This window comes from Podarcis bocagei, assembly GCF_964188305.1.
Source record: "Podarcis bocagei genome assembly, chromosome: 7".
Classification (NCBI taxonomy): domain Eukaryota; kingdom Metazoa; phylum Chordata; class Lepidosauria; order Squamata; family Lacertidae; genus Podarcis; species Podarcis bocagei.
In genome coordinates, this window is record NC_138132.1 from 38119579 (window position 1) to 38406935 (window position 287357).

At 44.9% G+C, this 287357-nt stretch overlaps 5 protein-coding genes and 1 long non-coding RNA gene across 14 annotated transcripts; 4 read left to right on the forward strand and 2 right to left on the reverse strand.

Annotated features, from left to right (window-relative positions):
• Window positions 1-2437: 2437 nt before the first annotated feature.
• MLKL (mixed lineage kinase domain like pseudokinase) lies at window positions 2438-16261 on the forward strand. The gene is made up of 10 exons (XM_081203389.1): window positions 2438-2712; window positions 5890-6354; window positions 8053-8221; window positions 8383-8480; window positions 8994-9129; window positions 9291-9375; window positions 9834-9985; window positions 12160-12209; window positions 14372-14509; window positions 15423-16261. The coding sequence occupies exons 2-10, from the start codon at window positions 5892-5894 to the stop codon at window positions 15464-15466; spliced, it is 1335 nt and encodes a 444-aa protein (XP_081059515.1). The 5' UTR covers window positions 2438-2712; window positions 5890-5891; the 3' UTR covers window positions 15467-16261.
• Window positions 16262-23169: 6908 nt separating this feature from the next.
• Window positions 23170-32879, forward strand: RFWD3 (ring finger and WD repeat domain 3). Its single transcript, XM_081203381.1, has 11 exons — window positions 23170-24121; window positions 25285-25376; window positions 25474-25677; window positions 26700-26791; window positions 27286-27400; window positions 28389-28617; window positions 28762-28912; window positions 29142-29318; window positions 30048-30262; window positions 30872-31089; window positions 31641-32879. The coding sequence occupies exons 1-11, from the start codon at window positions 23896-23898 to the stop codon at window positions 31782-31784; spliced, it is 1863 nt and encodes a 620-aa protein (XP_081059507.1). The 5' UTR covers window positions 23170-23895; the 3' UTR covers window positions 31785-32879.
• A 1964-nt stretch (window positions 32880-34843) lies between these two features.
• Window positions 34844-104639, forward strand: GLG1 (golgi glycoprotein 1). 2 transcript variants are annotated; one of them, XM_081203364.1, is made up of 27 exons: window positions 34844-35294; window positions 59174-59206; window positions 61168-61254; window positions 67830-68045; window positions 68557-68760; window positions 69413-69484; window positions 70306-70489; window positions 74855-75069; window positions 78966-79087; window positions 79488-79589; window positions 81115-81268; window positions 82857-82994; window positions 83433-83519; window positions 84299-84361; window positions 85241-85354; window positions 85822-85910; window positions 86051-86168; window positions 87344-87436; window positions 88151-88288; window positions 89365-89488; window positions 92659-92801; window positions 94838-94939; window positions 95801-95908; window positions 96427-96547; window positions 97123-97229; window positions 100409-100572; window positions 104091-104639. In XM_081203364.1, the coding sequence occupies exons 1-27, from the start codon at window positions 34896-34898 to the stop codon at window positions 104095-104097; spliced, it is 3504 nt and encodes a 1167-aa protein (XP_081059490.1). In that variant the 5' UTR covers window positions 34844-34895; the 3' UTR covers window positions 104098-104639. The 2 variants fall into 2 exon arrangements, with proteins under 2 accessions (XP_081059490.1, XP_081059491.1); XM_081203365.1 differs by having other exon boundaries at window positions 34845-35294; window positions 100409-104639.
• Window positions 104493-107220, reverse strand: LOC308592144. The gene is made up of 2 exons (XR_014010397.1): window positions 106684-107220; window positions 104493-104877 (listed from the first exon to the last, which is right to left on the reverse strand). It is a non-coding gene; the product is annotated as an uncharacterized lncRNA (long non-coding RNA).
• Window positions 107221-107323: 103 nt separating this feature from the next.
• On the forward strand, window positions 107324-132259 carry PDPR (pyruvate dehydrogenase phosphatase regulatory subunit). Of its 3 annotated transcripts, none has more exons than XM_081203371.1 (20): window positions 107324-107459; window positions 107800-107987; window positions 108491-108547; window positions 109551-109833; window positions 112914-113047; window positions 113236-113317; window positions 113772-113935; window positions 116132-116253; window positions 116945-117062; window positions 118225-118374; window positions 118792-118984; window positions 120324-120448; window positions 120585-120740; window positions 120833-120966; window positions 121884-122032; window positions 123063-123175; window positions 124303-124397; window positions 126983-127072; window positions 128255-128437; window positions 128828-132259. In XM_081203371.1, the coding sequence occupies exons 4-20, from the start codon at window positions 109607-109609 to the stop codon at window positions 129230-129232; spliced, it is 2640 nt and encodes an 879-aa protein (XP_081059497.1). In that variant the 5' UTR covers window positions 107324-107459; window positions 107800-107987; window positions 108491-108547; window positions 109551-109606; the 3' UTR covers window positions 129233-132259. The 3 variants fall into 3 exon arrangements, with proteins under 3 accessions (XP_081059497.1, XP_081059498.1, XP_081059499.1); XM_081203372.1 differs by having other exon boundaries at window positions 107800-107981; XM_081203373.1 differs by lacking the exons at window positions 107324-107459; window positions 107800-107987; window positions 108491-108547 and having other exon boundaries at window positions 109341-109833.
• A 2554-nt stretch (window positions 132260-134813) lies between these two features.
• LOC308590261 (fibulin-7-like) lies at window positions 134814-145419 on the reverse strand. 6 transcript variants are annotated; one of them, XM_081200088.1, is made up of 9 exons: window positions 145286-145419; window positions 142913-143054; window positions 141769-141925; window positions 140225-140395; window positions 139517-139642; window positions 139163-139285; window positions 137590-137727; window positions 137314-137452; window positions 134814-135814 (listed from the first exon to the last, which is right to left on the reverse strand). In XM_081200088.1, the coding sequence occupies exons 2-9, from the start codon at window positions 142976-142978 to the stop codon at window positions 135454-135456; spliced, it is 1281 nt and encodes a 426-aa protein (XP_081056214.1). In that variant the 5' UTR covers window positions 142979-143054; window positions 145286-145419; the 3' UTR covers window positions 134814-135453. The 6 variants fall into 6 exon arrangements, with proteins under 6 accessions (XP_081056214.1, XP_081056219.1, XP_081056218.1 ...); XM_081200093.1 differs by having other exon boundaries at window positions 142913-143049; window positions 145348-145386; XM_081200092.1 differs by having other exon boundaries at window positions 145264-145382.
• Between the last annotated feature and the right edge of the window lie 141938 nt (window positions 145420-287357).

Here is a 287357-nt window from a genome sequence, read left to right on the forward strand (position 1 = left end):
TTGGTGGACAAGTATACCCCCAGGTATTTCACTTTTTTAACCACACTTAGCTCTGTCTCTTTCTGATACCCCTCTATCTCTGTAGGTGTCAAATTTTTGACCAAAACCTTAGTTTTTTGTTTGTTTAACTTGAATCCCGCCACCCGACCAAACTCCAGGATAAGTTCCAAAACTCTTTTTGTGCTAGATACTGGCTCCTGTACTGTCAAGACTAGGTCACCCCTGGACTGATTTTAAGGAGGTAGGGAGGCAGGTATGGGTTAATGGGTATGCTGATGACACCCAACTCTATCTGTTGATGGATGGCCATCCTGACTCGGCCCCAGACACACTGACCAGATGTCTGGAAGCTGTGGCTGGATGGTTACGTGGGAGCTGGTTGAAGTTAAATCCTTCGAAGACAGAGGTCCTCTGGCTGGGGCGGGACGATATGGGATCGAGGGGGCAACTCCCATCTCTTGCGGGGGTGCAATTAGTGCCAGCACCGGCCGTTAAGAGTTTGGGTGTAATCTTCGATACCTCCCTCTCTATGGAGGCGCAGATTACAGCTATAACAAAGGCGGCATTTTTTCATCTCCGCCAAGCTAAGCAGTTGGCCCCTTATCTCTCTCGTCCTGACCTAGCCACTGTGATCCATGCGACGGTCACCTCCAGACTGGATTATTGTAACTCGCTCTACGTGGGGCTGCCCTTGAGACTGACCCAGAAACTCCAGCGGGTGCAGAATGCCGCGGCGAGACTCCTTATGGGGTCTTCGCTGCGAGAGCACATTCATCCGGTATTATACCAGCTGCACTGGCTCCCGGTGGAGTACAGGATCAGGTTTAAGGTGCTGGTTTTAACCTTTAAAGCCCTATACGGCCTAGGACCCTCGTACCTACGGGACCGCCTCTCCTGGTATGCCCCACAGAGAAACCTACGGTCTGCAAATAATAACATCCTCAAGGTCCCAGGCCTCAGAGAGGTTAGGCTGGCCTCAACTAGAGCCAGGGCCTTCTCGGCTGCGGCTCCAAACTGGTGGAATGCTCTGTCACAAGAGACTAGGGCCCTGCGGGACCTGACATCTTTCCGCAGGGCCTGCAAGACAGAGTTGTTCCGCCAGGCTTTTGGTCAGGGCGCAGCCTGACTCCCTCCTCTGGCAACCTGCTCAGAATTTTGCTTAATTGGTTGCCATCAATTTGATTTAATTAATTTTTATAATGAAATATTTTTAGATTGTGTGATTATTTGACTGATTATTTGATTGTTGTTAGCCGCCCTGAGCCCGGCTTCGGCTGGGGAGGGCGGGATATAAATAAAATTTATTATTATTATTATTATTATTATTATTATTATTATTATTATTATTATTAACTGACTGAGGACCAGCCTCCACTGCCTATTTCTCACATTTTAAAAGGAGGCTGTAAAAACCCACCTTTTCTCAAAAAGTTTTGATGAGCAGGGTATGGGGGTATTGAGAGATGGCCTTTTCCCTTGTACACCCAGTAGATCTCCGTGGTCTGTGGGAGAGTTTCTCCAGCAAGTTCCAAACTTCTCAGAAGCCCCCTCCGCAGTAACTCAGAGCAAGGCTTTCAGTGTGGCTGCTCCCGTTCAGTGCAAGAGCATTTCTGCCCAGTTATGACAGGAGCTCATTCTTTGCACTTTCTAGAAATGGCTGAAGGCATTTTTGTTCTGACAAGTGTTCCCAGCTTGATAGATGGATCTTTACGACAAGTGTCTGTTTGTCAGAGTTTTAGTCTTGTTTTAAATGTATTAGTTGTTGTTTTTAAGTGCTTTTTATCACCTTGTGTGTAAATCACCTTGAGATGGTGGTTTAGAAAGCTGGTAACACGTCAATGGTAATAATAATGATGATGTTGATGATGATGATGATAAGAATGTATGGCTAAGGCAGCATTGCTTTCTGCTAGTAGTTGTAACGTTATTGTTTCTACTTGTAGGCTTCCAGGCTTTTGCTAATTTGGGATGGGAATTAACCACAGCCTGGAAAATCCCGGTTGCACAATTAAAGTTGCTTTGGAGCGCTTGCATAACAAACCACCTTCTGCAAATATCACACCTGAATATCACTCCAGGGCAGAAGCTTAATAAACGAGCTGTCTGGGAAGGACACATTTTTGCTTCAAAAGATTTTAGGAAACAAGTTTGCATTTGAAAACATTGTAGCCACTTTGTGACAGATTTCCTGAAAAAGCACGAGTACTGTACAGTGGTACCTCAGGTTACATACGCTTCAGGTTACATACATTCAGGTTACAGAATCCGCTAACCCAGAAATAGTGCTTCATGTTAAGAACTTTGCTTCAGGATGAGAACAGAAATCGGGCTCCGGCGGCGCGGCGGCAGCAGGAGCACCATTAGCTAAAGTGGTGCTTCAGGTTAAGAACAGTTTCAGGTTAAGAACAGACCTCCAAAATGAATTAAGTACTTAACGCGAGGTATCACTGTATACACATCTCTCCAATAAAATAAAGTCATTTGAATTTCTGTGTCCAAAGCACGTGGCCTTCCCCTTTTGAGAACTGAAAGTAAAACAGCAGCTCAACCACGGGAAGGTGTCCCACCCGCCTTCCTAAAGTGCTCGATTCTCCTTCGACAGGAAGTGAGGCCAACTTCTGGGAAACGGGAAGCTGAGAGTTCAGCAGTTGGAGCAAACTCTTGATCGCACGGCAAGAAGGAAGGGGGGATCCGGAGACCACCGATAAACAGGTAAGCAGGAGCCGGGCCGAGGAGGGCAAGGAATCCTGCTCCCCTGCAAGGGCTGAAATGGGCACTCGGGGCTATATTTAGAGGATTGGGAGACCTCACACAATACACCAAGTAAAAGAAAGAAAGTTTTAGCACCAGCCCTCTCCCCCCGCCCCTCTTCTTCCCCAACTTTATGCTGTATATAACATTAATGTCTCACACTGTGTGTAACTGATCAGTAGAAAAGACTCTACGAACTGAAAATAGAGACAATGCACGTACCTTTGTAAGCCAAGAAAATCTTTAATAAAAATTACTTAAAATAAAATAAAATGGGGGATGGGAAGGAGCGATTAGTGGACCAGGTGCTGGTCTTTCTGAATTCATACGAAGTGCATTTGTTTTATTTTATTTGTTCCTTGCATTTATATACCACCTTTTCTTCCAGTGTGGTGCACATGGTTCTCCTCCTCCCCATTTTATCTTTACAACAACCCTGTGAGGTAGCTTAGGCTGGGGGGCAGTGATAGGCCCAAAGTCAACTAGTGAGCTTCGTGGCTGAGTGTGTGTCTGTGTGCAATTAAAGTGGAGAACAGCTGAGTGTGTGCAAATCTTTAACTGCTTTCTGCTTTTCGCTTCTCCCCAATGCTCTGGCCGCAGCTGAATTTCACTCTGACCATGGATGGCATCTGGCCTCAGGCTGCAAAAGGGAATTTAAAGTAAAGCCAGTCCACGGATGAGGCCAGCTGAAGCATCTGCCTCCGTAAGAGGCAGCGTCCTGCCCACCACATTGCTTCACTTCTCTCTCTCACAGAGTTTGGCAAGAGAGGGAGGGAATGTTCCAGCTTGTGGTATAAATGGGGAGGGGCGGGGGGTGACACATTCCCATTGTCAGGTGGTGAAAGGGGATGGGCCTCCCCATCCCCTCTGGGCATGCTGGATCTCTGCTTTGTACAAATGCAGGGGCACATGTTGGGGACTGCAGTTAATCTCCATGAGATTCCATCAGGTGGAAATCAAAGAGGGATACAGTGGTACCTCGGGTTAAGAACTTAATTCATTCTGGAGGTCCGTTCTTAACCTGAAACTGTTCCTAACCTGAGGTACCACTTTAGCTAATGGGGCCTCCTCCTCCTGCTGCTGCCACCGCGCGATTTCCGTTCTCATCCTGAAGCAAAGTTCTTAACCCGAGGTACTATTTCTGGGTTAGTGGAGTCTGTAACCTGAAGCGCATGTAAGCTGAAGTGTCTGTAACCCAAGGTGCCACTGTAGTCTGTTGTGAGCTTCCAGGCATGTGAGGGCCAACTTAGGAGGGGAATGGCGATGCTCATTGCAGCTCTGTGCCACTTTTCCATGCCGCTGACTGAAAGATTTTGCAAACGAGGCCTTGGCACCAAGCTTACCTTTAACTTTTAAAAAAACAAAACAAAAAAACACCTTACTGAATTTCTTCCTGGAAAGGGTAGGTCTGGATCAAATTGCGGGGAAGATGCCATTGTGGTTGCATCTATTCCCATAAACCACCACGTGTACATTTTTTGTCTCTTTTTATTAATTGTTATGGTAATGTACATAGGTACCCTAGAACAGTGCTCAGCTTCAAAATGTATGCAGAAGAGAATTCCCCAGAGCATGTCCCCCACCCTTTGAAAAATATTATTTGGATGACGATGGTGATAATAATAACAATATATTTATTTATACCCTGCCTTTCCCCCTGATGGGAGTCAAGGTGGCTTACAGGTAAAAACATAGTAATATCAATCATTTAAAAACAATTAAATATTGATAGAGTTAAAACTATATACACATATAAAATCTGTTTAAAATATCACCAAAGAAACAGCAAGGCACCAGCCCTCTATCTAAAATCAGTCAATTCCTAAAGGAATTGGAACAAGAAAATCTTCCCCTGCCAGTGGATGGACAGCAAGGAGGGAGCCAGTCCAGCTTTTCTGGAGTCTGGGAGTAGCCACTGATAAGGCCCTATCCCATGTCCCCACTAAGCATCCCTGTGAGGGTGGCAGGACTGAGAGAATAGCCCTCCCTGAAGATCTCAGGGCCCGGGCAGGTTTGTATGAGGAAATGCCCATGCAGATAGCATGTACAGAGCATGTGTTGAGTACAATTGTCTAACAACGAAGTAAACTGGAAATAGGGCAGGAGCAGAGAAAGCTCCACAAGGCACATCTACATTTAAATTTGGAACCAGTTCAACTTCTTGCTAAAGAATTCAGGTAACTTGCTGTTTTGTGAAGATGCAAGGGATTTTCTGACAAGGCTTGGACAGCAACTGTTTTCACAGTTTGCTGTTTGGAAGCCATCATGTGGCTGGCCCTAACCATCAGGCAGGGTAAGATGCCTGCTTCAGGCAGCAGAACTTGGCTGTCATGAATGGGCAGCAAGTTGTCGAGCCATGTAATTTAATTTATCAGAGTTGTATTTTTAGGTCCAGGAAAAGAGAGAGGCGTGGTTGCCACTTCAGCCAGCAAAATACCTTGGGCTGGCCCCAGGTCTCAAGCTGGTTTAAGGCCACATTCACTCTGTACATTTAAAGTGCTATTTTGTTGGCATCCATCCATCTCAGGAGACAATGGAGTTCACTTCCGGGAGTGAAGTCAAACCACTGTGTTAGCAGCTCTGAAGTGACCTCCTCAGCTTTCAAGCCTGGGCAGTGTGTATGGGAGTCCTGGGCTGCCCAGACAACAAGACCCCCCCCCCAGCCTCACTGATGAGGTCTAAAGGAAAGGAAAGCAACACATCTGGCACCTGCTTGGCTACAGGAATTGCCAGAAGGTGTACAAGGCAACATCCAACTGTCTTAGGCACTCCACTCCGAATTTGTGTAGGGTTTACACTTAAACTAATCTGGGAAGTACATGATTGATTGAACAGTCATTCCCTCTTCCCAGGGAACTCTGGGAACTGTAGCTCTGGGGCAGAGAATAGAGGCCTCCTAACAACACTCAGGAGCACCCTTAACAAACTACAGTACCCAGAATTCTTTGGGGGAAGCCAAGTCTGTTTAAAGTGGTATCATTGCACTTTATATAATACAGACACTTTCAACAGGCAAGTCTCCACTGGATGGTGGTGATCACGAGCTGTCTTGTGTTGCCCAGCAAATCCCGAGGGAAGCATGCACGGCATTTTCTACCTGTGTTCTGCTTTGCTCACCATGTCCTTCCTTTCCCACAGTTATGGATACCATCCAGGCCATTCTGAAAGTTTCAGTCACCATTTTTAACCAATGTGAGAAAATGACGGAGTGCAATAAACACAGAGAGCGCCTTGTTGAGCGCATTAAGACCCTCCTGCGGCAGATCAAGCGCTTGCACCAGGTCTGCACCAGCTTCTCCGATGACCTGGTATCGATGCTGAAACAGACGCTGGACGTCCTGGAAAAGGCCCAGACAAAGCTTTGCGAGTATGGTGACATGTCCCAGTTGCAGCGGCTCTTGAAGGCTGGCAGAATGCTGAAGGACTTTGAAAGAATGAACATGGACATCAGCGATGTCGGTCTTGCCCTGATGATGGAACTAGAGATCGAGAAGCTATTAGATGACCGTCAAGACCTCTTGAAATTTGAGAAGCGTCTTGTGGGTCAGGAAGGCAGCCAGGATCTTGCCGAGGACTGTGTATCTTTGAAGGAGATGAACAAAGGTGCTCCCGATCCTCTGCCTTTGAGAACAGTGGAGTGGGGAAGGGAACAAACAGACCAGCATTGGCGGGGGGGGGGGGGCAGTGATGGTGGCAGCCACCAGCCAGGGGCTTGTCCTTAGGGAGGGATATTTGAGAGGTGGCATGATTTAAGTCACTAGTCTTCAACCTTTTTAGACTCAGGACCTGCTTCTCCCCTAAGAATTATGGGAAGTGTTGTTTGTTAAAGATGCAGAGAGTTCTTGGGAGCCCCCTCCCCTCAGTTCCCTCACAGTTACAGTTCAGAGTGGTATAACAATCAATCCTTCTTCCCACTGAACTTGGGAAATTGTAGTTTGTAGTTTTGTGAGGGGAACAAAGGCCTCCTAACATCTCTTAGCACCCTTAACAAACCACAGCTCCTGGGATTCTTTGGGGGAAGCCGCAACTAAAATGCATGGTGTTAATGTGGACTAATTCAGGCATCAAAAGTCGCCTAGGTGCCCCACTGGCTTCTGGGTGTTTCAGTGTATACAGTAGCTTCCCCCCGCCCTTGGGATAACCACAACCTTACGCTGTGCTCTGTGGCCACCCTGTACCCCAAGAACAAGGAAATTTGGCTCATTATCACTTCATTGCTGTGCTCTGAAGGAGTGTTGCCTTGTTGGGGCCTTGCTAGGAACTCAAAAGACTCAGAGCACAAATTAAGATGGCAGGTAGCAGGATTCTCACCAACACTGGACCTTGTTAACACACTCAGCCACCTTGTAACCGTTTTTTTTTTTTAAATGATTAAAATGGCCGGAAAGCAGCAGAAGATCTAAGGCTCACTGCAAAAGATTCTGGGTTTGAGCCCCTTCTAGTGCTGCAGTTTCTGAGCTTTTCCATTGAAACCTTTTGGACCCAGAAGTACCTGGCAAGATATAGAGATAACTCACATACCTTGTTTTCCCCGACACCTTCCAAGCTCCCAAGAAGCAGCTTTTGAAGTGAGGGTCTTAAAATCATTCCCAGGCTAATCTCTCAGTTATGGGGGCCAAATGTACTTGCCTTCATTAGAGAGCAGGAGGCCCAGACACATGTCCAAGCCAATTTCAGAGCAAAGCGTGCAACCAGGTCAGGCAAGCTTCTCAAAGCCACAACTGTCCTTTATTGCTACACCACTTCAGCTTCAAAGCTTATTATTCTGGCTCGTTAACCAACATTAGAAACCAGCATGATCCTTTATAGATGGGAGGGCATGCCACAGGGTGGGTGCGACTGCTGAGAAGGCCCTCTGCCTGTTTCCCTGTGCCCTCACTTCTTGCAATGAGGGAACCACCAGAAGGCCCCTCAGAACTGGATCTCAGTGTCCGGGTTGAACGATGGGGGTGGAGGTACACAATGAAGGTTCTGGTACTGGTCTTGCTGCACTCCAAGGAGCCTGGCTTAAATACAGTTCAAAGGGTAGATGACACACAGCTGGCTCAAACATCTCTCCTCCAGAGGAGGCTGACAGCAGCAAAAGGCGAATGCTGGGGAAAACAATGACGGCAAGTCTTTCCTCCCCAGCCCTCCTGGAAGTACCAGCTGTCGGTGCAGTTTCTTTTCTTCTGAAATACTGTACTGAAAATTGAATATTGCCAGCTCACCATTTGGGGATCTCCAAGTGACTGTGGGCCTCCCTCCCAATTCTGATCTGTTTCCATGGGCTTCTTTCTAACCCCCTTCCTTTCCTTCCAGGCCAGGTTGCTGCTGCTTTCATGGAAATCACTGAAATACCCAAAAGCCAGATCACCAATGTGACCACCCTGGTGGATTGTGATAGCTACACCCTGTGCAGTGGAAAGTACAATTATTGCTCTGTGGCCATCAAAGTCTTCAAGAACCCTTTGAATGAGAACAAACCACAGTGAGTGCCTCTCTTTGGTCCTCTTCTTGAGTGATGGGTATAAGTGGCCATTACAAAGCTAACCTACATTGCAAAGCTAACCTAACCACCCTCACAGAGGGAACTGACGGAGAGACTTTCGGCTCCATCACAGAGACTGATCTCTCTGTTGCTTCCCCCAGGGATGTGAGGAGCATCTTTCAGACTGAAATCAAGACTATGAAGAAGTTTGAGTCTCCCCACATTGTCCGTCTGTATGGGATTTGCATAGATGAGAGTGGTAAGACCTTTGCTCTTGTGTGTGTATATGTGTGTTTGAGGGGGGGGGGGAGAGATAAGAATTCATCCTTCCACTGTGGTTAATGCATGTCTGTCTTTAACTTTCTTTATGTGGTTTTTACTGTATGGTTTTATGTATTTTTGTTGTTGTAAACTGCTTTGATATTTTTCACGAAATAGCAGTCTCTAAAATATATTTTATAAATAAATGAAACAGAAGAAAGAATACACAGCCAGATATTGAACCAAGAAACGTTATAGTTCTGTCCATTGTATTCATACATGCTTTTGGTGCAGTGCTGTGCCTCACCCTCAACTTCACAGGAGCAAAGTTTTATTTCAGATAGCACCAGGTCTTCCACTTAGCCTCTCCTGACCAGGAATATGTGCTCTCCACTCTGTTTTCATGAATGTGTCAAGGAGCTGAAAACTGTTTGGTAGCAGAGCACAAAAGACAAGGACAGCCACCGACTGAAATGGAGCAGCAATTCATCAGTTGTCTTCTTTGCCATAGGCTTCCCTCCTGAATACTCCATCATCACGGAATATTGTGAAAAGGGTACCCTGAGGCAAGTGCTGAAAAAGGAGCCTCACTTAGACTGGAAGATCCGTTTGGAAATGGCAAAGGATGCTGCCATCGGCCTGTACAGGTACACTGAGCCTGGCTAGAAGGGAGAAAGGGCTCTGCCGTTGTGTTTGCACAGCACCCTCCCACTCTCCCTCCAATAAGTGGCAGTGACTCTGCTGCCTGGAGGTCAGGTACACAGAGTGTTGGCTTTCTCCTCCCCTTCTTGGCTCTTTTTGACTGCAGGTTGCATCAGACGGGGGACAAGCCTCAGGTGCATTACTGCATCAACAGCACCAGGTTCCTGGTTGACAAAAGCTACTGTGTAAAGGTGAGAGCTGTGTAAAGGTGTCGTGGCTTCAAAGAAGGCTTAGAAAGGCATATCTGCCTTGCACACTTTCAGTGGCTTAAGGATCATTTTCACCCTCTAAGGAAGTCTGGAAACTGGAGACCTGCAGGGAGGGGCTGATTATTGGACAGGTCTGCCCAATATATTCCATACCCACCTTCAAATTTCTGTATCTCTAGGTGTGTGTGTGTGTGTGTTGCATTCCTGACCCTTGGCTACAGAGCTAGAGTCATAGAATTTGGAGGGTCCCCCAAAGGTCATCTATTCCAACCCACTACTTCTGTGGGTACCAGCCTCCCTGGTAAGCAGCTATCCAGCCACCCCCTTCTGAGGCACACTCTTCCACCCACAAAACAGCTCGTCCTGTCAGGATGCTCTCTTCAACGTTTAGCCTTAACCCCATTTTCCTGATCACACAACATTCTCTCTGCTCTTCTCAGCTCTCTGGGTTTGAACTGAGTCAGACGGTCTCTTCCATCAGACGGAAGCCCAAGGAGAAACCCAAAAAAGAGGTCAGTGCTTCAGCCTACATCTGCCCCGAGGGCCTGCGGTCAGTGGAGCATCAATACAACCTGGCCAGCGAAATATACAGGTATTTTATCGCAAAGTACTGCCACACCCCATTTTTATTGGGGCATCTTCATTCCATTATTTAGCCAAAGAAGCTGCTTTACAAAATCCCATAGTAAGGCAACCCCTGCCTGCAGGCTTATACTCTAAAATACATAACACAAAAGGAAAAAGGGGTGGGGTGGGATGAGGAAAGAAAGCAAGCTCAGGCACCTGTTAGGGTGGAAACAGTTTGAAGGATGGAGTGACTGCTGCTAAGTGAGGGAAGGTCAAAGGCAGCTGGCCAGTCTGTGGAGGTACTTAGCATCCTCAGAGGACCACAACTTATGGACAACTCATGGGCTGGGTGGGCAGAACCAGCCCATGTCTCCTGCATGTGTTAATTAAATGAGATGCATGTCATGGCATCATAAAGTTTTTAATTACTTCTGCACAGGGCTGGCATCAAGGGCTGGTGGTGTTGGGCACCTGCCAAGGTCTGAGTTCCTGCAGGGGCACCACTGCCACCTCCTGGAGCTTCCTGGCCCTGCTTCTCTTCCCCTTGCTGTCGCTGCCAGTTCACCTGCCCTCTCTGAGCAGCTGGAAAGAGGGTGGAGGTGGGACAGAATCCTAGAGAGCCCAAAATATTATTTCATTTAGGTGGGGACAAGTAATTAAAAGAGGGAAGAAGAATGGGGGAAGTGTATGGAGTGGAGTGTAAGAAAGGATATCGAAGTTCTGATTTTCCCTATGATGCTTCTTCTCAAATGTGAAATTCCTTTAAAAAAACCCAACTCATATTTTTGGCACCCCCTAAGCATGTGCTTAGTTTGCCTGTTGGGTAATCCAGCACTGGAAGTGGGGCTACCTCTAATGGCTTCTTGCCTGCTCTCCGCCCCCAGCAAAACAGCAACCACCACCCTGCAGCTGGCCTGCCTCCTACTCTTACTTGCTGGCTGCCTCTTGCGGAGGGGAGGGGACGTGCCATGCACAGCGATGCCATGTGATGCATGTGCTGTTTCACAGAACCATCACTGGGGAGCTGGGAAAGTCAAGCTGGGGAGCTACCAACCAGTCTGGCAGATGCTGCTTTCTACCAAATTCCAGAACAGCCAGCGGGGTTGACATTTTGTCCACTGTTTCCTCTGGAAAGAGGCCTTCACCATGTCCCTTGCTTGTGCCTATCATCATCATTTTTAATTTGTATACAGTCTTTCTATTTTACAATACTCAAGGCGGTTTACAAGCTGAAGAAACAAAAAATGTACATCTTATAACAATCTAATGCAGGCTTCCTCAGCCTCAGCCCTCCAGATGTTTTCGGACTACAACTCCCATGATCCCTAGCTAGCAGGACCAGTGGTCAGGGATGATGGGAACTGTAGTCTCAAAACATCTGGAGGGCCGAGGTTGAGGAAGCCTGATCTAATGCAATACAAAAATATGATAATAAAACAAAACTTTAAAATAAGCAACCTTCATCACATAAGTAATATTCAACAATCATTAGAATAGTATAAAACAAGAATATCAACATATAAAAGTTAAACAGAAATCTACTCAACAGTTACAATAAATAACTATAATCAATAAAACAACAGCAAGCCACAGTACATAAAATAATACAACACAAATTGAGAAGCAGAGACTAGAGGGTGGAGCAAGGCAGGTGGAAGGAGGCCTTGCCTGACGAAGTCTCTCCCCTCACAGCTCTTCCTCCAGGACTGGCTCCCTTATGAGGACTCCTAGGACCGGGGGGGGGGGGCGCAAGGCAGGTGGAAGGATTTTCCTGTCCACCTGGAAATGGATAAGCCTCCATGCAGGACTGGCTTCCTCATGAGGCGAGGTGAGGCAGTGGCCTCAAGGCAGCCGGCTCTGGACAGCTGGGAGGGGCAGCAGAATCTTCTCCACCGCCCACCCATAGGGGTGAGCAGTGCTGGGTGTGCATTGGAGGAGGAGCAGATGGCGTGGTGCACGTTGCATTTTCTGTTTCCCCTTTCGCAGCAAAGCGTCCTGGGCCAGCCCTGCCTCCATGAAGAGCGGCTGACCTGGTGAACTTTGCTACCTTCCAGCTGTGGAGGTTCTGTGACATAGCATTCCCTAGGCATGGCTGAAAGCAGGCAGAGAGCCCAGCTGCCATCTGCCGGCCATAGCCTTGGGGGTACAGGTCAAGCATATCATTCCATTCACACCACAGACGTGTTTGCTTCGTTTCAGCTTTGGGATTGTCTTGTGGGAGATCGCAACTTGCAAGATCCCATTTGAAGGTGAGGCATGGGTGGGGGCAGGGTTGGGCTCGGTTCTTTTGGGAAAGGATAAGCAGGCAGGCTCTGCAGATTTAGGAGTGCAACTGAGACTACAATCCGCTGCTGCGAGGGGAGGGGGGGCTGTTTTTCAGAAGCCGTCCTGAGATTCCTTGCACTTCCCTTTATATGCAAATATTACAGACTGGCAAAGTGTAATTCCTGGTGAAATAGATGTAACTAACTGCTCAGCTTCAATCTGGTAAAGCCCCAGGCTCCTCCTCTATCCTACCAGGTCAGTTAAAATCTATCCTAAAATGCTGAGCACCTATTACCGTACTTTCAGTTCTTGGATTATATTTGGATTAAAGCTATAATAACCCTTGTTTAAAAAGCTCAAAGAAAAAGTAGATAGACTTAGCAGGATTAATTTTAGCAGCCTCCTTTCAGTTATAGGGAAGTAATGTGCCGGGTTTTTAATCCAAGCTTCTGACTTGGGTTGAAGACAACCATCTCTCAGGGGAGAAACAGATTCATCTCAGAGCAGGTCAGTGTATTATTTGTTGCAGTGTATTAGCCCACATTGCAGAGAGAGATACATACCTCATATCCTGGCAGTAGGTTTTTCTCTTACTTCCATTGATTTTAAGTCAGCTTTGGACTTGGTTCCAAAGGAACTGTTACGATCCAAATTCAGTGAAACCCTCTGTGGTGAGCTGAGCCTAGAGATAGATGAATATGTGAGTTCCTGCTTCTCTCACTATCTGTTTCTACCCCCACCCCACCCCCAGAGTTGAGTTCACATTTCTGCATCACTGTGCTTTTTTCTTTCTTTTAAAAGTCCTCATGAAAACCCATCAGCATTTCAGTTCGCAGTATACACATTTTGTATGCATTTTTGCCCAGTATACACATTTTTGCAAGCATTCCCCCCAATACATTTTCACTAATAAATGAATTTTATACACTTTCCTCACACATTTCCTTCACTTTCCTCTCCTTCCTTGGAGGTTTTAAAGCAGAGGTTAGATGGTTATTTGTACCATGGATGCTTTAGCTGAGATTCCTGCATTGCTAGGGTTTGGACTAGATGACCCTTGAGGTACCGTCCAACTCTACAATTCCGTGATTTTTTTGTACACAGCATTTGGTTGTAGAACTGCATCAAAAAATTCAGAAAGGTGTTAATTTCAAAGGATGGTTATGTCAGTTTTAGATTGAGTTTTAGATTGAGATTAATGGACGTGACTAACAGGTTTATTAATGTCAATAGGTCTACTTTGAGTAGAACTCAGTTGGCTCCAGCCCTAAAATCCTAAGCAAACTGAATTTCTCCCACATCCCTTACTGAGCCATGTGTCCATCCTGCTACTATCTTGAGGAAGCAGGACTCCAAACCTTTGCATGTACATTAGTCAGAATGCCCCTTTTATGTTGGTGGAGGAGACAGGAGGCAGGCGGTGGCGCTGTGCTTGTTGGGATGGGTGGGACGATGTGGCACAAAGAGAGCTGGGAAGTCACTGGCGCCAACCTGGAGTCACCTTGCTTTGCCCCATCCTCATGAAGATTAACACAGTGCTGTTGCTGCTGGGAGACACGGCTGCTTCCAGCCATGCATTCAAAGAGTCACCACTAGAGCACAGGTCTCTGTGTGGTTCTGTATCATTTCCTGACCTGCTTTTCCACTGCAACTCTCTTGCTCAGCTGCTTGTCTTCTTATGAAATCCCAGACAAGGGAAGATACACATCTAGATCCCAGTGGATGTGTGGAAAGGATTGGAGCAGAACGGGGGCTGGCAGGGGACTGCTTATGTACATACCCCATCACTTCTTTGAAACTTGAATGCCCCCCCCCCACAGCAGCCTTTCTTAACAGTTTTGTTCCCTGCCTTTGCAGTCAGTGTTCATTGGGGCCTAGGAGCAAGGAGTAGGGTTGTATATATCTCTGTGTGTCCACATGGAGCCACCCAGGCCCAGATTCCTATCCCTGGCTGGATCTACACAGATATAAAAAATGCTATGGGAGAAAAACACACTCTCTCTATATAGAGAGAGCTCCCAATGCAATTTGCCATTGACTTCGGCTTGCAGCTCTACAGCCCCATCTGGTGTCACATTTTTATAGCGCACTTATAACATTATAATTGTAGCTGTGTAGCTTGAGTCTCCTGTGATTATTAACTCAGGTTGCACTGCAAAGGAGATCCGTGATAAGGTTTGCAATCAGGAGCAAGAACCTCTGGGAGATGACTGCCCCCCACATCTGCGGGACGTCATCAACAAATGCCGGGATTTCGACCCTTCCAAGCGGCCAACTGCTGAAGGTACCAGTGACCTGGCCTGTAGCAGGCCTTGGGGACCAGAGCTGTGGGCATGGTGGCTAAAGGGATCCAAATCATCATACCCTCTCCTTCCACAAGCAAAATTGGCATAGGTAGCCTCTTCCTGCCCTCCCCCTGCTTGGCCTCACTATTTGGAATGTTCCATTTTTTTCTTTTCTTAAAAAAAAAAGGTAACTCACAACTTATGCACATTTAACGTGCCTGTATTCAGCTTTAAGCACATGGCAAACAAACAAACAGGGAGGGGGGGAGTTCCGGGAAAAAGACTTTGGCGATCCCACTTGTCATTGAATGCAGTGTGTTTTGACCATACACAATTTTTGCTTTATGTGCTATCCCCGAAATGTAACCCCCATGCAAGATGAGAGTTGTCTATACTATCAAATAAGCACCAGACAACAATAGCATACAGAAAGGGGAAACAAAAAGCAAGCAACATGTCCCCACTCAGTAAAAAAGCAAACAAGCAGGCAAAACAACAGGACATACCTGTGTGCCCTGCAATGGTCTAAGACAAATGCAATATACATCTGAAAACTAACTGTGTTAACAAAAAAATACTAGAGGCAATACACCTAGAATTAAGACACCAGTCCCCTCCAAAACAACACAACAATAAGCAACAATGGTCATGGTAGTGTTCCTCTGGGTAAGAATTAGTAAAGGAAATAAAAGGGTAACCAATCCTCATGGAACTTGTCTCTATCAAGTTTCACCCCTCACGACTTTACAGTGCTGCTTTAACTTGCAGTTCTGCAAAAGTAATTGCTAAGTAACTCATCCACAAAAATGCAATCTCCATTTGAGCAGCCACCCAAAGGTGAAGTGTTAACGATTAAAATATTACACTTTTATTAACTCCATTCTGAAAACCAGCTTGCCTTTTTTTTTGCAGCGATTGTGAACCAACTCATTGTTCGTGACCTTTTGAAGGAGTGAGAGCCTGACCACATGATGGGGGACCTGGAATACAAGAACTTGTTCTCAGCACAATCTTGCAGGGCCACCCTGAGCATCAGCACAAAGCCAAGCACCTTTTTTTCCAACCTGGAGTGCCTGTGCACATGGCCAATGGGCATGTGCCTACAGCCCTTGGTCAAATTGACGCACTGTTATAACTTGTTAACTTGGGCCTGGTTCACACGCAATGCTGTTTAACTGTGGTTTGTTTACTGCTAACAAACCACAGTCTCGATCCATGGTCTGCTATTATCTTATAAACCTTGGTTTGTCTTCACTATGGCTTAGTGTTACAGATGAACCCAGAATTCTTCCTTAGCCATGATTTTTTTAACCATCCCATCCCAGATGCTCATCAGCAGCAGTAAGTTTTATTATATGGTCACAGACCTGGAAAATTAATCCTTACAAAGGCACGAGGCAAGAGCTGCTGGAAAACAAAACAAACTATGGGAAAAGGACAGCTGGTGGTTCACTCAGGGCTTCTTGTGTACATGACTTTGTATTATACTATTTGTGCATTATACAAATTGTGGCTTAGTGTTATATGTGAGCATAGCCTTAGTAAGCTTCAATGCACTGTTGCTTCTTACAAGCCAGTTCAAATATTTCTTCTGGCGGAAATGGTTGCCCCACCCCAATGGAAATCAATGCATGTTTTTAGATCTATTAATTAGCACAATAAGAATTCCAGACCCAATGCTTCATTCTTCAAACTTAACTAGGAGTATTGTGAGGTGTTCTGTAATTCAATAAAATTATACTAAACCCATAGTAGGAATTATTGTGTGTTCTTCTGACCACAATTTAAAGAAGGATGATATGGAGTGTTGTAAATAAAAATATGCCCCTTTCCCTTATGGGATATCCAAGAGCCCATATAGAGTCCTTACATAGGTTCCCTATTGGTAGGAGAGAATAACAGAGGCCAACCAGAGAATATTGAGAAGCAAAGCTAGTAAGCTTGATCTTTATTGATCTGTTGCAACAGGGTGCTCCCCTCACACGCAGGAAAAGAGGAGGACCCACAAAAATGCTGTGCAAGGGCTTATAAAGAGTTTTGAAATTCCCATCCTCTAGATCAAGACCACCCCCAGAAACATTATGCATTCATCACAGAAGGGGTGTAACCTAAGACCACCCCTCAGATACATCCCAGAAAAGGCGGTCTGAAACAGAACATTTGTATGTTGTTTTTCTCCTGTCCCAGTTTATCTCCTGTCTGGCAAGTTACTTGACTGGATTGCCTGGGGAGCCTGGCCATTCTTTTGTAGTGGTAAAATACTTATTTCCTGGGCCAGGTCACAGGCTCACACCTTAATCATATCTTAAATGTGTCCTTAAGACAGGATTTGTGAGGAAAGAGACAATGGGGAGACTTTTCCAGTTTGACCTTGCAGAGAAAACATTTGGTCAGTTTAGGAATCAAAATGGTTCCAGGTTGGCCTTCCTGTGTTGATCTATGTACTGTATGTGCGGTTATGAACATTGCCATATATCTAAGACCATAAAATTCCTATCTCAGGAGCCAGAAAGAGCATGTAAGAGGGCAATCAAAATACTGTCCTATGAGAAAAGACTAAAATGAGTTGGGGGCGGTTGACCTTGAGCTGGCCTACCGTGCAAATTTTTCTGCCACTCCCCCCCCCCAACCTATTTTTGGCATCAGCGACAACAATAAACATAAAATAGATGCAGTAGCACTGGAGTGGATAGAGTCCAGTGATCTGATGGAGATGCTGCAATGATGGGTGCCAATCTGAACTTTTTCTTTGGTTTATTTATGGCATCAGTACAGTGGGCATAACTTGATATAAAACCCCCCATTATGAACTGTAGTGATTCTGTTACTAATACCCCTTCCTCTTGGTTCATGTGGGAACCAATGACACTGCAAGCAATAGCCTCCAGAAGATCAAAAGAGACTACGAGGCTCTCGGCAGGAAATTGAAGCAACTAAATGCACAAATTGTCATCTCGTCTGTCCTCCCAGTTGAACGACGTGGCCCAGGGAGAGAGGGGAAAATAGTGGAAGTGAACAGCTGGCTTCGCAAATGGTGTAAACAGGAACGGTTTGGATTCTTAGATCACGGACTGCAGTTTCTTGAAGATGGACTTCTGGCAAGTGATGGGCTGCACCTCACAACGGTTGGGAGGAATGTTTTTGCCAAAAATCTCAGAAACCTCATCAGGAGGGCTTTAAACTGACTAATGTGGGGGAGGGAGACAGTGCTCCTGAAGGTAGGAGTCTATCAATTAATGAAGATGATCATCCAAATGTCATAGACCAAATGGAGCAAACAGCACGCGGACCTAGTGGTGGGAGGAAAAAATCCTTAAATAAGAGACACGGGGGAATGATTAATGGACTTCAATGTCTGTACACTAATGCGCAAAGCATGGGAAATAAACAAGATGAGCTTGAGCTCTTGGTACAGCAAACTAAATATGACATAATAGGCATCACTGAAACCTGGTGGGATAAGTCCCACGATTGGAATGTAATAATGGGGGGATACAATCTATTTCAGAGAAACAGACCAGACAAGAAAGGAGGAGGAGTGGCGTTATATGTCAGGGATGTGTATACCTGTGAAGAGATCCAAGATTTAGAACCTCAAAGCCAAAGTGAGAGCATTTGGGTCAAAATTAAGGGAGAGAAGAATAACAGAGACCTCATTGTGGGAGTTTACTATAGATCCCCAAGCCAAACGGAGGACATAGATGATGCCTTCCTGGAACAGATGGCCAAGCATGCAAAAGGAAGGGAGATAGTAGTAATGGGGGACTTCAATTACCCGGATATTTGTTGGACGTCAAACTCAGCCAAGAGCATAAGGTCAAACAGATTCCTCACTGGCCTTGCAGACACCTTCATTGTCCAGAAAGTGGGAGAAGCAACAAGAGGAACAGCCATTTTAGATCTGGTCCTAACCAATGTTGATGACCTGGTTAGTGGGGTAGAAGTGGAAGGATCATTAGGCGCGAGTGATCATGCTCTTCTGAAGTTTACTATACAGCGGAAAGGAGCAGCCAAGCATACTAGGACTCAATTTCTTGCTTTTAAGAAAGCCGACTTCATAAAACTTAGGGAAGTGCTGGGTGAGATCCCATGGACAGTAATACTAAAAGGAAAGGGAGTTCATGATGGCTGGGAGTTTGTTAAGAGGGAGATAGTAAAAGCACAACTTCAGGCAATACCAATGAGACGGAAACATGGAAGGTGCCTAAAGAAGCCAGGGTGGCTATCTAAAGAACCTTTAACTGAGTTAAGATTAAAAAAGGATGTGTACAAAAAATGGAAAAGGGGGGAAACCACCAAAGAGGAATTCAAACAAATAGCCAGCACGTGTAGACACAAAGTCAGAAAAGCTAAAGCACAGAATGAACTCAGGCTTGCTAGAGAGGTTAAAAGCAACAAAAAAGGCTTTTATGGGTATGTTCGTAGCAAAAGGAAGAACAAAGAAACAGTGGGGTCACTCAGAGGAGAAGATGGTGAAATGCAAACAGGGGACACAGAAAGGGCTGAACTCCTCAATGCCTTCTTTGCCTCAGTCTTCTCCGATAAAGAAAACAATGCCCGACCTGAAGAATTTGGAGCAAATGATTCAGCAAAGGAAACACAGCCTAGAATAACTAAGGAGATAGTACAAGAATATTTGGCTAGTTTAGATGTATTCAAGTCTCCAGGGCCAGATGAACTGCATCCAAGAATATTAAAAGAACTGGCAGATGTGATCTCAGAACCACTGGCAGTCATCTTTGAGAATTCCTGGAGAACAGGCGAAGTCCCGGCAGACTGGAGGAGGGCAAATGTTGTCCCTATTTTCAAAAAGGGGAAAAGAGAGGACCCAAATAATTACCGCCCAGTCAGTCTGACATCAATAGCAGGGAAGATTCTGGAGCAGATCATTAAGCAAACAGTCTGTGAGCACCTAGAAAGGAATGCTGTGATCACCAATAGTCAGCATGGATTTCTGAAAAATAAATCATGTCAGACTAACCTGATCTCGTTTTTTGACAGAATTACAAGCCTGGTAGATGAAGGGAACGCAGTGGATGTAGCCTACCTTGATTTCAGCAAGGCATTTGACAAGGTGCCCCATGATATTCTTGTAAAGAAGCTGGTAAAATGCGGTCTTGACTATGTTACCACTCAGTGGATTTGTAACTGGCTGACTGACCGAACCCAAAGGGTGCTCATCAATGGTTCCTCTTCATCCTGGAGAAGAGTGACTAGTGGGGTGCCACAGGGTTCTGTCTTGGGCCCGGTCTTATTCAACATCTTTATCAACGACTTGGATGATGGACTCAAGGGCATCCTGATCAAATTTGCAGATGACACCAAACTGGGAGGGGTGGCTAACACCCCAGAGGACAGGATCACACTTCAAAACGACCTTGACAGATTAGAGAACTGGGCAAAAACAAACAAGATGAATTTTAACAGGGAGAAATGTAAAGTATTGCACTTGGGCAAAAAAAATGAGAGGCACAAATACAAGATGGGTGACACCTGGCTTGAGAGCAGTACATGTGAAAAGGATCTAGGAGTCTTGGTTGACCACAAACTTGACATGAGCCAACAGTGTGACGCGGCAGCTAAAAAAGCCAATGCAATTCTGGGCTGCATCAATAGGAGTATAGCATCTAGATCAAGGGAAGTAATAGTGCCACTGTATTCTGCTCTGGTCAGACCACACCTGGAGTACTGTGTCCAGTTCTGGGCACCACAATTCAAGAAGGACACTGACAAACTGGAACGTGTCCAGAGGAGGGCAACCAAAATGGTCAAAGGCCTGGAAACGATGCCTTATGAGGAACGGCTAAGGGAGCTGGGCATGTTTAGCCTGGAGAAGAGGAGGTTAAGGGGTGATATGATAGCCATGTTCAAATATATAAAAGGATGTCACATAGAGGAGGGAGAAAGGTTGTTTTCTGCTGCTCCAGAGAAGCGGACACGGAGCAATGGATCCAAACTACAAGAAAGAAGATTCCACCTAAACATTAGGAAGAACTTCGTGACAGTAAGAGCTTTTCGACAGTGGAATTTGCTGCCAAGGAGTGTGGTGGAGTCTCCTACTTTGGAGGTCTTTAAGCAGAGGCTTGACAACCATATGTCAGGAGTGCTCTGATGGTGTTTCCTGCTTGGCAGGGGGTTGGACTCGATGGCCCTTGTGGTCTCTTCCAACTCTATGATTCTATGATTCTATGATTCTATCCTTACCTTAAACATGTCCTGGAATGTATGAGTAAGTACCCTGAAATCTTAACACTTAATCTAAAGATCAGCACACTAATCTATGCTACCAGCAAAGTTTGATTATCATCTTCTGTAGGAAAAAATGGAGTTCTGCAGACATTGGAATCTTCTTCCAGAGGGAAAGTCATGATTCAAGAAGCATGCAAGATAATTGGTTAGCTATTTATCACTAAAGTCATGTCCTGTCAGTTTCAAGCTTAGCAAGGTAAACAGAATAGCAAACAGAAATAAACAAAGGTACAAAATGGAATAAAGATGTTATAGCACACGCTCATCTGGGAAGACCCCTCCCTTCTCCATATGGTAATATTGACCCAATATTTTGCAGGTTTTCAATCGTTGGGTTGCTCACATGCTTCAGCTGGACCCTGTTTTTGCTTTAAAATCTCAAGGACCGGTTTCAAGTCTCGCTGGACCATGGACCAAGTAATTGGGGCGGCGGGGGGGAGACCGTAGCCTTGCTGGTACAGGCTATAATTGATCGGGAACTTGACAGGTTCAGCTTGGTTCTGAACAGATAATAATACCCTTCCGCTCCCTTTTCTCATGTTACTTCTAGTGTGGGTTTGTGGCATTAATATCTGAGCCAGAAGAAGGGCCGACATTTATCTTTGCTTGTACAGTACAATGCACTGCGGTGAACTATGGTAAAATTCTGCATTTTTCCCATTGTATGCTGTGAAGAGCTGTCACTTGACGCTTCGGGTCAAAAACCGGAAGTCCCGCCCCGCCTATGGCTATTGCAGTTGTCAGTCTTTGAACCCTTTCTGCGCATGCACCTTGCCAATTACGACCTCAACTTTTCCCTTCCGCTCGCAGAGGGCGGTGCCCTTCAGAAGCGTTTCCCTCCCTCTCCAAAATTGACAGACGTGTAGCCCAATGGAAATGCGACGTACGCTCCGCTCTGTCCCAATAGGAGCCGAAGCCTGCTTTCGCGCTCGGCCTTTCGCGGCTGAACGAGCGACCAATAGGGGCCGCGGGAGCTGGAGGCGGAGCAACAGCAGCGGCGGGGCGCTCGAGCAACTGCAGTTGAGGGAGAGTCAGGCCCGGACGCTTGGTCCCTTCCCTCCCTTCTGAGGGGAGGACATGTCCCACCAGGAAGCGATGGACGTGGACTTCGCGTCGGCGGAGCCCGAGTCGCCAGCCGCCGCCGCCAGCCGCCTTCAGGAACCGGCCGCCGCCAGCCGCCTTCAGGAACCGGCCGCGGCAGACGGGGACGCCTCGACGTCCGGGGCGCCTCGGCCGGCGGCTTCTCGCTCTTCATGGGGCGCCTTCGTTGGGGAGCGCGAGTCGCGGAGGCCGCCGCCGCCTCGAGCCAGGAGGAACCCGCCTCGGCAGCAGCAGCAGGGACCGCGCGCCGCCTCAGCCGCCTCCTCCTCCTCCCAACGGGCCTCCAGAGCCAGGTGAGGAAGGGCGGGGGAAGGGCTCGGATCCTGTGGGGAGCTTCTCAGAGTGACCGTGGGGCCTGAGAGAGTACGAAGGGCTGGGGGAGGGGAGCCCCTCGGAAACGGGGCCGGCGGAGGTCGGAGCGAGGCAGCGAGGGAAAGTGCTGGAGGCAGCTGCGGTTTGTAAACAAGAGGCCTTTCACGTTCCCTACCCTGGGGAAGGAAGGCTGTTAGGCTTCTCGGGCGCAGGTGGCTGTCAGAACGGAGGAGGAGGCGGGTCCTCGGGAGCCAGGGAGTGGATTCTGGGTTTGGGAAAGGGGGGCCTTTCGCAGGGGTTGTGGATTTTGTGAATCTTGCGGGGTGGGGTGGTGGAGGTACCTGTGGGTCATGGGTGTGGGTATGTGAGTGAGTGGAGGGGGTACCTGTCAGAGCAAGGAGGGATGCTAAGCGAGGGAAGGAAGTGTGTGAGTGTGTGATGGTCATAGAAGGAGCTTCTCGGAGCCAGGGGATGGATCATAGGGTGTGTACGTGAAGGAGTGTCTGTCACAGTGCGGGAGGAGAGATCCTGGGGGAACACATGTCAGAATGGGGGTGGTGACATGGAGCCTGCAGGGTTGGTTCTTGGAGCAGCAGACAGGTTCTGCGAGGATATGTGAAGGTGGTGTCTGTTGGAGCACATGCTGAAGGCAGCTGGTATTTATAAAAAAGAGGCTCCTCACATTTTTCTCCCTGTGTTCCTGAAAGGGAATGGGCTACACCACTGTCATAGTGTAGTGGCAAAGCACATAGGCATAGGCAGGATTTTTTTTGAGGGGGTGTGTCTTTTTGTTGGGGGGGGGCAGAACAGAGTTATCTGCAATGCAAATGGTCAGTTAAGTATTTCTATTTATTTACTTGATGTAGTGGGGGACAGCTGCCCCCTGCACTCTCCCTGGCTATGCCCATGGTAGAGCATGTGCTTTGTTGGGATAGAAATTGTGATAGCCAGGTGCATTTTTCTACTGGCGTGGGTCCAATTGCAACCACGTAGCTGCTGTCTGTGAGGAATGGATACTGCAGATGGGGGCCTATTGGAGTGGGGGTCAGATCCTGCAAAGTTGGTCCCTGACAGAGTGTATGCGAGGGGTGGATCCTGGGTGTGTAAGGTGAGCATCTGTCAGTGTGAGGGTTGATCTTCCAGGGAGGTTCCTGTTGGGGGGATCATGTGGGAAGCAGATCCTGGAGGCAGCTGATATTTGTAAGCTGGCTTCTAGATAAACTCATGTGATAGGCGTGGGGCTTTAGCTTGGTGGTGGAGCTTGTGCTTTGCCTGCAGAGTAGTTTTCTTGTTTCATGTGTTCTCTACCCAGCTCTCAGAGTAGCTTTCAGTTAAAAAAACAAAACTCTCAGAATTTACCATCTAAACACTTAGCACCAAAAAGAAAGGGATGGGGAAGCAAACCCAAATACCCATTTTGTACAAGGACCTGCTGGGATGGGAGATAGTTGAGGGAGAGAAGATGCACTTCACAGGATTGGGTGGAAGGATGAGCAGTGTTTGTTGAGCCACACTTGGCTACAGAGTTGCTAGCTCAACTTACAGAGCAATGTTCATGTTGATGGAAGGTAGCGCATTATGAAAAGTTGGTTTAGAATCTAATGAAAAGTTGTGGCTTCTGAGGCGGAGGGGGAGAGACAGATGTGTAAATTATTGAAGTTTGTGGCTTGGAAATGGGTGGGTCATGTTCTTCTTTCCATCTTACATTTTCTAATGAAAATTTATGCTTTGGATGTTCAGGTCCACAGCACCATTAGACAGTTATTTCCAGATCAACAGGACACAAGCGACGGCAGCATCACACATCCTAGCAGGTCACAGTGGGAACAGCTCAGATGAAACTGTGGTTCTAAGTGATTCTGAGAGTAACAGCAGCAGCAGCTCCACTGAGGAGGAAGAGGAGACAGTGGGTGCCCTTGAGGAGGCACCTGGGCCAGCCAACATGGGAGGTTTGTATTGGTTCTTTAAAGGGGCCTAAAACTTCAGAAATGGCTCATGATGCATTGCCTACCTTTGACCACAACCATCTATTTGTTTACAGTCATACCTCGGATTGTGAACGCTACGGGTTGTGCGTTTTCGGGTTGCAGACCGCACCAAACCCGGAAGTACCAGAACGGGTTACTTCCGGGTTTCGGCACTTGCGCATGCACAGAAGCACAAAATGACGTCATGCGCAGAAGTGCCGAATCACGTCATGCGTGTGTGCACATACGGCGCTGCAGGTTGCGAATGTGCCTCCCGCACGGATCACGTTTGCAACCCGAGCTATGACTGTATTCATTACCTTCTGCTTAGGGCAGCTTACTTAAAGTGTATGACATTTGCATTTTCATAACAACTCTGAGAGGTAGGCTAGGTTGGGAGAGGATGACTTGGGCCTGACCATACCGTTTATTTCATGACTGCAGAGACTTGAACCAAGGCCAGACTTCGCCAGTGTATCCTGCTGTCTTTGAATAATTGAAAGCTGTTTTCTGATCTTTGTACAAACCTTGTTAAATGTCAAACTGAGGTTGTGTTATGCAAATAGGCATGCTTATTATTATTTAATTTATTTTACACATACACAAAAAGGGTTTCACAGAGGAATTTTGAGAAGGGGTTTATAGGGGAGATTCAGGTACCATATACATTTTATTTGTGCATGGTACTCCCTTTTCTGAACAGCAAGAGAAGGTTGGACGTTTTTTAAAAAGAGCAGATGAGGATAGTAAAATTGCAGGAACAAAGGTGGGGCATCTTGGGAAATGAGGGAAGAAAGGAAGGTTGGAGCAAGCCAGTTGTGAACATAGGTGGAAGGGGTTTGTGCTGGGAAGCCACCATTGGAATTTGCAGAGGGTGTCTTGCTGGATGAGTTATTTTACTATTTTCTGCCAAGTTGTTTTTTTTTTAAAATGCCTCCTGTTAACATAGTTTGAAGGATTATCTTGGTGAAAAAGCTGCTCTATTTTATCTTTTTTTCTTAGGCAGCAGTGGTTTGTGTTCAGTCACTTTGAACTTCCCTTTTAAATGCTAACAATTTGTTACTGAGTTTTTGTTTATGTGGCACTAATTACAACCTGTCCCCATCTCTTCCTATATTAATTATTCCTTTGTTTCTCCCCTGCAGTTTCTGATGCAACCCAAATGGAGCCTCCTGGAGGGGATTCTGTTGGGCCAGAGCATCCTGATGCTAGAGGTGCCACTGCCCTCCAGAAGAAGGTACGAATAATTGGGTGTGTGCTGTGGAGGATGTGCAGCCAATTAAGATAAACCAAGATTGCATTTGCTTGACTTTTTCCATGTTCTCTTGTTTCAGACAACTCCATTAAAGAGAACTCACCTAGCTGCTCCTCTGGCTCCTCTGGGTGAGGAAGAGGAGAGTGGTGATACCTGTGCCATCTGCTTTGAAGAGTGGACAAATGCTGGGGAGCACCGTCTTTCTGCACTGCGGTGTGGGCATCTCTTTGGCTATAGCTGCATTGAGAGGTGGCTGAAGGGACAAGTGGGCAAATGCCCACAGGTAAAAGCTTGGAAGGGTATTTTGTTTCTTCTGTCTGATGCATAACCTAAATCTTCCTCTCTGAAACCCATTTATTCTTTTCCTGTCTTTGGTAAAATTTGTGGGCAACAGTTCTCTCCACATTATTTTCCTTTTTTCAATTCTCCCTTTCTGCATTACTTTCCATGTCATCTTCCTGTAAGCTCTTCCTCTTTTGGCTTGCCTTCTGTAGACCTTCTTGTGTTTTTCTTTGCACTCCCTGAGTTGTGTTCCATTTTTTGGATGCCCTCTTCCTTGTTTTGGCACTCAAACTGATTGCAGGATTTCAAACAGCACTTTAGCCAGCATTGAGCACAGCAGGACTCCTCAAATCTGGGCTCTAGGAGTTGCAGCAAGTTGTCCTTCCCTTTGGTCAAACTCTTCCTGTGAGGAGAGTATTTTTATCAGCATTTGCCAACTTGGTGCCCTCCATATGTTTTGGACTACAATTCCCCTGTCAGTGCTAGCTAGCACAAATGTGCTGGTTAAGTCCGAATGAAGTCATGTAATCCAAAATTTCTGGAAGACATCAAGTTGGCAGCAGCTGCTGTACATCATATTTGGTGACAGAGCAGTGGTAGAACTTCCACCTGAGACAATGGGATTTTTGAGGGGTGGTAGTAAGGTGCTGTTTACCTTTTTAAGTTGTTGTCTTTGCTTTGTTGGCTAAGTTCAGGGATTTTGCCTGGGATCAGTCAGGTCAACAAGACTACCTGTTGGCACAAGGAAACTTTGAGAGGAGATGCTTGGGCATGATGTTGAGCAGGTCACTTTTGCATGTTTGGGGGAGTCCCACTGATTGTTCTGGAGAACTACTTGAGATAAGACGAGTCTCTCAGCAAGCCAACACTGTGTACATTCACCCCTGCTTTTGCAAAGAGATCTATTTGAAAAGCAGTATCACCACTTGGTTTGTGTAGTAGTCATGAGAAATTAATAGCAGCACAGTATATTTCCTTTGTAACCAATAAATTGGCTTATGTTCACATTTTTTCATTTTTTAGTGTAATAAGAAAGCCAAGCGCTCGGATATAGTAGTCCTTTATGCTCGTACCCTGAAAGCGCTGGACACCAGTGAACAGGAACACATGAAAAGGTATATACTCACAACTTTCCTCCTATAAGTTTGAGGGTAGCAGTACCTGGCATAAACACCTGTCTTGGCAAACTATCACTATGCATCAGCTGAGTCAGATGAGCGTCTGTGTGATTGCAGAAGATACTTGTGTCCCAACACCAGGCTTTAGTTCAAGGGCTTGCTTTGTTAGACTTTTATTAGGTAGGTATGATAGGTAGTGTTTGGATGTCCCTGTGAAGATATATGCCTGCTTCTGTAACTTTTTTTTACTAGTATATATATTTAAGATAAAATGAGATGCATTTTCTATTGAATCTCTCATGGTTATTCTGAAATTGAAGTATTACTATTTAAATGTCTCTGTCTAAATTCAAGAGACTGTTATTATGTCTCTAAAAGTTTTTGGGCAGGCAGGAAAATGGAATAGAAAATTAATTCTACTCATCAGTGAGAGAGAGATGGGTTGGCTCATGAGCTTCCTTAATTGCATTTGTTGTACTTTTCTCCTGCAGCTCTTTAGAGAAGGAGCAAATGCTACGAAGGAAGGCAGAGCTGGAATCCGCACAGAGCCGCCTCCAGCTGCAGGTCTTGACAGATGAATGCAGTAAACTTCGGCAGCAAGTTCAGGTAGGTTTAGCTGTATCCTGTTCATGCAGAACCTTCTAAATCCCCTTCCCATGTACAAGAAAATGAAATGCGCTATCTTCATGGCCTTTTCTCTCACTCTCTGCTAATGATGGACAGGATAATAGGACACCCCAATTCACTGACGCCAACTCTAGGGGGCCCTGGGTGGCATGGCACCCACACTGTGGGGCTCCACTGCAACCTCTGAGGCGACGTCTGAGATCCTGCCAGGCTTCCAAACGTGATTTCTGGTAGAAACGTTCCGCTGATGTAACATGACGTCATGGTGTAACGTTACGTCGTGGGTGCCATTGGGCACCCAAAATCTGGGGCCCAGGTCATCACACTGGCCCAGTTTCATTCCTTGATTTGAGTTTGTATGTCAAAGCTTGTGATTTGGGGAAAGGAGTCACAAAAACATTCCAAATCAAAACTCTAATTTGGTAAATTTTATATACCCTCAGTGAATTTGTATAACTCAGAAAACTTCCAGAGCAGTATTCCAGAGCACAAAAAAATCTGAATGGGGACCCACACAAGACATCCCCTGACATACCCCCAGAGACAACCTCTCAAAACAGTTCTGAGACAGCGCTCTTCTTTGTCCCAGCCTGCATCCTCCAGACACTCATCAGACACCAATACATGGAGAAGAAATAGACACAGGAAGGAATAGAAATTGGATCTTGCAGAAAATAGTGAAAAAACTAAGGCAAGCTCAGCTAAGGAACCACCTTGCAGAATGAAAAGTGGCAAGTTGAAGGGTAGGATATCCCAGCTATATTTTAGCTGGAGGATGAGATGGTTGGGCATTAGAAGGGCTCTACAAGCAAAAAATAGCCAAGTTGTATAGAAAAGCAGTAAAGAAACAACCACCCAGAACAAGTTGTTCCTGACTTTTACTACTGTTCTGCCTGTGGAAACATCCAGTGCTCTCAGCTCCACACATGCTTTCTTTGCCTCATTTTTCCTGCTTTCCATTCCACAGGAATTAAAGGCCCTGATGGCTCGCCACAACACCCTTTCCTCTCAGCAGCCCAGCAACTCTCGCTCGTGCTTTCCAGGCTGCCTCTCCTCCAGCCAGGGCCAGCACAAGTACCACTTTGAGAGGGCCACCCTAGTGTCTCAGGTGGGCAACTGCCGGGTTATGGCATACTGCGACCCATTGAGCTGCCTTGTAGTGTCACAGCCATCTCCACAAAGCACCCTCATTCCTGGTGAGTTGCCTGCTGAAGCAAGTCCCTAAGTTTTATGATGGAAATGGTTTTTTCACTGCCTTGGTCAATCAAGAGGACAGACATTGCAGCATTTGGACTCTAGCAGGGTGGGCTTTCTGCTGATCAGTTTGCTTTGTGTCTCAGGCTGTGGAATTAAGATGATGAGTGCTGTCAACTCAAAGAGCAGCCAATATGTCCCCATCCACAGCAAGCAGATCCGGGGCTTGGCTTTCAGCAACCGTGCAGATGGCTTGCTCTTATCTGCTGCTTTAGACCATACCCTCAAGCTTACCAGGTGAGTAGTGATGATTATGATGCCTGCTTCCTTTCTCTGTGGTCCAGGAGATTGTGTAAGGATCTTATTCTGGAAGTATTTCCAGGCACCTGCAGAGCAGCTTTGTCTGAACTGTGCTGTTCTGCCCACAATTGGGTATCTGCTGGATAGTGTGGGCCATGTGCAGAAGTGCTAAGGTCCTCAATGGGAGACCGCTTTGATATGTAAAGCTACGCTAACTTTCCCTCAGCTTGACTACAAACACCGTTGTGCAGACATACAATACTGGTCGACCTGTCTGGAGCTGCAGCTGGTGCCTGGATGACACCAACTATGTCTATGCTGGCTTGGTCAACGGCTCTGTCTTGGTGTATGACCTGCGGGACACAAGCTCTCATGTCCAGGAGCTTGCTCCACAGAAGTCCAGGTATCGCTTTCCTGCTTTATACAGCTAGCATGTCCTTTGAGCATATGAATTAAGACTGTAGAGGACTTTGAAGCAGATGAAGGATGATCAGCGCCTGTAGAACTTTAAAATTTGCACTCCATGTGTTATTGGTATATCTTTCCTGGCACAGAATTTGCAGAACACTAACTTTTACTCTGGTTGCTGGTTACCTCCCCACTGTAAGCCAGAATGAAGACCTTTGAGCTTGGGAGAGTGGCCTAATGGCAGAGGTTTAGCCTGATAAAACTTGTCTGGGACCAATTTCCAGTCCTTAATGCATTGCACTAAGACTTCTCAGAATGTGTATTTTTCAATCAGTTCTGTGGATGAGGAATAGGAATGAACATTGGGTGAGGTAAGCCCTGGAGAGATTGTCATACTTGCAATGTTGCCTGCAGTGATTGACTTCTACCTTGTTCTTTTCTGGGGTTGTGAACAGTCATGGTGATATGGAGCTCAATTTGTTTCTTACTCAGAAGTCAATTATGCAGTGTTCAGTGGTGCTTGCTCAGAGGTAAATATTAATAGGATTTCTCAGTCATAGCACCAGTTCTTTTGGCCAGTGGTATGTAGAAGTGAGAGTGATTCTCCAGTTCTCTTTGAAATCCTTCCTTACTCATGCTTGTTCAGACTCACAACAGCAAATGAGTAGGGAAAGTGGAATGGTTTGACATTGTTGGTTATTGCTTTTTCCTCTGTCCCTCACAGGTGCCCTGTGGTTTCCTTATCGTATCTTCCCCGAATGGCCTCTGCCTCACTGCCCTATGGTGGACTGGTATCTGGGACACTGGAGGGAGCCTGCTTTTGGGAACAGAAGGCCAGTGGCTCTTACCGGCCTCACCACCTCCTCCTGGAGCCTGGAGGTTGCATTGACCTTCAGACAGAGGCCAGCACACGGCACTGCCTTGCAACATTCAGACCCAGTAAGTTGTGATGTGTAGACATCAGGGCAGGGCTATTTTTATGCAGTGTTGGGATTCCTTTCACCCTAAATGTGGACACAGTTACAACTGTGTGGACAGAAACCACTTACCATGTTTGTTGTTGGCGTCTCTCTTGCACACACATTAAAAGAGAAGAGGATACCTCTGGCCTGCATCTAAAATGCTGCACCAGTTATTCTGTACCCCAGTCTTCCCAAATCTTTTCAAGATGATGGGGCAGAGAGGGTGCAGTCTCCCATCCCCAAATACAATATGGATCTTTTACCGGGGGCATTATTTCCACCCCAATGAAGGGTAAGTGCCAACTACTTCAGGAGTCTATCCCTCCCTAGAACTTTGCAGCTTCCAAGAGGGACCTGCTGTGCAGTATGAGCACTCCTGCTTCCGTAGGATGACATGCAAGGAAGGGATTGCAAGTGAGTAGTATCCTAAGGAAATGGGGTAGTTGCCATGAGTGGTGAGTGAAGCGCTCAGGCAATGGCCTCTGGGCTGCACTTAAACCAGAGTACAGTGTTTTGTCTTGATACCTTCCTATGATACCTTGATACCTACCTGTCCCCTGGAAAGCTCTTCACTTTCATCCCACAGATAGAAACAACAACTGTTTACGGTGTGTGGTCATGGAGCTGACCTCTACTCAGCTGACTGATGGGACAGAGGATGTGATCTGTTCATGTCGTCCAGTTCAAACTCTTACTGCGGGTCCATCGTGCAAACTATTGACCAAAAATGCCATCTTCCAGAGTCCTGAAGATGATGGCAGTATTCTTGTGTGTGCTGGGGATGAAGCATCAAACTCTGCCATGGTACCATTTTTTGTTCTTTGTTGTAGGAGTAGGATGTTGTGTCCGGCTCTGTGTTAATAGTCTAAAATGCTGGAAGCTTAATGCCGGGTCAGTCATTGAGAAAAGACTCAGGCCCTTGTTCTAGTGAAAATTCTGTTTTGAGACACTGGTATAGCCTGTATCTGCCTCTTTGGAGCATTTCCTCATGGCAATCACAGTGCCACTTTCCATCATATGTACATGGGGGCTCTCTTGTCCTCCCTCTTCTCACTTTCCTTGAGGCTTGACTCTGGGTATGGACATGCATGTTTTCTGTGCCAGGGCTGCAACCACTCCTCCTTGTACATAGGGAGCGCCAAAGAGGGATGTCCTCAGCATTACACCATTTGCTCACTCTGACTCCACCCAAAATGTGTGGTGATGTTAGGCTGCTTGCCAATGTACAAGAAAGTAACAGTTCAATACTTTTGTAACTTGTCTCCTTGCTACATCCCAACTAGTAACAGCTAGAGCTGTATTTTTATGCAACAGGATTCCTGATAAGCTGTGACTCTTATTTGTTTATCCTGCAGCTCTGGGATGCAGGGAGTGGCTCCCTGCTGCAGAAACTCCCTGCTGACCTTCCTGTGTTAGATGTCTGCCCTTATGAGGTGAACCGCAACAGCTTCTTGGCTACCTTGACAGAAAAGATGGTGAAGATCTACAAGTGGCAATGACTGTCTGCTGCATGCTGCCCCAATGAGCTACTCTCTGAACTGAGCTAATTTCCCACAAGCCAGCTCTGCTGCTAACTGGATTCTAGCTGCCTTGAGTGCACCCTGCCAACATTGCTGCACAAGCAAAATCTTGCTCCTTAAAACAGCTCTCCCCCATGCCCAGCCCACACATTTGTTCTTTTTTAAATTTATGGATTTTTGTTTCCACCTCATCTTAAAGGAAACCACTTTTACCTTATTGTGGACCCTGTGCTTTTCTGCCTTTACTGCCTAGGCAGATTATAGGGCCCTTCTGAGAAAAAAAAATTGGCTGCCAGTTTATATTTCCTGGAAATTTACCATTGACCTTGGATGAAGATCATGATCTCTGCTCTTCTTGTGGTTTTGGAGGCTTGTGGCATGGGCAATACTCCTTTGGCAGAAGACTGCTTAAATTTCTGTTTCAGTCCATCTAATAAAGAAGATGGGACCTTGTCTGAAGTGAGCTGTTCAAGTTATATCTCTGGACCATGATTGGGCTTGGTAAAAGGTGATGGTGAAGCCTGGTGGGAATTGGCTGCTAAAAGACATTGTGAATAAGAAAATATAATTGTGGCCTGATGATGAATGGGCAACTTCAGGTATAAATATGTTCCTGTAAGACTTCCTATAGACCTCCATTGAGAACTGGGCAGAGTGCTGTGCCTGACAGATCATTGGGAGTTGAAACATGAAGCAATTTCAGAACTCTACCAACTCTATTGACAGAAAAAAAACCATTTGCTGGGACTGTTGGTGATTCATCTTCTGCTATAAATTAAAATAGGATCAAATATTTCATGTATGTGTTCTTGCCCAAGGCTAGCAATCAAGAGAGATGCAAATTGCAAGACCAATATTAGGGTTGTTTTTTTTTTTTACCAGTAGAAATCACACCATTGTGTGCTGCCTGAACTGATGGGTTACTATACAGAATTACAGAACAACATTTCTAAAGTTTAACTGTATGACTCATCTGTCTAAAAATGTACATGTTTCCATTGAACTGTGCTTTGTGTGTGTGAGACACTACTTTTATATGCAACAGGAAGAATAAAGAATGTTTAAGATATACAAGAGGAAGAATATAGACTGTTGAATATCTCTGGCTTTCTCCAAATGGCAAAACCCTCTATTGCAATGCTAAGTTGCTGCTTGCACTGCCTGACAAGCAACCTGCAATGTTTGAGATATAAATATAGGATCCTCTAAATGCCAAATAAGTCCTGAAGTTTGGGTTAGTGGATCCAATATCTTGTGGTAATTATCATATATGATTGGGATATTTCCATGTAGCAAGGTAATCGTGTAGCAAGCTAATCTACCAGAGTTTGGAACAACTGTGAAACTTACCTAGTTTGCTGAAAGGTGACTGCATAGTCTCCACTCTAAATGACAGAGTGAATTCAATGTTTATCTTGGGTGAAAGGCAGGCGTGGTGGTGTTTCAGGGTCTCCCTCCCAACAGTGCTGTTATTGTATATCTGGGTGAGGAAGGGCAGCAGCGAAGTTGGAACTGTGCTGGTGCAATGGTAAAGCCAATCGAGTGTCTGAAACCACTCACCATTTGGAATTTGAGGTACACTGAACATATCTTTTAATTACAGTGGTACCTCGGGTTACAAATGCTTCGGATTACAAACTCCGCTAACCCGGAAGTAGTACCTCAGGTTGAGAATTTGCCCCAGGTTGAGATCGCAAATCGTACGGTGACAGCGGGAGGCCCCATTAGCGAAAGCGCGCCTCAGGTTAAGAATGGTTTTGGGTTAAGAATGGACCTCTGGAACGAATTAAGTTCATAACCCAAGGTACCACTGTACTATGTAGCAGTCATACTCTTGACCATTAAAGTGTTGATACAGGAATTCAGCTCAGTATTTGTGTTGCTGAGTTTCTAAAGCATAACTGCTGGCCTAAGCCTCAAAGAGGCTTACTTACAAATAAAGATAGTTTAATCTCTAATAATATAAATTACCAACAACAAGGGTAGGACCTGCAGTAACACCATGTTCTTTCCTTTCTCTGTAACGTGTGGGTGGCTTTAGTATCGTTACCTATGTAGAGAAGTCAGGTAGACGGGATAACATTTATTATTACTATGACTACTATTGTGTTCCTGTTATTTATATTATTATGTGTGTTTATATCCCACATTTTTCTACAAGCTCATGGTGGTCTACATAGTTCTTCCCCTCTACATTTTATCCTCACAACATCTCCCTGAAGTAGGTTAGGCTGAGAGTGAGTGTCCAAGATTGCCATCTGAGCTTCCTTGGTGACTGGGGATTTCAACCCTGGTCCCTGAGACTAAATACACTAGCTCTATATAGCAAGGTGGCATACAAAATAGAGTAAAAACAACTAAAAGCCGTTAAAACCAACACAAAAACTAATAGAATATGATTTTTTAGAGGTAGTACAGAATGGCCAACCTTTGCAGAATCATATTCATCCTGGCTGGGAAGGTGTTTGCTGCATTAGCCACAGGTTATGGCATTTGCATGACTTGTGAGCAAAGAATGTGTGCAAAAACTACTCCCACGGCACTTACAGTACAGATAAGAAGGAAGTTCCATTGAGCCTTAGGCAATTTGCTGGGCACATAGTTCTGCTTGCACAGAAAATAAGATTACTGTGTACACACACACACACACACACACACACACACACACACACACACACACAGTATATACAGTAATCTTAACTTGATAAAAATAAGTGGTCTTGCTGTTATGGGCAAGAAAGAATTTCCGAAAAAATAGAATAACTTTAGGGGAAAGTTAGAGGGTCGGGGTATATGACGAGAGAGAGGCGACAGAGGAAAGCGCCATTCCGGTTCCTTTCCCTGAAAGACCTGCCAGTAGGTGTCGCGCCGCTCTCCGACAAACAACCCTTTTCCCTGGCTAGGTGGTGACGTCACCTGCCTCGCTCTGCTCGGCGCGGCGACGTCGCCGCCGTCCTTACGCACTCCGAGAGGCGGTGGGCGTGACCGCCAGTGCCGTTGGCGTTGCGCGCGCAGGCTGCGGCGGGCGGGGCCTAAGGCAGCGAGGCCGGGCCGGGCCGAGCGGAGCTGAGGAGAGGAGTCGCATCCAAGATGGCGCCGTGCGGACGTGTCCCGGCCCGGAGACGCGGGCCGGGCCCTCTCCTCGCCGCCCCTTTCCTCTGGCTGCTCGTGGCTCTCGGGTCAGCCCGGGCACAGCAGCAAGGCGGGGCAGCGGCGGTCGGGGCCGCCCAGGGGTTCCCGGGCCAGCAGCCGGCGGCCGTAGGGGGATTGGGGGGCCAGCCGCTGCCTCAGTTGGGGCTGGGAGCACTCCCGGGAGGCGGCGGAGGCGGAGCTGGGGGCGGCCGTCTGCCCCGCGGGGGCTCCTCGGCGGGAGGCGGCTGGAAGCTGGCGGACGAGCCGGTGTGCCGCGAAGACGTGACCCGCGTCTGCCCCAAGCACAGCTGGGCCAACAACCTGGCCGTCCTCGAGTGCCTGCAGGACGTGCGGGAGGTGAGCGGGGCGGGGAGCCCTTCCTAGCTGGTGGGGAAACTGAGGCCAGGGAGGTCGGGGGAGGGGGAGGGCTTCGGGGCAGTGGACCCCCATGGGTCAACTTTTTTGCGGCGGGCGGCTGCAGGGAGAGGCCAGCCCAGGTGCGGAGCAATGCACATAGCCTCTCCTGGCAATTTTAGGAAACCTGCATCTGACCCAGGTTTACCTCTGTCCTCCGTCACTCTCCGGTGTAACCAAGAAGTGGCGTCCAGGATGGAGGTCTGCGGCCAGGACCATGCGCGCATGCATAGCTCCTCCTGGCCTCGGTTGCCAAGAGTTAGGGAGCAAGTGCAGCCCCTTCGCCGGTAGCTCCCTTTCCCTTCTGGCGCAGGAGCAAATCCTTGTTTTCAAGGGAAAAGGCCGAAGGGCTGTACGGGAAAGCGAGGACACTTCTGTGGGCAGAACCCGTTTTCTGGCTCAGGCAGGCCTGCCGACAGCGGTGTTGCCAATTCCTGGCATTCATAGTTTAAAAGAAAACGGGGAAAGGAGCAGAGAGAGAGAAAACGTTGCTGTTTCAGGGAATTGGCCCAGGTGAATATACTTATCATGATAGTCCCCCCCCCCCATTGTGATGTTCTTGAAGATAAAGCTTATGCTGGGTACTTTTTGAGTAGGGATTGTCTTTCGGTCACACCCTTGTGGCTGGTTGAGTTGTGTTAAACTGAATCAATCCTGCTATTTCTATTCCAACAGAAGTAGACAGCTTGATCCTATAATTCAGGATTGGCAAAACTCCTTACCTGGCTGCTTGCGACAAGAATCTCCTCCGTTTGTCCATGGAGGGAGGCTTTTGTAAATACAAGAGCTTTCTTTTTCTTTCATGCACTATGCCACAAATGACTAATATAGGTAGGTGTGTGTGCGGTCAGGCTAGTAACACTTGTGGCTTTTAATCATAAGTCAACTACAGGTTCACTTTAGCAGCTGTAGAGCAAATAATAGTTTGCAATTTGAGACGCGTATGGGAAAAGTAATTGATCTCTGGCCATAGTTAGTATGGCATTTTGTGTTGGGTCATTTGTGGGTCTGTTTTCAATATCAACATGTAATATGCCTATTCTTGAAGCAACCTTAGGTTGACAATCTGTTTCCAGCTTCAGACTAGCTAGCTTGGCAGGAATGTATGAATTCAGAGTTACTGCTGATAGAAATTGTTGTAAGTGGGTGCAGAATGCCGCGGCGAGACTCCTTATGGGGTCTTCGCTGCGAGAGCACATTCATCCGGTATTATACCAGCTGCACTGGCTCCCGGTGGAGTACAGGATCAGGTTTAAGGTGCTGGTTTTAACCTTTAAAGCCCTATACGGCCTAGGACCCTCGTACCTACGGGACCGCCTCTCCTGGTATGCCCCACAGAGAAACCTACAGTCTGCAAATAATAACATCCTCAAGGTCCCAGGCCTCAGAGAGGTTAGGCTGGCCTCAACTAGAGCCAGGGCCTTCTCGGCTGCAGCTCCAAACTGGTGGAATGCTCTGTCAAAAGAGACTAGGGCCCTGCGGGACCTGACATCTTTCCGCAGGGCCTGCAAGACAGAGTTGTTCCGCCAGGCCTTTGGTCAGGGCGCAGCCTGACTCCCTCCTCTGGCAACCTGCACATAACTCTGCTTAATTGGTTGCCATCAATTTGATTTAATTAATTTTTATAATGAAATATTTTCAGATTGTGTGATTATTTGACTGATTATTTGATTGTTGTTAGCCGCCCTGAGCCCGGCTTTGGCTGGGGAGGGCGGGATATAAATAAAATTTATTATTATTATTATTATTATTATTATTAAGTTTAGCTGGAGTTACTAGATTGTTACACAAGTTATTGCTTGTAAACAGAAAAATTGGAACTGAGGAAGCTGTCTTATACTGAGTCAGATCATTGCTCTGTCTAGCTCAGTAGTGTCTACATTGACTGGCAGTGGGGTCTTGCAGGTTTTCATATAGAGGACATTTCCAGACCTACCTGGAGTTGCTGAGGACTGACCTTGTAAACTGTAGCACACAAAACAGATGCTTTACCATTGCCTTATGGCCTGTCCTGTAGGCTGTTCCAACTTGAAATTCTTATCTGTGTTTCTATGGTTCAATATAGGATGTACAAGTCTCAGAAATGACTTAACAACTGCTCATTGTCATTCTTTGAGATACCTTCTCTGAATAGAAATTAACCAAATTTATTTTAGGTCTCTGTCTGGCTATTTCTGTGTGTTTTCATAAGAAGTGGGGAAATTTTTAGGAAGCTCTAAGTTGGACATCCTGAGAACCCTAGATCCCAGTGCAACCTAAGTTAGTACAGGAGTGTTTCCCACAATCTTGTAAAGACTGTACAGTGGTACCTCAGGTTACAAACACTTCGGGTTACAGACTCCGCTAACCCGGAAGTAGTACCTCTGGTTAAGAACTTTACCTCAGGATGAGAACAGAAATCACGTGGCGGCGGCGCAGCTACAGCGAGAGGCCCCGTTAGATAAGTGGTACCTCAGGTTAAGAACGGACCTCCAGAACGAATTAAGTTCTTAACCAGAGGTACCACTGGACTCAGATACACTGTCCCAGCACATTAGAGCTACATTGGGCACTTCTGGCAATGCAACTGATTCTGGGAGAAGTCCAAGAAAGAGCATATCAGTTGAACCTTCCAACCCTCGTGAGAAAATGTGCATAGAAATTTGCTGCAAGCAGAAAAGGTTGCTGGTTGTGAGATTTTGGGGGGATATATTTTAAAAGTGAACCCTCCGCCAATATTTTAATGAAAGTATGTAAAACACTTATTTTGTGATTAAACTGTTTATAAACTTTTCTAAATATATGACTGAAACATAGTTTGTTCTTTAAAGTGAGATTGTTTACTTATTTAAATTAAAAGATAAAGAGCCCTAGCAGTCATCTGATGCTGTGACATTAACATTGGATTTGAATTTTTGAATTCATTGTTTAGTATTGCATTTATAGATGGGTAAGTTCCTGGATTCAGAAAGTGTTTCACTTTCTGGCTGAGCCAAACTAAGTGAAGGCCATGTGAACGGATCACCATTTCCACTCATTCCCTCTTTGCTTGGTTTGTGATATGCAGTATTGCAGGGGTCAGGAGTTCTGTGTCACATTTGTGTATCCCTCCAACATCGTTCCTGGCTTGAACTTAAGCAACTAGACTGCATTGCAGGGTTGGATTGAGACACAGGAAGCATGCACAACCACTGATCTAATGGCCCAGCATACTGTTTTGATGCTGAGGAGTGGAAACAGGGTCCCATATACGTCCCTCTGTGTGCAGGTGCTGTGCCTGAACAAGTATGAATTATGTCTGGATGGTTTCCTATCTCTTGGTGTCATTGCTTGGAGTGCAGTTCAGAAACTGAACTTTGTGAGTTGACATTCATTGTCAATATATCTTCAGCATGAACAAGCATAATGCAGAATGTGGTGTGTATGCCTCTCTGGATTGTGGCCTGTTTCTTACATTGTTTGTAGAGCTTTCAGGTATTTAAAGCACTTCACATTTATTAACTTGTAATCCTTACAACAACCTTGTAATATTACAGTATTATTATCCTCTTTAAAGCAGATAGAGTGTGGTGGTGGGGGTGAAGTAGGTGACTAAGGCTGAGAGACTGGCTTGTTTAAGGCCACCTAGTGAGGTTATTCCAGAAGAGAGAATTGAACTAGGGATATTTAATTACTGATAGCTCAGTCTCTTAGTCATTATGCCTAACTAATTGTAGCTGACACTTGCCGAGTATTTATTGTACAGGTGTGCCCTTTAGTTCTCTGTATGAATGTGCATTAAGATGTAGCAGTATCAGAGAAGTAAAGTTTCGTAAGCCACAGACATAACACTAGTTCTCCACAGTCAAAACTCCTAGAGGGTGCTGCAGCCTTCATTGGAGGGGTGTGCAGAGTCAAAGTGCTTGCTCGTGTATGTCACAATATGTTATGTACTGATAATGGGTACATAATTTAGCTAAATAGACAATTTTGTTGCTAAATTAATACTGTGATTTGTTGATTATATTATAGGGATGTCCACACACTCACCAGCAGCCACCTGCAATATAGAGATATACTCACCTTCCTTAAAGAATGGTTGCATGGGTTACTAAAATGTACTTGAAAAGTTTTGTTAGACACATGGAGTTACTACATCCACATGATCACACTGGGGATTTCAGATTCCTACATCTGAGTAATTGCCTTCCTTTTAAATTTACAATTTTCTGATTTACCTGTATATTCTACTGAATTCAGTAATGCTTACTCCAGATTGGTGTGCATAGTTTGTAAAACATTGTAGCTTCAATTCAGTAACATATTTTTGCAATTTATATTGTTCCCACTCTGTGCTACATTGTACAAAATTGTTTTATCATTTGTACACTAATCCTATACTGTATACACATGACTATGTCTAAGGCCCATTGAAATAACTGGGACTTCCAACTGGGTTGTGCTGTAATCATTTTAATTTCATACCCTTAATTTAAGGGGTGGGAACTAGGAACCCTTTTTCTATGGCATAAAAACATTTAAAATGTTACATTCCTTTCTCACTTTCTTGTCTTGTATCATCAGTTAAAAATCCAATAGGTAGTGTAGCAGTGAGAAATTAATGTAAGCAAACTTGAGTTGGCGATGTAGTGGTATGGCAGAACAGAATGTCTAGGCATACTTTTTTAATAACAGTACAAAGCTGAAAATGAATGAACTGCAGCTAAAATCTTATATTCATTTTTCACATGGTCTCGTCCTCATTTGAAGACTGCAAAAAACAAAGCCATGCTTCCCCTGCCTGCCCCCCTAATATTCTTAAGAGGGTCTCTTCTCCAGTCTTTAGAGAGCGGCTGGAAGTGGGGAGGCAGAAAAAAGGTCCTCCTTTCCTTCCACTCTGCAGTTTTAATCTGAAATTTTAGGAGCAGTACTGCACCCAGAGCTCAAAAACTGCTCATGCTAATGAAATTCCATTTTGCAAAACATGCCTAGAACAATGGGAGGTTCGAACGCTGTTCACATCATCAAATTCTGTTGAATTGGAATGTCACCCAGAGGGTTCAGTTTTTTAGCCTAAGTGTTTCTTGTGCTGCTATCTGATTTGTGTGTGTTAAGAGCTGTCAAGTTGCTTTAAATTCAGTAGATAACCTAATATGTGTAATATTTGTGATGGGTGTAGACTGTTTTTGACATCTGTTATCTTCATAGAGCCGCCGCCGTTCTGTGGTGTACAGGATCCTGCTTTGTCTGGAATTTGAAGTATTTGTCACATACTGACCTAGTTTATTTAGAAAATGGATAAGCCACTTAATCAAAGAGTGTTCTCTGGGTTTGGGTGTAATGTTCCTGGTCCAACAAAGTATAGCTTGCTGGAGTGGAAAAGAGCAACAAACTTAAATAAGTGCTTCCTTATCACAACCTCCAGTGGAGACTGTTTTGTTAAATCACAGTTTCTCCATTACATTGCAACAGGAAGACTGGTTTTAACAAACCAAAAAAACTCTGTTTTGCAGCTGGGAATGAGAGAGAGGAGGATATGGGGGAAGGAATGCTCTTGCTCATTGCTTGTTCCAAGAACATGGACCAAAAAGTGTTAAGTGTGAGCTGGGTCAGTGTGCCTTTTGCTTGGATGCTGTCTTGTACCTTCTTGTGGAACAGAGTGCTTTTTTGCCCACTTCTGCCAATAAGTAACAGAACCTTTCAGAAAGGTGCCCAGAAAATTTATTCGTCCATTAGAAACATTACCCATGCTATTGGCATGTACCTCTGGACTTCAAAGCATGTTGAACAGTGAGTCTGATATGTTTTGTCTTAAAGGAGTTGTACATATTTATTTATACTGATAAACAATTGTCCAAAGAGAAAGATAAAACAACAAGCTCAAATCATTTTTTTATTTTTTATTGATTACACTTTATAGCCCACCTTTCCCCCCAAGAAGTTCGTGGTGCACATAGTTTTCCCTCCCCAACTTATCCACACAATAAATTTGTGAGGTAGGTTAGACTGAGATACAGTGACTGGCCCAAGGTCACCCAATGAAATTCATGGCCGAGTAGTGATTTGAACTCTGGTCTCCCACGTAGTTCAACACTCTAACCATTATAATACACTTGCCCTTCTTTTAGGTCCCACTGCATTCAGGTAAGTGTCAGGACTGCTGCCTCAGAGTAAGTCCTCAATGAGACTTTCTTCTGAATAGACATATTATATATGTGTAAGTCTTGTTACCAGATGGACAATGAACTGATGAAAGGTGAATGTGAAAATAGAACGTTAGTAAAATTTGCAAGTGTCACGTAACTTCAAGAAAAAAGGTGAATATTTTGCAGTGATTCTCAGTTAGTTTAGCTTAAAGTAATTTGCAGTAACAAAGTTGTTGATGACAACAATTTGTAGGTCACTATTTGATCTTAGTTTAATAAACCTGCTGAGCCTGAAACCCTTGACTTCATTTGTGTCCATGAAGTTATGGGTAGAGTGGATGACATGTAAATACCACCTTTATCCCAGAAGGGGATGCAGTAACAAAACATCAGTGCTCAACAGGATTGCTGTCCTTGGGTAGATTAGGAGCAGAGCATTGCATTAATGATAAATTAGCAGAGTTTTGTCTTCTGTCCCCTGCAACTCTTCTCTGTGCTAAAATGTGCTATTATGTCTCTTGCATATTGCAGTAACTTTTCTGGGTTTAAAAGTAAACCTACATATGTTATTACAAATTGGAATGTGACTGCTTTAGTGAACTAACCAATTAAGTGTTGATCAAGACTTTTAAAGCATTAACATTGTAAGAATAACAAAGAAAATCACCAATGAGTTGGATACTTATGCTAATTACAAAAAAACAAAGACTGTTGTTACTGCCTTCCTACATAACACTAAGCAACAGTTAGTTTAAGAGTTGTCTCATAGATGAGCAAACAAGTCATGACTTGCTTTTCCAGAGCTTGGTTTATTTTCCTGCCACTGTTGCTTTTGTAGCTTGGTGAGTGTTTGGGGTTGGATGGCTAAACCAACCACTCAAAGTAGTTGACAGTTTTAAAAAATGGCTTATGATCCAATATGATACAAAAAGAAAAATAATGAGGAAGAAAGAAGAAAATAAGCAAATTCAAGCAACAGAGCTTTCACAATGGTACATAATGAAGTTTCATGCAGAGAGGTGGTATGTAGGAGACAGTTCAGGAGTGTGGGAGGTAGAGCCAAATGGCTGCTGATCCCAGCCTGGCTGTTGTGCCAAGATGGTATGTCTAAAAAAAGCTACATGGAAAACTTTATGTATGTATATGTTTAATAGGGAATTCCAGCAAGTGTTTGCACGTGTGCCTGGTGTTCTTGAATTGATATCGTGTTTAACTGTTGTGTCATTGTAAAATGTTTTGAATGCCTATATTCTTTTGCCTGTGCCTTTTGCAATAAGACAGGCATGATAACTTCCTGTCAGTATGAAAATTTAAGTGAGCAGATGGTGCCTGGAGATTTGCAGCAGTGTCACCAGAAGAGTTTCAGTCATTAAGCAGTTAGTATAGCTGTTTAACTCATTAGTTAAGGCTCATTAATGGGTAGTTGCCAATAAAAATGTAGTAAGCAGGTAGTTTACCTATTTCCAGCAGAGTCTGGACAAGATTCTCATGTTCACACTTGTATAGCTTGAGTAAGAAGCATGAACTGAAGCAAATAGGGATTGATGTACTCTGAGGATGTGTCTTAAGCCTTTGGAGGAAGGGAAGCTGATTAGAGTGGTCTTCTTCCCTAGGTCCCTGCACTGCAGTTTGATTAGTTAAGGTAGATAATCCCCACCCCTGCATCTCTCTAACCACAGGGTAATAGATTGCTGTGGTGATGAGTCTGAGGAGATTTCACCCCTCCCATACCCAAGAATCTCCTGACCATCTCCTGATGGTCTCTGCTGACTCCACAGAGAGAAGGAGGCGTGTCCTGCCTATCTACTTATTCTGCCCAGCAACATATCTGTGTGTGTGAGAGAGAGTCAGTCAGTCAGTGTATCGGAGAGAGTGAGAGTGTTGGAGATCCTAGAGATAAGATTGCTGCTAAGAGCAGCTGCAGACTCTCAGTGTAGCATTGATTTATGCTTAGAATATTCAGCTCTGTATATAGCTTTGTATCATAGTTGTAGTTACAGAATAAAAGGAAGATATTCTACAGAGCTGCTCTCCGAGTGGTTTATACTCTGCAAGACTCTGCAAAACTCTGCTGCGCAACGACTGTATTATTGAGACAGTGAATCCGGTGCTCTCAGCTCTAAGCTGTGAGTCCACAGCACTGTGACCTGTTCCTGTGAGAAAGGAGGTCTCTGGCGGTGCTACCCAGCTCACCTAGCCCAGTCGGGGTTGAGGTGCATGAGTCCAGTTGGTACACTGGCTCTAGGGCGATGCTGACAGAGTCATGCTTGTGTTTTAACTGCTGTTACTTGAATGCTCTGGCAGTTCTATTCCTTTTCACTTGTCTAGTTTGAACTGTGTTAAAACTGTGTTTGCTTTCATGCTCTGAACAAATCTTCTAGAAAACTCATTGTACTTGTTTTTCCCTTCAGTATGTTGCAGGTTCCACGGAATCTGAGCTGAACAGATACTTCAGGGAAACGCAGTAAAAGTAACGGATTTGGATCCGTTGTGTAGGAATTGTACAGAGAAATAGTGTTCTTCCTTAACCAAACTTTTACTAGGTCACATGATTTCTTAGAACAGTTGTGCCTGTTAGAAATTATTCATATGCAGGCTGAGAACAAGTGAGATAAGAAAGGTTGTTTCTCAACATTCTGTGTCCTTGGTCTTCATGGCCTTCAGTGTGTTGGTGAAGCTGATTCACTTTCTTGGGATAGGTGGTTGTGGTTGGAAGTGATCTCTATGTTCTTCCCAATCGTAACTCTGGCAAAGTGGGATTTGTCATGGCAGGGGTCCCCAGAGTGTCTTTATTAATTTCTTTAGAAATTTTTATAGATTTCCTTAGAAGAATTTACATGGCTTAATAAGAAAACTCTTAAGCTGTCAACATTGCCACTATTTTTGTATGTGCAAATGCTACGGGATATCTGTTTAAAAAATGGTAGCTGTCACCTGCCTGACATTGTGGCTTGGAGTTGGTGAGTAGGATATTTGCGGTTTTAGCAACAGCACAGGAGAACTAAAATGAGAATGTTGAAGGTATAAGCAGCGTTCAAAATTAGCTAGGTGCTAGTTGCATTTTAAGACAGGCTGCTGGCCTTTTGCGAGGCAATGAAGATGTCCGGGTGCCAGGTTTGGTGCCTAACATCTCCATCTGGCTGGCTGGCATGAGCAATCAGTTGGTCTGCAGAGCAGCAAGCCTGCTGCACAAATCAGCTAATCTGTGGGGTAGCAGTGTCCCATAGATCACCTGGCTTACACAGCACAAAAGAGGCATACCTTTTGGTACTGTGAGCCAGGTGAATCTTCTCACCTGGCCAGCTGCTCCAGCTCCTCAGCCTCCAGTGGCTCCACTTCATCCAGGAGGCTTGTATTCTCCTTGACTCCCTCTACTGCTGAATTGTCTGCTGGCACTAGGCTGCTTCCTGTTGTGCTGTTTTTGCTCAACAGAGGCTGCTTGGGCCTGGCCTTGTTTGGGCAAGCCCTGCAGCAGACAGTTGCTCCTGGTGGTGGCAGGGGATGGCAGCAAAGTCAGCCAAGAAACCTTTTAGGGCTGCCGCCTGGAGCTCCACTGGCACTGTGGATGTGGAGCTGCTTGTTCTGCTTCTCCAGCTGCCTCTCCAGCTCCTGCACTTGGGCATCGGGTTCACATTGGAGTTAATGTCCTCCATGGTGCCCCGTGACTCTACCCAACCCCGTGACCCTCTCTGCTGCTTCCTTCTCGTCCCCCTATTCTTCCTCCCTCCCTTTCTCACCATTGCCTTCTGTACTCTTCTACTCCAACAGTTTCAGAGTTAAGGCTGGGGGGGGGGGGACTTAGTTTCAAATTGTTTGTTTTGCCTATTAGTTCTGTTTTGTGACCTTGCAGGTGGAGCAGAGGCCTAGGCCTTCCTTGAGGGATTTCTTGTAGTTCTCTGTTTTCTCTTTGACCCAATGCTTTATTCTCTTTCTTAGGTTAGATCTGGTACGAAAACATTTACAGTGGTACCTCGGGTTAAGAACTTAATTTGTTCTGGAGGTCCGTTCTTAACCTGAAACTGTTCTTAACCTGAGGTACCACTTTAGCTAATGGGGCCTCCTGCTGCCGCTACGCCGCTGCCGCACGATTTCTGTTCTTATCCTGAAGCAAAGTTCTTAACCTGAGGTGCTATTTCTGGGTTCTGTAACCTGAAGTGTCTGTAACCCAAGGTGCCACTGTATTTGAACCAGAACAAAGAAGCAAGCAATTTTGGGCACATGGTGATCTTAAGTGCGTAGGCTTTTGCTGGCAGATGCTTAGCCTGTCTTGTGTCAAGTAAATATATATCTCCTATTTCAGATCTGGTGTTGAGCATACTTTGCAAGTTTCCATTTTAGTTTAAAGAAAAATCTCCCTGCTATTTGATGTCCCTAAAGTCTATGGATCAATTTTTGTGAAACCCAAAGTTTCTGATCTTTTCAGAATTAAATACATATTGTTTTATAGAAAACATTTTAATGGAAACAAGCAATGCTGAAAAGTGCCCAGATGATATGGAAATAACTCATTTTGTAGTGATTATGTAAAGAGGGAGGAAAAGGCTATCTGAGATGAATGGGGAGGAGATTCTCACCTAATTTACATGTAGGATAACTGCTGGGTGTTCTGATTCTGCCCTGTGCTGTGTTAATGTCCTTTGTGGAGAAATCCTCATATGTGTAAGAGCAAAGGTCCTGCTGCCTTTGTTCTGTGAGTCAGTTCATAGTTCTATGTTAGCACTGAGGCAGGAGGCAGAAAATTGTATCAGCTATTTCTGGAAGGTAGGATGAGGGGAGCAAGGAGTCCAGCTTAAAGATGGCATGAAATGTTGCATTTGTGTACTGTATGTGTGTTAAGCTTTAGTTCCACCAAAGAGAGTAAGAGAGATTCTCTCATAAAGTTAAGAGACATAATACATTTATTTGGGTATGTGTCTGACTCTGCAGGGTGGCATTGCATATTGGCGCCCTTACGCCTTAAGGAGAATAAATGGAACCAGGCTGTAAACTGTTCTACCCTTTTGCATTAGCTTCTCATCATCAGAGCTATAATTTATTGTTCACTGATCTGTGTCTTCAATTAACCAATATTGACTCAGCTGAACCTTCCATTAAGGAATGAATATTCACTGAGAAGCTTGAATGTGGCAACTACTGGGCTAGTTTGGATTATCTCCATATCTGTAAGCCTGCACTGGCCCTGTTTAGCAGCTGTGTAACCAAACCAGTGATCTGAACCATACTGTGATGCTCAGTCAAATGACAGATTTCTAATAGTACAAGTATAAGCCCATGCATTTACAGACAAATGTGTGTTTTGGGGGCTCATCTGCTGTAAACATTGGTTGGAAGAAAAATATCAAAATATAGGCCTTATTATAAGGAAGGCGTCTGAGAGTGAGCAGTCATATTGGATGGTGCTGCTCATGTTCTTGTGGAAGGACACAATCTTCTTCTGAAGCTTAGGTAGGCATCCTATCTTGTTGAGCAGTGTGAAGAGTCCTTTTTGGCTGACGAGGTCAAATACTTTTGTCAGGTCTATGAAAACTATATACAAGGGCATCTCTATTTTCAGCATTTTTTCTGCAGCTGGCACAGTAAGAAAATCATGTCAAAGCCCCATTGTGACTTTGGATAGACCCTAGTATGATGATGTGTGGAATAAAGCTGTTTGCCCATATACGTGAAGAACGAATTCAAAGTGTAGGTGCAAAGAGCAGCTAGAATTAGAGTGTGGAATGCAGGACCTGGAAAACGGGTACAAACTAGGTGGGCTTTTTTTTTTTTTTTTTGGCGATTCCTTGTGTGCCTGTGCACAGTCAAAAACTTTTGAGTGTTGGCTTGCAATTCTTGAACTGTTTGATCTATTAATATGTCTAACCCAATATGCTGCCGTGTGTTGTGCTGCTGCCTCCAGATGTAAAATGGACATTGTAGCCTTTTCACTATTATTTTGCTCTTAAAGACTTTCAAAAGACATCTTTTTTAAAAAAGGCAAATGAGAATAAATTAAATGCCAGCATCTGTATTGTATTTGTAGAAGCACTTTGGTGTCCATCTAAGTACCGTATTTTTTGCCCTATAGGACGCACTTTCCCTTCTCCAAAAATGAAGGGGAAATGTGTGTGCGTCCTATGGGGCGAATGCAGGCTTTCGCTGAAGCCTGGAGAGCAAGTGGGGCTGGCGGCGGGGAGAAGCACGCTTCTCCCCGCCACCAGCCCCAGAAGCTCGGGGAACAGCAGGGAGGCGGAGCGCCGCCATCCCGCTATTCCCCGACCTGGTTTGGGCTTCAGGCAGATATCCTCAAGCGTGGGAGCCCGGCAGGAAGTCGTGCCGGTCTCCCAAGGCTTGCAGAGAGCTGCCTGTTCTGGGGGCTGGGGTCGGGGAAGCTCGGGCGTCCCCCGCCCCAGCCCCGCGCCTGGGGGAAAAATAATTTCCCCCCCTTTATTCCCCCCCCAAAAAAACTAGGTGCGTCCTATGGGCCGGTGCGTCCTATGGGGGGAAATTTATGGTAAGTTTCCAAATGAGAGTACCTTTGGGAAATGTGCAGGTTAAGTCACATAGGAAGCTCCTTGATCTCGGTCTTGTCCATACTGACTGGCAGCAGCAATATTTCAGACCAGGAGTTTTCCCAGGCCTACCATATAATAATGGGGGAAAAATGTTTTCACCTTTGATGCACAGTGGAGAGCATACTTGACTGTAGATAGATTGCTCTCATGTATAAACATGCAGCCACCAACAGTAAGGAGGAGAGCACAATTGTTTGATGGCTAAGATGTGAGGTATACAAGATGATCTTCAAACTTTGATTATATAAATGACAACCGGGGGGGGGGGGAGTGCATCATGGATTACTGCAAACTGATCCAAAAGTAATACATGTTGCAAACTGAACAAGTGCATAGATGCTTTCAACATTACTGCCATAACTTTCAACATTACTGCCATTGTGGTCAGAACAACAAACCTGTCAAATGTTAATGTTACCGTTGCCTTTGGCTTACTAATGACACTGATATTCTGACCACAATAATTTCACATGCTCTTGAAGAAGGAATGCAAAATGCAGTCAGTTAGGAAACCTGCAAAGGTTGAGCAGGCAGAACAGTGCAATACTGAGTTGGTCTATGTACAGGGATTTTATAACTCACAGCAAATCTTAATGATATATGTGGTTGTTTGGATTTGAGAGTTTTTGTTTGAGGAATATAAGTGATATGATCATGTATCCTCACAATTCCAGCTAATGAATGAGTTGAGAATCCAAGTGTCTTCCAAAGTGAAAGTATTGACTACTAATGTCTCTCCTTTTTTGCTGAAGGATGCACTTGCACGGACCTTTTGTTGAGTGTGCGGTGCAGGTTGTCATGACTATTTGGGCACTTTTCAGTGATTGATGGATCCACTGACTTCTGTACAAAGTGTGCTGTGCAGAGGTGTTGAACAGGACAAGATCGGTCATTTCTGAGTTAGTTAGATATATTGACAGTTTCTCCAGTAAGATGGCAGCTGACAGGCATGATATGCAAGCACTTGTTAAGACATAGCTGCTACTTACTTGACAAATTTGTGGTTACTGTGCTCAGCAGAACTCAGCAAGAGGCTTCCCCCTTGTGTTGGCTTAAATTTATTAGACATTTATACACAGTTAAATAATATTTGTATTTTGAAAAGCAGTTCACAAACTAGGATAACAGTGAAACTCATAACATGCAATCTATGAGCAAGATGAAGGCAGCACAGGAGCAAAGTCATATAATGATCAAAGGCCAGTAGAAGCAAAAGTGTTAGTCAGCAGGGAAGATATTGTGTGGTGTTTTCTTGGCAGAGGATCCACAAAATTGGGTCTGCAACAGGGGAGGTCCTACTTCTAGTGGATGTTAGCCTCGTGCAGTGAAATTCATTAGAATATCTTATGTACTGGTGGATTTGTATGGGAGAAGATGTTCTCTGACAAAATCAGATTAAATCCAATTGACAGCTAGTGCTAATATTTCAAAACAGGATATATATGTGCACCTGGATCTACATGTGAATATCTGTCTATACCTGCTAACATGCAGGCTGCCACTAGCTAATATTTCTAAATCATTTTGAAAAAGCAGCTCTGGTACTGGCCAGCTCTTCTATCTTTTTAGCAGAATTACGGTAGATGCTAATGGCTTTGGGTTTTCTCTCTTTCCCTGTAACACTGTGGCTGGTTTAGCTTGATGGGCCATCTAGAGTAGTTTGCTTTGTATGTCTCTTTCTGCACAATTCATGCTCTCCAATTATGCTGTGGGTTGCCAATAGAGTTTAATAGACTTCAGCTGCCTGTTGGTTCCTGCATGATTATTCTTTGTAGTTCAGCGTGCTGGGGTTGTCTTGGATCTGCACTATGATGTTGATCAGGACAGCTGCTCATTGGCCAAAGACTCTGGGTTGATTGAAGGAAGGAGTCCAGATAGTATACTTGCATGCTTTCAGTTCCACTGACTGACAACTGCTGTGTGCTGAACCCATGGGGTTCATATTTAAACCACAGTAAGAGTAAATGTATGTAACTAATGTCAAGCCAAGAAGTATATCTTACTGGTGAGGGGGTAGTATTAGGGGGCAGGAGGGAGGGAGCTGCTTGGCATCCATGTTGTATCTCCTGATATTCTAACCAGAATAGAATATAGAATTGTAGATTTGGAAGGGCTCATGGGGCTCAAGTAATCCAGCTGCTTGCAATGCAGGAATCTTTTGCCCAACATGGTGCTTTAACCCTGTCTCATGCTCTACCAACTGAACTGTCATAGCATAGTCCTTTGGGATTCCTGCTAACTGAGCTCTTTTTAAAAGTTCTGTTCACTTTTTAAAAAATGAAGCAAATGGCTTATCTCAAAGCAGTTACAGATGTTGCAGTTCTTAGTAGGAGGGAGCCAATCCAGGTGGACTTGTACAATGAAAATGCTGACCGAAGAAAAAAATTCCTCCCTCTAGCTCAAATGTATGAAAAATCTTGTTTCATAGCAAGACTTTGCAAAGGAAAGCCAGAGCAAGACATTACTAAAAGCGAAAGCATAATTAGTTATGCTCAGTGTAACAGCCGTGAAAACTGTGCTGGGGACACTTTTCAACTTCAGTCTTCTTGCTTGCATGAGTCTACTCTGTTCCTCCTACTAAAGGAGTGTCAGTGCTAATGCTGGGGCTGATGGGAGTTGTAGTCCAAACATCTGAGGGTACCAAGCAGGCAAAGACCAGTCTATGCTTAAATGAAATGATCTGGAACAGGAACTTCAGTTGGAATTTCCAATATTTGCGGATATTTGAAGAGTAGCTAGTTCTAAGGTCTCTAAAACAGTAGTTATTGCTGTAAATAGATGGTAGGGAGCAATCAGTGGGATATAAGTATATGTTATAGTCTGTCTTTCCTGGTGTAGTCTAAGGCAGTTAACACAATAATAAAATGCCACAAACAAAAAACACCATTAACAATGAACCACTTAGAATAGCTCAATTGGGAGTGTGGCGCTAATTATGCTGCGGTTGCAGGTTTGATCCCTGAAAGGGCAGCTGCATATTCCTGCATTGCAGGGGGTTGGGCTAGATGATCTTCGGGGTCTCCTCCAACTCTATGATTCTAAAAAATGGCAGCAATAACAATGGAATAGATTTGTACGAGTATAATAAGGCTGAGCTGTACGACTCATCCTTGGGAAAAGGTATTGACGCAGCAGCGGAAGGCTGATGAGAGCTCCCTAGGCAGGGAGTTCTAAGTCTAGGCACAACAACAAAGAAATGTGGACTTGGAGCAGACAAGAGGGTCCCTCTGTCAATGATCTTAATGAGCCAGGCAGGCTCACATATGGAGAGGAGGTCCTTCAGATATCTTGCTCATAAATCAGAAGACTTTAAAGGTCACACATAACCAGCCTTTTCAGTTAGCCTGGAAACAAATAAGAGAGCTGGTGCAGCAGTTTCAACAGTGAGGTTAATCAGCTACCTGGCTGCCACGTTTTGAGCAAGCTACAGCTGCTGGACACTTTCAAAAGCAGTCCCACATACAATGCATTTTCTTTGCATGCAGACCACCAATACAACGGTCCATTAATTTCAATGTGTTTACCTTGAATATTATTTTCTAAGGTTTAAAAACCAAATTCTAGTTATTTTTTAAACAGCCCATTCAAGTCTGAAATTGGCCTTAATTGTAGTTAATGGGTGTTGAGAAGGTACTGAGATGAGAGTAAGCATCAAAATTTTAAAAGTATGGGCAATCTACTCCCACCATCTGCTTTTACAAGGGATGATTATTGTTGTGCCATCTTAAGGGACTACCATGCCTGTACCCGCTACTTCATTAGTGTCCCAGTAGTGTAAGGTGCTCACAAACAAATTAGTTGGGTTGTTCTTGGCACTTAAATGAAATGTGAACCCTTTTAGACATAGGCAAGGCAAGTGTTGCTTCATCATTGTGAGATTTTCTAGAATCCTGTGGCTTCTGGCCACATGAAGTCTCAGCTGAGGGTCCCTCTGGGACTTCCACCAGAAGGTTGCCAAGCTGTTATTGCATTACCTTGTGCTCTGCTCTCTTTGTGGCCTTGGCTGAATTTTTTTGGGCAATTTGGACAATGACTTTTTGTTGGAAGTGCCTTGCCAGTCACTTGGACGTGGGTAGCTTGCGTCAAAGTCTCTTTTGTAATTAAACTTTCCTTTTTAAAATATTTGATTTAGGCTGGCTTTTAAACTAATTAATTTTAAAAATAAAGTCTGGAAGCATCTTAAAGGCTAATGGAATAATAAAAGCTTTCATGAACAATCTACCAACTGAGGATAACATTTCACACATCTGCTGGAGTGGGCCATGGCCTGCAAAAGCTTCTGCCACATAGATTCTGTTGGTCTTTGCAATGCTACAATAGACAAACACACCTGCCTTTTGATAATTTGTCACTATGATTAATTTAACGTAGGCTTAATGAACTGCAACAGCTCAATGACTGCATCTTTTGGGTGATCTTGAAGGAAGCGGACCACAGCCTTCCGCTGTGGAGAACTTAGTAGCAAGAAAGCATGCTGCTACTTGTTGCTGGAAGGGATAAGTATTCTTCCTTTTCAACAAATTTACCAAAATGTTATCTATTTGTAATAGGGCATAAAGGTTGCCAGCCTGTCCCCAGAAGTGCCCTAACCCATAAAAGTATGCCAAAATACAGTCATACCTCCGTTTATGTAACCCCCTGGTTATGTAAACTTCGGGATGCATGCGCGGCAAACCCGGAAGTATTTTACCGGGTTTCGCCACATGCGCAGAAGCAGTCCTCAGGTTGCGGAAACATCAGGATTTGACTGGACCTTCGGAATGGATTCTGTCCGCAATTGGAGGTACCACTGTATCTTGTGTAAATTAATATGCCTGTTTATTCTAGTTGGGGGTTTATTTGCACAGGGACGCGGGTGGTGCTGTGGGTTAAACCACAGAGCCTAGGACTTGCCAATCAGAAGGTCGGCAGTTCGAATCCCCACGACGGGGTGAGCTCCCATTGCTCGGTCTGCTCCTGCCAACCTAGCAGTTCGAAAGCACGTCCAACTGCAAGTAGATAAATAAGTACTGCTCCGGCAGGAAGGTAAATGGCGTTTCCGTGCGCTGCTCTGGTTCGCCAGAAGCGGCTTAGTTATGCTGGCCACATGACCCGGAAGCTGTATGCCGGCTCCCTTGGCCAATAAAGCGAGATGAGCGCCACAACCCCAGAGTCGGTCACGACTGGACCTAATGGTCAGGGGTCCCTTTACCTTTACCTAATGCATGAGACATTCTAAATTTCAAAGAAAATGATTCAGCCATCTGTATTGCTGAAGATGAACTATGATTTGAGTTGAACGCTGCCAACTTCTGTTATTTTTATTTATCAGAAGGAAAGAAGACAGTTTCTAATTTTGAATGTGTAGGTCATAGAATCATAGGGTTGGAAGGGACCACAAGGGTTTTCTAATCCAACCACCTGCAATGCAGGAATCTTTTGCCCAATGTGGAGCTTGAACCCATTATCCTGAGATATCCATGCTCTACCAACTGAGCTATCCTGGGTTATGTGAAACATTTTTATCCTGCTGTTCACCCAAAAAGGTTTCTAGAGCTGCTTATAGATCTGTAAAAAAGACACCCCCTGCCTTCACATTTACAGTCTAAAAGGTCTGGTGCTAGAAAAAAAAAATCCGTGGAGGAATGTTAGGAAGAGTGAAGCTTAAGTTCAGGGGTGAGGAACCTTTTTCACCCAGAGAGACACATTCCCTAGGGGATGTATGCCAGTGGTGGGTAGAATTAGAGGCAAAAGTGGGCATATCAATGGGTTTTTGTATCATAGGGAACAGCACAAAAGCCACCCACTCTCGCATTTCTCTGCAGAACTCATTGGTGAGCCACAGTGCTTTAGAACAGGCATGTCCCAACTAGTAGATCCTCAGGAGGTTTTGGTCAATCCTGAATCCCGGCCCCTCGCCCTGCCCTCCATTGTTGCACAGTCTGCAGAACGGAAGACGTCCTCCCTAAAAAAAGTTCAGCTTTGATCTGAACCCCCCAAAAATGGGTTTGATCACTGCCAGTTTTTAATTCTGTGAGTAGATCGCAGTCTCTGGGGACTTGGCCACCCTGCTTTAGAGGAACAATGTGAGTTCATGATACCTTCTTGAGACCATTGCTATGTGACTTCAGTAAAGCTACTAGGATCAGTAAGCATGCATTGGTTAGGGGCTTGAAGAGTCGCAAAATCAGTAGAGGACATTTGGCTTCATTCTTCCTTGCTCTTGATTTTCTTGAGGGAAATCCCACCATTTTTTAACAAAATTGGGGAGGGGGCACTAAAATTTGTTTATGGCCTCTCTGCTTTGTCTTCTTGTCCCCCTTTTCCTTGAGTGTTACAGTTCGAATAACCTAAATCCCCAGCTGTGCATACCATGATAGTGATGGACATTTTAGGAAGCAAATTTGACGGCATCTTTTATTGGGATCCAGGAAAAATCCATTGTGGCTTGCTCTCATTATGAATATAGGGCAATCTTTATTGCAGTTCGAGGCTACAGGAGCAGGTCCCACTCACTAGATCAGCATTGCTCAAACTTTGCATACCTGGAGCATAAATCTTTTATTAGAATTAAAACTGGAAGCACATTTACATTCCCAAAAATTATGAGAACTGACTAAATCAGTTAGAATAAAGGCAGTTCATAATCTTAAAGTATGCTAATGTTTAATGCTTTGCTAGAAGAAGTTTTTATTTGACCAAGAAAATGATATTGTCACAGGAAGTCAAAGTTGAAGAAAAGATATTGGAAGATAAAAGGGGAAAAAATATTTACTTTCATTATTATCATTGTAGGTGTGGGTGTGTGGGTGTCTGCACATATGTGTGTTTTTGTATGGAATGTTTGGGAGGAAATAAGACGGTCAATAACAAATAACAAACTAAATATTGATGTATGTGGTTTTTATATCTTGATTGTATTTGGTGGTAGTGTGGTTGTATTGTTTTTTGTGGCATGGAATCATTCAATAAAAATTATTTTAAAAAGGGGGGGGGGAGAAAATGGCATTGTCTTCAACACAATCCAGATTTCAATGCCAGAAATGTTTGCCAGCTTAATTGTAATGTTCAATCAGAAACAGAAATTAAGCGGGCATTTTAGCAGCTTCATTTACATGTCCCTTGTGAAGAAAACATGAGCTGGTGTTTAGACTAACTCACCTTAACTTGGCAGGGCTAGAAACATTCTGGGTGCTTGGTTGCTCATGCCCTTCCACTGCTGATGCGGATGACTATAAATTTTAAATTTGCACCTAGACCACTGAACAAGATCTTAGGGCTATATATAGGTATCTGTTCCATTGTTAAAATTTATTGCTGGTTTGGGGTATATGGCCAGTCAAGATGTATGAACAAAATTATGCTGATATTTTAAAAAAGAAAAAGTTTAGCTTGGCCGTGTATCCTAGTAGACAGTGTTAGATACTGAGATAGGAATGCTAGGAATCATGTGGCTACTGGGACTAGGCTGTGGGCGCCAAAACAAAATGTCTAGGTGCCATTTTTTGTTGTTGTTGCCCTCCTACCAAACCAGGCAACCCTGCAAAAAAACCCCAAAAACTGCAGGGAGAATCTGGGTTGCAGGGTAGCATGGTAGCAAAAGATGCATTTTTTGCTACTGCTCTACCCTACCAAACATTTGATTCACCTGGCTGCGCGACAGCAAAATGAAGACACAGCAAAGACACTTTGCTGTTGCACTGCTGGGCAAATCTGGTGTTTGGTGGGGGTAGCAGAAAAAGACATGCATCTTTTGCTGCCGCTGTGCCCAGCAGACCAGCTGACTGCAGCTAGGCAGGTGGCGATGTTAGGCACCAAGGGTGGCTCCTGGACATCTTCATTCAGTTGCAAAAGGCCAGCTAATTTTGAACACTGCTAGTAGATGAGAAAGCACATGGCTAAAATGCTTTGTTGCTGCCTTGCTTGGAAGAAGCAAAAAACAATTCAGTAGGACCACTGTGGAATAGAACAACCCTCTTTTTGTACACTCTCTGTGCTAAATAGGCTTATGGCAAACTGTTTTCAGAGAAGTGGACTCCTTTGTCGTTTAAAAATACCACATCCTGTTTGCTGGGATATGGATCTCATTGAAAGGCTATATAAAGCTTGTCTCTTTCCACCCACTGTGTAGACTGTAGAAAATGAAATGGTCTTCTCCGTTTTTCTTCCCCCCCAGAGCCTTAGCCGGTGTAATAAAATAGTGTATTGCTTTTAGCTATAGTGATATTGCTCAATAGTGATACTGAGTGATACTGATATTTATACTTAAGCTTTTACTGTTTGTAAGTTGTTATGGATGACCTCTGCCTGAAAATGTGTCATATATATCTTCATTTGTTTTTTGTTGATGCAGAAAGGGATTGGAGCGTGTTTCCTGGTGAGGGTACTGGGAGGATAAGCAATGAGACAAAAATATTGTGCATTGAGGCACTAAACATAAAACATCACTCTACTTGTGTGATTGTTTGCTTACTTTATTTAAAAATCATGTTATTACTGTATTTTGGTCTCACTTTTCAGACCCACAATTACTGTCAGCCAAAGATAACATTTTTTTAAAAAAATCTGGCTTAGAAACTAAAAAGACAAAAGACACACAAGGCTTAGAAACCTGGCTTAGAAACTAAAAAGACAAAAGACGCACAAGGAAGGTAGTGGAGAGAAAAGGTAGAGAAAGGAGATCAAATTACCGTATTTTTTGTCCCATAGGGCACATCGGCCCATAGGGCGCACATAGGTTTTTTTGGGGGGGGAATAAAGAAATTCCCCTCCCCCAGGCATGGGGCTGGGGCGGGGGATGCCCAAGCTTCCTCCTCCCCCAGCCCCCAGAACAGGCTGCTATCCGCAAGCCTTTGGAGCCCGGCGGGAGCTCCCCAGGCTTGCGGATATCTACCTGAAGCCTGGGGCGCGCTGCTCAGCATGCCCCAGGTTTCGGGATGCAGGCTGCTATCCACAAGCCTGGGGAGCTCCCGCCGGGCTGCTATCCACAAACAGACCGGTGGGAACTCCCGCAGGCTCCCCAGGCTTGCGGATATCTGCCTGAAGCCCGGGGCGCGCTGCTTCAATGTGCCCCGGGCTTCGAGCAGCAGGCTGCTATCTGCAAGCCTAGGGAGCCCTGCGGGAACTCCTGCGGGCTCCCCAGGATTGCGGATAGCTTCCTGAAGCCTGCATTCGCCCCATAGGACGCACACAGATTTCCCCTTCATTTTTGGAGGGGGAAAAGTGCGTCCTATAGGGCGAAAAATACGGTAATAACAAAGCAGGCACTTTTATCCAGCTTGAGTGGGGCAGGTCTTCCCTGGCTCGAAAGCAGCCGGTGGCTCCTGACCCTTTGGGTGTTGGATGGGGCCATGAGAGTGTCCTTTGCCTTTGCAGTCCCAGTCCCAGGGCAAGAAGCTGTTGAAGCTGCTCTTTCTCTGGCTGACATCTAGGGCCAGGTTCCTCTTCCCCTTGTCAAGATCCTTTCTGGGAACTGGGGGTACAGCCTCTGAGTGGCCCTTGGTCCTCTGGCTGATAGCAGAGGCATGAGTGTGCTTCCATTCACCTCTGCAGCCACAGTGCATAAATATCCTGGAGGGCTATATAAGAATTCTTACAATGCAGGATGTGACCTGAGTCTCTTGCTGAAAATTACACAAGGGTCAGGGTGTTCCAAGATATTGCTGCTGGGTCTCGCCCACTGAGGCAAATACTGATATCACATGGCTGCTTTGCAAGAAGTAACAAGCAGTTGTGAAGGCACAGTGGTTGAACTCAACCTGAAGGACCTTTGCCAAGGAAGCTCAGAGAACAAGCAATCCAGTTCAGGTTGAGGGGAAATGCAGAGAGAGGCTCACTGAAGCCTGTGCTGCTCCCATTGTGAAGCTGACGCCTGTGCATCTACAGTTTTGCAGAATCAAGGCTGTTGTGGAATAGCAGTCAGCTTTCCAACTAGGAGCCAGAATGAGTTCCACTGGAGCTAGCAGCAAGGTGGCTTGGGGCGGGGGGAGCTATGAGGCCGGAGGGACTGAGTGGTTTTTCTGGCCTTTTGATTAGGGATGGGTACAACTATCAGTATTTCATAAATATATGGAGTCATTTGTGCACATGATGCTTTATAGTGTTATAAACAAAGAAGTCCCTACCCACCAAAAGCTAGTGAATGTGAGCAGATGAGCTTACATGTACTTGAGCATAGTTAATCTAAACACATTACAGTGGTACCTCTGGTTGTGAATGGGATCCGTTCCGGAGCCCCATTCGCAACCTGAAAGGAACGCAACCCTCTTCTGTGCATACGCGTGACATCATTTTGCGCGTCTGCGCATGTGCGAGTGGCGAAACCCGGAAGTAATCCTTTCCCGGTACTTCTGGGTTGCTGCGGGACGCAACCTGAAAAAACATATCATGAAGCAAATGTAACAAGAGGTATGACTGTACAAAAAAGATTCGTTTTGCAGAAGGATTTGAAGGGGTAATGGTGTAAATATGGCACTTTGTGATGTGCAAGCAGGGAGTTAAGTGGAAAAGTAGCAGCCGGAGGAGTTCTGATGGAGGTTCTGGCTGAGCAGAGACTTTTATGGCTGTGAGTGGTAGTTTTCAGACAGGCCTGGGTGGAGGGCAATTAATACAGCCTCTTTTTATTCCGTTCCACTCTGCCTGGGCGGAGACTTCATAACTTCTGGACTTTTGCTCCAAAGGGAGCAAAATAAAATTCATGAGGGTTTTGTTAGCACTTTTCTTCAAAATTGTAATTCCTAATTGTGAACTGTGACCCATGGACAGGATAAAAAAATTCTGGATGGCCTATGATCTGAAGAGGTCATGAGAAATAGTTCATGAATTAAATTCTACTTGCTTTAGTTTGATGGAACCTCTAGTGTGCCTTATAAATTTCTGGCTTGTCTACACTTCATTGCTTTATGAAATAACACTATTGCAAAAGCAATACAAGACCACTGTTCCAAAAAAGCAAAACATCCCATGACTGCTGCCTTTCAGTCGAGGCCATTTCCCTGGGCAGCAGAGATTGATTAGATTAGATAAATTTGCCTTTAATCTGTGAGTTGACAATCTCTTTTGGTCTGATTTCATCATTTATTTAATAATGTACATTATTCTGAAACAATAGTTTGTGCCTGTTCGTGTGGAAGGAATACAGTGCAACATGACCTGCTCAGAATTAATGTCCCTTTCTTTCTTTTTCCAGCCGGACAATGAAATCTCATCAGACTGCAACCACGTAAGTGTGCTTTTTTCTGTAGGGCTGGCACTTGCTTCTTTATTGATTCAGTGATTTATATTCTGACTTTTTCAAGGTGGCCTAGAATAAATATAACATTTAAAACCAATATCTTAAAAAAAAAACCTTAAAAGAGCAGCACCTCACAACTTATAATTAGACCAGTAGAAAGCCATATGCCAAAGAGAAAATACAGTTTAAAATCCTAATAAAACCAGATATTTAAAGACCTTTTAAAGAAAACAGGGAGAGAGCTGTAAGTGGCATTTATTATTACTTTGCAACATTTGCTTCTGGCAAATTGGCTTCTTTCAGGGATACTAGGCCAACTCCTTTTAAATAGTAAAGGTTCCTGTTTGTTTATTTCTCTGTGATCTATATAGACAATTTAGATTTTTTGTGTGACCATCTTGGTAGGAGCATAAGTACTAAATTCAGTCAAGTAGGATAGTATGATGTTTGGGCCTTATGTATGCACAGAAGAATGCCTTGATTAAAATTATACTATTCAGTGGCACCCCAGCTTGTTAAACTGGTGCTGATATTACAATCTTTTTGGGCCAAAGTTAAGATTTCCTTTTTTGCCCAGGCATTTTAAAGTGACTTCATCTTTCTTAGGTCTCATTTTTGCATTTAATCTGCTGCCCTTTTAGTTTTTACTTTAGAGTGGATTATATTTCCCTGTTGTTGTATTTTAATATTGTTACACATCACCCTTTAGATGAAGGATGGTTAACTTAAAAAATAAATAAAGTAAAGTAAAAAGTGGACTGGAGGACATTCTGTTAATAGGATGACTCTTTCAATGAATTGGGTAGACAGGGCATTTTAAGTCTCTTCCTTCCTGTTCCACTCATCTACCTGAAACAGCTATTCACCGACATATATCTCTACCTATATCTATATCCCTGGGGTACCAGGCATGCTTACCAGGGTCTGTTTTTCATTTTGGACAATGAGGCACATCAGAGATGGTGGCAGCTTTATGATACATGGTTTATTTACACATATATACAATCTTAGCCTAGATGGAGGGAGTTCAGAGCATTCACATCGCAAGACAGTCCTGTTCCTTCCATTACTGCAGCCTTGAATTCAAAGAGCTCCCAAACATTGTGTCTGACACTTTCCTCATCATAAAACAGACTGTCATCCATTTTTATTTTTTTGTGTGCTCCCCCTCCCCCAAGCTTGTAAAACAGACACCTTTTTCCTGTTCACTTCTAACAGGCAAACTGTAATCCTAAACCAAAACTATTGGTCTTTTTTCTTGCTAATGATCCCCTCCTGTTTGTGGCTGGCACAGCTTTTGCTTTGCCAATCTTGATGAGTCACGACTGTCTTTCTTTCTTAAAGATGATTCCTTGATCAGGATAAAATCAAGTTTAGAATGTATTTTTACACTGCTAAATCCAGTGTCAGGCACCTTCTGTTAATTCTTCAAATATTGGTTGAATTCTAACATTCTAGCCTATAACAATCAAAATACACACACACACACACAAACTGAGGGGTACAGATAGGTTATTTAACTTTCTCTGCAGTGGAATGCTCTCATGGCATGGAGAAGACTGATTGGCCATGGGTGCCGTCATAAGCACAGAAGCCCAAGCTCCACTAATTATGGCTCTGTTTGTTTTGAGATTCTTCATGATTATGAGCCATAGAAGTAAGCTCTTGTTTGGTTTTTTAAAAAAATGAGATTTACACACCACATGCTTCCCTAAGTTCTGTATTCTCCATATGTCAGAGCATCAGTATATTAATGTGTTTCTGAAAATCACATGAAAACTGCTGTGCAGGAAATGAGTTGGTTGGCTTGTGTTCACATAGATTTTAATTTTAACCTGCACAAAGCAGCCTCAAAACCACAATAAAGATATCATTAGTTTGTTTTAAGTCTGGCTCATGAAAGATTCCTGCAGTTGAAAAATAACAGTATTGTGTTTCTTCCCTCCCAGCTGTTGTGGAACTACAAGTTGAACCTGACTACAGATCCAAAATTTGAATCAGTGGCTAGAGAGGTTTGCAAGTCTACCATATCAGAGGTAAGGCTGAGGAAGATTAGGTGGTGGGCAGTAATCTTAATTTTATTTCTAAATAAGAAAGAATTGAAGTCTTGTTGAAATGAATATATCAAAAGGGTTTTTAATAGAGAATTATTAATATGTTTTAAATAGCGCATAACAGAACAGCAGCAAGCCGTAAGATCTTTCGTTCTGTACTTTTCTAAAGCTATTTTAATTGATGGAATAGGTGGACCACCAACTTTTACTGAAGACCTAGACCATCCTGTACTTGCTAGCAAGAAAGGTACACTAGAGAAATATATTCTGGAAGAGTAACAGGTGATGTCTGTGGATCAAAGTACCAACTGGTATGCCAACTGCATCCTCTCCTGGGAGTTTCAGGATTCAGGAAAATGTCTAGAATTGTTCATTCACCCTCTGAAAGCTCTTTCTATAAAATGTAGTCTCTAAGGTGGCGTTGTAACACTGTTCTGTGCACATAAATGCTAAAGTTAAAAAAAGTAATTCTATGTTTACTTGAAGAGCTTCAGTCATTCACAGTTTCATAATTGTATAATTGCTGGAAGTGTTTGCCTTCAGGTCATTAGCGCACTGATGCATTTTCCAGTAAAACACTTTTCTGAATATTGCTCCATTGAGGCAGTTTTCCGAGCACTATTTTTCTGAGGGCTACTCATAGCTTTCCTTCTCTCCTGATTCAAGGGAGTGATGGCAAGACTTGGAAATCTTCATACATAGCCATATTTGAAGGAAAAAGTAAATCTGGAGGGATATTGCTTACCAGTGAGGCTTTGTCACTTGTACCTAGTGTGGGACCTTTTGGCTAGGTTGAGAGGAGTGGAATTTGGAATGTAGCATAAATCTGTGAAGGGTTCATTTCCAAAGTCAAGGGTTGAAACAAATTGAGTAGATATAATTAGGATATTCCAGTTGGGTAGTGGTTGGGACCCTGCATCAATGACAAATAAAAGAAGTGTTTCTGCAGGTATTTGTGATTTGCTCTAGATAGTTATTTCAAGGTTAAGTTGAGAAGGTTGTTCTATTTGACAAGCAGTTCATCCTAGTACTGCCTCCCCTTATACTCTTTCCTTTTGTGTGCCATACCATAAATTCAGCTTTAGGTCGACAGTACTTTAAAAACAAAAAAACAACAACAGGCAGCATTGTGTTGACGGCAAATGCAATTAGATTTCTTCAATATTAGGCAAGCACTAAAAAGTGGCTATGCTCCGTATTGGCTTTGCTGCCCCCTTTTTAGCTATCTTGAGAGAGATGTCTCCATGGTTGTAAAGTACAGAAGCAGCCCTTTCTCTTTCCCAAAATCATACCCCTTGAACTTACGCACCTTGGATAGGACCAAATACACATGAGTTCTGTTGCTATTAAATAATGAAGTGGTAAATAAAATTAAATGGCTCAAACAAAAAACTTCAGAATCAGCAAATAAACCAGGCAAAATGCTATCATGGTTACTTAAAAAGAAACAAAAAGACAAAACAATAAGCAGTATAATAGATAAAGGAGAAATTACAAATGACCCTGAAAAAAAATCAAAAAAAGTTTTGTAAATTACTATAAAAATTTATACAAAGCAGAAAACACTGAGGAAACTAAAATAGAAAAATTTCTCATAAACAACAGATTGCCAAAAATAACTGAGGAAGAGTGGAAATACTTAAATGCCCCTACTGATATTAGCGAAATAAAAGAAGGAATTGCGACCTCCAAAATCAGAAAAGCTCCCGGTCCTGATGGAATTTCCATAATGTATTATAAGAAACTGGAAGAAATAACATTACCAATCTTCGAAAAAATAATGACCAAAATTCTAGAAGGAGGGCAAGTACCAGAATCGTACCATTAATACTGGAAAATGGATCCAATTTAGATGAAATAAAGAATTACAGACCAATTTCACTTTTAAATTCAGATTATAAATTGTTTACCAAAATTCTTGCTAGATTCAAAAGGATCTTGGTAATAATAATTAATAAAGATCAATCAGATTTTTTACTGGGAAGACAAATATACAGCAATATAAGATTGATAGAAGATACAATAGGATACTGAGAAATGAGACCAGATAAAATGGCAGCCCTGATCTTAGTTGATGCCAAGAAGGCCTTCAACAATGTGCCGTGGGATTTTATGGGAAAAAAACCTCTGGAAATGATGAGGAGCCTAGGTGAGAAAATAAGTAGCGGTATAAAAGCAATTTACAATTTCCAAAAAGCAAGATTGATTATAAATGGCGAAACATCAGAAGCCTTTAGTATCTCTAAGGGAACAGGACAGGGCTGCCCTTTATCACCCCTCCTATATATCACAGTCCTAGAAGTATATTTAAAAGCAATAAGAGAAGATTCTAGGATAGAAGGAATTAAACTTAGGCAAAGAACTTATAAGGTTAGGGTCTTTGCAGACAACCTAATAATCACAATGGAAAACCCACTAGCGATTATTCGAGCTACATTGGAAAAAATGAACAACTATTAGGATTCAAAATTAATGCAGTGGTACCTTGGTTTGCATATGTCTTGGTTTGCATACGTTTTGGATTACAAACACATCCAACCTGGAAGTGTATGTCCCAGTTTGCAAGCTTTTTTTGGATTACAACCCATATTTTTTGGATTATGAACAAATTTTTTTTGGAGGCCCCATTGGCAAAAGCGCGCCTTGGATTACAACCTGTTTGGGTTTACAAACGGACCTCCAGAATGGATTATGGTTGTAAACCAAAGTACACTGTAATAAGAAAACAAAACTCATGGTGAAAAATCTAGATATACGAGAAAGAGCAGATTTAGAAGCAGAGACAGGACTTAAAGTAACAAATAGAGCAAAATATTTAGGAATTTGGATTACTATGAAAAATACTAATTTATATAAAGATAATTATGTAAAGGTATGGAAAGAAATTAAAAAAAAGATTTAGAGATCTGGAGTAAAATGAAACTTTTACTGTGGGGAAGAATATCTTCAATCAAAATGGTCATCTTACCAAGAATGCTGTTCCTTTTTCAATCCATTCCGATCCTCAATGGCCTCAACTGCTTTAAAGAATGGCACAGATTCTTGGCTAAATACATATGGCAGGGCAAAAAACCCAGAATTAAATTAAAATTACTAACAGAAGTCAAAGATAGAGGAGGGTTTAGAATGCCACATTTTAGGATTTATTATGAAGCTGCTTGCCTGGTTTGGCTCAAGGATTGGATGATATTAAAGAATACCAAATTATTGGACATTGAGGACTGGGATAACATAGTAAGTTAGCATGGTTATTTGGGCTACAATAAAATTAAAATTCATAAGGGATTTTTAAATCACATTATTAGGAAAGCTTTATATGAGGTATGGGAAAGGAATAAAAAAATATTCAAACCAAAAACCCCATTGTGGCTATCACAAATGGAGGCTGAGGCGGTAAAAAGAAAAAATATGGATTCTAACTGGTTGACATACAAAGATCTATTAGTAGAAGTTAATAATCAATTACAAATGAAAATATATGAAACAATTAAAGGCACAGGAATATGTTGGTTGCACTAATAATAATAATAACAACAACAACAATAATTGATTATTTGTACCCTGCCCATCTGGCTGGACTTCCCCAGCCGCTCTGGGCGGCTTCCAACAAAGATTAAAAATACATTAAAATGTCACACATTAAAAACTTCCCTAACCATGGCTGCCTTCAGGTGTCTTCTAAATTATCTTTTTGACATCTGATTGGAGGGCGTTCCACAGGGTGGGCGCCACTACCGAGAAGGCCCTCTGCCTGGTTCCCTGTAGCTTTGCTTCTTGCAGTGAGGGAACCGCCAGAAGGCCCTCGGTGCTGGACCTCAGCGGCCGGGCAGAACGATGGGGGTGGGGACACTCCTTCAGGTATACTGGGCCGAGGCCATTTAGGGCTTTAAAGGTCAACACCAACACTTTGATTTGTGCTCGGAAACGTGCTGGGGGCCAATGTAGGTATTTCAAGACCGGTGTTATATGGTCTTGGTGGCCACCCCCAGTCACCAGTCTAGCTACCGCATTCTGGATTAGTTGTAGTTTCTGGGTCACCTTCAAAGGTAGCCCCACGTAGAGCGCATTGCGGTAGTCCAAGCGGGAGATAACTAGAGCATGCACTACTCTGGTGAGACAGTACCACCAACTGAATTCAATTTTCGAAAAAGATTTTAAAAAAATCCAATGGATATCATAATAAAATATCAGATTAGATAAAGAATTGATCACAAATGATGAAAAACATCTGTCCAGAATATATAAATTATTATTATTAAATTGGCACTTAAAGGATGAAGAAGTTAAAGAGGTTATGGTTAAGTGGGCCCAAGATTTCGGTTATTCAGTTGAATTAGAAAAATGGGAAAATTTATGGAAAAGAACATAAAGTTTACAGCATGTTACACAATAAAATATTTTTTTTAAAAAATGATGTACAGATGGTATCTCACACCCTTGAAATTGACTAAAATATATAAAAATACTAGTGGAAAGTGTTGGATGTGCAATCACAAAGAAGGGAACTTTCTCCATATGTGGTGGATGTGCCCTAAAATAAAATAAAAATTGGCACAGTATTTACGATGAACTAAAGAAAATGCTAAGATTTACTTTCCCAAAGAAACCAGGAATGTTTTTATTGAGCCTAATAACAACAGACATCCCAAAATATAATAAAGGAATATATTTGTATGCAGTTACTGAGCCAGAATAGTAATTGCTAAACATTGGAAAAGTACTATAATACCAACGAAAGAAGAATGGATTTTGAAATTATCAGAATACCTCGAACTGGCTAAACTTACAGGTCTAATAAGAAACTATTCAAATAAGAGAATAAGGAGAGAGTGGGAAGTCTTTATAAATTATATGAAGAGAACTGATTCCCAGAATTATACTTGGCTTAGCTTAGAATAAAAATCTCATAGGTAATTAAAATGTTTCTCCAAAATTTAATCATTACACATAACCAGTGATATGAAAAGAATGAACCACATGGAGTTAGCTGGAAGTCATCTTTTTTCCTAACCCTATTTCTTTTTAGCTTCTTTCTTGAAGTGAATATTTTCTTTTTCTTGGGATAATATAGTATCTATATTCTTGTCTGTAGTTTTTGTTATCATCACTGTATTTATGTGGGTTTTTTTGCTTTGTATGTTTCTGGTTTGGTATTACATGTTTGTTTTATTTAATGTTTATTTGTATGACGCATAAGTGTACATAAAATATTTTAAAAAGAGAGAGAGAGAGGGAGCAATGTCTCAGTGCTCAGATTCCAAGCATAGTGACCTAGCTTTTTTCAGACCTAGTTGCATTCTGTAAACAGGTGACCAGTGGGGATGGTCTTGAAATTTATTTGCTTTAAAAAAAAAATCCTATGTTGCCTATTTCTCCAAAGAAACTCAAACATAATCTCATCCGCTCAAATTAATGTTAACAATATTCAACCTGTTTAACTAGTTCCAGCAGCATAAGAGTAACATTGAGCTGAGCCAGCAACAAATGAATATTACCCAAAGTTCTTCTTGTCGTGTGTGGCTTTTTCCACTCACATGTGCAATGAAAGGAAGTCAGTGCTTTTAAGGATTTTCTCCAAAATTTTGGGATGGGTGGGAACTGTCAGTAGATTGTCACAGTAGGATGGGGAAATCCCAACCCAGATTGTCATTCAGCCAGAAGCTTACTGAATTACCTTGGCCAGTCACATGGTCTAGTTCTGAGCTACCTCATAAAGTTGCTGTGAAGATCAAAAGAGGGAACTGTCTTAAGCTTCCTGGAGGAAAGAAAGGACATAAATGTAATAAATTTGATGGATTGTGTAAACTTGACTTAAAGGTTGATCCTCTGAAAAAGCACACAGTACCTCAGTCCCTGCTCTATTTAAGACCATGCTCAGAATATTGGTTTCCAATACCAGCCCCGAGCAGCTTTTCTTCATTTCATACCTAGTTGTCTTTATCATGCTGATATTTCAAAGGAGACTACTGCAGACTGCACTTCATTCTCTGATTTAAAAAGCCTTGCGTAATTACCCCTCATACATGTGAGATTGCAGGAATGCTGCTATGTCACTTGCAGCTATTTCTGAATGTGGAAGATCGACTTTTATTATTGGATTAAGCTACTACAGCCATGTGGTTACAGTGGCTACCAGAAGATTAAATTCAAAACAGCTTTCAAATAACTGAATGATACAGACCCTGGCTACATTTGAGACTGACTCCTGACTGCCCTTGAGACCATATTTTTTATGTAGAGTCTAACAATAACATCTTAAGTTATTGAGTGATTACAGCTTGCTTTCATGGTCTCTTTAGTGTGGAGCTTGCAAAATTTATGTACATTTTTGCTTTTAGGATGAGGTGTGAGGGCTGACACCCCACATTTTCCCTTCTGGAACCTTTAGGGAATAAACAGTTGGTTCTCCTTTTCCATCCCCTTTCCTGAAAATTGGTGTCATTGTTTTTATATAATCTCTCTATATTGAGAAATATCCTGAGTAGGCAGTAAATAAAATGATCTGCAAATGCCAGATAAAATACAGGCTTCTTTTTATCATGGGTCTTTCTGGACAGATCAAAGAGTGTGCTGATGAGCCTGTTGGGAAAGGTTACTTGGTGTCCTGCTTGGTAGATCACAGAGGAAACATCACTGAATACCAGTGTCACCAGTACATCACCAAAATGACAGCCATAATTTTCAGTGATTACCGCCTGATCTGTGGCTTCATGGATGACTGCAGAAGTGATATTAACATCCTGAAGTGTGGCAGCATTCGTCTTGGAGAAAAGGTAATTCTGTTACAAAGTGATTCCGTCCATTAAATTGGAGGTGGGAGGGAAGAGGATATTGTCTCATTAGAATCAATGTTACTCCGAAGAAGCCAGTTGAAGTGTGACCACGTTCTATGGTCAGCATTTTAAATTACTATCCTATCTCCCTGTGATTTTATACCAGTGCTAGGCAGAAGGAATGTTTCTTGTGTGAGTGAATCTGGGCTGTCCTCTGGAAGGGGCACACCCTGGGAAAGTGCTTTTAGCCTTTGGTAGATTGAGGGTGCCTTCAAATTCAGGTCAACTGCATGGTCTTTCAGGCTCAGGTATTTCCTTGAGATACAGTGGTGTTTTCAGCTGCAGACTTTTTTGGGGTGGGTGGAGGACAGAGATTCAGGACCACAGGTGTACTGAACTGAACCATGTTCTTTCAATGTACAACATGCTTCTGTAGGCTCCTAATGCAACATGCAGAAGAGCTAGATGGAAGTATGTCTTGCTGCTGCTTAGCTTCTTTCTCTTCTTTCAGGATGTCCATTCTCAAGGAGAGGTGGTGGCCTGCCTGGAGAAAGGACTGGTAAAGGAGGCAGAAGAGATTGAGCCAAGAATAAAGGTCTCAGACTTGTGCAAAAAGGCTATTCTCCGTGTAGCTGAGCTCTCCTCTGATGATTTCCACTTGGATCGGCACTTATATTTTGCCTGCCGGGATGACCGGGAACGCTTCTGTGAGAACGTAAGTTGTTGCTTGACATCGTCCTTCCCGTTGGACTAGCATCCATCTCCCCACCCTTTCCCCTCTCGCCTTGTCATTCAGTAAGTGCTCCTACATGTAACAAATTAAAGAATCCAAGAACAGATCTCTCAAAGGTGCACTACAGATAATATAGGCAATATATTGAACTCATTTCAGAAATATGCATGGAAGTGTTAGTCATGAGCATGCACAACATAGATAAATGACAGAGGACTTGTAAATCACAAAATGTTGGCCTATGATAAAATGTAGCCAGTGTGATGTAGAGAATGGAATGCTGGAGTTGGGCTGAAGAGACGTGCATATGTGGAGAAGACCCATGGAAATTAATGGGTCCATTACTTTCAGCTGGTCTGCTCTGAATAAAACTTGGTGGCATACAAAACCTGGGTTTTAATAGCCACTTAGCTATCATTCTCATTGAGTGGCCTTAAACAGATAATTTTGCCTAACCTATTTCATGGTTTTGTTAGGGTAACATGGGGATAATTGCATGTACCTTTGCTTTGAGGTCCTTGAAGAAAAAGGAGGCTATGAATGTGTTACTTTTTTTTTTAATTATGGATACCAGGATACTCCTAATACATTTCCATATGACATTCATGACCAATATTGTTGCTCTGTTTCACAGACTCAGGCTGGGGAAGGCAGGGTGTACAAGTGTCTCTTTAACCACAAGTTTGAAGACTCTATGAGTGAAAAGGTATGTGCCTCTTTCACCTGGCCATTCCACTATCTTTCTTGACCCCAAAGCTCTTGCTTCTTGGTCGCCTCATTTATTTTCAGCATGCAATGGATAAGAAACAAATTAATATACAATATGGTGTGTTATCTGAGGGTTGGTCTGCTCCTGCCCCATCAGGGTGTGGTGGGTGGAAGAGTGCATGGAATCCTGTGCATCGGCTCAGAGCTGTGTTTTTAAAGGCAGCCGTAACTCTGTCTGTGACCTGTTGATGAACTTCCCATCTCTCAGTTACAGAGTTGCCTTGTGTGGTAGCAGTTAAATTGCATCAATAAGAATTAACATCTCTGAGGAAGGAGAGCTGCTTTGTTACCTTCTCTAAAGGCATGCGTGTTTTTTTTTGAGATATGTTGTTACATTCCTGAGAGACAGCGTTTTGAGTAAAGTGCAGACAAAGCATTTTATTGATCATTATTCCAGGTGTAATGCCCCATTGCTTCCTCAATGCTTTGAGCAGTATATGAGCAATAAATAGCAAATTGAAATGACAAGCTATGCTTGTGGTTGAAATGCTTTAAGAACTCTGCACTTTTGCTCCCCACGATTATTTCCCTTCCTCCTGCTGTAGTTTGCCTTGGATTTTCTAGAAATAGTGATGCATTTGAAACTAGCAGCAATGTATTCTATTTCTAGCGGTGGCTTGTTCTGAAAATTCAAGGCCAGCGGATTTTCTGTTCTACTCCTTTTGTCCAGTGTGAGCCAAATTATCTCTGGTTGACAAAAGAATGCTGCCTTGATGTTCCCTTGATCAGTAGCACAAGATATCTGATTGTTTTCCTCAGTGTCGTGATGCATTGACAACCAGGCAAAAGCTGATTGCACAAGATTACAAAGTCAGTTACTCATTGGCAAAGTCCTGCAAAAGTGATTTAAAGAAGTACCACTGTAATGTAGAGAACCTTCCTCGTTCCCGAGAGGCCCGACTATCCTACCTGCTAATGTGTTTAGAATCTGCTGTGCATAGAGGTAAGATATATTTTTCCCTTATTCCTCCAATTGCTTATATCTGATAAATAATTTGTGAAATGAAAAGTTGTGTAATGTGAGATTTTCAGGGCTTTGTTGAAAGAAAATGGACATGGCAAAAGAATGTTTTTGGAAAATGTCTTTGGGCATTAGGATTCTGCTAGTTATCCATTACTCTATAGTTCTGCATCCCTGTCTCCCTTGTGCAACACCTTCTCTGTCTGTCCTTGCTTCCTCTCCATACTGCAACCCTCCTCCCCCTGAGCCTTGACACTTGATGTTTCAGCTTGCTACCTTTGCTTCTTTGCATGAGGCTGGTTCTAGGTCAGACAGTTAATAATAATAATAATAATAATAATAATAATAATAATAATAATAATAATAATTATTATTATTATTATTATTATTATTATTATTATTATTATTATTATTATTAATTATTTATACCCCGCCCATCTGGCTGGGTTTCCCCAGCCACTCTGGGTGGCTTCCAACTGAATATTAAAAACAGTACAGCATCAGACATTAAAAACTTCCCTAAAGAGAGCTGCCTTCAGTTGTCTTTTAAAAGTAAAATAAAATAGTTGTTTATTGCTTTGACATCTGCTGGGAGGGCATTCCACAGGGCAGGCGCCACTACCGAGAAGGCCCTCTGTCTGGTTCCCTGTAACCTTACTTCTCGCAATGAAACATGTTAAGGGGCTAGCCTGTCTTATGTCAGCAGACCATTCACAGTTGCCCAGGAGAAAGAAGTTCTAGCTGTTCTGTTGTATTCTCTATCTTGCCGTTCCATAATACAACATGGGCTTAGTTCTCATGGAGAGCGATGACAGCTGTGACTGCTGTTGTAAGTGGGGGCTCACTTGATGGCATGCTCCCCTGTGAAAATAAATTCCCATACCTAGAAAATGAGCATGCCACGATTAGAATTCTTCTTTCAGAAGTGTCAGTTTTCCTTTCTGCAGAGAACGTTTCATATGGAGGATCATTCATCATGTGAGCCCCATCTGCAGTCTGAAGTGGTACAGCCCAAGCACAGATTTACCACAGCCATCAGAACTACTAGGCCTTGCCCAGATTCTAATCAGAATGCCACACTTGCATGATTAATCCCATCTCTCCGGAGAGCAACAGAGCAAGTCAGCTTTCTTTGACGTGTTCCTAGCATTCATTTCTTCTAGGTTAGAAGAAAACAACAGTAGCCACTGAGGGCATGTTTAGCCCTTTTCATGCAGCCTAGTGGGGGATGTATTGGTTCACTTAGAGGAGTATTGGGAGTCAGTTGTTAAGCATTTACCTTACAGGGTCCCTCCAGGCATCCTTTTTATTGCTAATTCATGATGATTTGTGCTTACACTATCAGGCCAGTCTTAAATGGTTCTGCTTCAATACTTTTGGCACCTGCAAAAGTTTGGGGTATTCAAATGCTTACTTTCCAGTCAGTGCATGTCCTGGAACTTCTGCTGAATCCCAGAACTTTTCATACCAAAAATGTTGTTGGTGGGGTTTGTTTTTGTACTGGGTTTGTTGTGCTATAGCTCCTCCAGACAGCAATAATGTGGCATTGCAGAACAACTGATAAAGCAGAATAAATCCACCACTAAAGCATCTTATGGTGCCAAGAACATGCTGCAGAATTTACTGACAATAAAACACGTGTCCATAATACCAGACCATTGATCCAGCTAGTTCACTATTATCTGCACAACAGCTGGTTCCCCAGGGTTCTCCGTGACATCAGTCTATTAAATGTAACTTGTTAGTATTTGCAGAAGGACAGACCTCTAAACTATAAAAGCTATAGCTATTATATAACACCAACTTCATATTTTCAAAGTTACATTTGAATCTAATTGATTTACACCTGAGCCAACATATACATTATTTAGGCTGTAACAGACTGACTCCCTTTGGTGCGGAGGTGGATATCTTTTTTATTGTTCAGGTTCAAGTGTAGTGGCAGGTGCTCCATTCCAGTAGGTGTGGCTGGAGCCAATGATGGTTGGACCCATTCACACAAACATAGACACACTCCATGGGAAAGACAAACACAGGCAGAGTTTACCCCCCTTCCATGTGCCATCATCTTCATCACAGCCATGCTCTTCCCAGCTTGCCAAGCAATTGTGTTGCTAATAAGGGGCAGAGGGAATGTGATTTACATGGAGAAGACATTGTATGGGCTTGTGGGAGCATGAATTTGGGGAGGCAGCAGTTTAAGGAAGGGAGTGAAATGGAATGTGGCTGTATGGAAAACTCTGAGGGCTCTGGGTTTGCTGACGTGCTTTGAAGACTGTTTCTGTCTGTAGTGTCAAGTGTAGCTTAGTGCATTCCACTGTTGTCCTCTAGAAGGTCAGGCAGATCTGAGTGTGAGAATGGCAGACTAGGCTTCTTTTCCAAAGCACAAGGCCATGTCTGCAAGCTGTTCTGAGCTGAATAGCCCTTAGCCAAGGGAGAAGCCATCTCATGACTTCGGGAATTCTCTGAATGGGTAATATTGTGGACAACCTATTTGCTTAGTTACTTCTCTGCTGTGACAGGCCACACTCAAGTCTTTACACCAGGGAGCTTTTGAGCAGTTCACTAAAGATGTTAAAGTTAGTGTTCGTAGTCTTTATTCTTTCCAAGGAAAAGTAAATGTTAGTATCTTTCTGCTTGACATAGCTGAGGAGAAGTGTGGGACTCCCCTTGAGTTCCCCCCTGGCTTGATGGTTTGGCATTGAGATTCCATTCAAACCGGTCAGGTGGCCTTGGGGGAATATCCAGTAAAGCTGGGTGTTTTTCTCTAGCTGTGGTTCACTTTCTGCAAATTCAGCATGTTGCATTTGGCAGTGTGTGATCTTGATAGTCTCTGTTTTCAGGTTATGGTGTTCTTTCCCCCCACCTGCAGAGCTCTAAAAGCATTATTAAACACAGGGGTAGGCAACCTTTTTTAAAAAAATCATCAAGTCCTGCATTTCCTCATAAATAATACGTTGGAAGCCGCATGCAGGTGGTTGGTGGAGTTGATGATCAGCAGAAGCAAAGACAACATGTTCTGGACTGCTAATCCAGAGTAAAGACTCTCCTTGCTTCAATTTTATCATAGCTACTGCAGATTAGAATCCTAATCAGGTCTTTTCAGAAATAAACCCCACTAAGTTTGGTGGAGATACTCATTTATACATCTTTCCTCCTTAAACCATGCAACCAGGAAAAAAGCTGTGTGTGTGTGTGTGTGCGCGCACACACACACACACACACACACACAATATCAGTTTATCAAATAGAATCCTGCACCTTTCATTTGTATTGAAACTACATAAAAAGAAAAGGAAACACCTTTTTAAGGGCCAGGGAAAGGAAGGAGGAAATGAACCAGAAGGAATAAAATGAAAGGGTAGGACAGCTTCAGGAGACATTGGGGGCTGCATAAAATGGCCCTCAGACAGATGGTTGCTCACCAATGAATAGATGGATAGGCAACTAGTGGTCCAGAAGGACCTGTTTTTTCTACCTGCTGTGGTTTGTTAAACCTACTGCTAAGGCATCTTTCTCTGAATCAGAACAGTTATTATCCCTTTATAAAGTAGTCTAGAAATGTGTGGCAGCATTCTTTTATATATGCAGGGCAGGCTTAAAAGGCAGTTGGTGCCACCACCAGCACCCTGCTAGTCCTGAGATAGAAAATATTTGTGCTGAGTGTCAATTTTTTCTGACTCCTCTGCTGAAGAAAGTCAAAATCAATATAATCAAGTTACGGTACTCAGAAATGAGAATATTTTCTCTTTGTATCTTTTGCTACTGACTAAAGGAAGGATGACAAGCTGCACACATCGCTGAAGACCTATCATTGATCCCTGGAAGCCTTGTTCAGCTCCTTTTCTCTCCCTGGCCTTCCCCTTCACTGCTTTGGCAATTTATTCCATTGCTGCTCACATGCTTCAAGCACAGTGTATCCAATAGATTAAAACTGGTGTTCTTGTAAACGATATTGTGCACATGTGCACAGAGGAGGCACAGTCCTGATTGCTATGCACACTCCAGTGCAACCTGGTGTTTTCTCTGATTGCCTGTGAAGAAATAGAATACAACCCTGTGATAAGGAGAGGCTGCAAAATAGCTCTGAAATGGTAGAGCTAATGGCAGTAGTGCTTGTGGCTCTTTAGGGATTCCAGCTGCCTGGCACTATCTTCCTTCCCAGTTAGCTCTGGGTTTCTGCATAGAATTTGTTTTCTTGGTGTGTCATTTGATGTAATCTTTAAAAGCAGAATGGCACTGGTCACACTGATGGGGCTGCATTGCACATGTGGCATGTACCTTGGCTATGTTCAGTGTCCCTTGGGCTGATGTCGTATAACCTGTATCTACTATGGTGTGCCTTAGGTCGGCAAGTGAGCAGTGAATGCCAGGGAGAAATGTTGGACTACCGGCGCATGTTGATGGAAGATTTTTCACTGAGCCCAGAGATCATCCTCGGTTGCCGCAGTGAGATTGAGCACCACTGCTCAGGACTGCATCGGAAGGGCCGCACCCTGCATTGCCTGATGAAAGTTGTGCGAGGAGAGAAGGGGAATTTGGGAGTCAGCTGCCAGCAATCGGTAAGGTTGTCATGGGGAGCCTTTTCATGACAGTCTCAATCCCCACATCTGAAATCTTGTTCATTTTTGCCCCAGCTGGTTTTAATGTTTTGAACCAGAGCCAATAAGTCAGGCTCTGGTTCAAAACATTAAATCTCAGGCATCACTCAGAGAATCCAAAGTTTCAGCTTGGGTCTCCTAATTAAATGCTTCTCAGAGCACTTGGCTGCCATATATGTGTTCCCCATCCAAAGCGATGCTTCTCAAGGTTTCATGGAGGAGTTTTTCAGTGGCCAGTGGCCATAACAGCCACAGGGAACTTTGGTGTTAAAAGTAGCCCTACCTCTTGAGTACCAGATGCTAGGAATAAACATGTGCAGGCCATAGTCAACAGCTTTTAGAAGCCTATGGGTTGTGACTGTTGGAAACAGAGTGCATGACTACATCAGCAGCCATCTTGTGGCTTCTGGGTGTTCTGGGCTAAAATTCACACCAGCCTCAGCCATTATGGCCATGTAGATGGCACCTGTAGTCCAAAATATCTAGAATGCACCAGGTTGGAGAGGTCTCTTATAGATGGTCCTTGGTCTGACCCAGCAAAGTAATACTTCTGTTTTGAATACTTGAATCATTTCCCTGGGAGAACAGAATTTGTGGCAATGGACTCTACGTTACTGGGAGCAGAATAATTTGCTTGTGTGTCCTGCGCACTATTTTAGCTTTTGTGGGCTGATGCTGAAGTAAGACCTGAGTTGGGATGCAGGTGGGAGCTGCAGGGAGGCTTTGCCCTCAAAGCTCCAACACCCATTTAGGGGAATCCCAATGAAACAGTTGGCTAGAGCTGATTAAAAAGCTCTATCAACTACTTGTAAAAAGGCTTTTCGGGTAGCTTCAGGCTATTAAACTCAGAAGCTGTTATGTTATTCCAGGCTAACCCACCTTCTTTGTAAAGTAGCCAAGAGGAATGTAATGGGCATAACATATTAATTCAAGCAAAGCTTTTGACCTAATCCCATGTGACTTCTTAAGTTCTTCAGGGGGAAACGTGAACTGGAACAACTTAGTGTAAGGAGTTGGATACGCATGGTGATAGAAGAAAATTGGATTGAACTAGGAGACCAGTGACTATTTCTCTCCAGCTCTTAGGCTTCTCATAATATATGCACAATTCATTTTGCATGCATTGGAAGTGTTGTATGCATTTGGGAGGAATTTGGAGTAGCTTCATATTAATTACTTTCCCTAAAACAAATCTAAGTGTAAAAAAAGAAAAGCCTTTATCTTGTAACATGTGATGGTCAGAACATATTTGCATTCTTCTGAAAATATACTGCTGAGGCAGACAAGAATGTACGGTGGCTGCTCAATCCCTATCCCATTGCATAAAAACAGATTCACTCCTTCCCTTCCACGGGCACCAGTCACTGCATAGAGGCAAAACTTGTGTGTTGAATAGTAAGATTCTAGCCCTTATTGTTGTAGATGAAAAACTGAAGATGCAGAGTCAGTGTGTACTTAAAACTAAGAAACCAGAAGGAGATTGGGACAAAGTGGCCGATTCCACTAGTTTAGCCTGGGCTCCCCAATGCAGCACCTGTGGATACCAACTTTTAATTTTTTTAATGATGTTTCTGGCTGGTGTGTGTTGGGGGCCTACTTTTTGTCTTATTCGGTGGGGTATAGGTGATTTGCTTGTTGGGTTTTTTGGGTGGGGATGTTTCTGAGTATTGCTAGCTTTTCTTTGATGGAATGGGTACTTTTGTTGCCTATGACAATACTTTAAAAGGTGCCTCTGGGCCCATAAACATTGGGACCTTTGTATAGACATAGGACTTTTTTACTTGACCCTGTTCTCTGCTTCACTTCATGGCTCCTGATAATCCACCCCATGCCTTACTTGCCAATGCTGCTGATCTTTCTCCTCAAAATCTCATTCTTCCTCTGAATGATTTATTCAGGTTTCACTGTTGGGTAGCATTTTTGGAGTAGTATTGTGCAGGAGCTATGTTCACCCTCCTACCACATCCTTGTTTTTATGTAATAGGTGTCCTAATCTTGACTGCTGCCAATAGCAAATGCTTGACAGCCTTATAGTTTGAAGGTTGGGGGCGCCCAAGCACATGATTAATGACATTGACACTCTCACCCCCCAAAAAAAACCCTTCCCTTTTTTTCAATGCCGGTCCCAACATAGCTCACTGATGATTGCCTGAGACAAAATCAGAAAGCCCATCAGGCCATGTGCTCGCTTGTTCTTTTATATTGGAGATGGCTTGGTGTGATTGTCAGGCTAGATTCCAGGGATCTTCCACCTCAAATGATGAGAGCAGGATAATTGTTTCCCAGGCAGGAACAGATTGTTAGAACATGGCTATTTTCCCCAGGCAGCTTAGCCTCAATTCAGCATTATGACTCCTTTGATGTGTATACTTACACAGTGTAGTTGGGGCTTTGATGCTACTAAACACTCCTCTAGACTTGACACCACTTTACTTGATAGGCTTTGAGGGGGGCATTGCAACACGTGCTGGTGGGGAAAGGCTAAAGTACGGTTGTACTGTTGTGTGATGCAACCTGACAGTTTGGCCTCTTGGAAAGAGCTTTGCTTGCAAAGAAATGGGAAGTGCCCCGATATTTGCAAATGCTGCCCTGTGGTTCTGTCAAGGGGAGCAAAAAGAAGCAAAAAGGCTCTGTGGTCTGTGATGGCTCCATGGCCACATGAATAAATGGCTTTGCCCCATGCCCCCCACCCCCAGCATTTCACTAGATTCATCTCAGTTGAGGTTAAGATCTGTGATGTAAACGGATTCCTAAATTTGAAATTGGCTTAATTCCCAGGCTACCGGCTCCACTAGGAAACGATCAGTGCAGAAATCTGCCCATTCTCTGCTCCTCCAACTTTGTAGAGCTTAATTTCCAAGAGTGAGTGTTACATGTTGAAGGAATTCTTAAGCTCCATTGGCTTTTTCTCAGGCCTTTGTGGTGAGATGCCATTTAGTTCTGCTGCTTTATGCTGCTGCTGCTTTAGCAAAAAAACAAAACAACCTGTGTTGCATAAGTCTACCTGCGCTGCTCAAGTCATGCTTCAGTGGAGTCTGAATCCTTGAAAGACCACTTCTCTGCTAGTATACCTTTATGAGCATGCTGCTCAACTCAGTCTCAACAGTTGCCTCTTCACCGCCCACCCACCACAAATAAAAGCACTAGGCACATGTTCCTAGCCCCAGGCTGTCTTTTGTTACATCAGGCCCCTGTGCCATTTTCTCAGGAAGGCCCCTGTTGCTCATGTACATGACAGAGGTTCTGGGTTTGGGAGATTAGATTCTCCTGCTCCTGCTGCTCTCTTGGCTCTCCTCCCCTTCAGTTTCAGTGGCAAGAAGGCCTGGTGATGTGGCTGGCTGCACAATTCAGCTCTGTGTACTGTCATTTGGATACTGAAAATAGAACAGGGAAGTCCCCAGAGTTGCAAAATGTGTGGATTGCCCCATGCTGCAGGGATGACCTGACACCTTGGCTTTCTCAGTCATGCCTGCAGTTTCTGGATGCAGATGAGGTGACAGCAACATAAAAACTCTGGTTCTGGCTGAGTCATACACAAGGGAGAATGCTCTTCCATTTGGCACATCTTAGCTGTTTGCCATTAACTGGTCTTGGTCTTGGAAGATAAATCATTTGTCCAAAGGCTGCTTTTCCTTGGCAAACGGTTAGCCCTTTTTGTGTGGGAGGGAGCAGTTCATGGGAATGTTTGAAAGATGTTCTCCACTTCAGGAGCTGGTACTGAAATGAGATGGGAAGGGGCAGAATCCCTTGAGGTTAGCTTTGCAGTTCTGCCTGCAACAGAAGCCAGGAAACCATCTTCCTGAACTACTTTGCCATTGTTGTTAAACTCTTCCCCCCTCTTCTCTTTCCTCCTCCAGCTTCAAACTCTAATCCAGGAGGCAGACCCTGGTGCTGATTACCGCATTGACAGAGCATTGAACGAAGCCTGCGAATCAGTGATACAAACAGCCTGCAAGCACATCCGTGCTGGAGACCCCATGTAAGTGATGGAGATCCCCTGCTTTTGCTACAGTTTACTGCTGTTTTAGCTTGGGCTGAAAGAAGCCTGTTAAACCTGGGGGAAGAGATGGACTCAGATTGTCTCTTACATAAAAAGAGATGTTGACTTGGGGTGAAAGGGTTTCTTGTGGGCATACAGGCAGACTTTATTATACAACAGCTTCTCATCACCCTTACAAATGCAAGCTGTGGGAAAGTACAGGCCAAAGGTAGACCACTATGGAGAAGCACATGTGCTTTAAAGCATGCAGTTACTCAGCTCCCCCTTTCTACAAATACCTCCTTCCCCTCCTACCAGTGAGATGCTCCTTGTTGCAATGTCTGGTATGAAGGCTCCTGAAGATTGCATATATCAATATAACATGACTTTCTTTCCATAGGATTCTTTCTTGCCTTATGGAGCATTTGTATACAGAGAAGATGGTGGAAGATTGTGAGCACAGGCTCCTGGAGCTCCAGTACTTCATTTCACGGGACTGGAAGTGAGTGCTGGGCATGGGGACCCTCAGGGGCCCTGCAGTTCTGTTGCAGGACTTTCTAGCAGCGGCAGTTGGGTCAAAAAGGTCTTGTACTGTGGGGTCATGGGTGGCTTTAATTCTCTAGTCACTAGCTAGAGGTTCAGAAAGAGTTCTTTTCATTCACAACTTGGAGTACTTGATGTTTATACATAACCGTTATTCCCCAAAATTCTGTCAATGCCTGCTACAAATTAAAGTAGAGGTTCTGGCCTGGGCATTACCTTCAAGAGCTGCCTCATAATGAATGTGCACCACAGGATAGTTCCCTCTCACCCCAAATTTCAGCCTCTGTCTAACTATGGAGGGTGTCTCAGTGTAAGCATTGTGTCAAAAGTAAAGTTTCCTGTACTTATGTATTATTAATAGTGTTTTATGAACTGTCAGCTCATTAAGAAAAAAATTGTGGTGATGTACAACACCATCAAGTTATAATTATGTTTTAACATCATACGATTATAAAAACATGAAATACAGAACAAATGGCTTAATGCTAACTGGCATTCTCTAAACACACTTAAGGCCTTTCTGATTGCAGTAGGAACAGTGTTCTAAAGTACTGCTTTTTAAAAACTTTAGTTTGCATAGAAACCAAATGAAAGTATGATAACTGTTGGATAGTTAGGAGGGCTTCTCCAGCTGATCACAGTTAGCTGGCTGGTATAAGAGCATAGGGCCTGTTTCTCATGAGGACATATTTCTTTCTAGTGTAGGGTTTAAATTGTTTTTGCTCCTTAAGAGCAAAATTCTTATGTATGTTCACATTCTTATGTGTACCAATGCACTTTTAACATCTGCATCAAATTTTATAGCCCCAAGTGGCTTACAGAAAATCTTCATAATCATATTAAAATCTCAGACTGCAAAACTGTTACACAGTTGGAATTGGTTGCAGTAAAAAAACACAGATATTTTATTGGCGAGACTTTAAATATGTCTCAGTTTTATTAGGTGACTCGCAACTTGTGTGCATTTAACTTGTGCAGTTGATGGCTGACCAGTTGAAATTGCACAAATTAAATGCATGGGCGTCTGAGAACTTAAACACTCTTTTTGCGCATTGTTTTCCCAGCACAAAAATAGCTTTTAAGCTCTCAGACTTGCTTACTGGGCTCTGGGAGGATCTTGAATGATCTCAGACAGTCCCATGAGATCTTGTGGAAAACTCTTTGCGTTGCCTGGGGGCGGAGGTGCTATAAGACCCATTCAGCACAACAGCTCCAGAAGGTAAGGATAGTCATGTGGGAGAGATTTGACTATATGTGTTTTTGAGTATATGCACTGTCCCTGGAACATAACCCCTGTGCAAGTTGCGAGTGACCTGTATGGCTAAATGGAAATTGTACCTATTAACGTTTTCATTTCTGATTTGCTACGTTCTAGAGGTGAAATGTTGTGTTGAAGTGAAATGAAATGCTGTTAATCTTAGGTGTGTGAAGAAAGGGCATTTTAGAACCTCATGGTGGCTTCACTGATTCTTCTACTTTGACAGACTGGATCTTGTGCTCTACCGCAAGTGCCAGGGAGATGCATCCCGACTTTGCCATACACGCGGCTGGAATGAGACGAGTGAGATGATTCCTCCTGGGGCCATCTTCTCCTGCCTGTACAGACATGCCTATCGTACAGAGGAACAGGGGAGGAGGGTAGGCACCAGTCAGTTGCTTTAGCAGTCCTCCTTTATTGGAAAATGAATGTGATTTGGGGGCATGAGCTAGTTTATCTGTGGCTTCAAATGTAAGCTTTGAATATCTCTAAGGCAGCAGAGAAACTGAGCAGGTGATACTGGGGAAAAGCACGGAGGCAAGCCAACTATAGTCCACTCTACAGGTCACCTGGATGCTTTGCAACAACTAAGTAGGTAAACAAATGGAGACCCCTGTGCTTCTGTTTTAACCCTCTGAGATTGGGGTTTAATGTTTGAGCCTCTGGAGACTCAAACAGGAGTGCAAGAATTCCCCTAAAAGCCTTTTGGAAGAAGCCTGAGGAAACATTTTTGTAGCTAAGGTATGCAGTCTTGCCTCTGCTTTTTGTAGCTGAGGTCAGTGCTGAATAGAGTAGGAAATCTCTTCATATGAAGGGTGAGGAAACAAAATAGGTGGCTTGTTGCATGAATGGCTGGTGAAGTTGTGATCACCAAACAGGTAATCAGTATCCTGTAGGTTGCAATCAGAGTGTGGTTGGTGATGAGCTGAGTTGCATAATCAGGAATTCATGTGAGTGCAGTTTTTGCTGGGTTGAGTCATTTCAGACTCGGGGGCTATGGGAAGAAAAAGGGAGTCCATGTGTGAATGCTTCCCCCATGTAAACTTTCCCCACAGGCAGAACTAGCATGTTTGGGAGAAGTGGGGAGTTCTCAAACATCACCTCCCACCCACCTGAAATAGTGAAGCCTTGCAAAAGGTGCACTGCACTGCATGACTTCCTGGGCTTGTATTCCAGCCTATAAACTTAAGTTGGGGAGGAGAAGACAGTCTGCTGCCTCTTCTTCTGCAGCCTAAGTGATACCCATATACCTTTTGGTTGCTGCTATGTGCCTGCTCAGGAAAGAACTGTTGAACAGACTTGGCAACTGCTCAGTTGCTCCGCAAGTCATTCTCCCTGTGGGGGAGAAAAATGGAGTAGTGCCTTGTTCCTTTTTTTCTGCCTTCTTTTTCTGCCAACATGAATTGTGGTGGGTCTCCACTTGCTATGTCTAATTAGTTTTTAGGTTTCAGTTGTAAAATCTGTGCAGGATGCCATGCACAGCTGCCTGTCCCTGGCACCGTTTTCAGAGTACCAAGAATTTTAAATCCCCAAAGAGTCCTTGCCATGCTCTAGCAGATCCTTCTGACTTCTGCTAGCCTGGAGATTTGAGGTTCTCCCTACCAATCTAGCACTAGGCTTGTTTGTCTGTATTTTATTGGCTTCTTCTCTTAAACAGCAAGCCAGCCCCTCCACACACGTGATGCCACGGTATCTCGTTCACTTTTTGACAACTTGTTTAGACTTGTCCTTCAATTAAACACCTTCTGTCTGGATGTGGGGACTTGTCCATCTAAACTGCAGGGAAGGTTAAAAAAATGAGGGGAGGGGCCTGCATGGGAGGCCTGCTCTGGGCCTGTGTGGGAGGTGACCAAGCATAGCATAAAGAGAACTTTACTTTTACTAATGCTGGAAAGAGCACCTTCCTTCCCAGATCTGAGCAGTTGGGGTTGTTCATCTGGAACAAATTTGTACACTTGTTCTTGGCAGCTATCCCGGGAATGCAGGGCAGAAGTACAACGAATTCTACACCAGCGTGCCTTGGATGTAAAACTGGATCCAGCTCTCCAGGACAAGTGCATGATAGATCTGGGGAAGTGGTGCAGTGAGAAAACAGAGACTGGACAGGTATCTCAAAAATTTAAACCAATAATCTCATGTTGAAATTGTTGTATAAGTTAGAAAGCAAAACACATTCACTTTAAATGCCCTGGTTCTGCTATTTCTTCATAAACATTTCTGAATTTTACTAAATTTTAATGTTCAAAAGTTTCTGTATTGCGTTTTGTGCTTCGATTTAGCTTAATTAGTGAAGGGAAGGCACTAAACCCATGTGTGCATCAGGAGAAAGCAAAGCATTGTTTGTCCCAATTTATCCAACCTAGAGCAACCTGGAGTGGTGACTTGCTGATCCCAGGGGTTATGTTGCATTGCAGAAGTGTGGTGTTGGTTGGGGTGAAACGAAAGATGTCCCAGAGACATCGCAAGGTGCATTTGGGTGGCTTTCAAGGGATTAATGAGATGAACCCATTTGTTCTGTGTTAAGATTCTTTGTGTCCCCTTTAGGAACTTGAATGTCTCCAGGACCATCTGGATGACTTGGCGGCTGAATGCAGAGACATTGTTGGAAACCTTACAGAGCTGGAGTCTGAAGTAAGTAAGCTTTGTCTGGAAGGGAAAGCTCCAGTATTGTAGTTGTTAGACTTGCACCATGTGAATGGCTTGCTGATTTTTGGGTTGCCCTCCCAAGTATCTTCAAAAGGGTGCCATTTTCATGTATTTGAGTCATCTAAGAAAGAAGGTAAAGTATCAGATCTTAATTGGTTGTCCAGATAAAGTAACTCAAGCCTGATATCATTAGAAAGGAGGAGTATTCATGTAAATGAGTCTTTCTTTCTTTCTTTCTTTCTTTCTTTCTTTCTTTCTTTCTTTCTTTCTTTCTTTCTTTCTTTCTGTCTCTCTGTCTCTCTGTCTCTCTGTCTCTCTGTCTCTCTGTCTCTCTGTCTCTCTGTCTCTCTGTCAGCTGTATGTGTAAAAGTTGTGCCTTTCTATGGCAGGTATCATTTCCTTAAAACGGCTGTGTTTTGGTCAACTCTAGTTAGCTTTTATTTGGGGCAGCAAACTTTAAGGCAGCCTTCCCCACCCTGGCCCCTTCTAGATGCTTTGGGCTTCACCTCTCATCATCCTCAGCCAGCACAGCTGGAAAAGCTGCTTTAAGCGATATTTTTTGCAACCTGTTCCTGCTCCCAATGACTTCTTACAGTAGCTGTTCTTGTCAACAGAAGTCTTTCTAGCTTGTCTCTAGGGATGCTCACATCCCAGGAGACTTTCCCACTCTGATGTACAAACATAACATGAGCAATAGTGTGAACTGTCAGAAAAACTGGGTGTGGCCTTGGGTGGACGTATTGCTTTCTCTCTCCCTCTTGTAGGATATTCAGATAGAAGCCTTGATGATGCGAGCATGTGAGCCAATTATTCAGACCTTCTGCCATGTAAGTAACTCTTCCTCATACTTGTTCTAATTTGGATAAGGATTGAGTGTGGAGTTCCTCCATCAGTATCAGTTGAGGGGATGAAGACCATAGCCATGTGTGTGCCTTGTAGTTCCCCCTTCATGTTAAGCATACCTTGCTGGAATGTCCATAATTCTCAAGGGCACAACCAGCCTTCTTGCATCCCCAGTTCCCTGCTCAGAACTTAGCCTTAATTACAGTGCTGGTTTGGATACCCAAAAGTCATAGCAAGCAGGTGCAAGACTGCATGTGTGCTGTGATTCCATGGGTGCACAGAATGGGACAGTGGTAATTCAGTTTTCTGGCCTTTTTCTTCTTCCATTTTCTAAAAGCAAATATCTGGTTTCACTTGAAACTCTTTAGCTGGTGCCTGCTGAAATATCTGAATATAAAGGGTGGGTGAAACAATTTCCAGTAGTCATGCGCAGGACTTTTCATTGTTAGTTTATTGATGCTCATCGTGGACAAAACCAGAATAAATTATACAGAGTAGGAACGAGTATGTAGAATTCAGCTATTGTTGCATAGTCTTTGTATATCTCTGGCATACCAGACCTAGTTAAATTGCAAAATGTGTTTATGGCATTTAATAGATTGTGTTGCATTTTTGGGTCCAGTGGGGGCATGTGCAGCTGTAAAGCAACTTGAGAGCTCTGGGGCTAACCAGCCCTGACAAGTCATTTTAACAATCAGGTTTCAAATGTAAGCCAGAGAGGTGCAATTACCTTCTCCAGCTCTAAATCATGGGTCTCGTTGCTTCCTCAACTGAGGTACAGAGACTTCCAGGAAGGGAGTTAGTTCCTGACAGGTTGTCATTAGTCTGTCTGTCTGTCCCATCCCCCCCAATATCCCATTCAGGAAGTGGCAGACAACCAGATTGACTCAGGAGACCTCATGGAGTGCCTCATTCAGAACAAACACCAGAAGGAGATGAATGAAAAGTGTGCAATTGGAGTCACACACTTCCAGCTGGTGAGTGTGGCTGGTTCTCCAGCATCCCCTAGTTTGACTGAGTCTGGGAGCCAGACAGCCATTATCCGTTTTCGCCCTGGAAGGCCAAAGGCATTTTCCTGTCTGCTGGAATTTGAACTGTTATGGCATAGTCCCCTTTTCAGTGCTGCCTTGGCTTATTTGCCACAAATACGCTTCTGGATGTTGACTGCTTTGTGCCTTTAACCACATTCCTTCCAAATCTGCCATTCTCATTCTGCAGTTGGAGGCAGGCAGTGCATGTGGTGGGCCCATAGTGATTTGGATGGGCATTGCATTCACCCTTAACCTCACAAGAAGGGATAACTTGAACTGAAGCTCAAAGATGGCAAGGCAAGAAGCAGGGCAGAGAGATGCCATTGACTGGGGCTGCAGTAGCAGATATTCTGTGAAAGGCTTCCTGACTGTGCCTGACCTTGAGAGGAGTCTGTTTGCTTTTCTTTCTTTAGGTTCAGATGAAAGATTTCAGATTCTCCTACAAATTTAAAATGGCCTGCAAAGAGGATGTCCTGAAGCTGTGCCCCAACATCAAGAAAAAGTATGTGTGTGTGTGTCAGAAATTTGGCCTCATGGCTTTTGAATGCTAGAGAAACTTTTGTCTCTTAATCAGAAAGTGGGTGATACCCAAGAGTTTTACACCAAGATAGCCTGGTGTTATAACACTTCTGTCCTCTTCAGGGTGGATGTGGTGATCTGCCTGAGCACCATTGTACGCAACGACACGCTGAGAGATGCAAAGGAGCACCAGGTCTCCATGAAATGCCGCAAGCAGCTACGTGTTGAGGAGCTGGAAATGGTAAAAGTTGCCCTCTTGTTACTCTGAGGCTTAGCAATGGCTTCTGTGGAGGGTTGCATCAGCTTGCGCTACCCTGAAAATATTTGGCTGCCCCTCAGTGCTAGTTTCCTTCTCTCTAATTACCATTTCTTATATTCTAAATCGGGCTTATAGCAGGCTTCTTTGCAAACATTGGCTTTTCCTGGCACCTTGCCACAAGAAGGCAGTTTTTGCTGAGCCAAAGCCAGCCCCAGCTGTTGGGGTTTTAGAGTCTTGTTCAACCAGCTCCCTTGGACCAATAGAACTGCAAGCACCTTCCTTCTCTCTCTCTCTCTCTCTCTCTCTCTCTCTCTCTCTCTCTCTCTCTCTCTCTCTGTGTGTGTGTGTGTGTGTGTCTTTTAAGGGATTTTTTCCAGAGCTCTCCTGGGCAGCCAAACTGAAGACTGCATTGCACAAGTGTGTTATATTTTGATTCATAGCTTTGGCCTCAAATAGCTGAAAGACTGCCTCTTCCCAACTGACCTTCTAGGGCAGCTTTTCTCAACTCTGGATATTCAGATGTTCTTGAACTACAATTCTCATCATCCCTGACCACTGGCCATGCTGGCTGGGAGTGATGGGAGTTGTAGTCCAACAAAATCTAGGGACCCAAGGTTGAGAAAAGCTGTTCAAGGGTGTTCAGACCTGTAGAGGGTAGTTCCGCCACCCTCAGAAGTTGAAGGAATGGCAGCCTGGGAGAGGGTTTTCTCTGTGACAGCCCCTACATTGCAGAAGTCCCTCCCTACAGAAGTATCTCTAGCATCTTCATCGCATAGCTGAAGACATCTCTTTCATCCTGGCCTTTGACTGTTAAAGTATTGTTTTGTGGGGCCTCTTTTGCTGAATTTAAAGCGTTCTGTTCCACTTGGAAAGGTTTTGCTTGCTTTATAATTATAACAGCTTTATAAATTTATATTATTGTTGCAATCCACTGTGCAGCATGAGGGTGAAGAATGAGTAAAGAGATCCTATTAAATAAATATATAACCTCAAGCGTGCTGATGGTTGCCTGCAGAAAGCTTCCTAGTTAGAAGATAAACACTTGGTTCTCTCATGGGCTTTTTACTTTTTTTAATTGGTTTTGTTTGCTTTGGATGTTCAAGCTTTCCACCTTCCCTTTGAGTCTGAATCCTTTTTCAATGTGATTCATCTTGCAGACTGAGGATATCCGCCTGGAACCAGACCTTCATGAGGCCTGCAAATCGGACATCAGGGACTACTGCCAGAACGTCCCCTATGGCAATGCTCAGGTGATCTGCCTTTTCAGTGCGCTCTCTCTCTCTCTCTCTCTCTTGATGTTTCTGCCTAGCAAGAAAGGCTTTGACCGGAATACATTCTGCATCAAAGCCCATTTCAGTCTGCTTTGATTTACAGACCTTTTGCTTGTACTCTGACTCACAGCCAAGTCCACTGGATGGGCTGATCAACTGCCTAAGCACCACTGGCAAGTGTTTCTCCAGCACGACAGAGCACTTCTCCATGGGCTCAATTTTCCTCTAGCTCTTCCTTAGTCAGTGGCTACAAAATATCTCACCCTTCCAAAGGAGGCCGGTTTACACTGAAACTACCAGGTTGACTGTTGAAGAAAGAGCTTTTACTCGCTCAGTTGAACTTTCAGCCACTAAACCTTCCCCCCCCCCCCAGCCTAAGTGAACACAGTGACTTCCATCTTATGAGTTGGCTTTTAATATAATTTATTTTGGTACTTCTAAACCCTCCTCAATTTAGCATCCTCCTTAGAATACTTCACCCAAAATGTGCTGTGGGCGAGACCTCCTCAGTGCCACTATTGCTCCTGTTTTAGATGAGGTGCTGCTTAAAATAATGCAGGGGTTTGGCTATTTTGTTCCATAGCCTTTGCTTTGTTATTTTAAAGCCATTGAGTCATTTACTTGCTCCCAGATTAGCAATGCTGCCATCTAGCGTCCAGTTACCCTTGAGATGTTCTATTTATTTAACTGCAGATTATTGAGTGTCTTAAGGAAAACAAGAAGCAACTCAGCACTCGCTGCCATCAGAAAGTCTTCAAACTCCAGGAGACGGAGATGATGGATCCAGAACTGGATTATACTCTCATGCGTGTTTGCAAGCAAATGATCAAGGTAAGGGTGGCTGGTTGATGAGAGGTTTAGAATCAGGCCACATCATGTTGCTTTCAGTGTAACATTTTCTCTCCATGCAAGAGTACATGTAGCTGACATTGCCTTGAAATAGGAATCCACATGGATTTTTGTAGGAAGATTTTTGGAAGTTTAAACTGGGTTTCTGCCTGCTGCTGCTCATGAAGACTTCTCAGTTTTGTTGATTTCCATATTTATTTGTCTGCAAAGGCAAAATCTTTCATTGGGAATTGGCCCATCTTGTACACAAACCCAGAGGCCATTTCTGCATGGCATGGGATGATTTGTTAATATTCACAGTAGTCTATGGTGCAAACCAAATCTGACCATTTTTAGTGTACAAGCTTGACTCTTCATTCTGGAAAGAGTCAAACGGTTCTAATCTTAAAACATCTCCTGACCTCAAGTATGTATTTTTAAATATCTAGTTATGAATATGCAGTTGATACTCAACCATATTCTAATCTTCTACCAGATACTCAAACATATCTGGTGAAAGATCAGAGAAGTAAAACTGAAATGGCAAAGTGTCAAACCCTGGTTGAGGGGCAAGCTTTTTCTCTCTCCTCTGCTGTAACTTCTGTAGAACTTCAGGCTTTCTCAGAACTTTAGGCAGGTGCATGCCCTAAAGGCCTGATACTAAAGGAGATACAGCAAAAAGGCTCTTGGAAGTGCAGCGGCTCTTTGATTTCTCTTCAAACTACTCAGACCAGCAAGAGGATCATATAGAATTATAGCTGAGCGAAGCCCCACTTTTCCCATCTTCCTGTCCTGTTCTTGGTTCAGTGTGTTTCTAAACTTTCTCTACAAAAGTACACTGATTCAGAGGTGCCGTTCCCACCACCTCTCCTGACATTAATGGGCACGGGTATTAACACAACACCTTTTAAGAATTCATTCCATGCCAAGCACCCTCTGGGTTGGCCTGGAAGTGCAGTGAGGCCTGACTTGTGCCTCTTCAGCACTTTGCATTCAGGCAACAAGAGTCCTGGCTTAAGATGGGAAGTGCTGTTGCTCTCCCCTTGCTGACTTGTTGGTGCTTTCTCTCCCTCTGTCAGAGATTCTGTCCAGAAGCAGATGCAAAGAACATGCTGCAATGTTTGAAACAGAACAAGAACAGCGAAATGATGGATCCCAAATGCAAGCAAATGATTACCAAGCGCCAGATTACACAGAACACAGGTAATGGTGGGGTTTTTCTTGGAATTGGGCCTGGGGTCTGCACTTAAGGGCTGTAATCTTCATTACCTGAAATGTCTGATATATCCCATCTGGACTACTGTAATGTGCTCTACGTGGAGCTGCCTTTAAAATGTGCTCAGAAATTTCAGCTGGCCCAAAGAGCTGCAGCCAGACTGTTGACCAGGGCTAGATATAGGGAGCAAATGATTTCCTTTTAAAACATTTCCAATGGCTACTGGTCTGTTTCCAGGAACAATTCAAAGTGCTGGTTATGACCTTATAAAGCCCTATACAGCTTAGATCCAGGCTATCTGAAAGACCATATTCCCTCATACAAACCTACCTGGGCCCTGAGATCTTCGGGGGAGGCCCTTCACTCAGTCACACCACCCTCACGGCATGTTTGCCGGGCACGCAAGTTAGGACCTTCTTGGTAACTGCTCCCAAACATTGGAACTCTCTTCCCAGAGACGTTAGACTGGCTCCTTCCTGGTTGCCCTTCTGCTGGCAGGAGAATACTTTTGTATTCCAACAGGCTTTTAGGAACCGACCTTTTTTAAGGAAAGGGCTGGTGCTATGATATTTTATAGTTGTTATTTATACAGGTAACTCACATCTTATGCTTATTTTACTTACACGATTGTAGCTTTGTGGGCTGGTGGTAAATAAATAAATGGAGAGCCAAGGAAACCCACTCTCCATTTATTTATTTCCTCCCCACACGTGTGCATAGTTGTGATCACATGCTTATCCTGCTTTGGGAAGGCTGTGGGAAGGCTCTGGCAGCGTCCCAACTTCAGTCTGCCAGACTAGACTGTCTTGTTTGCTTTGTTTGTGTGGCATAAATGTTTTGTCTATTCAGGTCTGCTGTAGGTATAATCCCCTCCAAGGCAAACTTTTCTTGAGTGTTAAAATAATTTGTCCTCTCCTTGCACAACCCTGTGCCTTCACCATTCAGCATTGCCTATTTGAAAACTGGTAGGATTTTTTTTAATTTGTCTTATAAAAACATCTGATTTTAAGTTATTACCTATACTTGAAACGTAAGAGGAGATTCCCTAGCCCAATACTAAAGTTCATACTGTGCATACAAAAAGTGTCAGGTTCAGTTCATCTCCAGTTAAAAGGATCTCTGAAAGAGCTTGATATAAACCTGAATTTTTAAAAATTGCTACCTAATGCAGAGATTTAGCTATGCTATAACTATGTATGTTTTCAGGTGTGATTGTATGTTCCTCAGCTTTTGCTGAATAAAGGAAAAAGTTTTAAGAACACCCCTTTCCCCCCTCCCCTGGGTTATTTTCCCATGGCATCGGGTTAACCATATCAGTCACCCACCCTTTGATAATTTCTACAGACATTATGAGAACAGCCTGGAAGCAGCATCTGTACAGTGGTGCCTCGCAAGACAAAATTAATTCGTTCCGCAAGTTTTTTCTTCTTGCGAGTTTTTCGTCTTGCGAAGCACGGTTTCCCATAGGAATGCATTGAAAATCAATTAATGCGTTCCTAGGGAAACCGCCTTCAGACCAGGTCCGGGGACAGTCTGTCCCCCGACCTCTTCTGAAGGCTGGGGGGGGAACAAGGGCTTTTCTTCCCACTGCCAGCCTTCAGAAGGCTGTTCTGAAGGCTGGCGGTGGGAAGAAAAGCCCTTCTTCCCACCTCCCGCCCCACAAGCTCCGGGGACAGGAGGGCTTTGCTGCCGACCGCCAGCATTTTAAAAGCCCCTGCTGTCCCGGGGCGATTTTAAAATGCTGGCGGGTGGGAGCGAAGCCTCCGCTGTCCCGGGGAGATTTAAAAATGCTGGGGGTCGGCAGCGAATGCTTCGCTCCCACCCGCCAGCATTTTAAGATCGCCCGGGACAGCAGAGAAGTCTCCGCTGCCCCGGGCGATCTTAAAATGCTGGCGGGCGGGAGCGAACGCTTCGCTGCCGACCCCCAGCATTTTAAAATCTCCCCGGGACAGCAGAGAAGTCTCTGCTGTCCCAGGGAGATTTTAAAATGCTGGGGGTCGGGAGCGAAGCGTTCGCTGCTGACCCCCAGCATTCTAAGATCGCCCGGGACAGCAGAGACTTCTCTGCTGTCCCGGGGAGATTTTAAAATGCTGGGGGTCGGCAGCGAACGCTTCGCTGCCGCCCTCCAGCATTTTAAGATCGCCCGGGGCAGCGGAGAAGTCTCCGCTGTCCCGGGAAGGCAGGCGGGGGGGGGGGGGGGAGCAAAGACTTTTGCCCCCCGCCGGCCTTCAGAAGAGGTCCAGGACCTCTTCTGAAGGCCGGCTGTGGGCGAAAGTCTTTGCTCCCGACTGCCAGCAATTTAAAACAGGTCCCCGGAGATTTCCCTATGGGCTTTCGTCTTGCGAAGCAAGCCCATAGGGAAATTCCTCTTGCGAAGCGCCTCCAAAACAGAAAACCCTTTCGTCTTGCGGGTTTTCCGTCTTGCGAGGCATTCGTCTTGCGGGGTACCACTGTACTGCTCTATTTATATGCAGTACTGGGCAGAACAAAAAAAAGTTGGAAACCAGCATGGTTTGGATAGTTGTCTTTAAATTTTGATATCCTTAACCCTGTGTGCATCATCAGTTGATAGCCACCACGGAAGGCTTTCATATCACCTCATCCATGACACTTGGCAATTATTTAGCAATGGCATGCCCTCCCTATCACAAGCAGGACCTACAAACCACACTTAAATGTTACGTATGAATCAGAGATAGTAGTTTGTTGTGACCCTAACAAACCACAGTGTAAAGCTAAAGCTTGTTCTTGGCTTCCTTGTTCTTTTGCATCCTTTGAGCAGAACAAACAACATTGCTGATGTGGATATGATGCTAAGCCAGGGTTTGTTGCTGCACTAGGGGAGGAGGGAAGCAGGAGGAATCTCCATATTAATGGTCAACCATGACCATGAGAGCTGGGAACCAAGTAAGCTGAATTCCACAGCTTGTTCCTTTTTTCTGTGCTCCCACAGGATTGTGGGCATCTGCCGAGCCTTGTGTGTATGTAGCTGGTTTCCCGAGAGCCAAGGCCTTGCAACTTGGCTACATTATGGGCAACTCAGACAGAAAGAACTCCAGTGCTAGACTGCTTAGTAAAAGTGACTCAGTTCTGCAGCTGGTGCCTCATTCCAGCAGCCAGTCTTCATCACTAATTTTGCTCCTTTCTTCCTTCGTAGATTACCGCCTGAATCCAGTGCTCAGGAAGGCCTGCAAAGCTGACATCCCCAAATTCTGCCAGAGCATTCTGACCAAGGCCAAGGATGATTCTGAGCTTGAAGGGCAGGTCATATCCTGCTTGAAGCTGAAATACGCAGACCAGGTGACTAAGGGGCATGTGTTTCACAAGGACCTAGGGCCAGAAGGTCCCCAAAGGGACTTGTTCTGCTATGTGGCGTGTGCCAGCCAACAAGCATGTTTAAAATACAGGCAGGTCTCAGAAGCTTAGGCCCAGTTATACAGGTTCTCTGGGAATTTGTTCCAGTGATCTGATTTAGTCAACCTAAACTTAAAAGTTACGTTTATTTAACTTGAAATTTAAAAAGTGTGCTGTGTAAATTTTACATGCTGAATAACTATCTAAAGAATTTTTCCAGCAACCAAGCATTTGAAATGAATGTTGATTAGGAGAGAAAAATATATAAAACCCACTTAATAAAACATTTTATGATGGGACAATTGAAATCATGCAGTTCCATACACGGTTTAATGTTTTAAGTAATAAGAGTGTTTAACATTAATTTTATCAAGTCCTAAAAGTTAACCACTTATATTTGGAAAAAGTTGTAACTATATTGAAATCGCACAATTCATTATGTTATTAGCTAATTTTATGGAACAGTGATTTTTTGGTAATCCATCTGGTGTCACTGATCAGCCTAAGTGCTGCAATCATTATGTTAAAAGGAGTGATGTGTAAAGCAGCCCCTGAGAGTTGAGAAGGCTTCTTCTTGGACCTGCAGACAGAAAGCAGAGGTTGAGCTGCTGGTAGCCTTCCTCTGCTTATCTTAACTCTCTATCAGCTAGATGGCCCTGCTCTTTTCCCTCATGAATATATTGAGGGATATTAGGAGACAGAATATGAGCATAGGTAAACAATGAAGGAGGACTTATCTCTGCCTTATCTCCCTGGAAGCATTCAGAATTCCCAGCTGTCAGAGGCTCACTTGCATGGGGCTTCTTCTGGTGTGGTGAATGTAACACATAATTACCCTCTTTGATCAGATTGCTTTGGCTTGCTGTATTCTTGCATCTTGAATTGAATTGCAGGTTTTGTCTAAGTGCTGCCTCATCTGATATTTTCCCATATGAAGAATTCTCCCTATAGAAAAAAGCCATATACGAAGCTCCCTTTTGCTGTCAAATATTGACTTTAAGAGATTTTTTAGTGCTAAAAAATGCACCAAAATTACATGATCGCTCAAGTTAGTTAAGATTAGTGGTTAATGGTTAGTAGTTAAGATTTGTGCTGAATGTGCATTAATGATTCTGTATAAGCACAGGTCTGAGACAGGGGTTTCCCCATTGCTGACTTGTTTCCACAGTGCTGGTGAACCCATATCTCTGCCCATCTTTAGCTCCTTCCCCTATGGAGAACCACTTCATATTTTAACTGCAGTAGAAACGCATTCATCATTAATGGGCCTAGGCTGCAGCAGAAATAAATGAAGGGAAGCTATGTGTCTCTAAACACTTAGATGTGCACAAGTGAGTTGTAATTAATTGGTTGTGGTTTCTGATATGTGTAGATTCCTGCTTGGGAACAGGCACCTCTTTTCCTTATACATTTACTTGGCAAATAGTGCTAAAGAAGGGTATCCAGGTTGCAATAGTTCCAGAGCGTTATGGTTTATCTGAGAAGCAGATAGGCTGGACAACTTTGGCTAGGAGGCTGGACAGTTTCTCTTAAAAAGGGCTGGTCCAATACATAATGCTGCAGTAGGCAGAATATAAAATCTCTTCCCCCCCCCCCAGCCCCCGGTCATAATACCCAAGGCCAACACTTATTTTGACACCAGGCAGAAAATCCTACAAGTATTTCTTCCTCTCTCCCAGGCAGGAAATATACAATAATAAATTAAATCACTAGCAATTTTCTGCTCTTTCATTACACTGAAAATCACTTGGCTGAGCCATTTGTCTAATGGCAGGGGATGCCTTTCTTTAACACTGGTAAAGTCTGGATTCAAGCAGGATTGATGTTTCAGTATGTGCACAGTCTATGCAAGAGCACAGTTGAAGGTGTGGGAACCAGTAACTATACTTCATTCATCTGGGTAGCAGGTAAGGCTCTGCAGAACATGTGAATGTTGGTTCTTCTCCAGTGGCATGACTGTTCTTGTTCTCACCCCTAAACAGCGTCTCTCTCCTGACTGTGAAGATCAGATTCGAGTGATTATTGAGGAATCCGCTCTTGATTACCGGTTAGATCCTCAGTTGCAGATGCACTGCTCAGAAGAGGTGGGAGCTTTCAAATTCAATCCTCCTTCACACTATATATGTTGGCAAGTTCTCATGAGCTCCTGGTAGTACAGTTTGAACTATGGCGATCTTGACTGAATCCCCCAGTAGTTTTAAATCACCTTGTGGTTGTCACCTTTTGTGGCATTTGCAATTTGCAGAGAACGGATTTGCTCCAAGAGCTGCTTGTAGAGCAAAGCGTTATGGGAATCCAGCTTGGCATTTTACACAAAAGTTGTTCGTATTTCATATGGAATCATCCTGTCCAGAGTTAAGTTGATATGTAAAGTTCCTCCCCTTGGTCCTTTTCATGCTATGAGGAATAGTGTGTGGGAGACTCCCTTGTTTCATCATAACTGATATTTAAGGAACTCTATGAGGACAAGCCTCCCATGAATTTGGAAAGGAACAGGAAGCTTAAAAGCAGGAGTAGACGGCCCCTAATAGTATTGCCTTGCTGAGCAAAGACTATATAATAGAAGCATAGAATCCTGCTCTTGCAGGGTGAAGAGTAGGTACTGCTTGTCACCTCTGCTCATTTCCAGAAATTGTTCCAGGCTCTGCCAGTTGGAATTTAGCTTAAGTCAGGGAATAGCTTCCAGCCTTGGCCTTAGGCAACATCCACAATAGAGGACCTCTGGATAATGTTGCTAATCCTCTGGGCTATGTTACACTGTAAGCCTTTCCTCAGTAATAAAGGGATAACATGTACTGAACCAGAAAGTAAGGTTGCATTTGTTTCCCTTGCTAGATTCCATGTTTTGGACCTTTTTTTATATAAATTTGTTCTATCTCCCTCCAAAAGGAGGCTAATTTGTTGGCCTGTGGTACTATAACCTAATGTATTTTATGTTTTGAAAGATTTCTAGCTTGTGCGCCGAGGAAGCAGCAGCCCAGGAGCAGACAGGACAAGTGGAAGAATGCCTGAAAGTGAATCTGCTAAAGATCAAAGCAGACATGTGCAAGAAGGTAAAGAACTAGGTGTGCTTCTGTGCTAATGGCAAAGGGGAGAATGCTAGATTGTGTACAGCTCAATCTGATGGCATTCTCCTCACTTCGGAAGTTCTTCGGCACTACAGCTCTGTTCTCTAGCTTGGATGTTCCAAGGATTCCTAGGGCTAGTTGTGATTTGCTTTCCCCTCTGTCACTGCTCCTGTCCACTTCAGTCAGCCAAAGGAAGGCATCCATTAGTTCCCCTTTGCATTTTTCTGTTGCCACACTTCAGCACATCCCTTTCAAATTCTGACTCAGCAACAGTCATAAATGCCTTCATCACTTTGAGTAGACTACTATAAATGTGATCCATTTGAAAGCAACTGGAGTCTTCCACACTGCAAAAAAATCTTACTTTATTTGAGAACTGCTCAGGGCTATAAACCAGGGTTTAAGTATTCCAAGTATAATGAAGCAGCAGGAGGATGAGTAAGTTAAGATGAAATATGCAAATCATTATATTGAGGGTGCATTGCAATTTTCTGCCCTTCTAGGAGGTGCTCAACATGTTGAAGGAGAGTAAAGCTGATATCTTTGTGGACCCCGTCCTTCATACGGCCTGTGCCCTTGACATCAAGCACCACTGTGCTGCCATCCCACCAGGAAGAGGGCGACGTAAGTCTTACAGCTTGCTAAGAAGCCCAGGAAGCATCTCTGCCACCAGTGGTGCTACTTCCACAGAGTCAATCGTTTTTAGTCTTCTGTTCCTGCTCTTGGTATTGAACAAGTCTAGGCACAATTGCACTCTACACAACTTTGCTTAGGATAGATTTGTACACTTCCTAGAGGTGTGAAGGACTAGTGGATAGAATCCCCCCACCAGTGGTAAAAATCAGTATACGTGGGGGGGAAACAGAGGAACTTTAATACAACTTTCATCATCATTGTTTAGATTAATGAGTAAAATCTTTTCTAAGCAATACGTATTTTCTTAAAATATATATAAAATATGTTAAACACAGGGGTCACCAATGTGGTGCCCGCATGCACCCCTGATTATTTTGCCTGGTGCCCATGAAATCTCTGAGCCCCCCAGTGCTCCCCCCCCCATGAAGTGGTGCAATGATCGTTACCTGTTTTGTCACCTTGAGAAACGCATAATAGCAAGAAGGTGGGAAGATCAAGATCATGATGATCTGAGAAAAACTGTGCCTTCAATCATTTGTAACACTCTTTCCTCTGTTCTGCAGAGATGTCTTGTCTGATGGAGGCCCTGGAGGACAAGCGTGTGAGGTTGCAGCCTGAGTGTAAGAAGCGCCTTAATGACCGAATTGAAATGTGGAGCTACGCTGCCAAGGTGAGTAAAGCTGCTCACTTTATTCCTCCAGGAAGACCTCTTCTGGGTGCCTAGGGATTGTTTGGGCTGGGTGTTCATCAGTATGCGGATGATACCCAGCTCTACCTCTCTTTTAAATCAGAACCAGTAAAGGCGGTGAAGGTCCTGTGTGAGTGTCTGGAGGCGGTTGGAGGATGGATGGCGGCTAACAGATTGAGGTTGAATCCTGACAAGACAGAAGTACTGTTTTTGGGGGACAGGAGGCAGGCAGGTGTGGAGGATTCCCTGGTCCTGAATGGGGTAACTGTGCCCCTGAAGGACCAGGTGCGCAGCCTGGGAGTCATTCTGGACTCACAGCTGTCCATGGAGGCACAGGTCAAATCTGTGTCCAGGGCAGCTGTTTACCAGCTCCATCTGGTACGTAGGCTGAGACCCTATCTGCCTGCGGACTGTCTCGCCAGAGTGGTGCATGCTCTGGTTATCTCCCGCTTGGACTACTGCAATGCACTCTACGTGGGGCTACCTTTGAAGGTGACTCGGAAACTACAACTAATCCAGAATGCGGCAGCTAGACTGGTGACTGGGAGCGGCCGCCGAGACCATATAACACCGGTCTTGAAAGACCTGCATTGGCTCCCAGTACGTTTCCGAGCACAATTCAAAGTGTTGGTGCTGACCTTTAAAGCCCTAAACGGCCTCGGTCCAGTATACCTGAAGGAGCGTCTCCACCCCCATCATTCTGCCCGGACGCTGAGGTCCAGCGCTGAGGGCCTTCTGGCGGTTCCCTCATTGCGAGAAGCAAAGCTACAGGGAACCAGGCAGAGGGCCTTCTCGGTAGTGGCGCCTGCCCTGTGGAACGCCCTTCCAGCAGATGTCAAAGCGATAAACAACTACCTGACATTCAGGAGACATCTTAAGGCAGCCCTGTTCAGGGAAGTTTTTAACGTGTGATATTTTATTGTATTTTTGGTTTTTATGGAAGCCGCCCAGAGTGGCTGGGGAGGCCCAGCCAGATGGGCGGGGTATAAATAATAAATTATTATTATTATTATTATTATTATTATTATTATTAGAGGGAATTGGAACAGATGGAAGGTTCCAGCATGATGCATGTGTTGGTGCTGAAGGCCGTGAACACATGATGGAATGCCGCTACTGTAATGACAATCCTTGACACAATATGCTAGATTGGTCTTGGAAGCGAGTCTGAGTTACCGGCATGGACAGCCTTAATATGCATGTCGAGCATGGCTCCTCACCACTTCTGTGCAATTCTAAGTTCCATCTGTAGAAAGCTATCCTTGCCAGGGCAAGTGCAGCACAAAATGTAACAGTTGCTGTTACAGAGCAGGGCCCCATCTCTTGATATCTGAGCTCCTGGCCCCTGAAATTGGGGGGGGGGGCGGGGAGAGAGAGAGAGAGAGAGAGAAATTTGGAAGGCCCAGCACAGGGCAGCTGTGGGAGGGCAATACCATCCTGCTGTTGGACAAGCATGTAGCACCCTAGTGGGGAATCCCCACTCCTCCTCTCCAGACACCTTGCTGCACATACCATGGTTTGTGTTTGCACACTCTGCTGAGGAGAGATTGGTTACAGAAAGAACATCCTGACTCTCAAGGGAAAAGCTTGCAGTTGAAAGGATATAAGGAGTGTAGGACTCCTCTTGCTACTTTTAGATAGATAGATAGATAGATAGATAGATAGATAGATAGATAGATATATCTTTATTGTCATTGTCCCATGCAGGACAATGAAATTGCAAAACCACATAAAACTACATAAAAACTACATAAAACTACCACAAAACTACATAAAACATTCAAAAAACCCTAAAAACTCTAAAACCCTATTTTAAAATACACTATACTGTAGAAACCCCTTATGCTGCGTTTAGAACCAGAATTGCATTTGCATAGAAACTGTTTCTCAGGCGGCTAGTCCTGGCCTTTATAACCCTGTACCTTCTTCCAGAAGGCAGAAGCTGAAAGAGATCATTTCTGGGGTGTGTGCTATCTTGTGCTATCTCTGCCGCTTTCTTATGGCACCTGGCAGCATAGATTTGATCTAAGGTGGGAAGAGTGCACCCAATTATTCTCTCTGCAGTCTTTACAACCCTGGATAGCATTGTTTTTTCCCTGGCCGTGCAGCTCCCAAACCATACACACAGACCATAAGTTAGTACGCTCTCCACAGTGCAATGGTAAAATGCCATCAACAGGTCCTTTGAGAGATTGTTTTTCCGGAGGATTCTCAAAAAATATAACCTCTGCTGTGCTCTCTTCACCAGGTCTTTGCTGTTCTCTCCCCAGGTTAGGTCGTTTCTCAACTCCATTCCCAGAAATCGAAACACTGAGACCTGTTCCACGCACTTCCCCTCAATAATAAGTGGCTGAATATTCAATTTACATTTCCTAAAGTCCACAATGATCTCTTTTGTTTTCTTTCAGTTAAGGAGTAAGTTGTTTTTCCTGCACCACTCCCCCAACTGCTCAACTTCCTTCCTACTTCACAGCTGTAGATCATTTTGTGTTCAATACCATGTGAGGGAGGGATAGGATCAGATACTTTAAAAAAATCATTTATTAATGGAATTTATAAAGCTACCCCATTACACAAAATCTTTGATTGATGCCCAAAACAAGCACAATTAAGGTACAATATAAAGTGATAAACTAAAACTTAAACTAAAAACACAAAACAGTTTTTACAGCCAAGAAGACTAGTCCATAAAACAATTATTTCAAAGGCCCTTAGGTGAATAGAAAGGTCTTCACCTGGCTCTAAAAAAAATCACAAAGCTGGTGCCAGGTGATCATCTTTAGGAGGTGTGTTTCTTCACACAGGTGCCACTGCTGAAAATACCGTCTCCCTGCCCTACTTTGTTCATTTATTTTTATTTGAAAGAATTTACAAGCTGTTTAATATATATTTTAAATTTCTTAAGCCTGTGAAGAAGAAAAGAAGGTTCAGGTAAGCACCTATGAGAGAAGGAGCTGGCAGAACACCAGCATAACATGGACAAACGGCCTAGCCCAGTTTATGGTCCTGCAACCCTATTCTGGTCTATACAGGGTTGTAACAAATCGGGTGGTTTTAGAGAAGATTTGTTTGAAGCACTGACCCCTAAATTTCATCTGTACATTGTAGACATCTGTTACGATTGATTTGGGAGCTGACTCTTCTTCCTCCTTGCCTGCCAGGTTGCCCCAGCGGAAGGCTTTTCTGATCTTGCCATGCAAGTGATGACCTCTCCATCCAAGAACTACATCCTCTCAGTGATCAGTGTGGGCATCTGCATCCTGTTCCTGATTGGCCTGATGTGTGGGCGTATCACGAAGCGAGTGACACGAGAGCTGAAGGACAGGTAGAGCCTGCCTTGGTAGTCAAAGGGAAGAAGGAAGGAAAGAAGGCCTGCCTGCCTGCCCGTTGCCCAGTTTGTACAGCCCTCCTCTGTATAGTCTCCCCTCCCACCTCTCTGGAGAGTACAAACAGATTAGAACAGCAGCCCGTGCCAGCTGAGTGTCCCATCTCGTCCATGGCTTCTCCACCCTCGGAACGAGTTGGCACGTGCAGCCTTGGCGGTCCAGCCAGCAGCTTCGTTACCCTGTCGTTAGCGACTGTTGTTTGCCTGCCTGTAGACAAGTTTTTTCTCTTTCTCTTTCTCTCTTTCTCATACTGTCGGAACTGCCTTCACTCCCCAGACAGACTGACAACCTGCAGCTCAAGAGGTTTTTAAAGCAAATTTTTAAAGATCTGTTCCAGACATAGTGTTGGACAGTAGGTCTTGGTGTGGAAGTGTTTGTGCTCCTTGGCTTAGGCAGGAGAACCGAGGGGAAGGGGCATCACCCACCATTCACAGCTGGCCTTGCTTTGGACATCTGGCTCACCCTGGAACAAGCATCTCCAGCACATAATCAGTCAGCAAGAGTTGCCTCCAGAGACCCGTCATCATCTCTACTGTTTTTGTGCTTTTGTTACTGTATTCTGTTGTACTTCTTTTTTTCTTTTTGTGGCTTGTTCCTCTGTTTTTGCCAAAAGGCAATGCCTTCCATACTTCTCCACCCCCACTCCAATCTTTGGGGTTAATAAAATATTGACCAGATTAAAGAAACTTCAGTGGTCTTACAGGCACCCCCTGCAAAACCATACTGTATCTCAAGGGAAGCCTTTGGACAAGCTACGGTGGAGCTGTGGTCTTGGGTAGTAAGGCGGTGGTTTTGGAAGAAAATGAGGATTTGGGTCCTCCCCAAAGGGGTTGGACCCATAGGGTCCTTATTTACAAGTTACTGAAGTTTCCTCCCTGAACTGTCAGGGAGGGTGTTAAGACTATTCTTGCTGTCAAGAATCCATCTAAAGAGATCATCAGCCATTTGGGAAGTAGGGAAGCTGGCAGGGCTCCCTACACTAAGCAAGGACGAGGGAGGGGAGGGGGGATAGCTTTCTGAGAGTTGGATGGGAGAGGTATCTTTGCTGAAGTGATGCTTTTAGTAACAGTACTACAGTACCTGTTTGCAATAAGCAGGAGTGTGCTCCTTGTCTGTTGATTGGAGAGCACAGGGAGGAACTCGGAGAAGAGGAAATACGCACGTGCAGGCTCCATGTATATAGTAGGATATCTATCAGCCTGTTAGACATGGTTGCCTGTATGCTTTAGAGGGCTAAATCATGAGTCTGCCCGACACAAGGCTTGAGTGCAACATCTTCTTCCCCTCCCTGCCCCTTTTCCTGCTTTGCTGCAACTGCTCAGTCAGATGTCAACTTCTTAGCGTTCTGCATTAATGTCACAAAAGCGAGGGGCTTTTGGCAATGGGACCAGCTGATCTTAATGATGATGTGGACACTCAGCCATACCACTACTGTGAATATTTTCTGCTGCTCTTGAAGTGTTGGTAAAAGGCACAAAAGTTTTTAGCTTTAGGAAACCTTTATTTTTCATCCTACTGGAAAGCAAGTCGTTCAGAGTGTGGCTTTGTATTCCGGAGGGTGGCAAACTGGAAAAGCTTGTGCAAGAATCTCACCCCACCCCACCCCTGAGGCCCACTGACTGTTTCAGGCCTCCAAAATTAAGGAGAGATGATTAGGGAAATCAAAGATCAGTGGGCGAGCCTGTGTGTACTGAAGGGTTTTTTTGGACTGTGGCCACTAGATTGGATTTCCTTCCCCTGCTTCTGATATTACTGAATCTATGAATGGTGACATTGGAAAGGGGTGTGTGCCATAGTTCCCCAACTAGTGCGTGCTCAGTGCATTCCAAAGCCTCTATTCCCTCCCCCCTCCCTTTCACCCACACGTGGATGCCCTTCAGTATTGTGTTTATTCTGTGTTTTAACTCTGAGGCAAGGCATAGACTTCTTTATCCTAAGGAATCCACCTTGACTCTGAAATGGGGTGGCGATGGTGAGGATGCTCCCAGGGCAACTCAAGTCACTTGCAAGAGAGGCAGCCAGCAGATTAATTGCAGAGTGCTTAGAGCTGCCATTCATACTGTAGGAGGCCAGGAATAACCTTGGTCATATCATCTTCCAAATCCTACACAACGCTGGGAAGAAACTGGCACTTGCATATGGTGACCCTGCAGCAAATGCTGTGAAAGGAGAGGATGCCCCCACCATCCTGGCTAGCACATGCATTCAGATAAGATGCACAACGTATTATTCTTACATTGCTTCCCTTCAGCCAACTACAATTGCCTTCCCTCGATCCTAGTGGGAGTGCCCCATTGGTTAATGAAAGAAAAATGCTCTCCTGAGTAAATTCCCATAATCAGCAGCAGTGGTTTTGCAGGCATATAGTGATGCTACCGAAGAGGAGCTTGTGCGAGATGCACGTAAGGGGACTAGTTGCCTGGGAAGAGGCAGAATGCTGAAGCCATTACAGCCAGCCAGTCACTCCATTCTCTCAGTGACCTTGAACGAGCCATTGTTTTAAAGAGACGAGAAGCAGCCTCTTGAGTTCCAAGCACTGCAGGTCTCTGTCTCAGCATCACCTAAGCCTCCATGCAGTCTCCTCAGACCCTGTCAGTTTCAGTCTGACAGCTAAGTATTCCTGCTTTGGGGCTTATTTGAGGGACGACTGTTTACAAAAATGATCCTTCATCTAAAGTGGCATTGTATTGCAAGTGTTGTGCTTGTCACTTCCTCCTCAGAATACGTGCAACTGCTTGAGGAAGATGGAAGGGGCTGTGCTGCAGTTTGAATGTTTGAAAAGTACTTAGGAATTGGGAGCTTGTTTTTCTGCTTCTTCCCTATAAGGTTCCCTGTTTGAACTTGTAGTTCTTGCTGTCTTCACCACTGTGGCCTCGACTGTCTTGTAACACGAGCTCCTCCAGCTTCTGGACCCTGTGCTGCTGCTTCTCCTTCCTTGTGTCTCATCTAAAGCTGTGCTGATGCTGCTCTCTTGGCTCTCATCTCAAGGAAGGTCCCCTGGTTTGATGCATTGGAGATGGAAGTACGCAGGTTGGGCACTGCTCTATGCATAACAGGATTAGAGTTCCTGCAGAAAAGCCCTGGTGGAGCCTAAGGAGCAGGGATTTCTTGGCTCATAGTGGTGGCTCTTAGATGTAGCCTAGGGTATTCTCTTGTCCCAAAGTAAGCTAAGGAACTTGTTGAATTGGAAAACTGAAGGATCACACATCCTGTTCCGCTTCATAGTTTGTACAACTGGATTGATAGGTTACACTCTTCCTACATATACACTACATGTGCATCCAGAGCATTAATACTAGAGTGCTGGGTGGAGGGAACTGTCTTTAGGGAGTGGTGCCATCCAGCATGTGGTATCAGCACTGTCCTGGCCCCCGGCTTGTGCTGACACCTGTTCTCATATTGCTAGTCCTTCTGGACAGCTGTGACCAGCATGATAATTGGTTCCATTTCTGTGTAGATTCTGAGCATCAGGTGCGCTGCTTCTCCGACACTTGCAGACTCCTCCATCCAGAGGCTCCCTAGCTGGCGCAAAGAGAATTAAATGACTTATCTCAAGGTTCTTGGAAATGCATCAGAGGCAGGTTGCAATTTCCCTTCAGGTATGCTTTGGAACTCAATATAAGTGGTGTTTGATTGAAGAATAGGCGTGTTTTGTGTTTGAGAGAAGCAAAATGCAGGTGCACAGAACAACTCAGGGTGGCATAAAAGGGTTCGTATTCAGTGCCCCTCCTGCAGCTTGCAAAACCAGCCCTTTGGAGAGACAGTAAATTGGTAGATGATACAGCTAGTGTTGGCTGACCCTTAGTCCTTTTAAAAAATGTAACATTAACAAAGGTTTTTTTTTGTAAATTGTTTTTCCTTTCTATGTACAAAATCTTGGCTGTTCTTTCTTTTTACATGTTCATGCTGTGTAATTTTGAATTGTTAACGGAGATTCTGAACATAATGTGCATTTTTTTCTGTACAGATGAAATGGGAGAATTTAATAAAAAAGAGTCTGCAGGTTTTTACTTGTTTTCCTTGTGTCTCCATCAACTGTGAATAAAAAGGGAATCTCCCTCCCCAAGTCATGCCAGACAAATTGTATCTCCTTTTCTTTTTAATCCAGAAAAACTTTTGACAAAAACTCATGTGGTACCTTTGTTGACAAGATGGTAAAATGTGGGCTGGATTATAATTGTTGTTGAATGGATCCACAGCTGGTTGAGTGACCATATCCAATGGGTGTTCATTGATGGCTCTATCTACCAAGAAAGAGGTCTCAATTGTCAGGGCTGTGTTCCTGGGCTGTTAAACACCTTTATAAATTACTTTGATTCAGGGGGTGTTTATCAAGATTTGCAGATGGCACGAGACTGAGACTAATTATAGCTCTATCTAATTATAGCTCTATAAAAGATAGAATCAAAATTCAAAATGATCTTGAGAGGCTGGAACACTAGGCTACAAACAACTGAAATTCAACTGAGATAAACATCAAATCCTGCATTTAGGTACCAAAAAAGAGCCAGATTTACCGTAGGTTGGGATGGGAACCTAGCTTGGCAGTTGGGCATGTGAGAATTTAGGTTTCTTAGTCAATCACAAGCTAAACATGGACCTACAATGCATTTTTGCTGTTAAATAAGCAAACACAATCTTCAGCTGAAATTAACACAAGCATGGTGTCCACAACATGGGGAGTAAAAGTTCTGCTCTGATTGCTGGTCAAGCCACATCTGGAGTACTGTTTCAGTTCTGGGTGTCACATTTAAACTACATTTACCATCTTGCATTTTTAGCCTCCCTTTCCACCAAGGAGCTCAAGGCAGCAGACATGGTTGCTCCTTCCCCTATTTTATCTTCATAATAACTATATGAGGTAGGTGAGACTGGGATATAGTGGCTGACCCAGGGTGGGGATCTGTCCCTACCCACCACTGACATGTGGCCCTCAAAAGGTTGCCCAGAAGAGGGTGTAGTTCAGGCTGAAAAAGGTTCCCCACTCCTCCTGTAGGTGCAAACAAATCTTGCTTTGGAGCAAAGTGCATGATGCCTGTCAGCCACAACACTTCTTGGTCTGCCTTATGTCAGTTTTCATGAACCATCCCTGACCCAGATGGGAATTCCCTGTTGCCCAAAGTGATAGTTTCTCTAAGAGTGATGCCACGAGCCACTGTGTCTCACTGGTGCAGTGTGGGGTAGGCATACTTGGCTTTGTTAAAATATTACAGGATGAGGGGAAGAGGCATTTGGATTGTATCTGCATCAACAATAGGCTCAAGTGATGGGGAAGGGGGAGGGGACACTGGAACAGTGGTAACCCAATAAAAGCAGAGCGCTTCAAAACTGGGATGCCTGTCTGTGGCAAAGAGCTAGCCCAGGATGGAGAAGATGTGGTATTTTTCTTCTGGGCCAACCTTTGTTTTTTGTGCAATTGGGAGAATGTAGAGCTTAGCTGTTCAATGGTGAGTTCCTAAACTGGAGGAAGAGGATCTTGTTCTATGTGAATTTAGGGCTTTATGAGAATACATTCCCTCCAACTTAATCATGCAAAGCTACCCAATTTGGCTTTTTGGTTGTTGGTTTTTAACCTAGTGCACTACTAAAAATTAATCTTCAACTTTCTTCATATGAAAACTGCTGAGCTTCTCTTGGTCTTGCACCTAAGGACCCTGTGTGTTTCATCTAAAAAGATACAATGGCGCACAGATGGATGTATTTTTTTAAATGGGGATGGAGCAGTGGTCAACCATTGCATGCTTCTTTGTCCCAGCAGTAGGAGGTGCAGCCTAAAACTTGCTTCAGCGCACAATAGACTGGAGTCTCCTTTGCTAGCCACCCCCACACCCCAATATTTCATCTGAACACTGTCCCAAGATGCAGGCAACTTTAGGGGCGAGGGAGGGGCCCTTTCTCTGCTCTGGAGGAAACAGGAGCCTCTTATCCAGCTGAGGATGGCGACCCTGCTGTGCTTTACAGATTGCCCGCAACTTTACGCCATTTTTGGAGCCTACGAGTTTACAAAAGCGGATGGCAACATTAGACCGGAGAACAATCACATTACTTACTTTTTTAAAAAATGTGAACAGTCAGTGACAACCGAAGTCGAGCTTTCGTTCATTTATTACATCAACATGTTTCCATTCCTGCAAGTTGCTAGGGTGCACGGTGCAGGCACTCCTCCCCGTTTTCTTCTCCGTAACAACCCTGCGAGGTAGGCTGGGGTGAGAGACCCACCACGGAGCAGCTTCATAGGTCAGCGGGGTTCACCATGTGCAACGGTTCCACCACTCCGGCAGAAGCCTTACGAACGATTCCGCCAACAGCGACTCGATCGGTCCCTCGTTGCTTCCCAAAACGTTTTTAACATATATTTATTTATTGCACTTGCAGGTATGCAAAAATTAATGCAAGCTTAAAGCAAAGTATTTTTTTTAATAAAGTAGCGGGAAGTTGCCTGGAAAATATGCGCCCCCCCCCCCCGTAGCACTGGCAGGTCCTTGGCGAGCAGCGCGCACAAAACTCCCACTATCCAAAAAACTGTCCAGGATAAGCGGAGCAGCATTAACGCCGCCACAACCGAGGAACTGCATACTGCGCCTGCGCGTCGCAGAAGCCTCTATTTCTTCCCCATCCCCGCCTCTCTGTCTCGGACTGTCACTCAAAGATAGCGGAGTGCGCTTGCGCGGACTCCGTAACCCCACCCCCCGATTCTGATTGGCCGCCGCGCGGCTGATGTACGGCACCGGGTGCGCTGCTGTCGCGCGGTCCGGCCGTAAAGCGCAGGCGGGAAATCAAGGAAGGGAAGAGAGAAGGTCGCGCTCCGGAGGGGAAGCCGGCGTAGGTGAGGCGGCCCTTGAGTCGGCCCAGGCCTCGTCTGCCTCCCTTTCCCCTGAGCCATGTTGGGCGGGGCATGCAAATAAGCATTGCGTGGGCGGGGCCGGCGCATGCAAACGAAGGCTGTGGAGGCGGGGCCGTTGCATGCAAATGTGGCCCCAGGGTGGGCTGGTGGGTTGCGCCAGGTGTGCCCTTTGCTGCTGGGGCAGAGCAGTCTTGCCCTCTCCCCACCTACAGAAATCTAGGCCTACCTTGCAAGGTGGTTGTTGCTGGGCATAACTCTGGAGTTCTTGAATGACTGATAAATTCCTCTTCGAATGTTAAGTTGTTGTTGTTTTGATTGTTAGATACTTCAGGGTGAGGAGAGTGTTGGGCTGAGACTAATGAAGAAGACCCTGGTTCGAATCCCTCCTGCCACGAAGCTCCCTGGGTGACCTTGGAGCACTCACAAACTCCCAGCCTCACCTACCGCGCAGGGTTTGTTGTGAGGACAAAAGAGGAGGAGAGCTCTTTTGAGGAAAGGTGGAACGTGAGTGTATGTGTCAATAGCTGGCCTGGAGCGTTTGCCCTCTAGTTTAAGAATCCTGGAGATGGAAGGATCCAAACTCCTGCTGTTGCACGGAACCTGTTATTTCAGCTTCCCCGTTGGGTGGCCACGCAGCCTCTGTTAAAAAATCTCTCGTGAAAAAGGCCACCACTTTCCGAGACAATCTGTTCCATTGTTGGACAGCTTGTACAGCCAGGAAATTCTTCCTCATGTTTAGGTGAAGTTGCCATTCCTCCAATTTGAACTTGTGAGTCAGATCTTTCCCTCTAGAACAAATTAGAATAAATTTGCTCCTTCACCTCTGTAGCAGCTGTTCAAACATTTGAAGATTGCTATCATATTGCCCCTTAGTACTCTCAGTGCTAAAAAAAATACACAACTCTTGCACCCTTCTTCATAGGGCTCTGAACATTTTTGTTCCATGTCCCTCCCCAATGTTCTAGCTTGTTGATAGTCTTTTATTATTTCTGGTTGCTCTGTATCTTTTCCAGGTGGTCAGCAATCTGCTTTGTGCTCCAGATGTGGTCGTATCAGTGCTGAAAAGTGGGGTATGTTTATTTATTTCACCCAAGCCCTGGAATATTCTTTTCTCAGTGGCATAACTTGACATGAAATTGTGTCGGAGCACAATGGTTCTCCTTTGCCTGTGCCTTTGGTGTGGCATGTGAAGTGTATAATATCTCACATGGGGAGGAAAGGGTTGGGTTGAGAAAGATAGTACTGGGTTTTCTAGATGTTGCTTGTGGGGCTGCATTTAACGGTCTGCAGTCTCCTGTCTTTGTGTTCTTGACTTTGGCAGAAACAGCTTTTCTGTAACTAGTTCTTCTCCATTGCCTTTTTTAAAACAGCATTTTTGCCTTTCAAATCTCAGTGTATGATTTCCCGATAGCCTGCTTAAATTTTAACTGAACAAAAGCAAGAATGTAAAAATTAAAAACATAATTTTATTTTTTATCATTTCCTTGTTATGCTCTACTATTCAAGTACTAGGTAACAGTGGTTCAGTATGTTCAGTATTAAAAAGCATTTGTTCTGTATGTGCTGTAACCAATTTAATTAATGGACCATAGCAACACAGTTCCCCACCCAGCCAAAAAAAGACCTTTTGTTTGCACTCTGTTGATGCTAAATACAAATTCAGTATTTTATGTCAAGCAATTCAGCATTTGAACAGAGTTGGACTGCCTACCTGGTTTTTATTTATTTATTAATTAAGGAATTGCTATAATTCTGCAAGTGTTGCTACGCAAAATAAAATAAAAACTCCATGCATCGTTGGCTTTCTATCACATACTTTTCAGCGATGTTCAATTTGTGACAGTGTGTCCTTTGCAATGATCATCTTTTGCAGCAGGACCTGAAATCACCTCTGCCTAAGGCTATGGGTGGCTATTGTCTGGGCTTACAGAACCTGGCTGGGGGAACTTTTGCTCCATGTCAGTTACCTCTGTATAAGTCAAGGAGATTGTGATGCTGGCTGATGTCGTTTTAAGCCATGATACAGTTTTGCAGATTGATTTTGCATAATAATGTTATGTTTTCCAAAAATAGCAACTCTTGGGATTTATCTGTGGGGCCTTGGAAAGGGCTAAAGGATCCTCATCAAGATGTTCCTCCGGCTCTTGTCTGATGTCCGGTGGCAAAGAGCTAGCCCAGGATGGAGAAGCATGACCAGCTCCCGGCACAGTAGCACAACTGGAGCAGAACCTCACCTGACCCCTCTGCCATCACATGCACAGGTGGTTATCTGTGGGGGTGGAATCATGGGCACATCAGTGGCATATCACCTCTCGAAACTCGGGTGGAAGGACATCGTCTTACTGGAGCAGGGCAGGTAAATAGTTTTTTCCCCCTTTCAAAAAAAAAATAGGTGTTTGATGCAGCAAGTAATGCTGTGTGGTGGAACTGGGAAGGTCTTATAGCAAAGGTAAAGTGTACACACACCTGTTAGCTAACTGTAAGATTCAAGCTGAGAGTTTATCTACATCTTCAGAAAAGGCATTTGTATTTTCTGGAACTGTACTGCTTCAGGTTAGGACCAATATTCAGATGTTCTCCTCACTTACAAACAAAACAGGAATAGGAACAGAACCTCCCCTTGCATGTAGAAGCTCATCATGGTGGACTAGACTCAGCTAGAACCCTTCTCTGACATGCTGGTTTTCCACAGGCAGCGGTCCTTGCTCAGTAATATCTTCCCTACATCTGATAGCTTTCTTATGCAGCATCTTATCTTTGGAATTCGTTTCAAGTTGCTTTGTCTCTGTCTTTCATGGGGATGAGGAATTTGTGTTCCTCCAGTTGTTTTTGGACTCCAGCTTGCATCAGTCCTAGGAAGCATGGCCAATAGTTAGGGTGATGGGAGCTACAGTCCCAGCAACATCTGGAGGGTTAAAACCTACCTTTTCTGTTTTCCTTGCTTCTGTTTGACTCAACATCTCATACCTTGTTTTGTTTCCTTTACTTGTGCTTCTCCCTGCAATGGGGGTATCTTTAAAGACTGTCTGGCTGGTTGAAAATACAGCTGCTGGGCTACTAATTGGGACCAAAAGTTGGGAATGTTTTCAGCTGGTGGCTTGGTGCTTTCTTTAAAAGCCTGTCGTGGCTTGGGACTTGTGTACCTGAGACAGCACCAGTTCTCACATAAACCTACCCATGTGTTGGGATCATGGGGGGGGGGAGGCTACAGGAATGCTGACAGTCTGGGGGTTTTGTTCCTGAGCAGTTGGAATGCTTATAAAATTAAATACAATTGCACCTGCTAATACTGGTATAACAGGCTTCGTTGCTACCAGCACAGAGTCAAAGTTTCTGTAGAATTTCTGCATGCTTATTAAAATCATAGGGTGTAGACTCTTGGTTTTTGAGTTCTGTCTTCTTACACTTATAATCAGGGTAGTAAAAATGTTCTAAAGGAGTGAATTCCTCCCATTATTTCAGTGCATACTTAAGATTGCCTTTGAAGCTCTGATCTCTGCTGATTTGGTGTATGGATTCCTGGCATGGTTGTTATTCCAGATTAGTTAACTTTTAGTACATTGGTGTGATCTCACCTGTGTGATGACAACAGGGTACACAAGGGTGATCGGAATGAAATGCTTGTCATAAGAACATAAAAAGAACCTGCTGGATCAGGCCAATGACCCATCTAGTCCAGCATCCTGTTTTCACAGTGGCAATCCAGATGCCAGTGAGATGCCTGCAAGCAGGGCTGGAGCATAACAGTACTCTCCTCTCTGGTGGTTTCCAGCAACTGGTATTCAGGAGCATTACTGTCCCCGACCATAGAGGCAGAGCATAGCCATCATGACTAGTAGCCTTCAATAACCCTTTCTTCTATGAATGTCCCATGTCTTTAAAGTATCATCAGTAGCGTTAGCTGCTAGTTTGGCATTAGAGGACAGCATTGTGTATGTTGTCTGAGTTAGTCTTTAAGACTGAAAGAAGCCCTGCCAGAAACCATCCGGTTCCTTTACATTTCCTTTGCCAAGGAATGCTGTCCTGACCCTGTGTGCTGGCATTGCCCTGTCAGTGGCATGCAAGAGCAAATGTTTGCCCTTCCTTTGGCTCTGGTGGCAGAGATTGCCTCCTTGCACTTGGGCTCTCCTTGTGAAATCTGGAATGGAAGGCAAAGCGTGCCTCTTGTTAACACACAGCTAAAAATATCCCCTGCCATATCTTAGTGGCACACTTGGGCTTTGCATGCTCAGCACCCAAATTGGGTTTCACAAACTCCATCCTTTGTAAAACCAACACACAATTGCTGACTGTGCCTCACTTCTTTAGAGGAGCGCATTTTGATTTTGTTGTGTGCTGGGAAGAGCATGGAGGAAATCAAGGAAAAGGAGATTGGGATCTACTTAATGACACTTTATTTCACTTCATACAAACTTAGCACTTCATATGGAATTTAAAAAGAAGCTCTGACTGACCATCTAAGTAAAGATGAGGTGTTCCTGGCAATCTTGAAACTGTGTGCAGTGAGAGTATGTGATTGCTTTTCGATACTTCTAATTGTTTTTTAAATGTCTTAAATACATTTTTTTAATTGCATTGTATTGTTTTATCACTGATGCATTTGCCACACTAGGCTCCTTTGGGAGGAAGGGTGGGATGTAAAAATAATAACTAAATAAAGAGGATGGGGCTTGAGGATCTATCTAAATGCAGAGCTTGTAAAGGTTAAATTATGTAAATTATGACAGGTTTTCCAATAGAAACCAGCCCAAAGAAACAGAGCCTTTCAGTTGCCTTTCTTCTAGCCCCTGGCAGTGATTTCATCCAGTCCAGGTCCCCAAAAGAAGAGGAGTAGAAATATCAGGCTCACAGGTATGGTTATGTAATCTATCTGGTTCCAGACAGGAAGTAGCTTCTCCTGGCCTCGGTGGTCTGTGATCCCAGTGTACAGGTCATGCCACCTTTGTAACACTTGCTGGTGGCAATGTGGGGAGGTCTCCTGGGGGAAAATATTTTTCCTTTCTCCAGGAGCTGCCCATAATCCCCACTAAGTGCTACAAGTTTCCTGACTGTGGGCTCAAGAAACAGCCTTCTGGGTGTACCCACAGAGTCTTAGGAAGTACAGGCAATTGTATAAGGAGCAAAAGGCCCCACTCTTTAATTGGTGGAAAGCCTTGCCTGCTCCTCCTCTTCCCTGCCTGATTCCATAGGAAATGACTCCCTGGGCCGTTTGCATCTAAATGTCCTAGGTTCAGTCTTTAGATAGGGTTGGGAAAAGCTCCATCTGGAAACCTGGAGTGCCAACCACACTTAGCTGGTGGGCCAATTGGCCTGACTCTGGGTATGGCAGCTCCATACTTTCTTAGGGAGCCCTCTGCCACTGACTCATGACCTGTCCTCTTCGGCAAAACAAGCTTCCAGAGTCCCAACAGACCCTCCTGGGTTTCCCTCTTTCAGGCTAGCTGCTGGTTCCACAAGATTTTGCGCGGGCATCGTAAGCACAGCGCGGCACCTGTCCATCGAGCTGAAGATGGCTGAATACTCCAACAAGCTGTATCAGCAACTCGAGCAAGAGACTGGGGTAAAAACGGGTAAGGAGGGTTTACCACACTGAGCTTTGTGGCTGAGCAGGGGGTGGGGGAGTCAAACACAAAGTAATTCGCCATCCTGGCATTCCCCAGAAGGGTTGCAGATATTAGCCACCATTTGCACCCATCTGAAACGAACCCTTTCTGGGGCTTTCCTGTACCCTGACAGAGGGTGCCTGTACTTGTTCCAGGTTACGTGAGGACTGGCTCTATCTCTCTAGCTCAGACGCAAGACCGGCTGATTTCCCTGAAGCGCATAGCCTCACGGCTCAAGTAAGTGTAAGAGGAACAAGGAGGAGGAGCACCAGGCATGTGCCAGCCTTTCTGGAATAACTTATAATCAGGGCCTGGCCAGTTGGTGCTGGTCTGTGTGACAGGGCCTTTTCAGTGCTGGTTCCCCAGTTGTGGAATGCCTTCCCTAGCAAAGGTGCTACTCTGTCATTATTAACTTTAAGGAGGAATTTGAAAACATTCCTGTTTCCCAAGGCCTCTGGTGGCTGAAGAACGCTGTTCAGGCTCCTCAGATCATTGGATGGAGGAATGTTTTTAACTGCTTTTAGAATGTTTTTTTTAACTGTAACTGATTTTCAGTGTTTTTAATGGTAATTGTCTTTAAAATATTTGCTTTCTTTGCCACCCTGGGCTCCTTGGGGGAGGAAGAGTGGGATGTAAATTCAATAAATATAAATAATAGTGACTGGCCTTAGCTGTGTGTGTTCTCCAACAGGGTCATGGGGATCCCATGTGAGCTCATCCCGCCCAAGAGAGTGACGCAGCTCCACCCGCTTCTCAACATCCACGACTTGGTGGGGGCCATGTACCTCCCAGAAGATGCTGTCGTTTCATCAGCCGATGTGAGCCTCGCCTTGGCCAGCGCTGCCTCTTTGAATGGTACGGCCTGGCCATGTCTTTTTGTCGGCAATACCGCTTGAGTGCAAACCTCATCGGGAGAGACATTGCTGATTTGTCTGCTGCTTACATTTCTAATTTGCAAAGTAGATTACAGCCTTTAGTGCAGCCTTCCCCAACTCCAGATATTTTGGACTACAGCTGATGGGAGTTGTAGTCCAAAATATCTGGAGGGCAATTGGTTGGTGACGGGTGCTTTAATGTGTATTCCCTCGCAGGCATCCTGTATGGAAGCCTTCCCCGACCATGTTTTGGATCACAGCCATGCTGGCTATAGCGGATATGAGTTGTAGTCCAAAACCACTGAAGGGCAGCAGGTTTGGGGGAAAGTGCTGTGTGAAGTAGGTCTCTGCTCCCATTTTTCTGAAGGGAGAACTGAGACTGAGGGCTGAACTACATGTAACCAAGAACTTGGGCTGCTGCAGAAACTGACAGCTTCACGTCAAGGTCCTCCCTTTCACATCTCAAGAGGAGGGGCTGCAGTTCAGAAGCAGAGCCCATGTTTTGCATGCAGAAGGTCCCAGGTTCAATCCCTGACATCTTCAGGAGGACTGGGAAATCCTAGAAAGCCGCTGCCTGCCAGTGTAGACAAGAACGACCTGCTAGGTGTATCAAAGGGCTGACTCTGTATAAGGCAGCTTCTTGTGTTCCTGGAAAACAGGTCTTCATAACGACATAAGCTCAAGTTGAGCTACACAGTGCAGAGGCCAAGGGGAGAGCTCAACATGGGACTGCTCCTTTGGGTCGTATCACTCTGCTCTTTGTAGCACATATCTCAGTTTTAAGGCTGCCATCCTACACAACCCTTGCCTGGTGTGCAAGTCTCACTGAATTCAACAGGGATGCTGTGTAAACACATAGGAACTGTTTGCAAGAAAGAGTGACTTGCCACTAGCCACACAGCGAGAGTGTGGCAGAGTCCTCTTTCCCACCCACTGTGCCACACTTACTTTCAGCTTGTGTGAATGCTCTTGCATGGTCTACTCTTCCGTCCTGCTAGAATCCTCATGGTCCACTGGAACATGTTAAATGTGCAAAGCAAAGTTGTATCCTTCGGAGCTCTTCCACAGTGGAGGCATGATTAACCTGCTTGGAACATACCCATGAAGCTGCCTTATGTCAGTTTGGGCCATTGCTCCGTGCCGCATAGGATCATTTCTTGCCATAGGAAGGCACAACCTTGTGCCCTCTTAAAGTGTTGGACTACAATTTATACAGTGCGTTTTCCACAAATGCTTGTGGTTCACATTTTAAAAAAATATATCCAAGTACAGTAGTACAATAATGATACCTTATAAAAAGTATAGTACCGCTACAAATTTAGCACAACCCTCCCATCAATTACCAGTTCATTTAACATATTTCAACATTTAAGTGAACATAAATCTCACCAGTAGGTCAAGTAAAAATAACCAATAATTTCACATCCAAATGTTGCCCCAAAGTTGCTGGTTAGTACTTAGCAACCCCCATCTCCCAGTCCTTTGTACCACAAGTCCAAAAGGCCAGAAACTTCCCTTGGCCTTCCCCTTGAAGTAGTTGGCCATGCTGTCTGGGACTGGTGGGAGCTGTACTCCCAGCAATTCTCCATTGCATCAGGTTGCCTGTCCCATGTCTGCTCTGACCTATGGCAGCTCCCCAGCCAACTGGGATCCTTTTGAACATGCCAGAGATTGAATGTGCAAACAAAGCAAGTGCTTGAGCTAGGGTCAAGTTTAAAAAACCCCTCCTCTAAGGACATATGAAGTTGGCTGTTTTTGAGTCAGAGCAACGTCAAACAAATCCAGTGTTTTTACAAGAACCCTCCCAGAAATTGACCAGTGGTCCAGTGTCAGCACCCTGCTCTGCCTTTTGCTCACCCCCTGCTTTAGTGCCATCTGTGTTACGCTGATTGCTTCTGGGGTACAGCAGTCTGCTGCTTAATTTCTCAGCTCATCTGTGAGCATGCTGGCCTAATTGAGACTCTTGATTTGTGCTTCCTGTAGCGATGCCACTTTGGCCAGGGCCAGGCAGGGGGCAAGAGAGGTGACAGGTTCAATGGACCTACTCTGCAAGCAGCTTTTCTTTGGAGTGGGGAGCAATTGGAGGGGGTTGGACTGGGTGACCCTTTAAGTCTCTTCCAACTCTACAGTTCTATGATTCTAATTTCTGGCTCCCTTTTCCGCTTTCTCCACCCAGGTGCCCAGATCCATGAGCGGACGAGTGTTATCCACGTCTTGTGCCAAAAGGGTTGTGTGGCTGGAGTGGAGACTGACAGAGGAATGATTGAGTGCCAGTATTTTGTTAACTGTGCTGGGCAGGTCAGGTGCCAATTGTTTTGTGTGGCTGCTGTTGTCAGCGTGTGTGTGCATTGACTCACAAACAACTGCTGTGAATGAACTCAGATTTCTCCTGATGCTTCTTTTTGGGGAATACTTTCCAAATTAGCAAAAGGTTGTTCTCTCAAAAAGGCAAGCCTTTTGTGCTGGTACAACCCCCCACCCCCCGCCCTCAGGGCTTGCAGGGCTTTGTGTTCAACCTAGAAAATGGTTTTTGTTGGGTTTTTCCTTCCATGCTGCACCACATGTCTGGTGTGAACTGAGTCAGGGCAAACCTGGCTTCCTATGCTGACTGCATGGCTGTGGGATTGGTGGGAGGGAAGGATCCTGCACTCCCAAGTTGGGTACTTTAGTCTGGGCTATATGTAGTCAGTGCTTTCTATTGGAATTGTGAGCTGCAGAATCAGCTAGTTTAGTTAATGGTGAATAATTTATTTTGCCTCTAGTTGTAGAGAAGGGCAAGAAGCTATAAGGCACTAGTGCCAGCCTTTGCCAAGCGGGTGCCCTCTAGATGTTTGCGCAGGATCTCCTTGCCCCCTCTCATCCAGCACCTTTTCTGTCTCGCTTCCCTACCCCCTTCCCTGCAGTGTTACCTGGCATGTGATCCCATTAAGCTACATGGTAGTGCAACCTGCCTTCTGCTTGAGCGCTAACTTCCCTGCCTTGGTTTCAGTGGGCTTACGAGCTGGGCCTTTCCAACGAGGAACCTGTCAGCATCCCTCTGCACGCCTGTGAGCACTTCTACCTCCTGACCCGGCCCTTGAAGACGCCGCTGGAGAGCAGCACGCCAAGTAAGGACCCTCCCTCTTCACCCTCTCATGGACCCCTTTGCCTCCCACGCAGGCACTCATTGTTCAGTTGCAGTGCACAAATTCTAGACGCAGGACAAGGAGGGGGTCTGGGAAAGGCCTTTGGCTGCGACAGAATACAGCCCACGTCAGCCAGCCAGTGGGCTGTATTGGGTCAGGAAGACTCATGGGTGTATGGCTGCTTTTAAGGAATTGGGGAGGAAATGAACAAGGAGGCATTGGGTGAAAAAGTTGTGCTTTGTGCTCTCTGAGCAGCTGTGGCATGTGGGGCTGCCTTTGCTTGCCCAGTGGCTCTTAAGCAGTTTTTGTAAATCAGGGGTGAGGAACATTTTCAGCCTGAGAGCCACTTTCCTTCTGGGCAACCTTCCGGGAGCTGCATACAGAGTGGTGGGTGTGGCAAGAGTGGGCGTGACCAGACACACACCATCTAGGCAATTCAGAGGTGCCATGGCAGTTAAAGGATGCATTCTAGCCAGGCAACATCATGAGAGGAGGACACACCAGGGCCAGATGCAGGGGACTAGAAGGCTGCATTTGGGCCCTTGGCCTGAGGTTCCCTACCTCTATCGTAAGCAGAGGATAGCACACAGCTCGGCAGCTACAGAAGAAAGGGGAGGAAGTTTTCAGGGCTGGTTGGCTTACCACGATCAGCTAAAGCATTGGTTTTGATAGCCCCTTGCAAACAGCCTGCCTTGTTCTAGCTGCTACACCAGAGGAAAGACTTTTGGTCATACAGTGGTACCTCGGGTTCAGTACTTGATTCGTTCTGGAGGTCCGTTCTTAACCTGAAACTGTTCTTAACCTGAAGCACCACTTTAGCTAATGGGGCCTCCTGCTGCCGCTGCGCCACCGGAGCATGATTTCTGTTCTCATCCTGAAGCAAAGTTCTTAACCCGAGGTACTATTTCTGAGTTAGCGGAGTCTCTAAGCTGAAGCGTATGTAACCTGAAGCGTATGTAACCTGAAGCGTATGTAACCCGAGGTACCACTGTATTTATAAAAGCCCAAGAATCAGTGCAAGGTCGACTTAGCCTCCCCAAAGCAGGCAGGGGCTCTAGCTTTCTTCCCTGACTGAATTTCCGGGAGCCTTCTGCCCACATGCAAACAATCACTTCTTTCCCTTCCTGTTACCCGCCCCCCATAGCTATTGTGGACCCTGATGGGAGGATCTACATCCGCAGTTGGCAGGGGGGCATCCTTTCAGGCGGCTTTGAGAAGAACCCCAAGCCGATCTTCACGGAGGGCCGGAACCAGCTGGAGATACAGAACCTGCAAGAGGACTGGGATCACTTTGGTACGTTGGGTGGATCAGGAAAGGGTGTGTGTGTCCCCAAGTCCTCCAGATGCACCTTTCCTAATATGAGACATGTTGGCTTGAGCAAAGCATTGTGCAAGTGAGTGAGTGCCTGGCTTGGTGAGTGACACCTGCACTTTGCACTTCCTCTTTGCTTTTACAGTTAGTTTATAAAGTTCTCCTCCCTTTCCCTGCCTTGGCTGGCCCACTCTGGGCACATTGTTGATTGGTGCTGTGAGCAAAAAGCTGTATTCTGGGCTCTCAACAAGTGCTACAAGCAACAGAGTCAACATCTGTGGGCTGCTGTGTTTGTAAACTTGGAACTTCACGGTGATGGGGTGGGGGCAATGAGGGTTTGGGTATGCTGGCCATCCCTCCAAATAGTGATTGTTTGTTCTGTCTCATCTTGGGGAGTAGAGCCACTTCTGAGTGCCCTTCTGCGGAGAATGCCGGATCTGGAGGCTCTGGAGATCGTGCAGCTGGTGAATTGCCCAGAATCCTTCACTCCAGACATGCGGTGCATCATGGGAGAGTCGCCCAATGTGCAGGGCTACTTTGTCCTGGCAGGGATGAACTCGGCTGGCACATCTTTTGGTGGAGGAGCAGGCAAGTAAGTGGCTCACCTCTCTCTGAACGGGAGAGGCAGAGGGCCAGGGATGAGGGCACCGCTTGTAGAACTCTATATGCACCAGCTTTCTGTAGGTGCATTTAAAGTCTGTGTGCTGCTTCTCTAAGGCAAAGCTATGCCAGGGCCCTGCAGTTTCCAGCAGAAGGGGCTGCTCAGCTGCTCCTTGTCTGCTGCTAGTTTCTGCGCATGCTGGCACATCCCTCTCTGTCCTCCATCTGGGCAACCACGAGGCATTATCAGAGTTCAAGGGCACATCTCAAACCAGGCAAAAAGATTCAAGGATGTGCAAAGCAGATGCAGTACGGGCTGTAGCTAGTAATGGGATATGGTCAGGGAGGAGACTTGGGGGCCAGATAGGGAGATTTTGAGGCCTGCATTTGGCTCCCAGGCTTGAGGTTCCCAATCCTTGGGCTAATGGATGTTCCTTGCAACATCCAGAGTTGCTGTGACCTTTCTGGTTTGGGCAAAGGGATTTTATGTTTTGCTCTTGCTTGAGCAAGGAGGGATTACAGGCAATAATGTGTCCCCACTGTAGCTCTATCTCCTACAATGTTATCTCTGGGTGTAATTACCGCCTCCCACCACCCTGCCACAAGCACAGTCTGTTAACTGTCTGCTCTCCTGCACTAGAATCATAGAATCATAGAATCATAGAGTTGGAAGAGACCACAAGGGCCATCAAGTCCAACCCCCTGCCAAGCAGGAAACACCATCAGAGCACTCCTGACATATGGTTGTCAAGCCTCTGCTTAAAGACCTCCAAAGTAGGAGACTCCACCACACTCCTTGGCAGCAAATTCCACTGTCGAACAGCTCTTACTGTCAGGAAGTTCTTCCTAATGTTTAGGTGGAATCTTCTTTCTTGTAGTTTGGATCCATTGCTCCGTGTCCGCTTCTCTGGAGCAGCAGAAAACAACCTTTCTCCCTCCTCTATGTGACATCCTTTTATATATTTGAACATGGCTATCATATCACCCCTTAACCTCCTCTTCTCCAGGCTAAACATGCCCAGCTCCCTTAGCCGTTCCTCATAAGGCATCGTTTCCAGGCCTTTGACCATTTTGGTTGCCCTCCTCTGGACACGTTCCAGTTTGTCAGTGTCCTTCTTGAATTGTGGTGCCCAGAACTGGACACAGTACTCCAGGTGTGGTCTGACCAGAGCAGAATACAGTGGCACTATTACTTCCCTTGATCTAGATGCTATACTCCTATTGATGCAGCCCAGAATTGCATTGGCTTTTTTAGCTGCCGCGTCACACTGTTGGCTCATGTCAAGTTTGTATTTAACCTTCTGGGCCTGCTTGTCTCCCTCCTTGGCCAGATACATGGCTGAATGGATGGTGAATGGCTACCCCTCTGACAACGTGTGGCCCTTGGACCTGAAGCGCTTCGGGGCTCTGCAGAGCAGCCGCACCTTCCTCCGCCACCGCGTCATGGAAGTGATGCGTAAGTAGCCTGCGGCTGGACTCGCTCGCGCCCCACGTTAAATCAGGGCTGTGTAGGGTGTCCTGTCTGGACTAGGAAGGTGATGGATTTGTGTCCCTTCCAGCGCTTTGATTCTGTGATTCTGTGGCCCCTCCAGCCCTGATTTATGACCTGAAAGTTCCCCGCTGGGATTTCCAGACCGGCAGGCAGCTGCGCACGTCACCCCTCTATGACCGGCTGGACGCACAAGGAGCCAGGTGGATGGAGAAGCACGGCTTTGAGAGGGCGAAGTTCTTTGTGCCGCCTGGGAAAGGTGAGAGCGTTGTCCTCTGTACGCAGCCCTTGAAGCACGGGGTGCCAGCATCTAGTTGTTTTGACCCAAGTCTTGTGCTTCCTCATCTTCAGACTTGCTGGCCCTGGATCAGAGCAAGACCTTCTACAAGCCAGACTGGTTTGACATTGTGGGGGCAGAGGTCAAGTGCTGCAAGGAGGCCGTCTGCGTCATTGACATGTCCTCATTCACCAAGTTTGAAATAAGCGTAAGTGTGGTTGTGAGAGGGACGTGGACCAGCACTGTGGGCCTGGCATCTGCTTCTGTAGCTTGCTTGGGTGTCTAGAAACCCTCAAAGTTTGTTCAGTTGATACAGAGCTGTCGTTATTTTATAAAAAGCGACTTTTAGCTGAACCATACAGATGAAAATGGCAACAGCAATTAAACACTCTTGGGCAGACCAAAGCCTTTATGGCAAGAATGGGGCAGCTGTGGCCCTCCAGATATTTTTGGGCTACAACTCCCATCATCATCTTTCTGACCACTGGCAATGCAGATGGGAGTTGGAGTCCAGCCACATCTGGAGGACCACAGTTAACCCAGCCCTGCCTTAAAAGGCTCACGGGAATAAATAAAAGTATTGTGGAGAGGCACTAAGAGAGACCCCTGATAGGACCATTCCAGAGGGTGGGTGCTGCCATGGAGAAAGGTCTTCCTCCATGTATCAGCCAAAACTTGCAAGATGGACATTTTGTGAACTTTGACACTGAGCTTTTCCTCAGTGCTTCTGAGCTTCTAAGCCTTTATGATTCAAGCAGTATCTCTCCAGGCAGCTGGAATGAATCTTACAGAGAGAAATGCACCTTGGTTTGAAGAGGGCTCAGGCTGTAAGCAAGCAAAGGGTTGCCCATGTAATGTTCATAGCTATTAAAGCCTGGAAACTTGCCTTGTGTGTTTTTAGGAAGGTGAGTTTTGTGGCAAGGCATTAACTAAAGTAGCAAAGTGGCTAAGGAAATGTGTAATTTAGGGTAAATACAGTTAGAAATGCATACACTGAGGAATGCGGGCATCTCAAGGTGCTTACTTGTGTCAGGAGCTGAGAGCCATTTCAAAAAGGGATGGACAAATCCTGCTTCTGCTGCTGTCTCTGATTTCTTTCTCCTTTCCCACCTCCCCATGCTGCAGTCCACAGGGGACCAGGCCCTGGACGTCTTGCAGTATCTCTTCTCCAATGACCTGGATGTGCCAGTGGGGCACATAGTGCACACAGGGATGCTCAATCACAATGGAGGATACGAGAACGACTGCAGCATCGTCCGCCTAAACAAGCGCAGGTAAGCTTATTCGGACTCATCCTTTTGCCTGCTCTTGCTTCTGCCTTCCTGCTTTGAAGACTCACCTTCCACATTACGCAATGCCTCTGTTAGTGCTGTGCCTAGAAGAAGAGGATACGAGAAGAGCAGATCTTCCCAGATTTGATTTGGAGGGGGGATAAATTATGTTTTGTGAAGGAGGGCTTCCTTTATTCTGTCCTGAATATACAGCGAATCAGTTTCATGACACACAAGAAATTGCTACTTTATATCCTTTCCCCCCCTTCTTGAAGTGTTACGTTCACCACCTAGATCCTTTGTTTATTTGCAATATCTATTTTTGTGGAAGTCCCATTGGCCCCCAACCAGCCTGGCCCATTGGTCAGGGATAATTGAAATTGTAGTCCAGTAACCGGTGGAAGCCCAAAGGCTGCCCGTCCCTACTCTAGAGTCTATCTTCCACAGATTATTATTTTTAATGTATCTATATCCCACCTTCAAGAAGCTCAAGGTGGTGTACTTGGTTCTAGTCTTCAATTTGCTTCTCAAACGAAGGGCTGAATTGAGCAAAGTGCTACAGGCTTGCCTTTGAGTTTGGTAAATATTTGGCCTGCATTCAAGGAAGCTTCTGATGCCAAATTTCACTCCCTGGGAGGCCGGTGGTCTCATTCTTCAAGCCAGGAGAGTGCAAGACAGGGCCCTCAAAGTTGCAGAAAAACCATTTGGATTATAGGATGTGAATTGTTGTTTCACATTAATTATGGGAATACTTTGTGCTCCAGTGCCTCTGCAGCTCAGGTACAGCTTTGTATGCTTCAAGGGGCACCTTTCAGGGCCATGTTGGAGGATGGAACGCCTCCCAAGTTGAATGCAGTTGCAAGAACCTGAGAGCCTGGACTCAGTGATTATCCACCTCAGGAGTGTCGCACATCCCAACAGGCTTTGCTTCAAGCCCTCTATGGGTGTGGACGGGTCCACCATGCCATGATACCTCCCCACTACCTGGCCCCTGCCTTGTGCTTAACCTTCTCCATTGTACTTTGCATTCCAGCTTCTTCATGATTTCCCCCACAGACCAGCAAGTCCATTGCTGGTCCTGGTTGAAGAAGCACATGCCTGTTGACAGCAACCTGTTCTTGGAAGACGTAACCTGGAAGTACACAGGTGAGGCAGGAGGGAATATTGTGCCAGCAGATGCTGGCACAGCTGGAGCGGCTGCAGATGCTCCTTCAACAAGAAGTCGTGTTTTCAGTTGCTCTGGAGCCCCATGCTGGCTGCAGTCCAAAACAAAGGGAGGGCAGACGTTTGGGAAAATTGCTGTAAAAATATGAATGTGGCAAATAGGTTTTTGCAAATGTATTATCCAGGTATTCTCACAGGCGATGCTGGTTTGGTTGTGACTCCCTACTGGCATCTGATCAGTGACAGATCCAAGCTTGGTGCTATGCAGTATGGAAAACGCTCCCTGGGCTTATATGCGAAGTTCATTTTGAAATATAGGCTCCCATTTCACATCTTCTCTTAGAATCCTCTACCTCTTAGAAGATGATTTACCCCTTGCTTTCACTACTGAGGGTGGAACTATGCTCTCACCTGGTGCCACCATCAAAAAAAGGCAGCCCTGTGTTTCTCCACATTCCCCTATCATTGGCTGTCAGGGTACGAAGACTTGCACACCACAGTTATGTCATGGCAAGGGTGCCTGAAGAGAGGGGAGGGTGGCTGTGGTTGAACTTGGTATGGGGTTTCCATCTTCAGTTGCAGTGCCATGTCAAGATTAGCGTGCAATTCCTCTGGTAGCAAAGCTAGGTTTGTGGTCACCAGATGGGGGCGCTTTAGTGCTAGTGTTAATGAGCCTCCCTGCTTTAAATGAGTCGTAAATCCTTTGTGGTTCCTCGGATCCACAAATGATTTTTTCCCCATACACAATGTTGGGCAGGGATGGGAAACTTGTTCCTCTCCAGATGTTGTTGGAGCCCAGCTCCCATCATCCCTGACCATTGGACTTGGATGGTGGGGGTTAATGGGAGCTGGAGGGCCACTGTTTCTGAAGCACTCCTTTGGGGTTTCACAGTCCATCTGTACATCCCTCCCTGCATGGTGGGCTTCTCTTTCTGCAGCAGAACTTGATTTCATGCCTACTGTTATTTCCAAACCATCTGCCTCCTCTGTCAACTATGGCCCTGAGCTGTGCCAAGGGAATCTGAGGGTGGAGTTGACTTGGGTGGGACCTTCCCTTTCATTCTGCAGATTGCTCAGAGGTAGAAACCCTTGTGCTTTTCTCTACCCAGCATTGAATCTGATTGGCCCACGCGCTGTGGACGTCCTGTCAGAGCTGTCCTATGCTCCAATGACCCCAGAGCACTTTCCATCCCTCTTTTGCAAGGTATGTCACGTGTTTTTCAGTTTGTTTTAGAAATCTGCTTACTCCTCATGCAAAGGTAACCGGTTCACACAATGGCCTGGTTCACACACTGTACTAAGGTGTGGTTTGTTTAACATGAGTTAGCCAGGAGTTGTCCCACAATCCAACAAACCATGGCTTGTTAAAGCTTGGTCAAACTACAGTAGAGGAGAGGTGCTGGATTAGCATGTTAATACCAACCTTTAGTTAAAACAAACCAAGGTTCATAAGCCAACAACAAACAATGACTCTAGCTGCTGGGCAGCATTCACACATAACACTAAGCTGTGGTTTAATAAGCCATATTTTATTAAAATGTTGTGTAACATTATTTGTAAACTCAGAGGTCCTGTTTTGTGTATCTCTCTGCCTCTACCATCAGGTTTGTCACCTAAGACCACGCATAAGGCAGAATGGCTGGAGTCGTGTTAATGTTGTGTCTCAAAGTGGCTTTATGTGATGCTCTGGTTTTCAAACTGTCCTGGAGAAGCCTGGCTTTCTTCCAGTTTTTTATGGATTTGTGATGTGTAGCCAAGATTGTTGTTGTTCATTGCCTGCCCTTCTCCCTAAGGTCCCAGGTTGGGTTACAACATTAAAATACAGTATTAAGATTGCTGCTGGGCATACTCTTGGTTTGCATGGGGTGGTGGTGAGTCCAAGAAGTTCTAGACAGTGCCTTGTGCGATCTGAGAGTATGTCATTGAATTCAGCATACAATCTGTGGTGCAAACATGGGGGCAGGGCTTCACTCAAAGTTGGAAGAAGGCTCCTTAAAGATAGGACACTTTGTAGACTGATGTCTTTGTGGCAGGCCTCATACAGAGTTCAAATCTTGGCCAATTTGCAGGGCACAGGTTGTGCGTTTACCAGGCAAAGTGTCCTGCCATGTCTTCGTCTTGCTGAATATTGCAATGATTACGTTGCAGGGTGTTTCTTGCCTGTTCTGTAGCAGTTTTCAGATCAGAGGATACCTGTGGGTTGAGGACAGAGGTGGATGCATTTATGAAGGGTGCCTTAATTATTCTCTGTGCTGCTGCAATAACATCTGGGGGACACCCTGCTGGCTACCTTTGTCCTACAGCATTCAAAGTGCTTTACATTCTTGGTAATACAACAGGCCTATAGGAAACTCTTTATTATTGCAAATAAGGCAGGGAGAGGGCAGTTGAGGCTGAGAGAGAGCAGCTGGCCTAAGGCCAACAAAGTTTTTATAGTTACAGATAGGTAGCCGTGTTGGTCTGCCATAGTCAAAATAAAAAAATTCCTTCCAGTAGCACCTTAAAGACCATCTCAGCTATCTGCCAATCTCCCATTCCCACCACCCTTCTGAGTAATACCCCTCCCCACCTTCTCACTATATAGAAGGATCTGGCAACTTCTGTTTCAGTGTATCTGAAGAAGTGTGCATGCACACGAAAGCTCATACCAAGAACTAACTTAGTTGGTCTTTAAGGTGCTACTGGAAGGAAAGTTTTTATAGCCAAGGTGAGATTTGAACTAGGCCTTCCCTGATATGTAGCTCTCTTTTCTTTTATCCGCCGTGCTTACTCGCTATAGTGGCTCATTTCATGCTTCAAAACATGACACTCCTTCCAGCACCAGAAGGAATGCTCATTCTGTAAGGCTGGTTGGAAAACCTACAGTGGGACCTCTGATGCTCTCAATGTCAATGAGCCAGTGAGGATATAGCCTCCTAATTACACCCTGGTGGTGGTGCTGATCACAAACTGGCTGCTGCTCACAAACAAATTGTAAGAGACGCTTTTGTACACTGCAGAAACAGGGAGTGGTTTGGAATGCCCTGAGTCGTTCTGTCCAGCGTGTAAAGCTTTGGAATTTATTTTTTCAAGTTTTTTTATGGGTGTAACTTTTTTTTAAAAAGTGTTCCCCTCCTCTCTCCAGCATATACATGAACCTTCTGTCCCCAGACAGAGAATCTTGTGTCCAATCCTTGTGAATGGAGAATGTTATCGTGGAAATGGGCCTGACCTCTGGACCCCACCCTCAAAAATGAATCTCCAAATGCAGGGGTGGCTAACCATTTTTTTTTAGCACGAGGGTCACATTTGCCATTTGAGGGGTTGCATGCACACATACAGCCCCCACTCCTGGACTGATCCATGCTAATCAGCTGTAGGGGGCAGTCATCACCTCCTTTCTGCTCATCAAATGATCAATCTGATTGCGGGCAGTGATGATTAAACGGGGGGGGGGGATGAGAACCATGTAAGCTACCTTCAGCTCCTTGCAGAAAAAGGTGGGATATAAATGCAACAAAATAAATAAATAAAAGACACCCAGGAACCAGAAGCCAGGCGCTTGAGGAGTCTTTTCTTGCAAGCTCCCAGCTGCTTGTGCTCATTGCAGAAGTGTTTTTTTTAAAAAAAAATTGTATAATGTTTATTCTACCGTGTCATCTCTGCTTGCTTCTCTGGTGCTTAAGCTTCTTGATTGTCTCCTTCCTCTCAGTGGAGAGAGCGAACGGTTGCTCCCTCTCTTCTTGTCCTGGGTTGCCCATGTGCTTTTGCCAGCTTCCATTTTCCTCCTTTGCTTCCTGTTTCCTACAGGAGATGAGCGTGGGCTATGCCAACGGCATCCGTGTCATGAGCATGACGCACACTGGAGAACCGGGATTCATGCTCTACATCCCCATTGAGGTGAGAGGTGCTTTGTTGTCTTAAGACCAAAACTTTAGTAAAAGACTTGGCTTAGAAGTACAAGATAATAATATCCATGCTGTCTTCTCAAGCTCACCCGTTTGTCCCACTGTGTGTCTCAAAAAGGAGATCTACCTGTTGGGACCTAACTTTCTTCGCTTTCAGACCACATTGTGAGCAGGAAAGCATCCAGTCAGAATAGGCCCATATGAATTGCACTTTGCTAGAACGGGCAAAAGGCCCATCTAAACCAAGCTACCTAAATATACTCAGCTTATAGGCAGGACATGTTGTTTGCCTTCAGCATCAAACAGTGTCAGAGGTACTCTGCCTCTTAATTAGAAAGGCTCCATTCAGTTTGTCAAATTGTTTTTATCCATTGATAGACAAATTTACAGAGAGTGGCTAATAGCTAATAATCTGTGAACTCTGCCTTGCAATATCAGGCCAAGGCAACCGTGAGCTGGCTGGGTCTGCTGAAGTCCTAAATCAAAGCATCTGGAAGGCACCAGGTTGGGGGAGGCATTGCTACTACTTATTTTGTAAGGAAGAAATGCTTTTTAAAAAATCCCCAAAAGGGGCATAACTTGGCATTAAATTCTGCCTGCAAAAGCCACTACAGGCAGCCTTTGGAACTGGCCACAGGGAAAATGCAATCAGATTCTTACACTAAACAACTACCTAGAGCAGGCATAGGCAAACTGCAGCCCGCCAGATGTTTTGAGACTACAGTTCCCATCATCCCTGACCACTGGTCTTGTTTGCTAGGAATGATGGGAATTGTAGTTCAAAAACATCTGGAGGGTCGGAGTTTGCCTATGCCTGACCTAGAGCACTGAGCAATCTCTTTCTCCTAGGACATAGTTAAAACAAGCCGCTTTTTGTAACATAGCTTCAGATCGTGGTTTTTGTGACAGCAAAAGGTGGAAGCTGCTGGGCAAAGTTTGGATGAGCAAACAAATCATGGTTTGATAAGCCATAGTTTAATAAACCACGGCCAAGTGTTATGTGCAAACCAGGCTATTCAATGCTGTTCGCTGGGCTTGGGTGGAGGGACGTTATCATCCGCAGCTTTCTGCAGCTGTCCAAGGGCTGCTGCCATTTTTCACTCTCTAGAGTTGCAGATGCCAAATGTTGCATTAAAATGCCTCTGTACTGTTTTTCCAAACCCTCCCCTTGCAGTATGCTCTGCATGTGTACAATGAGGTGATGAGCGTGGGGCAGAAGTACGGGATCCGGAATTCTGGCTACTACGCCCTCCGTAGCTTGCGCATTGAGAAGTTCTTTGCCTTCTGGGGCCAAGATCTGGATGCTTTCACCACGCCGCTGGAATGTGGGCGCGAGTTCCGGGTTAAACTGGAGAAGGTGTGAAAGAGAACTGGGCCGTGGGGGGTGTGTGTTTCTGTGTGCCACAGAAAAGGCAGGCTGCCTTGAAATGAGCGCAGCACAACCTCCTTGCAGTGTGGGCATCATGTTTGCCTTGGGGCTGGGGGAAGTGGATTCAAACCCCATCCTAGCCATCAGTTTCCTGGGTGGCACAGGGCAAGTCACTAATTTGTGGGCTTCAGCTTCTCTTCCGTTAAGCTGCAACAGCAACGTAGGAGGTGGAAGGTACCCCAAGGGTCAAGTAGTCCAAGCCTGTGCAATGCAGGAATCTCTTGGTTCCTTGTAGATAAGTTCCCCATAGAATATAAAGCAGGAGCTGTCCCTTTGTCCAGCCCTGACTGATGCTTCCCCCCTGCTCTCTCTCTGCAGGGCACTGACTTCATAGGGCGGGAGGCGCTGATGCAGCAGAAGCAGGAAGGGGTCTACAAGCGCTTCATCATGTTCGTCCTTGAAGACCACGACACAGACTTGGACCTGTGGCCCTGGTGGGGGGAGCCCATCTACCGGAATGGCCAGTACGCCGGCAAGACCACCAGCAGTGCCTATAGCTACACACTGGAGCGGCACGTCTGCCTGGGTTTCATCCTGAACGTGGACCCAGAGACCGGTGAGGAGCAGCCGGTGACACCCGACTTTGTCAACCAGGGTGAATACGAGATTGATATCGCAGGGCAGCGCTTCCAGGCCAAGGCCAAGCTTTATCCCTTCAGCTCCCTCTTCACGACCCGCCGGCGCAAGGATGAAATGGAGTTCAGTGGCTTCCAGGGGAAATAACTCAGTGCTGCATCTTTCAGACTTTTTAACGCTGCTGCTCGTTGGGACTTTGTATAGCCCCTCTGGTCTGTTACATTTTGTATATCATAACACTTCCCCCCCCCCCTTTTCCTCTCCTTCCATACATATCTCTTCTTTTCTGCTCATCCTGGTTGTTTTCCAACATTGGCTGAAGCCCCTGAGCTCCAGGCCAAAAGGGCTCTGTTGCGTCCTGCGCTCCAGCCTCCACTTGTCCAATCAGCAAGGACTCCTGTGCCCTGAGAACATTGGCTGTGGCCTGGTGGGACTTCTTGCGCTTGGAGGAAGCAGCCTCGGGCCCTTGGGATCTCTCCTCTCTTGCAATGTGTCACATCACCCCAGGGCCCATCAGGCACCTGTGCACCAACACCCAGTGGCCAGCCCTTGTCCTTTGCAGTTTTCTTCCTTGTGCTGCCTGTTGGAGAGGCCAGCAGGCATTGTAAGGTAACAGCGAGTTTTTCTCCACGTTAGGAGTGGGTGTGAGCAATCTATGAGCTGCACCACATAGGGTCAGCATCCTACAGAAAATTTGGCGTCCCTGGAATGGACTCCTCAGTGTCTATGGATTGTGTGGCTGAGGGTGCTTGCTTTTGGGTTAGCAGAATCCTCCTTCCCTTCTGCTTTGTTCTTTTTTGTGTTCAGTCTTGGATTGGTTGGTTGGTTGGTTGGTTGTGCAATATATGGTGTTCAAAACCCTCACCTGTGCCTCTTAGGGGCTGACCAACCTTTAGTCAACAGGCCTGTAGTTGCTTAGAGGTTGGGGCTGAGGGCTGTGGGTGTAAGCTGCACCATCTTAACAATGGCTGAGCCATGGGTTGTGTCTTGGCTTTGTGTTGGCACCCCCCCCCCATCCAAGTCCTGTGGGTAAGTGGTTGGTCACCTTTGCTTGGCCCCAGAATGGCTCTCGTCCTTCCCAGCACTCGCCTCCTCTGCAGCTGCTGAGAACAGAATCTTGCATGCCATCTTTCACAAGGAGGGCTGTCCCATCTCAGGCTTTAGGGAGTGTTTGTGTTGGGTGGAGGGAAGAGTCTCAGCCTTCTCAGTGTAATGGAAATGATTTGAGGCTGGGGTTTCTTTAAGCCAGGGAAATTTGCACTGAAAGGCAGGCATGCCATGCCATGCCGAAGAGTGACCTCTGGCCACTTGCAGCAGTCCAGTTAGCTGTCACTGCAAACAAGAAAAGGGAAACTGATCTTGAGGAAAGAGGCAGGGCATCTGTGCCTTGCAACTTCTCCCAGCAATATAGATCGGTGGGATTTCATGCTGCCACGGCTCCCTTTGAAAAATCCTTTCGACTGGCTCCCTGAGGCTGCTTTGTGTCTTTCCCTTCCTCCCTTTTTTCTACATGCCAGGCAACACTTCTCTCCTCCTGTCTGAGTTGCTTGACGTATCATAATGTTGCTGACCATTACCCATGCAATGTTTTTCAGTGCTGCTGCCCTTTCCGAGGGCAAATGCCTGAGGTCCCTGCTCCCATACTCCAAGGTTGCCAGCCAGCAAAAAAAAAAAAAAAAAAAAAGAGTCTAGATAGGGTCTTCTGTGTAGATGTCTCTTGAACAGAGTTCCTTGTAGCACTGATCCTGAGGCCTTGGGCCCGTCAGAAATGGCTCCTCACACAAGGAGAGGCAGAACTGAACATTTCCCACAGCCGGCCACCGCTGCTGGGAGAGGAGACTGAGAGACTGTATTACCAAGACTCTCAGGCAGGACCCCCCAAAACAGCAGCACAGATGGCGAGGCTTCCTCAGCATCTGCCCCAGGAAGTGTGTGAGATGCAGCTGAAGCCAGCTCGACCAAAGACCAGATGGTCCCTTTCCTCTCCCCCTTCTAATTGTGTTGCTTCCCATTTATTTTTCATAAATGGACGGGGGGCTTTTACAGTGAGCTTAAAAGGACTTGCTACTTGCTGTGTGTATGACCATCCCATTTCGGCTTCTAGGAGCTTCTCAAGGCTCCCCTCCCCATTCTGTTTCCCAAACATGCATAAGTTTTAAAGTCCCTCCCACATCACTGTCAGCTCTCGTAAACAGCAGGGTTGGTTTTGTTGCTAAATTTCTGGCCAGATGCAAGTAATTGGTACAGGGGCCTCCTTACCTGCAGCTACCAATGCAGCAAAGACAAAAGTTTTGCGGGGGGGATTCATAGCAGGCAGACAAGGCAGGAAGGCAGAGCAGAAGTCCTTGAGCATGAAGGCCATCCTTGTGATACCTGCAAGGCCCTACCCAGAGCAGCCTCCACAATCCTGCAGAGTTTGGGTCTTCTGCCTTTTCCAAAATAATGTTTTGAGGGATTCCTTATCTAACAATCTCTCTCACTCACTCCTGGTTCTTCCCTCCCTGCTCCTAGAATCACTCCTTCAATACTCACTCCTTTTTCATTCTCAGATGCACTTTAAACACATTTGTTCATTTTGACCTTGATTGCCAGCCCTCTGTGATCATTCCTTCATGGAATCAACTCCAAAACTAGCAGAGGTGGTTTTTGTTTTTTTAAGCATCATTATTAAATTAAGAGCACTTGCCAGCATCTCTTCTGTGGAACAGGCACCGGAGATCTGGAAGCTGAGCAAACCCTCCCCTTCACTCTGGAGTGCCTTACGCCTCATGAATGTTACCTAACGGAGGGAGCAGAGTCGTGCCTCAGCTCCATCCTGTATCAAAAACTCTGCTGCTTGGCTGCAGCAGGCCACCATGGCAGGATTCTTGGGATGCTCTGGAGCCTTCTGACCCTCTCTGGGTGTCGCTGGCATCGACTGCTGTTGCTGCGCCTGCACCTCTGCAGAGAGTGTATATCTGTCTGGACGGGAAAACCAGGACGTTGGGAGATGCTCTGCTCCTCTTCCAGTGGAAGTTCCCAAGGCGCACAAAGGCGGGGGAGCAGCTTCCTTTCCTGTCCAACCGGGAAGCCTGCATCTTCATCATGCGGCATTTCTGCAGATATATTTCCTGTCCCACTTTGGTTTTCAATGCTACCTGGTTTGTATATCAATAAACAGTTGTTTTAACTACTGTTGCTGCAGAGTCTGTGACTTGTTCCCCAGGCCTGTCCAGGAGACTGGCTGAGTTCTGAACTTGAACTCCCCAGCCTTTCTCAGTTTGCTGTCTGTGTGAGAGAGATTTCTGAGCCCGGTCTAATGCAGCAACCCTAAGCTAGTACCCTCCAGGCTTTTTGGACTATGGCTCCCATCAACCCCAGTGATGGGAAGGCTGTTCTGATGCCCCCAACCCCAGTTAAGCAGCTTTTATTGGGGATTACTGGCTAGCTGCATGTGGGACAATGGGAAGTGGAGTTTAGGGGGCCTCCACTTTGACTCTTGCCTGGGCCATAACTTCACCAGACCTTTAGCAAGCCAGTCCCTCTTGACCTCAGCCCAGAGGGACTTAATATCCCTTTAGTAATGTTGGTGCCCATCCTTACACCCTCACATGGGCCACCCTTTGTTTTAACTTTTGCTCCAGCCACACATGATCTAGCAAGGAGTTGCCAAACCACGTGAGGAATCTGTACCTCACAGCAGCTTTCCCTGCATGTGACTCAGATTGCATGTGTGGCATCCGGAACTGATGTTTAAGGTAGCAGTAGGTGCTCCTTCAGTGAACTATCTTGATGCTTGTAACTGAAAACAAGAGCATAAGAAGAGCCTACTGGATGAGGCCAGTGGCCCATCTTGCCCAGCATCCTGTTTTCACAATGACCAACCAGATGCCTGTGGGAAAGCTGCGAGCAGGATCCAAGCACAAGAGCCCTCTCCCCTCCTGTGGTTTCCAGCAGCAACTGGTACTCAGAAGCATTGCAGTTGTTCATGGAATATCTTCAGGTCACAGCCATTTGCAGTGGGTGGGTGAGGGCAGAGGGAGACTTCAGAGGGTTGGCACTGGGTGTGCCTTATAAACCAGTGGTGTCCCGATACACCTGCAATGCACAATGCAAGCCACCTGGAGGGCCATTTAATGGTTATTTAAGAAAGGTAATATTCTCATTCTATGAACCTCTCTTTGACAAGGTGCCCCATGATATTCTTGTAAAGAAGCTGGTAAAATGCGGTCTTGACTCTGCTACCACTCAGTGGATTTGTAACTGGCTGACTGACCGAACCCAAAGGGTGCTCATCAATGGTTCCTCTTCATCCTGGAGAAGAGTGACTAGTGGGGTGCCACAGGGTTCTGTCTTGGGCCCGGTCTTATTCAACATCTTTATCAACGACTTGGATGATGGACTCAAGGGCATCCTGATCAAATTTGCAGATGACACCAAACTGGGAGGGGTGGCTAACACCCCAGAGGACAGGATCACACTTCAAAACGACCTTGACAGATTAGAAAACTGGGCCAAAACAAACAAGATGTATTTTAACAGGGAGAAATGTAAAGTATTGCACTTGGGCAAAAAAAATGAGAGGCACAAATACAAGATGGGGGACACCTGGCTTGAGAGCAGTACATGTGAAAAGGATCTAGGAGTCTTGGTTGACCACAAACTTGACATGAGCCAACAGTGTGACGCGGCAGCTAAAAAAGCCAATGCAATTCTGGGCTGCATCAATAGGAGTATAGCATCTAGATCAAGGGAAGTAATAGTTCCACTGTATTCTGCTCTGGTCAGACCTCACCTGGAGTACTGTGTCCAGTTCTGGGCACCACAGTTCAAGAAGGACACTGACAAACTGGAACGTGTCCAGAGGAGGGCAACCAAAATGGTCAAAGGCCTGGAAACGATGCCTTATGAGGAACGGTTAAGGGAGCTGGGCATGTTTAGCCTGGAGAAGAGGAGGTTAAGGGGTGATATGATAGCCATGTTCAAATATATAAAAGGATGTCACATAGAGGAGGGAGAAAGGTTGTTTTCTGCTGCTCCAGAGAAGCGGGCACGGAGCAATGGATCCAAACTACAAGGAAGAAGATTCCACCTAAACATTAGGAAGAACTTCCTGACAGTAAGAGCTGTTTGACTGTGGAATTTGCTGCCAAGGAGTGTGGTGGAGTCTCCTACTTTGGAGGTCTTTAAGCAGAGGCTTGACAACCATATGTCAGGAGTGCTCTGATGGTGTTTCCTGCTTGGCAGGGGGTTGGACTCGATGGCCCTTGTGGTCTCTATGATTCCAACTCTATGATTCTTTCCAACTCTCCAACTCTATGATTCTATGATTCTTTCCCCTACAGGGACTGGAGAAGAGTGGGATTTGGTCTTTGTTTAGAAATTGGGTGGCAGGGTCTCTAGGCATCCTGCCCCTTCCCCCAACTGTCCTGCAGTTAATGCTGACCTTTGCTTTTGCGTAATTTTTAGATTTCCAACCTGATTTCTTTAAAACCAGGTGACTATTGCTAGTCAAACAAACAAAAAGAACAAACTCCAAAAGCTTCCATCAACAGGTAACTCCCAACATGGGACCATGCCTTTTTATCTGTCCCTTGGAAACGCCCCCCCCCCCATTAGTCCTCCTTGGTATACCCTCCTTGAATGTTTTTGCCTGGTCACTGTCCACCTCCCAACTCTTCTGGGCTTAGTCTGACTTGTACTTGTGTTTTAAAACATGTAAGAAAGAGAGAGAGAAACAACCGCAAACAACTAGAAATGCTTTGTAATGCTGGAAGGCACAGGCTAAGAACTACATCTTGCAAAGCACCCAGGTCCGTCTCTCGAGTCCAGGCATCTCTTGCCTACAGTTCTCCCCTAGCATTGCAAAGGATGCTTCTGTGCTGGTGCCATTCTTCAGACTTTGGTTATTTGACTTTTGATTTCTGGGGACAGAGCCTCTTCTGCGACTCTTTTTGGTAAAACTGGAGGAACCCCCCTCTATTTTTTCCGTAACTGGCTCCTGCAATGGTGGGGAGACGTTCTTGCTGCGGCCACGGGGCACCCCTGTTAATACTAGTGGGTTTGATCCCTTTGCCCAGTCGGGACTGAAAAATGGGGCTGCACTTTCAAGCACAGATGCCCAGCTTCTGCCAGCTGTATCTGGGAACTGTGTTGTGCCTTCCTTGCTCTGTCCCCCCAAGATGGGGGCACTGCCCATATAGTGACAGAGATGGGAGAGGGGACCAGTCCAGCATGGAGTCTTTCTCCAAGGGGCACAGAGGGGTGGATACATCCAGCAGGGTGGCTTTTCGGCCCCTTTTGCAGCAGACTAGTGCATTTCAGAGGAGGCCAGACTTACATCCTCCACAGCTGCTGATGCTCTTCTATGGGGCTGGTGAGGATGCGGCTCAGAATTCGTACTGGGAAACGAAGACTGTGATCTTGAAGATGTGTTTCCCCAGGAGGGTCTTCCGGGCAAACTCGCTCATCTCCAGCTCCACCTCCAGTGTCGTCGGCCCCACGGCTGGCCGGGTGAGCACCAGTTCCCCTGTGTGCTGGTCCAAGCGCTGCACAACCAGCTTCCCCTGGCTGTTGCCCCCTAAGATGCTGAAGCGCAGGCTGTCTCCCACAAAGCGGCTGGTGGACATCTTGAAGAGGACCCTGGGCACAGTGCGGTTGGACGGGAGAGGCAAGTAATGGAACGAGATGGAGTTGGCCGCCCTCCGACAGGCGTTGTTCTCCATGGGACAAGGGCTGCGCTCGCACTGCCTAGGAGAGGACATAGAAGAGGCACTCAGGCAGGGCCAGTTGGAGACATTTTGCCCCATCAAAGCAAACCTGGATGGGGCCCCTAACATTCCCTATACCCAGAAACAGCTTTATTGCACAGAGCCAGACCTTTGATTCATCTAGCCTGGTACTGTGTCCTGAGCCTGGTGGCAGCCCATCCTGACCTGCTCCGCTACAGGAGATGCTGAGGACTAAACCTGGGACTTTCTGCGTGCAAAGTCATGGCCTGACCCACTGAGCTACTGGGATGAGTGGACCAAACATTAGGAATATCTTTGATGCAAGAGCTGTTGACAGTGGAATGGACTACTGTGGGAAATGGTGGACTTTCTTTCATAGGAGGTTTATAAGCAGAGGTTGGATGGCCATCTGTCAGGGATTCTTCAGCTGTGATCCCTGCATTGCAGGGGGTTGGACTAGATGGCCCCTAGGTGCTCCCAACTCTACAATCCTATCTTTAATGGATGCCAGTCTAAATAACAAATTGGGGGGCTTGCACCCAGTGAGATAGAAATAGCCAAGTCCTGCTGGCTTTGTGGAGCCTCTGATTGGCTTAATAAGTGGTTCTGTAAATAGAAAATAGGAGGGGGCATTTTTAGACTCCTGCCCCCATCTGCTACACTGTGCCTCTGGAATATATTCCTCAGCCTTTCAAATGTGGCAATGAGGCTTGCTGGGGAGGAGGGAACTTCCAGCGGTGCCAGTGCAAGTCCCTCCCTCCTCCATAAGGCTCAATGCTGTGCAGGGGCTCGTAGAACTATAGAGTTGGAAGGGACCACGAGGGTCATCTAGTCCAACCCTGGGCAATTCAAGAATCCTTTGACCAGCATGGGGCTCAACCCCACAATTCTGCAATTAAGCGTCTCATGCTCTGCCGACTGAGCTATTCCAGACTCTTGGTTTTTGTTTGGCCAGGAGAGAGAGAGAGAGAAAGAAGGGAAGAAAGTGTTGGGAGATTGTTGGGAGACTGTATAAGAGCATAAGGCAAGCCTGCTGGACCAGCCCAATGGCCCCTGCTCTCAGGGGCCAACCACAGGGGCCCCAGCACAAAAACGCTCCTCCACCCCACATCAGGGCTTCCAGCAACTGGTATTCAGAAGCTTTATAGCCACCCTGGCTGATAGACTTATTCCCCCATTAATTTGTCTAACCCTCTCTTAAAGATGTCTAGGTTGGTGGCCATTGCTGTGGGAGTGAGTTCCACAGTTTAACTATGTGCGACACAACAATGTGTTCACATCAGCTGAAAACAGTCCCTGGTCAGTCGATTCCCACAGCATCTCAATCCATACGGCATGAAAAGTGGGATGGCCACCATCTCTGTTCTGGCTCAAGGGGGAGAAGAGCGAAGGGAAGCTCTAGGGGGCAATGGGGTGAAGGCTCTGGGAGGCTACGAGGTGCTTCTGCCCAGGGAGTGGAGCAGTTGCTGGCAAAGGCTGCTGCTTCCATCCTGAGTGAACTCTAGCGCTTGTACTTACATGGCTGAAGTCTTGACGTAGCTGATATTGAGTTGGGCCTTGGGGCATTCGGGCCGCACACAGCGGAAGCCCCCAAAGATGTTGATGCATGTCTGTCCCTGGCTGCAGTTGTGTTGGTTCTCTGCGCACTCGTCCACATCTTGCAAACACAACAGGGAGAGTTTGTTTGATGCCATGCCCTCCTTCAGCCTCCTAGAACACACAGCTCAGGGCGGTTCCTCTCCCGGCTGACCCGCAATTATTCTCTCTCACCCCACCCCGCGCAAAGGCACTCACCGTTGCATGAATTGGTGTCACCCTGGAGCTGGTAGCCATGGGGACAAGTACACCGATAGGCTCCGGGCAGGTTCACACATTTATGGAGGCAGATGCGGGTGTGGCGGCTGGTCTGGAAGAGCTTGCACTCATCGATATCTGGAGGGGGGCAGCAAGAAGTCTGCTGAGTGACCCTCCAAGGGCAGAGCAAAAAGGGACTTCCAGCCCCTGCTCAGCACTTCTGGAGATCAATGCCCAGGTGATGGCAAACTCACCAAGCAAGGAAGGGCTACAACCAATGATGACTTGGGGGGGGGGCAGTTTGGCTGAGAGGCAGCCTGTAGACAGGCACCTGGAGTTCTTTGCTTCAAGGATCAGACCCCATGAGCACAAATTGCCCCTCTGCACACCAGCACAAGCTGCAATGTGGGGTGTCCACTGAGGTCCACTGAACTGGAGAAAATACACTCTATTGGGGCAGAGCTAAACTGAGGCATGATCTTGTGACCTTTGCTTCCTGGGAATCTGATACAGTGCTTGGAACCTAAGCAGAGCCCTGAAGCTGGATCAGACCAAAGGTCTGCTAGGCCAGCAACCTGCATCCACAGTGGCCAGCTAGATGCTTTCAGGAAGCCCATCAGCAAGGCTTGGAGGCTATTAGCCCCCTCCTTTTCTGCTCTCCTGCCACAAACATTATTTGCTTCCCATCAGGGGAGGCTAATAAGGGTCTGATTGCATTACCGGAAGATGACAGCCCCCTCCACCCCATTTTAAAGCCAAGTCTTTGGCCTATGCTCTATAGATATAGTAAGGGAAAGTGTTCAGGCAATAAAAAGCTACAAAATAACTTGGCCACAGCTGCCCTTGCCCAAAGTACTGCCTGCTGGTCATAACAATGGGCATTTTGGTAATGCGGAGTAATTGGGCTAGTGCCTGAATCATGAGGATGGTGCAATCCAGGCAGAAAACTCCCAAGGTGGGAATGCAAAAGGTAAAAAAGGAGCCCCCACTGGATCAGACTGAGGGGCTCCATCTTGTTCTGCCTTCCCCCCAAGCTGCTGCCCTCCAGAAGCTTTGGACTTCAGTTCCCATCAACCCAGCCCAGCAAACATCTGGAGGGCATCAGGCTGGGGAAGAGATGCTCTAGTTCAAACTGAGATCCATTTAGAGCAGCACCCTGATCTAGACCAGCCTATAGCTCACTGGCAGAGCATCTGGCTTCCCAGGTTCAATTTCCAGCAGCGTCTCCAGGCAGCGTTGGACAGACTCCTTGCCTGAAATCTTGGAGAGCAGCGGCTAGTCACTGAGCTAGATGGACCAAGGGTTTAACTCGGTATAAGGCTTCCTATGTTCCCTGAGATAGTCTCCAGGAAGACCACAAGGAGCCAGGCATGCAGGCAACAGGTGGGTTTGTCCCCAGTGCTATGTGGCATTCAGCCCAGGACAGATATATGTACAAAAGATTCCCCGAAGGAAGAAAGTCTGAAGATCCCTGCCTTGCGTGTGGGAAGATGGCAAGGGGAGGAAATCCCTCTGTTTCTGGGAAGCAGAAGACACCAGCTCTGTTGACCTGCCAAGCCCACTTCCCCCTTACCTTGGCAGAGGCCTCCTGCCTGCATCTGGAAGCCAGGGTCGCAACTGCACTGGCGTGAGCCCAGGTAATTCTCAGCACAACGGGGTTGTCGGTTAAAGGACGAGTTGCTGAGTGTCGCCCAATCTGTGGTTGAGAGGCAGCTGTCAGTTCTTTGCACCAATGCCCAATAGAGTAAAGGAGCAGGGGACGGAGACCCCCGGCCGAGTCACACAGCACAGGCCTCTTATGAACCCCGCGTGCTCAGCCTAACCAAGCTGAAGTGGAAATATCTCCAGGCACCCACCTCTCCTTTTCCCACTCCCCAGGGTCTTTTCCGTCATGAGGACAGGGGTACCGCAGCCCCCTGCTACTTACAGGAGTACAGTGGGGCTTGGCAGGTGCTGCCTGACCAACCACTGGGGCACAAGCAGCTATAGCGGTGGATGCCATCCACACAGGTCCCGCCATTGGCACAGGGGTTGCTGGCGCACTCGTTGATGCCTGAGTTGAGGGAAGGGGGAAACTGAATTACACTCAAACAGCCGTCATTTTGGACCAGCAGAGGGGAAATGGAGAACCTCTGAGCCCATGCTGCTCATCAGAATTGGTTTTCAGTACAGTGGTACCTCGGGTTAAGTACTTAATTCGTTCCGGAGGTCCATTCTTAACCTGAAACTGTTCTTAACCTGAAGCACCACTTTAGCTAATGGTGCCGTGCCGCTGGAGCACGATTTCTGTTCTCATCCTGAAGCAAAGTTCTTAACCTGAGGTACTATTTCTGGGTTAGCGGAGTATGTAACCTGAAGCCTCTGTAACCTGAAGCCTCTGTAACCCGAGGTACCACTGTACAAGAATGGAGCAGAGCTCACAGTCTTTCCATGTAAACGTCAATTCCTTGTTAGTTCCTTCACTTGGGAAGCCATGTTATGGTTACAACAAAATTGCAGGCCCAATTGGGAAAATTGGGCAGAGATCGACCTGTAGGTCTATCAGCAGGAGTGGGGGCTGTTAGGAGGTGCCCCCCCCATTTTTATGATACCTGGCAATCTCAAGCTATTCCTTCTACCAGCCAGACACACTCACCTTTGCAGACAGGCTGCTGTCCGCTCCACTTGTGGTTCTCCTGACACACCCGTGTCTCAGCACCCACCAGGAGGAAACCAGCATCACAGACAAAATGTACCTCGTGACCCACGGACGTCCTCTTTCCCAGCCTCCGGCCGTTCAAGGGTGCTGGCAGGGGGGTGCAGCTCTCTGTTGGGGGATCAGAAAAGATGGGAGAGTGAGTGTCCCCATGGCTCCTTTCCCCAGGCTCTTTTCCTATCCTAGCCTATGGTTGTTGCTTTCTTGTATACATTAAGTAGCAAAATGCCACTTAAATGAAATAGTGTTATAGCCAAGGCTGGGGCTCTCATAGGCAAACTAGGCAGCTGCCCAGGGCACAGACCTCAGAGGAGCTCAGTACTGACCTCTGAGGTTCACAGTTTTATACAGATCTGTTTTTATTATATCTTATACATTTCTGATACTATTTTGCTTTTACTTTATATTGTGAAGAGTTTTATTGTTTCTGAAGTAAGTCATACATTAGAATTGTTTTTCATGTAGATATGAAATAGACCACAGTTGACTGGAGGTCACACATAAAGTGAAAAGTGAGATTTTGATGTGCCTGAAATTGAAACTTTTAAGAGACTTAACATCACAATTCACAATAAATTCCAACTTTAGTATTGGAAAAAGATAATCAAAGATGGTTGCATTACTTATTCTTTCAATTAAAAATAAATTCAGCATAAATTGACAGCAGATAAATTGTGCTTTTCAATTTTTTCTACAAGACATCTGTTTTTGAAAACTGAAATTGGCATGGGGTGTGTGTGTTGTGTGCAAGTGATTAGCTTTGCCTAGGGTGCAAAATAGTCTGGCATCAGCACTGGGTGTAGCATTACAACATTATCTTTATATGTTTTTAGCTTTTTGCTTTTTATCTGGGTTGCTTTACTTTGTGTAAGCTGAGTCCCAGTCTGGTCCAGGATGGGATATAAATAAATATAAAAATAATAGTAATAGATGAGTTTTTAAAAACCCTGAGTTGTATGCAACTTAATAATAATCATAATTTTGAAATTTATATCCTGCCCATCCTGCTGGGTTTCCCCAGCCACTCTGGGCCTCTTATAACATATAAAAAATCCTTTTTATACTGCCGCTATATCTGAATTGTCTCTGTTATACCCAATTGCAATTCAATGTATTCCTGTTGTGTTTTATGATTTTCCTGATATTGTAAGTGACTGGTCTGTGACCATAATAATAAAATTCATTCATAAAAACACAACAAAGCATCAACTTGATTCTACTTACAGTGCACCCACTGAAAATAATGAACCCAAATTAATCATGTCTATTAAATTCAATGGGTCTACTATGAGTAGAGCTCCCACTGGAAACAATTCCCCCTTTCCAGTCCCCATTTTTAAAGAGGTGATCGGATGCAGTGAAAAGCCATCCCCTAGACATTTACAAAACAAAACAGCCTCAGGGTTTCCCTGTGTCCTGCACACATCATGTGCACACACATACACCTTTCTGCTTCTGCAGCCTGTGCTTCTCTCTCCTTTTACCATTGTGCTTGGCTGCCTGCTGGTGGAGACTGCCTTGCAAAACGGCCAGCTGCTTCTTGAAGTTGCGCAGGCTCTGCAGCTGGGCAGCCTCATGCGAAGACAGCAGCTTCTGCATCTGCCGGATGGCACTGGAAACTTGCTGGTCACTTAGGCAGCCCTGCAGGGGGTGGGGGGGAGAGGAGGAACAAAGCAGCTTTGGCAGGGAAGTGGAAGGAACAGCCCACAGGTATCACCCACAAAGGCTCATGGCAAATTGTAACTGATGCTGCTTGCACACCCACAAACACCCACCCCCCACCGCTGCAGAGGCTCCATCCCTTGTCCATTTTGGCTGCCCTTTTCTGAACCCTTTTCACCTCCACAATATCCTTTTGGAGGTGAGTACAGAATGTTTAGATCAGTGGTGGCCAAACTTGCCCCTCCAGCTGTTTTGGGACTACAATTCCCATCATCCCTGACCACTGGTCCTGTTAGCTAGGGATGATGGGAGTTGTAGCCCAAAAACAGCTGGAGGGTCAATTTTGGCCACCACAGGTCTAGATGGTGCCTTCAGGCCCACAACCCACACTATAGGCAAGATCAGGCCTCTGCATCCAAGGCATGCAATCTGGCCCAGAAAAAACACTTCTATGACATTCTTGTTCTAAGTCCCCACACTGCCCATTGCTGAAGTTTCATACACCAGCCTGTCTAAGTTGAGGGTGTTGAGAAAATATTCTGCTTACAACCTTTAGCCATGCTGGATGGGGGCGATGGGAATTAGAGCCCAAAACATCTGGTGGGCACCAGGCTGGGAAATCAGGGAGGGATTCCATCCATCCATCCATCCATCCATCCATCCATCCATCCACCCACCCACCCACCCACCCATCCATCCATCCCATTTATATCCCACCTTTCCTCCAGGAAGCTTGAGGTGGTCTACATACTTCTCTTTCCCATTTTGTCATCACAACAACAAGTGGTTGCTTGGCTTGACAAGAGCTTTAGCTCTGAACTCCACTCTTTCGTCTATCAGGGTCCACTCCTATGGACCAAGCACATCTGGGCTCTGCACCCAAACCTACAGGCAACATCGCCTGCCTCCTACTGGTTCCACACCACCAGCCCTCCCAGGTTCAGGATTCAGCATCATTTATCTTACCTGGGAGTTGCTATGAGGCAACTGTAGGATACCCAGGGCCACCACAGCCATTATCTGGGGCAGCATCTTCTTTCCAGCGTTGGAGCAGGTTCAGCAGTTAGGAAAAGGACAGTGGATTCTCTGAAAAGCTTCCTCAGCTATCCTTGGTCAGCAAAAAGAAGGAAGGGGAGTCTGTGAGAGGGCAGCTCGTGTTCCACCTGCATAAGTCAGGCCTTCCAGGTGTCTTTCCAAGGAAGGAGGTGAGAGGTATTCTCAGAGCAATATTCCCGTTCAATATTCCCGTTCCCAAATATTCCCGTTCCCAAACTGTGAGCCACCCTGTTCCACTCCACAAAGACATTCTGGCAGCAGTGCAAACAGAGCTTGCCAACTGACCAAGATTTAAGAGCCTGGCCTGCTCCTGTACCTTAATTAGCACAGAAAAAAAGCACAGTCACCTGCTGCTATCTAAAAACTATCACCAACAGCAGTCATTCCATCAGGCTGCAGAGCGAAGGGAGAAGAGTAAAGCACAGCTACTTTGTCAGCTCTGCTGAGAGACTTTCCTTGACTCAGTGGCGTAGCGTGGGTTGTCAGCACCCGGGGCAAGGCAAGTAATTTGCGCCCCCTAACCCGTGGATTTGCGCCCCCTAACCCTAACCCCCAGATGTTGCGCCCGGTGAGGCCGCCCCCCCTGCACCCCCACGCTACGCCACTGCCTTGACTGTCAACAGATAGCAGCCATCCCATCAGGCGAGAAAGCCAAGGGAGAGAAGGGATGCAGGGCAACAGACATTTAAAAGACATGGCTTTCCCTGGAGAAACCTGGGAACTGTAGTCCGTCAAAGGTGCTTTAAATGCAAGGTGTGTATGCTCTTGGCTCTTTCCTTCATCTGTCTCCCCGCAGGAGCCCTTCCATCCGGCTTCAGCAGAGGGAGAGGCAGGAAGCAGGATACTCCATCGGCTCTAACATGAGACCAACTCTTTTGTCTCCTCTTCTGGTTGAACTGTTCCCATCTCAGCTGGTCCTTATCTGAATTCTCTAGCTTTAAGAATGGGTGCTTTGGTTTGCTCCCCGACCCCCCCACCCCCAATCCATTTTGTTTCTTGTGTCTCTGAGACGGTAAGCCGAAGGACAGGGGCTCTTTTGTTTGGTTTGCCTTGATCTTACATAAGCTGTGCTGGGAACCCTTTTCTTGTCCCCCTTCTCGCTGAAGAGAGGGGCAAGAAAACACTTTGAACGAAACAAGGAAGATCAAACACAGTGGCGTAGCGTGGGTTGTCAGCACCCGGGGCAAGGCGCCCCCTAACCCGTGGATTTGCGCCCCCTAACCCTAACCCCCAGATGTTGCGCCCAGTGCGGCCGGCCGCCCCCGCCCCCCCCCACGCTACGCCACTGATCAAACATCCTTAAAGGTAGCAACCCTAGAGCGGAAAGCCATTGACTCGGCCCCACCAGCACCCTGAGGAAGTGGATGGTGAGAAGGTGCTTTGTCCACAGGCTTAGCCATCCTGGTGCCCTGCAGACGTTTCAGACTGTAACTCCCTTCAGCCCCAGCATCATAGGGCCATGTCAGTCGACACCTCTGGAGGGCACCCGGTTGGGGAAGGCTGCTCTGCTAGAATCCTTGCGATTTAACCCCTTCAGGGTTACAGTTTCCAGACTTCCTTGAGGGGACAGAATAACTCCTGAATCTCTTTTCAAGCCTGCAACGTGCACAAGAGTCTGGCTAGGCACTAGGAAACTGCTTTGCACTGAGGCAGACCTACGGTCCGCCTAACTCAGTATTGCCAACACTGACCGGCAGCAGCTCTTCAGACAGAGGACATTCCCAGCCCACGGATAGAACCCGGGACCTTCTGCTCCACCCCTTGGCTACAATTCTAACGCCAAAGCGCATCCGGGACGCCCATGCCTTCTACCAAGTGAGGCAACTGGTCCACCTAGCAGCTCAGCATTGCCTACACTGACCGGCAGCGGTATCCCTAGCTTTCCCTGGAGACGATGCCGCTGGACCCGGGACGTTCTGCGTGCAAAGCAGATGTCCCGCCACTGCGCCCCAGCCTTTCTCCAAGCTGAAGGGCAGGGAGGAAGGCGCTTCTCCCCACCCCCACTTTAGGGAGTCTGGGAGTTTCGCGCCGAGCCGCTTTGCTGGCACAGACGCGCGCCCCTCGCCAGACCCTCTGGGCGCCCGGAGTCCCGCGAAAAGCAGTAGCCGAGCCAGCCCGCTTCGGGGGGGGGGGAGGCGGGGAGGCCGCTGCCGCCTTTGCTTGCAGTGCGTGGGACCAGGCAGACCCTCCCCAGGAACCGAGACCCCCATCCCCTCCCCTTCCAAGCCTGCCTCCCCACGAGTCTCTCTCCCTAAAGGCACCTCGAGGAAAAGTTGCGCCGACCTGCGGGGCGGCTTCCCTGGAAGGCGCGGCCGTCGCAGCAGCAACAGCAGATGGAGCCTCACCGGGTGCGCGCAGGAGAGCAAGCCCCTCGGCAGCCTTGCAGACTGGGAGCGGGTCGCTCTTGCCCGCCCTGGCCGAGGCGGGGCGAGAGGTTGGCCTCGCTGGCACCAGCTCAACGGGCACGCCAGAGGCCCCGCGCGGCCCGGATTGGGCGGCGGCGGCAGAGGGCTGGCGAGGGGAGCCCGGGCGGGTCAGCCGCGTGCCCAGAAGATGCCCGCGGCCGCCTCCCCTTCCCCCTCGGCGGGAGAAAGCGGCAGGAGTGCCAACTTGGCCCCGCGACTGTGGGTGCTCGGGGCCGTGGGTGCCATGCAGCGTGCATGGTCCTGGCACCGAAATTCATGGGGAATTTTGTGGTGCTCGGGCACCCAGGGCCCCAGGGAGTTGGCACCTATGGGAAATGGATTGAGTGGGTGACCTCAGCTGGGGCGCTCCTTTCTTTCCCAGAGCATCTAGGTCAGGGGTCAGCAAACTTTTCCAGCAGGGGGCCTGTCCACTGTCCCTCAGACCAGGGGGCCAGACTATATTTTGAAAAATAAAATAAAAATGAACGAATCCCTATGCCCCGCAAATAACCCAGAGATACATTTTAAATAAAAGCACACATTCTACTCATGTAAAAACACGCTGAACTGGGACACACCGGTGCAAGCTGGGGATGGGGAAGGAGATGTTGGTGTAGGAAGTACTCACGGGGTGACAGAAGAGGACTAGGGGCTGGGGGTCAGTGCATAGGAGCCAGAGCAGAAGGACGCAACCCCAGAGCCAGAGGGGCCCCTGTCTCCAAGAACACACCAGGCATTGAGGAGTAGGGAACACTCCAGGAGGCTGAGTCAGGCAAGAGCCCACAGCCCTGCTCACTGGGCCAGGTGGGGCTTACTAGCTCTGGAAGCAGGTGTGTGATTCCTTAGTTGGAGCAGGCTCAGGACAGGTGAGGATCACCTGCCTCATCAAGCCCAGATGCTGCAATCAGCATGGAAAGTATTAAAGGGCAGCAGAGCTGAGGGGATGTGTCTGCTCAACTGCCCATGTCGAGGGACCTCAGCTTGGATGCAGCAGGATCTCGGCAGGACTGTGCTTCAATTTTGGACCTTGGACAGTGGAGTGACCCTGGACTGGGAACTTGGCATACTGACTTGCTGCCAGGTGGTCCAGGGGTCCAGAACAGCATTCCACAAATGGGGAGCCACCACTGAAAAGGCCTGGTCTTGTGCTGCCACTCTCCACACCTCCTTTGGAGAAGGGCTTCAGACAATAAACACAGGGCCTGGTTTGGTTCATGTGGGGAGAGGTGGCACTGGGGTCCTGAGCCACATAAGGCTTTTAGGGCAAAGATGGCACTTTGAATTGGGCACAGAAACTAAGCTGAGGCTCTTGTGTAGAAATAAAAAGTGGTACCCAGGGCTGTTTCTCCAGGAACATCATCTGATAAAGGCTCTCTGACAACTAGGTGAAAAGTCTGTGCACGAGGCAATTTTGAAGCAAACTCAGATGCTCTCGATCTGCTGGGGCTTTGGACAGGGATCAAGCGTGAAACCTCAAGGAGCCCCTGTGCTAATGTACCTTCCCCTGGGAAGTGCAGACAGCCAAGGCTTCCTGACAACCAGGATTTGCAGGAAAGCCTTTGAATGTGTTGGAGTTTGATAAATATGCTGCAGTGGTGAGTAGGAAGAAATAGTCTGGTAAAATTGTTGAAGGGATAAGAATGTCCCAGATTCAGTCCCCAGTGTCTTCATGCAGACACCTGGACAGAGTCGTACCTAGACTTCCTTGTTCCCTTGGCTGCATCTTATGATAAATATAATAATAATAATCCCCAGCAGCACCCTCAGGTAGGGCTAGGAGAGACCCCTGATACCCTGGAGAGCAGCTGCCAATTACTGTAGACAACTGCTAACTGCTTTCCTATGTTTTTTAGTTCTAAATGAACCTTTGCAGCCTTGGAGCATGGGTTGAGAAGCAAAAAAAAGATCAGCTTGGCTCAGATTTGCAACTGATTGAATCAGTGGAACATCCTGGAAAGCAAGGAAAGGGCCAGTAGGGGCTGGAGCAAGCCAGCTGCAAAAGCAAAGGAGCCCCATGGAATGCAGGCTGGTGCGAGGAAAGCGGAGCCTCTTTGCCCGCCCTTTCCGCCAGGCTGGGTCAGGAGAAACCACAGCTAGAAAGCGGCACTGTGTCCTCGGGAACAAGTTCCCAGAAATATACTCGGAAATTACAGGGGGCTGCAGTGCAAGTAGGGAGCTTCCAAGACCAGCAGGAAAGATCTATATCTGCTTGAGAGGTGGTTATGCCAGAAATGCATGCATACACACAGGCAGGTCTATATGCCGAAAGAGCAGAACCCAGCCTCTAAGATCTGTGATCAGATTGCCCCATCTAATCAAGCCATCGCTTTATCACTGTCAGTGGCCAGTACTGAATAAAAGAAACTTTGCACAAATATGTCAAATACCAAACGGAACAACAAAGAGAACCCTAGCAATCAAATTACTAGTGGCTGCATTGTGCTATAAAACTCCAGGCACAGAGAACAAAATTATAAGCTTGCTAAAATTAGTCCCAGAATGCTGAGCTATCCTGGAAGTCAGAGAATACCTTTTGGGCATGGCATTCTTTGAGAGTTTATCTCCTCTGCCACTTACACACCTAGAATCAGGCCCATGCAGAGCGGAGGACAGCTGGGTACACTTGTCCCTGGCTCCAGAGGGCCAAACTATGGGGGTGCGGGACACCAGCAGCCTGTTGGACTTGCGCTGTCATGCCAAGACTCCCGCCCTGGGCCCCAGACAAGCTCTGCAGGGGCTTGCTTAGAACTCAAGATGCAACAAAACCAAGGTGGGAACCGCAAGAAATGTGGGGTGCAGTTGGATTGTTTGCTGACACTCTGCATTAATGTGCATAAAGCGGGGAGGCAGGGGGCCTTCAGGCAAGCAGTTGTTCTGTTGGGGCAGCCCATTTCTGCAAAGATACAAGTATAAGGGTATATACAGTGGTACCTCGGGTTACAGACGCTTCAGTTTACAGACTCCGCTAACCCAGAAATAGTGCTTCAGGTTAAGAACTTTGCTTTAGGATGAGAACAGAAATCGTGCTCTGGCGACGCAGCAGCAGCAGGAGGCCTCATTAGCTAAAGTGGTGCTTCAGGTTAAGAACAGTTTCAGGTTAAGAACGGACCTCCGGAATGAATTAAGTACTTAACCCGAGGTACCACTGTACTTGTAGGTCCTATGTGGATTTGCTGTCTGGTCTTCACACTTTTTTGGGACACACACACACACACACACACACACACACACACACACACACACCTCTGCCCAAACCACATCACCCAACTATTGATATGGACAATGAAACTATGGATCCCAGGCATGAAAGGAATTGTCCTTCCTCTGCAACTGGCTACATTGGTGCCTTGATTCCTGAGGAAAACACTGTGAGGAAGTCATGCCAGGTTTATTCTGGGTCAGCTGTCATGGCCTGACCCAGACATTCCCACAATTTGGAATTTGGTAGGGGTCCTAAGAGGTCCCCAGCTCCCCACCATCACCACAAAATACCAATTTGCAAAGTTCCCTGAGGAGACAAAACAGGATGCTAAACAAGTTTTGCACCAATAATGCAGATAAACCCAGAGAGTTGTATCTGGTGTTGGTCATACTCGGAGTAAGCCCACCTTCAAATATATAAAGAGCTGTCACATGGAAGATGGAGCAGGCTTGTTTTCTCTTCCTCCAGAGGGGAGGACAAATTACAAGAAAGCCTTCAAATTACACAAAAGGAGATTCTGACTAAACATTAGGATGAACCTTCTGAGGGTAGCAGCCATTGGACAATGGAATGGACTCCCTTGGTGGACTGTCCTTCATTGGAGGTTTTAAAGTAGAAGTTGGATTGCCATCTGTCTGGGATTCTCTAGTCATGATTCCTGCATTTCTGGGGGTTGGACTAGATGACCCTTGGCTCCCTTCCAACCCTACGATTCTTTGATTCTATGAAATTGTTTATTGTTAGAATTTATGTGCAGTGATATCATTACGATTATATGAACTGTTATTGTAGACAATGTATTTTCCGTGAAGTGCTTTGAGCAGAAATGTATATGTGGAAAACCAGGCATATAAACAAATTGTCTGTGATTAACTCACAACCACCACGAAAGGTCTTTAAAAAACTGATGTATGCACACAAACTAAAGTATCTTAGTTTCTTGAAAACATTCTAATGGAATGCAATTTTGAGGGTGGTATTCTTTCTCCACATTTGCCCTGTCTCAGTTTGAGGCAATAAGGAATTTAATCTTATTGGCGCATTCTGAAGGGAACTAATCTTCAAATATCTGAAGGAAGAGGGGTTCCTGTGAGTGGGCCAGCTGAATGGGGAAAGAACCAGAGGAACAGCACCCGTAGAGATGGCTTAATTTCCACCACCGCTACTCCCAGTATGGAGAGGTTTCTGAAACATTTAACAGAACACCATCAAATGAGGTACAGGCGTTCTGGGGGAGAGAGCGAGAGAGCAGAGCATTCTATGTAGACAGAGCCTTGTTTACCAGTTTGAATTCCATCTATCTCTCACGGCCTCCAAGGCAAGGTTACATAATATAGGGGGAAAGGAGGGCATCCCTGTGGGGTAACAAGCAGTATGTAAGCCTTGTTAAATAAATAGATATACAGTGGTACCTCGGGTTAAGAACTTAATTCGTTCTGGAGGTCCGTTCTTACCCTGAAACTGTTCTTAACCTGAGGTACCACTTTAGCTAATGGGGCCTCCTGCTGCTGCTGCACCACCGCTGCACGATTTCTGTTCTCATCCTGAAGCAAAGTTCTTAACTTGAGGTACTATTTCTGGGTTAGCGGAGTCTGTAACCTGAAGCGTCTGTAACCTGAAGCGTCTGTAACCTGAAGCATCTGTATCCTGAGGTACCATTAATATCTGTGGAGATGGAAGGGAATGAACCACAATGGTTATTGAAAACAAAGCTGGTTCTTTGTGCATGGTCTTGATCCAGCCTAAATTACTCTCGGGAGACGCATCCTTTTTAATATTGCATGTCCAAAGTGGGGGCTTGGATGGCTCTGCAAAATCACACACAAGCGTCCCAGAGCTGCCGCACTGAGCAAGACTTGCCCCCTCAAGCAAGGCAGAGAACTTAAATCTCTTCACATGCCAGGTCCACTTGGGCCATGTGCTGGAGGAGGATGCCCCATACTTTGGGTCTATGGATATGTTGCATCTTCTGCATAAGGCCGAGATTTGCTGAAAGTGACGTTTAGCATGACAAGTGCTGCAATGGGGAAAAGAAACTCTGCATCATGCATAATTTTATGAACAAGGGTTTGACCTGGAGGTCAGATCTTGCAGGTGTCCTCCTGATTCTTCCCTTGTACCAAATTCTGCACACTTTGGTGTGTTACACAGCACAGGGCGTGTCTTTGCTGTGGGAAAAAAAGAGAGAAATTGGGTTCACATTACATCTGAAGCAGTGGCTGTGGTCACACTGTTTCCCCTTTGGCTTCCTCACAGTCCTCTGCTGCCCATTACTAGTTTGCTTCAGCTGTGGATGACCACTGTGGGAGAGGCACCTGCTCTTGATGTTTCTTCCAAGTCAAGTCAGAGGTGAGGTTTGTGCCTTGACTTCACTTGTAACATGAGCAGTCTGTTTACAGAAGATCCTCTTCATGTCATTAAGAAAAATCTCTCTTTCTGTGCTAAGAGTGCCCATTTCTTTTCCTCTTTGTGTAAATGAAATGGAGAAAAAACTGCAGAAGGCTGTGGTTGAAGACATGTAAGTGTGAAGGAATCAGGTTAAAAGTACTTTCTTTCCCTGTTCTAGAAAACACCTATATGTACATTTCAGCAAAGCCTCAAACAAGCAAAAATGTGAGCCTGCAAGATTCCAGAATACTGGGGCAGAGCCAGCTGTGGTAGAATGATAGAACAGTAAAGTTGGAAGGGACCCTAAGAGTCATCCAGTCCATCCCCTGCAATGCAGGAATCCTGCTCACAGTCATCCCTGGGTGGGCTTGAACCACCAACCTTCTGGTTAACAGCCAGACCCAATGACCCATTGTGCCACAGCAGATGAGCACCTTTTTGACTATGGTCTGTGGGATCACCAACCAATCCCCATTTCTCACAACCCCAGAGTAGCTGTGCAACTGTTTAAAAAAATAAGTGTAGCTAGGGTAAAGAGAGGGATAAATGTATGTGCATGTATATTTATATATGCCATTTAAGAACAACATATCAGTCAACCAGCCTGAACGGATAGGAGAAGGGAAACCCTGATTCTTGATCGAGTATGGAGCTTGCTGGCCTGTGCATGTGCAAGGCAAGTTGGGAAGCCAGGTTCATGCTGAGGTTGAGGAATCCGCTGTGACCACAGTGAAGAATGCAATATTTATCTTCATCCTGTATTTGTTTTCAGAGTTTCAGCCTCCAGCAGGGTTATGTAAAAGCAAAGCCCTACATTCTCCAATGCAAGCATGACCCAAATTCAAGTTTCAAGATCCTGGGACACAGCACAGACATTTTCAGCAGCTTGGGGGGGGGGGGAATGCTATAAACGAACGTTTTGAAGGGAGCCCTCAATACAGTAAGGTCAGTGTTTGTTCACAGGCTAAAGCATCCAGGGCCCTTTTCACAGCTCTCGTATTCAGCTTCCCAGCAAGTGTAAATATCATTTCTATGAAAAAGGGCAGTCATTACGCTGCAGGATTTGTTCAAGGCAAGGAGAAGATTTAGGACGGGGATAGAATCATAGAATCATAGAATCATAGAGTTGGAAGAGACCACAAGGGCCATCGAGTCCAACCCCCTGCCAAGCAGGAAACACCATCAGAGCACTCCTGACATATGGTTGTCAAGCCTCTGCTTAAAGACCTCCAAAGTAGGAGACTCCACCACACTCCTTGGCAGCAAATTCCACTGTCGAACAGCTCTTACTGTCAGGAAGTTCTTCCTAATGTTTAGGTGGAATCTTCTTTCTTGTAGTTTGGATCCATTGCTCCGTGTCCGCTTCTCTGGAGCAGCAGAAAACAACCTTTCTCCCTCCTCTATGTGACATCCTTTTATATATTTGAACATGGCTATCATATCACCCCTTAACCTCCTCTTCTCCAGGCTAAACATGCCCAGCTCCCTTAGCCTGTCCTCATAAGGCATCGTTTCCAGGCCTTTGACCATTTTGGTTGCCCTCCTCTGGACACGTTCCAGTTTGTCAGTGTCCTTCTTGAATTGTGGTGCCCAGAACTGGACACAGTACTCCAGGTGTGGTCTGACCAGAGCAGAATACAGTGGCACTATTACTTCCCTTGATCTAGATGCTATACTCCTATTGATGCAGCCCAGAATTGCATTGGCTTTTTTAGCTGCCGCGTCACACTGTTGGCTCATGTCAAGTTTGTGGTCAACCAAGACTCCTAGATCCTTTTCACATGTACTGCTCTCAAGCCAGGTGTCACCCATCTTGTATTTGTGCCTCTCATTTTTTTTGCCCAAGTGTAATACTTTACATTTCTCCCTGTTAAAATTCATCTTGTTTGTTTTTGCCCAGTTCTCTAATCTGTCAAGGTCGTTTTGAAGTGTGATCCTGTCCTCTGGGGTGTTAGCCACCCCTCCGAGTTTGGTGTCATCTGCAAATTTGATCAGGATGCCCTTGAGTCCATCATCCAAGTCGTTGATAAAGATGTTGAATAAGACCGGGCCCAAGACAGAACCCTGTGGCACCCCATTAGTCACTCTTCTCCAGGATGAAGAGGAACCATTGATGAGCACCCTTTGGGTTCAGTCAGTCAGCCAGTTACAAATCCACTGAGTGGTAGCATAGTCAAGACCGCATTTTACCAGCTTCTTTACAAGAATATCATGGGGCACCTTGTCAAATGCCTTGCTGAAATCAAGGTAGGCTACATCCACTGCGTTCCCTTCATCTACCAGGCTTGTAATTCTGTCAGAGATCAGGTTAGTCTGACATGACTTATTTTTCAGAAATCCATGCTGACTATTGGTGATCACAGCATTCACAGGATATTTGGGGTGTGTCAAAACAGACTGAATCTTACCCACAAATTAGTGACAGTCTCATAGAAGCAGGACTCAAGTTGTGCAATTAAAGTGGATTTGGCGCTCTTGGGCAACAAAACCACTTCTAAAAACAAGCAGACTTTATTGGGGGGGGGTAAGGAAAATGATGGGGAAATGCACAGGAAAATGTGGGATAACAGTTGCTTGATGCAACGTTGTAGAAATGGGTTGCCCGGAAGTGACGCGAATCTGGATTATACCAGTGTTCCAAAGCATTAAATATTAGAAACTTATCCAGTGCTTCTGAATGAGCAGCCCTGCTCTGAATTTTACATCTGCTTTCACCCTGAAGTATCTCTTGCAGGGAATGCCTTACTCCTGCTCTGGCCTCTGCAGCCTCCATGGAAATCAGGCCAATCTGGGCATTGCCCCCCTGCTGTGCCTCTGGAGAGCCAGGCCGGAATGCAATCCCTGGACTTTTTGTACTGAAACACAGAAATTCCTTCTCTCCATGGAAAAACCCAAGGAGGATGAGTGCTCCTGCCAAGTGCAAGGTGGGCTATGGCAGAGCAGAATGCAGAAGTCAGCCACTGTCTCAGTGGCCCTCGGAGCTCAATGATTTTGGGGAACCTGACTGTTTTGTGGCGTCTCCCTTGAGGGCAATGTTGACTCAGGAGTTCAGGGACCTTCTCAAAAGCATCCCAGGGAATCCTGGAACTTGCCTACTGAGTTCTGGAACCTCAACACTGTTCCTGGGCTGCAAGTTCACCAGATGACTCTTGCTGTGCCCTCTGATGCTCACCTAGAGGAATTCATGATACAGGGTACTTAAGAGGATGACTTGTGAGATCTTGCCCCAGCCCCTAGAAACCATTAGCCAAGTCCCTGACATGGATGCCAGAGTCTAAGGAGCTGAAGGAAAAAGATAACTTCTGGGTGACAGGACTCTCCTTGTGCAATTTCCTGCCCTCGGAGACCACCTAGGCATCTCATTCTTTTTTAGAGAGCAGGTTAAAAAGTCAGTCCAGATCCTTGCAGGAATCTATTTCTTGGATAATTCAGCATTTGACATATGAAGGTGCTGGTGAATCTTCCCACAACCACCTTGCTCTGAAAGTTCCAGCCAAGGTCCAGTTTCCCTTCCACACCTGTGACCTCCAGAGAGATGGTGACTGTTTTGTCATTTCCTTGGAGATTGACACATACCACAGAGCCAAAATGAATTGGTGGGTATGCCTGCGTGTGCAGCAGGGTCAGGCCCTGAGAGCCTGATAGGGCATAGTCAAGATTGATTGTATGTGGAATCACAGCAGGCCAAGCAAAGCACAGTCACTCAGGACCCTGGACAGGTCCCAGTGGGAGGGGCTGGCTGGAACTTATGAAGGAGAAGTGATGTCTCAGCAGCATTCAGAGGCCTTTCGAAGGCTGGCTGGCTGGTCGGGAACTGCTGCTAACCTCTGATTAGCTGTTTACATTGCCCAGTTCTACAGTTGCTGGCTCCAATTGCAGAATCATAGAATTGTAAGGTTGGAAGGGATGACCCCAAAGGCACATCTAGTTCAACTCTCTGCAATGATAACTCTTCTTTATCACAGCTAAAGAATACATGACAGATGGTCACCCATCCTAAGGGTGTGTCCCACTGTTGAAAGTTCTTTCTAATGTATAGTTGAGATCTCCTTTCTTGTAATTTGAATCCATTGTTTCGGGTCTTACCCTCTGGAGGAGCAGAAAGCAATTCTGCTCCATCCTTATCTCCATTTTTTTTAAAAAAAAATTAGTAAGTTTTTTTTTGTGTGCTACAAAGCAAACAGATAAAGGGAAAGGTACATCTATTGTCTCCACTTTCAATTAATAGTTTTTTTCACAGTTAGTTTACAATTGGTGAGAGACACTTTTGTCATAGACATCTTGCAGTTGCGGGAAGGGAGAGAGATGGGGATATTGTTCTTTCGTTCTATTGCCTATAGGTGAAAGATAAATGACCCCTGGACTATGGGAAGCAGTGCTCATCTCACTGGGACACAGGTGGCACTGTGCTCTAAACCACTGAGTCTCTTGGGCCTGCTGATCAGAAGGTTGACTGTTCGAATCAGCATGATGGGGTGAGCTCCCGTTGCTCTGTTCCAGCTTCTGCCAACCTAGCAGTTCGAAACCACACCAGCGCAAGTTAATAAATAGGTACTGCTGTGCTGGGAAGGTAAACAGCACTTCCATGTGCTTTGGTTTCCATCACAGTATTCCGTTGCGCCAGAAGCGGTTTAGTCATGCTGGCCACAAAACCTGGAAAGCTGTCTGTGGACAAACACTGGCTCCATCGGCCTGAAACCGAGATGATCTATTGCCTATTATAAGCGATGGGGTGTGTGTGTGTCAGCATTACATTTCCATTCTGAGTGCATCCTGGTAGGTTCATGTGCAGTGCCTAATGCTGAAGTCCAGTGCCATTCTCTGCTAGTTCAGCAGATGGCACTCTAACGCTGTAGTTTGGAGACTCCTCTGCATTTTATGCTAGGCCTTGTTTCAGAGGCTTGCTCAGATTCTAGTGGCCTGAACATCACCTTATTCTGTATACAACAATAATGTCTCAGTTTAAAAGTAAAAAAAGACCCTACAACTTGAAGAAAGAGACAATGCACACTCTTTTGTAAATCAAGAAAATCAGATAGATGATAGAAGATAGATAGATAGATAGATAGATAGATAGATAGATAGATGATAGAAGACAGAAGATACAGTAGATAGACAGACAGACTATCCAAAATGTTTTGCTTTTGCAAGCATGCACAGCACTTCATAAAATTTAAAAGGGGTTCTGGGGTTCTGACATCCTGAATTCTTTCCAACTGTATACATTTGTCTTCAGTCAGTGAGGCATTCACAGAAGAATCTTGAAGGACAAATACCATAAGTTTGCTTTCACCACCTGGTCCTGCCGGCCAGGGCTGATGGGTGGGGAAAGTGGATCAAGTCAGTGACCTCTCACCTGGAAGCTTATTTTCTTTTAAGCTGAACTTCTCCCTGTAGCAGAGGAGGAACTGGGAAGGACCCAAGCCCTTTGATCAATCCCACACCATATGGTAGACTTTATAGAAGAGGAATTCAATTTAAGAAGAAAAATCAAAGCAATTGTGTATTAAACAGCAGGAAGTGGAGCTCAGTTCGCTCTTTTGTCTAAAATGTCTGAATTAGGAACAAGATCATTTAAGTTTAGCAGATGTTCGGTAGTTTCTCAGTCAGCAATTCCATACATTTGGCTTCCCTCATAGATCTGCTCTATATAGATATGATCTTTATGACCCTATTTATTTATTTTTTAACATGCAGTCACAAAAGCAGAAATAGTTCTCAGGGCTATCTAATTATAATTATATAATTATAATTATATAATTATAATATAATTATAATTAGTTTCATGTGCCCAAGAAAGCTGAAAGTAAAGAGGGGAACATGTTTTCTCTGCTGCTGCTGTTAGTTCCTGGGCCAGGTCTATGTTTGAGATTCTAGGAAAACTGTGGCCAACCCAACATTCATTGTATCCATGGTGTATCAGACAGGGGAAATGTAAGATTGAAGAGATGTGTAAAGTATATGAAGAGCTACAGAAATTTGAGAAGGGGCATAAGATGTTGAATCCAAGGCCCCTTGCCAACATTAATTAAATGCTTCCCATTAAGCAGCTCTGCTTTTTTATTACTTCATGTTGAGCATGACAGGATTGCAGGGGATGAATAGCTTGCCATGTTCTCCCTCAGTAGCCTCCCTTAATTGCCCCTTATTGTCAGTTCCTCTTCCCACACAGTGGGATCCTTTAATTACTGGGGTGTTTTTATTCATTCTTTCCCCTTTTTTCCTTTTTATAACGAAAACTAAATGTTTGCTATACAAGAAAAACAGAAAACCCAATAATAATAATAATATAATAATTTATTATTTATACCCCGCCCATCTGGCTGGGTTTCCCCAGCCACTCTGGGCGGCTTCCAAAAGAATATTAAAATACTATGGTACATCAAACATTAAAAGCTTCCCTAAACAGGGCTGCCTTCAGATGTCTTCTAAAAGTCTGGTAGTTGTTGTTCTCTTTGACATCTGGTGGGAGGGCATTCCACAGGGAGGGCGCCACTACCGAGAAGGCCCTCTGCCTGGTTCCCTGTAACTTGGCTTCTCGCAGTGAGGGAACCGCCAGAAGGCCCTCGGTGCTGGACCTCAGTGTCCGGGTAGAACGATGGAGGTGGAGACGCTCCTTCAGGTATACTGGACCGAATGAAAGGAAATAAGATGTTTCACATATGTTTTTTGTTGTTTGCCACCCTGGACTGCTTTGGGAAGGTGGGAGGGATATTAATGTAATAATAAAGAGAAAGAAAAGAGAGAGCACAAACCAGGAACAGAAAGTGATAAGAAGGGGCAGTTAACAGGCTTTCCTCCAGTAATTTCTCTGCTACATTTGACCAGACGCAATAAATGGGGCAGAATTAGCAAACAGTAAACTTTTAATTAAAGGCACAAGAGTTCTGGAAAGCCTCAATAGTGCATGGCCCATGAACACAGTGGTTGACACTGTCAGTTTGCATTTCTTAGTACAGAAAGCATTGATCTGTTGTGTAGGGATCTTTCCTATTCTACTTAAATCCAGAGGGTTCTGGAAACTTCTCTGTGTGAAAGAAACAAGCAGAAGGCTTATGATATTTGGGTTATACCTTCAGAAAAGCTGAGTACAACTAGTTTAAACTGGTTCTGCTATCTCTTCTGTCAAGTTCATGGTGGCTATAAAAGTAAGACCAGAAGGAGCCTGTCTTTCTCTTTCTCTTTCTATCTCTCTTCCTTCTGGTGTGGTGTTCTGTATATAGGGTTAAAGTTTAGTCTTATTATAAGTTATTGTAAGTTTAAATTGCGTCTGCTACAACTGGATTTCTTATGGACAATACCAGTCCAGAATGTATTGGACTTGTGACCATTATGCTCATTTGCCTTCAGTAGCAGTAAAGCTCTGCTGCATGAAATGTAATTGCCTCTGGTCTATTTTTTTTTGAAATCCTGCAACATGTTTAAGTTTTTACTACGCTAACTATATGCTGGAGTTCTGCTCTGGATCAACATTGAGTAGAATTCCATGACAGACACAATTACCTTTTAAATGTTAGAAAACACCACAAATCAGATCTCAGGGGGAAAGTACACATGAGAACAATGCTGAAAACATTAGGATGCAACAGAGGTTGCTGACAACTTTGCCTGGATTCTCCATAAAAAGTGAGTGAAAAAGTGATGGCAATTTGAAATTAAACTACTAGTGGGGAAGAAACCACAAAGCAGATAACCTCATTGGCTTAGCCTAAGGGAATCAAGAATAAGAGCTGAACATTCATAACCAGATGGGTATTTTTTTTTTTAATGCTTCTTGAGAATTTATGTCTGCAATTATGGTTTTATGAACTGGGAACTGGATTTGGACTGAATGTTCTCCTTATCGTGACTATATTTTGGAGTTAATCCTGTGGTCTGTGTATGAAATATAGTTGCTTTTTATTTCTTTTTAGAATTATTCTATGGCGTCAATAGAGATAGGCGTGACATATGACCTACCCCTTTGAGAATTTTGATCCACAAAGTGCCATATTTTAGGATGAAATGCATACCTTTAGATAAACATGTTTATGAATACAAATCTTGTTACAAAATAGATACTCGTTTATATATGGAAGTTTGTGCAGGGTTTGGACCATCCCTGGAGGGAGGCAAGTCCAGAGCAGTGATGCATGCAGGGGTGCAGCAGGCAGCTCCTTCTGGGTGCAGATGATTCTGGCGTATCTCTGCACTGGGAGTAACTGAAAAACCCAATCACAGTTAATGCAGAGATGCAACAGAATTACCTCCCTCACCCCAAAACTGATTGAAAGGAGTAGGAAAAGATGCAGAGACATTGTGGGCAGCTTCCTCATTTTGGGCTGATCATTTATATTTAATGATTTGATTTTCCACAACATATATTCCTTCCTGTCATATCACAAAGCTTGGGCATTACTGTTGTAGATGGATTGGGACCAGTAAGCATGTGTGGCAATCCAGACGTCAGTTGTGATATGGCAGTCAAGATCTGGAGTAGGGGGAGTTGACCTGAGATTATTGATGATGACCCAAAGTGGCAGCAGCTCATAGCGAAGGAGCCTACAGCCCCAGCTAGCATGACTGTGCTGGCTAGGAAGGATGGGAGTTGTCCAGAGGGCCCTACGTTGGGGAAGGCTGACCTACACAGAACCACCCCTCATCTCTTCGCGAGGCTTTTGGTGTGCATCTCTTATATCTCACGGAGTACCACTGGGCACCTAAAATTGCTCCCCCCTCCCCTCGGGCTGCTTTCGCTGTTCTACGCTTTCGAATTACAACATTCTGCAGCGCTGCAAAAACATGGTTGCCTACTAGCCAGGAGGTCTGTGCTCTGCCTCCACAGCTGGAAACATTAGGTAAAGGTAAAAGGCTCCTGGACAGTTAAATCCAGTCAAAGCGACTATGGGGGGTTGTGTTGCCCTCGCTTCAGCTTTCCGGGTCATGTAGCCAGCATGACGAAACCACTTCTGGTGCAACAAAACACCATGATGGAAGCGGGAGCGAACGGAAACACTGTTTATCTTTCCACTGCAGCGGTACCTATTTATCTACTTGCACTGGCATGCTTTTGAACTGCTAGGGTGGCACGAGCCGGGTCAGAACAACGGGAACTCACACCATCATGGGGATTCGAACCTCCAACCTTCTGATCGGCAAGCCCAAAAGGCTCAGTGGTTTAGACCACAGCGCCAACCGCTTCCCTCAAGGTTGGAAGCATTAATGCTTCTGAATGTCAGTTGCTGGAGGGAAGAGGGTTCTTGAACTTGGATCCTGCTTGTAGGTTTCTTTAGGGCATCTGGAATCCACTGTGGGAACAGAGTGCTGGACTAGGCAGCACATTGGCCTGATCCAGCAGGTTCTCCTTATGTGAACAGGATGATCCCAAACAACACAGGCTGTGGTCATCTGAGGTTTGTTAGGACTCACTGTGCCAGTTGCTCTAAACAAACATAGACGGCCACAGTGGCACAGACCCAGTCTTCTTGCGTCCAATTTACGTCTGTGATGCTTTCCCTGTGGGAAACTATTGCGTGATGACTCCAACAACTGGTAGACACAGTTCTTGTACACCTGGAGGGTTGTGCAATTTGCCTTGAGCTGTTGCTCCCCACTGGTGGCTGTAACTGGACTGCTAGCGTTGACTGTGCAACACAGCTCAGCCGATTGCTCAAGTGAAACCCTCCTTAGCGAGAGCCAATTAATCAGCTGTGGAAGAACAACCTGGTGGAATCATGCCAGTACATTGTCATGAATACCCAGCCTTAATAACACTGAGCAGCAAACACAGATTATATCAGTTTTAATTACATAGTCCACCTAGAACAAGCCGCTAAACCACAAATAGAAACAGGGTAGAGCTGACAATCAATATTGTTGGCAGCATTAACAGAACAAGAATTTCTCATAAAGATTCCTTTACAGCAGGGTCTGGTGCTTGAAGATCTCAGGAGAGATGAGTCATAACTTACACGCACTTGTTTTCTGAACTAATGTGCTGTGGTCCGCGTCTCACAGATGTGAGAAATCTGTGGATACTTGCACAGGACTGTTTCAGGTGTCAGGGCCACACTTCTGAATCCTCCTCCTCCTTCGCTTTGCTTCCAGACCAGCTTTCTTCCCCCTGACATGTTAAGTCTCTAGTTTTTAGTTATTCCAGTGGGGGAAATCCTATGGGGGTCCCCACCTACAGTCTGAGCAGGTTCAGCACAGAGATTGCTTGGCCCCTTCAGTGAGAACAAGGCTTGAGGAAAGGGGCAGAGCAGCCCAGGGGTCAGGCGCTCTATTTCAGCGCTGCCTCTACAGCATCCTATGCACTTCAAGGATCTGTGCATTTCAGTTTTCCCAGTTTCTCATTTTTCAAAACTTTAATCCAGTTCTCCACATTTCTGGATCAATTTGGAGGGGTTTTCTCCCTCATGAAATTTCAACAGCATTTTCATGTGAATTTCTCCTAATCAGCACATTTCTGTATGCAGTGTTGACCAACGTACAGGTTGTTTTTTCTCTCTCCAAGCTGTGTCCTGATACAATGCATTTCTCTGTGTTATTTTTACAAATATATTCATTTTTTATGCACACTTTCCTGTAAGATGTGCATTTTTGCAAACATAGTTTGGGGAACTGCAGTGGAAAATTCAGATAAGTGTGCATTTCGAAGGAGGGCTGTGTTTCAGTCAGCATATTGTTTCAGAAAGAGCAAAACTTATGGCTTTGGCTTTAAGTACCTACAGCAGGAGTCCGCAAACATTTTCAGCAGGGGGCTGGTCCACTGTCCCTCAGATCTTGTGGGGGGCTGGACTATATTTTTTTTTTTTTTTGGGGGGGGGAAATGAACGAATTCCTATGCCCCACAGATAACCCAGAGATGCATTTTAAATAAAAGGACACCTTCTACTCATGTAAAAATCGGACCATCCATGGGCCGAATTTAGAAGGCGATTTGGCGGGATCTGGCCCCCGGGCCTTAGTTTGCCTACCCACAACCTACAGAATCAAACATCTCCCTCATCCCTGGTCACCTCCATTTGTAACTGACCAATCAGAGGGAATGAAAGCTGGCTGCAAAGGAGTTAGCAGACTCTTCTTTGGGTGCCTCCTCTCCCCATTTTGCTTAGTTTCTTTTATTCAGCCTTGGCTAAACCGGCGCCCTCCAGACCCCAGCATGACGGTATGGTGCTGGGGCTGATAGGAATTGTAGTCCAAAATATCTGGAGCGTACCAGGTTGGCGAAGGTGGCTTTTGTTCTTTCCCTCATGTTCTGTTGAGACAAATTAATGAGACAAATTATTACAATTGTTTGCACGTGATTTGCACGTGATTTGTATGTGATGTGCATGTGAATTGCCATGGGGTTTGGCTTCCCACCAAAGCCAGAGGCAGGGTTTAGTGAGAGCAGGGCTGACAAGTTCCAGCATGCAGGGAGATTCTCTTTCTTCATTCCTGCCCTTGCATGGTGCTAGAGCCCTTGCCTTTGGCAGATGGATGCGCCTGAGTGCTTCAACTGATCAGCACTATGCCCAGAGCAGGCTCCCTTTGAACACTGATATCTCTCTCTCTCTCTCTCTCTCTCTCTCTCTCTCTCTCTCTCTCTCTCTCTCTCTTAATGCTTTATTAATTTTAAAAACATAGCAAAACAAATACAAAACAAAACAATATGCATCAATCAACAAAAGGCAATCCAGTAATTAACACTCCATACACCATACATGCACACCGAAAAAGAAAATATTAAGTTCATCCACCACTAATTCTAACATGACATTGAACACTGATCTCGATGGGCTCTGAAGGAAGGAGATGGACCACGTGTCCTTCTTTTTTATAATCTTATTTTTCATTTTCAACTTTTACAATAATTTTAGCCAACCCCCCCAAGTCTTTACAAATCCAATTTACCTTCCCCTCGACTTCCCTTCCCTCCTTTCTGTGGTTATTTATTTCATATCTTTTTATTACTGCATATCCAATTCAAATACATTTATGATTTTTCCCTTTCCCAACCTTAATTATCTCTTACTGCACGTGTTTATATCAATCCTGCTAATGTTTTAATTTGTTTACAATATGTCCTCAAATAATCAATGAATTTTCAATAAAAAGTCCCACTTCATGATTTCTTATTCTTCTGGTGAGTTTTGCCATTTCAGCACATTCCATTAATTATAATTTCCAGTCTTCCGTAGTTGGAACTGTTTCTTCCTTCCATCTTTGGGCATAAATCATTCAAGTAGCCCTGGTAGCATACATAAACAATTATTATTTTTTGTGGTCAGTAGGTACTTCCCCACCAATTATACATAAAAGAAAAGCTTCTGTTTTTTTCACAAAAGTAATTTTTTTCCAACTCATTGTAAATAATTTCCCAGAAAGCTTTTGCTGTCTTACATGACCACAATATATGGGGGGAAAGTACCTTCTTTTTCTATATATTTCCAGCAGCTATCTGATTCTGACTCATATATTTTTGCAAGTTTACTAGGAGCCAGAAACATCATTTAAAAATCTTTTTCTTTTATCACATAACATGCTGTAAGTTTCGAATCTACATTCCACAATCTTTCCCATGCTGCCATTTCAGTGTTATATCCTATATCCATTGCCCAGGGCCCAAGTGCCCTTCTTGACAGAGAACAGTCCTCCATCTCAAAGGCAGTGAGCGAACAGCTCTCTGAGTGAAGGGCTGTTAGGCCCAAGATGAATTTGAAAGATAAAGAGCCATCACAAGGGAGAAATGCAGGGACCTTGACTCATCCTTCAGTGTCACCTGCACATTGCACTGAGCAGGCAGCACCCAAGCAGAAGGGCCCATAAACAAGTTTAGACCCTGCATACAAGTAACTTGGTTATTTAAGCAGAGATTGGATGGTCATCTGTCATAGATGCTTCAGCTGAGATTCCTGCATTGCAGGGGGTTGGACTAGATGACCCTTAGTATTCCTTCCAACTCTATGATTCTATGATTCTATGGTTGCAGTCCTCCCAATTATGGGGAGATGTATTGTATTTATGTTTTTTAATATATGATACTTATTCGATGATCACTGCAGATGGTGACAGCAGTCACGAAATTAAAGATGCCTGCTTCTTGGGATAAAAGCAATGACAAACCTAGACAGCATCTTAAAAAGCAGAGACATCACCTTGCCAACAAAGGTCCGTATAGTTAAAGCTATGGTTTTCCCAGTAGTGATGTATGGAAGTGAGAGCATAAAGAAGGCTGATCGCTGAAGAATTGATGCTTTTGAATTATGATGCTGGAGGAGACTCTTGAGAGTCCCATGGACAGCGAGAAGATCAAACCTATCCATTCTGAAGGAAGTCAACCCTGAGTGCTCACTGGAAGGACAGATCCTGAAGCTGACGCTCCAATACTTTGGCTACCTCATGAGAAGAGAAGACTCCCTGGAAAAGACCCTGATGTTGGGAAAGATGGAGGGCACAAGGAGAAGAGGATGACAGAGGACGAGATAGTTGGACAGTGTTCTCGAAGCTACAAACATGAGTCTGACCAAACTGTGGGAGGCAGTGGAAGACAGGAGTGCTTGGCGTGCTCTGGTCCATGGGGTCACGAAGAGTCGGAACGACTAAACGACTAAATAACAACTCATTTGTTAATTGGCACCTACAGTATACCCAAATTTTATGCAAACTGGTATTCTCTTTTGACAATTTTTTTTTGGGGGGTGGAGAGAAGTTGCTGTGTAATTGGCCACCCTAGTAAAGGTAAAGGGACCCCGACCGTTAGGTCCAGTCGTGGACAACTCTGGGGTTGCGGTGCTCATCTTGCTTTACTGGCCAAGGGAGCCGGTGTACATGTGGCCAGCATGACAAAGCCGCTTCTGGTGAACCAGAGCAGTGCACGGAAACACTGTTTCCACCCTAGAGGCAAGTTAATAATGTTCTAAGGCAGTGTTTCCCAACCTTTTTTGGGCAAAGGCACACTTGTTTGATGAAAAAAATCTCAAGGCACACCACCATTACAGCCCCGTGACGTCAGCGCGCAGCGTCACGCCGGGAGGGACGCACGAAAGTGTAAGTTTCAATTTTTTCCCCTCCCCCTTGCCGGGGAACCTCCAAGCGTTGGGGGTGTGGGGGGGAGGAGGCAGCAAAGCGAGGCAGGAAGGAGAGCGCGGCTTGGCTGGGTGAGCTTTGGCAGGGGCAGGGAATGAGAGCCGCGAGGCGGGCGCTGCGGACGGAGGCGCTGCCCGCCGAGCTCGCAGGCAGCCAGGCAGGCAGACGGCGAGAGCCCCGCGCTGGGCGGCCTCTCCTCTCCTCGCCGCCGCCACCCCGCCTCTCGCCGCCCGACTCGCCCGCCTCCCTCCAGGCAACATCTCGCGGCACACCAGGCAACATCTCACGGCACACTAGTGTGCCACGGAACAGTGGTTGGGAAACACTGTTCTAAGGCTTCCCCACCTAATGTCTTCCCAAGGGGCTCTAATGTGAATCCAGATCTGACTTTCTGTCCATTTTATCATTCAAAGTAAGGGTTGGCTATCCTGAGGGTATCTCAGGACACGGCTGATATTTAGGCAACTGGGAGCTGTTTTCATTAGAGCTGATTCCAGATTAGAAGAATCCTAATCATCTGCCTTCTCCACCCTAGACCACATTGCTGGAAGCCCTGTTGTGCCTTGCCTGAGACTGATATCATCTATCAATTAGACGGCATGTCTTAGAACACAGCCTCCGAAACAGAGCTCAGCAGCCACTCCTTTTCTTGTTACATTACCATGTAAATCCAATGCAGATTGAGTGTTGCAAATGTTCTCCTTGATACCAGAGCAAGAAGTCTTCAGAAGTGGGGCCCTGCTGGAATCTGCAATGGCACTGGGGCCAAGGGGCATTGCTGAAGAGCTAGGAAGAAGATCAAAGGCCTGGCAGGGTGTGTGTGTCTTGTACAGAGGGAGGATGCAGGGATCCGATACACACAACACATGGTTCCTGCAAGTAACCCTGCCATGTGCTTTTCTGTGTGTGAGGCTTCTGCGATCCCATGGAAGGTTTCCTGACCCCAACACCAACAAAAAGAACTGTGTGTATATCAGAGCCCTGTAATTCATTATGTGCAGGGGTGGGTAGCCTACAATTTTAAAAAGTCATAGACTCATAGAACTGTAGAGTTGGAAGGGATCCTGAGGGTCATCTAGTCCAACCCCCTGCAATGCAGGAATCACAGCTAAAAAACAGGTGGCCATTCAACCGCTGTTAAAAAACCTCCAAGGAAGGACAGTCCCCCATCTATTGAGATAATCCAGTCTACTGAGAGCCAGTGTGGTGTAGTGGTTAAGAGTGGTAGACTCATAATCTGGGGAACTGGGTTCGCGTCTCCGCTCCTCCACATGCAGCTGCTGGGTGACCTTGGGCTAGTCACACTTCTTTGAAGTCTCTCAGCCTCACTCAACTCACAGAGTGTTTGTTGTGGGGGAGGAAGGGAAAGGAGAATGTTAGCCGCTTTGAGACTCCTTTGGGTAGTGATAAAGCGGGATATCAAATCCAAACTACTCTTCTTCTTCTTCTTCTTCTTCTTCTTCTTCTTCTTCTTCTGTCGAACAACTCTTTTCATCAGAAAGTTATTCCTAATTATGGTCAGACTGTCCTTTCTTGTCATTGGCTTGGGTTCTATCCTCCAGAGCAGCAGAAAACAAGCTGCCTTCATCTTCCATGTCACAGGCCTTTAGATGTTTGAAGATGGGTTTCATATCACCTCTCAGTTTCTGCTTCTACAGGCTAAACATACACAAATCCCTCAGCCATTTCTCATAAGGCTTGGTTTCCAGACCCTTTATCATCTTGGTCGCCCTCCTTTGTACATGTTCCAGCTTGTCAATCTTCTTAAACTGTGGTGCCCAGAACTGGACACAGGACTCCAGGTGGGGTCTGACCAAGGCAAAAGAGAGCAGAACTATTACTTCCATGGATCTGGACACTTTACCTGAGCTCCATTCCTCCAGGGGTTATATGCTGGCAATGAGTGGTCCACTGTTGCTGATGGACGGAGACAATCATTTCTTTTTTGAATTAACTAACCTGGGATAATGACTGCTCTGCTTCCATTTCCAGCATAAAGGTAAAGGTAAAGGGCCCCCTGACTGTTAGGTCCAGTTGCGGACAACTCTGGGATTGCTGTGCTCATCTCACTTTATTGGCCGAGGGAGCCGGCGTACAGCTTCCAGGTCATGTGGCCAGCATGACTAAGCCGCTTCTGACGAACCAGAGCAGCGCCCGGAAATGCTGTTTACTTTCCTGCCAGAGTGGTACCTATTTATCTACTTGCACTTGATGTGCTTTCAAACTGCTAGGTTGGCAGCAGCAGGGACCGAGCAATGGGAGCTCACCCCGTCGTGAGGATTCAAACCGCTGACCTTCCGATCGGCAAGCCCTAGGCTCTGTGGTTTAGACCACAGCGCCACCCACATCCAGCATAGCTACCACTTATTAGCATTCTCATATACACCTCTCTACTTTGTAAGCCAGCCCTACGCAGGGTTTGATGGGAATGTTCTCAACTACGTACATAGTAATGTTTTTAGGACAGAAGACCAACACAGCTCCTGTTTTTGGAAAACAAGCAAAATCAATTATATTCTGACTTCTATGTGCTATGCACATACAGAAGACAGAAACCCTGCAATTTGTTTTCAGACAGCTGGCAGGGTGCGGTTGGGAGGGGGGACTTACTTGCCCCCAGGAAAAGAAGTAAAAAACAAACTGACTTCAATTTATTTTAAATATTGCCCCTTCCAAATGTTTTTAAAGCTGCATCAAAAAAGGAAGAAACATATTTAAAAGACAGGAAAACTAAGGAGGAAACGAACCGGAAGCAAAGAACTCGGATGGGCTGGAGGAACAGGGGAGACTTCAGGGCCCCAATAAGAGGTGGTCAGGGCTGCATGAGGGCTTCAGGCTGTGCATCGTGCAGCAACTGCAAGGGCCACATTCTCCTCTGAGCATTCTTCTGGGGACTACCTGCCTGGGGTGGTGAGCAAAGTCAGAGGCAACAGTGGGCAGAGCAATGGCTGTCAATGTTATCTTCCCACAGTGGAATGGCTTCTACACCCTCTCTGTCCTCTATCCATGCAAGCAAGAGGCATGATCAGATTTCAATTATGCATTTCATGCAGGTGGAAATGCTCAGATGTGGAGCAAGTCCAGTGGGGGTGAACTAGCAGTGGTATAGGTAAGGCTGCAGGACATAATTTTGTCAAAGAGCACAAGCCCCTCTCCCAGAACCCGTGTCCTCAAGTTTCACTGGGCCAAAGAAATGTAGACTTTAAAGCAGCCAGTGTCTGAATATGCATCTGTGTTCCAAGGGAAAGTGAAGGTGCCACTGCTTAGTAGTAGACCACATGCTTTATGTGCAAAAAAAGTCACAGGCTCAGTCTCTGGTGTCTCCAGGTAAGCAGTGGTGGCAGGGGGGCATCCAGGACCACCTACAGGAAGATTATTTATTAGGAAGTGAACTGCGCCTAGGGATGTGCCTATCTGTCCATTATTATTTTCCCAATCTTAAATTCAGTTCTCCGCATTTCCACACCAGTTTGTGAATTTTCCCTTCAAAGGTCCTCGTAGAAACTCACCAGCATTCAAATGCAAATTTCTCAACATGCACACATGTTTGTAGGCAGTCTTCCCCCTATAAGAACACATTTTGGTGCTATTTCCACCAATCTGTGCATTTTTATGTACCCTGTACCCTAGGACATGCATTTCTGGGAACATTACTTGCCTGGAGAGCTGCATTGCAAAATTCAGAGAAGTGCTGCTTTCCAGGGATGGTTGTGGTTTGGTTTGTGTGTTGCTTTGGAAACTGCAAATTAGGTAAGTTTGTCCTGAAATGTGACCTGCATTGCGTTTCTCCTCCTTCCCAAACTGTGCTGTAATTGTACACAGGAGGTTTAGCAATGCATTGGCCAAGCAGATGTTTGTCTCTTATGTTACAGGTGCCCTAGAGAGCAGCACCATCTTCCTCAGACCCTGGAAAGCTGCTGCCAGTTTGCCAAATAAAACTCTATGCTTGACTTGATGGATCAGGCTTTTTGACTCTGCATGATAGCTTCATCCAAAACATCACAAAGGAACCTGGGGGCTGCCATGTTTCCAGCCAGCTTTGGAGGCAATAGCTTCATAAAACCACCTGTAGAAACTTTTTATGATGTGGCCCAATCTTCTGAGCAAACACACTCCATTTCCACTAGCGCTGCTCTCCAGATACTTATCTGAAGCCTGAGAAAAAGGCCTCAGAGGCTTCTCTGGGTGCTCAAAGCTGTTTCTCCTCCTCCTCCTCCTCATTAACCAGATGACTCACTGCTCTGAATTCAAACCTGAGCTATGTACTCAAGTAAAAGCTATGGGACATCATAAAATCCACACCCTTAAAAATAAAATTATCCATTTGAGATTACCATTCCAGGATGGCTTTACTAACCACTAAAATTACTAACCACTAAAAATGTGTCACAGTGTTGCAGTAGGATTTTATAAAGCTGAGTGCACAACAGGCACTATGTGTGTGAGTGTGGTGCAATGGACACAAGATATGTGGGTTCAAATGCTCACCCAGCCATAAAACTCAGCCAGTGAGCTTGGGCCAACTTCTCCCTCCCTAACTCCCTAACTCAGCTCACAGGGTCACTGAGAGTATAAGGTTACACCAGGTTAGGGATTGGCAGAGCTGTCCATTTTGTGCTTCTCTGAGTGTCTAACTTTCCTACACTTAGGTTCAGTTGTCCTCATTTCCATGAGAGTTTGCCATTTTTTTCTTTAAAAGTCCTCAGGATTATGATTCATCAGCATTTTAACGTAAATTGCTCCTAAAAAACTGGCGGAGGAAGAGGAGTGCGGGGGGAGTGCACCACCCCTGGCAGAGCGATACCCAGGGTGCCAACGTGGCTGCCCCCTGCCCACGCTGGGCACCCCGCCCTCAGGTGGTGTGCCCCACCCCTGGGACGCATGCCAGTCCCGCCCCCTCTGCTCTCCATCCCCCGGTGCTGGAGCATGAAGCTCCGCCACAGTTTGTAGGGCATTTTGCCTAATAGGCGCATTTATGCGCAAAGCAAATAATGCATTTTTGTATGTTATTTTCAATATATGCATTTTATGGACACTTTTGTATGTCCATTTTTGTACACATTACTAGGCTGGAGAATAGCACTGAAAAATTGGGTGACGTGTGAATTTCGAGACAGCAGCGTATTTTGTTTCATGTATTGTTTCAGAAAGTGCAGATTAGATAGATTCATCTTTAAATGCAAACTGAATCATTTCTCCTTCCCACAGAATTTCTGTACCACTTAATTGTAAATAAATAAGCTGTGTGTGTGTGTATTCCAAAGAATTTCTCTCCCATCGCAACAACATGCTGAACTTCTTAGAGGGAAGGTGATGGTACAAGTGGAAAACCCAAACTTATAGAGCATTAAAGGCCTCCCCCACCCTGGAAACACCATGGTGCCTTATAAGGAATATTATTATGGAAAAGGGATGCAGATAGTGGGTCTATTTCCACTCTATGTCAGTCTTCCATGTGCTAATTCATTAATCTGCCCCATCCCAATTCCACATCAATCTGCATTTATTGTTTTAACATATGTTTATTGATTTTTGAAGATACAGCTATAAAAAGTAAATAAGATATACAAATCAATAAAAAGACAGTAAGAAACCATAACTCTATGACTGAGTGAAGCACAGAGGTTTTTTGTAATGTATTTAATATTAAGAAATAAATATGGAGTGATGGGTCAGAGTGAAATCAGATCAGGAGCCATCAACAAGAAAATTAATTGGCTGAGGTAGTTTGAAACAGGCAAGAGGGGATGTCATGTACCCACTCTATAGTGATGTAAGAGTCATCGGACTCTTGCATAATACACTATTTTCGGTTACAAAAGATATGAATGGGAACCATGCTTTGTCAAAACAATCTTGTTTAGCCAAACCTCAGACAACTCTGTGGTAGTGAGGCAAATGTCCCAGTAATGTGATTTCTGATATCTTCTATAACTATACACTATGCCTTAAAACAAACAATTGAGCATGACATTTTCATAGATTTGCTGAGAACTGCCTTTTTATGTTGTGAATGACCCTGAGATCTACAGATGAAGGGTGGTTTACAAATGTAGTAGTAGTAGTAATAATAAAAATAAAAATAAAATAAAATAAAATAAAATAACCATAGAATTAATTTGAAATTAAGAAATTGGTAATTGGAGTCTTGGGTAAAAAAAAAAAAAGGCTTCCCATTTACTAACCAGACTATGAACATCCACCCCAGCTTTAGATTTACGTATGTGCTACTAAACCCCACCCCCACCCCTTGGGACATGGATGGCACTGTGGGTTAAACCACAGAGCCTAGGACTTGCCTATCAGAAGGTTGGCGGTTCGAATCCCCGCAATGGGGTGAGCTCCCGTTGCTCGGTCCCTGCTCCTGCCCACCTAGCGGTTCGAAAGCACGTTAAAGTGCAAGTAGATAAATAGGTACTGCTCCGGCGGGAAGATAAACGGTGTTTCCGTGCGCTGCCCTGGTTCGCCAGAAGCGGCTTAGTCATGCTGGCCACACGACCCGGAAGCTGTACACCAGCTCCCTCGGCCAATAAAGCGAGATGAGCGCCATAACCCCAGAGTCGGTCACGACTGGACCTAATGGTCAGAGGTCCCTTTACCTTTACCTTTAAACCCCACTTCAAAACACAGCAGAATCATTCCTGACTGCAACCTGTTCTAATTCATGCCAAAGTTGTTCACAGTGAAGCATTTTATTTAACTTTAGCAATTCGTTATATTTTATATATTGTTGCAGCATTTCAGCCACCAGCAAATCGTTACTCATTTGTCTTATATGCTTTCCTAATATACACAAGTCATAACTTGGAAGTTGAACACCTTGGCTCCCGAACAAATTGGCTCCTGAATGATCAAAACCCAGAAGTGAGTGTTCCGGTTTTCGAACATTCTTTTGGAAGCGGAATGTCCGATGGGGCTTCCGCAACTTCTGATTGGCTGCAGGAGCTTCCTGCAGCCAATCAGAAGCTGTGCTTTGGTTTCCAAACATTTTGGAAGTTGAATGGACTTCCAGAACGGATTCCATTCAACTTCCAAGGTACGACTGTACTTAGATTTTGCTTCCTTTCCCTACATTCCCTATCAAACCATGGTTTACTGGGTTTACATTTACATCCAACACTCCTGGATTCGCTTAGTACTGGCTTCAGTTTCTGAGCCCAACCAATCTTAAATTCAGTACTCCACATTTCTGCACCAATCTTCATTTTAAAAAACACCTCATAAAATTTCATCGGCATTCTAGTGTGAATTTATCCTAATTTTTTATATAATTTTTTTTAGTACTTATGCTATTTTCACTAATATATTAATTTTAGTATGCAACACCCCCTGATATAAGCATTTTTTGTAAACATTGGTTGGAGAGGCAGTGTAGTGTAGTGGTCAAAGTGTTGGACTAGGACCTGGGAGACCAGGGTTCGAATCCCTACCCAGCCATGAAGCTTATGGGGTAACCTGGGACCCAACCACGGTCTTCTGCCAGACTGATCTACCTCACAGGGTTGTTGTGGAGACTAAATGAGGAGGGAAAGAACCATGTATGCTACATGGAGCTCCTTGGCAAACAAAGAAACAAATAAAAAACCAGGGGATTTTAAATGCAACAAATAAGTTAATAATAAACTGCATTGCAAAATCCAGATAAATGCAAATTTTGAAAGAGTGGCTGTATTGCAGTTCTCATTTTGCTTAATAAACTTTGAATTTGATAGCTTTGCCGTTAAATGCAAACTGTGATGAATTTATCCCCTAACTTCACCCACCACCCCCAGCCTGTGGACCCCGCAGCAGATTATCCATATGGGTTTGTGGTAGAAAAAAGGTTCTGCTACCCTGCTTTGAAGTAAAATCTCATGAAAAAGGCCTGAAATGTCTTTTTCAAATAAGACACATGAAAAAACCACCCATAATTGTGCAGGCTGTCAAAGTAGCACTTTGAAACAGAACCAGTTCTGTATTTGGTCCTGAGCACTGACAGGATCGGTCCTCTGAGTCAAAATCTTTGGCTTCAGCAAGAGAGGAGGTGTTTGCAGCAGGGCTGTGCAATAATTATTCAATAATTTTAAATAATGGGGCAATTATGATGACAAAACCGTTTGTGCACTTCACACACCCTCTTTTGTTGACTTTTCAGACTGTCTGCACCAGACAATAAAGGTTGTGCTTTAAATGCTCCTCCTCCTCCTCTCTCTCTTTGCCTCTTCTGAGCAGTCAATAGGTAGAGGTCAAAATGTTATCTGTATCTGGGAGGAACATGGATGTACTTTTTGCCTGGCAAAAAACAAAATGGTAGAAATGAATTTTGCTTACTCAGAACCTCAGGCCTGAGGTAAAATACAATATGGCACCCCTCTCATTTCATGCTGATTGGGCAAATCAGGATGCTGGAGACAGGGATCATGCTGAGACCCTGCTGTAAAAATAGTAATGGGTCTTTGACCCTCCACCACAACCCTGGATTCCTACACCGTTGTCAGTGACCCTCTAATATGCCCTTCTCCTCCCCTCACCCACCCAAAACTCAAATTCTCCAGGTTGTGTCCAAATTCAGAGCTTGCAAGATGGGGAAACAACAAGAATGTTCAGCCCACAAAAATGGTAAGTGTTATGTACTGAAGTTCTCACCCTGAGCCAGGGTGTAGATAGTTTTCACTCAGGTCCACATATGCAAATAAGGGATTGTAAGTGACGTTCAGTGATTGGATAGTTACAGAAAGTGGTTACTGTTGCGTTGTAGTGGAGCTCTATATAAGCAGGCTGGCTGAACCCTTCAGTTCATAGAATCATAGAATCATAGAATCATAGAGTTGGAATAGACCACAAGGGCCATCGAGTCCAACCCCCTGCCAAGCAGGAAACACCATCAGAGCACTCCTGACATATGGTTGTCAAGCCTCTGCTTAAAGACCTCCAAAGAAGGAGACTCCACCACACTCCTTGACAGCAAATTCCACTGTCGAACAGCTCTTGTGGTCTGGTGCGTCTTATAGAGCGAAAAATATGGTGCTTTGAAAGCAAAAGGTCCTCCCAGGTCCACTCCCTGGCATCTCCATGAAGGACTGGGAAAGAATCCAGTTCAGTTCTGTTCTGGCCTGTGAATAAACAAGAGCTGTTTGAAGAATCGCTGTGTCGTCTGATATGTTCACCCACAACTTAACAGTAAGAGTTGAGGGGACAATTTAGGGGGCATCTGAGTGGCCATGACTAGACCCTTCACTGAGGGCCACTCATTTTGGTGCACAAATCAGCATAGTCATACATCTAATAAGGATACTAGGCACTTTCCAATTAACCTAAGCTCTTGAAAAAACATTTGGAAGGGTAAGACATCGGCAAGGCCAAAAAACTGCCCATGTGGCGGCGGCATCTGTGTTTACTGTATATTAATTAAATTAAAATAAAAGCAGTGTTCCTGGATAATCCAAATTCAGCGCCAAGAAAAGCTGGATTCCACAGCCTATATTCATCATGCAAATTGAACACATCTGCATTGTTTACTTCATGTGTCTTACCATTTTCACTCCTTTGCATAATTTTTGTTATTTCTAGAGAGGCAGAAGGCACTGGAGCCTGCCAACAGTTGCTAGAAACCTCCGGGAATCTCTTCCACCCACTTTCCTGGCTTCTGAGATTTCAGCACCTGCCACCCACACAACCAAATCTAGTAACTTACTTTAAGAAACGAAAGAAAAGAAAAGGAAAGAAACAGTGGATATTTCCAAGAAGTTCAATTCTGTGCTGCTTCTGTGCTTTCAAAGAATGACAGCATGCCATGCTATGGATGCTGGGAGTGCTATTTATTTAGCTAGATTTATGTACCACTTGAAAAATATAGCCAAGCGGTTTACACAAAATGGTGTAAAATATTCATTAGAAATAGCAATAAAAACAGACATTATAGACGTAATAAAATGATCAAAATATAGATGAAATAAACCGCTTTGGGTGTGTATGTGTGTCTCTGTGTGGGTATGTATACACACACAAAATGATATGACTGGGTTGGCTTACCTGAAGTTTTTAGCAGGTGTCAAAAACCACACAATGAAAGTGCCTGCCTGCTATTCGCTGCAGACAATCAGTGCTGCTACACTAAAAAGATGTGTTCCCCTCCGTCAAGCCGTGGGGGCTCAAAATTAACAATATCCATAATGGAAACGATCCATTTGGGGCCACCAAATTTTGGCTTCACTCAGTGCGCCATATTACCAAAGATTACCAAAGTCTTCCCCTGAATGTTCCCATCGCCTACAAGCAACAATAGCTCATGAAATGGATTCAGACAGGAAGACAATGTTTGCCTTGCTCTTGTGGCATCATCTATTATTAACTGCTGTGTACAATCTGTTAACTCAGCACCAAGTCAGTCCCTTCTAAAAGCCCGGGGGAGTAAAAATGTTTTTAATCGGTGTTCAAAGCTGGCCAGTGATGACATAATTGTATCTCAGGAGGGAGGGGATTCCATAGCTAAGGTGCCACCATGGAAAAGGCCCTGTTCCAGCTCACTGAAAGAGAAGCCTTGCCTATGAAAAGGATTTTTCCTGCAGAACTTGCTATGCAGACAGCCTGATAAAGCTTTCGTCTAGATCAGGGGTAGTCAACCTTTTTATACCTACCACCCACTAATGCATCTTTCTTGATGGTAAAATTTCCTTAGAGCCCCCCCAGTGCTCAATGGAAGGAGGATTCAGCTTGTGCCATAGAACCCCCTAACTGCCCACCTAGAATCCTGAAACACCCACTGGTGGGCGGTAGGGACCAGGTTGACAACCCCTGGTCTAGATGCAACCTGTTGCCTCAGATGGATAAAACTCAAACAAGTGGTAATATACAATTATCTATACATTACAGGATTCCATTCATGTGATATTGCTACATGCCCTATAACTGGCTCAGGTGTGGCTTATTTTACTCTCACTTGAGGACTTCAATACATGTTATCATATTGTTCTGATCTGCATGCTGTCCTAGATGCTTCCCCGTCATACCCTGCGTGTGACCCACAGGGGCATTGCTTGAGGCAAAAAGGGAAATGTTGCTATGCTATGCTGCACCACCTGCCCCCACAGTTGGCCAAGCCACCATGCCACTCACCTGTGACAGCTCCGCCTGTGCCGCCTCTCTGCTGGCACAGAAGCAGCGCTGGCATTAGGACTGATTTCCAGTAAGATCACACACTGTGAGATTCCTCCCGAAATTGATGCCAGTGATGCTGCAGCTTGCCCCCACTTTATGAGTGGGCCAGACCCTGGTGAATCCACCCATTTATGCTCTTTCATTCTCCTCTCCCTTCTCTTTTATTAATAGAGCAATTTCCTTTCGATGCTAATCTGGAATGAGGGAGAGTACTCTTTCTTAACACTCTTGATTGCACTGCACAGATGAGCAAAGGCAGGCACCCAGAAATTGCTACAGCAGTAAAACCAGCTCTGCCCTGGTCTGCCCACCAGTTTCCAACTGAGCCTCTGTTGCATGATCACCCACATTACAGTTAAGGCTGCAATGGAGCTCAGAGGGCACCCTGAGCATTGCTTACAGAAAGAGGCTGAATTGGAAGATGCTAGGGCTGTTCCCCAGACTCCAAAGAACCTCCAGCTCTAAATACTTGGGCATTTGGGTTTGAAATGCTGATCAGGTTGTGATGTGTTTTGTGGAAGCAAAAACTTATTCACCGATAGCGGGAAAGGCAGCAGGAGCGACAAAAACCTGACTGAGTCTGAATGGCAACCCGCTCACCTGAGAGAACCATATTTGGCATTTCGCTGTATTGTCAGCAAAACGAACGCTGCCATCACGACACATTTGGGAACACCGTTGATGATACTGTATATGACAGTGGATGACACGAGAGTGCTGCAACTCTTTTGCAATTGACTTGCAAAAGGCCTTCAAAATGGCTGCATGTAATGCTGAGCTTTGGAAAACAGCCACTCTCTAGCCAGAGTGCCCTCACTTCCCCCATGGCATGTGCTGTGCATGGATGCTGTCACCTGCCTTTCAACACGGCTTGTTTGAGACACGCTTTATGGTAGATGGTGGCCAATGGATTTTGGGTTCTATTTATTTGTGATGCATAAGCAGCCAGGCCCAGGTGCTAATGGTTGATGTGTGGCTTCAAGGCCCTTGCTCTCCCTTCTTAGGGTTCCTTAAGCAGGACTTGGATTTTGGGCATCACATGGCAGGACAGAGTCACAAGCAAAAGTGTGCTCTACCAAGCCCACGTTCCAGCATGTTTGCACTCCTGCCTCAGTGACATTGTATGCCGGCTTGGTCATGTACACAGAATGGAAGATGGCAGGATCCACAAGGATGTGCTCTATGGGGAGCTGGCTTCAGCCACCAGGCCAGTTGGCAGACCAACTCTACATTACAAAGATGTTTGTAAAGGAGACATGGAGGATGGCAACATCAACCCCACCCTGTGGCTATCCCTTGCAGATGACCGCAGTGCCTGGAGACAGTCAAGTTGTGCATCCACAGCAGTGACCAGAGGAGGAATGACCACTGGGAGGAGTGCAGAGGGTAGAAACGCCATGGTGCATCTGCAGCAGCACAACAGGACACCTTCATCTGCCCCAGCTGCAACAAAACATGTCTCTCCCATATCGGTCTCTACAGCCACAGCAAGTGCTGTAACTCTCCAACGGTTTGACTTCACTCCCAAAAGCATGTTCCTCCATTGTCTCCCAAGACAGGTGGTTGTCAAAAATAGCAAAAACGTTTTCTGTTGTATTGTAATTCTATTTAAATCATAGCAATGCCTTTATCATATAAATCACATATACAAAGTTTCTGCAGTTTGGTGTCTTCTTTTTTGGTCACCCCAGCTGGAACCCTTTCTTGCTCCCAAGAGCTTGCAAAGATGCTTCCTGGCAGGCCTGCTAGCCTGTTCCTTGCAATGGCCAGCTGGGAGGCTTCCTCACATGCAACTTGCCTTACTTGTCATCTGTATGTGCTTTCTGGGTCAAAGAAAGGGGGATTTTGCACGTTCTAAAGCTGGTGTGGAGCCTGGAGCCAACCAACCAATCAGCCAATAGACCAAAAATCAGCAGTATGCAAGAATCTCAGAGCAAAACAGAATGTGAAGTGCAATGTCAGAGGCAATATATTAACACTACAATAATATTAGGCTAGTCTGTGATGATGCTCATCCCATTTTCAGGTGGTGAACTGTTCTCTTGTGCACTCAGCCACTCTCAGTGAGATTCTTGGGTTTTTATCTTCCATCAGTGATATTTAACATAAAACTGAACTGACCTTCCTGGTAGTTTGGTCAATAAGGGGCCAAGTGTCAGCCGCTGAACTCCAGCATAGAAACTGGAGAACAGGAGGACATATGCTATAGACCACTGGGATCACTGGATCAAGTTAATCAATTTTGATGAATGAATGAATTAAACCAAATAGCTTTAATTGGATTTTGGATAAATGTGCAACTGATTGTTACTGTTGTGCAAGGTATTGTGTCATTATCTTCCTTAGTGGCTTGTGCAAACCACTGTTCTGAAGACTGCTTTTTATATGGTTGGGCAGGGGGCACTGAGAATGAGACCTTCGGGTATAGGGCAGTATAGAAATAAAACAACAACAACAACAACAACAACAACAACAACAACCACCACCACCACTGGGGGAATTGCCCTATAAAAGTTTGGGAACCACCACTATAGATTCTACCTCCTGGTTGCTACAGGGGCACAATACTCTTAAGCAAAGACGGGTGCCAGTTTATACTGATATCACTGTTATCCTGGGGGTCTGTCTGGCAATCTCTTTGCACGCCAAGCTGCCAAGAGGATGCCCCCATGTGACTCTGTTTCCCCTTTGTCCCCATGTCCTCCTACACTCTGCTGCTTCTTGTCCTCCACCCAGGCTCATCCCTAGTCTTGACTTCGCCCATTGTCACTTCCACCCCCAGATGCTGGGGATTAACAGCTGCTAAAGTCAGATGTCACAAACACAAGATTCCTGAAGTCCCACCCTTTCCGCATATGATCCCAGCAATAATTGGACCAGCTCACGCTATTCTGCTTCTGTATATCACAGACCAGGATTGCTGCAGGGCAGAAATGTATCCATGGTGGTGACATAGTTTGAAGGCGATGTCAGGTACAATTGCGTCACTGTGTGCTCAGCTCGGTCGCACTAAAGACCATGGAGCCTTGCTAAATTATATCCCTCTTCAAGTTCAGCTGATAATAATCATCTTAGGAGGGGGGTGAGTTGGAAAGGGGAAATATTTCCTGAGAACTATTATGATAATATTTTCATGAATGTTGTGTCTCTGATTTGCTGCAGGAGTGGCACGAACCCATCCCCCCCACAAGATACCACCTTTTTCTCCTTTCTGACTTCATCAAGTTGGAAATCCCAGCCTATCAAGAAGCACATAGTGAAAAGAATGATGCCGCTTGCTGTGGGCATATTATTATTATTATTATTATTATTATTATTATTATTATTATTATTATGTTTTTCAAATTACGTACAGTTTTACAGTTGCATATCCAACATACAACATGAACATGAAGACAAGATTCCATAGAATTTCCTGGACTTACACCCTCCCTTTTGTGGGTCCTATTGTTAGTACAGTGGAACCTCGGGTTGCGAACGTGATCCGTGCATGAGGCACGTTCGCAACCCACAGTGTTCACAACCCGCAGCCCTGCATCTGTGCACGCACGTGATGCAATTTGGTGTTTTTGCGCATGCGCGAGCGCCGAAACCCAGAAGTAACCCGTTCCGGTACTTCCGGGTTCGGCATGGTCCGTAACCTGAAAAGCACAACCTGCACTGTTTGCAACCTGAGGTATGACTGTAATTTCTTCCTGCATCTTTTATAATAATCCAGATCTTTTACATCTCCATTATATCCAAAATTCACCATAAACTACAAACGTTGTTGCTGTGGGCACAGTAACTGAGAGTAAGTAAAATACAGCAATGTTAATTATCAGGGAAACATTTCTGCAAGCACCAGAAAATGCCAGGAAAGGCATTTTTGACTCTGCTGAAAATATACGCTGCCCCTGTTCCAAAACACACACACCCTTGTGTACTGAATGAAGGAGGAACGTCTGCATGTTATGTGCTTGTCCAATACTTATTTATTACATTTTTACAGTATATCACCCATTCCCCCAAGAAGCTCAAGGGGTGCACTTAGTTGCCTGCCTCCCCATTTCATCCTCACAACAACCCTGTGAGGTAGGTCAGGCTGAGAGACGATGACTGGCCCAAGGCCACCTAGTGAGCTTCAGGGCTGAGGGGGGTTTGAACCCTGGTTTCTCAGGTCCTAGCCCTACACTCTAACTACTACACCACATTGAGCTCTCTTTATCCAGGGTAGAGCCCCAGAGGGATTTCTAGCACCAGGAATGTGTTCTGGAACATGTCAAATAAGAAAAAACGTCTCAGTAAAGACCCAACATTTGATGACTGTGGGCATTCACACGTTGATGCTGAATAACTGGAATAATTATTGTGACTGACAGAAGCCCTCCCCCTTTTTAGGTAGTTGTCAAATTCCTGATGCATCTTTGGAGCTTTTGGATAGTCCACAGGGGTGGACATTTACTATAATCTATAAAATAATCCTAACCTTCACCAATGCTACTTTAATAATAATAATAATAATAATTTATACCCCACCCATCTGGCTGGTTTCCCCGGCTCCCAACAGAATACTAAAAACACGATAAAAGATCAGACATTAAAAACTTTCCTGAACAGGGCTGCTTTCAGATAAACTCCACAATTTATAGGTAGGTGAAGGGTGCATAAAGAAAGACATATGCAATTTGAGCAGCCCACATTTTGCTCAGACATGTAATAATTCCTCCTTAAAACTGAGATCAGGAGAAACCAGTTCAGGTTCCTTCGCAGCAGAAGCTAGCTGTCCACAGAACTGATGGGCTTATCCCTGCAATGTTACAAACGTCTCTGGAGCACTTTTTCAACTGTAAACAAACAAACAAACAAACAAACAAACAAACAAACAAGACTTATAAAATTATATGATAAAATAAAGTGTCAAACAAACTTTTAAATGCATATATGTAGAAATAGTGGCTTAGACATCCTAAGGGCAGAAACACATACCTGAAGCAGAGCAAATACAAAATCAGGGTTTGAGTCATTCAGCAGATAGTTCAGTTGGTTAGAGCGTGGTGCTGATAACGGCAAGGTTGCAAGTTTGATCCCTGTATAGGACAGCTGCCTATTCCTGCATTTCTGGGGGTTGGACTAGATGATCCTCAGGGTCCCTTCCAACTCTATGATTCAGAGTCAAGTATTTGCCACCGGCAGCCAGAAATGGAAGGAACCTGTGTCTCCCTCTTTGCTGTCCTTCTGCCAGAAGATTTCATTTCAACAGGCCTTTGGGAACTGACTGGAAAGGGCTTTTAATAATGCTGTTCTGTCTGCATATTAATTTATTATTATTATTATTATTATTATTATTATTATTATTATTATTATTTTATGAGTTTAATTACTTTTTAATGATGATTTTTATATGTTTTAGCTTTTTGTATTTTATTTGTATGGGTTTCATTTTGGAAGCTGCCTTCTGGAGTCCCATTTTGGGGAAAATACAAGATTTAAACAACAACAATAACAACAACAATAAATAACTAATAATAATTAAAAATGGCGGACAGGAGTGGCAGAGAAACAACCCTTCAAAGCGCTGCGGCTAAAGCTTTAATTCACCAATGAAGATTGACTTTTCCCAATTAATTCCAGTGTCAAGTGATTCATTATATGAATAAACTGATTAAATCTGGGATTGGTTTTGATGTAAGAGTCCAGAGTCCATTGAAGTGTTTGCTTGGGAACAAATTGGCATGTCTCAGAAGTGGCTTCACACCTCTGGCAAGGGCTTATCCAAGAAAGCTTGATTCAAATCATTTCCTTCCAGGAAAGGCAGAGATATGCCTCTTGTTAATCTAGGAACCACCTTTATAGATGAAAGCTGTTCTGTACTCTGAAAATGATAGCCGCACCTCACTGTATTGCAGCCAATTGTCCTGATTGCGCATCCTCACAGTGGCCACTGAGATGCCTCCAGGAAGCCCATAAGGAGGGAGTGAGCGCAATAGCCCTCAATAGCTGGTGTTCAGCCTCTGATCTGACAACCATCATGTTTAGTCACCATTGAACCTTCAGAACATCAGAAGCACCGTTCTGGATCAGGTCAAAGAGGGCCCATCTAGCTCGGAATTCTGTTCTCATGGTGGCCAAGCAGATGTCCCAATGGGAACCCACCTGAGATCAACAGCACCCTCCCCACTTGTGATTCTCAGCTGCTGCTATTCAGAGGCACACTGCCAGTGGAGGCAGAACTAGCCGTTGTGGCTAGTAGCCATTGCTAGTCACATCCTCCATGAATCTGCATGATCCTCTTTTAAAGACATCCATGTAGGTGGCCATAACTGCCTCCTGTGGGAGAGAGTTCCATAGTTTAACTATGCACTGTGTGAAGAAGGTTTTTTTTTGTTTTTAAAATCTGTCCCGATTCTTCCATTGAAAGTGTGTGGCCTCTGATCCTGAAGGTAGCATACAAGCGATCATAATTAGTAGCCATTGATAACTTTATCCTCCATTAACTTATCTAATGTTCTTTTGAAGCCATCCTTGGTATAGACAATAGCTTCAATTGTCTGGCCTCACAATGGACTTTTGTTGACCCAATTAGAGACTCATATACAATTAATGACAAACCTAGACAGCATCTTAAAAAGCTGAGACATCACCTTGCCAACAAAGGTCCATATAGTTAAAGCTATGGTTTTCCCAGTAGTGATGTATGGAAGTGAGAGCTGGACCATAAAGAAGGCTGATCGCTGAAGAATTTATGCTTTTGAATTATGGTGCTGGAGGAGACTCTTGAGAGTCCCATGGACTGCAAGAAGATCAAACCTATCCATTCTTAAGGAAATCAGCCCTGAGTAGTCACTGGAAGAACAGATTGTGAAGCTGAGGCTCCAATACTTTGGCCACCTCATGAGAAGAGAAGACTCTCTGGAAAAGACCCTGATGCTGGGAAAGATGGAGGGCACAAGGAGAAGGGGACGACAGAGGACGAGATGGTTGGACAGTGTTCTCGAAGCTACCAGCATGAGTTTGACCAAACTGCGGGAGGCAGTGGAAGACAGGAGTGCCTGGTGTGCTCTGGTCCATGGGGTCACGAAGAGTCGGACATGACTAAACGACTAAACAACAACAACAATACAATTAAGCCAGGCTCAAAATAGACCCGCTGAGATAAATAGAGTTAAGTTAGCCTTCAGCTACTTAAAGCTGGGTTGAGTACAACCCTAGGGTGAACATTTAAGAATACACATTGCCCATCTTCTCTGTTAACAATGGAAAACAAGCCTTATCATAGAATCACAGAATTGTGGAGTTGGAAGGGACCTCATGGGCCATCTAGTCCAGCCCCCTGCAGTGCAGTAATTGACTGTTTCTCTGTGCACAATGGAAACACCTATCAATACTGCCAATGTTATTCAAGAATGGAGCTGAGTGAGAGCAGGAATTTTATGAATGGGAGGCCATTGAAAACGATCAAGTTAAAAAATGGACGCATCCTTGAGTAGAACATCATTCTCACCAACTCTAAGAAACCATGTTAGAACATAAGAAGAGCCTGCTGGATCAGGCCAAAGGGAGCCAGCATCCTGCTCTCACAGGGGCCACACAAACTCCCCAGTGGGAAACCCTCAGGCAGGACCTGCGCACAAGAGTCCTCTCCCCTCCTGGGGTCTCCAACAACAGGCATTCAGAAGCAGGGCAGAACCATCATGGCTAATAGCTCTCTCCTCCATAGATCTATCTGATCCTCTTTTAAAGTCATCCAAGTTGCAGCCCATCACTGTCTCCATAGATCCATAGTTTAACTCTGTGTGGAAAAGTCCTTCCTTCTGTCTTTCCTGAATTTCTAGCCTTCAGCTTCATTCAACAACTACAACTTCTAGTTTTAAGCGAGAGGGAGAAAAACTTGTCTCTACCCTCTTTCCCCAGGCCATGTTAAGTAGTTGCATTACTAAGTGAATGCTCCAAACTCTGGCAGGCAAGAATGGTTCAGACAGATAGATAGAGTTTTTTCCTGAAACCTGTTGTTGTTAAAATTCAACATCAATGAAAACAACACAGACATATAAACAAAGATGCATGAACTGGAAAAATATATATGCTAATCTCTGTTTTTGACCAATTTCTAAAAACAGCCTGACTGACTTCATTCAATCAGATTAGACACTTCTCCAAATTCTGCAGTATTGGTTCATGTAAAAGGCATATTGTAGGGGACATGCATTGGAAAGCAAACTAAAATGCTTATTTTTTTTTTTTTTATAAAAATTTTTATTGCGTTTCTTTCCATAGGTTAACAGATTTGTTTACATAGCAACATGCAAGAAACATTTTTTATATATGAAGAAAGATAAAGAAAAAAATGAAAAAGTTAAGAAACTTTCACAACATCCTTCAACAGTTCGCTTTCTTTTTGGACCTCCTCTCATCCTCTCAGCATTGCATTCATTATTCTAGCCAGTTCAGCAATTTGTTATCTTGTTTCCCATCTTATTATACCTTTGAATTTATTATGTTACCAATTTCGAAAATTTGTAATTTAGTTTTAACACTCTTAATAAACATAATATTTTGTTTCTAATTTGTCTCGTTTTTTTTTCCATCAATACTTACTTTATCATTTACTTAGATAAATTGCAGAAGCATAACGTTTCTTAATCGTGCACAATCTTAACATTCAAACAACTTATAATATTTTTGCAAATAGTCCTTAAATTTTTTCCAGTCCTCCTCCATTGTTTCTTCGCTCAGATCTCGAATTCTGCCAGTCATTTCTGCCAACTCCATATAGTCCATCAGCTGCGTCTGCCAGTCCTCCAGTGTGGGTAAGTCTGGTGTCTTCCAGAACTTTGCAATAAGAATCCTAGCTGCTGTGGTTGCATACATAAACAAGGTTCTGTCCTTCTTTGGCACCTTCCGGTCCACCATGCCCAGGAGAAAGGCCTCTGGTTTCTTAGAAAAGGTATATCTAAATACCTTTTTCAGTTCATTATGTATCATTTCCCAAAAGGACTTTACTTTCGGGCAAGTCCACCAGAGGTGAAAGAATGTCCCTTCTGCCTCCTTGCATTTCCAACACTTATTATCAGAAAGATGATATATTTTAGCCAACTTGACTGGGGTCATGTACCACCGGTATACCATTTTCATAATGTTCTCTTTCAAGGCACTACATGCCGTGAATTTCATACCGGTGTTCCATAACCTTTCCCAGTCCTCAGACATAATGTTGTGTCCTACATCCTGTGCCCATTTTATCATAGCAGATTTAACTGTCTCATCCTGTGTGTTCCATTTAAGCAGCAAGTCATACATCCTCGAAAGTACCTTAGTCTTTGGTTCTAGTAACTCCGTCTCCAGTTTCGATTTCTCCAACTGAAAACCCGCTTTTTTATCCATTTTGAATACCTCTTGAATTTGAGCATAATGTAACCAATCTCGCACCTTACCTTTTAGTTTGTCCTGGCTTTGGAGCTTCCAATTATCTCCAACTCTTTCAATCAATTCCCAATATTTTGGCCAGTAGGCCTCCATATTGGGCCTTTTTTTAGAAATCTTGGCTTCCACAGGTGATAACCACCTCGGGGTCTTACTTTCTAATAAATCCTTGTACTTCATCCAGACGGCAAAAATTGATTTTCTGACAATATGGTTTTTAAACAGTTTGTGAACCTTCACCTTGTCATACCACAAGTATGCATGCCAACCATACACATTATCAAACCCTTCCAGATCTAGGACATCGGTGTTTTCCAACAGAAACCAATCCTTCAACCAGCAGAAGGCTGCAGCTTCGTAGTACAACATTAAATCCGGCAGGGCAAACCCCCCTCTTTCTTTTGAGTCAGTTAGTATTTTAAATTTTATTCGGGGCTTTTTGCCCTGCCAGACAAACTTAGAGATATCCTTCTGCCATTTTCCAAAACATTCCATTCTGTCCACGACCTGAAGGGTTTGAAATAAAAATAACATTTTTGGCAAAACACACATCTTTATAGCTGCGATTCGGCCTGACAAGGTAAGTTTCAATCTTGACCAAATATCCAAGTCTTTTTTAATTTCCAGCCAACATTTTTCATAGTTATCTTTGAAAAGGTTTAAATTTTTAGTGGACAAGGATACCCCCAGGTATTTCACTTTTTTAACCACACTTAGCTCTGTCTCTTTCTGGTACCCCTCTATCTCTGTAGGTGTCAGATTTTTGACCAAAACCTTAGTTTTTTGTTTGTTTAGCTTAAATCCCGCCACCCGACCAAACTCCAAGATAAGTTCCAAAACTCTTTTTGTACTAGATTCTGGCTCCTGTACTGTCAAGACTAAGTCATCTGCGAAAGCTTTCAGTTTGTATTGTTTCGCTCCGACCACTATACCTTGCACCAACTGGTCCTCCCTGATCATATTGAGCAATACCTCCAGAACAGAAATAAATAGTAGAGGGGATAGAGGGCACCCCTGTCGTGTCCCTTTTTCAATTTGAAGTTCCTCCGATACCACATTGTTCACTATCAACTTAGCTTTTTGCTCTGAATAAATTGCTTCTAGTCCATTTTCAAACCCCCGTCCCACTCCCATCCCTTTCAAGTTTTTCTTCATAAACATCCAAGAAATGTTGTCAAATGCTTTCTCCGCATCAATAAAGATTAAAGCAGCCCTTGTGTTTCTAATTCGCAACAGCTCCAATATATCAATAATGTTCCTGGTGTTGTCAGACATGTGTCTACCAGGGAGAAAGCCTGCTTGGTCCTTGTGAATTACTTCATTTAGTACATTTTTAAGTCTATTTGCTAAAATGTCTGCAAATATTTTGTAATCCACATTCAGGAGTGAGATGGGACGGTAGTTCTTAAGCTGAGTCTTTTCCCTTTCTGACTTGGGAATCAATGTGATGAATGCTTCTTTCCACGTTTCCGGTGCCTTCCTCCCCTCCATGATCTGGTTACAAACCTCCAGCAACGGTTGTGTCAAGAAGTCCTTCAAAGTCTTATAATATTTGGAGGTGAGTCCATCCGGGCCTGGAGATTTGCCCAACTGCATATTTTGGATGGCACCTTCAATTTCCTGTTGAGTTATTTTGCTGTTAAGAATTGATCTTTTATCTTGACTTATTTTAGGTAATCCATTTGTCCTCAAAAATTGATCTATTTCCGATTCTTTCTGAGGCCCCTGTGCGTAAAGCTCTTTGAAGTATCTGTGGAAGCACTTTCTTATTTCTTCTGGTTTCTGAACTATTTTTCCTTGAATCTCCAAATTTGTAACCGTATTTAACTTTTGTCTTTTTTTCAGCTGCCAAGCTAGCAACTTTCCACATTTATTTGCTGATTCAAACGATCTCTGCTTCATTTGTTTGATTTTCCACTCAATCTCTTGATTAATCAATTTCGAATATTGTGCTTGATGGAATTTGATCTCTCTTAGCACCTCTTTTGACTTCGGTTTGGTTCTCAACTTTTTCTCTCCTTCACTTATTTTCTCTAAAATTTTTTCCTTTTTTCCATTCCAAAATTTTCTCTTTATTGTGTTCTGTTGTATCAGAAACCCTCTCATTACAGCTTTACTTGCATCCCAGATTGTTCTTTTCTCCACCGTAGTGTTCAAGTTTATTTCAAAGTAGTCCTTTAGCGTTTTTTGGGCCTTCTTAACAATCTCTTGATCTCTTAGCAAGGTGTCATTCATTCTCCATCTGAAGGATCCAGTTGGGAAAAGTCTCAATTCCATTTTTAAGGCATTATGGTCGGAGCAGGTTTTTGGGCAGATTTCCACTTTTCTTGTTTTCGGGGCCAGCCCTCTAGATATCCAAATTTGGTCAATTCGTGTCCATGACAAGTGGGCCTCAGAGAAGAAGGTTCCTTCTTTACCCAAGGGGTTCCTTGTCCTCCAAATGTCAATCAAGTCCATATTGTCTGTCATTTCAAAGAAGGTTTTAGGGAGTCTGCCGTCTGTTGTTAAGTTTTGATTTTGGGATTTGTCCATATTTGTAGACACCACCCCATTCATATCTCCCATCACAATAATGTTAGAATAGTCCAAATAGTCCATCATTGTCTCATGCAGCTTCTTATAGAATTCTGATTTTCCATCATTTGGCGCATAAACTCCTAATATCAAAATCTTTTCCCCTTGTGTTTGGATTTCGATTGCGAGAATTCTTCCATGATCATCTTTGAATAAAAATTTTGGTGACAGGTTCTCCTTTGCATAAATTACAACGCCTCTTTTTTTAACTTTGTCTGATGAGATAAATTCTTGGCCAAGTCTTTTATTGATTAATACTTTCCTGTGGAGCCTAGTCACATGTGTTTCTTGAAGGCATATTACATCCAATTGTTCTTTTTTTAGGATATGAAATATCCTCCTTCTTTTTTCCGGAGAATTCCCGCCATTTATGTTCCAACTAAGTAGCTGCAGAGACATCCTGTTCTATTTAAGATGTTCTTAGGATGGGGTGCCTTCCTTTTGCTCAGGTCCCGAGGGTGCAGGCGTTGGCCCGCTTCCAGGCAGTATTGGTGCTGGTAAAACTGGAAGCCAGTCCACTCCTTTTTGGAGATCTTCTCCGTGGTCGTGAAGGAACTTTTGGTTATCTTCAGGTGTTCTAATTTTAACCTTCCTTTCTTTGTAGGTGAAGGATAATCCTTGTGGAAACTCCCACCTATAGGGAATTGCGTTGTGTCTCAGCAATTTTGCTAGTTCTGTATAGGTGGCTCTGAGGTCCAGCAACTGTCTCGGAATATCTCTATAAATTTCCACCCTTTTGTCTTGTATTTCAATTGCTTTTTTGAAGTGAAGACCTAGGATCTTGTCTCTCTCTTCCTTTGATCTTAAAATTATCAAACAGTCTCTGGATCTGTCTTTCCTTACCAATCTTCCCAGTCTATATGCCGAGACAATCCTGAAATCTGTATCTTCCTTTAAACCCCAGAACTTCGAGAATTCCTGTGTCAAGTATCCAATCAAGTCTCCTTGCTCGAGTTCCGGGATGCCTCTCAATTTGATGTTACTCTCGCGATTTTTCAGTTCCACCATTGACAGATAAACTTGTTGTTCACCCACCTGTTTGTGCAGGGGCTTAACTTCTCCTTTTATTTCTTCAACTTCTTTTTGTAAAGCTCCCACTTTCTGGATTGCTTCTCCAGCTAATTCCCGATTTTCCGCTGTTGCTCCTTGCAAATTCTCTATGGCTTGCGTGTGCTGGGAAACTTGATCAGTCAATTTTTGAATCGAGGAAGTTGCTTTATCTATCTTCAAAGACTGGTCGTCCACCTTCTGGTTTAAACTTGATAATTGCTCCAATATTTGTTTTAATAGTGTATCTGACCCACCTGCTGCCATATCTTCCTCAGTAGACTTCTCAGTTGTTTCCCCTTGTTCCCTTTGGGTCACCAGTACAGCTGGAACCGACGATCGGCGTCCTTGGGTCAGTGTTGTTTGTACAAATTGTGCTGGTTTTCTTTCCTTTTCTTTTTCCTTGGCCTCTTTAGATTCCTTAGCTTTAGATGCTCTTGTTCTCCCTGCACCACTCATTACACATCTGTCAGTGTTCAAGGTCAGATTGTCTATTATTCCATGGGAGAGACAAATTCAGAAGTAAACAACCAGTGAAGTGGAATTCAAAACAAGAGTCAGTTCCCAGGATTTTATAATCCGAAAGCCCTGTAGGGGGAGTGCCACCAGGTTTCAAAGACAAAGAAGGAAGTAATCCGCCATTAAAGTCCCAAATTATTTCAAATCAGTAAATCCAATAGTCCAAAAGTCCCTTCAAAAACTCAAAGTTTCCCAAAGCACCTTTTATAGTTCCACAAAGTTTCACAAGAGGTGCTTGCAACAGTATCCCATCCAATCTTTTCTGCTCAAATGTAACAGTTACGTTCCAGCAAAGTTTTTACAACTGTTTCCGCAGTTTGACACAGTCTCCCTCTCTGGCAGCCCGACGATCTGGCTCCTTAAAAATACAGCCCGAAGAAGAAAAAAGATAGGAGGAAAGTCCCCATTTACTACTTCTTTTAGTCAATGTCCATTTCCACCTTCAGTTTAAAAGAACAAGCAGATCTGATAGCACGAAAAAGTTAAAGCTTCCCACAGTCCCGTTTGAAGCGCTTTCCGCTTTTTAAAGCTTTGCTTTGATCTTGTCAGCAATGTCGGAAGACGGACTTCCCTTTTCTCGTCTCCCGCTTTCAGCCGAATTTAAGAAATTCTTTGCCAAATTTTAAACCCCTTTACTCACGGGTATGTTACTTGCAGTTTGGTGTTGATTTTAGGAAGAAGGATCAGCGCTCATCTGTAACAGCCGCGCGGCTTCACTTCCGTGGAAAGAGCGATGAACTCACAGCACCGCTACCCCTCCTTCACTCCGGGTCTCCTTACGGGGTCCCTTCTGTGTTTTCAGAGCAGCTTCTGGTGCCCGCCGAGTCCCACGGCCACGGGCTCACTCTACCCGTGGTTTATCTTGATGGGTCGTCGCTTTGCCGCAGCGAGCGACCCTTTTCCACGGAGCCCCTCTTCAGAGAACGAAGAGGACCGCCATTACAGTTTCGCGCCGCCCCCGGAAGTCTCACTAAAATGCTTATTTTAGAGAAAGAATATATACAAGATATATACAGTGATTTGCATCACCCCACCCTGGCCTTCTGCCCAAGCTAGTTGCAGCTGTAGGGCTGTGTGTGCGAATGTGGGCCTGCTACGCTTTTAAGTCAGATGTCCCCTGGCTGTAATTTGGATGATACAGACAGCCTATGCTTCTGACATAGGCTTCTGACGATCACTGCAGATGGTGACAGCAGCCACGAAATTAAAAGACGCCTGCTTCTTGGGAGAAAAGCAATGACAAACCTAGACAGCATCTTAAAAAGTAGAGACATCACCTTGCCAACAAAGGTCCGTATAGTTAAAGCTATGGTTTTCCCAGTAGTGATGTATGGAAGTGAAAGCTGGACCATAAAGAAGGCTGATCGCCGAAGAATTGATGCTTTTGAATTATGGTGCTGGAGGAGACTCTTGAGAGTCCCATGGACTGCAAGAAGATCAAACCTCTCCATTCTTCAGGAAATCAGCCCTGAGTGCTCACTGGAAGGACAGATTGTGAAGCTGAGGCTCCAATACTTTGGCCACCTCATGAGAAGAGAAGACTCCCTGAAAAAGACCCTGATGTTGGGAAAGATGGAGGGCACTAGGAGAAGGGCACGACAGAGGACGAGATGGTTGGATAGTGTTCTTGAAGCTACCAGCATGAGTTTGACCAAACTGCAGGAGGCAGTGGAAGACAGGAGTGCCTGGCGTGCTCTGGTCCATGGGGTCATGAAGAGTTGGACACGACTAAACGACTAAACAACAACAAATGCTTCTGACCTGCCAACATCCAGCCCTAGAGCCTTGACATGATTACAGCACTGAGAGCAGGAATGGGCATCCCTTTTCCCATCAAGAACTGAATTCTCTTATGTTTGGGACGTGAGAAGACAGATCAGTGGTGACTTATTCAAGCTTGGGAGGTCAAAGCTTGACAACAGAGACAAGATCACGAAAGGCATTTTTGTGACAAGCCAAGTGTGTGCTGTTTTGGAGTGATCCAAGCCAGCATGACAAAATCTGTGAGCACCAAATGAGCACAGGCAAACAGCGAGCCTCATCTGTAGTTGGGAATTCTGCATAAGGACCAGAAGAATGTGCAGAATTCCATTGAGCTATGAACATTCCCCAAAGTCTGTTGGAGATTATGTAAAGTGACTGGGAAATGTGCACATTCTCCACGAGGCCTGCGGAATGGGCACAATGGCCAGTTGTTATGCACATTAACCACCCAACTTGCATTCCTCTTTTTGTGTATAAATACGTGTTGTCCGTCTCCAGCCTTAAGGAAGGCATTGCCTTTTGGCACCACTAGATGGCAATTCATACCCATCAGAACACACAACGATATTTGGGAAGTGCAAACCCCAGACTCTTTGCAGTTTACACTGCTTGTCTCAAAGCGCTTCATTTCTTTTTCTTTAGGAGCAACCCTGGGTTAACTGTAGTTTTTGTTAGAAGAAAATGCAAATAATTTCTACATGACAAGAAGAAATATTATTAAAGCTAAACAGTGTTTTGGACTCTTGACACATCCTTGACAATTTGAATCTGGGAGCGTGACTTCTCCATCCCTTCCACCAGGGAGCCTTCACTGTGTTATGGAGTTCCAACACCCCCCCTCCCCCCGGGATGGGGCTGTAATCCACAGGCTAGAGGCCTTGGCCAATTTGCTGTTTTGAGCTTGCGTTGCTAGGAAATCAGAAAGGAGTCTGAAACATGTGGGCTTACTTTAGCGTTTGTCTCCTTTCCACGTAAAAGGGGTTGGTTTGCTCCTCCTGCTCCAAAATCAGAGGAGAAAGCTGGAAGACATTCAAAAGGCCAATTAGTAGGACTGTCCGCTGATTAGAGAAATCTTGCAGCCTGGCGCGACCTCTGCTTTCTCTGAAGGCTCATTTGGAAGGCCTCCCGGGATAGCGTGCACTGGAACACAACCAAGCCACTCTTTTGCAAGTTTACTCAGAGTAAGCCCCACTGTGTTGCATGGAACTGTCTCCCAAATAATTCTGCAGTAGATTGTAATCTTAATTAATTGCGGGATTTTAATTTGAATAATCAGCTGATGAAGCCAGCATACAAATAAAAAGAGTTGCACCATTCTTTATGAAAACTTGTTTTGTGTTGAATCCAGACTGATTCCTACTCTGAAATAAACTGGGACTTAAGTAAATTCAGTGAGGTGCAAAATTCAAAGGGCAATTACGTTCCAATGTGTGCATTAGTCTGGGAGATGCACATTAAGTTTGTTCGCTTGAAAATCCGGATCCAACTGGGATTCTGCTTCAATCTCTAGCAATCTCCTTGCAGAAGCTAAGCAGGACCAGGTCTGGTTAGTGCCTGGATAGCAGATCAGGCCTGATAACCACAGTACGCCTCTCTGTGTTCCATGTCGGAAGAAAGGCAGGATTAAAATGTGCATACCTTAAAGAGCAAGGCTCTGTGCCTGCTGTGGTGTGCACCCACCCCAAGTGGTGATTGTGGTATGTTTGGAGGGGGTGGGTTGAGCAGATGGGAAACCCTGTTAACTTTTAGCAGGTCCTGCTCCGACCCTTGGGCCTCTCACAGAACTAAGGCGCTTGCAACCATTTCCTGACCGCAAGGCCATCAGAAGCCTTTGGATCATGATGTCTGCTCAAGGTTTACAGCTTTAAAAACAGTTAAACCATGGAATGCACTCCCCCAATGGGCAGTGATAGCTGCTATCTGGATGGCTTTAAAGGAGAAATATAGACAAGTTTATGGAGCAGACGGTAGATGATGGCAACTAGCCATGAAGGCTAATGCCTCTGAATAGCAGTTGCTGGGAATCGGCAGCGAGGAGAGTTCAGTTGGGCTCAAATCCTGCTTTTTTCAGGCTTCCCATAATAGGCATCTGGTTGGCCACCCTGAAAACAGCCCTGGGCTAGATTGACCTTTGGCCTGTTCCAGCTGCAGGCCTCTTCTTATGCTCCTGTGATTGTGCCCACTTTTGCTCTATGTGCCAAAGAGCTGGCATGAAGAGAGGGAGAGCAGCGATATTAGCTAAGGGCAGGTACTACAGAAACAACAGCTGTGCTCGCTCATGTCTTGCTTGTGGGTTTCCCATTGGTGCATCTGGTTAGCTACTGTGAGAAGAGGATGCTTGACTTGTGTAGGGCTTTGGCCTGATCCAGCTACAAGACTCTTCTCCTTTTCTCATGTTCTGGCCAGGCTGTTTTGTTTTTGGTCAGTTGGCAACTCCAGTTCTTTCCTCCTGCCCTCCTGGTACCCTCCTGATGTGCTGGCCTACAACATCCATCACTGTTGATGGGAGTTGCAATCCTAAACATCTGGGGACCACTGGGTTGGGGGAGGCTGGGCTAGAGTCACAGAACCGAGGTTCTGACCCTTAAGCACAGTGGCTGCTAATATCCGGCAGCTCCTGGTTTCAGCTCTTAAGTTTCCCATAAATGCTTGATTTCTGTTGTAGAAAGGAGATATGCTTTATGGAAGTCCCCGCTGATTTGTCCTTTTCACATGCTACAACTTTTTCCCACACCCAGTAAGCTGAAAGCGGAGGTTTCAGTGAATTATGAAGACTCAGGGGGAAAGTATTTGGAATGGTTCCATGGCCAGGTCAGGCTTAAGAGAGAATTTGGGCTGCTTTCCACCTGGCGCTGGGCAACAATGTCAAATTGTCTTGGTCATCACTGGATTAAAACAAATAGGCTTCTCGTCACATTTAACTTTTTTTTGGGAAAATAGCACTTCCCCTAAAAGATATGTAAGTCACATGGTAATTTTATTCCCATTAATTAGCAGAAAGTACACTTTATGGGTCAGAGACTTGCAAAGCCTCGGAAGGCTCCAGGTGCCTGCAGCAGCTGTCAGCTTTTACAGAAGTTACTGGACCCTTCTAGCGAGATCCATCACTCAGCATCTCACTCTTTTGTGCAGTGTGTGCCACTTCTTTGATGACCATCCGCTATGCATACAGAAGGTTCCAGGATCAGTCCCCAGTGGCATCTCCTGAAAGGGCTGGGAAGGTCCCCAGGCTGGAACTCTGGAAAGCCACTGCTGGTCCACACAGACAACACTGAAGAATGCATCCAGCTAGCTGCAAGGCAGCATCCTGTGCTCCTGTGTTGTACCTCTGTGTTGGCCACAGAAGCCAGGCACAACCAGGGAGAGCAACAAGAACATTGGTGGTGGTGGGGTGGCTGTTTTAAAAAACATGGGAGACCCACTTCACTTCTACATCTACTGCTTTCATGGATGTCCAAGTCAGAATTATCTATCATCAAGAGAAGTCGCACCCTGGTATTTCTGTATGGGTTACTGTTCTGAGCAGGAGGAAACCTGCTGAAATAGGCGACCTCCATGAGAGGACAATGGTGTCCACTCTGCTCGCCACTGATGCTCACTCTGTATCAAGAATGAGTGAGGATCCAGCCATGCTTGTTACAGTAGCACAGCAGAGACACCTGTGCCAGAGAAAGAGACTGGAAGGACAGAGCAGTACATCCTGCAGAGACACAGTGGTCAGCCTCTTTGAGGGCGGGAGGTGCTTCCCTCCCCCCTTTTCCAATAAACCATTTCTCATAGCAGTGAGGGAATGACTGACCTAGATCTGTGCTATCTGGCAGCTTCAGTCTAGCAATGTTTGATTCACCAAACAATAGGCGGTTGAAACTTGTCTCCAGGAGATTGATGGAGAGTGGTTTGGCTTTGATTGGTCTCCTCCTCCTCTCCTATGTTACTTCACCACCCTAATCCCTTTACGCCTTTGTGTCTCCCATGTTCCCTATTTGTTCTGCCACCAGCTCCCCCTCGCTGGATGCAGCACTCTTCGTTCCAGAAGCGGTCCAGCCCTGTTTGTGAGTTAGGATTGTGCGCTTCTGACATGAGCAGAATTGTTTTAGGAAAAACCGCAGGTTTTGCTTAGGGCAGGGCTGTGGGATTCTGGCCCACATAGATCCATTGCACAATGACCTGGAACCGTTCCCATCTATTTAGTTGCCTCGTGATGCTTATCTGACTTTCATAGAGCTGTGCTTTGGCACTGTGCACTAGTGACAACTCTGGCTTCCTGTGCGCATCCTCTTGCAAGAGCTTTTCTGTCTGTTCCATTTTGGCCTCAGCCCAAAGCACCAAGAGGAGCTGTGCCTTACACGCATGCAGGCAGAACCTGAGTTTGTTATAATCTGGCACTGAGGCTGCCCTTCAGCTGCTGTATTTGGCTGGGTGCTGGTGGTGATGCTGCACAGAGGACACAAATTTGCATGAAATTTGTATATGCTAACTGATAAGCAGAGCCATAAATTTAGAAATTATGCTCAGTAAAAAAACAACCCACACACAGTTAAAACAAATATTTTAAACGTTATAAAACAATTAAAACAACACTAAGCTAAAACCCAGATCAAAACACATGACAACATTCGCCATATCTAGGAAGTCTTGCCCAAGCAAAGATATCATCAGCAGGCACTGAAGAATACAGTGAAAGTGCTTGCCTTCAGTCAATAGGCAGAGAGTTCCAAAGTGTAGGTGTTGCCAGTAAAAGATAAGTGACTTACAAATGTGGAATGGGTAGTATGTGGCACAGAACAAAGCAGCTGAGTGGGTGAATATGGCGCAGTAGCAAACTGGCAACCAGCGTAGGTCTCCGAGCAGAAGTGTTATACGCTGACAAGGCCTCGCTCCCGTCAGCATTCTCCAACTGCAGCTTCCAGATCTGGTGCAAGGAAAGCTCCACATAGAGTGCACTGTAGTGATCCAATTTTGAAGTACCGATGCATGAAATATGGTGGCCAACTTACCTGGCCCAGGTAACCTGAGGTACCACTTTAGCTAATGGGGCCTCCTGCTGCCACCGGCGCACAATTTCTGTTCTCATCCTGAGGTAAAGCTCTTAACCCAAGGTACTATTTCTGGGTTAGCAGAGTCTGTAACCTGAAGTGTCTGTAACCTGAAGTGTCTGTAACCCGAGGTACCACTGTAAAATAATATATTTATTATATTCTTGGGGATATCTTCTATTATTAAACCCAGAAGATATGCTTTTGGTTTTTTCTTAACTGTTGTTTTAAATATCTTTTTTAATTCTTCATGTATCTTATTCCAAAACTGTTTTATGTTTTTACACCCCACCAAATTTGGTACATTGCTCCTACTTCCCTTCCACATCTCCAGCATACATTGGATTTTTGTTTTAAAAATTCTGGCTAATTTGCCTGGTGTTAAATATCATCAGTATATCATTTTCATTAGGTTCTCTCTTATCGTATAACATGCTGTAAATTTTATATCTTGTTTCCATAGCCTCTCCCATTGCTCCATTTGTATTGAATGTCCAAAATCTTAGGCCCATTTTACCATAACCTCTTTGATTTCTGCGTCCGATCAGGGCAAGGTTTCATGGGGCAGCTGTAAAAAAATACTTGAGATGACAATCAGGTAGAAGGAAAAGTGGAGTGAAATGTACAGAGGCCAGGACACATGTGAGCCAAATACCTATTTAAAGTAGTCTGTGCCACAAGCATCATGAAGAAATTCGGGTCATCCACAGAGAAGAAATCCAGAGGGGAAACGTCTTCATGCTGTTGGGTGCAGAGACCCTCACCCCCTCCACCCTGAACCCTGAGTTTGAATTGAGTAAACTAACATTTAGCTGAAAGCGCGCCAGATGTTCGCACTAAAATGCCAGTTATCCAATTTTCCTTGGAAAAGTAAATCTCCTCTTGCATTTCCACCCATGCTGTGTTATGTGAGGTTACACCGGAGAACGACTCAGAGGGATGCAGTGTGCCATATTGTCAGCAGTGCAATGGAGCAGCTGACATATTTTGAAGGGAAACAACAGCAGCAACAAAAATACATTTCTTAATCAGGCTGTCAGGCACCTATAAATGCTTTCTATTGTAATGAGTTTGGGCTAAGTAGGTTTCTGGGGTCCCCTCCAAGTCTGTGGTTTTATAACTGTAAAATGGGATTTCTGCATAGGTAGGGACTGCCGAAATCATCAAACCAGTTTCTTTGTTCGGTAAATAGCCTAGCTGGGTCTGCTGAGTATCTGCTTTGTTATGTAAGCTGGGGGCAAAGTGTTGCCTCAGAAACTAACTACTGTAGTTGAAGATCCTTCTAAGGTGAGCAGAAGGGGGCATGTCTTGTACCCCTCCTTTATAGGAGCTCTGAGTGTGTGTGGCAGAGAATAAAGACCAGGCAATACTGGGATTAGAGCTTGAAAGAGGGAGAGACCTCCCTTGCTCTCTGTGAGAATTCAAGGCTCTGGTGTTGGCGTTCCACCTGGAAACCTAATGGAGGAGCAAGACCAGTTGGAGTATTAGTGATGTCTTGTCCCCAGTCTTAGTCCCACCAGTGAGTCACTTAGATTGTCCCCCTCTATAAAGGTAAAGGTAAAGGGGCCCCTGACTGTTAGGTCCAGTCGCAAACGACTCTGGGGTTACGGCACTCATCTCCCTTTACTGGCTGAGGGAACCGGGGTTTGTCTGCAGACAGTTTTTCCAGGTCATGTGGTCAGCTTGACTAAGCCGCTTCTGGCAAAACCAGAGCAGATGGAAACAGCGTTTACCTTCCCACCGGAGCGGTACCTATTTATCTACTTGCACTTTGACATGCTTTCAAACTGCTAGATTGGCAGGAGCTGGGACGGAGCAATGGGAGCTCACCCCATTGTGGGGATTCGAACCACCGACCTTCCGATCAGCAAGCCTTAGGCTCAGTGGTTTAGAACACAGCACCACCAGCGTTCCTCTGTCCCTTTCTCTATATACAGTGGTGCCCCGCAAGACGAATGCCTCGCAAGATGAAAAACTCGCTAGATGAAAGGGTTTTGCGTTTTTTGAGTCGCTTCGCAAGACGAATTTCCCTATGGGCTTGCTTCGCAAGATGAAACGTCTTGCGAGTTCTTGCGAGTTTGTTTCCTTTTTCTTAAAGCCACTAAGCCGCTAATAGCCGCTAAGCCGCGCTTCGCAAGACGAAAAAACCGCAAGACGAAGAGACTCGCGGAATGGATTAATTTCGTCTTGCGAGGCACCACTGTATAGTGGTACCTTGGGTTAAGTACTTAATTCATTCTGGAGGTCTGTTCTTAACCTGAAACTGTTCTTAACCTGAGGTACCACTTTAGCTAATGGGGCCTCCTGCTGCTGCCGGAGCATGATTTCTGTTCTCATCCTGAAGCAAAGTTCTTAACCCGAGGTACTATTTCTAGGTTAGCAGAGTCTGTAACCTGAAGCGTATGTAACCTGAAGCGTATGTAACCCGAGGTACCACTGTACTGCTTAATACAATAAAAAAATTCTAACTGGTTTACAATAAAAAGACAATAAAAAATGCAACAACATTCAGTAAAATTCCCTGAAAACCAAATTAAATAATAATTTTTAAAAAACCACTTGTAAATCACAAGTAGAACTGAGCAGGGTACAAAACCAAAATAACAATAAAATTTAAGAGTCAGAGTCCAGGAAAGCTTACGTAAACATACACATTTTAAAGAGATGTTTAAGGGCCATTACTGTCTCCGCCTCACCTATTATCCAAGTGGGGCTCCATAATGAAAATCAGCATACAGATCCTTGTTTTCTTAAAAAAACCCAAACACTTTTTATTGGGTTTTATAAACAGGGATCATAGGAATAATGAATGATACAAATAAATAGACCAAATATTCTCATGTCATAGGTACATCACTAATTCAATGCATCAGTTCCTGGTTCATGGGGTGGCTTAAATAAAATAAAAACAGGATAAAAAGGGGAAACAGGATAGAACAGAGTTAACAGGTAGCATTCAACATCACATAGCTAAAACACATAATCAGAAGCCCTTGTGGTTGTGTTTAGAATACGGTAAGTATCAGTACTAATCATTTTTCCTCTTAGGTGATCAGTGAAGTAGTGTAAAGAGTATATTGATGATTGTAGGAGACGGGTTCAAAGTGAAGATATTAATTTATGTTTAAATTTAAATTTAGATCAACCAGACTGAGCCAAATGTTGATGGCGGGGATTGTTCATTTTCTGGAATACTGGCATATGTTATGAAATAAAACCACACTGGAGTAAAGCCACCTTTCTTGATCTGTCCGCATGTCAACTGTAGTTTATTTGTTAATCTCTCAGGGAAAGCCTTTTCCCAAACTGTTTTGTACCAATTGTCTAACATTGTGCCAGAAAGGCTGGATTTTTGTACATTCCCACCACAGTGGAATGGTCTCCCTTGGGACTCTCCTTCCTTGGAGGTATTTTGGACATCTGCCATGGATGTTCCAGGTTTGGGATGCCCCAGCTTCCTTCCACTGTGGGGAAGTACAGGAGTTTGGCTTTTGTTCTGGGTCTTTTGCAGGAAAAAATAAATGATTTTTCTCTCTCTGGTTGAGTGGGATCTAAATTGGGAGTGACTGGAATAGAAACAGTAGTTTTAGTAGGATCATACCATTGCTAATCTGGGAGGGTAAAATGGGTTTTGTTCCATTTTCCTCCAAATTTTGAATGATTTTCTGCCATACAAGGGGATAGTTTTGTGAACAGAGTCTGCTCACATTGTTATCATTACTCCTAAATATCTAAGTTTTGTGTGACAGAGTCTAATGCCTGTAAGTTCTGTCAATACTTTTTGGATCTTAAAGCTTCAGATTTTGAGAGGTCAACCTGCAGGCCTGATAGTGGTTGCCGATTTACTACCAGGCCAAGTTCAAATTTTATATAAAACCCTTAACAACTTGGGACCAGTTTGCCTGCGAGATCACCTTAAATCATATTTGCCCTCTCAACTGCAGAGCTGGCACTGGTACAGGTTCATTTGTAGGAAATCAATCTTTTCGTATGTCAGCACTCACACTCTGACACCTTCACTGTACTCTTTCCAACAGCTGCTAAAAAACATTTTTGTTTTGACAAGCCTACCCAGACATTTAAAAATCCTGCTATGTGTTTTAATCTGCTTTCAGCTTATCGTTGACTTTAATTATTTTTCTTGAATGTTTCAAATAGCTGCTTTTACAGGTACTTTTATTGTGTTATTCTTTTTTTATAAACTGCTTTGTTTGTTTGTTTTTGGAATCAAATGACATATAAATTTTATGAAATAGATAAATGAAATTACCCTCATCCCCTCACTGCTCCTTCCGCACCACATCCCCACCTACCTGCCACCTGTTGCCAATCTCTTTCCCCCCACAGTTCACCCTGGATTTCCCCTCCCCCACATTTCACCCCAAACCCTGTCACTCCCCATCCTGCTACAACATACCCTCCAACATTTCTCCAATGAAAATAGGGACATCCCATTCCAGAATGATAATTTTACTATTTATACCCCACACATCTTACTGGGTTGCCCCAACCACTCTGGGCAGCTTCCAAACATATACAAAAACATAATAAAACATTTTTTAAAAAACACTTCCCTATACAGGATTCCCTTCAGACGGCTCGGTGGCTGGATAACTCCATACCCTCCAACATTTCTCCAATGAAAATAGGGACATCCTAAGGAAAAGTGGGACATTCTGGGATCAAATCAGAAACCAGCTTCTCTAAATCAGGGACGTCCCTGGAAAATAGGGACACTTGGAGGGTCTGCTACAGCTGGCGCCTATCCCAAGATCCCATTGATGCTGCCACTCATGGAGGAGAGGGGAATGTGGAGAAGAAAGTCTTTCTCCCCTTTGCTCTGTGCCACTGATAGATGCAGGGAGAATGGGAGAAGGACCTCCTGGTCTTTGTTGCCCTCTCCTCTGTGAGTGGCAGCAACAATAGGATACAGTGGTACCTCGGGTTACATACGCTTCAGGTTACAGATTCTGCTAACCCATAAATATTACCTCGGGTTAAGAACTTTGCTTCAGGATGAGAACAGAAATTGTGCTCTGGCGGCACGGCGGCAGTGGGAGGCCCCATTAGCTAAAGTGGTGCTTCAGGTTAAGAACAGTTTCAGGTTAAGAATGGACCTCTGGAACGAATTAAGTACTTAACCCGAGGTACCACTGTATTGGGTTTGGAGTTAGGGGTGAACTGTGGGCGATAGTGATGACAGGGAACATGTAGAGGCTTGCCTGGGCCACCCACCTGGCTGCCTGCTCACTCTCTTGTTTGGGCCCACCTGTTTGGGCATGCATGCATGCAAGCAAGCAAGCAAACAGGTGGGCGGTAGCAGTGGCAACATGGGGAACCTGAGAAGGCCTGCCTGGGCCATCCACCCACCAACCTGCTTGCTTGCTTCCTCGCTCTGCTTGCTTTGCTGGCTCGCTGGCTCTGCCTGCTGTTGCCTCACTGACGTTTGCTTAGCCGCCTGCACCTTTGACCAGTGCAATGTAGCAGCACATGCACATCACATTGTTTATAATAGCAAAGCAGATTTCTGCCCTGAGTTTCTGTTGATGCAGCTTGCAACATTTATCGGACAGGCTCAGATTCAGGGAAAGCTTCATGCTTCAAGCAGGCTTTTTACAGCAGCAGGTATCAGGAAGCGCTTATAGATCCCCATGCAGAAATAGAGCGCTTTTGCGTGACAAGGTTGGGAATCTCATGCTTGGCCCCAAATGTCAAATAATGCATTTTTATATTGCCTCAGCAAAGCAGTGGCAGTATAAAAATGCATATGCATTTTGTACCCTTTTTTATTTGGAGAATTGCATTGCCAAATTTGAGGACGTGCAGATTTTGTTTTTTTTATATATATATAAAATTTTTTATTGCGTTTCTTTCCATAAGTTAACAGATTAATTTACATAGCAACATACAAGAAACATTTTTTTTTTTATATATGAAGAAAAATAGAAAAAAGAAGACAAAAGTTAAATATCATCAAATTCACTTTCTTTTGGACCTCCTCACATCCTCTCAACATTGCTTTCATTATTCTAACCAGTTCAGCAATTTATTATCTTGTTTCACATCTTATTGTACCTTTGAGTTTATTATGTTACCAATTTCAAAAATTTGTAATTTGTTTTCAAGACTTTTAATAAACATAATATTTTGTTTCTAATTTATCTCGTTTTTTTTCATCATTACTTACTTTATCATTTACTTAGATAATTTGCAGAAGCGTGACGTTTCTTAATCGTGCAAATCTTAACATTCAAACAACTTATAGTATTTTTGCAAATAGTCCTTAAATTTTTTCCAGTCTTCCTCCATTGTTTCTTCGCTCAGATCTCAGATTCTGCCAGTCATTTCTGCCAACTCCATGTAGTCCATCAGCTGCGTCTGCCAGTCCTCCAGTGTGGGTAAATCAGGTGTCTTCCAGAACTTTGCAATAAGGATCCTTGCTGCTGTGGTTGCATACATAAACAAGGTTCTATCCTTCTTTGGCACCTTCCGGTCCACCATGCCCAGAAGAAAGGCCTCTGGTTTCTTAGAAAAGGTATATCTGAATACCTTTTTCAGCTCATTATGTATCATTTCCCAAAAGGCCTTTACTTTCGGGCAGGTCCACCAAAGGTGAAAGAATGTCCCTTCTGCCTCCTTGCATTTCCAACACTTATTATCAGAAAGATGATATATTTTAGCCAACTTGACTGGGGTCATGTACCACCGGTATACCATTTTCATAATGTTCTCTTTCAAGGCACGAGGACGTGCAGATTTTAAACGATAGGTTCGTCTTGGTTCAGGACATAGTGAATTCAGTAGGTTCGCATTAAAATGGAAGCTGAACCAGTTTCTCCTAGACACCGGCTTCTGCCCTGTGTGGCTTGAGGGAATTAGATACACAGAGGAGAATTTTTTAATGGAAAAATTGTTTAAATTGGCACTTTTATTTAAGGAGGAAAAAGGAGGTAAGAAGAACCGTGATAAGGAACTGCCTGCCCCCTATTAAGCATACCTTCAGGTGGGTCCTAATTTCCTGTTGGATAGTTCAGTTGGTTAGAGTGTGGTGCTGATAAGAGGAAGGTTGCAGGTTTGATCCCCATAAGACCAGGTGCATATTCCTGCATTGCAGGGGGTTGGACTAGATGACCCACAGGGTCTCTTCCAAATCTATGATTCTATGGTTGCTAATTCCATTTCAGCTTAACAGCAGCTCACTTTCACTGTCTGGGGCATGCACCTAGCATGTGTAACCGATGGGGTAATGCTACTTCAAATGTTTCAACAGCCTGGCCCACATTATGCCTTCTGGCTTTGCTATTCATGAGAAAACATGTCCGCTCCAAACCCATGTGGATAAAATCTCTCCCACACCCTGTAATCTCTCTGTCCCTTTATTGTATTTTAGGTGTACTTGCATTTGAAGGACCCAATATAATAATACACTGACATGGATTAAGATGCCATCGGTAATCTGGCACATCTGATGCCGTAGATTACGCCTTTGATTCCCAGAATTTTATTGATTGAAAAGCACCTACGGAAACCCACAACACCTCAAATGTTGGGAAGTTCTTGAGTGGCTTTATCTTTCAAGCGCATCTTTGGAAGATGCTGTTAATCTCACGTAGGCCTCAAGTGTACAAATAGAGACAAGCTGTGTGCTTTGAGCCAAGGACAAAGTCTAATATCTGGTAGCTTTGATATTTCTGTCAATGGACATAAGTTCATATGTTTAGAGAAAATTGGAAAACGTTTATTGAATTTATGGGAAATAACCATGTACAGCTGAAAACGCTGGAAGCATTAAGATAAATTCAACAGTGTAAATAAGTTTTGATTGATGTAATAATGGAATACCGAATCGTATAGTTTTTGTAAAATATGCAGGGTTTTATGATACGTAAAGTGAAACATGGAAAGAGAAGAAGGGAAGTCATTGATATCTTAAGGATGTAAAAAAGGAGGACTTTAAAATGCAAAACAGAAAATTCAATAAAAAGTATATGAAAAAAGACATTTCCATCTATGAATGAATAGTCCCAAGTCCAGAATGTCCTGGGTAACAGACTCCTTCCAACATGGTAGGCAGTAGACAGTACAGACAGCTGTGCAGGGCAGACTTACCTCAACTGACTGCCAGCAACACTGGCTAGGACTGATGGGAGTTGTAGTCCAAAACATCTGGAGAGCACCTGGTTGGAGAAGGCTGTTGGAGGGTGTCAGCACAGCAGGGGCTCCTGGCTAATTAAGAAAGTGCTTTGTGTGGAACACAATCCTCCCTTATGCCAGGCTTCATTGTAATCCAAATTAAAAGTCAGTGTGGTGTAGAGGTTGGATAAGGACCTGGGAGGCCAGGGTGCAAAAAACCCCTTAGCCATGAGTATTGGGGGGGGGGCTGGGAGACTGGGCCGGTCACTGCTTTGAAGCGGTTGCTTGGCTCCTTGGTATACATCAGAGCTCACAGTAATGACACAAACTGGGGAGATGGCTTGAATGCAATCCAACACTGGGGAGTGCTCATTATCGAGCTTATTCAATGGCAGTGAAGGAGACATGGAAGGCATACTTTGCTTCCTCCATTACACCTAGAGGTGCCACCTTTGATAGGGACAAAATACAGGACAGGTCAGGGGGTGGGGATTAGAGGGGCGCGCGCGCGCGCACACACACACACACACACACACACTCATGACACCAAATCCCCTCTCCCCTTTGTGGAAGGGAGTTCACCGCATTCAGTCTCCCTCCTCCCTCACAACCCTGGCCTGGCCCTGCACTTCCCCTTAACTCATGTATTGAAGATGGGCAGGGGCCAGGGGTACATGGCTGGCTGCCATGGACGACTTGAGCTGCACCTCTAGCCTCTCATCCATGCTGGCATCAGAAGAGACTTGAGCTTGGAGGAAGGAGAAGGAAGGGGAGAGGTCAGGAGAGGTTGGGGTGGCAGAGGGGGCCTAGCAGTGGTGGGCCCTCACCATGCTAGACTGCTGGGCAGCATCTGAGGAAGAGCACAAGAGAAAGGGAAGGAAGGGGGGATGGGGGGAGAGAGGAGGTTGCTCCCTCCCCCTTCTCTCTAATTTCACTTTCTCCTATTGTCCGGGCTCCTCATCAGCCACACCAACAGTGACACATCTGCCATTTTGGGCCAGCTCAAATATGAGAAAAATGCATGCTGTTTGAAGCCCAAATGAGACAGGAGCTCGTTAGGGCTTCAAAAATGGAGATATTCTGTAATTCCAGGGACTGGTGACAACCCTAATTGCATCCTCAGTGTGTACTATGGGGCCTTTTACAGTCTGGCCTGAAAGAGATGGTTCACTTTGACTCGTTTGCAAAGCATTTTGAGGATAAAATTGCTTGCATCTGTGGGGACCTTGACAGAGGTCAGCAGATGAATCTCAAGAGATATCCAGAGCTTTGGCTGGTCCTGTTATGTTGGATGAGATTCTGTTAATAAGGCTCAAGGATGCGAACAAGTTGTTTGGCATGGTCTGGGCAGCCACCTGTGCTCTTGGCCCTCGTGGTTGATAAAAACTAGCAGGCTGATAAAAACTAACAGGCCCTCGTGGTTGATAAAAACTAACAGGGAGGGGGCAGTTGGCTGGGCCAGGCAGGTGACTAATGCTTCCTTGCAAGAGGGGGTGGTCCCTGCTTCCTTGCAAGAGGGGGTGGTTCCTGAGGAGTGGTTTTTGGAAGCAAAACCACTCCTCAGGAAACTCTCTGGATTTGGAAAATCAAAGTAATTCCTGCCAGTTGCTAAGCTCCCTTTCCTGGACAAGTGGTTGTGGGCCAGATCAAGGCTTTCTTGGATGAAACCAATTTTGCAGATTTACTGGTGAGGAGTACCCAGCACTGCCCAGGAATTTATAGAAACCTTGAAGTATTGTGATTTTTTAAAATGGACAGTGTAATGATTGAGTTTGGACTCGTCGTGTCAGAAGATGGGTCACATCAAACCCAAGTCATGTCTTGGTCCGCTATGTTGATTCCGAATAGTGGCTTGCACCCAGATGTGGATGGCGACCCCCCCCCAAATCCCCACCTCTGGAACACTTGTGGTAAGTTTGATGACAGCACCTCAAGAGGTGGCCACACCTATGAAGGACAGACAGACAGACAGAAAGAAAGACAGCCAAACCACTTCCCCAAATATATACAGTGGTACCTCGGGTTAAGTACTTAATTTGTTATGGAGGTCCGTTCTTAACCTGAAACTGAAGCACCACTTTAACTAATGGGGCCTCCTGCTTCTGCTGCACGACCGCAGCACAATTTCTGTTCTCATCCTGAAGCAAAGTGCTTAACCCGAGGTACTATTTCTGGGTTAGCAGAGTCTGTAACCTGAAGCGTATGTAACCTGAGGTACCACTGTAGTAGATTTCATTCGGTGTCTAGGCCTGGTTTTGGCACAGAAACTGCTTGGCTCACCCTGCATGATGACCTCTTCTGGCAGAGAGTCAGGGCGAGTGCTAATTCTCCTGGGTCTCTCAATGGCTGTCAAGACCACCAACGATTGTGTCCTTCTGGAGCAGCAGTGTGAATTGGTGGTAGGCAGTACTTCTTTGTGATAGTTGCAATCCCACCTGGATGGTCATATTCAGAGGGTGATGTTTGGGAAATATCATTTGGCCCCATGGAGCTTTCAGGGCATGGTGTGCCCGTGGTTTAGGAGGCACTGGTGTGGTGCATTGCGAAGGAGTCAGTGGTGGTGTGGCATGTCCATGCCCATGGTGGTGGGGAGCAGTGAGGGGTGGGTAGTTTACCTCAAGCAGCAAGGTGGCCTGGCCTGGTGCTCAACATACTTCCCAAACCATTCTGGCAAATGTTCTATGAAGAAAAAGTATTGCCCATGAAAGCTCTGATACTGACAACGTGGGGAGAGGAGCTAGATAAACATGCATACCCCTCCCTTGCAATGGAAAAGTGTTCTCAGTGCTATTAAGCTAATAAGCAGGAGGAGGGCAGAGTGCTGGATTTAAGCCCTGCTTCCCTCAGCCATCTCTCCCCTTCTGACAAAAGAGCAGGTTTTTAGCTTCTGAAAAGAGGGCTTCCCAGTTGGCTCCCTTGGCTCTTAGCCCATGGCTTCCAGTGCGGTAGCCAGAAAAATCGCTTTGGAGGAGAACACGGTGTCCTCCTCCACCAATGCCTAGCACTTGTCTTGCAGCGAGCGCACAGATCAGCCCTCGCAAGGGCTTTAAAGTCCAGCCAATTGCCTTGTGAAAACAAAATTGACGGGGTTAACGTAATGTTTTTTGGACCGACTTCTGAAAAGTGCCACCGCAGCGTGAGAAACCCAGGGGTTGGTTTGCGCTGCTCACGAATTCAAGCTCGAGCCTGGCACCTGGCTGTCATGCCATCGTCACGCACACCAACAGAAAAATCCGCCGGTGAGTGCCAATGGGAATGTAGCTAAGATGGTGCAAGTTATGGCACAGGCAACAGCACCAGGTTCAGGGAAAATGCAAATAAATATTTATGATGTTGCCCTCCAAGAACCAATCCGATGTGGCCAGAGGATGCTCAGAGACTACTAGAGATGGGGGGAGATATTCAATTCAGTATGCGTTTAAAAATAGATCTCTCAGATATGGACTTTCTTAAATAATATGAGTAACCAAACATAGCCATCCTTTGGAAGTCATGCTTATTCAAATTTTGCACGTAGTTAAAACTATGGAACTCACTCCCATGGGAAGTAGGGATGGCCACCAACATGGATAGCTTTAAAAGATGATTAGACAAATTCATGGAGGAGAAGGCTATCAATGTTACTAGCCACAAAGGCTATATTCTGTCTCCACTGTCAGAGCTACCTTCTTCCGAATACCAGTTGTTGTGCATCACAGAGGCACAGAGTGCTGTTGAGCTCAGGTCCAGCTGGTGGGTTTCCATGAGATGGGGCTTTTTAGTGGTGGTGCTGATGTTTCAGAACTCCAGGATACACCTTCAGTCCCCCCTCTGTGAGCCTATAGAGAGATGGTTAAAACCCTTCTTGTTTAAATGTGTTTTTTAATGCAGTTTCACAGGGTTTTATTTTATGGCGGTGCTATATTTAGTAAGTTAGTTTTTGTTTTCTTAAAACTGATTTTCTTGCTTTTTGTTTTATGATGATGCCTTCTGTATGTGGCTGAAAAGTGGCATGTAAATATTTGAAAAGAATGAAACCACATGGAAGAAAAAAGGGTGAGTGGGTAATTTTTCCGATGCTTTGCTGTCTATGATTTCTATTTGAGATACCGGTATTTTCCCCCTGGTCTGACATGCCTTTTGAATTCCTTCTTGCAAAATGAGTGGCTCTCATAAATTAAAAACTCCTGTGGGCCAAAATGAGTTAAGGATTTCATTTTTCCATTATACATATTTTTGGGCGTGTTCTCTACATATCTGTTGGTGAGAACATGTCATGGGTTTCAAATTTATTTGGGACTGGGGGCTGAGACACCGAGCTACATCTTGGAAACTTAACCCACAAGCAAAGGGAGGAGGGTGATCTCTTTGTAGGCAGTCCTTTAAACATCTGCACTCTTCTCTGTGTCATTACCTAAAAGGGGTCACTCTAGTCTCTGGCCAAAGGAGATTCCACTGCCTTCATGTGATCACAAGTGTCAACAGAAGAGCTTCCAGATGCCTGCAAGTGTTGGGACTAGTAGTAGACATTAGCTCCAGGAATGAGGGGACCATTTCACACTGACTGCCAGCAGACCCCACCCTTGATTTCAGCAGAAAATTCACCAAAGAGCTCTGTCCTCCTGGGATTCAGGTAGACTAGTAAAGAAAAAGTGATTTATATGTGTTGTATTGTGATTTATATGTGTTGTATTGCCAACAAAGTTCCGTATAGTAAAAGCTATGGTTTTCCCAGTAGTGATGTATGGAAGTGAGAGCTGGACCATAAAGAAGGCTGATCGCTGAAGAATTGATGCTTTTGAATTATGGTGCTGGAGGAGACTCTTGAGAGTCCCATGGGCTGCAAGAAGATCAAACCTATCCATTCTGAAGGAAATCAGCCCTGAGTGCTCACTGGAAGGACAGATCCTGAAGCTGAGGCTCCAATACTTTGGCCACCTCATGAGAAGAGAAGACTCCCTGGAAAAGACCCTGATGTTGGGAAAGATGGAGGGCACTAGGAGAAGGGGACGACAGAGGACGAGATGGTTGCACAGTGTTCTCAAAGCTTCCAGCAGGAGTTTGACCAAACTGCGGGAGGCAGTGGAAGACAGGAGTGCCTGGTGTGCTCTGGTCCATGGGGTCACGACGAGTCGGACACAATTAAACGAGCAAACAACAACATGTGTTGTATTCTGCCACCAGATGACGATGTGGACTCCCATTTTTCCCTACCTGTTTTACCTGTTTAAATTTACAACGCTTTAAACTGAAATGTTTCTTTGATGTGTCTTGATATGGCCTTGGCCCTGGTATTCTTCAGCATTGTATCAGTGTCTTAGATGATGGGATGTAGGGATCTTTATCAGAAGACATTAAACTGGCAGGGGGAGTTTATCCTTCAAAAGCTGGCAAACACTCCATCATTGGAGGTTTTTAAACAGGTTGGATGGCCATCTCTCAGGGGTTCTTTAGCTGCAATTCCTGGACTTGGGGTCCCCTCCAGCTATACAATTCTATTATGCTAGGAGAAGATGGGAATAAAATTCTGAATGAGACTGGGAAATGGACAAAAAGTAACAAGATGAAAGGCAGACAAAGACAAAGGCACTGAGGCAAACACATGCATGCATGTACACACACACACACACACACACACACACACACACACACACACAGTATCATGTTCCCACTCCTGTTGGAGAAGTGCCATACCCCCAATATTTATGCTAGATGATCTACACTAGGCCATTTTTATTATTCCAGCCACAGTTGAAGTCCATGGTGCCTTGAGCCTTCATGGTGGTTGCATCTCAGGTGCAAAATGCCACCACCGAGAAGGCCCTGAATTGAGTCTTCTCTTGGAGTAACAAGAACAGCCTCCCTGGCTAATGTTAAACCCCAAGGAGGGCAGAACAGAAAGAGGCATTTCTTCAGGTAGTTTTTGGAAGTGAGGTGAAATTATGAAATGTTTTGTGCCAACGAGTGAGAAGATGCTCAGCACAGTGTCAAGGGCTGGTGGCACTGCTTCTCCTCTTCTGATCTGTCTGTAGTGTGTTACCCATCAAACAAGGCAGGCAAGCAAGCAGTTTCAGCACCACAGAAAGCTCAAAGTCAGCAAGTTGCTCATTGCCTCTCCATTCACTCCAGTCCTCCTAAGCTCGAATCCATCCCCATCACCTGAATAGTGTGAACCTGAAGGGATTAACCCCATGGTTTGAAGCTGATCACTTCTTTGTGTGACCTCTTAGAATCATAGAATCATAGAGTTGGAAGAGACCACAAGGGTCATCGAGTCCAACCCCCTGCCAAGCAGGAAACACCATCAGAGCACTCTTGACATATGGTTGTCAATATGTCAATATGTCAATATGGCCCCAGGCAACTCACATTCTGGGGAAGATGTTTGTGAGCATCTTTGCTCAGCTTCTGCAGGCTCCTGACCACCGGCCTCAGGTTCAGTGTTAGGAACCCATCCTGGTTCCTTAGCTTGGTGGTACAGAAGCCCCAAATTTGGCCAGCTCGTCTCCCCCTGGCTCTGAGCTCTATCCCCTTAATCATTTTGGTAGTCCTTTTCTTTTAAAAAGTTTTATTAAGACTTTTCACAATACAATAAAAGGCAAACTCAATAAAAATAAGAAAAAGAAAGAATAAGAAAAAAGAAAAGAGATAGAAGAATAAAAATATGATAACTTTTATCGCATACAGAGAACGGTGTACCCTCCCAGCTCTCACCTGGGAGCATTCCTTTCTTTCTCCAGCCTCCCACCCTCGGAGATCTCCCTTTCCCTGCCTCTCACAAAGGGTTCCTCACCAAGTATCCATCAGCTGCATCTGCTTAAAATTATTACATTTTGGTCACCCTTTTCTGAGCCTTTTCCTACTCAATCATATCCTTTCTCACATATCCCCCCATGACTGTTTCCCTAAACTCCTCTCACTGGCTTTCAGTCCACTCGCTTGAGCTTCTTGCCTTCACTTTAAAACTCTGATATAGTCTTGCACAACTTATATCTCTGCACTTATTTCCCAACACAATCCCTCCTTTGAACATCACTCCTCCAACTCCAACACCCTCAGCCTTCCCAAGGCCTCTTGTTCCCTGGGGGCATGGGGGGGGGAATGCTACCCATTTCTCCTTGATGCCCCTTAAGCCTAGAAGTGCTCCCCTGAATAAGGCAGGGGACCCTCCCTTATTTTGAGTAAGTCCTTCCTCAAAACTCACCTTTTGTGGCAAACGTTTGGCTCATACAGGTCTTACTGCAGCGCCCTCCAGATGTTGTCGGACTTGAGTTCCCATCAGCCCCAGCTGGCATGGCTGATGGCCAGGGATGACGATGGGAATTGTAGGTCCAGCAATATCTGGAAGGCGCCATGTTGTCTACCTATGCTCTATAGATCATTTGAAGTAAACTAGAGTACATGCATTTGAAATGATCACATATTCTTCCCCCTGCCTCCATTTCCCCCTTTCTCTTTCTTTCCCTATGGCTGTTTTAGACTGTAAGGTCCTTGGGGCCAGGGACCTCTCATACATATAGGACCATCCACAGAGATGGCTAGACATATTCAAAGGCAGGTTAGAATTTCGAGAGTCACATGTCTAATTTGCAGGTCATCTTTTAACAACAAAATCCAGGTTGGGAATGTGAACATGAAAGATACAGCTATCAGTGACTACTAGCCATGGTGTCTATGCTCTGCCTCCATGGTTAGAGGCAGTGATACTTCTGAAAACCAGTTGCTGGAAACTGCAGGGTGTGTGCATGCACACATAGTCTTGCACTCTAGTCCAACAGGCATCTGGTTGGCTACTGTGAGAACAGGATGATGGACTAGGTGGGCCACTGGCCTGATCCAGCAGGCTCCTCTGATGTTCTTAACATTCACCTTTTCTGTTGTTGTTGCAAAAACTGTGTTCCATTTCTGATGCGTGCTTCACATGCCCAGCACTGGTCTTCTGTGGGCAAACATGAGAACAGCATCAACCAACGCAGAGGAAGTGGTTAGCTGAGGCTGAGAAATATGTGACTCCTCCTTTTTGGTCCAGATATGACAGCCCTGGTGTTATGCAAGGTCACAATGGCCTGACTGTGCACTGGGCCATCTTATGATGTTGCAGCCAATCAAAACTGGGGACGAGGGTGGGACTAAAAATAACTTTTAAGGAAATCAACCCACAGTCCTGACCACTCGCTAGACATGCCGAATATTGTTTCCCTTGAGTTATTCTGCCCTGAGGTTACTCCGTGTCAAATGGCAGTATTTGGGAGCATGGACAGTCGAGCGCGATCAAAGTCGAGTGCAGGAAGGGGTCGGGAAAGTTCTGCCTATAAAAGCGTTCCCAATAGTATCAGAAAACTAAACAAAAATGAGCTTTGCAATTTGAAAGAGCAGCGTCAAAGCATGTCTATGTTCATTGATTATCTCTTCAAAGGCAATCTGATCCTTGTATTAATCTCAGAAGTATGAAGTAGGTTGGTTTGGTTAAAAAGGTGAACTGAATGAAATCCTTAAGCACCCCTAAAATACTCTCTCACACACTGCAGAATAGGATCCTTGAGGTCATTGCTCCAAGTGCAGCTGGCAGAAAGCTGTGTCCTGTTGACTGGGCAAAGGCAGGATTTATACAAGGTCAGGTCAGTCCAGGGGCTTCTCGTTTATTGCCAATCACAGGCCCAATGATGCAAGTGACCATTCCCCTCTGGGTCTGAATTGGGCTCTGAGGCCTACACTCAACTGGTCTGTGTTGGAGGCATTCCTTTTTTAAATATTAATGACCTGGTGATGCTCAAAATATGCTACCTGAGGATTTTTCCTTTGTATTCTGACATTAATTCAAGCTGTTGATGCAAAATAACATCACATGGGAAAGAAGTGTGAATGGTTAACTTAGCAAAGTGAAACTTACAGAATTCTTCACCTACCTTACATTTTAAAAATGCAGCAAAACATTTTGAACAGAGATAGATTGTCGGATGGAAATGTCTCTCTCTCTCCCCCCTCCCCACCCCAGGCAAGCAATCTCACTGCCAATGTTTTGTCCATAGCTATCTTTATTGGGTAGTATTAATCCTACTCTCTGCTGGATGGATTATGTAATAAAATTAGTGCTTCAAGGAAGCCAAAGCACAAAAAGCCAACATTTTGACACATAAAATAAGGACAATGGTGGATGAAAACCAGACTTTGGCAGCGACCATCTCCTGGCCAACTGATACGAACCCCCTGACATTTTTGATGCATAGTCACATAAATCAAGAGCCCTGCTTAAGTAATTCAGTCAAAAGGAAAGTGAAATGTAGAATGCAAGTGTGTTCACAGAAAGCAAATGGCTTCTAATGCAGGCTGTTTCCCCTTGTATGTGTGTGGTAAATTTAATTTGATGACAAAAGGCGCTATTCTGGTCTGAGTGATTAGCGCAAGGAGGGTTGTTTGCTTGCCGCCTTCAATGGGTTTTGCAAATGCTACGTACCCAGCACAATCCCCATTTGCAAAGCCAAGAGGCCCCCATGAAATGTGTTCAGTGTTGTAAACAAACATTTCCCTGGTAATCTGCAGTATGCTATTACTGAGCTGGCAGCCCGCCAGATAGCAGAGATTCATGTCAAGAATTTTTTATGAAGAAAAAAAGGAGCGCGAGAAAGAACAGAAAACTAAACAACTGCATGACCGTGTTTATGATCAGCTAAAAAGCCTTTTCCGTGTTTTTAAAAACACATATGCATCCATCATAGAACTCCTGTGGCCAAATAGGATTATTCAATTGCTTTCTCTTCCTTAGGGAATATTAAACAGTTGAAACAGGATTTCCCAGTTTTTTTCTTTTTTCTTTTAAATGGATGAATTCTCCACGTTTGCAGTTTGGATTTTGAGGTCGATATTTGGCTTTCAGAACCTATATCCCCAGAATTTGAACTCAGCCATATTCTGAGAGTGTGTCTTGGTTTGTTTATCCAAAAAGAAGTCACAAGACAAAGTTTCTAAAAGTGACAAGACATGAAAGGGGAAGCTTTAAACCACTTCTCATTTGCCACAATTGACTTGTGCTGATTCAATTTGTCCAGATAGAAAGAAAATGCTCCCTAAATTCATGAGTAGGACTCTTTTTCAGGTTTCAAGTTTTCAAGCATGCAAGAACCTTTTCTGAGTTTCACGCTGAGCTTCAGCAATTTAGATTCCCATCAAGGCTTCTACTGGGGTTATTGGGAGAGCCTCTATATTACCCTGTGCAAATCTGGCAGGGAATCAACACAGCTGCCCCTTAATGAGTGGATGTGAACAAGGCACAAGCTTGTGGGTTTTGCCACATTTGTTCACACCTGACATTTTCAAGGCTGCTCTGGCTGGGGTTGATGGAAGCTGTTTCCCAAGACACCTGGAGGGCACCAGGTTGGGAAAGGGTGTGACATCTTGAGTGCACCCTCCTGGACCATTGGCCTGACCAGCAGGCTCTTCTTAAGGTCTTATGTTCGCATCCCAAAATATGAGGAATAATAATAATAAATAATAGTCATTGCAGCCATGATGAACTGGACCAAGCTTACTGAGGTTTTGGTAGCAAGCACATTAGATCTACTGCAATAGCATGACTGTGTTTTAAATGCAAGTGACTTATCATCCAAGTGCCAGTCATGAAACCCACCTAGATCTTCTGTTCTTCTGGGAGGAATATTATAAGGAAAGGTAAGAAACAGGTCTCAGGGTTTCTGCTGGTGTTGCTCCCTCCAGCTAAGAGGCGAAAGTGTTTAAAAAGACTTGCTCCATGAACCTAAAGGTATAACTGAATAAGGAAGCAAGTAGATGGTGCTGCAACTTCACCACAACCAGTTTGGGTTGACAGTGGGATCCGGGAGTGGGTGTCAATTTTGGTTTGTCTTTCCCCAACCTTAAATTCATTTCTTTATAATTCCATAGAACTTTGCTCCCACCCCCTCCTAAAGGTCCTCAGGAAAATTCACCAGCATTTTTATATGCAATTTCCTAAATCAATTCCTCCTAATTTTTTTGTGTTACTGGCACAAATATGTGCATTTTTAAATGCCCACTTCACTCTCATATGTGCATTTTTGTGCACACGAGTTGGCTGGAGAATTGCATTGCACTAGTCAGAGAAGTGAGAATGTCAAAGAACGCCTGTATTTTGGTTTGCATATTGTTTCAGAAAGTGCAAATTAAGTGGGTTCACCATTAAATGTGAACTAAATCAATTTTATCTCCATCTGCAATAACTTTTAGAATCAAACTTGATTCAGAATCCAAGCATGCAGAATGGTGGCTCCCCAACATTTTGGGGCCAGTAAATATTTAAGAGTCCAGTGTTCAAAAAATTCCCACTTCCCACTCAGCAGGTGGGAAGGGGAATCAGTTGGAAACATAGTAAAATCTGAATGTATCTCAGGCCACTAACTTCACTCCATTCAGGCTGTGAAAGAATCCTGTGAACAGAACCTATTTGGAGGAAACTCATCCATACACCCACACATCCCATGTGGAGATTAGCAACAAAAATATTGGCTGACAATTGATTTTTTAAAAAGTGCTTAGCTTGATGCTGAAGACTTCCTTGATTCTTTCTGTGCTCAAAGAGGACACATTTTTAGACAAGCTGCAGTGACACCAAATTCCTTAATAATCAGTTTTCATGCTCCATAATCAGTTTTCATGCTGCCTTCCATAGACATTTCTACAACTCAGGTTGACTAAGGGAGAGATGAGGGTTTGGAGTTGTCATGTGACTATGTTTTTACTGGCTAGATCAGGCCAGTAGCTCATCCAGTCCAGAATCCTGTTTTCACAGCCAACCAGCTGCCCCAAAGGGAGTCCTGCAAGCAGGACTTGAGAACAAGGGCACCCTCCCCTCCTGTGGTTTCCAGCGACTATTATTCAGGAGATTTTCTGTTTCTATCTGTAGAGGCAGAACATACGTGGCCATTGTGGCTAGTAGCCATCATTAGCCCTCTTCATGAATCTGTGTGATCCTGTTTTAAAGCCATCCAAGTTGTTGGTCATCACTGCTTCCTGTGGACTCCATAGTTTAACTCTGTGCTGTGTGAAGAAGGACTTTCTTTCATCCATCCTGAATCTTCCAACATTCAGTTTCATTGAATGTCCATGAGTTCTAGTGTTATGAGAGAGTCCTCTCAGACAGAAGACAGTCCTCTATCTGAAGAGCTGTCAGGAGAAGTCCTCTATCTGAAGGTGCACCCTCTCTGAAGACTCTGTCTGGTCCAAGTCCTGATTAAAGGTAAAGAACCACCACTGCTATGGTTGATGGGTGACTTCAGGGGCCCTTCTTTCTTTTCAAACAAGGCTTCACTTGGACAGTCCTTCAAATGGAATACTGTGCTCTATACCAGTGTTTCCCAACCACTGTTCCGCGGCACACTAGTGTGCCGCGAGATGTTGCCTGGTGTGCCGCGAGATGCTGCCTGGAGGGAGGCGGGCGAGTCGGGCGGCGAGAGGCGGGGCGGCGAGGAGAGGCCGCCCAGCGCGGGGCTCTCGCCGTCTGCCTGCCTGGCTGCCTGCGAGCTCGGCGGGCAGCGCCTCCGTCCGCAGCGCCCGCCTCGCGGCTCTCATTCCCTGCCCCTGCCAAAGCTCACCCAGCCAAGCCGCGCTCTCTTTCCTGCCTCGCTTTGCTGCCTCCTCCCCCCCCCACCCCCAAAGCTTGGAGGTTCCCCGGCAAGGGGGAGGGAAAAAATTGAAACTTACACTTTCGTGCGTCCCTCCCGGCGTGACGCTGCGCGCTGACGTCACGGGGCTGTAATGGTGGTGTGCCTCGAGATTTTTTTCATCAAACAAGTGTGCCTTTGCCCAAAAAAGGTTGGGAAACACTGCTCTATACAATAGACTATGTAGCCCCCCAACCTGCTGATTCTATGTGCCAATGATACACACCCCTTTTCCCTTCTCACCTGAAGAATGCCTGACCACATTTGGTCCAGTTGCACATTAGAAGCCAAAGCAGATGTGGATCATCCAGGATAATAATTGCACCATCTCCTGTGCTGTGGGTTTTTGCTTTTGCTTTAAATACATAAACACTGTAGCTTCAGGAGAGCACAAATCAGCACAGGATTGTGGTGTCTGGGGGTGTTTGGTGGTGGTGGTGGAGAGCCATAATCCTCGCCCCCCACTGCATCATTTCCCCCAATTACAAGGGTTCCTCAAACTGCTAGTTGCCATGTGGGGAAAATATGTAGGCACCATTTGGAAACTGATATGTTTTACCCTACTGGGTAAATAGCCACAGTCGGAGGAAATGAGAGGAATGGTATGTGCATGTGAGGTCTAAATCTTGGGATCAGTTTACCTGTGAGATTGCCTTCCCCCACATATATCTACTTGACTGCTTTGATTGGTGGAACTGGCTTTGTTACAGGTGCCATATAATACCTGTTCCACATATGTAAAAAATCAGTCTTTCAGTGCGGCAGCAGCTACACTTTGGAACTCCCTGCCTATTGATCTCAGGCAGGTGTCTTCACTGCCATCTTTTCAGCTCCTGCTACAAACCTTGTTTAGGCAAGCCTGTCCAGATGCTTAGACAGCCGACACAAGTTTTAATATGTTTTTAGTCTATTGTCATTTTAACTTTTTGAAAGTTTTTCTTTTTGAAAAATGTTTTATCTTTCCTCTAAACTGCTTGCAGGGTTACAATCAAGCACTGTATAATTTTTTATGAAATAAATAAGTCACCCTTTCCAAACAAAACTATTCTGATCGAATTTGGGCACTTCCATGGCTGCTAATTTATATACAGCTATATATTGAATTGTTGAGAACCTGCTTTACATCTAGTTGCATTCTTGGCTAGGTTGTCATCTATTGCAACCCCTACCAACCCCATAAATTATTAGCCCCTTCCAACTTTGTGACCAGGAAGAAGCAATGGATAATCTGCCTTGGGCAAAAACTCTTAAAAAGGAAAAAAAAAGAGGGAGGGGGAGATTGCTCCGGAGCTGTGGCTCAGTGGTTAGATCATCTGCTTTGCATGCACAAGTCCCAAGGTTTGATTCCCCAGCTGGGGAAGATTCCTGGTAGGGCTGGGGAGATTCCTGCTCAAGATCCTGGAGAGCTGCAGCCAGTCAATGTAGAGAAAACTGAGCTCAGTAGACCAGGAGGCTGACTCTGTGCAAAGAGGCTTCCTGTGTTTCTAACACCAACCCTGGTTTTCTTGTTGCAAGTTGTGCACTCAGTAACTGTAACAAACTGCAGACGTTCACATTATATAATTTTGGGGCATGACCAAGTTCAACGCACAGATTTTAACGGCGCGATCTGGGAATAGTGAGGCCATAAAAGTTTAGTAGGAGTTGAGAGAGCCAACTAAATGAATTAGAAGTCTGAACTGTTAGCCCTGATAGAGAAATTGCAGCATTAACAAGAGCCCTGGGACAGGGGATGTACTCGGTGTTTCACGAGATCTGCTGTTAAAATGACGTCTCCCTGGTGGTTCCTATGTGCATGTACAGAGATGAATTCTGGAAGAGTGGCAGTAAAATTGAGCAAAGGGCTGCGGTTCACCCAAGACTTTCTCTTTGTATCCAAAGAGAGGCAAACGATCACTGACCTTGTAATCACTATTTTCCAAGCGTATGCATGCAAAGGTCAACATGTAAACATCAGAAGAGCCTGCTGGGTCAAGCCAATGGCCCATCTAGTCCACATCCCTCACAGTAAGCCCACAAGCACAACATGAGCACAAAAGCACTCTCCCCTCCTGGTATTCGTAAGCATAACTGCCTCTGACTGTGGAGGGAGAGCATAGCCATGGTGGCCAGTAGCCCTCAATAGCCCTCTTTTCCATTAATGTGTCCAATCCTCTCTTAAAGCCATCCATGTCGGTAGCCATCACTGGCTCCTGCAGGAGTGTGTTTCGTAGTTTAACTGTGCTCCTTGCTGTGTTTGTGGAGCAGCGTGCAAGCTTTTAAACATGTGCCTGTTGTGATAGGAATACAGATGCTCAAATCCTCAAGACAGAGTAACCATGTGCCCGCATATGCTGGTCAGATAACCTTTTGCATCTGGTCCACCAAAAGGTGTTCACAGAGGAAACTACGCCAAAGGCCTGGCTTACAGATGCAGTAGGGATGAGGTGGTAGAATGGACTGAACCTGTTCAGACTGTAGTTGTGCAACCAGCATTTTGAATGTATATTCCAATGTTTTTACTCCAATGTGTGGGTCACTTTTCTTCTGGAAAGTGGCTTCTCCCCACATAAAGATAACTCTTTGTAAAAAGACAACAGATGCAGGAAGAAGGGATTTTTTTAAAAAACAAACAAACATGGGTGACTCTCTGCAATTTTGGAGTGGTGTGTTCCACTCCCCCCAGGGGCGGAGGAAGGGTGTGTGTTGCCCCAGGTGTCACCACTGAGGGGGGTGACAAAATGCTGGGTGGCACTCACTGTGGGGCCTGCAGTGCCCCCGAGCCATGCATCTCTCCTGGGAGAGACACGGTGGCTTAAGCGCGCACAGGCTCCTCGCTGCCCAAACGGTTCACCCGTTGCCTCCCCCCCAGCTGTAGGGCGGCTGAGTGGGAGGAGGCAGGCAGACTTCAGAGGCCCCGTGGTGTGCCCTGCCCCTATGGGCAGCTTGCCCCGCCCCTGGGCACACCTCCCCAGGCACCCAAGCGGCTTCCTCTGCTGCTGACTCCACCATGCTGGAATCTATCTACTTCATCCTCCTTTATCTGTAGGCTCTGTGCAAAATTTGAAGCAATGTGTGGAGACCAGGGAGCAGATGGATGGGGCCTGGGGGTGCAATATGACTCCCCCTGCTCAAACACTGTTATACCCAGATTTGTCTTGCCTCTGTGGAATTAGCATTGCCGTTATGAACCTGGGCTAAAAACTTACAGATCCTTCACACCATTATTTTATTACCTTGAAATAGGGAATCTTCCCTCAGTCATGTACAATTCCATTGGTACAGAGTGTGTGACAGAGACTTTATTTACCACCTGGAAATCCAACCAATACATACTGCCCCCTCCTCAATATGGAACCTCTTTGCTGAGCAAATCCCCAGTTCTCTCCTTTGCCCAGAAGAGGGAGCCAAGCCCCTAGCGGTTGTGCCATCCCGCAGCAGGGATGCTGGAATCGTTTCAGCTTGGTATCATCGCACACGATGTGACTGGCTGTATTATTTATTATTCTTTATTGCAACTTCAAAGAACAGAATGGGAGAAAGGAGCATCGGCTAAACTGCACTTAAACAATCCATCAAGATTACAAAATCGCAAGTGGAACAGTTTCAGCAAAAGGCTTGTTCCAGTCGACTTGACATTCCACTTCTCAGTGTCACTCTTAAAACTGCAAGGGCTTTCTCTATTGCATGAAATCTCACTAGACGCTTAAGGTTTGCCATATGCAAATCACCATATGCACAGCAGTGTAATTTTTCTGGGTCCAACAATAGGCACCAAGAATGAGTCGTTTTATAAGAGAAGCTTTTTTTAGAGGAGCCTCTAAGACCCTCTGCTAGAACTGCTATTCAAAACCTAAGGAACTGCCCAGGCCATGTGACTCCAGGGCAAGTCCTCAGATTTCTCCCTCAGGGTCAACATATCACAATCTCTATCACTGCAAGCAGCACAGATCCTTTCCAGGTAGCCAAAATATTTGGGCCAGCTATTTCCATCACTTTCTGGGAGTTAGTGGGTGAAAACAGTTCTCTCATATATTTGCTTGCTCAAGATGTTGGGAGAAATTCCAATATTTTAGGGGGTGCTGTCTTAATGAGATGGACAAAGGAGGAAAGAATTTCATCATCTTTCTTTTAGCTAAAAAGGGGAGAAAACCCTTTCCAAGCATCAGGTTGATGGCAATCCTCATGCACCATGGCATACTGTCATTATGGGAGACAGTGGTGGCTGGTGCTCATTGGTAGGACAGAAGGCAGGGAGATGAACAGAAGGGGACACCAGTGCCAACTAGTTTTGTCTCCCAATCCCTGAGACTAAGGAGGAAGACGCTGACAGCAGGGATGGGGGAGAAATTCAACTCAGTTCTCATTCAAAGGTGAATCCGCCTGATTCACACTTTCCAAAACAATAGGAGAACTGAAGCACAGTTGCCCTTTGAATTTTGCAACTCTCTGAATTTTGCAGTGCATTCTCTAGCCAAATACTGTGTACAAAAATGCATATACTGGTGAAAATAACATCCATATGTGCATTGTATGGGGGGAGGTCGCTTTGCAATCATGTGTATTAGGCAAAATTGCAATAAAATGTGTATATTAAAAGAAATTCACATTAAAATGCTAATGCTTTTTTCTGTGTGTGAGAACATCTTTAGGAAATGTGGAAATGTGGAGAACTTAAGATGGGGAAAATGAGAAAAACTGAATGGTGTGACATGCCCTGGACTGGTTGTAGGCAGGGATGTTGAGTCTGGCTGGTGACATGCTGAGGTTGGTGGGGCAGTGCCTCAGTTTCCCTAATGGACCAGCATCGACTGCTGAGAGAGATGGTTGGGGGAAAAATGTATAGTCACACTCACTGGAGCTTCACACCAACTCCCTCAAGCATTGAAGAAATGTCAGAGAGGTGGCAAACCCCCACTTTCCCCATGATGTATGCCCTCCCCATGCCACCCAGCCACTGTTGGAGTGTCAGGGACTGGACTGAAAAGGAGGAATGGGAAATGAGTCCTCGGTCTGATCAGCTCCTCTCAGAAGAGAAGGAGTGGGAAGTTTTGGCCCCGTCTCCCCCGTCTCCAGAAGTTTCAGGAGGAGAGGGAGACAGGGATGATGAGGAAATGCCCAGTTACGAGATAGTGGAGGAGGAGGGGGAATTTAGAGAGCAGACAGCAGAGACCTCCCTGGAGAGTATGGGAGACCCTCCTAGTCCAAGGGTTCGACGGTCCCTCCACCTTCAAGAACAGAGAATGCGGAGGGATGTGACTCCTGTGACTTCCCGTAGGTTTCCAGGATGTTGTGGGAGACCAAAGAGGAGGGGCTCAGAGTAGCCAATGAGGTCTCCTATGCGTGGAGACATGGATCTTTTGTCTTGCTACCAGATGACTGAATCAAAAGCCGTACAATATGAACTGTTTGTTCTTCTTGCCTCCGAGGCTACCGGGGGAGGAGAGGATACTGCACGCCTGACACGGGGCTATGCACACACCCTGATACGAGTGCATAGAGTTCCTCCACTATGGGTGGGAAGGGAGATCTGGGGTTATCAAGATAATCTCTAAGGTGGAGTAGCTCTAGGCATCTATATGTTTACATCTGTATGTGCGTAGGATCCCTTCAGGATGTGCCACTGGGACACCAAACATATGGATGTAGGAAGCTGACTTAAATTTCTATACATCCCTTCACCCAAAGATTACAGGACAGTTTACAATATAAAAACACAAAGATGCATAGCATAATGACAAACAAAAGCAATACCTGTCCCACCCCTACAGTTATTATACCAAGGCAGACCACTGGTCTACATTCCGCACTGACTGGCAGTAGCTCTCCAGGGACAGGTGTCATAGAATCATAGAATCATAGAGTTGGAATAGACCACAAGGGCCATCGAGTACAACCCCCTGCCAAGCAGGAAACACCACCAGAGCACTCCTGACATATGGTTGTCAAGCCTCTGCTTAAAGACCTCCAAAGAAGGAGACTCCACCACACTCCTTGGCAGCAAATTCCACTGTCGAACAGCTCTTACTGTCAGGAAGTTCTTCCTAATGTTTAGGTGGAATCTTCTTTCTTGTAGTTTGGATCCATTGCTCCGTGTCCGCTTCTCTGGAGCAGCAGAAAACAACCTTTCTCCCTCCTCTATATGACATCCTTTTATATATGTGTCTCCCACTGGAGACCTTCTGCACACAAAGAACATTTTGTAACACTGGATGCAAACAGGGCGGAGCTGTGTGGAACCCTCACTCCCCTCACAGGATGCCTTCCGTCTCTGGACTGCACCCTACTCTCATCTCTGCAGCTTCTGTTTTGGGGGTTTGATAGCAAAAGGCTCCCGTGATGTGGGAAAAAGAGCACAACGGGATTAATGCCCTGGTGAAAACTTGCAAGCTGTACCTAACCTTTCACCCAGAAAAAGTCTGATGGTCCAAACTTTTATGTGACGGTTTGCCAACTCACAACTGAACTTTGCCAGCATCAAGAATCATTTAAATTCCTCACAGAATGCAGGAAACAGATGAAGTGTCTGCAAAAAATAAATAAAATAAAATAAAATAAAATAAAATAAAATAAAATAAAATAAAATAAATAAATAAATAAATAAATAAATAAATAAATAAAATAATAAAATAAAATAAAATAAAATAAAGAAAAGAAAAGAAAAGAAAAGGTCTCCTCTCTTATTTTGGTGACTTTACAGTGGATTGAAAAGTCAAGTTTCACAGTTTTACTAGTTTGTCAAAAACATGGAAATGCTAAAAACCTGTGGCCAGTTTGCCAGGTACATGCCGGTGAAATTATCTAAATGATGCTTTCCCTAACTTGTTTGTCATTGCATGAGGTTGTACTTGACAATTCTGATTTTAGATTCTGAAGCTGGGTTTTTTGTTTTGTTTTGTTTTGTTTTGTTTTGGGGTTTTTTTTGCAAATATTTGGTGATAAATACTTTGGCCACCTCATGAGAAGAGAAGACTCCCTGGAAAAGACCCTGATGTTGGAAAAGATGGAGGGCACAAGGAGAAGGGGACGGCAGAGGACGAGATGGTTGGATAGTGTTCTCGAAGTTACCAGCATGAGTTTGACCAAACTGCTGGAGGCAGTGCTCTGGTCTTGGCTCCCCCCCTCTCCGAATTCATGGAGCTGTAGTTTGTTAAGGATGCTGAGAGTTATTAAGAGGTTCCTATTCCCCTCCCAGAGCTACAGTTCCCAGTGTCTCCTGTGAAGAGGGGTTGACTTCTAAGCCACTCTGGGAACTATAGCTGTTGGAAAGGAACGAACAACTCCCAACAACTCTTAGCACCCTTAATAATCAACTGCTACCCAGAATTCTTTTGGGGGCAAACTATGACTGCTTAAAGGGTATCACAGTGCTTTAAATGTGTGGTGTTAATGTGACCATGGAGTGATTTCCCACATGTTGTACATAACAACGAAGTTGTTTCCTTTGATTCTCTCTCTCTCTCTCTCTCTCTCTCTCTCTCTCTCTCTCTCTCTCTCTCTCTCTCTGTGTGTGTGTGTGTGTTGTGAGAGAGAGAGAGAGAGAGAGAGAGAGAGAGAGAGAGAGAGAGAGAGAGAGAGACGGGGATGGGGGGGTGGGGATTCAGATGGACAAATCTATTCAAATTTGTTGTTCTGGTTTTGTCAGTTTTCCAACCTCCAGTTTGTCCCTGTTTGTGATTATTATTTTTTAAAGAAACATGGAAGCCAAATGAATTTGTCATCTCTGGCATGGTTGTGCAGCTGACATAGGTGTTAGCTGCGGACAGAGTAGGAGCTTCACTGCAGTGCAGAAGATCAGAGCCCAGCAGGGCCTTGACTGGGTCCTACAGGGAACCCCTCTCATATATTATTATTAAAATGGTAAAGGACCCCTGATAGTTAAGTCCAGTTGCAGACGACTCTGGGGTTGCGGCACTCATCTCGCTTTACAGGCTGAGGGAGCCAAAGTTTGTCCGCAGACAGTTTTTCCGGGTCATGTGGCCAGCATGACTAAGCCGCTTCTGGTAAAACCAGAGCAGTACATGGAAACGCCGTTTACCTTCCTGCCAGAGTGGTACCTATTTATCTACTTGCACTTTGACGTGCTTTTGAACTGCTAGGTGGGCAGGAGCAGGGACCGAGCAATGGGAGCTCACCTCATCGTGAGGATTCAAACTGCTGATCTTCTGATTGGGAAGCCCAAGAGGCTTAGTGGTTTAGACTACAGTGCCACCTGCATCCCCTGGTATTATTATTATATGATATATAATATATTATTCTTCCTAATATAAACCCCAGTCCTCTTTCTTTCTCTTTATAATTTGAAAAGGTAGACAATTTATTTGTCTTTGTTGTGAGAGGCTTGATGATTTTCAGCAGAAAACCTTCTTAATCTTCCTTTCCTCCCCATAAGTCAAGACAGTTCCAGGCTCCAGTTGCTGGTGTGTGTAAGGGGTGTCTGTGTGTGTGTGTGTGTGTCTGTGTGGGTGGGATGCAAGATTCTCTTTTTTCTTCAAGGCTGCGAAGTACATTGGAAGCTCATTCTTTCCCTCAAAGAATTCTGGGCGCTGTAGTTTACCCCTTACAGAGCTGCAATACTCAGCAACCCTTCACAAACTACAGTGCCCAGAATTATTGGAGGGAAAGAATGGGCTTCCAATGTACTTTGAAGGCATATAATGCGTACCCAGCCTTAGGCTTGCCAAAAACTCTCCCTCCTACATGTTTACAAGCTCAGCCAGGTTTGAAACTCCCAGTCATTAAGGCTGTCAGGGCATTTTGATAAATTGCCTCAACTAGATTGTAATTCTGGCAATGAAAGCGGTGAGTTTGTGGTGAATTATTGTTTTGTTTTTTCCCTTCCCAAAGCTCCCGTGAACTGATTGGGTGGCTAAACACTCAGGTAATCTCAGCAAGTGCCTTTTGAGCCCAGATCAGAGGCAAGGAGGTGTGTCAGTGAGCACAAGAAGTCCCAGCCGTAATCATGGCAATATTAAGTGGTGGCTTGACAAGGCTTTCATCCACAGAGCGATGACTTCAGGCAAACAAATCTGGTTGCTTTCCTCACAGCTTTGCTGCTTCTGGTTTCAGGGGTCTTAACTGACATAGAAACACAAGAAGCGAGCCACACCATTGATCCATCAAGCTTGTACTGTCTACACTGACTGGCAATGGCTCTCCAGGGTTTCAGACAGGGGACATTGCCAGACTCTACCTGGAAAACCAGGGACATTCTGCATGCCAAGCAAATGTTCTACCACTGACCTACGGCCTGAGGGGGGAAAGTGCCACCAGAGAGAGAGAGAGAGAGAGAGAGAGAGAGAGAGAGAGAGAGAGAGAGAACACCTAGCTGCAAGTGTGATTTGCAGAACTGGGGCCAGTGGCATACTTTGAGCTCTTTCAGTGGCGCCCTGTGCAACGCTAAAATTTGTTGCCCCTGCCTCTCTCACTCCATTCCAACAGCATGGTTGTGGCGCCCCCTGCAGCATGGTGCCCAGTGCAGCCGAACCAGCCCTGCTACCCTAAAACCGCCTTTGCTGGAGCTGCGGAATGGAAGGAAAGGCTGCCTTGGTCCTGACCCTTGGCCAAGAAAATAAGAACTGCTGTGTGTGTGTGTGTGTGTGTGTGTGTGTGTGTGTGTGTGTTTTCTTTTATGAATGAATGAGTAAAATTGGGGTGAAATGAAATGAATTATTTTGAATGAAATGGTGTCTCCTCCATCATATCAAATTAGGCCAACTGTGTGTGTGTTGTGGGGGGGGGGGATTGGCACTCTATGCCAGGGGTGGCCCATCCTGTTTTGCCTCCTGAGGATGCTGCCCTGCACCCCGCACCCACAGAAGCCTCACTTACCAGGGTTGCCTGGTGGAGGTGGTGGCAGCAGTGGCAAGGGTGCTGGCAGGGGTCCTCATGGGTGGAGTGGCCCTCACAGATGCCCTTAAGTCCCCATGACAGTGGTGGGCATAAAAGGGGTGCAATATATTCCTGCCATGCTAGCTGCTCTGAGGGCAGCATCTTCCGTGACAAAGTGTTCTTCTCCAGGGCCTAATGTTAGTGTCATTTTACCCTCCCCCCCACCTCAAGGCAGCCTATGGAATATGTGAAGAGATCAGAGAGTGCCTCTGAGCATGTGCAGAGTGCATTTCCCTCACCCCTCTCTAAAGCAGGGACCGCAAACCCCTTTCAGAGTGAGGGCCACATTCACCCTTGACCAACCTTTTGGGGGCTGGGTGGCCATTGTGGGGGTGGCCACACCATACTCCTATGCATAGAGGAGCACAGCTCCCTCACCAGCTGATTTGTGCATCTAAACTTCAAAGGGTGGGGACTATCACCTCCTCCCCGTTAACCAAGTAATGGATCTGATGACAAGAGATGGAGCAGTTTGCTCAACCCCCCACCAGGACACTGGTCTGGGCAGAGAGGTTTAAACCTCTGCTGCCACTTCAGCACAGTGTTGCAAAACTCAGTGGGGTCTTGGCCAGAAAGAAAGGCTGGGGGGCAGGAGCTTCATCAGACCCCTACGTCTGGATTTGGCTGCCTCTGCTCTAGACCCACAGGGCTTAGGGGAAAGGGTTGCAGGATGGAACCCATGACTTCCAGGCCAGCAGGAAACAGATTTTTGCAATGAGGTCCTCCTAATTCTTTCATACGAAATGTCCTTAGTGCGTCTAAATATATGCAACCCTTGGCCAGACGGAGAACAGGGAGCAGAGGAGGCCTGGGAGGTGATAATAGCATCTAATTTGTGCCGCTTGTGCATAATTAGAGATTTAGGTAAAAATAATCTCCATTTGACAGCAGATATGATTGCAACAGCTTGTCAGCCCAGAGCTAGTTCTCTTTTTCTTGGAACACAAAAGTTGATGTGAAATTGAGAGGGCCGTGGTGCAGATGCCGGCGTGCCTGGCTGAGTGTCAGACTGCTTGGCTTGACCATCTCTTCCAGCCTTGGCTGTGTTCTAGGAAAGAGCCACTTCCAGCTAAGTGTGTTTCAGTGGCTATTTAGGGTGATGCACGGAGAACGGTTTTCTGCAGAGAGGGCCTTAGCTTAGTTAGAGTCCAGTCTTTGGTGTCCTCAGCTGGGTCTGAGAGACAACCTACTCTGAAACCCCAGAGCGTGGCTGCGGGTCAGTGTAAACCAGTGGTTCCCACAGTGAGTGGTACCACCTTCTGGAGGCACTCAAATTACTTAGGGGGTGCTAAGAGGCAAGGGGGCAGCCAGGGAAGTGGGGCACCGGAGGTGTAAATGACTTTCAGACTTTGAAAAGCTGGTATGCCTGGATCAAGTTCATCAGTTTGGCTGAATTAAATAACTGGATTCTGAATAAATGTGTAATTAATTGTTCCTCTTTTGAATTTTATTGTATCATTGTCTTCCTTAGTGGTCAAGCAAACCACTGATCTGAATAACACTTTTATAGGGTAGGGGGCACTAAGTATGAGTTTATGGAACCAAGCGGGTGGTGACACAAAATTTTTTGGCGACCACTAACTTGGGGGTGAGGCAGCTCCCCTCGTCCACCAGCAGAGGTTCAAATGGTGACTTCAGAAGCGATTGAGGAAGTCAAAGAGGTTTTGGTGTAGCTGAAGGAACAAAATTTGCACCACAAGGCTTCCTGTTTGCAAGAAGGCTTGGAAGTAGCCAGTGAACGTGCTTGCTGGGATCCTTCAGACCATCCTGCTGGACAGGGGAATGTTAGGACGGGTCACAGATGCCTGGTGTCCACAGGGACATTGTGGATCAGGATGCATTTTAAAGACATTTTTATTTCCGAGATTGTCCCCCCCTTTTTTTGTCCACCAAACCTGGGCTCCCATGGGAGGAATGGCAAAATAAAAATGAAATAAATACTATTTCTAAAAAGTAATACTTTTAAATGCTCTTAAATCACAGCAGGACTAAAATGAAGAAGAAAAGGAAATAAAGTGAACTTGGCAAACCCATTTAATAGTTATGCCTCTCTTGTCTATATGTGTGTGTGTGTGTTGTGTCCTTCTTTGTTCTCCCTGCGTAATCCAAAATCTTGGTCCATTTTTACAATACTGCTGCTCTCTTTGCTTTTCACAGCAAAGCCTTTCTTCTGCATGTGGCTGTTCACAATTTTGCCAGGAGACAGAGAAGGGAGGGTGGGGTGAGGGAAGTTGTTGGGTTTGTTGTCATGTTACAGTGGCTGTTTCTGTCCGGGATGTTTTACTAAGATCTGTGTCATTCACACGCAGATACTGACTTTAAACCTTTTGTTTTGTTTCCTGCCCTAAATAAATAAAATGGCTTACCCATAGTAACAGTACCCACTGCGCAAGAGGCAACAATGCCGCTGCCTGAAGAATAGAAAACAGTGGCTTTTCTCTCTTTTTTTTGCAAATCTCTACAGTGGGCCAAGTTCATACAAATATAATGGAATGTTAACAGCAATGGACTGAGCATGAGTAATGACAATATGATTAAATGTTTGACGGACTATTGTATTTTAATATTTTGTTGGAAGCCGCCCGAGTGGCTGGGGAAACACAGCCAGATGGGCGGAATATAAATAAAAAATAAATACATAAATAAATAATAATAATAATTAAAAGGCTAACAGGTGCAGAACCGTGAACTACTCCCCTAAATGCCAGTCATGAAATATATGTAATCACATGCACGGGAATATAATAAGCTGCCTTAAACTGAGCCAGGCTACTGGCCCATCTAGTTTAGTATTGTCTACTGGTAGTGACTTCCCCCAATTTCAGGCTGGGGATATTCCCAGTCTGGCCTGGAGATGCTGTCAGGGATTGAACCTGGGACCCGGGACATACAAAGCAACAACTCTGCCACAGAGCTATGGCCCTTCTTTGATGTTTGAAGGAAGTACTTTAGTGTCGGAGTTAAGGCATGTCAATGCTTCCCTCATGCAGGATCACAGTGAAGCCAAATCTAGCTGCAGACTTATGAGCAGGGCTGCCTTAAGCCTGGCGCCCCCTCCCCCAATTGTGAGCAGGGCTGTAAGATCTGCCTGCCCTCCCCCCCACCCGATTGCCTAGTCCCAGGCATGCAGGAGGGCAGAGCCGGCCTCAGCGTCTCACTGGCTCAGTCACCCCCAAACTTGTGGCACAGAGCCACCAGCAGCAGAAGAGCCCACCGCGGCACTCTGACCGATGGGCGGACTCTTCCCCAAACTCAACTCTTGGGCCCCTGACTCTTGGCCTAGCACCCCTGAGAGCCTGGCAACAGGGTGCCCTGCACCCCTAGCACCTATGGGTCAGACGGCCCTGCTTGTGAGGCTGGAGGTAAGATAAAAGCTGCATGCATGTACGCATGTGATTTAAGAGATGCATTTCTTCCCATAGAGCAGGTATGCACACATTGCATGCCTTCCTCTTTTACAAGCTAGAAAGCAATACACCCCCCCCACCAAAAGTTCATCTGTAGCCAAAAGTGTGCACAACAATTCATGCCATTTCTCTGCTGTTTCCCAAACTGTTAATTTATGCATTATATCTGAGCTTTCTCTCAACTTCAGAAAGCTAATGGCATAAATTGCATGTTTAGCACTCATTTCCATGTTATCTGAGTCCAGAAAAAAACTGTTTGCATGCCCCCAGGCATAGTTTGGGGTGATATAGCAGCATTTGGTTCTTCCCTGCTGTTTTCATGGGGGAACAGAAGCAGGCATGTGCAGGAAGGGTGGACGAGTAGCAACACTGCCCAGTGACATTCATGGTTCTGTCACACTGGTGTGCATTAAATTTAGCACAATGTGCAGGTATATCGGTTGAAGAGCCACATTTCCATAATGCACCAGGTACTGCAGTGTGAAAGGAATCTTAGCAACTGGGATAGAAGTGCTGGCAACGTAACCTGGAAAACTAAAACAATATTCTCCATGCCTGAATGCACCCTACAAGCATTTTCAGACCATATTCAACACTTTTCCAGAAGATATTTAACACTCTTAAACAACAAACAATGAATTCTATTGATGTCTCCAAATCCTGCATATCACTTGTATCAACAGAGGAACCTGCCTTGTTTAGATTCACACTGTTGGTCACCACAGCTCTGTATTGTCTATTCTGACTGGAAACAGCTCTCCATAGAGGCACATGAAGCAGCCATGTTGCTGAAGCTTAAGGGGCACCGAACCTGGTCAGTGGCTGGATGGGCAACTGTCTGGGACCACTTGCACACTGCCTTGAGTTCCATGATGGGGAAAAAGACAGGATATATATCTGTCAGAAGACATGATTGCCCAGATTGACCCTGAGATCTTCTGCAGGCAAAGCAGAAGAAAAGTACTGAGCGATCGTCTTTTACCAGCCTACATTTCTCAACTTAAAAGGATGCCTTTGAATACATTGCCCTCCTTTTCTTTTCTTTCCCAGACAAATGGTTGATTTCTCGGAAGAACCTCAAAATGAGGAGAGGAGATATTAGAACTTGTTGAAAGACGACAGCCAGAAGCATGCCGTCATTTTGTGGTCATGAATTTCTCTTCGGAAAAATCCTCACATTAGATACACCTTTTCATCTGGGAGTGGAAATCTCAGGAACCCATCACACACACACACACACACACACACACACACACACACACACCGCCTGCACAGACAATATTTACAACCGCTGTGTGGGTGCCTCAGGCTGGGAAGAGTGCAAGGCATCTGCCACACTTTAGGGAAATGCCACTGAAGAATGGGGTGCTGTCATTCTAAACTGGTGGAAACAGGCGTGAAAATGCTGGAAGAAGCACAGGATTGATAGTGTCCTTGGCACTGGGAATTTTGGATTTCTTCTTAACCCTTTGTTGCTGTGGAGAAAATATAAGTTAAACAACTCTACAACTCTTAGTGAAAAGGAGCAAAGAGAATCCTGTCTTGGGGATTGCAACACACACACCCAACAACAACTTTCCTGGGGGAGCGGGACATGCATGGCAAGGAAGTTGAAAATAGTGGAAACATGACTTCTTCTTCTTCTTCTTCTTCTTCTTCTTCTTCTTCTTCTTCTTCCAGTGGTACCTTGGGTTACAAACACTTCGGGTTACAAACTCTGCTAACCCTGAAGTAGTACCTTAGGTTAAGAACTTTACCTCATGATGAGAACAGAAATTGTGTGCTAGTGGCAGCGGGAGGCCCCATTAGGTAAAGTGGTACCTCAGGTTAAGAATGGTTTCAGGTTAAGAACGGACCTCCAGAATGAATTAAGTTTGTAACCAGAGGTACCACTGTATTATTATTATTATTATTATTATTATTATTATTATTATTATTATTATTATCATTATCATTATCATTATTATTGATATTTGTATCCCATTTTTCTTCCAAGGAGCTGAAAGAGGAACAGTTGCTGAAGTAATTATGCTGAATTACTGGTAGGTGCTTTCAGAAGCGGGCCTCATATCACAAATGCATCATTCAGATCTGATTTTATTTGTCTGCATTAGCCCATTAGCTTTCAAACAGTCCATTTTTTGCAGCCATGGACTTCCATTGCTATCCTGCTGCTTGCCATCCAAACTGGTGGGTGGAACCTGATGGGAATGTATTTGGGCTGTCTTTTCTGTCCCTTCCCTCAATCCATACCTGTCAACTGTCCCAATTTTCCAGGGACATCCTGGAATTATAGAAGCCACTCTGGCTTTTAATTGGATCCCGGAATGTCCTGTCCCCCCACCCTCCAATGTCACCACCGAGCTCCGGAAGGAGGGTGAGCAAGCATGGGTGCTTGCAGTTGCGCTGCACTTTAGTGCGAGTTAGCTGACTCCCCCGAGACTGCGGCACCGGAAGACGCACATCCTTATTTTCATCAGCGGACTGTTGGAGGGTCTGTCTTCATCACTCCCCATCCTCAGGCTCAGCTTCCTTTTCCCATTCTGGACATGTGTGCAGTTATCTCTGTATCTATGCATAAATACCTTTTTTTGTTTAAAAAACAAAACCCAAGAAAGTACACAAAAGCTCAAAAGTAAATATTAAGAACAAGAGGAGAGTTCTACTGGATCAGGCCAATTGGCCCATCTAGCCCAGCATCCTGTTCTCGAAGTGGCCGACTAGTTGCCTGTGTGAAGCCCGCAAGCAGGATCCAAGCACAACAGCGCAATCCCCTCCTGTGGTTCCAGCAACTGGTACTCAAGAGCATTGCTGCCCCCAGCCATGGAGACAGAGCATAGCCACCATGGCTAGTAGCGACTGATAGCCTTCTCCTCCATGAATTTGCCCAATCCTCTTTTAAAGCCAGCCAATGCCACCTTCTTTTAAAAACATTACCACCCTCTTCACAAGGGACAAAAGAGAGACTTGTGCTTATTAGGGGGAGGGGGTTGGAAGATTGGGGTGTTTTTTTAAGTGGTGAGAGGAGGGTGTCCCAGGGCAAGCTGAACCTTGCAGTTGCCCAGTCTTGTGCTCAATTGCTGCTTATAGGCTTCCTACAGGCATCTGATTGGCCACTGTGAGGACAGAATGCTACACTAGATGGGCTTGATCCAGCAGGTCCTTCTGATGTTCTTATGTTAATACTCTGTGTTCTGTCACTGGGTTTGTTCATCATTACATGCTGTCATGTTCCCCACATGAGGAAATATTGACAACTTGGGAAATGCCTGATGATTGAGAGAACAAAGTGTTTTCTGGAAGGCAAGGCAGGCAGGCAGAATTAGGGCAATAGTTGCATCAAGCAGAGCAGATAAAATCGGGACAAAATTTGTCCCAGGCAGTGTGGAAGCTAGTTTGGCAATGTCTACAGTTGCGATGGGTGGGAAGTGTTATCACTATTACTGTAAGTGAGGGCTTAAATCGACTTCCTTTCAACACTAAGGACCAATTTAATATATTGGTCCCTGGCATTTCACAATTACCTGCCTGAGTCTGCGTAGTTGCATTTTGCAAAACCTGTCCAATTTTATAATGACACGATTGGTCTCCATTGATTTCCAGTGGGATTATATTTATATTTATTTATATCCTGCCTTTCCCCCAGAACTGGGGTTCAAGGTTCATATGGGAGAATATGGTCCTTCAGATAGCCTGGACCTGAGCTGTTTAGGGCTTTATAGGTCATAAACGGCACTTCAAATTGCGCCAGGAAACAGGCCGGGATAAAACTAAGCATGTGCTTAACTCTTCCATTGAAATGGATGAAACTTAGAAGTATGTCACTTAAACTGTATTTATTATTTTCTTCTTGCATTTTATGGAGGAACCTCACCTAAGCATATTAGCCTACTGGCGTTCAACACATATGTGGGAATTGTTTGCAATTAGGTTGTGATGGCCTGTTGTCCAACAACAAGAAATCTGTGATTCCTGCATTGCATGGTTTGGACTAGATGAGCCCCTTGGATCTCTTCCAGCTCTACAATTTCGTGATTCTGTGAACAAGAAAGGGAGATTGATTGTTTCAGTGGAATTCCTTCCTGTTAGGTATACACAGGATTGCAGCCCCAGTACTTTCTCCCTTCCACCCCTTGTAGTAAACGAAACAATGAGCGGGGCTTTCATCGCTGCAGTGTTTACAAAAGTCAACCACTGAGCAAAGAGGAAAAAGAAAAGAAAAGAAAATACCTCTTTATCATTGTGGTTTGCATTGTGGTGTACATGTGCCTGGGGGGAACAAACTGTATGAACATGACTCACAGTCCATTTGGAGAATTCATGATCATGATCTTTGGCTTAAACCCACACATAATTTTGTCAGGTTGCAGCTGATTTGCACCCATCTTCTGCAAAGGCGAGCAGGAGTCGGGGTCTGTGCAGATCTGCTGATGTTTCCACTTCGATGGAGAAAACGCCCACTCACAAGGCAGACCTTGGCTGGGGTGGCCACTTAAACACCCCCCCCCAAATGAGGAAACGCATCACCCAACAAGAGGACAAAAAAGGAAAACACTTTGCATACAAGTTGCCTGTGTTAATCTATAGGTATAGGAGCAAATATAGAAATAATTACTACTATTTAACTAGAAATGCAATATATCCTGCCATAGTGAAAAAGACTGACCAGGAATGACACCTGAATAGAGTAAGAGCATAACCAGTTAGGGCCTAACTGCATGTTACATAATTACTGCTTTGGGTTTCTTTTCTTTTTTTAAAATATCATACATGGGGTGCAGTTTTGGTTTGTGTAGGGGAAGAAAGTTTAATCTCGGCAGCCACCATTTTCATTAAAATCCTTGTGTCACATGGTTTTTAGGGAAAAAACTCTGCTGTCAAAATTTGACAAGGGGTAGGAAGAGAGAAGGAGGATAGCATTGTCTCAACAATGAGATGAACAGAAGAAAGGCCGTAGCTCAAGGGTAGAGCATCTGCTTTGCACCGAAAAGGCCCCAGGTTCAAGCCCTAGTGTCTCCGGGCAGCTGAGGGAAAAACTCCTGTCCAGAACCCTGGAGTGCTGCTGCTACTCAGTGAAAACAATCCTGAGCTAGATGGATGCATGATCTTGCTGTGTTCATGCAGAGAATGCAGAAGGTTCCAGGTTCCATCCCTTGCTTCTCCAGGTATAATTGAGAAAGACTCATATCTGAAAACCCAGAGAACCACTGTTAGTGTGAACAACACTGAGTTAGATGAACCAATGGTCTGACTCAGTATTAGGCAGCTTCCTATGTAAGATGCTGTGTACCATTTGTGTTCGCAGTTAGGGTTGATTGCCTGCTCCTTCTTAATTCAAATGTTTGGAGAGGGGGACACCATACTCAGAGCTGGGTCTTGGTCTATGACCTTGGTTTCAGTCATAAAGGTACTGGGTTTTGGCCTCCATTGATGGTTCAGCGTTTCTTGTTCCAAACACTGAACAGCCCCCTTGTTTGTTTTCCAACTTGAATTTATGCATCATTTTGGCACAGAAAAAGACCAACTGTTATGTGAGATTTGGAGAAAAAAGTTCATGTGATGGATAGCTGCTGAACAACCCCAGCGGTGCTCTCCTATCTGTGGGGGAGGAGTTTGGCATACATTTTCCCCTTGAATTAAAGTTAGAGCCAGGGATCCAAAGCAGTTTATTTTTTTTAGAGACAACTTCCAGAAGGGCAAGTCCATATTTGTTGCTTACAGCAGAAACAGCAACAGTAACTTCTGGTACCTTAAGAATTAGCAGATTCGTTTGGTCAGAAGGTTTTGTAAACTACAGGCATCTGATGAAGTGGATTCCATCTGTGAAAGCTCTTACAACACTACAGCCATGTCTGAATGCCACACTAAGTCAAACCACAACACATGCAAAAGTGTTGGCTCCTGAGGAAGAGATCATGACTGCTTTCTCCACAGACTTTTTATTTGTGTGTTTTGAATTTCTATCATACCTTTACCTCAAGGAGCTCTAGGTGGCATGCATAGACCCCCCCCCATTTTGTCTATAAAACAACCCTGTAAGGTAGTGAATGACCACTGAGTGAATGACCATTGAGCCTTCGGCTTGCCGATCAGAAGGTCGGTGGTTTGAATCCGTGCAACGGAGTGAGCTCCCGTTGCTCAGTCCCAGCTCCTGCCAACCTAGCAGTTCAAAAGCACGCGGTGCAAGTAGATAAATAGGTACCACTCTGGTGGGAAGGTAAATGGCGTTTCCGTGCGCTGCTCTGGTGTCAGTGTTCCGTTGCGCCAGAAGCGGCTTAGTCATGCTGGCCACATGACCTGGAAAAACTATCTGCGGAGCGGACAAACGCCAGCTCCCTTGGCCTGTAAAGCGAGATGAGCGCCGCCACCCCAGAGTCGTTCGCAACTGGACTTAACTGTCAGGGGTCCCTTTACCTTTACCTTTACCTCCCAGGTCCTAGTCCGACACTCTAACCACTACACCACACTGGCTTCACATGGCACTGAACCCAGGATCATGGTTAAGGTCTCTCCTCCTTAACCACAATTTGCCATCAAGTTTGTCCTATTGTTGTGGGTCGTGGTGAAGAACTGGAGACCTTACGCTTGACCCATATTTGGATGTCACAAAAAGGGCCCCTCCAGGTGGTTTTTTAAATTTATTGTGGGTGTGTTCTTGATAGTACATTAGTAGTGAATTTATTCCTCTTTCTGAGTTGTCCTGCAATGCTTCCCCACTGCTACCAGGTTATTCCTGTTGGGAGGGGCTGTAGCACAGCAGAAGCAGGACAAGAATAAATCTGTCCTGGTGATGTCACCCTGGGGAGGAGAGAGAATGGTCTGAGTTCTGACCATTTCAACAGGAAAAGATAACCAATTGGATCTTCTGTTAACATGCAAATCTTATCTAGTTTGATAAGAAGAAATCCTTCTTGGCTTCTTACACCAACATGCATTTCAGTGGGTGTGGGGCGGGCAGGACACAGGAAGCAGGGGTTTTTTTGGTCATTTATAGAAAGAAGACTTCCCTATTTTCCTTCTCTGCGTGATGCACCTTGCCTAACGTTATCTCTCTCTACAGTTGGATGGGTGCCCCCCAAAGTTAAGGGAGTGAAAAGTGAGCATGCTGCTGATTTTGTCTGAGTCATCTTCCTTTTTAGAGATTTTCACTCACTGAAATTTGTACTGCAGGGAAATGGGTTGCAAACATGACTTTGGGGAAAGTGTGCTACGTAAAGAAAGAGGGTCACTTAAGAAGAGAGCAATGTACAAAAGTAGTTCATTGGAAGTGATGGTGAGAGGACACACATCATTTTTAAAATAGGGGAAAATATGTCAAAGGGTTATTCTGATATCTCAAAAATTATTTCCAAGACAATTGACATGGAGTGTGTTAGAGGACATTCTGCCCACCTGTTTTCTTAGAAAATTTCAGTATGTTCATGCCAACTATATTACAACAATTAATTCAGTGTTTGCCTGAATGTTTTCCCATCTAAAGACCCTTCCTACATAAGTATTGCTGTGAGCATACCCACAATCATCTACTCTGATTAACTCATGGCTTTGAGTCAAAACACTTTGGGGTCTCTTGAAAACACAATGCCTAGTTATGTCTGATACACTACATATTTTGGAAATGGGTTAGTCTGTTTGTGGGTTTGGACACCTCTTAAGATATCATAACCAAATTTTGCATGATGTTTCCTGGAATTAAGGAACAGGCTTTCATCAATGTTTTAATACAATCTGACACCATTCTGAATCAAGATTTATTCATTATTACATTTATATCTCACCTTTTTATCCTCCAAGGATCTAAAGCTGGTATACATGGTTCCCCCTGACCTATTCCATCCTCACAACAAGCCTCTGAGGTAGGTTAGGCTAAGAGATGGCAACTGGTCTGAGGTCACCTAGTGAGCTTCATGGCTGAGTGGGGATTCAAAACCTGCTCTCCCAGTTCTTAGTTCACCACCAAATTCTGCATGATGGTTTCTGAAATCAAGGAGCAGGTTCTCATCTATTATTGTTATCTATTGATAATTTGATTGTTTTATCTTTTTTTGTAAAATGCTTTGAGGGTTCTTTGTTGTTTTTTTATTACAGTCAAGTGGGGTCTAAATTTCATTAAATGAATGATGAATGAAATGCAAAACAAATGAATCTCTCCCCCATTTCTAGCCAGTTTTCTCCCTCCCTCCCCAACATAACTGCAAAGGCAAACTGGAATTTGCTGCCAGGTGGTCACATTATCCAGGAGCCTGCAAGTCAAGGAGAGTGAAGTCACTTGCATTTTAGGTGTCATGTTCAAAGCAGTTCTCGGCATCTTGCTGATCTGTGACTTGTGGGTGGGGAATGAAAGAACTGCCTGCAATGGAAAAAGGATTGAATCTGACATATGCAAGCTGCAGACAGGCTGTTTCACACAAGCAAGTCATCCCCTTATGCTTTGCCATTCTGCAGGCATGCACATGTGAATTCACTGAAGTCTTTAGATTTGCCTAGTGGGGCAGGCTTTCCCAACCTGTTGACCTCCAGTTGTGTTGGACCACAAGTCCCATAAGTGTTGCTGGGGGGGTGATGGGAGTTGTAGTCCAGAGCATCTGAAGGGCACCAGGGAGGCAAAGGTTTCTCTGTGTAGGAAAGAACAAAAGAAGAAACTGAAATTGACAGATTCATTCATCCTTAATTTAGGGAAAGGCAGCTTCCTGTGTTCCCAGATGGCACAATTTCCATCTTCACCCCTGACCACAGTGACTTACAAGCCAAGGTTAACTGCAGCCAATAAGTCCAGAGAACGGAAGAAAGTAAGAGAAGGCAAGGCACACACTGCCCTCATCTAATTTAGAAGCTCAAATGTTGCAGCTCTTTTATTGAAGCAAAAATAAGGAACTATCGGCACCCACCCTCGAGAGTCAGCCTTTTTCAGTTCCTTTTCTAAATGTCTGTCTTTGGACAAAAGCAATCCAGTGAGAACATCTAACCCAGAACTTATCCACAGTGGGATCAGATGAGTCACTCTTCTGCTCGGAAACTTTACTGGAATGCCTTTCTGTCCATTTTCAGTAACTAGGGCATGCACCCGTGTTCCTCTTTATCTTCAGAACACACACACACATGTGTCTCCTTTTCCATCATGATTTTCACAGAGAACTTTCCAGACTATTGAGAGTGAAGCATCTACTGTACTTTCTCATTTTGTAATAATAAACTGAGTTACTGGGGACGGGCGACGGGAGGGAGTAGAGTCAGAGAAGTGGATAAACAGATAATTTAATAAATTAAAAAATTGTCCAGTAGCACCTTAGAGACCAACTAAGTTTGTTCTGGGTATAAGCTTCTTCTTTAGATACACTTCTTCAGTGCACACTTCTTCAGATACACATGAAAGCTTATACCCAAACTTAGTTGGTCTCTAAGGTGCTACTGGACAATTTTTTAATTTATTTCGACTGCGTCAGACCAACACAACTACCTACCCGAATCCAGATAATTTAATGTGTGTGTTAGAAAAGAGAATTACAGATTCAGTTTGCAAATACAACAATCTCACTACACTCTAAGCACAAATACAAACTATCTTAATACTGTTTAATACACAATGCCCAAGTTTCCCCCACTCCTATTGAACTAAAAACTAGTTGATCCTGATACCCTATAGAAAATACTTTACTATACAGTGGTACCTCGGGTTAAGTACTTAATTCGTTCCGGAGGTCCGTTCTTAACCTGAAACTGTTCTTAACCTGAAGCACCACTTTAGCTAATGGGGCCTCCTGCTGCCGCCGCGCCGCCGGAGCCCGATTTCTGTTCTTATCCTGAAGCAAAGTTCTTAACCTGAAGCACTATTTCTGGGTTAGCGGAATGTGTAACCTGAAGCGTATGTAACCTGAAGCATATGTAACCCGAGGTACCACTGTAGACCATAAATCACCAGGTGCCTTCATTCAACATTTTAAAAAATATTAAGTTAATAGTAACTAAATTAGGGTTAGTCAATGAAGACCAATCAGTAATAATCAAAGAGCAGGTAAATAAAATAGAATTTATCATTCTGGCCATATTTATCTATTTAAAGCATTTTCATTTAAAGCACTTTACATTTTAGGAAATCCCAAAATGGTGTACAAACAATAATAAAAGACATCATAAGGAATAAAAAGTCACAATATAAAACCCAATATTAGAACACCCTTCAAAATCAGCAGTGTGCCCCAACACAGCTTAATGGCTAGAGAATGCATCATACAGTGACCCCAATGCCCAGTCACAAAAGGACAACCAAGATTCCATTTATGTATTTATGTATTTATTTCATAATACAGTGGTACCTCGGTTTAAAAACAGCCCTGTTTATGAACGATTCGGTATACAAACGATGCAAAACCAGAAGTAGTGTCCCGGTTGTGAACTTTACCTCGGTCTAAGAACAGAATCCGAATGGTGGAAAGGCACTGGTTGCAGGAGGCCTCATTAGGGAAAGCGTGCTTTGGTTTAAGAACGTTTTTGGTTTAAGAACGGACTTCCGGAACAGATTAAGTTCGTAAAACAAGGTACCAAGGTATCCTTAATTTAGTAACTGCATGGACTTCACATTGTTGGGCTCCAGCTAAAGATGCATTGCCTAACTAGGTGCACAAATCAGTATCCGACTGCTGTGATCCTGTATCTGATGAAATGGTGTGGAATGGTCTCCAAAGCAAAACTTAGGAGGGATGGCTGAGGGAGCTGAGTTTGTTTAGCCTGGAGAAGAGGAGATTGGGAGGGGTGATAGGATAGCCACCTTCAAATATCTGAAGGGCTGTCCCATGGAAGATGGAACAAGCTTGTCTCCAGAGGGTAGGACCCAAACCAGTGAATTCAAATGACAAATAAACATTAGGAGGAACTTTATGATGGTAAGAGCTGTTCAACAGTGGAACAGACTCCCTCAGAGGGTCGTGGCCTCTCCTTCGCTGGAGGGTTTCTTTTTTTAAAAAAAAAACACCAGAGGCTAGATAACTCTGTGAGGATTCTTAAACTGTGATTTCTGCATAGCAGCAGGTTGGACTAGATGACTGTTGGGATCTCTTCCACCCTCATAGTTCTGTGATTCTGTGGGAATTTGTCAGTGCGATTGCACCACGGCAACCTCCCCACTACCATGCCCTTCTCCATCCCAGGAAGCTGCAGCAACGCTCCAGACTCACTCCACTGACCTCTACCATAAAAAGGTGAACTTCCCTCCATCCAGTTTAGATGTGCACAGAGCACATCTCGAATCATAAATAGAATGGTTGGCTCCCTCAAGTGTAAGGCAGTCCACTGGCCACTTGACAGTTATGGACTTCTAAACTTCTATTTTATGCTGTTGTTTAATTTTTTTATGGATTTGGATTATCAGTGAACAATACAGTGGTACCTCTGGTTACGTACTTAATTCCTTCTGGAGGTCCGTTCTTAACCTGAAACTGTTCTTAACCTGAAGCTAATGGGGCCTCCCACGGCTGCTGCGCTGCCGGAGCATGATTTCTGTTCTCATCCTGAAGCAAAGTTCTTAACCCAAGCTAATATTTCTGGGTTAGCGGAGTCTGTAACCTGTAGCGTATGTAACTTGAAGCGTCTGTAACCCGAGGTACCACTGTACTGAACATATGAACTAATAAACAGTAATCAAAAGTAATACAGAGCTTGGCAAATGCAAGTAGGTATCAGCTGAAGGTTGCGACCACTTACGTTGCAATATGGACAATCAGATAAAAGTATTGCTCTATAACGTTACTTTTAAACTTCTCAATGAGCCAGTGACTCCACAATCAATTCAGAGCACAAAACAATGCTGTCTTCTTCCTTCAACTACCTCCTGTAAAGCCCTCAGCTTATTAGGGGTCACGACGAGGTTTTGACCCTGGAATAGCAAGAGACAGTTATGCAGAGGGCTGCTGCTGCTGCGTCTGCTCTTCCTTACAGCTCTGGGGGCATTCCCTTCCCTCACACCAAGTGTGTGGCTGAGGCACACGGCTTTCGATACCCTGAAATGCACAAGGAAGTGGAGCGGCGGGTAGCAGCAAGACATCCTTGTGACTTCTTCACCCAGAGGATCATAGGATCCTAGAACTGTGGTGCTGGAAAGGATCTAAAGGGGCCAGCTAGTCCAACCCCCTGCAATGCAGGAATCACAGCTAATTGCAGCTCCAGGGCTGCATTCCCTTCTGGGTAAAAGGTTGGTAAGGAGGCACTCAGCTCTGGGAAGAAGGCACAAGGGCTCTGGCAGGGTGCTAGAGCCTTCCAACCTCCTTCCCAAAGCTGGGAAAGCACTAACTAGGCTTTGGGAAGATGGAGGAAGACCCTGTCAGAGCCTCATGCCTCCTTCCCAAAACCCAGTGCCTCACTTACCAGGTTTTGAGATGGTGCCCCATTGGCTCAGCGCCCAATGCGTGCCCACTGCTTGCACAGCTCTAAATCTGCTCCTGCTCTTATAGTTATTTACACTTCCAGCAACCCCTGCTGCCCCCTTATTTAATCCCCTCACCTCCCAGCGGATGGTGCCACCCACTTTGGAAAGCACTGTTCTATTGGGTCTCTTCTTCCTTTCCTTTCCTTTCCTTTAAACAAAAAAGCCCTAGATGCTGCAACCTCTCCTCTTGAGGGATTCGCTCTGTGGAAATGCCCGACATGAGTTTTCTAGGCTAAGATCCACAAAAGCCACCATGGAACAAAAGAGGTGAGATGGGGATGAATGCCAGCCAAAGACGACAGAGGCACGGGGTGGTGGGGAGGCGGGGCACAGAGAACAGCTCTGGCAACTACGGCGGCTATCAATCACCGTGTTGAGATGTTTAGGGCTGCCAATGTTTCTGCAAAATTCCTTCCCTCTGCTGGAGCCCTGGAGTCAGCAACATTGGCTGGGAAAAGAAGCCAAAACTCTCCCCTTAGAGGAGTCAACCGTCTCCCGGCTCCAAGACAGGGTGCTGGCATGGAAAAGGAGCTTCACAATCCCCATTGACTGGCAACAAGCCCAAGCAAATTTGCACATCGCAGTCATTCCTCCGGGGGAATCTCTGGCTCATGCATTCATTTATTTGTGTGTATATTTGGTTACTAAGGTCAGAGCTGTGTCATCTTGAAGGGTTCCAAGTGGGCATTTGGCTGTGCTCCCCCCGCCCACCTCCACCCCTGGACCACAACTTTTCTGCAACCCTGTTAATAATAGGCATGCACTTTGCTTTAGTTGAACTAAATATAGATTTGACTGAAAGCCAGCTTGCTCTAATTGAGCTTCTTCAAGCTGGTGCCCTCCAGATGTTTTGGATAACCAGCATGGTAATCAGCTTGGGTAAGACTGTTCGAAAGGAAAAACAGCCATACTCCTGGTTCTGTAGTATTATTTCAATTGCTTTGACCATTGTGTGCCCCCTCCTGGAGAGATCCAGAGGGTGGCAACACAAGAATGGGTCTGTTCTGTGATGGCTCCCCATGTGTGGAATGTTCTCCCCAAGGAAGCTCACCTGGTACCATCATTATGTATATTTAGGTGCCAGGCAAAAGCTTTCAACTATAACCAGGCCTTTGGCCTTTCAAGATCTATGGCCTTTTAGTAGGGAGTGAGATGTTTTTAATGTATTTCTTTCCCCCCTTGATTATTATTATTATTATTGATTAAATTAATGGTTTTCTGTGGGGTTTTTTGGTCTGTCTGTTTGGTTGGCTTTAAGTCACATTGGGTTGCCCTCGGCAAGATAAAGTGACTAACAACTTTAAAAAATGATCATCATCATCTTCATGGAGGAGAAGACTATCAATGGCTGTTAATCACAGGGGTGTACCATGGTCCCAGGTGCCCAGTTTTGAGGGGGTGTGGACCAGGTGCCTTCACGCAGGTGTTGGCTTCTGCGGGCATTTACATCCCGCCCAGGCGCATCCTGGTAGGCCCCATCCCCAGCTCCCTGTCCTTCCCTGCCTGCCTGCCACCAGGGGTCTCTTTCCCAACACTATATAGAGATGGCAGGATTGAACATGGGGCCTTCTGCATGCAAAGCAGAGCGCTGCATTGGGTTGGTCCACTGCAAAACAGAAGTACCTTAAGCAAACAAACTGCTCTGCTGCTGCTGAGCTTGAATGTGGCTGGCAGAGCCTTTCAATAATTTCTCCATTTGTTCTGTTCCTTTGGCCGCCAGGCTTAGCCTCATTGCTTTACTCTCCTCCTCCCCATACAACATACTGTTTTATTGCCATTACTTGCAATGAAGGTGGATATGGACCATTGCACGCGCTCCTCTGCAGCTGAGTTTTCCATACAATCTCTGTTTTTACCATCCTCCTGTGCCCCATAAACAGAGGGATAATGTTCCTGCCAGCTTAATCTGTGTAACTACAGCTATAATGGGATCCTGGGAGATAATCAATAAATCTCTAGGCAAGGTCTTGTTTTTAAATTTATTGTCATTATTTCTTTTATTATTATCATCAAGTGAATTCTGGTGCATCATCAAGAGTTGTTTGGCCGTCATGGAGATTGTCCTCCGCTCCCCCAATTGACAGCCGGAGAAACATATCCATTGTGTTAAGCCAAGCCTTGTTCTTGCAGGGTGTTGGTAGACATGAACGTGTAGAAGGGGGAGTGGGATGGGAGCATGCCTGCCCTGCTCCCAAATGATTTTAGGTTTAGGAAGTGTCTTGGCTCCCCCCTCAAAAGAAGCCACACATATGACAACCCTGGAGATCCAACATACTGGGTGACTTTAGGCTAGTCACTGTATCTTAGCCTCACTTGTCTCCCAGGGCTATTGTGAGGATAAATTGGAGGGTGGGGAGAAGAAACATGTACACCACCTTGAGCTCCTTGGAAGAAATGCGGGGTTAAAAATTGAAAGAATAAATAAAATAAGTAATAACTTGATTAAAGCAGACAAATGTTACAGAAAAATAAAATGGAAAGCATTGAAAAACACGAAAAGCATCTTTCTTTCTTTTTAAAAGGAAACATTGAAACTTTGGCCTGCTCCATGACACCAGGCCCCTCACTTGAGATCAAACCCTGGGAATCACAGAATTGCAGAGTTGGAAGGGACCACAAGTGTGATCTAGTCCTACCTTCCACAGTGCAGGAATCATTTTGCCCAATGTGGGTTTCACAATCCTGAGATTAAGAGTTTCATGCTCTACTATCTGGGCTATGGAAAAAGTGGGGGTGAACATGGGCAACTCAGCCTGCTTAGGGGTATCTGGTTCCTAGCTTGGAAGATGACTCAACTGTTTACATTGAGCAGAGAGTATGTCGCAAGCTGCCCTGGAGAGTTTCCGAGGGCCAGGCAGCAACACACTCATGTGGTGATGGTGTACTTCTCTTGGATTCCTTGCAGGTCCCATGAAAGAACAACATGGGGTGGGGTGACTGGAACCCAAGGAGATGCTTTGAGGCTTCCCCAAGAACTGCCTTGTCTGTCCCCCATGTAATCAGTACATTGAAAGGCAGGGTAGAAATGATTGATGTGGTAAAGGCTCTGCCCTGTAGGCTCAGAGTTACTTAGCTACAACGTTAGGCCACAGAGTGAATCACAGAAAACAGAAGCAAGGCTGTGCCATGCTTCTTACATTAACCAAGAGAAGCACCTCCCAGGAAGCCTAAGCAGATAAAACTAGTGCTAATACAAAGCATTATTTGGCACACAAGAGTGTTTTGCAAACACCCAGCAGGTTAGATTGCTGCAGCTGGCTCATCTGCTCAGATAAGTGTGCAAGTGGTCTAGATGTGTGAAGAGCGGGATGGGTGGTATCTGGGGACTCACAGAAGAGCACAGGATGCAGCAGTGGCTGCCATCTTTCATTTTCCCTAGCACCAAAGTGCTCACGCATAGATCAGCTGGAAGCAGTAGAACCTGAACAGTTTCTTATTATCCAAATCCTTCTGATGAGGGAGGCAACCTAAAGAGTTCATTGATGGGAAGAGATGGATCTTTTGGATCATCACTTAGACTGCAATCCAAGGGACCTGTATAACCTGACATGCTGCCCTCCATCAGACTCATGATACACCATCTGTCCCTTCAGACAGCATGGTGGTGTGTCCTGTTCTGGACCTTCAGAGGAGCCCACAGGGAGAGTGAACAACTTGTTCCAGCAAGGGCTAGAGTTGGACTGAGGCCTTTGGGGCCTGTACCTCTGGTCCACTACTCCTAGGCTCAGCCTCCTGTTTGAGAACTACCACTGTTAAAGGACCAAGCCCCTGAACTGCTGATGAGCACATCTTCTGTGCTCCCTGGTCTGGAGCACTTCCTGGTGAGGTAGGTTGGCACTAGGTTCCTTGAGCCCAGGTGAAGCTGCCTGCCAGGGTCCTGACTCTAGCTCTATGGGTCCCAGTGCTCTGGAATCTTGCCATAAGAACAAAAGGAGAGACTGCCCCTTCTCCTTAGCCAATGATTCCACAGCCCAGAACTCTTGGTTGCTGCTAGACTCTGGGCTCATGGCAACACTGTGACAGGAGTGCTGTACAAAACATCCGGAGGGCACCAGGTTGGGTAAGAGGGCACTGAGTCTCATTTAGCTCAGTGGGGTTGCTTCCAATTAGACATGCCACAACTTTATGTGCACCCCTCTATTTCCTGGTGATCACAATCTAGTTCAGAGTTAGCGTGCTCCACCAGACAGATTCCAATGGGTTGAACTGTGCTTGAAGTTGTGTTGGAGGAGAGCCAGTGTTTGCAAGCAACTTCCCACGTGCAAATCCCTCATTGACTGTAGAGAAGTGGTTTGCCTTGCCCAGATGTGATCCGTGGAATTTGTGTGTGTAGGTGGAGGCCTCCTCAGTGGGGAAATACTAAGTTATTTCCACCAGACTGAAAACAATGGTTTAACTGCTGTTATGAAAAGAAGAAAAAAGAGAGAGGATTAAGTGACTGGAAAAGGACCCATGGTTCTGGCTTTCTTGTGAGAAAGAGGTGGCAAGACAGCCATCTGGGGATGTTTACCTTCCTTCCTCTAGGGATCTCAGAATGCCACAACTGGAGAAGAGAAGAGGGCTGCATTTATGCAAGGTGACCAAGACGATTTGAAGAACCACACTGGAAGAGCTCTGCTGGTTCAAACCAAGGGTCCCTCTGGTTTACTATCCTGCCTGCAGTATGGATGGGGAATGCATTCAATTTAGAGCACATTTATCAAATGCACACTTTCCGAAACAACGTGTGAATCAAAACACAACTCTCCTATGAAATTTGCGCTTATCTGAATTTTGCGATGCAGTTCTCCAACTGAACAGTGTTTACAAAAATGCACATATTGGAGGAAATGTGCACTAAAATTAAGGTAGTAGCAAAAATAACATGCAACATATTGGGGGAAATTGCTTGCAAGCATTGGCATATTAGTTAAAACTGAATATAAGATGTGTTTGTTAAGAGAAATTTGCACTAAAATGCAGGTGAATCTTCATGAGGTTTTAAAATATCCCCCCATAAATTTCAGATAACTGGAATTTAAGGTTTGAAAAATAAGAAACTGGGAGAACTAAAATGGACAGATCATTCCACCTTTACCCACAGTACTGGCCAACCAGATACCTCAAAATGTGTCCAAGTAGAGCAGGAAGGCCTTCACCCCTCTTGTTGTTTGCTTCTGGTGCCTGGCACTTGGAGGTATACTGTCAATGAACATGGCAGTTCTATTTAGCCTTCAAAGCTAATAGCTGTCAATAGGCAGCCATCCACCCTCTGATTCGCTGGCACAGGCTAACGTTCTATCCTGTGGCAGCAAATTCCATAATTATGTGCTTGATGAAAAGCAATCATGGAGATGAAGGCAACTCTAGCACTTTCCTCAAAGCAGGAGCAATGATGTTACCTGCTGAAACACCAGGACCCTCTTTGCTCTGGTGAGTGAATGAGGTGCATTGTGAGCCTCTCCCCCCAAGATCGTTTGGTTGGGGACTGCTCAGAAGTGACAAATGAACCCAGTGTGCCAGCCTTTGCCCAGGATTTCCCCCTTCTTTCCCTCCATGCAGCAGAAATGCTTCCAGTGCTTTCATGCCTGCTTGGCTATCTTCCGGCATTGGAGTATGCGGAGGATGAAGTTTAGGTGAAAGATTGCAGGGGAGGGAAATTGAAGGATGCGGGGGAGGGTTCAGCATTCCTCACACTTTTTGGTCAGATCCTCCCCATCCCTTGCTAAGGAGCAATCTAATTCATAAACAAAGTACGCCTGGTTTGGCCCTAATTGGTCTCTGCTCTCCAAAACCGTGGCTTCTCTTTGTGGACATTTTTAAATAAATAAATAAATAAATAAATAAATAAATAAATAAATAAATAAATAAATAAGCACCCTGAAGGTGTGATCAAGGGATGGATAAAAAGCATTGGCTTCTTATGGGAAATCTGAGAGGTGACATGACAGCCATCTTCAAATATCTGAAGGGCCGTCACGTGGATGAAGAGCAAGCTTGCTCTCTGCTGCTCCAGAGAGTAGGACCCAAACTGATGGAGTCAAATGACATGGAAGGGGATTCCGACTAAACCTTAGGAAGAACTTTCTGAATATAAGATCTGTTCGACAGTGGAATGGACTCTCTTGAAAGGTATTTAAGCAGAGGTTGGATGGTCGCCTGACAGGGATTCTTTAGCTGTGATTCCTGCATTGCAGGGCGTTGGACTAGATGACCCTCAGGGTCCCTCTACAATTCAATGATATTTTACCAAATGCCATATTACCCCCATGGCTCCCCTATAGCTTCGTTGCACAGGCCTGCCCCACACATTTATAGCTGGAGGGCACAGAGACCACGGCAGATCTTGTCCAGAAATCCAGAGAAAGATTTCTGAATATTTTTTGTCGGTTGAATTTGCAGTCCTGGTGTTTGTCATCTCTCTCTCTCTCTCTCTCTCTCTCTCTGAAGGTTGGGAAATATCTTGGCTCTCATCTTTCCTGTTATGATACATAACTGATCTGTGGTCAGAGCCCTCAAGTTCACAACCTGTTCTGTAAAAAAAGGAAAGAAAAGAGCAAAAGGAGCAAACTTTCCCCTTGCAACTTCTGCTGCAACATTATGTAAAAATCGCAAACCTCTTTTCCTGGGGAGGGGTTCTGGTTTGCGACGATTTCTGAAAAGAGGAAGCCATCGCTCTTTATCCTGGTTGACCCAAATGTGCAACGCTTCCTGTGGAGAGACCCACAGCAAAATCAAAGGAGGGCAGCTCTTTTCTGCGGTCGATTGCTTCCTATCACACATTCTATGGAGAAAGGAAGACAATGACCATTTATTATAAACCCAGCACCTTCTGAGGCTGCTTATCTGATGCATCAATTAAAACAAAGAAGCTCGGGTAGTAAGACCACCCCCACCAGGGGTTATCTATCCTCCACATCTGCAAAGTTCCATAGCCAAAAGTGTTGGCAGAAACAGTTTTAACATAATTAGCAAGACAAAAACGAATGAGAGAGGAGGCTGTGTAAGGAGGGGGCAGACAGCAGAGGAAATCTTAACTGTGCATGGCAGGAGGTCAAATCGAGCAAACCTAGAAGTCTCAACTTTGAGACAAACAGCTTGATCAGGGCTGGGCAATCTAAAATTAGACCCCAGCCAGCAACAGCATTCAGAGGAAAAGGAATATCAGTCAGAGACTGTTACATAAACAAGCCACAAAATAGGTGCAGTCCCACATCTGACAGTGCCTGTTCAGTGACCACATGGTGTGTGTGTTTTGGGTGTGTGTATGACTGACAAGACCTATGTTAATGTGGCAATGATCACTGAAAGCTTTAAAATTTGAAAAGCAAAACAAAACTCCCAATTACTCTTGAGACAAAGTATAGATAAAGGTATCATAGAACATTCATTGTGGTCAACTTTTAATACAACTGGAGTAAAGAATATTACTTAATACATTATAGCAGCACTACATTGTAAATACATGAATACAGGTCATAAGCAAAAAAGAAACAAGCTGTTATCTTCATATGTGATGCACTTATGTGAATAGAAATAGCCCCAAACAATAAAATATATTCTAAAAATGAAATAAAAGAAATAGCCAAAACAAGCAAACCCTAAAAAGTGCACTGTAGGATATCGTGGTAGGAGAGATATATGTTGGACTGATGATAGACAGTTCACTGATAAATAATGGTACAGCAATCAGTCATTTACGAGTCAATTCTCTGGTGCCCTATTTAAAGCAATAAACTTTTTTGAGCCTTTTTGGACACAAAGTTCTCAATCAAAGCACTGTAATCCAAACCTCTCCCAAGTTTATGTTCAGCTGAAATCATGTCTAATCCTACTACAGGCCCTTGCAACATAGAAGAGTACAGATAATGCTTTATGAATTTCAGCTCTCACCAGTTGCAACTATTACATATACAGTGAGAACAATGTGAAGTACTACACATAAATTGGGGTAAATACCTTAAATATTATACTCATAAATACACTGAAGGACTGTCAAAGCTGTGCATTTTTCTTGAGCTCCATTCTTTAACTTGATGCCATCTTTGTTTGCTCAAAATGAGAAGGCAGTTAATTGCATGCAACCTCTACTTTTCGTACTGTGTTTGCAACAATAAATATCAAATGCATGACAGAAATGCAGAAATGGCCTCTTCCCTAAAAATCCAGTGCTGCACATCCCAATCAGAAGAAAATGGTGCAATTATATGCATTACTCAGAAGTAAGTCCTACTATATTCAGTAGGATTCACTCTCAAATGTGTCTAGGATTACAGTTTTCTTTGGGCGTAGATGTTTGCATTGGTATGTGGCATTAAAAGCTCAACAACTTTTGCATCCAGATTTTCACTTTTTGAAATATGGCAACCCTACTGGAGGCTGGAGATCCAGCCTTCACCCAGCCTTATTCTGTCCAACAACTGAATTGTCTTCCAGTGCCATCTGCACCCACTTCTTCTTCAGCTTCTAGTCAGAGCCAGTGGAAAATGCTCCTCTCTGCTGAGATTTCATTGTGAAACAAGAGCTTCTTTTCTGTTTTCCCTTCTTGCTAGAATGAAATGGCAGCTGCCAGCTCCTGATGCCTCGAATGAACAGGGCAGTTGACCTTGTGCAGGAAAGGGGCATAAGGGCAGCTCTTGGCCGAGGAACTGGCATACTAGCGATGTGCATGGGTCTGGCTTAAGGCGGAGGGGCAGGAGGAGGGCTTCTGCTTGTGTTTCTGTAGGGAAGGTTTGCTTGCCTGTTATGCTGCTGGGTTTAAAGGCAAGGCAGACTGAGAGTGACTGATGATAAAGGAGGCAGGCAGGATTTTGTACCAGATTTTGGAGCACCCTAACTGTGGGAACCTGTGTGGTGGCTCAGTTTGCCCACCCCAAAAGCCACCCCTGCCTCTTGTGGAAGCAAATTCTATAGTTTAGCTATATGCACAGAGTCCCTCAAAATTTATTCTCACCTACGTGTGTTTAGGATTGTGGCCTGTGTATATTATAACACTGAAAATAATATTTTCCAAACAGGTGCCCTCCAGCTGTTTTGAAATAAAATCATAGAACTGTAGAGTTGGAAGAGACCCAAGGGAATTTCAGCTGAAGCATCCATGACAGATAGCCATCCAACCTCTACTTTAAAAACTCCACTGTTGAGAAGACCCCATCAGTACAACCACCATCAGTTCCAGTCCACACAGCTATGCTGACTAGGGCAGAGGGAAGTTGTAGTGCAGAAGATCTGGAGGCCACAGGTTGATGAAGAGTGCCATAGAGTTGGTGGCAGCATCAGACGGTATTTCCCGCCTTGCCTGTTTCCTCTGCAATTATTCCTTATGTTCTTCCATGGAAATCCTTTTTTGCTGCTGCTTCTTTGCCTTGCTGATCTAAGACCAGTTAATATATCAGTTGGAAATCCATCATGGTCATGCTAGCATTTATCTGTCTCAGAAGCAAATGGAGGGGTGTGCGTTTGGGGGTGAGGTCAAGCTGTTGGAAGGTTGCAGTGCCTGCTGTGGCTGTAAGTAACATAAGAACATAAGAAGAGCCCTGCTGGATCAGGCCAGTGGCCCATCTAATCCAACATCCTCCTCCTCTTCCTCCTTCTCCTCCATGAATTTGTGTAATCCTCTCTTAAAGCCATCCAAGTTGGTAACCATCATTAGGGCTTAGCTTTTCTTTTGACCTTGCTATGGACCTATGGTTGGTCGCCTATGTTGCCCAGGGGGCCTGGTAGGAATTTTTCCAACTGGCATTAGGCCTTTTGGTTTTTTCGCCTATCTTGTAGCAATCGTCACAACTTTCTTGGTATTTGGCGGTTAGGCATTGGAATGTGTTGTTGGTGTGTGGAAGGGCAAGGTGTGGCCATCGCCTACCCCTTCAAATTTGGGTGTTCCATTAAAGGAATCCGGTGGTCGTGGATCCTGTCCGATGCATGTGTGGCGCGGGGGGGCGTGGCACGACCCTCGGTGACATCAGGGGAGAGCTTATAGTTGTATTAGCATCAACAGGCTCTTCCTACTGGTGAACAACCCCTCTTTAGGCTCACCCCTCTCCGAGTGGGTGGAGTCAATCTTCCGTGGTCCAATGCCTAAGCCAATACCTTCTCACTTGCTGTAATCAATAAAGTTGTGGCCTTTTCTTGCCCATTAACCTTATACACTGTGTCCACGTGTCTGTTTATTCCTCAAAGCGGGGATTGGGTCCTCGAACCACAATTTAACTTTGTGCTGCATGCAGAAGTCTTTCTTTTATCTGCCCTGAATCTTCCAACATTCAACTTCATGGTCCACAAGTTCTAGTGTTATGAGAGAGGGAGGGAAAACTTTTCCCTAGCAACTTTCTGCATGCCATGCACCATTTTATAAACTAAAATGTGAGGTGTAGGTGACCTGATTGGAACCATCGCCTTCCTTGATGGAGAGAGGAAGACGCCCTGTTGCAACACCGAGTTATGTTTTGGAATAATCATTACTGGGAGGAAACCAGCCCCTGCCGATCACTTTTCAATTAACAAAGGGTGCACAACAGGACAGGAAAATCTAACACCAAAGGAGTGCTCTGCATGTGCTCATCCTTGCACATGGGAACCGTCAGGCTCAGCAAGTGCAGTCCAGCAAATCAAAGCTCCGCAGAGAAGGATAAGACTGAGTTTATGGTATCCTGGAGATGCCGGCACCTGGGCCTTGCATCACCCGCGGCCCGGCTCAGGCAGCTGCTTTTGCTCGGCAGTCAATTAAGCAAAATTGTCAGGAGCAAACGAAGGATCTGCATCCTGGCAGCAGCGGCGTCCAAGTGCTTGTGGTGAAGAGCTGGCAGAGCAGGGGTGCAGGATGCTGTGGAAGGTACAATTATCCTTTCAGCCAGTGTCAATTAAAACCTGCACCTTCTCCACACATCTGTTTATGTTTCTAAGCCCCTGTCATCACTCTCTCGGCATAATAAGAATTTGGACACTGATCAAATCCCTCTTTCTCTGGAAGAATAAACACTGCTGCTCTTCTCGCTACCAACTCCCTAAGTAGAACGGTTTGCGATAAAGTGGAGCACGGGGAGAGATTATTCATTCAAAATCAAAATTGGATATTTTTTTTTTAAAAAAAAGCAGACAAAACCGCAGGGTTTATGTGTGTGTTTTGATGTTTTGTGTGTTTTAAATTTTGATTTTGTGTATGATTTTTGGGTGATTCTTATCTCTTTTACATAATGTTCATTGTTTGGATATACCACATTTTCCACCTATAAGACGCCCCCATGTATAAGATGCTCTCTATTTTGGGGGACTCAGATTTAAGAAAAGGGGAGGAGATGACCCAGAGTATAAGATGCCCCCTAATTTTTGACATTATTTTTAGGGGGGAGACCTAGTCTTATACATGGAAAAATATGGTAGTTAAATTACTTAATTTTGGTATTGTTATTGGCCTTTATGGGCATATGTGCAAACAATAAAATCATACAAAGTCATCCAAATGCATTGATAATCCAAACACATACAATATATAAAAGACTAGATAGCCACCATTTAATAAATCAGGCAACTTTAGCTTTAAAGATCTCGGCTAAATACCCTGAAACAATCTTGGTAGTTTCAGGAGTATTATCCCTCAACAAATATTGGATTGATAGAATCATATTATGATTCTACTTAATAGAATTTTAGAATTGGAGGGATCCCCAATGGTCATGTAGTCCACCCCCGTCCCCCAAATGATGAGGATTATTATGATTAGGAACATATTGGTGGTAGTAGTACTATTTGGTTTGAATGTAGAGCTGGTATTGTTGGAAATTGTAAACTCCTTAGAGGTTTTTGTTGAAATGAGAAGTGGTATATAAATTAATGAAACAAATAAATTATAAATTAACTAACTAAATCTGCTACATATTTTAGAAGTTACCTGTCTGTTTTCTATCCATTTGGACACCTCTTAAATTATCATAACTAACATGATGATTTCTGAGACCAAGGAGCAGATATTTATCTATGTTTGGCTACATGCAAACACCATTTTAAATGAAGATGGAGGACTAGACATTCCAAAATGGCACTTAGTATGAAGCTGCTAATAAATTACATTTAACATCTGCTTTTTGATAAAACCTCATTTAAAATGAAATCAGAATCTAATAGAAACAAAGTCTAAACATAGCAATATCAAAACCGAGCCTCTATCAAAACACACTGAGTTCAAGACTAATTTTTTTATATAAAAAAATAACCACATATTATTTGAACCATTTCAAACATGTCACAAGAAGTCATGGTAAGTTACAAATATTTGTGACTGTCAAACTGATAGTTTGGTTTGCTTTCCCTTCAACGCTGGCTCAAGGCATTTTGCTTGCTGGAGCAAGATGGTGTCCCTCCTGTCTCATTTTTCAAGAGCTGACCAGGCTAAAACTAGTGTGGTTGGAGTGATACATTAGGATGTGGGAGATCAGAAATCCCTACTCAGCCATGAAGCTCACTGGGTGACCTTGGGCCAGGCACCATTATTTGCCTAACCTACCTCACAGGGTCATTATGAGAATAACATAGGGAAGGGGGAGCTGCGTATGCCATCCTGAGCTCCTTGGAAAGGTGGGATATCATCAACAACAACAACATAATTTCAGCACTGGGGATGGGACAGCATTCTCCACAGCCACTGAGGATGGCCGGCTGGCTTACAAGATATAGTGCAGGTTGCGTGGCACACACAGAGCTGTCCTCCATCACCTTTCTGCCACATCCTACCCTTCAGTATCAGTTCCCTGAGGAGGTGGCTGCACCCTGCCTAATGGTATGTCTTGGTCTGTTTCCATGGTAGAGAAATTCTGCTCCACTGAGGGCTTAGGTTACAGGGGTTCCTGCCCTCTCAGCCTAGTTGGGCCTCCTGGATGCAGAAGTTAATGCCCGGTGGCTCAGGGTTGAGCCTGATGGATGGAGTGGAGCGGAACAAATAGCAAATGCTCTCAAGCCAAAGAACAAATAGCCCACCCCTTTGATTCTGCCATCTCCCATAATTGGAGCTGGCAGACAGTCCTGAACTCTGTAGCCATTTCAGAGCCTCAGTACATGTCAGTTAAAGAGCACCAGACCACCTTCTCTCCTAAACTGGGCATATGTCTGTGTCACCTTTCAGCCAGAAGGAGCCTATAGCATCCAAGCTCTGCTGCTGTTGACACTTCAGTGATTGTTATTTTGGTAACTAGCACCACAACTTTGCTTTGCTAAAACTTGTTGCTGATACTGGTGTAAAATTCATTGGACTGGAGCTATTCAGTGGTCTTTGTTGCAGGATTCTAATCAGCCATCTCTGTTTTCGTTGGAAGCTGCAGCAGTCAGTTCCCCCCGGGGGGGGGGGCCCTTATCCTAAGCCTGACATCTAAATTCTATCAGCCCCAACAATTGTAAAATTATCAGCACAAAGAATACATTCAACTTCCTTGGTGAAGTCTGGCAGTTCAGAGACAAGTAAATTGGTCCAAAAACAATTATAGATCGAGACACTCTGCCAATTGTTATAAAATCCCCCAAACCTTGGAAGACATATTTTGCCATTAGCAATATTTCTGTGGAACAATGAGGATCTGAAAATTACAGAACATATTCTTGGAAGAAGAATGAGAGAGAGAGAGAGAGAGAGAGAGAGTCCTTTATTTTCAAGGGAAAGTACTGGAGTTAGTTTAACTTCGTAAAAATTCTCACATAGACACCATTAAAAAAGAAAAAGAAAAATGGCTGTAGGGAGAAAGGCAGGACCTAACAGGAAGCATAATTCCAACTGTTCTACCTACTGTCTTCTCAAAATAAGAAAGCTTCATTTGTGCCTGGTTCAAAAGAAATAACATCATGGGTTAATTAAAGAAAGAAAGGCATATTATAAGCAGTCAGGAGTGCCAGCTTGTCCCTGTGACTGTGGGTGCCTGGGGCCGTGGGTGCCATGTAGTGTGCATGGTCCTGGCACCAAAATTTGTGGTTGCCTGGCCCCTTCATGGGGAATTTTGTGGGTGCTCATGCACCCAGTGCCCCCAGGGAGTTGGAACCTATGTAAGCAGTACAACTAAACAGGTTAAAATTGCTATCTATATATTAAATTAAAATATATTATATTGCCAGTGTTGAAAAGTCACTAAAAACTTGCTCCAGAATCATTGTGGACCACATGCAGCAAAGCTAATCCCGGCTTCAGTTGTAATTCTTATAGCAGAGTATTAACAGTATGCTAAGGATTGGCATCTAGCAGCAGACACCAGTTGAGGAGAGACTCCAGGTTCTTTCAAGGTTTGGCTCTCACTGTTTCCCATACAGTGAGCCTAGTGTTGCTTTGTTTGAGCAGCTTTTGCCAAATATTTTCAAACATGATGGCAAGCTAAGACAGAGTCTGCTACCCAATGATGCACATTTCCCTGAATCTGAGAAATGGGATCTCTTGGCAGAACACAAGGAATTCAGCTTCCCTCTTTGCAGAGATTAATGGGGTGTGAAACTCAATTAATGCTTTGTTTTGTTTCTCATTCAAATTCGTTTTTGAAACCTTCACTCATTAGAAGGGCATTCATTTTGGCATGAGATTTTGTCCTTCTTGGTCGCTCCAATTCATTTTAATCCCCATTGATTTTAATAGGAGAGACAGCTCCATTTCTGCTGCCCATATCGCCAACATTTTCAGTCCAATTGGCATGACATTTGATCACAATCATCTCAGGGGCAGCACCTGCAAAATTTCAGACAGGCAAGGAAAATGGCACCTAAATTATAAGCAAGTGTCTTTTTGACACACAATTTGCTTAATCTAAACTATTAGGCAAGTCAGAGAAGTATCATGTGAGCAGATCTGGATAATGCTCCAAAGCAGCAGAGGTTTCTAGTGCACAGGAGCTAGCAGGCAGACAGTCCTGGGTGAGTTTTAAGCAGAAGACTTTGGCAAAGTAGAAGAGCAACCAGATGGATAGAAGATGATATGATAATATAAGATGATAAGATGATAAAATGATAAGATATAAGATAAGATGATAAGATAAACTTTATTCGCATTAGCCAACAGCCATAGCAACATAAAACAAGCTATATATACAAATAAAATATATACAAATAAAAAAGACAGCAATGGGTAAAAAGGGCAATCAAATGGCCAAGATTATCATTCAGATAGTGGCCCTTAATCTCATTGCACCCTCGATAAATCTAGCAACCTTTGCTGTTGTCTGATCATTTTGATCTGATGAAAGTAAGAACAATGTGGCCTCAGATGGGCGGCCTGGGATGGTAAGTAAGAGTGGGGTAATGATCTCATTCCTCAGATCTTTATAAAGGGGACAGGACAGGAGAACATGAGCCACTGTTTCCACATTACCATCTCCACAGGGGCAGAGTTGTTTCTCAGTTCAAATCTTTTGGTATCTGCCCTCAAGTACAGCAGAGGGCATCACATCCAATCTGGCCAGTGTGAAGGCATGTCTGTATTTTGGGATAGTTAATTTATACAGATATGGTGCCAGGGAATCAAACTGAAAAGGGGGGGGGGAGGCATACCAAGGACAGAATTTCTTTATAATGGAAGATGGATAGAAGTTGAACTGGAACAGAGACTCACGCATATGTATGTGTTTGGGAGGGGACAAAGAGGCAGAGAGCTGGCCTTCTTACTGCAAAAGGGCCTATAAGAAAGGACCCACAAATCACACTGAGAACTTGGAGAAAGTGGATAGTGGAAAACTTCTCTCCTTCTCTTGTGACACTAGAGACATCTAGTGAAGCTGAATGTTGGAAGATGCAGACAAAAGACCGTAATGCTTCATGCAGCACATAGCTAAACTATGGAACTTGCTCCCTCAGCAGGCCACCAACTTGGATGGCTTTGAAGGTGGATTGGACAAATTCATGGAGGATATGGCTGTCAATGGCTTCTAGCCACAGTGCTCTGCCTCCACTGTCAAGTTCTCTTGTGCTCTGCTCAGGTTCTGCTTGCACAAGCAACTGGCTGGCCACTGTGAGAACAGGATGCCATTGGCCTAATCCAACAGGCTCTTCTTATGTTCTCATGGGTTTCAGCCCCAAAGGTTCAGTCCTGGCTGCACCCTATTTCCTTCACACCAAACTTTGGACCCATCAATCCCACAGCATCCTGGCATCTGGAAGAAGAGAGGAGGAAGTGGTTACTTGATTCCCTTGCAGAGCCAGGAGGCAGAGCAAACAGCTAAAATGCAAGCACCTCCTCTGGGGTTTCAGTAACCCAAGTTGTTTTAAATGTCTGTTGATTCTGTGCTCAAATAATGCAAACTATTCTGAATGGCATGTAAGCTATGAAAACAGGGGTTTAAATAACTTGGCAGGATGTTTGTGTGTGTGTGGCTTTCAGGGGTTGGGAGTAAAGTTTCACAACTGGTCAGGTCAGAATCATGTCCAATAGATACAGGCTGCTGGGCTGTTTGTTTATTTATTTTGGTAAAATAAAACAGGGCAGGAGGTCGGTGAAAATTCCGTGGTTCAGCCATAAAGCCTAATCCACTCAAGTGAAGATGGCGTATTGCCAGCCACTAAGGCTCTCTTCCTCAGCCTGGCGCCCTTCGAATGTTTTGGACTACAACTCCCATCAGCCCATCAGCTAGTGCATGCTGGCTGGGGCTGATGGGAGTTGTAGTCCAAAACATCTGGAGGGCAGCAGGTTAGGGAAGACTGATGTGAATTCTGAACGAGGAAACTGAGGCACAGCCAGTTGGCATAAGTAGCTTTTTGTGGAATTCCACAGTGGAGAAGGAAAAGCCACCGCAGGATCAATTCCATCCTTTTTCTCTATGCTCAGTGGTTTCTGTGGGTGTAGCTTTCTCTGCTGGTGGCCCTGGCTGGATTTGCTCCCCTCTCCTTCATAGGCAGCTACTCCTGCCCACTCCCTGAAATGTCTTACATTGTTTCCCAGTTTTCAAGTAACTCAGATTGTACAGATCAGGAGCAGAGCTTCAGTCCTCCTTCTGATACCTGAAATTCAAACTTACCAGGTGTTAGCTGGTGCTTGCAAGGAAGTCCATGGCAGTTACATTTCTGTAGTCATTTTGGTCATACAAAGTTAATTATGTTTTATATCAGAGACCCAAAAGAAATAAAGAAGAATTTTCCCTACTGCAGTTTTGCAAATTGGGCTCCCTAAGATATGCATCTTTATACGCATACTGATTCAGTTCTTTTGATTTGAGAACTGCTCCACAAAATTTGAAGACGTGTGAATTTGGAAGAATATCTGTGCAACATTTCATGCATTGTTTTGGTAAGCGCAAATTTGACTCTCATTTTAATGCAAACCAAACTGAAGCTGTTAATTTCACATCTGCATGTGTTCATCCATATGTCTGTTGCATCCCATTTCTTCATGCATCTGTATCTTAAAAAAAAAAAGCCTGCATGAACGTTTAGATTTAAGTACCTATTTAAATACATGTTTAGGAACATAAGAAATTGCCTTATTCCAAGAACTATGTGAAAGGAAGTGTGGAAGCTGGTGCATAATTAAGTCCTGATGTACACATTAATCTAGGAAGTGCAGATCAGGTCAAGTTTGTACTGAAACTGCCAAAGATCAAATTCCTCAAACATCTGTAATCTAACCAAGCTCTCAGAGCTTCTTAACCCAGCCTAAAATACAAATGCTTACCGATCTTGCCAGCTAAGCTCTCCTTTTTATTCTTGCTCCCTCAGGATTATAGTGAGATTTTTTTGGTCAGCATCCCCCCCCCTGGCCCCCAATGACTTGGGTATTCAATGCAGAAACTTGTAACTGAGTTATTTGCTTTGCTGTTTGTAAGTATCTGTTCATTTCCAGGAGTATAAACATCAGCTAAGATGTGCGTGTTTCTCTTTTTTAAAAATGTCCATAAAGAGTACTCCTTTCCCTGAAATTTGGCTAAGTTGTGATCCCTTGTAGCATTGTTTGGATGGAAAACATCAAAGTTACAAGCAGAAGAAGGGTGTCAGGGATTCCAGTAAATTAATCAGAAATGAAAACAATTGGAAATGATGTCAACCTGTTAAATTTGCCAGAAATGTGATTCTAATAAAAAAATGACATTAGTCAATGTCAGTGATGCTGATGAGTGTGCACTGGGGAAGGGTAGCTGGGAGAGAGGGAGAGTGGTCTGTGGGAATCTGTATCAGCCAGGAGGCAAGAATCAGAGGCCAGGAAAGCTTCAGAGCTGGGGGAAGAGGAGGAAGAGGCAGGCCAGGGAAGTGAAGGGCGAGGTGTTTCCCAATGCTTCCCTGCATCACTATCTCCCAGAGCCAAAAGGGGATTGATACGGGAAGAGAATAAGCTTCTGTGCAGGCATAGCCTCCAGTTACATGTGTGCTCCACATTTCTAAGCTCAGGTCCATGATTTCCAGGTCCATGTCTGACAGCAGGATACATGCCTAACCCTCTTTGCAAAGGTTTTGCTTTCTGCATTTGCCATTGAGCAGGGCAGGGAGAGAGTGGGAATTATGGAAGCGGAAGGAGAACATGAGAGAGAGAGAGAGATGCAATTAATGATGATGATGATAAAAAACCCACAATCTCTATTCAAGTCACAGAGAAAAGAACTGAATTTCCTGACAAACCAATCACACCAGAGTTTCTCATTGAAATTCCTTTGTTTCAAAATGGCTACTTAAAGGACAGAGTGTCCTATGGGGTTGAAATATTCACTCTTAGTTTCTAAATACGGCCCTTTCTGATGTCTGATTTGTGTCTGTTTATTCTTTTGTTTAGAGACTGGCTTTTTTGTTTTACCTGGAATGTGAAAGGGAGTATGCCCTCCCCCGATAATTAACCATTGCTGCATATGGCCTATGGGCCCAAAACACTAGGCCACCCCTGCTGCAAAGCACTGTATGCATATTGATATGATGGTGCTGCTGATGATTTGCTGTTTCTGTTCTGTGGGGTAACAAACTCACAGCAAAACCACTCTGAAGATCCAACTGCTCTTGGATTTCTGAACTGAGGGTGGGAGGTCGTGGTGGGGATGGTTCAGTCGGCAACTTGATCAGAAAGGGCAAGGAAGGTTTACCTGTTGCTGACTTGCCAGACCTGAAAGGCATTACTGAGGAACCCGAAAGAAGCCACAATCTTCTGAAAAGTCTGCCACCTGGTGTCAGTTTGAGAGATACTGGAATTCAACAATGCCAATATCAAGTGGGTTTTTGGTGCCATTGGCAGGGTCTGGGCAAGCAAGGAGGCAAACCTGGCAACTACCCAGGGTGCTACCATCCTCCAGAACATAACCGCAGAGCCACTGTGCAAAAAGCACCCCCACTTGCCAGGCAGTGACTCATGCTTCCTGCTCTTGGTAGTAATGCTACACTAAAGTGACACTGATGGCTCCTCTCTTTCTGCTCTGGCACACTCCCTTCAACTTGTGGCCTTGCCTGTGCTCAGACTCTGACATATACTCGCCATCCCTGCTCAGGGGACAAAATAGAGAGCTAGCAGAAGCTTAATGGCAGATGGGTTTTCAAAACCTCCAACAAGTGTCAGAATGAGTGGCAAGCCCCAGGAAGAGTGCTATTTGTCTGAAGTGAAACTGCCCTCCCCTTTGCCTATGCTTTGAGGTGGGTGAGTGGAAGATGCCCTGTCCTGTTGGCAGTGAGAAGGGAGTGTAACTCTGTGTTACCTGGGCCACATTAGGATATTTGCATCTCCTCCCATGGAGTTCTGCCTGCATTTTATATCATGGCGTGGAAGAAGGAAATCTAGGCCAGCCCTCAGCAGTCTGGTGCCCTCACAGATCTATAGGAAGACAGAGATGTAGAAAACTGCATTATACCAAATCAGACCATTGGCCCTTCAAGCTCACAATTGCTGACACTGACTTGGCAGTATTTCACATAGGAACCTTCTACATGCAAAGCAAGGGCTATGCCACTAAACTACAAGGATCCTTCCTTGCCAGCTGTCTGGGACTGGTGAGAGTTGAAGTCCAGAACATCTAGAGGGCACCAGGTTAGTGAAGGATGCCCGAGATAGCCCAGTGACTTAGGGTGCATTCAGACATGGGAAATATTGTGTTAGTTTTCCTGATGATAATATGAATGTCTTGTTTTCTTATGTTCCTTTCACACAGCTGCACCTGTTGCATTGTGGAGCTGTGGCCTTCTGATAAACATGCTGGCATGTTGCACTGAATTCTGTTCACACCAGTGGGGGTGTGAACGTCATTGGACAACATTGCGACTTCCTCACCTTTTCTGTACATGCCTGCCTCTGTTCCCCCATGATTCCCCCGTGAAAATGGCAGAAAAGAACAGTATGCCATTCTACCACCCCAAATTTCATCACTTCACTCTCACAATTTTCTGGGTTAAGGGGGCTGCCAATGGATTTTCTCCTGCAGTCAAATAACATGGAAATTAATAAAAGGCGAAAGATTTATACAATCTGAAGAGAAACCAGAGTCCAAACCAGACCTTGGACTGCTAAGAATGTTGACAGAAGAAGCCTTAGTGGTTGCATTATGTAAGATTAATGACTCACTGGAACAGCTCCATAAGAAGATGGATGTGATGATTATAAAAATTGATAATTTGGAACAAAAAGTGCCTAATTTGGGACAAAAAGTGAATATTAATACAGAAACTATTCAGGAAATATTGTGTTAGTTTTCCTGATGATAATATGAATGTCTTGTTTTCTTATGTTCCTTTCACACAGCTGCACCTGTTGCATTGTGGAGCTGTGGCCTTCTGATAAACATGCTGGCATGTTGCACTGAATTCTGTTCACACCAGTGGGGGTGTGAACGTCATTGGACAACATTGCGACTTCCTCACCTTTTCTGTACATGCCTGCCTCTGTTCCCCCATGATTCCCCCGTGAAAATGGCAGAAAAGAACAGTATGCCATTCTACCACCCCAAATTTCATCACTTCACTCTCACAATTTTCTGGGTTAAGGGGGCTGCCAATGGATTTTCTCCTGCAGTCAAATAACATGGAAATTAATAAAAGGCGAAAGATTTATACGATCTGAAGAGAAACCAGAGTCCAAACCAGACCTTGGACTGCTAAGAATGTTGACAGGATTTGATACAGGGATTTACTTTGACATGGCAAATTGAGGAGAAGGCGGGGGAGAAAGTTGTTGTTGTGGAACCTAAAGTAGCACAAGCTCCAGCCTCACAGATGCAATTTGATGACTATAAGTTGATGCCTTTTATGACTGAATTTAGAGAAAGTCAGACTTTGAGGATTGGAGCCCTGCTTGGACTGGAGAAGGAAAGTTGGATAGATCCCTTCATGCAGGGATTTATTGACCTTTGGGACTTGGACTTGGGTCAGGAGGAGACTGGAGTTGTGGGGACCGCCAGACTTGGAGGAACTTTGAAATATGACTGGAAATATCTTTTGAATTTTAGTGTTAACTATGGAGATTTGGCTGACTTAGAATCATAGAATCATAGAATCATAGAGTTGGAAGAGACCACAAGGGCCATCGAGTCCAACCCCCTGCCAAGCAGGAAACACCATCAGAGCACGCCTGACATATGGTTGTCAAGCCTCTGCTTGTCGAGAAGGAATAAAAACATTGCTAGGTGGGAATTTCCCCGAGATCTACTTTTCAGCATCAAAGGAAGGAAAATAAGAACAAGATCAGGAGAAGACAAAGTAAAGTGGATGTATAAATATGAAGAAGATCTGCAGAAGGGACTTGGAAAAGAGTTAAGAGCCTCGGACAGAAGGTTGATGGAATTGACGGAAACGACTGGCAGAATCTGAGACCAGGGAGAAGAGACGGTGGAAGAATATTGGAAAAAGTTTAAAATCTATATATGGAAATAATGTAAAATTAATGAGTGTTAGAAAAATGTTGGAAGGGAATCATACGGCTTTAGTAGAAATGTTTTAAGGAATTAAGCATAAATAAGTATTATAGTATTAATGGAAAATAAGGTTACAATATGTTAAGATAATCATATGACAGAAAATAGAGAAAGAAGGAAAGGATTTGCTGAAATAATTAATAGAAATGGAATACAAAAAGGGAGGTGAGAGGAGGTCGATGAAACAAGGGAATGAAAGAGAGGATATTGAGATGGTATGATGTGTGTTTTTTGAATTGTTTTTGCTTTTGTTTTGTTTAATGTGTTAATGTTGTGTTGTGTATTGTTTATATATTGTATTGTATTGTTTATATATTGTATTGTATTGTTTTTTCTTTTTCTTTTTCTTCTGTTTCTTCTTTTTTCTTTTTTCTTTTCTTTTCTCCTTTTTGTAAGGTTTAAAAGTAATAAATATTATTTTAAAAAAAAGGAAATTAAGGCTAAACTTGCCCTATATTCCATTAATTTTCTAAAAGGGTTTTTTACAATACGCAAAAGCTCAAATATAATGCAGACATTTGGAGTTAGGGAAATGTTGGGGAAATGGAACAAACTTGCCTCTTCCAGTGTTGTGCTGCAACTTGGTACTTGTGCAGCAAGAGAAGTGATTTAAAGGGATTAACATTGTGTTGAGGGGAGGAGATTTCACACCTCTGCCCCAGCTTTGTGATGTTTCAGATCAACACTGAAGATATAACCCCCCTTTTTTACTTTGCACCCATGCAAACCATGTCAGGATCTGCTCCTTCCCTCTGCCCAAGTTCAAGTATACTGTTCATTTAATAGCTCTGTTACTCTGAATTACAAAATTCTTCTTCTTCTCCCTGGGTTGATAAAACAAGGCACCTGAAGGAAATCTGTTCCTCTTTGCTCAAAATGGGGAAGATCTTTATTAGGGATGCCAGTGGTTTTGTTTCTAAACACATCAAGGCTGCTGGATAACCTTAATTAAATACCACAGAAAATTGGGGGTGGCTTCTTGCATGTGGGGCTGACGGCATAATTACAAGGACAAAACTAAGCTCCTCTTAGGAGCGATTCCACTTTGTATGCAAATTCTCTGCTGCCGAACCTCATCAGAAATGTTCCCACCCAAAACAGTCTAAAGCACAGCAGTGGAAAGTCACTATGTCTCCAGTTGCACTAAGAAGGTGAAGACAGACGGGCTGGAGACTGACAACATAAACACAATTTTGATTTTAAGAGGAAGTCTGTTGCCTGCCTCACACCTGGATGACGGCTGCTTCAGACAGATCTATACCACTTAGAGAAACGAGCCATTCTCACAGCTATACTACACTCACTGGTGACAAAGTCATGGCACCATGAACCACGTCCATGTAGCCCCAGCTCCAACTTTCCCTTTTTCAGGAACTCTCCAGGATCAGCCTTTGCCAACTTTGTTTGTTTCTTTGTTTGAAGTTCTATAGTTCTGTCCAGGCATTTTGGACTATAAGTCCCATCAGCCTCAGCCAACACGACCTTGAGAAACTTGCAGCAGAATCACAGCTGCATAAAGGCAGGCTCCGTCTAGGCCTTTGAGTTCTTATGTGGAGGTTGTGGAGCATGGGCAGTTCTCCACATCACATAAGGCCCAAGGAAGCCCAAGCTGCAAGATATTATGGGGACAGGAGCAGGATTTTCTCCCAACACAAATGGCAGCTTTGGGACAACAACTGGGGAGGAAAGGGTTAACACACACCCCAGCTGCAGTCACAGGAAGTATCAAGCTCTCCCTCAGTGGCTTCTATTTGCATTCTTCTACATGTTAAAGAATTTATTTAGCTCATGTTAAATACAAAGATGTATGCAATGGCTTTTGGATAGTGGATGAGATTGTTTAAGGATGCAAAACTTGATCTGGATGCTTGAGATCCTCCTCCTCCTTTTGTTGAACTTCTGCAGCCATTCAATGTGCTTCCCAAACTGAGGTTGCAAATCTTCTATGAAGAAAAGGTGTTGACCATGAAAACTCTGACATTGACAGCCGCTGGATTACATGGGGAGAGGAGCGAGATAAACATGTATTGTTAAATTATGGAATTTTTGCACACAAGAGGCAATGATGGCCAACTTGAATGGCTTTAAAAGGGGATTGGGCAAATGGTTGGAGGATAAAGCTACTCATGGTTATTAGCCGCTGCCAGAGGCAGTAATGTTTCTGAACACCAGTTGCTGGAAACCACAGGAGGGAGAGTGCCCTGGTGCTTGGATCCAGCTTGTGGGCTTCCTAGAAGAGGCATCTGGTTGGCCACTGTGAGAACAGGAGGCTGGATTAGATGAGCCACTGGTCTGATCCAGCAGGCTCTTCTTATGTTCTTATGCCCTTATGTTATGTGCTTATGTACTCCCTTGCGATGGAGAGTTTTACTTAGTGCTATTAAACTAAGAAGGAGAGGCAAACTGTTAGAGTTAAGCCCCCACTCCCTGCAGCCCAGCTTTCCCATTCTGACCAAAGAGCAAGATTTTAGCTTTTAAAGACTGGGTTCTCCAAGAGCAGATCCCTTGGCTCTTAGCCCATGGCTTCCAGTGCGGCTGGCAGAAGAACCCTTTGGAGGAGAACACAGTGTCCTCCTGCACCAACGCCTGGCACCTGTCTTGCAGAGAGTGCCCAAATCGGTCCTTGCAAGGGCTTTAAAGTCCAGCCAATTGCTTCATAAAAATTTAATTGATGGGGTTAACGTAACTTTTTTCTGACCCACTTCTGAAAAGTGCCAAGGCAGCGTGAGAAACCCAGGGGTTGGTTTGCATTGCTCACGCACCTGGGCTCAGCCCTGGAATGTGGCTGGAATTATGGCATCACCGTGTACACCAGCACCAAACTCCACTGGTGAGTGCCAATGAGAAGGCAGCTGAGGCAGGGCAGGGTGTGGCAAGGGAGATATTGCCATGTTTGAGGGAATGCCAAGGTTTGCAGCAAAGCAAACAAATCTTTATGATCCCCCTCACCCCTGTGAACCAGTCTGATGAGGTCCAAGGATTCTCAGAGCCCACCTGGTATGGCTAAGGAAGTCAGTTCAGTATGCATTTCAAATAAATCTCTTCCGTTCAGACTTTCTGAAACCATATGAGAACCAAAGCCCAGAATTTTTCAGAATTTGCACTTATCTGAAATTTGCAATGCGCTTCACCAACCAAGTGGTGTTTACAAAAATGCATATATTAGGGAGACGTGTGCATAAAAAGGAAGATACTGATAAAAAAATTGAATACAAAAATGCATTATATTGCTTGCAAAAATAAGTGTTTTTTAGTCAAAACTGAATATACAAATGTGTTTGTTAGGAGAAATGTGTGCTAAAATGCAGATTAATTTTCATGAGTATTTTTTTAAAAATTGCAAATTTCTGCAAAATGTGGGGAACTGAATTTAATATGGTGAAAATGAGAGACTGAAGGAGGAGTGAAACTGACAAATTCTCCCATCTCCAGGGACCACAGGATGCTGAGTTTGGGTGGATGCGGAATGGGAGGAGGGGGAAAGTATCCTAAAAGAATGCTTCATTGATTGATTGATTGGGTGGGTGGGTGGGTGGCTGGCTGGCTGGAACATTGATCCTTTGTACTCTTTACTGCAATATTTTGTTGCAGACGAGTTGCTTTCTAGACTAATAGTGAACTCTGATCATGGTACCATCCATGCAGAAAGAGGAGGTATCACCAGGCTTGGGGGAGCCTTGTAGATCTTGCCTGTTTTCACACACTAACAACACATCCTATGGAGTTCTATCCATTATATTTTATCTGCACAATCTGAATTTCAGCAAGCAAAAAAAAAAAAAGTATTGAAAAACATGGCTTTTGAGCTGTCTGGCCCCCAAAAGGCAACTAAGCATTCCATTTTCAGGAGCCATTTGGCGCCTAGTTTATATAACTTGAGTTTCTAACACTGGCTGCACTGCTCTGGCTGGAGATCATGTGAACTGCTTGCTGGGCAAAACATATGGCGGCTGCCAGCAGGTTGGCAAAAGCAGTTCTGGTCCCTCTTGTTTTTAGAAATCAAGTAGAGAAATCTTTATATGGATTTGGAAAGCCAAAGGGGTTCTTCCTCTTTCTCTACAACACAACCTAAAGTGGTATTTTAGTTATTCCCATATTCAGATGGGATCATGGGATTTGTAACCCTGGGCACAACCAAAAGATCTCAGCAGCCTTACCAAACTGCAGTTCCCAGCAGCTGTGCCAGAGAAGCTGCAAGTATAGGTCTTTGCAGAGGAGCTGGTTTCCTCCTTGCCCTCTCCTCTAACCACCTCCTTAGCTGGGTTTCTTTTACAGGCGAAGAATGTTTTAGCTAATGTGATCAGTTTGTTTGCAAGGCAGGCCTTCCTCAGTGCCTGGTAATTAAGGGATTATCATCATAACAGCGCTGGTGGAGATGTTGAGCCTTAGGATTTAAGCAGACCAAGCCCACTGATTTCTTTTCAGCTGTGCTCTCAATTAGCGCAATTCCACTCATGCTCTCTCTGTCACAAAGGAGGCTTTTGTCTCCCTGAAGCTTCTCGATACCTTAATCCTACTGCTTCCAGTAATGCAGGTTGTACTCCCCAGGTAATGCTACTACTGAGTGGGGAAGAGTACAAGCATAAATATTGGCTTTTTGAGAAACCCATGTGGGGCAGTCACTCAGCAAAGAACAAATCAAGCAGCAACCAAGTTAGAGCGCACTGCTGCTGCACATATGTTTCAATAATAAAAGAACAGCCCTGCTGGATTATAGCAAAGTCTCCCCTAGTCCAAGTCCCTCTTCCCAAGGGCAGAGGAAGGGGGGTGCGGTGGGTGTGGTCCACCCCGGGTGTCACCACTGAGGGGGATGACAAAATGCTGGGCGGCACTCACAGCGGGGCCTGCAGTGTGCCTGAGCCACACGTCTCTCCTGGGAGAGACGCGGTGGCTTGGGTGTACGCAGGCTCTGCACTGCCCAAGTGGTCAGCCCACTGCCCCCCCAGCTGTAGGGCAGCTGAGTGGGAGGAGGCAGGCAGACTCTGGAGGCCCCGCACTGCGCCCCACCTCTATGGGCAGCTCACCCTGCCCTCACCCTGCCCCTATGGGCGGCTAGCCCCGCCCCTGGGCACACCGTCCCAGACGCCCAAGTGGCTTCCTCTGCCACTGCCTCTTCCCAACCCTGGTGAGCCAAATGCAAGAAGGGAATGCTCTTCCCTGATTTTGATTCTCTAGCAACAGGCATTCAGTGGTAGACTGCCTGGAGTGCCTTGGAGAAAATGGAGGGCTATAAATGCAAGAAATCAATAAATCCATCATACAACTAAAAGCGCCTGTTAAAACCATCAGGACAAACTACTAATATAAAAGTACAAGAATGAAACGAAGCAAGTTGTAATATTCCAGAAGACAAGGAGGGTCCACCTTAGTGAGCAGGGAAAGCAAGGTGTGTGTGGAGGTGTGCCTTCAAAAGGTAATTGAAAATGCTTCCCATATGGCAGGGCAAGGGTAGAAGCCAGTCAATGGAAAGTGCAAGAGTAGAGAATGCTCCTGTGCTCAGGTCCTGCTTGTGGGCTTCCCATGAGGGCATCTGGTTGGCCACTGTGAGAACAGGAAGCTGGACTAGGTGGGCCATTTCTTATGTTCTTATGGCAGCAAAACCACCACAGGCCAGTTTAACAAGTCTGAATGTAAACAGAGTCACACCTCCGACTCAGGAACTTGCTGTGATGTTTTGCTGCTTCTTTGACAGGACCCTTCATGCATCATAAAAGACGTAACGTTCACTTATTCTCTCCAGCAACGCAGGCAGATGTTTTGAGTCAATGTGGCTTATTCATCCATTTTTTACACTCCACAGGGTTGCCATCTTCTCAGGCGGGGCTCTGCTACCACTGGCCATTCTGCAGGATAAAGATAAATGCCAAAGGTCCAGCAGTTCACCCTAACCCCATTGCCTATGTTAGGGATCTTAGCATCCACTGAATTTCTGCCTGTTGTTTGCTCTTTTTAAAGGCACATGAGCCCTGCCAGGAAAACAGAGGCGGCAGCCCTCTGCCAGTATCTATTTTGTAAACCTCTTGTTTTAGGCTGTGGGACTATGGCTGGCTCATTCGTTTTGCACTCATTTCCTGTTTCAAAGCCATCTGTGACTTTGAGATAAGATCTCTCAAGCTGGTGGACTTCCTCTTTAGGGCTCCAACATCTGGTTTCAAAATGGCCACCCAAGATCATAGCCGGAGCTGGCTTTGGGCGTGACCATTGTAAGGACACAAGCCACAAAACACCCACTCCGAGATAGTAGCCACAATTTTCTTTCTTCTTTTAATGTCACAGTTGCAATGTGGCTGAAAAGCAAGGGGACGGGAATGTGGGAGCAAAGGTCCACAGCAAGGAGCAAAACATGTGGGTTCAGTTCTGGTTCAGGTTCATCAGCATTTCTGACTGGTTCAGATACTTAATTGGTTTAAATGGGCTTACTCTGAGCATGTCTTGGTTTTATACAACTGACTAGTTTTGAAAAATTACTCAGTAACTGGTTCAGGCACCGACCTGTTTCATAGAATTATAGAACTGTAGAGTTGAAAGAAAACTCAAGAGTCACCTAGTTCAACACCCTGCTGTGCAGGAATTGTGGCTAAAGAATCCCTGACAGGTGGTTTAAAAACCTCCAATGAAAGAAAAACCACCACCTTCTGAGAGAGACCGTTCCACTGTCCAACAGCTCTAACTGTCAGAAACTTATTCCTAATGGTTCGCTGGAATCTCGTTCCTTGTAATTTGAATCCATTGGTTCAGGTCCTACCCTTTGGATCAGGAAAAGCAAGCTTGTTCCATTTGGCATGGACTGATGCACTCTGAGCAACTTCCAAGTTTTGACCCACCAAAATTGAAGGCAGACCCTGTGCCTGACAGTGTATTTTGTTTTGCCAATCCCAGGAAGGTAGCAAAAGTATAATGTTTCCTGCATGGCTGGTGGACTGCCTTTGCTGCCACTGTCTTGATTCAAACTGTCCCTCTGTGGCTGCTATACCGGGCACTGGATGCTTCTCCCTTCCTGACCTGCATCTCTGATGTCACATCAAGTATGGCCCTTACAGATGTCAAGTTCAGTTCAAATTCATAGGGGTGGGGGGAACAATATAATCTCCAAACAGACTTTTGTTTTTTTTAGTTTTGATTCAAGTTCTGTTAGCCCTTTTCTTCACCTTTGCAGGGCAGGCAGACTTGAATCTTCTGGGCCTTTTCCTGGCACTGAGATGGGGAAGGCTTCATCTGTTGAACAACCACCTGCCATGCAGGTGTTCGGGTCATGAGGGCCTTGTCAGAAGAAAAGGCCAACTGAGCGAGGTTCCCACTCTCCAGATTCTAATATGTTTTAGTGATTGGAAAGTATGGAATGAAGGGTGACATCTTCAGAATTCAATTATCTGGAGTAAAATGTTTTTGTGTGTGTGCATTATGCCTTAAAGTACAACTCCATTGGGATGGCATTCTATAGGAAAGAACTTGTAGGCTGTCAGAGATAACAGATGTTGAAATAGCATTGCTAACTTGTGAAAAGAAAAGAACAGTTCTGCTGTTTATATTTGTTTGTTTTTGGCCTTGGGGGAAGTTGCTAGAAATGATCTACATGGGGTTTCCTGCTATGTCACGAGTCAATGGCGGTTGTTCTTCGCAGCCCTCTACGGGTTGCAAGGAAGTTCAGGCAGGGGAAAAGGAGGATTTCTGAGGCATAAATCCTTGCGATGCTCCTCAGTGGGATCTGGGGAATTCACTGCATCCTGCAGTGCCGTGCAATCCTGTGTCTGCCAACTTGAAAGGCAGAGCAGGAGCAACTTGGGAGTGTGTCCCTGCTATGGACGAGCCTCCATTGCCAGCATGATTTGTGGATGGTTCCTCCTTAATTTGGACAATTGGGTTTAATCAAGAAGCTCTCCTGGACTGACATATGCTAATGGGCTGCAATAAATCAGCTGCTGAAAGGAGTGGGCTTGGCTCTCTGAAGGTATTTGAATGTTTTTCTGAAGCTTGAGAATCTTTACAACAGTCAAGAAAGGAAGGGGGAGGTAAAGGTGCATTGTGCTTTCTTATGGTTTTCAAATGGTCTTTCTTTTCTTGACCTTCCCTGCACAATGAAAGAGATGTATGTAGCTGTTGCATTGTTACTCTGCTTGACACTTTGAAAAAGAGAGGAGAGGCTTTTGATTTATGATCAAGAATGACTTTAATAAGGTTTTGCTATCCCCCCCCCCTCAAGGCTGAATGGATTTTATCAGCAATCATTTCTGGACAGGCGTGTTGTCACAGGAATACGGGGGGGGGCAGCGGGAGAGAATGATCTGCAGCTGAACAGATGTGGAAAAGAGGCTGAATTTGAGAAAAGATCTTGCTCTTAACTGTGTGATGAGAAAGAACTCCAGAGAGGAATTTAATAGCAGAAACCTGGAAGTGCACCCTGTGAGTTATTTATGGCTGCAGCTCTTTGCTAATCTGTAAACAGTGGAAGTAATGGAATGTGGCCTTGTACCATCCAGATAAACACTGCAAAGAACTGAACAATGGAAGATAGTAATGAACTCTCAGCACACCAGGTCTGGAACAAAATGTATGTGAAGGACTACACACGTGAACTGGATTTTATATTTATAAGACATAACAGAGGTTCTGTTTGTAAGAAGGAAAAAGTGGTCAGCAGGAAGAATGGTTTAACGGCAAGTGATGGATGACAACTGGACACTAAATAAGAAATGATGCGGCTGTGGGGAGAAATGATGGACATATGTTTGCAACAGGAGTGGGAAACCTGATTTTAAGAAATTGTATTAAATTAAAGTAATTCTGTATAATTTTTTTTAAAAGAAATAAATAAATTATTTACATGGAAAATGAAGAGCCCCCAAAATACAAAAGCATCTCAATCGCACTAATGCAAAAAACCCCCACACCAAACAACAACAACAACATGGAAATTTAATCAGCACATACAATATCACAAAATAAGAACAAAATGTTATGAGTTTGCAAGGTCAGTCTGGATGATGTCTTCATTCTTGGGATCCTGTATCTGTGGGGATAGAATTTATGGTAGCAAGCTTGCCAGACCAGTCCCTTGTCTACGTAATGGCTTCGACTGACTAGCTAAGCACTACAATTAGCATAACCAAAGAAGTTGCTCTACGCCCTAGAACAAATGGGTGGTCCTTCCTGCACCCTCATGCTGCTGTTAGTTAAGAGAGCAAAAGCCAGAGAGTTTTGTGTAAGCAGGGCAAGAAATAGGTTGGAAGCTGGAGACACAGAGACGTGCTTGCTCTGTGAGGGATCCAAAAATCTTATTAATGGAGAAGCAAGGTCTGGTGTGGATGCTGTCTGCCCCTCCATCCTATTCTCAGGTTGTGTATATGTGTAAATAAAATCATATATCCTCCACTAAACACAGACTCCACTAACCTTCATTCCAAGGAAACTGAACCTGAGCCTGGAACTGAAACTGAGCCTGGAACCCCAGAGTCTCTCACCACTTGGAGATGTTGCTTGTGTATAACACAAATAAACCAGGGATATTTGAAATATTCAAATGAATCCTGGATCAAGCACCAAAAGTGTTTCTTGCCCAAGCCAAAGCAGAATCTCCCTAATGCACCCTCGCCCAAAACAGAAGTGCTTCAGAGCACTTAAGAAAAAAGACGTTGGAAAAATGCTACAGACAGTTCATCTTCAAAACCTGGAAACAAAAAACCTCCCAAGCTTGGAAAATGTCAGAGTGGGGAGAGAGGTGGGGAGATTTTATGTGCTTGACAGGTCTAGCATCTGAGCAAAGGGGTTGGCCCCAGCCACAGTGCCTTGGAAAAGGGATGCTGAAGCAATGATGTTGCCTTGTTCTTATCTGTCTTGTGCCCTTTGCTTGATCATCTCATGGTGCTCTTGCTTGGGAAATGCTGGACATTCAAGGCCTTTTGCCTCTGGGCCACCTGCTCACACATCCACTCCCATCAAATGAACTATGCACTTGGTTTCTCTGACATTTTGTGTCAGTTGAGCAGAGCTCAAGCCTGAGGCAGCTTTTAAAAATCATAACTCCCTTATCTCTGCCCCCATCCTCTAAAATGTTGCTGATTACTTTCCTAGGAGCACCTCTATGATATATGACTCTTCGTAAAAATTCTCACATAGGCACCATTAAAAAAGAAAAAGAAAAATGGCTGTAGAGAGAAAGGCAGGACTTAACAGGAAGCATAATTCCAACTGTTCTACCTACTGTCTTCTCAAAATAAGGAGAGAGTGTTTTGGGTATGGTGGTTCTGTGGAAGTACCAATAATGATTGTAGGTTTCAACCACACTGTATTGTTTACAAAGCATTTAAGTATTCCAAAAGGCAATGTTTAGAGCTTAATTTATGACCCAAGTTCTTGTTCTGCTTGCCAGATAATTTAAGGCTTAGGCAAAATTCCCCTCACTTTCCTGAAAATATCCCTCCCCTGATGTAATCTCAGAGCCTCTGTCTATAATCTTTGAGAACTCTCAGAGAACAGGTGAGGTCCCTGCCGACTGGAGGTGGGCAAATGTTGTCCCCATCTTCAAAAGGGGGAGGGAGAGAAGACCCAGGTAACTACTGACTGGTGAGCTTGACGTCAGTAACAGAAAAGGTCCTACTATGCATAACTAAATAGTCATTCTGAGCGTACTTCGAAAAGGATGCTGTGATTACCAGCATGGGTTTCTCAAAAATAAGTCATGCCATAAGAATCTCATTTTTAAAATATAGTTACAAGCTTGGTGGATCAGGGGAATATTGTGGACATAGTGTATCTTGATTTCAGTATGGCTTTTGACAAAATTCCTCATGATAGTATTGCTGAGAAGCTGGTAAAATGTGGGCTGGACAAGGTAACTATTAGGTGGATTTGTAGCTGGTTGACTGACCAAACCCAAAGAGTGATAACTAATGGTTCCTCCTCATTCTGGAACAAAGTGGTAAGTGGGGTGCCTCAGGGCTCTGTCCTTGGCCAATGATTGTTCAACATCTTTATAAATGTTTTAGATGAAGGATTTGAAGGGATGCTCATCCAATCTGCAGTTGACACCAAACTGGGAGGGGTAGCTAATGCTGCAGGAGACAGAATTGGAATTCAATAAGACTTTAACAGATTGGAGAATGGACCAAAATCAACAAAATGGATTTCTCTAGGGGCAAATGTAAGGTTCTACAGTTAGCCAGGAAGAGCCAGCTGTGCAAATATAAGATAAGGGACTTAATATTTTTATTAAGTTTTCATTTTATAACAATTATGACACATTCTTATTATCCACTTTATACTTTTGCACTTATGAGCTTGTTGACCTCCCTCCCTCCCACCTCTTGGTTTTCAACATTAATATTATATATCATAGCATTTTTATATTTTCCAATTTACGTTTCACTAAATAAAAACCCCCAACTTATAAATAAATATAAAAGGTAATAACAATTGTCATTACAAGTCTTCTTACAACCCTGCTAGAGTTGTTAGTTGTTTACAATGATCCTTCAAATATTGTATAAATTTACTCCAGTCTTTTTGGAATGCTTGATCATGTTGGTTTCGGAGTTTCCCAGTCAGCTTCACCAGTTCTGCAAAGTCTATCATCTTCATCTGCCACTCTTCTTTCGGTGGTATTTCTTGTTGCTTCCATTTTTGGGCTAAAAGAATTTTTGCTGCAGTTGTTGCATATGTAAACAGTTTTTGGTCACCTTTTGGTATTTCCTCTCCTACTATACCTAATAAAAATGCTTCCGGTTTTTAAACAAATGTATTCTTATACATTTCTTTAACTCGTTATATATCATTTCCCAGTAGGCTTTTACCTTAGTACAAGTCCACCACATATGATAGAAACTCCCTTCCTTTTCTTTACATTCCAACATTCCTTATTTCTTGTCCTATACATTTTTGCAAGTTTGGTTGGTGTTAAATACCATCTATACACCGCATGCAGTGCATTAAAAGAAAATGTTATGAAAATGATGTATAGATGGTATTTAACATAATCTTAGTACAAGTCCTTCATTCCATAATCTTTCCCACGATTCTAACTGGATATAATATCCAAAGTCCTTTAGCTCTTTGTATCATTACCACTTTAACCTCTTCATCTTTAGTATGCCATTCCAACAATATATACAATTCCGATCAAATTTTCCTCTTATCATCCAATAAATCTACCTCCAGCCCGGATCTTTTTGTATCAAAACCATTATTATTTTTCTCCTCATTAAACTCATCATATAACTGATGATATTGTAGCCAATCTGTCATTAACTCTTTAATTTCTTCAAATGCCTTTAATTTTAACTTATTTTCTGCCTCTCAATAACTCTCTATATGTGGCCCACTTTCCTTTCCTATTTATTCTTTTTACTGCTGTTGCTTCTATTGGAGAGAGCCACCATGGGGTTTTCCGTTCCAATAGGCTTTTGTATCTGTTCCATACCTCATAAATTGATTTTCTTATCGTGTGGTTCAGGAATCCTTTATGAACTTTAACTTTATCATACCATAAATATGTGTGCCAACCAAATCTCTTATCATATCCTTCTAGATCTAATAAGTCTGCATTCTCCAACAACATCTAATCCCTCAACCAGCAAAGACAGGATGCCTCGTAGTATAATTTCAAGTCTGGCAATGAGAATCCACCTCTTCCTGTCCAATTCTTGGCACCACAATTTAAATTGAGAATGTGGAACATGTGCAGAGGAGGGTGACCAAGAGGCTCAAGGGTCTGGAAACCAAGCCTTATGAGGAACAGTTGAAGAAGTTGGGTATGCTTAGCCTGGAAAAGAAGAAACTGAGAGGAGATATGATAATGATCTTCAAATACCCAAAGGGCTGTTACACAGAAGATGGAGCAAGCTTGTTTTTTCCTGCTCTGGAGGGCAGGACCCGAACCACTGGATTCAAGTTACAAGAAAAGGGGTTCTGACTAAACCTCAGGAAGAACTTTCTGACGGCAAGAGCTGTTCGACAGTGGAATGGACTCCTTCAAAAGGTGTTGGACTCTCCTTCATTTGAAGTTTTTAAGCAGAAGTTGGATGGCCATCTATCATGGATGCTTTAGTTCAGATTACTGCATTGCAGGAAGTTAGACTAGATGACCCTTGGGATCATTTCCAGCTCTGCAGTTCTATGGTTCTATTATTGAATGTATGTGAATATCATGTGCTACTAATGTTACTGCATTTGAACTTCCACTTGGATTTTGTTTTTTCATTTTAAATTATTTTGTTTTTGTCACCACATGTTCATATTATTACTGTGGATCTGGCATTCAGAAATAATGACAACAGCTAAACACTGTTGCACAGGTCACATCTATGTGCCCAAAGGGGTTCTGATTGCAAACTCAGACATGAACTGGGGCTGAAACATTTAAGTGGCTAGTAGGCAAAAGGTGAAATTATTGGGTGTTTTCAGAAAGGTTCCCCCAAAGGTTAAGCGAAAACAGAGTCGGCTTGACATGGTAGGTCAGAATGTCGGCATCTGGGCTAGGACATTCTTCCATTGTTTGGAGACACTGGTTTTGTGCAGCTGGAACATATCCCCAGAGGCTGTGGTCCAGTGTCGTGGCTCGTGGTGAAGGCTGAGCTGTAGGAACAATGGTACTTTTATGAGAAAGTTTGAGCACACTCAGCTAATGTGGGTCTCAAGGGATTATGGGAAGCGTAGTTCCTGAGTTCGAGAAGTCTGGGACATTTTGCACACTCCTCCCTCTCAGGATTTGGGGCTATTCTAGAGTATGCTTGGTATGCGAGTTGCTCAACATGTTTGAAGCGGGGCTTTGTAATTGAGTCTCTGCTGGGTGAACATTTGTTTGCCAAGGTAGCTGATAGTATGTGGGGGGCAGAAGGGGAATGGGTCACGGTCACAGGAATGACAAAGGGGAAACTTTGCAAGAAGAGTTTAAAAACAGCAGTAACAACATTTTATTAGTTTTATAATGACAGTAACATTAACAAAAATAAATAGGGCAGTTATGTTACAATGCACTTTAGACATCCCAGTAGGTTTCACTGTGATATATGTAACTTATGTCAGTTGTGGGTGTCCAGTCTAATCCAGTGTATCCCACCACAGCTAGCTGAGCAATGGTGGGGGCTTCCAGCCTTGTTCCTTTTGTGAAATAGAGGCAAGTAAAGAATCTTTCTGTTACTGAAAAGTGTCTTTTGTGCTTTAATTTAGTTTGTTAGTTTCTCCATCAAAAACACTGTCCATATTTGTCTGCACCAATCCTCTCCCAGGGTGTAATCCACTATAGTGATGCTTATTCTAGCCACTACAAAGAAGATCTTTGTGTAAGATGAGATTTAAGGAGGAACATGATGGTGGTGTTTTGAGAGCTCATGTGCATTCAAATCCCAAATCCCAAATGACATATATTTGAGCTGTTTCTGTTTACCAGGACAGTCACACTTTACGTAACATAAGACCAGCCTGCTAGATCAGATCAACAACCCACTTAGTCCAGCATCCTCTTCTCACAGCAGCCAACCAAATGCAAGCAGGACACAGACACAAGAGCATGCTCTCCTGCTGTGGTTTCTAGAAAGTGGTATTCCGAAGCATTGCTGCCTCCAACCGTGGCGGCACAGCACAGCTTTCATGGCAACTAACCATGGATAGTCCTCAACTCCATTAATTTATCTAATCAACTTTTAAAGCCATCTGGGTGGGTGGCCATCTCTGCCTCCTGTGGAAGTGAGTTCCATAGTTTAACTATGTGCTGCATGAAGAAATCATTTCTTTTCTGTGTTTTGAATCTTCCAGCCTTCAGCTTCTTTCAGATAGTGGTGATGGTGTGGGTGACTTCAGAAATGCTGTTCCTGAGAACCTTTTTATTTGCCATTCTGGGTTGCTTTCTGATAATCAGTTTATTCAACATGCATTCTGATTTGTTTGCACAAAGTCTGAGGGAGGTTTAGGCCCAGTGGCCCCTAACCCACTCCTCTCCTGCCCCCGAAATGCCTCATTTTTGTGGTTTCTCCTGGGCGCAGTGGGTTAAACCACAGAGCCTAGGACTTGCCGATCAGAAGGTCGGCAGTTCGAATCCCCGCGACGGGGTGAGCTCCCGTTGCTCGGTCCCTGCTCCTGCCAACCTAGCAGTTCGAAAGCACATCAAAGTGCAAGTAGATAAATAGGTACCGCTCTGGCGGGAAGGTAAACAGTGTTTCCGTGTGCTGCTCTGGTTCGCCAGAAGCAGCTTAGTCATGCTGGCCACATGACCCGGAAGCTGTATGTCGGCTCCCTCGGCCAGTAAAGTGAGATGAGCGCCACAACCCCAGAGTCGGTCATGACTGGACCTAATGGTCGGGGTCCCTTTACCTTTTTACAAGAGGAATAGAATAGCTCATCAACAAGCCAAGGGACTCAAACCCCAAAGTGACCCAATCATTATTTTTTTTAAAGGTACCAAGGGTATTTTGTGTGGCATTCTGGCTTCCGTCTGTCTGAGGCCCCTCCCTTCATTTACTTTCCTTCATTGACTGAGCACTTGCACCAGGTTTGGGGAAATGAACAATGCCCCTTGAACGCAACGTTTCTCTCTGAGAAGCAGACATGACCCCTTAACAACAGCAATGTAAACAGAACCCAGTCCAAGGCAAAGATCTCTGATATACCTCGTGGCTGTTACCACAACAATTGTATTTACTCACTTTCCCAATAAATCCTTAACACAGGAGCAAGTACAAGCTTGACTAGCTAAACAAACCTTAAGATTATTTGCAGACCTGCATGTGGAGAATACACATAAAGGGGCCAAACCTCTTCCCAACTGTTGGGTACTGACCACAGCAGTCTTGACCTCCTGTGTTTCCTGAACTTGCTATGTCATTGTCATTGGTTGCAAAGCATGTGCCTGCTAAGTGAGTTGTCTGACTGTTGGAGAAGATTAAGAGCAGGACAACTGTGGCTGGGCGAGCAAACATCAGTGACCACATTGGGTCAGCTAAAAATCCCAGTTTGTGACACATACTCACAAGACTGCTGCCTTCAGATGACAGGGCCTGTCATGTATCAAATGAAGTTAATCTGCTTTTAGTGTTGCATTTTAATGCTGTAATCCTCCCTGGGGTGAAGAGTGGGTTATAGATAGATACAGGCAGTGACCGATTTATGCACATCCGATTGACATACAACTGCATATGTGCGCATCGCAGCAACCTGGAAGTGGCTGGAAAGGGGAGGAGAAAGCAAGTGCTCTGCATCTTCCTTTAAGATATATGCTATGACCCTTCTTTTTTAAAGGATGTAGCCTGGGGCCTTCAAATGTATTATATGGTCCGTCCTCTTGTTAACCAGCTGAATTATTATTTTTCTTTATTTTATGTTGGGTCAAGATGCAGATCAGTGACTAGTGAAATATTTTGGCATAAGTTAAAACAGTCATAAAATCATAAAATCATACAAAGTCATCCAAATACACTGATAATCCAAACACATTAAATATGTAAAAGACTAGATAGCCACCACTGAACAAATCAGGCAATTTTAGAGCTAGCTTTTATTTTATTTTGACAAAGTTATAACCATAAATAAATAAGAATAAAAATGTGCACCCCACCATCGAGACCATTCCATTGTAACTATCCAACCTCCCAAAATTTCAACACCTCTAGCGATGGTTTGACCCCAGTCCATTTAAAATAGCTACATTATGGACAATACAAAATTCCATAAGTTTTAACCCCACTCTGTTAATCTGTCCTTAGAGGAGTGGGGAACAGACAGTGGGGTAGGTATTATATCTATTCCTTCAAAGCCCAATTGGGATACAATATTTTGGTTGTTGGCCCCAATTCACGCATTTAAATTGCCTGTAATAATAAATTGGGCAGATGGAAGTGTTTTGGGTAGAGAGAACATAACATCTGACAACTTGTCCCAATTAGCAGTTGGAATGAAATATTGTAAATGACCATCTATTATTGTTTCCATTGATGTTTTGTTGATTTTACTGCAATTTTGTACGAAACGTAGGTTGTCAAATACCACCAGTTATTCCATATAGCCAAGACTGCACTTGTACAAGAGGCAGCCTCTGCAAATTGGATTATGGGGTCATGTGATAGCAAATGCAGAGGCAGAGCATAGCCATCGTGGCTAGTAGCAGTTGATAGACTTGTCCTCCATGAATCTGTCTAATCCTCTTTTAAAGCCATCCAAGTTGGCGGCCATCACTGCCTCCTGTGGGAGTGAGTTCCACAGCTTAACTATTTGCTTTCTAACAAATGCAGGGCATATTTTACTCCCCTGGCCAGCAAGTACTTTAACTGGAAGGGCACTCTGCGAAGCTGGGGAACTGAAGCTAACTGAGGCTTTCCGTGTGGCTCCAGTGGAATGTGAAGCCCTGTCCAACTTCCAGCCTTCTTTGTAATTCCACCAACCACACAGGTAAAGTAGATTTGGATTGGGTTGCAGCAGTCAGAAGAGACACTCCACATTCCTTATCCTTTATGAGCCCAACATTTTCCTTCAGCAAAGTTTTGTCAAGTTAGGCCTTTATTTTTTAAAACAACCTGGAGGGGGGCGGGAATCCTGTTTCGTCGGTGCTCCAATTAACTCTCCCAGAAATTGCATGGTTTATCAAAACTGGATATCTTAAAGAGCCACTTTCAGCAATATAACAAGGAGTGCCTTATGAAGGGAGAGAGGACTGTGAAAACCCCCCACAAAGCTTTCCCTCTCCACAAAGACTGACTCTTTGTTTATTTCTTTAGTGTGTGTGGCAGCTTGCCCAAGTAAACACAATGCTACATAAACACAAGAGATTGGTATTTATGATATTACATCAACATCCTGCAAATGGGGATTAATTGTTGTGGCTAATAATACCCAGCAGCAAGAGAGAGGGAGCCATCTTGTGTTACCCCGAGTGAAAAATAAAAATAACATTTCAATAAAGTTTTTAAAATAAAGTTCAGAGCTGAGGTGTGGCCTAAAACAATGAGACCACCATTTCTCACTACAAATGCCACAGAAGTGCCTTGGAGATCACAGGAGCTCCCAAGTCATCGGGCCCAAATTGCTAGGGAGACCTCCTTGGAGGAAAGGGCTTTGGTCCCTGCAGAGAAGTCCAGTCCAGGGGGACTTACAGGAGGCCAAAGGCAGCTGGAACAAGAGCCCACTTGGGGGATTCTTTGTCTGGTCCCCACAAGAACCTCTTTGACTCCATCTTGATCCCTGCCTTGATCCCTTAGTCTTCCCCCTTGTCCATGTAAGTCTCAAGAGTGGCAGCAGCCATGAACCTGGCAGGAAACCTGGAGCACTCATGTGGCTGCCAAGTAACTCTCTCCAGGATGGAGAAGACCAAGCTGCACGTAGTTATACAGAAGAGAGAAGGCAGGGCAAGAACTGGCTGTTGTTGCCTAAGTCTCCCAGACACCTCTGGATCTTTCCTGAGTTAAGAGTTCCCTCTGGAGCTCAGTAACCAGCAGTTCTTTTGCTCGATTTCTTCCTGCCTCAGCTCCTACTCCATGTATAGCTCTGGCGTACCCACCAGGTCAAGGGCCACAAACACCAGATTTCTTCCTGCACAGCCTTCATTCATAAAACCCTAAATAAACAGCTCTGCCCCCAAATGGATTTAGGACCAGGTGTGAGGCCGTTGGCCCCTGGGTGGCCCCAGTTCTGGAGGACTGCACACAGCCCTACTTTTAGCTCAGTCACTTAGCTATTTTACAGAGGACAGTCCTGTGAAGGAGTTCTCTGAAGGGCTGTTGAGTCCAAGTCCAGTTTGAAGATAAAAGCCCCCAAAAGAAGAGCAGGTGGGGTGCAGGGGCTTGAAGTTGCCCAAGAGCAGCACCTGAACAGAGGACCAATCAGGCAGACAGGTCACAGTGAGATGGTATTGTGTTTTTATTCAAACTGTAGTACTTATTTCTAAATTTGCATCTCTATGTATGCCTGAGCATATGCTAATGTCATGCACATCTGCACCCTTATTCTGCCCTCTCTCTTGCTCCTATATTTGCTTCCTTTGGGCGGGGGGAGGGGGGCAAATGCAATGTGGGAGATACCACCAAGGGGCTTCTTCAACATGAGACTGCATGTCTATAGAGGGGGTGTTATTTTGAATCCTCCCCACCAGAAAAATCTTGTAAGCAGAAAGCTAGTTGAAAAACTAAGTATTAATGTAGAGCAAGGAGGTTCTGGACCATACCTAAGTGATTTTTCACTTAGAGGTTCTTTTTTGTTTGTGTTTTGTTTTTGCACTAAAATGTAAGGTTCCTCTCAACTGCAGTCTGAAGCTGCACGTTCTACCACAAAGGACTCTTCCACTTTGTTCTACTGCATTAGGAGACTAGGACTCAGTTTTAGCTCCAGTGCAGTGCTCTGGAACTCATGGGAAAAGTTACAAGTTATGCCAGAGTTTGGAAAGCTATGTAAAATTTATTCAACTCATCTAGACTGTTGGTTATATATCATGCAGTAGGGAGGTGCAGGGGCTATTGGTGACGTCTGTGCTGGATGGATTACGTTTTTAATTTGTGGGAGGTGACTCTGGAACAGGCGTCGCTGGAATCAGATTAAAAGTGTTAACAATCCATGCCGAGGAGTGATGTGTAGCCAAGGAAACTTGTCTTCTTACACACAGAGACAATAATCTTGTAGTACCTTAAAGATGCTCACTTTGTCTTCATAGGTCAGAGAGCCACTTGAGATGTGACTCAGAACTGTAGTTGCAAAGGTGGCCTACATAGTTCTCTTCCCCATTTTATCCTCACAACAGTCCTGCGACTGTTAGGCTGATTGTAAGTGACTGTCCTAGGGTCACCCAGGGACTTTCATGGCTGAGTGAAGATTTGGTCTCGCCCAGGTCCTAATCCAGCACTCTGACCACTGCACCACACTGGCTCCCCACCCATAGTCCTTCGTTACAAAACAGAGAGTTAATCCATTGGAATATTCCATAAAGTAGACAGAATGGAGAGTCAACCTGATCTAGCTTTAATTCTTCAAAGCCATCCAATATTGATCTTTGTCAGATCAGAGTCTGGTGAGGAACTCATCATAATCCGATGACACACAAAGGAAGATATATTTTTAATTAATGCTTATGTAAGCAAGCTAGCTTCAGATTATGACTAAACAAGGAGCCCTTTCTAATCAACTGGATTTGACTCCAAACAGTCTCACTGAAGTATTCTTACAAAGTTCATATTAATAAAGCCCAACAGTTGGGAGGCCTAGATATTGCATTGCAACATGCCTTGCCTCTTTCCTCCCTTGAAAAATAATGAGCACAGAGGTCAAGCTGGTGTTTGAATGTCAGATTATGAACTATATCACAAAACTGAGGCAAAGTGGCAAAAGCGCAATTCTCCCTGCAAACCTGCATGTTGTTATACTTTCACCTAATACCTTGTTTGTTTCTCTTTAACCAAGTGCCCTAAAATATATTCCAAAGATACATTGAATACAACAGATATGTCTTTTCCATTCTAACTGCCCCCTGGATATTTGCATGGCAGCTGTGCTCTGCCTCCATGGCACATCAAGTACCTCTCTCAGTTCAGATGGAACAGAGAGAAAGAGTTGGGTGCCATCTGCATATTGGTGACGCTTCACTCCATATCTCCCAATTGCAGCTCACAGTGGCTTCACATGGGGAGGCAAGATGGAACCCTGCAGGACACTACAGTGGTACCTCGGGTTAAGTACTTAATTCGTTCCGAAGGTCTGTTCTTAACCTGAAACTGTTCTTAACAGCCGGAGCACGATTTCTCTTCTCATCCTAAAGCAAAGTTCTTAACCTAAAGCACTATTTCTGGGTTAGCAGAGTCTGTAACCTGAAGCGTATGTAACCTGAGGTACCACAGTACAGGACAATTTCCATGGCACTGGAGAATACCCCTGCCATAAATACCTTCTAGAAATGGTTCTGGAGCAGAACCACCGAAGGACACAGTGCATAGTTAAACTATGGAACTCTCTCCCACAGGAGGCAACTTGGATGGCTTTAAAAGATGATTAGACCAATTTATGAAGGATAAGGCTATCAGCGGCTACTAGGCATGCTGGCTATCCTCTGGTCAGAGGCAGCAATGCTTCTGAAACCCAGTTTCAGGAAACTGCAGGAGGGCAGAGTGCTCTTTTGCTCAGGTCCTGATTGTAGGTTAGCCATAACCATCTGGTTGGCCACTGTGAGAACAGGATGCTGGACTAGATGGGCTACTGGCCTGAGCCCACTCAGCCAACTAAACAGTCTGTGATGGCGACTCTGCATTGAGGCCAAATGTTGCCAGTCAGCAAAGTGTGACGAAGCTTTGGAGTGCATTAGCCATTCATCCACAACCACAGGCATCTAATGAGTATTGTTTATGTGCCATCAGCAGTGGGGCATGCTCAGGCTTGAAAGACAAGTACACTGACCTTCCCTTCATAATCGTTTACACTCCTTGTTTCAAGGACTCCACCTCAATTATTCTTATGAGTCACTTTATCTTGAAGGAGGGAGAGAATTTTTTTTAAAAAAAACTGAGGAACTTCTCAGGTTCCCAAACATAGGACAGAGTCCTTGAGATGAAAGGAGTCTGTGCCATGGTGATAGGAATGATAAGCATCACATCATAATGTGAAAGCATGGAAACAGTGAGAGTGGCAAAAGTTGGATAATGGTCAGCATTTGTACCGTGCTTTTGCATGTCCAAAGCACTTCTGCGACACTTATCTTGATGACAACAACCTTGAAAGGTGGGCTATCATTTTTATATGACATGTTGCAGATAAGGGTGGGGTCTTGAGGCTGATAAATTGTAATCTTCCTACTGTATGTCACAGGTCAGATCTGAGTCAGGGGCTTCATGGTTCACAGCTAAAGTGCTTTTGGCTCTGGGGCAGTGGCTCCCAAATATTTTTGCCCATGGACCACTTGAAAATTGCTGAGGGTCTAAGACTCCAAGTGAACCACTTGATTTTTCTGCCTGTAATAAGCATAGAATTCAATTTGTAATTCAATGAAATACAATGTAAGAAATAAAAGAAGCAATAAAAGTACACTGAATAATCAATATCAGTATTCAATTTGATGGATGTGCTGTCTTCCATTGTTAACCACAAATCCATGGACATGCAACAGACTATCTGAATGAAGTTCACAGACCACTGTCTGGAAACCTCTGCTCTGAAATATTTCAATGAATTTCAGTCCAATTCTTCATGCATCTTGTATTCAACGAACTGAGCTCCAAGCTATGTATGATTCAGTGCCAGAATTCTCATTTGTGGGGAGTGGAGTAGAGGAGCCTAATTCTCTGACTTTATTATTATTATTATTTACATCCTTTTTCAGAAGGTTGTAGGTGGAGAGTCAGGGATAGGGCTAGTGGCTTTCATTAGGGCCCAACTATTCTTCACACCCACACACCGAACAACTAGTTTTGAACCCTTATGGTACAACTAACACATCACATTACAACAAAATAAATGAGACAAAGATGTGGCAACTTCATTATAAATCGGAATGCTTTTATTGAAAACTGTGAAAAACAATTTGAAGCAGGCTTCCGGTTCCTGTCCCGTGCTATGGGGATGGCTCTCTCAACATTGGAGGCTGAAAAAGGGGGTGGAAGGTGTTAAACCATCCCTTATAATGGGC

Coding starts and splice junctions, on each gene's coding strand:
- MLKL (XM_081203389.1), top strand. CDS start 5,892: ATGGATACCATCCAGGCCATTCTGAAAGTTTCAGTCACCATTTTTAAC. Junction 6,355..8,052: donor TTTGAAGGAGATGAACAAAG/GTGCTCCCGATC, acceptor CTTTCCTTCCAG/GCCAGGTTGCTGCTGCTTTC. Junction 8,222..8,382: donor TTGAATGAGAACAAACCACA/GTGAGTGCCTCT, acceptor TGCTTCCCCCAG/GGATGTGAGGAGCATCTTTC.
- RFWD3 (XM_081203381.1), top strand. CDS start 23,896: ATGCTTTGGATGTTCAGGTCCACAGCACCATTAGACAGTTATTTCCAG. Junction 25,678..26,699: donor AAGTGGGCAAATGCCCACAG/GTAAAAGCTTGG, acceptor TTCATTTTTTAG/TGTAATAAGAAAGCCAAGCG. Junction 26,792..27,285: donor GAACAGGAACACATGAAAAG/GTATATACTCAC, acceptor TTTCTCCTGCAG/CTCTTTAGAGAAGGAGCAAA.
- GLG1 (XM_081203364.1), top strand. CDS start 34,896: ATGGCGCCGTGCGGACGTGTCCCGGCCCGGAGACGCGGGCCGGGCCCT. Junction 85,911..86,050: donor TGCCCCAACATCAAGAAAAA/GTATGTGTGTGT, acceptor TGTCCTCTTCAG/GGTGGATGTGGTGATCTGCC. Junction 87,437..88,150: donor TCCCCTATGGCAATGCTCAG/GTGATCTGCCTT, acceptor ATTTAACTGCAG/ATTATTGAGTGTCTTAAGGA.
- PDPR (XM_081203371.1), top strand. CDS start 109,607: ATGTTCCTCCGGCTCTTGTCTGATGTCCGGTGGCAAAGAGCTAGCCCA. Junction 120,449..120,584: donor CCGCGTCATGGAAGTGATGC/GTAAGTAGCCTG, acceptor TGGCCCCTCCAG/CCCTGATTTATGACCTGAAA. Junction 120,741..120,832: donor CTTTGTGCCGCCTGGGAAAG/GTGAGAGCGTTG, acceptor CCTCATCTTCAG/ACTTGCTGGCCCTGGATCAG.
- LOC308590261 (XM_081200088.1), bottom strand. CDS start 142,978: ATGCTGCCCCAGATAATGGCTGTGGTGGCCCTGGGTATCCTACAGTTG. Junction 141,926..142,912: donor TGCCTCATAGCAACTCCCAG/GTAAGATAAATG, acceptor CACCCCCTGCAG/GGCTGCCTAAGTGACCAGCA. Junction 137,453..137,589: donor TGACACCAATTCATGCAACG/GTGAGTGCCTTT, acceptor TGTGTTTGCAAG/ATGTGGACGAGTGCGCAGAG.